Source organism: Larus michahellis, chromosome 3 (genome assembly GCF_964199755.1).
Source record: "Larus michahellis chromosome 3, bLarMic1.1, whole genome shotgun sequence".
In the NCBI taxonomy this organism is placed as follows: Eukaryota; Metazoa; Chordata; class Aves; order Charadriiformes; family Laridae; genus Larus; species Larus michahellis.
The window spans coordinates 37,739,033-38,010,277 of record NC_133898.1 but is presented as its reverse complement, the minus strand read 5'-3'; the positions used below and the strand labels follow the sequence as shown (position 1 = coordinate 38,010,277).

The following is a 271,245-nucleotide window of genomic DNA, read 5'->3' as shown; positions in this document are numbered from 1 at the left end:
GAAACAAAACCTTCTTAAGGTCCAGAGAATGAGCAGAGGTAGGGGTGCCCTCTGCTTTCAGCAACAGTGGGGTCTTAGATGAACTTCAGCTTCTGCCCGATTCTGGCAAATAGCTGTTGGACTATGTTATCCTAGGGGTTAAGGCATCCATGTACCATACTAACTCCTAGTGAGGACGTGTTATAGCAGTAGAATGGTCCTACATTCAGATATAGAGAACTACTTATTAACTAACTGCACAGACAAAAGCATTTAGTTTGGGGAATAATTGGGTCAGCCCTAGGATATCTACTGGCACAGCACATCCTGGTGAAGAATCATGCCTCCTTCCTCCCCCCAGCTGATAAAAGTAAATCTGTTGGGTACTTCAGGATGCGATTTATTTAGAGGAATAAGGAGGAAAAGAATAAGAAGGCAAATAATCAGAGCATGAAAACTTCATCGCTTAGGTTTGACACAAGGTTTCTATCTCCACTACCCCACTTCATTCCTTCCCCCTTGTCCTCCAAGGGTACAGGCCACCAGGGAGGTCACTCTGTGCCCAGGGATGGGAAGAAGTGATGCCAGTGCAGTCCCTCATGCTGTGTGTCCAGCTTTGGTGTAACAGGAGTATTGCCTTTTATTCCCAGGCTGAAATGGGTTTTACAGGTACCTGGATACAACTTTTCAAACTGGTTTCACTGAAATCTTTCAGCTATTTGAGATATTTGGGTGTTTTCAGTCCCTGTGTGCAGTCATTCCAGGAACTGAGAGCTGCATTTTCAAGTTCTATATTAAATTTTTATTTATCTGATATTTGCTGCAAATTGACTTTGTTTCTATTAAACTACTTGAATTTTCTGGTGAGAATTTTCATGGGAAGCAAAAGAGAAGGGATGCAAGCCCAGGAGAAAGAATGAAAGGTAAAATCACGCATCTACTGGTATAGGTGCAGTTAAAACAGAATTAAAAAAAAAAAAAAAAAAACAGGAGAAAAAAAAAGAAAAGTAATCCTTTGGGTCATCTAGTTTATTTAATTCAGCTAATTAATTTACACCCATAAGGTATGCCTCCATTAGGAAGACTGTCAGTATAGCTATCTCCGTATAATTATATTCTTGGACAAAATCAATTTAAATGTTGAAATGAAAAGCCAAAGAACATTTTTTGTCTACTACTCCAGGTCTGCTTTTGCATTATGAGCATAAGCAGCCAAAGTAACCTAACTTAGTTCAATTTACATCATGTGATAGAAAAGTGTTTCTGTCACCTTTTAAATCATAGAAGTTTTTTAATAGCCTCAGTACTTGCCTTAGGTAAAATGCATCAAATACTTTCCTTATGTTAGTCCTCGAAGACAGCATAGGAATGTTATATGACTGCAAATAGAAGAAAGCAGTTCTTCTGAAAGGAAGGAAAAAGCGAGCCATTCACTGGAAAGTTTGAGAACAGCTGAATATGATAGATAACATTTCAGGAGGAGATGTGAATTCTCCCCATCTCTTCTTTTTGGCTCAACATCCGTCTTAGCCCAGTTGATCCCATGGAACTAAAGCCTACAAAATAGGGTGATTATCTTTCCCTTGCTATCTGGAGTGCTAGGAGTTAAGTTATTGATGTTTGTATAGTATAATTGTATAGTTTGTATAATATAGTTGGCTTCTGGAGACACAGGCCCCATAGACGCATTACCACTTCAAAGAGGTCAGCAGCTCAAAAAAAGGATGAGCTGAAATGACTCGAGGCAGTGAGGTGAATCTGCACCCACCTGAGTGAGCAAAGGCAGACATTATTCGGATTCACTTCAGATTATTACATTTATAAGGCACAAAGCCCTGAGTAGCTGTACTCATTCATGTCATTCAGTATTTGATTCCAATGGCTGTTTCCATAAATCTGCAATTTATGGAAGGTAAAGACTAAATAATCTATATTACATGGCTTGAGGTTTAATAGTCCTGGAGCTCAGTCTCCTAAGGGTTTAGTTCCACAAATGTCTTGCGAATTCACTATGTCCTTAAGGCAATTTACACATTGTAATTACAGAGGCACTGCACAAGCGTAAAGAGGAGCTACGCCAGTGCCTATCATGCTTGCAATTTTCCAGATTCAAATTTAAAAATTTTGGTTGACCCTAGATAGGTTATAAATATGTTGATCAGAGGTGCAATATCTTGTTTTTTACCAGACAAATGCTTATGCCGTTAGAAGCCCTAGATAAAGTTGCCTGACGCTAATATGAACGATATTGCTTCTCAAGCCAAAATTAACTATGCAGCACTTTCAATTGATATCTTTATATTTATGATAAAGTGTGGGGAAAGGTTACTTGTTTTGACTATACAAATACAGTAAAAGCTGCAAAACTTCCTAGCACTAAGAAGCCTTTGCTCACTGAACTTCCTTTTCCCCAAAGCAACGCTTGTTATTCTGGTGAGGTTTTTTTTTCCTTCATTGTAGATAAGGTTTTATCATCCTTCTCTTGAGTGCCAAATGGAGGGGCAATTGCAATTAACCCTTTGCTGGCTGAAGGCAGCTGCAGGGTGTGTCCATACAACTTCGAATTTTTCATAAGCACCAAAGCTGGAGAAGGAAATGGGTCTTTTTGCCGGCTCTGTAAGCAATAACAAACATGGAAGAGGAATGCTGTTTATTTGGTGCAGCTGGAAAGAATGAAGATGATCTTCTTCCTTTATCCCTTTCAGGAATTCAGGCCACTGTTAGGTAACAAGAAAACTATGCTAATAATTTTCCACCTAAGTAAGCAAGCAGTTCACCACTGATGCTGCATCTGGCTTCTCTGCTGCTGCCAAGTTGCACAGGTAATGGATGAAGCTCCTATGGTGATCCCAGATCCACAGGGAAACTTTTCTGCCTAACTGCACTATAGAGATTAAAGTATTTGAAGAGGCTGAGCAGAGGAACAGTCAATTATCTTTTTTTTTTTTTTAGACAGGGCTAACATAATCTAAGTGTTTAGCTTTAGGACAAGATTGCTAGACTGTATTCCTTCTCTTGCTTAGACTACATTCCTTTTTACACCATTAGATGTAAAACTTGAGTTTCTCCTCTTGAGGATGTGATTCTCAGAAGTAATGTTTTTACGTTCTTTACTCATTTCTCCAGTTGCACTGGACTTGGGGAGTTGGGGCTGGGTGTTGCTCTCAGGGTCAGGACAGTCACCTCTAGGTGACCCTGCTCTGGCAGGGGGGCTGGGCTAGATGATCTCCAGAGGTCCCTTCCAACTCTACGATTCTGTGATTCTGTGACAGCTTGACATTAGAGTCTGCAGTATGAAGTAGCATTCTGCATTGTAGATTTAGCCCTTGCCTGCTAGCGAAGATGAGGGATGTCTCTAGACAGATGGGCGCAATGATCCCAGGGCTGGTCTGCTTGCTCCCCAAGCTGCCTGGATGTAAGAGCCAGTTCTGATACAGAAGTAAAGGTCTTAGTGTGGCTCTTCCATCTGAGCTCACATCCTCTGCCTCTCAGCAAGGCTTATGTGCTCAGGAGCAGGACCACGGTAACAACTGCATGGTATCTGGTTTGGATCTGGCAGCCAGGAGAGACCATGGGGATAGCAGATGTATGGATGAAGCTGGATTCATCGGACTGGACTTCACTGGACTGAAGCTGTGCTTCAGTTTCATCACTAATACTAAAGGATTCAGTTTCAGAGACACCTGGGAAGACTGACAGAGATATTTTGGTTCTGGGCAGATAGAGAGTGTTTTACTCCAAACCATAATGTGAAGACCATGACCATGGAAAAGTGGTGGCATGGGGTAATGCACTCAGCAGACCAACCCACGAGCTACTCACGTGGGCGCCACTATCAGAAGACTAAGGCGTGGAAGGGAAAGTCTAATAGCGAGTTATGTGAGTACCAGTGGAATTTAATGAAGAATCATTGTAGGCAGGAAACAGTGCTAATCATGAAAGGTTCTTTGTCACTGCAGAAGATAAAACAGAATAAAGTTTCAGGAACCTGAGATATTCCTTATAGCTGTGTTGTGAAGGGATAAAAACAGAAGAGAGAAGCTGCAAGGGAAAATGTTGAAGGGCTCTGTCATTCCCTTTAACATGCAAAAAAAAAGCCTGGTTTGTGGCTAACGACCTTGGTTCAGTACTTTTGCAGTTGCAGACAACCCTGTAAGATACCTGTCCTCCAAAAGACTCCACACACCATCTGCTCCACGCCCTACCACAGACCACAAATCTCTCTACCATACCCTACAGCAACATTCAGTAGGGAAGGCTACAACACAAACCGTGCCATAAGGAGACATCAGGGTGTCAAAGGGCGTTACTACCGCCCTGCATTATTGGCCTATAAAAGATATATTAGATGAACAAGATGCAGAAGATTTAGGAGTGTGGCCCTACATTACAGGAGAAGACAAAATTAGATAGATAGATAGACAGACAGACAGACAGACAGATAAAACAGTTCTTGGCAGGTTGAACTGCGGTGAAGTTCCTTTCAGACCCCATGTTTTGTAATTGTTAGACCTCACTCACACACTGGTGGCATATGGATTTTCCAGTGCCAGCGTCACTGGGAGTAACAGTGCATGCCAGCAGCCATCTGGCCAAACTGGGGTCACCAGTAGACACAGAGACCTCCCCCAGCCAAGTGATAGAAAAGGGGAAAATTCTGAAGTGCGAAAACTGAACTATTATATTTTATCATTCAGGAGATGGCTTACTTCTCTGACATATGGGGAGAATTAATGGCAAACGGTATTTTCCATCGTCTCCCTGCATTTGAAACAGGGCCCATCTTACTCTCCATGTATAGCTGTTTGGAAAAATGGCATTCTGATGTTAGTGCTACTGTTATCAGCTCTGTATCACAGTACAGCCCTTAAAACACAAGTCATATTTTCCCCTCAGGACCTTTGCCTGATAGACGGTCTCACTATCACAGGAATAGCCCACATCTTTTCCTTATCTCTCCTGAGTCAGCATGGCCAGCCAGTAATTCAGCACTGACCCGCCAAACCTCGCCTTTGGCTGGGACTGGGTGTTGGTTCCCTGGCACTATCTGCCCAGGCTGCACGGCCGCGAGGTGGGGGTTTCAGCAATAGAACCCATCTGGGGAGCTCCCGCCCCCATCCCATCCATCTCCAGCTGCTCATTCATACCAGCTCCTCCAATGTGCCAACGCAACCATTCGTGGGGCCATGCTGGGAACCACAGCACTGAAATGAACCTCAGTAAAAATAGCTCTTGGAGGGAAGGGAGAGATGCACCTATTTGCAGCTCACCTCCGTTCAGTGGTCTAGCTCATGGCATGGCCCCACAAACGGTCATGTCAGCATGAGTGAGGGACCAGCCTGCGGAGCTGTGGGGATGGTGCTCCCCAAACCACGGCAGGGCCACCTTCACCTGGTGCTGTTGTCAGAGTGAGAAACTCTCGTTTCTTCCAAATACAAGAGGAAGAGGAGGAAGGAAACTGCTAATGGTCACCTCGTCGGCATGTGCAAATTTTTAAGAGAGGCAAAGACTCTCAAGGAACTCTTACGTACTGTTAATTACTTCTTTTTTGACTGACTATAAATAGCCTAAACTCCCATTACCAGTTTGGGAATAATCTTGCATTTTGTTATGAGAGGAATGGCTTTGCTCATACTTCTATGTGGAGGGTTTCGTTAAACACGGGCTGAAGCAGAACACAAGAAAAATGGATTAAGCATATCTGGGTTTGAGAGTGGGAAGGGAATAGCAAGCTCTAAACAGGAAGGTGTATCAGTTTAATAAATAGTACGACTCTGCACAGATTTAGTTATAGAGTGTGATTCTGCATAACGACATTCTGACACTGGCTTATGTCTTGTTTTCGCTGGATGTATGCCACAGAAGACAGATATAAACTAAAACTACATGTGCCAACACTGGGAGTTGGAATGATCTAAGACACAACAACATCATAACTTCAATTTAAATACAGCAAAGCCTTTGAAAGATACGTGCTTTAATTCTCATGTATATCATGAAACTGTATCTTCTTGTAGGATCCGGTTAGTTCTTGATATGGCTAGGACATAGCTTGATCTTGTATCAAATACTTTTAAGTAGTGCATTTTAAACAGATACTTGTATCTTAGTGCAGCCGTTGTATAATCTACATCTATTGAAGTTCAGGAACTTAACTAAAATAAATCTGCAATCTGATTTGTGCTATAACCATGTTTGGTGCAGTGTGTGTGAAGTGAACTGCACGCCTGTCAGCTGAAAAATGCCAAAAAATAAACCTACAGTATGGTAGATTTCTGGGTCTGTAATTCACAGGAGAATGGGCAAAGCAAACTAAGACAGAAAGTCACAGCATGCTATTCAGTGGTCAATTAACAAGGAAAATCATTTTCCTTGGCTGGTGGCTGCTGACAACTGTGTGGTCACAGTAGCTGGGTGGTCCTTTTTCAGCTTATATAAATAAACACTGCAAATTCTGATATGGCTGGGCCAGAGTGTCTGTAAGTATAAAATCCCATCCCATTTTCTCACAAGAGAAAATACAGGATGCTTGCTTTGCTGGCAGACGTTTCTCAGGCTGGGCTTCCCTGAGATGGTAGATAGTCATGGATAAAAATCACGGCAGTCTCAGGATGCAAGGTGCTGAACTAATACTTACGCTCTTTGCTGGCTCAAAGATGTTCACGGTTTTTTGAAGGAGTAGCTCAGCAGGTAGGATCTGCTCTCCTGCAACTAATCTGGCCAAAATAGCATCTTGACCTCATGACTCGTCCATATCAAATGTGCACTGCCACGTGATCCCGCGGAGCACAGAAGCTGGTATTGAGGGACAGGGAACTGCAGCCTCCTTGTTCCAGCTCAGCTGGAAGATGGTACAGTGCAGAGTTCCCCCTCCTTTTTAGCCCAGACTCCATTTAAATTGATGAAGGAGCATTTTGCAGCACAACTCAGGGCAGAGTGGGAGCTGAGCAAGCAACCTGTTGCTTGTTGGAAATAAATGCGGCTCACAGACTAGGAAAAGCTTACGGAAAGGAAGAAAAAAAAAGGTCAAGGCAGATTTTAAAAGATTGTCTGCAGCAGGTAGGTATGGGGATAGTCCCCTATCTTAAACATTGTATGATTTCTGTAAATAAAAAACACCTGGAGATGAGGACTGTCAGGGCTGGTAGTTGTAGTCAGGATTCAGATTCCAGTTCGTTGGCTGATCAGAATTACAAAATAGTTTTACACTCAGGAGCGTGGTTCTGCTATTTTGGCAGGCTCTTGGCACAAGAATGAAAGTTATTTCCTTAATATGAAGACAGCATGAGGACAAATGCCTGAGATGGTGGAGGTTTGGCTTCACTGCTTGCTTTGGGGGTATTTGTATCATGTAACGTTAAACCCTTCACTGTCTGGGGTCCCTCTATAATCAATGAAGAGAGATAAGGACTCCTGCGCTCCATCAATCTGAAAGAGCTTATCTCTCCCTAGTGACCACAGAGAAAGCCCAAGAAGATGAGCTAACTGGCTTCGGCTGTAGTTTTACATTACAAAGAGTTTCACAGCTATTCTGGTTTAAAGTATCATCTCCTTCCTCTCCTTACAGACCCCTCCCCAGAGATGCCTTCTCTCGTTTACACCCCAGCCCGCGGCACGCTATCCCGCAGTAAACAGCCTTGCGCAACCACTCCAGTGAGAAAATAACAAAAAGCAAATTATTTTTCGGATGGAGTCTTCCGATCCGGTTCATGCAGTGGCCACACAAGCAGCTCTATCAGCACAGCCGGTGCACCCTTGTCAGGGGCAGGATAAAGCAGCGGTGGGAAGAAGCAACAGCACTGGTTTAGGGTGGTCATAATGTGCCAGAGAGCCTTAATCTGCCTCTGCGCTTCTGGAGAACACATTCATATTCCTGGGGCTGGGACATGTCCCAGCTATGTCCAAGGCCCTTAACAGGGTAAAGCTTGAGCATGCACTAGTCCGTCTCCTCTGTCTTTTTCTTCCCGTTGTCCCTGTGTTCATGGGAAAAAATCCCAGAAGCACGGGTAAGACCGGAGCAGGGGTCTGGCAAGATCCTCTGGCACCTGTTGTTGAGTCTACAGATATCTACTGTGAGCCAAGTCAAGTGCCGAAAAATTAAGTTGAGCAATTTCAATGCCTACGCTGGTGTGTCACTGGGGGTAGGCAATTGCCTGAGAACCTCCTTTTCCCATGTCAAATTGGAACAATAGCACTTTTCCAACTTTCCGACTCGTAGCAAGAGCTGCTATGAAGATAGAGGCCACCAGATCAGCGAGGTTCAGGCAAGCTCAGAAAATCTAGAAGAGGACTGTAGTTCCTTTGATGCCAAATTTGTTGATAAGAGAATTCAGTGTAAGTGGGAGCCAAATTCTTCTGGCTGCCTATTAAAGGCAGCCTCATGACAGAGCTTTCTTGTGATGTGGCTTTACTCTGTTAACTGCTGGTTGTCAGCCTCCATTGTAACACCATTCTGCAGTAAGGCGTCAGTTCCTTAGGGGCAAAAGAAAACGGACGCTTTGTACCACTAGTGAAAGTGCCATTGATTTTGCTGAGAGATGTTTATTGTGATTATAAAAAGGCCCCTTCAGCCTTGCACACTGACACATGAGGCAGTGAAAATCAAAATCACCCTCTTAACTGCAAACAAGCAGCGCGCTGGAAAAGGGAGCAGAGTGGTGTGAGTCAACTAAAACAACTATGCAGTCATATTCTGAGATACTGCCAGAGGCAAAGTTTGCAGGGGCTTTCAGAAAAAGAGGGGGAGTGGTGGACCGAGTTTGATGGTAGGCCCAAACCCTAACAGAACAAAAGCACCAATTTATACCAGAATTTTTAAATCCCTCAATGGAAAGAAGCGCAAACAGCATTCAGAGGGAAGGTTTTAAACAACAACAAAGCCCCTTGCCTACAGTCTGCAATTCAACAGCCAGCAAATATGGGTTCTGTGATGGGAAGGAAACTGTGGCAACAGGTCGTCAAAAAGGATGCTGTGATGTGCGCCTTCTCTGCTGCTTAAAACAGTCACAGGATAAATGGTCAGGTAGCAGCTGCCAATTCTCACCTCACAACGGCTTTATGGAGATGTAGCAAAACACCCGTGGAGAGTAGGGGAAAAGGGCAAGTGAGCTGCAGGTGGGTCTGTGTCACTTGACAAGGAACATGAGCACCAGACAGGACTACGCTTATGGAGAGGGTATGCACCTGCACCCTGCTACAGCTGAACAACTCCTCTCCACCAGCAGACATAAAAGACGAGCAAACCACTTAAAGTGGCCTCTCATCAATAGCTGGATTTCTATTTTTTCAGTCTGAAGGGTGAGCTAGCACAGATCGTAGAATCATAGAATGGTTCAGGTTAGAAGGGACCTTAAAGATCCTCTAGTTCCAACCCCCTTGCCATGGGCAGGGACACCTCCCACTAGACCAGGCTGCTCAAAGCCCCATCCAGCCTGGTTCTGAACATTTCCCTGGAAGGGGCATCCACAGCTTCTCTGGGCATTCTCAAATGCATCAAGCACCGCTGGTATTGCAACCAAACTGGCAAGGAGGATCTCCTCTGCGAACATTGGTTTAGACTGAGAAGGCGGCATTCACAATTTGTAAGAGTCCTCGATGTAGCAATGCAGAATTGTCCCCCAGCATTGTTTGGGCTTTTTTTTTTTTTTTTTTTTTTGAAATGTATGAGTGGGAAGCAAAAGGCAGATCTAGTTAAACAACCCCCACTGATCGCTTCTTTTTATTTAGTTCTGAAACACACTCAGATCTACCCCGAGTAGAAAGTCATGTGCAGAGAAAGCTGTGCAGAGCTGCTGCAGACATGCGTTGCCTGCCTGGAAGTGACCACCTGAGTGTAGAGGACTGGAAAAGCTATTGCATCCCTGCTAATTTATCTTTTTTTCCAAATGCACTTCTGCTTGTGAAGCCTAGCTGCCACTTTAACCTTAGTTAATCTTAATTAATATATTGTATCTTTTGCCTTAATTTCTTACAATACCATTTTCTCATATAGACTTGTAATGTGGACATTGTATTCAATGTGATTGTTCATCTCCTTTGGCCGGTTGAGTCTACATCTTGCAGCTTCTCACAAATATCTCCACTTATACAGCTGAAGTTCATTGTCATCTCACACGTTGACGACTACCGTTTCCTCTTTTCCTTGCTCCTTTACTCTAGAAGAAATTTTTATTGAGCACTGCTTAATTCTACACACCTGGCTTCATCCCTATTTAACGCTATAGGGGTTTTGTGGCTTCCTACAGCGTGGTGCCTCATAAGGAATATATCTTAGGGTGGAAGTGCTCGAAGGAGCCGTCTCTTACTAGCACTGTAATCCTGAGAGCTGAGTTTTGCATATTATGTTTGCACCCATCCGAGCCTGCGGACTCTGCCTGATAATAAGGGGCTTGCTGCCAGGGTCAGAGTGCAGGATCAGAGCTCGAGAAGAGACTGTTACAAAGAGCATCCACAGCAGTATCAAGGACTGAAAATAATGATAAGAAAACAGGGGAGAGTTTGGAAGGCGGATGCATTGAGATCTGATGCTTTTGCTTCTTTCAAGATACAAACGCTCACTGTGAGTTCGAGTGCTCACAGGTTTATGCAAGGAACACAGGCAGATAGTGTTCAGCACAGCTCCTTTTCCTCATGGCCTTGTTACAGCACAAGAACATCCACACAGAGCACTAGCAGTGTTACTGCAGTTGTGTAAGTACGCTGATAAGCAAATAGCAGTATATTTTTGCATAGACAACTCCTACAGTAATCAAATAACAAATGTTCAATCTGGAAAGAACCCCAGAGTGTGAATGCCATTGAACACAAGAAATTGCTGCACATACTGTTGCTTCAGCTTCTTGAAACATATAATGTTTGGCTTTAATATTGCTTTCTACATCTGTGTCCTCGACTATACGTAGGCTGATGTCTTACCTTTTTTTATTAAACTCTGTACAGTAGTGTAGAAGAGAGAACCAGTCAGTCCTTTGGTTGAGAAAGAAGCGCAAGGCTGGAGAGGCTGCCCACGTGCAATGCACAGCAGGCTGTCAGCTGGAACACTAACAGGGGCGGGACTTGCACTCACACTCATAATTAAGCTGTTACCAAGTTATACACGGTCTGATGAGGGTTTGATATTGATAAATGCCAAGAAGTAACGTGAAGCATTAAAGGTATGTGGGGGCGGAGGAAGAAGAAGAGGACAGACATGATATTTTCTATAAATCAGAGGCCAAAAAAAGCCAACCAAAAATCCCTTGCAAAGAATGGGAACTTCTAAACTACAGAGTATGTAGTATCAAGGCGACCATCAGAGATGCTGAGGACATTGCAAGTGAACTGATAGCTCTTGTTTGTAGCATAAAGTTAATGACAGAAGGGAGCCTCTGCCCTAAAACTAATGAAACTGTCCTGTTGGCAAACCTACCCATATGCAAGTATCCCCCTTGAACGGCTTTCTTTTCAGGGCTGCAGGTCATCCCCAGATTAGGTGCACGGCAAGGATGTCACTAAAACTTTGATGACCCAATCAGAGCCAAAGCAGAGATCTCGCTGCCGTGTGGGAACTTGCAGGTTCAAGGATCTGTGTAATCAAAGCTGTGCTGCAGCCAGGAGGGGAGGGAACTGGGCTCTGCTCTAGCATTGCGCTGCCAGCCAGCTAAGGACAAAGTCCTAAGCAGATGCTCTTGTGTAAGACGTCTGGGTTTTGGCAGCTTTATATGCAAAAAATGTTTGTAGCTTGTTTCTGGGCCAAGAGATAAGATGAACAAGAAAAAGCGGAATTAACCTTTTGCTAGAGAGGTGAATCATTACTAGCCCACGAGGCTGCTAAAGGGGCTTTTCTGGCCTCAAAAGTCTGGGTATTAATATAAGGTGGAGTACACAGCATCGTATCGTCAGGCGTGCTAGCTAAGCAGGATAAATGGAAGCACAAGTTAGGGTGTGTGTAAGGCTCTCAAGGGAGGTGCACGGGAGTGGCTCTTTACATGGCAGAAAAGAATGACAACGTTTTGGGAGCAGATTTTTTCAAGGGAAGGCGTGGAAGCTGAGGCTGCTCAGTGAGGACTGAATTCAGATTTGGCCAACAGGAGGGAATGTGGAGCTGGGAAAAATCAGCCTTGCAAGCAGGACGGTGTTCAGACACCACCAAGGAACTGAGGTGAGCTGGCTGCTGCAAGGACGCTGTGTACGGCACTGCTCCGCAGAAGGTGCAGAAGACAGACCTGGCCTGAGACATCACACAGATCTACCCCACCGTAAGAGGATGTCCTAAGATGTGCTTTGCGGAGTGCTAACTGAGGGACACGGAGCATTCAAAACCCTTGGCAATATGCCTGTTGCGCCTTCAGTTGACCACTTCCTCCAAGTCTGGAAGATGACCCAAAACACAGGCAAAACTCACCGAGACACGCGAAGGAGTTTGGTCCCATTTCACATTCAGAAGAAGATAGTTAGCTTTAATTTCAGACACTCGGGATGTTTCTAGAGAGGTAACTTCTCTCTTTTGCACTAGCACTGGTGCAAATGTCAGCGTGGCTGAGGGAATACCTGTGTGGCAACACTTGTGCTGCCACTGTTAACTGGGCTGGTCATCTCAGCTGGAAAACCTGCGGCTGTAAATATGAGACCAAACAGCATATGAATAACAACCATTAATGGACTATTTTACACTGTGCATGTGTATGCATGTGTTTGTGTGGGTGGTGAATGCATACAAGATGTTCCTACAGATTCCTGTAAAACGGAAATTTGAAAGTGGAATTGAAAGTGGTGAAATTACTGTGTGCTGCATGAAAGTTAATAGAAATGTCGTGCAACCAGATGGTTTCTCCACAAGTTATTGCTATAGACTGGTATTGGCCTCACTATACTAGTGAGATTATGCTTGCTGGTAAATGTCCATACCAAACTGATGATGCATTAAGGAGGAGTGTTTTTAATCAATAAGTGTTTGTCTATCATGTTGATTTTACTCTCCTCAGCATATTCACTTTCATAGTGGTAAGATCTTAAGATGAATGAGCTCCAGCATCAAAAGAAGATGTCAGAAGAATCTTTAGAGGTTAGGATCTTTTATGTGGATTTGGAGGTTTTAGACACTTGTTAAATTTAGGAGTTAAAAGGGAACAGCTTTGACTGATGATGCAATGCAATGTTGGGATTGCAGGAAAAGAAGATCCCAGCAGAAGGCCAGCACACAGATGTGTCGGATCATGCTGCATTCCACACACTAGAAGTCACGATCTCCTCACTGAGCCATCAGATCTCCTCACTGAGCCATCAAGCAGCGTGACTTCGGCCTTCCTTACATTTGAAAGCACTCAGACATACTAGAAGAAATTCCAGTCATTGCAAATAAATTTAGCCTACTGCTAAAAAGCCAGAAGGTGCCTTGCAAAACACTCTCACTTTTATAGTAAGTGATAGCACCAATGTTCTTTACCTGGAGTCATAATCCTCCAAACAACAGTAAACTAAGAACAGAATAGAGTCTGGAAAGTTTAAGTAAGTATTTTTCTTTGCTTGTTTGTTCTAATGGGGTAAGGGAATTATTTTATGACTTAACAGTTACATATATTTTCCTGACTGTCTTGCTCTCTTTTACCCACAGGTAAGAGAGCCCATGAAAGACTCTCCAGCCCCAAGAGTCACAGAATGACAGACTAATTCAGGCTGGAAGGCATCCCTGAGGCCATCTGACCGGACAACCTGCTTATAGCAGGGCTAACTTCAAAACTAGGTCAGGTTGCTCAAGGCCTCGACCAGCTGAGTTTTGAAAACTTCCCAGGACCAGGACTCCACAGCCTCTCTGGGCACCTGTTCCAGGTGCATAATCACCTTCAGGATGAAATTTTCTTTCCTCATATCCAGTCAGAGTTTGCCTTACTGCAAAATGTGTCCATTGCCTCTTGTACCTTTCCTGGTGCATCTCTGAGAAGCATCTGTCTCTGTCTTCTCTATAGCCCCCTCTCTAAGCAGTGGAAGATGGCAATTAGCTTTCCCCTTCCCCTTCTCTTTTTGAGGCTAAACAAACCTTATTGTCTCAGTGTCTCCTCCCATGTCACGTGCCCCAGATCATCCTTGTGATCCTCTGCTGAATTCCCTCATGTAAGGTGGACACAATTCTCCAAATGCCGCCTCAAGAATACCAAATTGAGGGAATTGTCCTGTTGGCAAGCTTCTTGTTAAGAAAGATCCTCCTTCTTGCCTTTCTTGGAGGTGGGTGTGACATTTTCCTCTCTTCTTGGCATTGAGGACCTCATGCAATTAGCATAATCTTTCAAATATGATAGGCGTGGCCTTGCAATGACACCAGCCAGCTGCCTCATAACTCTTGGATCCACGCCATCCCATCCCAAGGACTTGTACATGTCCCCGTGCTTATGCTGATGCATTTCTTTACGCAGTCTCTGACTTCATCTTCCCCTACCATTGGCAATATTTGTTTCCTACAAACCGTGCCACAAGGCGTGCAGCTCTGGGAGGCTGAAGGCAGACTTTGACAGCAAAGAGTAACGAAAAGAAGAAAACGAGATCTTCAGTCTTATCTGGGTCTCCTATTACCAGGTCTCCTGCCCTATTAGACATTGTTCCTAGCTGGCAATACTTTATCCAGGGGAGGTTTGGGTGTCCAAATTCTGCAATAAATTTTCACTTATGAAAATCAGGACTGCTCCTGGCATAATTTAAATAAAAAAGTTTTGCGAGAGAAAAGAAAGCAAGAGGCTGTGAACATGAATGTTTGCAGAAAAAGAAAGAGGGTTATGGACCCAAACAGACAGTCTCTTGCTGGGCTGTTACCAGTCAGATTATTCCTCACATAATGGCAAATATTTCCCATTTTTTAAATTCAGTTCATAAAAAAAATCATTACACAGGGGAAAAAACCCACAAACCCAACAACTCTTAATTCATTTCCCAGACTGTAGCTCAACACAAAAAGAAAACACAGATGTTTCATAACACAGCTGTAGAGTGAGCTTTTCCAGGTTTGTGAATTTGGCACCCTCCTGCCTCTTTGGGACCCAAATTAATGGCTCAGGGCAGATGGCCCCACTCTGGTTGCAGCCCTGACTGTGCTGCTGCAAATAGGGATCAGAAGCACAAGCTCCACCAGCACAAGCTCTTAGGATTTGATGGAGACTGAACCTGAGATAATTTGTCCCATGGGTTTCAGTGTTCAGGTTATCCCACAAAATTGTAAGTCATTTGCAAGTACATAAGCGAGAGACACTAACTTCACAGCCCTACGCAGGCTACCCAGATTCAAAATATGACACAGGGGAATTTGTAGGTTTTGTCACCAGTTTAAGCCATTTGTAGAATATGTATGGTAGGGAATGGGTGTAGCTGTTGCTCAATCCTTTGTGCATTACCTGGAGTTGTAATCCGATTGCCTGAGGCATGCAGTGACTGTTGTTGGTACAGCTGTAAATTATGACTTGCTTCAGGATGTTCCTGAGGCAAACTGCCTTGATCATTGCTGTTAACAGCGATTATAACATATATTCCTTGTTGGAGGCAGGTATACCTAGTCACAGTGTGGCTGCCCAGCATAGGGTTGCTTCCTACACACATTCAGTGACTAGCCTGAGAATCCCACTGCTTTACAAAGCATTGTTTTCCAAATCTCTGCCATTCCACAACTCCATCATGCAACCTCCTTCATTTCCCTGTTCCTGCAGCCAATTCCTTCTGGTTGCAAAGCTTGCAGTCCCCCTTCCTACTTCTCCCAAACCACAGACAGAATCAAATCACCTCACTTAAAATTCATCTGCATTTAAACACATTTTTTCATAGCTAAAAAGACTAGAATTATGTCTAATAATTAAAAAAAACAAAAAGACTTGTGGAGGGGACAAATTATAATTGTTGGAATTCATTCTCTGCAATCTGATCCTGCAAAGTAATCAGGACTATCAGTTCCCATTGCCCCCAGTGAGAATGAAGGATCATCAGTGTTTCATGGGTTGAGCTCTACTTGATTACAGAACCAAAGTACTAACAGCATTACTTGTTGGACTACCAAAAAAAGATTTCCTCTGTGAAGAGTTAAGATGGATAGAGAAATTCTAGGTACCAGGCAGATCCCCTGTTCCGTAGTCACTGCAGTTTATGCGAGGAAGCACCACAATGCACTAAGCTTTCTCCCTTTGGGACCGCGGAATGGGTCAGTCTTATCTTTTTGATGTGCTTTATCCAGATTTGTTTGGCACACCAGCAAGCAGACACTTACTGATTTCTGAGCCCACAGTTTTGTCATAATAGGGTCAGATTTTTCACAAGGGATTACTTAGCCTCAGGGGACAGAAGGGGACAGGAAAACAACATGACATTTTAAAGAATTAGATATTGCTTTTCTGCTAATAGAGTGCGCAATGAAAGCATGTTTGATTTGCTTCTAGAAATAGATGAAGAAGAAAAAAAGATTTGGATCAAGCAGAAAAGAATGGGATTTGCTGGTAGCAAATAGCATTTTTCACCTCCTGAAATACCTAGCATGCTATTTGAAGTAGATATGATAATAATGAGCACTATGTCAATGCCCATAGAGACAGAAGAAAGGAGTCATACTGTCTCTCACTGGATAATTAACCTTCCATTACCATCCAAGAGGGTGGGATGAGATAAGCTGTGTATGTGGCAGGTGGGAGCAGCAGAGCAGAGCAAAGATGATCAGAGATGTGTGAAGGCAAGAAGCTAACCAGTATGCAAAAATAAGAAATAAGGGACCAGTAAAAAGAAATCCTTCAACTCACGGCTTCTTCTTTGCCCTATGTCAAGAGACACAATATCAGAAACTAGGATGTTCTCACCTCCCTCAGCTCTACTTAACCTCCTTTAGCACTGCTGATTCTCCAGACCTCTTTATTTCCTAGCAAAATCTTGCCATCGTCCCCAAGGAAATGGGCAGTTATAATAGCTGTCATTTCACTTATGGAGTAGCAGAGGGCAAAGATGTCAATGTATTCAGCTATGGAAATCTTCCTCTAGAATTTTTCAAGGCATTAAGTCATCTGACAGTTGTTTGATTCAGTAGAAGTTAGATATGAAAGGACTTCTGAAACATCCATTAACCACTTATCTGACTAATTTCTAAAAGTGATGTAGAAACTTAAGGCTATGCCTTAAACTAGGTCTCCAAGGAGAAAGGTCATAGGAGTTAGGCTTTAAGCATCCTTAGGTATTCCGGTCTTTGCAAACCCTTCGTGGGTCCTGACTTTCAACTTGCCTGGTAGGCCAAGCTAGAAACCTGAACTCGACTGTTCAGAGATGGAAAGGAAAAATGTCTGTCTGGTACAAAGATAAATGCATAACATCCTCAACTCAGGGCCCCTGCTTTGTCTAGAGAACAGCTATGCCACCTCTGACATGAAGTGCGCTACCTTCTCAAACTGCTGAAAGGTTTAAGTGGAGGACCAAATGTCGTTACAAGGCCCAGTTTATAAACAGGAGATGCTACACACAGGAGGGCTTGATTCATTTTGTCTGGCTAACTCTGTGGACCAAGAAGGGAGGACTTTCACAAAGACTCACTTGGCTTGGCCTCCTGTCTTCAGTTTCCTGGGTCTGCTTCATAACACTAAATTCAGGGTCAATAAAATAACTCTTGCGCGTTCAATATATTAATCTTGTTGAAAGCACAGATGTCCATTTCTTCAATGGAATAACAATAATAGCTTGTCTTCCTCAGAGACTGGAGTGGTGCGAATAAAAGAGCTCTGCTAGACAGCAAAGTATGCCAAATGGGCATATTTTACTAGATGAGAAAAACAGCTTGTCACTTCTAATTGTTCAAATTATGTGTGATTCAGTTCTTCCTGCAGTTATTTTTAAAATGTTGTTAAGAGGGTATAATGTGCAGCTAAGAATAAAAAGGGTGTGAAATTGTTAGCTCCCCTGGTAGGTAGGTGGTGATAATGAACATTTCATAAAGTTCTTGTTAACAGACAAATCTCTGTAGTGCTCAGGAAGTCTCTCATAGCATTAACAGTCTCTTGCTAAAGTAATGGTACTTAAGGAATACACATGGGTTTTGATCTGCTGCTTTTCATTTTCTTTTTTTCTTAATTATGACTTACAGAAGTGAGGGGTCAGAACTCCAGGATAGCAAGCGTTATGTTGGTGTTCCAAAATGGCATCCAGATTTGCTGATTGGGACCTCAGTGCGTGGTCCGCAGCTGGCTCACAAGTCGCGTTGTGTGCTCGGCACCGTGCCCATCTCTCTCCACAAGAACAGCCGCAGCAGACACTTCTCTGCTTGCATGGCAAACCTTGTAACAGGTCTCATTTTCACAGCATGGCCCAGAAGTCCGGCATTTGGGAACTATTGGCTTAGACCTTTTCTGGCCTGTTAACTACTCTTGTCCTTATGTGGGTATATAAAAGGCCTGCTAAAGTAGCTAGATTTCTCTGGAATATTAGAGGAACTCAGCTCACACTGGTAATGAAGACACTGGGCAAGATTATTTAGGTTACTGAACGACTACAGTTGACAGCCAGACCTCAGCCCTAGACTTCTGCCTAGTGTGGCAGGGCTTGGAGACCAGTGCTCCCTGAAACAGATGGCCATGCCAGCAGAAGACTCTTGTGCTGATGCAGTTTTAGCAGCAGAGCTGTGCTTCACCAGGAGAGCTTGGCTTGTCCCTGCGACTTCGCCTGCTGCTGTTTCTCCAGGCTGTACAATATCTGCAAACCCACAGGCAGCAACCTCCGCACGAGCCTGAGCTGTAGTCACCGAAACTCCTGTAGCGGTGCTTGAACTAACTTCAGGCTTGTTAACATGGGTGCAGGCAGATATTAGCTTGGATGCCGGCAGCGCAGTTGTGGCATGAAAGAGCTCAGCACGAGCCCGCTGCACTAGCACCGATCCAGCCCCACAAGTGTTAGAGCCATTGCCGGCTGCAGGGCTACGGTGACTACAAATGGGGGCTTTCTGTTCTCCAGGTAGAAAGTCATAGAATCATAGAATCATAGAATCGTTGAGGTTGGAAGGGACCTTTAAGATCATCAAGTCCAACCTTTAGCCTACCCTGACAAGAGCCACTTCTAAACCATGTCCCTCAGTGCCCCATCTACCCTTTTTTTAAACACCTCCAGGGATGGTGAATCCACCACCTCCCTGGGCAGCCTATTCCAATGTTTAATAACCCTTTCAGTGAAAAAATGTCTCCTAATATCTAATCTAAACCTCCCCTGACGTAACTTGAACCCGTTTCCCCTCGTCCTATCACTTGTCACCAGGGAGAAGAGGTCAGCCCCCATCTCTCTACAACCTCCTTTCAGGTAGTTGTAGAGGGTGATAAGGTCTCCCCTCAGCCTCCTCTTCTCCAGGCTAAACAACCCCAGCTCCCTCAGTCGTTCTTCATAAGGTTTGTCCTCCAGGCCCCTCACCAGCTTTGTAGCCCTTCTCTGGACACGCTCCAACACCTCAATGTCCCTCTTGTAGCGAGGGGCCCAAAACTGAACGCAGTACTCGAGGTGGGGCCTCACCAGTGCCGAGTACAGGGGGATGATCACTTCCCTAGTCCGGCTCACCACACTATTCCTGATACAGGCTAGGATGCTGTTGGCCTTCTTGGCCACCTGGGCACACTGCTGGCTCATATTCAGCCGGCTGTCAACCAACACTCCCAAGTCCTTTTCTGTCGAGCTGCTTTCAAGCCATTCTGCCCCAATCCTGTAGCACTGCGTGGGGTTGTTGTGACCCAAAGTCCAGGAGCTTCCTTTTAGATGAAATATTTGCTGCTCATCTGTTCCTTCTGGGTCACAGAAATCACTGCATGGAGTAGAGATTGAAACCTGGGATACAGAGGGAATGGAGAGATGGAAATGGCAGTCTGGAGCCCAAGAATAAATGGGAACCTCAAATCCCATTCAGGTTGTCCCAGTGTCCTTGGAATAAGACTAAATCATAGTGTGGACAGGGAGCAAAAACTGTCACCGCCACAGGGAACATCACATCCTCACACATGCAAGTGCTCACAGGGCTTTCCTGCCTGCATGTCTGCCATGGAGGCATTTACAGGCTGGGTGTATCAGTCTCATAAACATGCCCTCGTCTGCCCAAAGGGCTTTTTTTTTTTTTTGCTAGGCTCCCGCATGGCCTTATCCTGCTGACCTTTGTTCTTGTTCAATTAACCAGCGTGGCGGATAACCGGAGTCCCTTCAGCCTCTGCCCTACATTGCTTTTCCGGCAAGTATCTTACAAATCTTATTGGCATTTTAAGTACAAGCATCCTGCAGGCACTAGAGCTTCCGACTGTGGGTGTTCCAAGTGGTGACTTCTCCAGCATCCTGCAAACATAATTTCTTTTCTGACTGAGGGCTCTGGCACTACAGAGTTCACTTCACAGGGTGACCTCCACATTTGTACTCACCTTTTGTGTGGGACCTCATCCTCTGGGGGAGCTTATCTCATCAACTTTAGATGTTCATGATGTGAATCTCTTATCTGAGGTAGTCATGCTAAGCTCACTTTGTAGCTAATGGAAATAGATACTTTTATAATAAGATTTATCTGCTGTCTTTTCACCAGCAACTTAGGAATTAGATGAATCATGCCCTGGCCATCTTTTTTCTCTCCATTAATTATCAGGGGCACTTAGTACCTCGTTTAGATGTGAGTATCTACATCCAGTGAATCTCACCCCATGTGACTCCCTCTGCCAGGTGTTTGTAACATCACCCGATTCTAATTTAGTTTTCGTTGACATAATCGTAACTAAAAATCTCATCAGTTAAGCCTAGTTTGAGGTTAATGAGTGATTTTCTTCCCATGGTCAACCTGTCTGGGTATTGGAATTGATCTGACCTACAAAGCAGAATGAAAAAGGTTCTCAAGGCATGGGAATAGGCTAATGCTTTTTAAAAAAATGTCATGACACGTCTCTTTAAAGAAGTCCGGATCACATGTGTTTGAAAAACATTGCTGAGTAAGCAATATTTTAAGATTGGAAGAACTGTAACAGAGACAGGACTTCTGAGTCTTACTCCTACCCGTAGCATTGACTTTGTGGCCTTCGGGTCACTTAGAGCCAGTCACTGTCCCAGGAAATAATGTGGACTTGCAGCAGAGACAATAAAGAAATAAAATTAAATCTCAGTATCTCAAAAATTAAGTTGACAAAAGTCTCAGACTCAGTGCATAACTGTGATGAAAAACAATACAGAGAATTGATCTGAGGCTTAATTATCACCGCCATAGAAGGCTCCGTGAGCTAGAAAAAGATAAGAAATAGCAACCTCAGTCCTAATCCCATGCTGTCAACAGAATTACAGCTAGCATGATCTGAGTTTCCAGACTTTGTTTTTAACCATTAGTTATTCCAAGCACCCACAAAATACAAGGCACCTGACAGACAGTTCAATAGAAATGTTTCTTTCTTGGAAGAACTTAGCAGCCCAATCCACGTGCAATTTGCCGTGCTCTGCTAATGCACCATTCAGGAGCCTGTTACCTCCAAGGTAAAGGATTTTCGGCTCTCCACCCTTTTCTGTAGAAGCAGTCCTCCTTGGATACTGTAATTTTTAATGGTATTAGTGGTACCATACAAACTATGGTTGGGAGCAGGAAAGGGAGAGGGGTTCACAAGTACACAAGCTGAACGAAAGCCACAATATCATTTTTCTGCACAACTACTTGGGAGGAATGAGGAAGCAACACAATTTCTTTAACCATCTGGTCATTGTCCAGGTTCCTAGTTCACGTTCCAGATAAGGGTTAAATTATAATCCAATGGGCAAATTACTTTGAAGAGAGTGATTCATTTACTATGGTGAGTAACAGATGTTCGTTTCATGGACAGAACACTTCACTGGTCAGATTTGTATCTTGAATTATTGAGGCCCCTACTTAATGGTGTCAGGAAACAGCAATGTTTGTAGGCAGATAAAGGGATTCAGGTGGGTCTTCCTATCTCAACTCATCAGCAAAATTGTCATCAACAGTCACAGCTTTGTAGGAAGCAAAGTGAGTAACCTCATACACAAGCTGATAAACTAGGGGCAGTAAAAATGTTAATTTTCAGACATGAAATACTTGATATTTGCCAGCAATAATTATTGACAAAAATACATAGTAGTGAGAGTGATGAATCTTAATATCTTAAGTATTATTGGAGTGTTAAGAAATTTATGGAAGAACTGCAACTCCTGTCCTGCCTTGCCTAGAAATAAGACTCAAACCAGCACCAGTCATAGATTAGACAGGGTGGGAAAGAATTAACTTTTGCAACACTCAGCTATTCCAAAGTTTGGGAGATGAAAGGCCTTTATATTGAATCAGTAGGTTTCTCTGCTAATGGTTGAAGCCATTCAGATAACACACACGCACTACAAATTAGGAAAAGACTCCCTGTGGGTTGGGTTCCAGTCTGATGGGAGGGTTTTGGAAGGACTCTGCAGGCTTCCCGCCCCAGCACAGCAGCCTCACCATTCCGGGGAGTGGGAGGGCAGAAGAAAGGGAGACAGCTTGGAAATCCCCGGAGCCAGCCACACCCCGACGCTTCACTTTGGAGTGAGGTAGCGTGGCCAATGACTGGATCCTGATGGTTGCATGGCTTGCAAGGAAATCGGAGACTGCCATGTATCTTACAAATAATTTTGGTGCCTGCTGTGCTTACCTGGCTCCTGCTTGGATGCGGCAGGGGTGGTGGTGGCGTGGGGGAGCTCTGGGACACAAATTATTTCAGTCCACAGTTCTCATCAACCCAAGAATACATAACAAAAGGCATCCTCAGGAATCCACTGATTAGCAGCTGGCAATAGCTTGGGCTTTATCACTTAATCCAAGCCAAGCAAACAAGATTTTTGTGCAGACACAGTAGGGGGTTTAGGCAAATGCACAGGGAGGAGCACAGTTTAAGACTGCAATGCAGGCATACCCTGAAACCCTGATTCCCTTGACTTGAGTACTTACATCCAGTACGGACTGTCAGTGAAACCCATCAATGTGAATAGACAAGATGAACAAAGAGAGGTCCCAGGGTCAAGCAGCAGGTCAAAATTAAAACAGAGAACAGAATCCAGATCTCTAAACTACCAGCTAACCATCCAGTTCACTGGTTTGCCCTCTTCCTATAACTCACCTCTAAGGTTGACAGGAGACACGTTCTGCCTCAAGTAATGCAGGCAAAGAAAAAGCTGAGATTTAGTGTATGAACGCAGATCTTTTTGGTGTAGGTTTGCACACTTTTATAACAGAAAGTATGATCCAAATTGCTACCTGGCTTGTCTGTCTGAGCGTGCATGAGTGACCCAGGAATAATAAACTAACCCTTGCATAATTCAGTGTTCACAAACAACAGTACAAGACAAAACGTCATACAAGGGCAGTCTTGTGGGCAGCTCTGCCATAATGAAAGGGCAGGCAGAGCCCAGCATTCACAAATCACGTTATGGTAATAAACCTGAATACCTAGTACATACAATTTCCCTAACAACAGCAAGACAGCTTGTACAGCTCCTGACTCTCGTAAGCACCCCTCTCATCCCAGAGTATCAAGAAATTCCCACCGGAGATGGGGAAAAGCCTGGATCAGGTAACCTGTCTGCTGCAAGGCTGTGAAAGATTATATATAAAGAGAGGGGAAAGAGGTAATGAAAATCCTTTCCCAGATGCCTGCTCCAACGAACAGGGTGTTTTGTCCTTGTTTTGGAGCCGCTGAGGCCAGTAACAATAAGCAGCGGGATAACAGCAGTCCTGAGCCTGGCAGCAATAAACGGAGCAGTGGGGAAAGAGAACCATGTTTATGGCTGTTGAATGGAAGCCATTCAAAGGAAAATGAAGGATTTTACAGCCTGGATAACCTACATCATTTAAAGCTGGACAATGCTGCCACACACCCTCACTTCATGCCTCTTGTAAACTCTGCAAGAAGACAGGGTCAATTAGATTTCACCACTGCCTCAACAACTTCAATGCACTTTGCCACAATTACTTTGCCTCGCCTCTGACGAGCTGCTCTGCCATCACCAGACTCTCATTACATACAGCATCCTCAGCAAGGCCTTCAGGATGTCAACTGCCACAGGGCTCTGTAATGCCTGGGCTGCCCCAAGGGAGAGGTCTTCCCCCACAAAGCAGAGCACGTGTCAAGTGAGGGAGCTCTCAGCACTTCCCATAGCTGACATCTCAGGAGTGAGACAGGGACCTACCTCAGGCCCCCTCTTACCTTTTGGTGGGCTCATCAAGAGAAGAGGGATGGATCTAAAACCACCGCTGCCCATTGTGGTTTAACTGGCATCCTTGCATCCAGCGGCTCGCTTCTTTTGTGCTCTCTTGGTCATTGTAACCATGACTTCTGCTCTATGCTGACGTCTCACCTGCTCATTCATCTGTCTGTCTGCTTTCCAATCTAACCACCTTAAAAATCACTTAGGAACTGACACAAGAGCATCCACTCAGACACTGATGTTAATTTAAATGAATCCATCTGGATCATCCCCTAGGGTCTGACTCTCATTTATATTTAAAATCACATTTCATAGATCCAGGAAATGGAAAATTGGATCTTTCCAATTAAATTGGCACTTTCCATTAATGCCTGAGGTCTGCTGTTTAGTGCAGCAGCAATCAAACCAGCCCAACATTTTGATTTCTACATTCTCCAATACTGTGAAGAAAATGATCTTTAAAGAAAAAGATTGAAAACATTTTAGCTGAAAAAATAGAAGAGGCTAAACCATTTAATGCATCTATTACAAAGAAAAAATTAGTCCCCACAGATGACGTTATTTGCTTTTGGTGTCTGATGGTGTTATCTTTGAGCTGATTCTTTTTCACCTGCTGTCTTCATCTCTGGTGCCCCTGGAATTTCTGTGTCTTTCTTATCCGTAGAGAGACATCCAGCAGGCCTTATTCTCCTCAGTCTTGATTATCCTATGCAGGAGAAGTCCACGCTCAAAAAATATTGGTAGTAAAACCTTTCAACAGTGTTTATATGGAACACAGAAAACTAAGAAAGAATCAGAACAGATATATTCCTGTAACTCGTACTGCTGCCCTCAGAGGGACTGGAGAAACCAACATTACAAGTCAGGTTTGTCCAGCTTCTTAACAGCTTGGGTACTGCATTATATGGTCAGACAGATACATAATTTAAAACTATTTGATTAAAAAAGGGAAAATGCTTAGAGTACAGATGGACTCATCAATGGGTAGGAACCGGCTCTTGGGCTACCTAGGAGCACCCCTATACTTAGGTTATACTGTGCAAATGAGAATGTGCACATCCCACATGAAACATTCCTCGAACAACAGCAGCATAGACCGACCAAACTATTTCAAACAGGTAAGTGATCTTGTCCAGATCCAGCGCCTGCTTTGGGTCACACGGAGCCTCTTTCGCTTCAAGGGATGTAGCAGCTGCTGCGTCCACAAAGGAGAAGGAAAAGTGGGAGTGGGAATCAGAGGTGTCCCTCCTGCACCAGGAATGTATAAGACACCACCATTCCTGACTTGGGGCTTAAGTGGAAGGAGCCCAGAGCTCCCACCTTGCCTCCAGTAAGAGAAAGACTGGACAACCCTGACTGACCTGCTATCTAAATCTCTCACAATTATGAGCTAACTTTCAATTCAGCTGAAAATGTGACTGTAGGCCCACATTCTTGGCTGAGATAAGTTTGTACAAATTTACGTTGTTTGAAGATACAATCCACTGCTTTTAATCACAATATGCTCATTTATCCCATCAAGAATCTGGCGTATATTTAGGGTTCTTCCATTATCTTGATCTCTAGACTTTTATGAGGGGGAGGAAGCACGTAGATCGGATCTGCAGTTTAACTGAGAACGTCTCAATGGGAAAATGGCCGAAGTGAGACTCGGCTTTTATAAACAACCTACAATCAGTGCTGGCTTTAAACACTCCCTACAATTCCTCTTTGGAGGCTCCCAAGAACATATTAAGGCTCCTAAGAACAGCACTCTCCATTGCACTGTAATGAAGCGGGGGTGCCAGCAGTGTCAAGTGATGGCTGCTGGCATGTATACGTCACACAGCCGAGCACGGGCGCAGAGACACCTCATCCAGCAGCACTGCAGCTGGCAGCACAAGTACGGTAGCCGCAGTGTAGCACAGCACCTGGGAGGAAGGGTCTTTCCAAGGAAGCCTGATGCTTTTAAACCACAGCTAGTTTCTCCAAAGACAGCTGCCATGCACCATTGAGATGCAGCAGCTTAGGTAGGAGTAGGTCAGCGTTTGTCCATGTGCCTGTGTTGCACGGAGTAGGCACTGCCCATGCTTTTTCCAGCTCTCAAAATGACAGGGCTGTTAAAGAAGAGTTTTTAAAAATCCTTCCACCTCCATCAAAACCAAGCACCGAACCACACAAAAATCCTGGGTGAAGTGTGGAAAGAGGAGATCTTTAAACATATGAAGGGTATAGGAATAAGTAGCTTGAGCCTGGAGCTTACATTTTGGGGTAGAATACCAGAAAACTGTTTTACAAAATGCAAGAGTAAAGAAAAAATGGTTCCGCTTTTATCTCTTTGTAAAGAAAATAATTGGCTTGGATTGAGCCCTTCCCTGGGAGCGTCTGCAAACCAAACATTACACAGCTGCCAAGTGCCTGAAAACCAAAATGTGAAACTGACCTAAAATAAAAGCAAAAGTGATTGCTTTATTTCCATCAACACAGAAGACGACTAATCAGAGGCCTAGACGAAGGGTGAGTAAAGAGTTATAGGATGTGATTCATCCAACATCTTAATAAGCACAATGCCAAGGCCTCCTATACAAGCAACTGGAAGACATACACGCTGTTTGGGTGATATTCATCTTGTCTTAGAAATGGGTCAGAGAAATAATACCCTCGAAGCGCCTTTGATTACATTATGTGTAGATGCCTAATATCAGGTGAGATGAGTTCTTTGCCTAATCTTTAACATAAATCAATCTGCAACATTACGGTGCCCTTTTCAGTCAAAATAAGCATTTTAGAGAATGGCAGACGCAGAAACAAGCATAAGATTTTTAGAGATGGAGGAGATAAGGGAAGGCTGGAGCTGCCCTGTGGTATCTGTGCAGTGACAGCGATTCCCTGGGTTTGTTGTACACCAAAAGACTTTACCAAAGCTACCTTTCACTTGCCATTCAGGGCTGCACGCCCGCAGCCACACACACTAGCTAGAGCTCAGCGTGACGTGCCTGATGAAGCTTTGGGTGCGCTCAGACATTTTTTACCCACAGAAATGGGAACTAGGTTACCGCTGAGGAACCGGCAGCCAGGTAAACCACATCTCACTTTCCTCGACAGCTGCGTGGATGCTGCCACCGGCTAGAGACAACACCTAGTTTAAGGGATTGTGTGGGTGCTCAGCATGCTGACAGTACTCTGGAGTGCACTAGAGACCTTATTTCTGAAAAAAACTGTACAAATCTCAAGTAGTGACTTCTCTCAGTATTTCTGGGAGCTACAGAATAAGGAACATTAATTCTATTTTATGATTGGCAAAGTTGAATTACAGAAAAGTGAAAGGCTAAAGAGAGGTCTTACTTCTTGCAAGATTTGCCAGCCTAACTGTTTTGGTCCAGAGAGTGAATACAGCAGTTATTCCAATAAGATAAGCCTTTATTTCTTTGGGGAAAGTGATATGAGCTTTATACTTGTTAGGAGGGTTTCCTGGTATAGCAATACCAATTGAAGTTAACTGACAAATACTTCCTTGTGCAGATAAGGTTTGAATTACTCCAGAAACACATGTTCCTACAACATGATCCTATATTTCCCCCTACTGCACTTCACTGATTCTCATATACATAACTTATTGCACTCAAAATCCTGCCCCTATACCTTAGTGCGTACCGCTGTGCGTGTCTGTGCACATGTTTCAGCATCCCTCGTGTCTCGGGTTAGAAGTGCCCTGACCCACAGCAACTTGCCGTACTGTAGAGCGAGTTAACAGACATCTAAATCAAGACCTAAAGCAACTCTCCTGTGCCCATCTGAGTGAAGGCATCTAGGGCTGCAACCGCGAAAGTCAGTACCTGTGTTTGTTAGCAAGAGCGAATCAATAGATTGCTGTGCAGGTCTCAAACCAGATGTAGAGGTCAGTCACACCAGACCCTGCTTAATCAGCTGGCTTTGCTCAGAAATATGATAAGGGAGGGCAAGGCTGGGAGATGCAGCTCCTATTGGCAGTCTCTGACAGCTCCCTTTTATGGCAAATCAAACGGTGTGGAAGATTATAGGTGAGAAACTTGCTCACCCACCCACAGTTGGACTTTCTTTCTGCACGTCATTTATTTGTGTAATGGCATTGCACAGTTGTTCCAGCTGTACGTACAGCTACATCCTTTAAAACAGATCATTCAGGTCTGATGTAACTTAACCGAGCTCAGCAGAGGTAAACCGTGCTCTGCGGTTCTGCATCGTAGCTGGCATCCTCAGAACTCTCCAGTGGCAATTGCTCTGCAGGTGCCTCAGCCCCCCTATTTAGGGGCTAGTGATCTTCTCAAAATTGCTACTAGCTACTCAGCAGGTGCTCACTTGGGATTTGGGGCCAGGATTTGAAGCGTCTGCCCCTCCTGAACTGGGGCTGCTAGGTACCTTGAGTTGAGTCTTTTTCAATCTCTGGAGGTACTTTCTGCCCACTTGGTGTAACTGTTTAACATTAATGGGAACAGATCCTAAATGTCACGTTTTCATATCCCCCATACCTTCACACATGAGCAATAGAGTCAACAACTGGTGCTCTCCTTTTTATTCCTGCAACAAATACTTAGCTCAGGAGGCTGCGAAAGACTTAACTTCTGTTGAGCCTGGGGCCTTTGCTGTGATACAGATTTAAATCCCTTGATTTTAATCACACAGAAATATGAGCCTGCATTGCTTTGACCTAAGTGACTTCCCTAAGCATTTGGCTGCTAGCTGTTTTGAGATGTCTCTGTTGGGTCACGTGTAGGTGTCTGTCTGACAAAGGAATCGTGGCCGAGTGCTGTGGGAAAACAGACGCCTGTCTGGGTCAGTCAGGCATTTCTGCGCCTATCCTTGCTAAAGAACAAGGGAGGTCTCCCAATTACGTATCTAAGCATTCCGATACATTAGAAGGGGAACATGCTTACCTTTCTTAGGGCTAAGGGCTCCACTGTGGGACAAGTCCATCTAATACTAAGATGTTACAGTGCCTGAGAACCAACAAGTATCTAGATGCATGAAAGCTAACTCGACAACATCTGTGACAGCAATTCTTCACCACTGGTTACTGCTATCCAAGCACTGGACTATTCTTTCTCTTCCTATTGCAGTCATTCCTTAAGGGCTAAATCCACATAAAGATTTACACATGCAGTGATTCATCAAGAGGGTAGGTAATAGTTCCACCCTCATGGCCAAGTTAATAATTTATGAGCAGTGAAACAGCTTCAAGGATACCTGAGATGGCCTACCCATGAACCCTAGGTAGATGCCATTCATGTCATACTGCTGGCCTGCCCTCCCTGAGACAGAGTGGAGACTTGAAAACGGGTCCCTCCTTCCCAGATATGAGCCCCAAGCACTTTAAGAGCACTGGCTTTACATCTAACATCTAGACATATGCCAGACAAAGGCACTTCACTATGCTTGAGTAAGACTGGGGTCCTGTCCACCTGTTTGGCTTATTTTTTTCACTGGCTTGGTTAGCTCCTTTCGTTATTTTCTGGATTCAGTGAATCCCACCGTTAGCTACTGCATGCACAGCAGGGAATATTGCACTGTTACCCTGAGGTTATGTAAGGGGTGATGCAGATACAGCGGTAAATATCCTTATTTGTGAAACCATGCAGAAATTCTGTGACAGGTCCCAAACTTTCCAAAGTTTTAGTCCAGTGTCATAATAAGAACGCTATACAGTACACTCTTTTGTGGCTACTAGTTGTCATCGATATAGTTTATGTCACATGAAAAGATATCCTCATATTCAATCCTTACGCCTTCAACTCATTGCTCAGCTGAAACGTTCTGTTCTGAGCTCAAAAGGTGACAGTATCATGGAACAAATAGCAATAACATACAGGGTTGCTGGGCTGCTCAAGAGAGATCCCCAGGGAAGACTATTCCCTGCTCAGTTCCCTAGATTACTCGTTGCTGCATGGTACTTCCTGGGTTAGTGCAGCTAATGCTGTCTCAAAAGGAAGACAAACTTGTGTGACACCATCTCTACCTTCCTTCAGGCTTTTCCTGAAGATCTTAAGTGTTGTTGCTAATTCCTTCAAATTCTCCACAAGCCAAATGAGTTTGGAGCGTGGCTACAGCTGACACCAAAAGCTTCAGCTTTCCAGTAAATTAGAAACAACCTGAAAGGAAGCCATCTGAGCCTGTCTGGACCCCTCTGCTCCACTCATGGAGAAGACCAGCAGATCAGAAAACTGGTGCAGATACTTGGGAGATCTCAACCCTCTCCAGAGTCAGGAGCCTAAAGTTATCATCATTAAAAAAGAAGAGTGTGAGCAGGAAAAGTAGTTCCTGCAAATCCTCTGCTCATCCCCCTTCTCTTTGCTTTTTATACAATGCTGGCCTCAGCATAGAAGACCCTGCTGTATATACTTCTTGGCACAGAAGAAGGGTTTGAGCACACAGAGGAAAAGCAAGAGGAAGAGAGTTGATTTTGGCCTGGGAGTGGTGAGGGAACTCACGCAGGAGCAAGACTGATTAGGAAGAAACAAGAAGGCAAGAAAGGATGAGAAAGAAATGCTGTATGAAGAAGAAATCATTAAAGATTGTTTTATTTGCTGGGAAAGGGGTTGGAGCCATACAGGGAACGTTCTGTAGGAATGAATGTGACCTTAATATACTTGGGAACACTAGCAGTACCATTTCTTTTTCTCTTTCTTTGACGCAGACAGACAGAGACATAATGCCGTGCATTGCAATAACAGTTCCAAATTAAAAGGGTAGACATTGAAAAGTATGACTCAGGATTTTTGAATTTCTGGGCTTCAAAGTGCTGTGAAACTTCAGAAGTCCTCTCATCCAGATGGTGATGATGCTTGACTCTCCTTATTAAGAAAGATCTGAGATAGGGCATTATTTTGGGTGCACCCAAACTAGTTATGGTCCATTAAAGTCTTGACTTATATTAATTGCTTATTAAGGAACAATTCTCCCTTATTTCAAAGCCCATAACTAATTAAACTCCCCACTGTGCTTCGTTGACAGCAAAACCATGTAACACTAAGATGCTGGGCACTGCCTGTGATAGTTCTAGTACATCAAGCAGTCATCCACCCCATTTGCCTTCTAGGATTATATTTTTCTGTGCTATACCTCATAAAATTAGCATTTTTACATTTTAACCCAAAGCTTACTGATTTATTCTCGTATTTGGAAGGCACCTTTTTATCTATTTGAGGTGCAGGGCATCTTCAATACCAGGATAATGTTCTAACTGGGAGGATCCAAAAGAGTACTGGGAAAAGGGATTAACCACAGCATTAATCTGGAAGAGAACTGAAATGCTTTAAAACACTGTCTTGCAACTCCAACCTGTAACAGAATTACGTACAGAGTAATAGCAGTTATGGTACGATCATGCTGTATTGATCAGTAGTTATTCAAATTAGGTTAATCCTAATTCTTTATAATATTGAGAACTCCCTCAGTTACCGACTCTTCATTTATCATAGCCAGCTGGGCAAATGCTGTTTCACTGGATTTCTGCTTCCTTCAACTCGTCCTTTCTTTTTGACCCTATCCTTAACTGTGTGCCTCCTTGTTCCGTTTCCCTGTGTCTTCTTCAGTTTTGCCTCTGGTGGCAGATCTGTACAACCCTGACTTTATGCATTAGTCCTTTATATTCACTGAGATACATGGCTGTCTGAAGCCTTCCCATAATCACTGACTAAACGCAGACTGGTTCATTTATTTAAGTGATAGTTTTTAAACGCATTACCAAAAAAAAATGTATGAACCTAATCACGTTTGATAAGCAGGTTCCTAAGGAATGAGTAAGAAACTCCACAGGCTTCTCTCTCTCTCCACATTTTCCTTCTTATTATTTTCCCTCTCTTTCTGTTTTCACGTGTTATAGCTTGCTTTGGTAAGCATGCTCTTGTTTTAATTTAGAGATTTTTGGAAACTTGTGTTACTCAAGAACTAAATCTTATGCTCCAGTCAGTAGCAGGGAACACGGAAGCAGCAGGTTACATATTACAATAAACAATAGAATCATAGAATCGCCTAGGTTGGAAGGGGCCTTTCAGATCATCGAGCCCAACCATCAGCCTAACTCTGACAAAAACCATCACTAAACCATATCTCTAAGCACTACGTCTACCCGTCTTTTAAATACCTCCAGGGATGGTGCCTCAGCCACTTCCCTGGGCAGCCTGTTCCAATGCTTAATACCACTTTCTGTGTAAAAATTTTTCCTAATATCCAGTCTAAACCTCCCCTGGAACAACTTAAGGCCATTTCCTCTTGTCCTATCAGCTGTTACTTGGGAGAAGAGACCAACACCCACCTCTCTACACCCTCCTTTCAGGTAGTTGTAAAGAGTGATAAGGTCTCCCCTCAGCCTCCTTTTCTCTAGGATAAACAACCCCAGCTCCCTCAGCTGCTCCTCATAAGACTTTTTCTCCAGACCCCTCACCAGCTTCGTTGCCCTTCTCTGTCCCCACTCCAGCACCTCAATGACTTTTTTGTGTGAGGGGCCCAAAACTGAACACAGTACTCGAGGTGGGGCCTCCCCAGCGCTGAGTACAGGGGGATGATCAGTTTCAATACAACAGTTTCAAAGCCTCTCTCACTTACACTGCATTGCTTCTGCTCTAGCACCTAGACTCAAGCACTATGGCTCTATCCGTTTTTTACTGGGAGTATCATCTTGTACAACTTCCCTTAAAAATAAAGGTACGTTAGCTCAAAACTCGAAAAGGAATAAAAAGTTTTGGAGACCACATCTGCGCATACGTTAACATCAACAGCTTTAGAATACAATAATCCTGTGAAACCTTGTTCAGCATTGAAGATCTTAACATAGTTTTCATGTGTTTTCTTGAAGTTGATTTTGTCCTACCCCAGTAGGCAGTTGCCGAATGCCGTGTTGCTGCTGTCTCCTCCAACAACAGTGACAGCTTTTCAATGGCTCTTATTGCAACAGGCACTGAACTTGAAGGTACGAGATCCTCTCTATCTGCTTAGTGCTATCTGAAAACATGTATATCACTTCATCTCTGAGATAACCACACCCCAAACTAGCTGTTTGAACCTCAGTCCTGAGAGATGAGAATTTTTAAGGGCTCAAATAATGTTCCATTGTAATCACTCATCTTTCTTAGAAACCTTTGAATCTTTGCCCAGAACTGCGCAGCATGACAGGTGGCTGCCTAGATGTTCATATTCAACTCCATTTCAGCTCTAAGTTTCCACATACTTATATAAGAAAAAAAAAAAAAAGGTAAAAGAAAAAAGAAACCACCTAAAACCAAAAAGGTGCTGCTCAATCGCAAAAATGATCTGCCCTGATGCTACCTCACACACAGCCAGGACTACTGTGAGACAGTACCAAACACACGGTTCCCTAATTCATAGCACAACAATACTTTTTTTAATTGCATCCCCCCTCTTCCATTAGCCAGAATATTTAATTTAGAGAAATGGCAGGTACCAAGCTCATTCTGTAAGACCTAATTACGTTAAAATTTTGCCCTGATCAACTGGTAAGTATCCAATTAGTACCTTAGTAAGCCTCTAATTTAGAAAGTGTAAACTAAACTAAAAGTGAGGTACAATTTGCCTTACCTGAAGCATGTCAGAGATGAAGTGTTGAATCCTTTTGCTGAAACATGTAGGCATATCTATAACTTACGTATATATATAAAAAACAAATATATATATAACAACGACAGGAGGCTACACCAGGCTGAACATTATTGCAGAGTTTTGGAACAATGTACTCTAAACATCTGGAGAAGACACCTCCCCCCCCAACTGTTATCTCTCCGTACCATCCTAGGTATAAAACTGTTGGCAAGATCTCTGAAAAAGAATTAGTGTCTACAAATTGCCAGTGCAATGGAGCCTAAGTCTTGGTTGATATCTGCATAGATAAAGGAAAAATGTGTAACTTTTTTATTAAAAATGTACATAAACGGACCACTCCATTGAGCTCACTCAGATTGGAAAGATGCATTTCTTCTCGGAACAATCAGGTCTACCAGACCCGCTGTGAGTACAACCTGAGCGTTTACGGAGATAGTCTGATGACAGTGTCAGACCATAGGCTATAAGGAAGAAGATAGCTTGACCTTGAAATGCAGAATCGCAGAACTGTTGAGGTTGGAGGGACACCTGGACATCATCTGGTCAAACTCCCCTGGCTCAAAGCAGGGTTACCTACCTCAGCAGGACCTAGAGAGGTCCTGGTTGCCCAGGACCATGTCCAAATGGCTTTTGATTATCACCAAGGATGGAGACTCCACAGCATCTCTGGACAACCTGTGCCAGTGCTCAGTCATCCTCATAGTGAAAAAGTTTCATGGCGTTTAGGAGGAACCTCTTGTCTTTCAGTTTGTGCCCATTACCTCTGGTCCTGTCACAGGGCACCGCTGAAAAGAGCCTAGCTCTGTCCTCTTCACACTGCATATATTTATACCTGTAGGCGTTTATACACATTGATGAGATCCTCCTGAGCCTTCTCTTCTCCAGGCTGAACAGTCCCAGCTCTCAGCTGAGCTGGGCTATCAGTTGTAAGACAAGATCTCATCAGCCCACCACTGTGAGAAAAATTATATCCTGGATGTTTTTTGACTTGGAGACATTATAGAAAAAGGGCTTTTTTTTGTTTTAGTCTAGTGATTTTAAAATACTGTAGTCAACTAGACTACTAAAAACTGTGCAGTCTGTACTATGTTGCTGTAACATTTTATTACGTATTTCTGGACGTTTCTCTCCCCAGGGGGTAAACATCTCTCTTGGACTAGCTGAAAGAGCCAGCATGAGAAATACTGAGGCTGAAGCCAGGCCTTGTCCTTGGAGTAGTGGAGCTAGAGCGAGGCCTGTTTTCTTGCTTTAAGGGATTGATTTCCTGGGAAACTATAAAGGTCAGAAACACATTATGCTCTATGCGATTGTGAAAAAGCCTCTGGACACTGATGTTACATAAATATTTACAACTACCATTACTAACCAAACCTGTTTCCAGCCCTGCTCCTTCCCAAGGAAGAAAACAGGATAATAGGGAAGAATCGACTAGTGAAGAATATTAGTGAAAGTCTAACCCAAAATCACTACTGGAAACTGCACACTTATCTGAACAGGAAGAGACATTATAAAAAAAAAAACAAAAACAACAAAACCACCATCAAGGAGCATCTGTAATTTTCCAATGCAGATTACAGAAGACTGCGAGTCAGCAGTGACAAGACTGATAACAGTATGATGCTTTTGTTTTCTTTGTTTTACCCTTGAGCAGATAACCTTTCATATTTTGGTAGAGTAGACACGTTGGTGATGATATCTGTGTGATGTTGCAAAACTCCACTTTCTTCTCATCCCTCTGGGAGCAAATTTCCAGCTTTATAAAGAACAGAAAAACTAGAGGCACAGCAGTTTGTGGGCACTCAGAGACAATAATATCTATTGTCTCTATCAAAAGCTAGCTGAGGAACTGTCAATAAAAAGATAGTAACAAGTGACAACATGCTAATTTGGGGTCAGAGAAGCCAGACAGAGATGACATTTGACTCACTTATTTCATATTTTTTTTTTAGGTGATCCAGGACGCAAGCAGGCACCTTGCAGCTCTGAAGTTACATGTGGCTTGCAATCCGTTCAGATGTGCCTCCTGTAAGTTTGCTGTATCGGACGTTTAGTGGCAGGACTATGCTGGTGCTGAGCTGCTGGAGGAAGTGAATCAGCAAGGACTGATGGGGCAGATATTGAGTCACCTTGAGACACATCCATGTGCTTAGCTTTGTGGCTGAACCCCGACACACAGCAGAAGCACTGAGATCTATGAAAAATTACTGTTTTTTCCTTTTTTCAGGACTACTCCTAGAGTTCCTCTTCCTTTTAGCTCTCAGAAGTGTATATTAGCCGTCCTAAGGCATGCGACTCTGTCTGCACTTAAGTGACACCAGGGTGCCCAAACCTCTTAGGCACTTTTGAAAGCTTCATCCACAAACTATAAATACATGGGGATATGAATTAGATGTGATTAATAAAATAGACATTGAAATTAAGAAGAGGAAACTCTTCTCAACCAAGCCTTCTCATCCAAGAGCAGAGCTGGTAGAAAACCCCAGAGCCTGTGACATTTCAAGTTGAAGTTGAAATAGATTTAGCATAGTCATTCCCATGCTCTGACAGTAGAAATTCCCTACTACCTTCTAGGCATCAAGATTTTATGATACAATTAGATTTACTAAGTTTTGTACCTGAAAGAAGGTGAAAAGGTTATGCATAAAGGGGTATCACATTTTATACTGTAGCATCATGATTTACGAAGGTTTAAAGAAATACACTTTGGTCTTATTGTAGGACAGCCCATTATGAACATTAGTAAAGCCTACATTGTGTATAAACTAGACAAAACATAGAAGAAACAGACAAGTTTATGCTAAAGGCTGTTAAAGAAATTACCCAATGTTCAAAAAAATTGAAATGTATTTATTTGGCATCAGTTTCCCAACTATGAACTGAGATTTCCACTACCTCAATTTCTTATCTCTGCTGCCCATTGAAACAGTATTTGAGAGAACATTTATTACCACAGAGTCAGCAAAAGTTCCAGAACTTGTGTTCATGAAGACTGTAAACTTTTCACTCACTGCATTTCTGTGAATCCAGCTATGGATATTTCTAACTCCTGAATCCCGTACTCCAACAGATTGCGTTTTCAGTCTTTTCTCCACTGTCCATGTGGAATCTTGGTCCAATGCAGAAGCTGAAGGCTCACCCAAATGCTTCGTTCTGGTTTACTGCTACGGTCAAGTTTCTAAAATTAATGCTCTAGGATGCAAGTAGTACATCAGGAATAAGAAAATAAGATGATCAGACACGGGTATATAAATGGCAGCAGGAGTCAGACTCTGTTGGGCCTTTATAAATGGCATAACTTATCAAAAGATTTCTGAGAATTTAATGGAATTAACAAAAAAACCCAAACAGCTCTCTTTCGTGACTGACACAAAGGCCAAATAAGGAAGTCAGGCATTCCACAGATCAAAAGATAGTAGTGCTTATATAAAAGATGTTAGCTAGAACAGATACACCATTTATGACATGAGAAACTCATCAGAATAGCACCCCTCGATCATAGTTGAAGATACTTCAGTCTGTTTCTAGGTTAAAGTAGCCCTTGTTAACATTGGCCACGGGATAACGTTGGAACTACAAGCACTTAAAACTGCCTCTAGTTCTCCTTTCCTTGCTTCCAAGACATGGCAAAATAAAAACCTATCTAAATGAACCATCACATTCAGCTGATGACATTTGGTCTACATAATACTTTACAAAGGATGATCCGTACATAAATTCTGGAGTAAGGAATAGCCTAGCTACCTAGTTTCTTTTTAATATTAGTGGACGTCTGACATAGAAATTTCTATTTAAAAAAAAAAAGAATGAACTGTTTCTATTAGGCACCTCTGCAGGCTCTGCCTCGTCGCCATCCATGTACTAACGATCAAGAGAGAAAAACCATGTTACACTTTTGGCGACCACAAGCATATAGGTGGTGGAGCACATTTGCAGTGACTGCCAGGTGGCTTTAAATAGTGCGTTTCATTAAGTCTTTTAGCAACATGCAATGTATTTCCTGCAGTAAATGGCACTTGTTTTTCTAATTGTGGTATTTGCAAAATGCCACACGTACAATTAGAGGCTACAAGAACTTTACATGCAAAGAAAAGGACAACAGCTAGTGTTGTGTACGGATGCCAAAGTTTACCTCATATATTGAGGTGAGATGGTAGGTAATACCTCTGTAAATCTAATTTTGTCTAAAAATCCCATTGGGAATTCTTGGTGCTGCTGCAAATGAAACATTTTGTTGTCATTGCTCAATTCAGAATAGAAACATTTCAAGCTCAAGAAGCAAGCTTTCACCCCATATGAATGTCAGGGCAGCTCCGTTGCCGTGTTTCTGAGTGGTGTGTCTCTGGTGCACTTAAACCTAAGGGGCACCAAGGGTATGTTTCTTCCCTAGAGTGCTTCTGCAGGAGCTGTGTAGGTGTGAGATTCATTTGGTTCTTTTGTTTTTGTGTCTTTGTCTTTGCAGATCTCCACATCATGAAGTCCCGTTGTACTATTTTTGTTGCCATCCATTAAGTCTTCTGCCACCTCTGTGCTCTTCTTGTTGCACTGACAGATGTCGCTGGAGCTCTCTAGAAAGTTGATGCAAAACTTGATAACGAGTGCTAGCCAGGCCATCCCAAAGAGGATCCACAGAGAGATTACATTCTTGTACCACCCTGGATAGGTGCGGTCTGGGTTCATCCCTACAAGAGAATCACCCGAAACATTTCTACATTGGATCAAGAGTGCCTCAAAGGAGACATTACATGTAAAGCAAAGACAGCAGAAATATAGAACATGACTATGCCATCTACGTAGCATGAATCGATGTTGTAAGCAAGTATGTTGCATGACATGTCAGCAACAGCCTAGAAGTCCTTAGGAATTGTAAAGATTACCCGTAAGAAAGAAATATAAATCCCAAATTACATCTATGTCAAAGCAAAATTATTCACATTTAAGTGCACAGTTCCACTTCTCTACTTATCACTCAGCATCACAGTATTGTATTAGTACATAACAGGGGCCCCCAGCAGGCAGAAAGGTAAGCAGGTTTTATGTACTGGTGCATGTATCTTGTTAAGCCAGATATAAGCGAGCAAGCCTCTATGAGGAGGAGGGAAGGGGCCAGAGCAGTCCTAAAAGCTCTAAGAAAAAACAAGCCTTGGAAGACAGCTTGAAATTATGCTGCCTCTGTCTGGTTACTCAGCTAGGTACTTTGTGATCCCTTTGGGGCAAAGCCATATTTTTGGTTCGAAATAAATGAAAACAAGACGTAAGGGCTATTTGAGCCTTCCAAAGAGAATGCTTTCTCCACAGAGACCATCTGACAGGTGCAGTCTTGGGGATGAGAAGATCAGCAGCAGTTTAGGACCTACATAGCACTCTGTGTCCAATAGAAGGGCTTACTGAGTGCGTAAATTAACAGGTTGCAGGGCCAGTAAGAGAAGCTACATTGATATTACTAAATAAAACAGGCTAGAGACCACTCTATGACTTCAAATCCAAGTCCCATAGTCTAGCTTCTATTTTCCCCCAAAACAAAGCATCTGTGTCCAAAGTGAACATCGGGCATCACTCTTAGCATATGATATCCCCTGGATTTACCTGATCCAGAACAGTGCCACAGATCACCCTAGCAGGGCAACAGTGTGACAGTCATGAAATAGTGACTGTCACTTGAACCCATGCCCTGGTCCTGCTGATTTTTAAGTTGAGACATAAACCACAAACATGGGACTGTAAGGCCAAAATGGTTTGGCCACTACACACCACAGGTCACTGATGTATTCAGTTATTCCCATACTGAACCTAGCATACCTATGGTGGTATGCCAGTCACAAAGGTACCATACAGGTGAAGGTATGCCTGGAAGTGGGAGGTATACTAGAGAAGAGCTTCAAAATTAGTTATCAGGAACTGAGAGAAGCAAAGCTGCTGCAGCGCAGAGTTCAGTGTCATCTACAAAATCATCATTGGAAAATGCTGAACTGGCTAGCTTTTGTTAAGCTCCATGCAGCTACCCTTGCCCAAGATAACTTGATTCCAGCTCATTTAAGTGTGCCTACACAAGCTTTAGTCATAACTTTGACACATTATAGACAAGTCCTAAGGTAACCGCCACAAAGTCGTCCAAGCATCACACAAGCACTATGAAGAAAAAAAAAAAAAAAAGAATCCATAATAAGGTGTTTTAGTCTTTCTGTCTCCCAGGGATTCAAGGGTGCATGTGTTTCTATAATCAATTTGTTTTTAATGAGAAAGTCTTTATCAAAAAGGTGTGTCCTGTGTTTCAGCAAATGCATCGGGCGTGGGTCCAAACCCATTTCCTCTGGCAAAGGGTTTTGGCAACCAAAACTAGGCTGTGCCTGGTGCCTGACAGTCTACACCTAAGTGACTTAAGATGCCTTTTAGAAAGCAGTTCTCTGGGTTTTGACAGAGGAAATGGTTACTGTCTGTTAATGGTGATGCAGAGTAGCATCTTCTTAAGACTAATTGCTCCCAATGCACTGGAGCACACCAAGTGTGCCACCAGCGACTGCTGTGATTAGAAACATAGCACTCCAGTCTGGTGTTGCAGTCATTCATGGGACAGATCACTTGAATGCTGGAAGATTACTCATTGACCAGGAAATGATTTCTGTGTTCTTCCACATGTGGCATTGCTATCTCAGAAATCATGTCTTCTCAAACCTGTTAAATGTCTGCCACGACATATTTATCATCAAGTCCGTGGATTGCTAGTGGTGTAAAACTGCTAAGTTGGGAGCTTCATGTGCCACACGTTTGGCTTTGATGTTTAGAAGGTGAAAGCAGTGAAATGTGAAGTACTCACCAATCACATAATCTCCAAACCCTATTGTGCTGAGGGTGATGAAGGAATAGTAGAAGCCTTCTTCATAAGACCAGCCTTCTTTGTCAGAGAACAACAAGGGAGGTAGCAGGAGGAACAACAACAAACCAGTTACCAGTGCACAGGTCTTAATCAGGAGGGAAGCTTTTTTCTAGTAAAATGGAAAAAAAGAAAAAAAAAGAGACTGTCTCAAGAAGGGTGTCAAAAAATCCAGCTCGGTTTCTGGCTGAAGATGATGCTGGACTCCCACAAAAACACGCAAATATTCATGACATCACGACATTCCACCAGAATAAAGTGTGGCTCCCCCAGTCAACACAAACTGGGCATCCCCTTCATAGGTCCTAAATTCATGACAGTTTAAAGCCCATTCCACTAATGTTCCCATGTAACTTCCACATGCAATTCTAACTATGACTGATGATAAACAGACCAGATATTCTAGGACTGTGCATGTCTCTAAGGTTCTGGCACTTGTGTTGCTGTACGGGAAGCCATTCATCACAGAAGTTCCCTCAATTAATAAACAACCTTATCTGACACCTCATAGGGCTGTCATAAACTAAATTTATTTGCTTCCAGTTATTCCTGAGTATTATTGCCTTTTTGGCCAAATAGGCAGGCAGGCTCTCCTTGTGAGTCAGAGGATCCCCTTTCTGTCTTTTCTTTCCTGAACTTGAGGGTGAGGCATACCTGTCCACGTTGCTTACCTGCCAGTGAAACACCTCCTCTAGGTGACGGGCACAACGCTGAACCCCCAGCAGCATCAGCTGCCCGATTTCATTCAGGAGTACAAGGTTCAAGGGGATCCCAAAGAGCGCAAACAAGATGCAGAAGATTCGGCCAGCCACAGTGCTGGGGCTCAGGTTCCCATAGCCTAGGCAGAGAGGAACGAGGTGTTAAATCTAAAATATTCCCTGCTTGCCCTCCCTCCCCGGAGGGGTGAAGCTCCATCTTCTACAAAAGTTAGATGAGAAGGTCACTGCCCCAAAAGGACCTTTTTTATAAATAACTGTAAGTTACATCCATTGTTTGTCATATCCTATTGTAGGCTGGAAAATAACATTTCTTTCCCTGCCAATTTTGTTCAGTTCCTTTTCCATTTGCCAGTGAATTTCCTCTCCCCTACCCACTGTCCTGGCTGGGATTTGACGTGAATGCAAAACTTCCGTTTAGTTCAGTTTTTGTAAGCATTGTTGGCATAGGGTTTGCTGGTAAATGATCCTGCATAGCTATCAGATGGTCTCTGAATCATAACAATAGTGTTTTAATTATACCAACCTTTTTCTACCTCTGTCCCACAGGACTAGCGAACTTAATGCTGCCTCCTTGCTTATACTCCTCTTTTGTGCCACAAGGACTGAATGCACCTTAAACTGAAATTGTCAAAATGTTTGCCTAGAGTCAACAAACTAGGAGAAATCATATTTAACATGAGTAAAATAGTTCCATTTCAGACCTAAAGAGGAAAAAAAAGAAAGTGTTTGAAATTTTGCCTTTTTCTTCTAATCGTATGAATTGGTGTAATAAAAGGTACTGCCCTGCAAGCATAGCCTTGCTTGTACCATTAGACCATCACGGCTTCAACATCACTGCTGTGATATTTGTCTTTATTTCCTACATTTTCTTTTAAAAATGTCCTGCAAATTTGAAGACATGCATTTCAGTAATTTCAAGTGGTTTACGTCACAGGAAAGTCAGATTTAACTTTGGTTTGGTTTTTTGTTTGGGTTTTTTTTGTTTTGTTTTTTCCACAGGATGCTTTTTAAGACAGGGAAGGACTAGCACATGATGAGCATTTCTACAGGGACTTAGCCAGTCAGAGACCTACGGCCTCGACTACATTTCAAAATCACCTCCACTCATTAGAGATTTGTGTATGTCCACATACAAGATGGACATAACCTGGCAAAGCTTATCTTTTCAACACAAGTAACGCCATCCCCTCCCAGCAACACCCAACTGTTGGCTCAATGCAAGCACAGAGGTGCTTCCACCACCAATGCCTTGCTACCATGCTTGTAGGTGGTGTAGCCCCAGGGCAAGTGAGCTGCCCCCAGGAGGGAGAGGTCCAAGGGCTGGGCTCTGTACGCGAGACAAGTGAGAGCACAAAAATACGCAGCTGAGTGGATGGAGTCCCATTCCTTCACTAACCCCTGCTCCACACCAGCTGCAGTAAGCCACTGACCAACAACGTAGAAAGCTGCACGACTCTGAGCTTGGGGTATCTACACATTCTGTGCCAAGATTTGTGCTGACGAAATGTCTTGCCGCGGACAACTCCACAAACAGTTGATTATGCACGTGCACTGGCAAGCTAACCCCAGAAAAAAGTCTGACAGCAAATTATTTCACAGTATACGTTGTCTTTTCATTTCATTCCTACCCCACAAATTCAAAAGTCTTACTATCTGGACGACTTACCATTAAATAATTTTAGGCTTGAATGATTTGTGAGCCCCTGGGTTTAATACACGAGGTAAAACTTAATGTACTTCCAAAGTGATGGTCCCAGCAGCCCATTCCTGGGAGGGGGCAAGAGCATCCCCCGGGAAGAATAGGGTGCCCTTACATAACTAGAGTTCGTTCTGAAATACAGTCAAAGGGGCTAAATTAAGACTACACAACAGCTTTGATTCCAGTGCCATGTTCTTCATGATGTTCATGCACCTTCCCCACCCCCTCCATGTAATTGCTGACTTCTGCCAGCATCCACCATTTCTGGACTAACAGGTGTGATAACTGAGAGACACACAGGCAAGTACCTCTGGTAGATGATCCCATCTAAGTGAATTTAAGGGATATGTGCCTGGTGTGATCTGTTTCACACCAGCTGTGTCACATTTCATTGGATCAGTTCCAGTTTTTCCCTTTTATGGAATTCGGGTGTTTTGCAGGCTAGTCTGGACCCAGGAGGGGAGCATTTACTGTAAGGCTGGAGTCTGAACATGAGTCACATGCATTTATGGCTAGCCACTCCCAAGGTTTTTTGGTTTTGCATTTTGTGTGTGTGTGTGTGTGTGTGTGTGTGTGTGTGTGTTGTTATTTTTTGTTTCCTTCTTTCCCTTCTGTATCAAGTTTAAGAAGACTATATAATGGCTTGGACAGTTCTTTTTCCCATAGCTTTCCAGGTTATCCTGTCTCTGGAGAAAAACATCAGATAAGAGAGGAAGAAAGGTGCACGATCTCAAGTCACTGGGTGAAGCACAGCAGCCTTCAGCATTTCGGGGACCCCACATAGTGCTAATTGGAGAGTATCCAAGGTTAAGCCGTACGTTACATTTAATTTAGAGCAGCAAATTCGATGATGTAAGAAGGCCCAATGTGTACAGTAAGCCCAGCACACCAAACACCAGATCTGCTTTGCATATGATTTATCTGGCTCCCTTTTCCCCTGAGGTCAGCAACTCAAGATAATTTCCTGAAGACTTGGTGAGCAGTTGCTGTAAATATGCCAAAAAGCCATGTCCCATTAGCTTTTTATACAGGATACAAAGTTTGATCAAACAGCACAGGATACTTTAGATAATGCAAAATGGCTAGCAATTTAATTCTGGCTGATGACACGCACTTGCCTTTGGCCTAGACAAATAGATGCCAACATAGTCATATATAAACCCCAACTGTTATAAAACTCAAGCAGAGTTTATGAGTAAATGGGACTTACTGTCTTCTGTAAATAGAATGAGAGTAACTGGTGTCTTATACCATGGTGGGCTATACATTAGAAGATCTGAACCAAATTCAAAGACTGCAACAAACTACACTGGCACATCCCTCATGAGCCTGCTACTGGGATGGCACCTGGAACAGGCTCTCACCAATAGACACCAAGGGATGCTCACCAAAAACTAGAGGTAAAAGCATAAGCTTTTTCACTGAAGCAGCTGGATTAAATGCCTGCATAGCTTCTCTCATTTTGAAATAAAGTGCGGCGTAACTTAAACTTCCTTAGAAGAGGCAAAACGAGTGGCTTTTTTTCTAAACATTCATATCCACATGCTTTAACCCACGTGCTTCTGTTACACATATTAAGTAAATTCAGTTTTGTTTTCCTGCTTGCCTATTACATTCCTATACATAAGAGATTCAGTGGCTCTGCAGACTTGCTAATAGGAGGAGACCGATATGCGATTAAACAGATTATTAGTAAAAGATCCCTTCATTCGCATGACAGCATCGTACTTGCCGTGTCCCCGGTTCAGCTGAGGCAACTGCAACTTCCTGCTACCCACAATGGGAGATTTGTTTTGCTCCTGTTCTCACTGCCCAGACATAAGAGTATTTTAAGCAAAACGTGTTTAGAATGAAAAAAGAAAATATGCGTCTTTCACAGGTTGAAAAACATCTGCAAGTCCACCAAATTTCTGCTGTGAAGAAGAAACAGATTAAAAAAAAAAAAGCTGGAGGAAGAGTGACTTCTCTAACCAGTAACTTTATCAGTGGTTTCAGCATTCAAACTTGTTATTCTGGAAGTTTGGTTTAATTCTTTCCTCCTACCTGAGTGGACACAAGCCATCACTTCCCACAGGAATGACCTAATCCCAAATTTACAGAATGTTCTTGTTGACAGTATTTTGCTCTGAACACCCAGGCACTCAGGGAAGCCTCAGAGCCAGATGTCGTGACTAACACAAGTGTCTGATCCCCAGGGCCACTGGGCAGCTCAATACGGGGTGCCGGTGCTAGAACTAGTTTATTTTGCGTTACACATTGGAATACTCAGAGAAAGATGCTCCAACTTGGCAGCTGGGGTGATCTCCAGTGAGCCACAATTGTGTTCTCCCAGGCACAGGATGAAATCGCACGCTGCTCTCTCACACCTTCATGGAGCAATAGAGCCATTGTGCTGCTCCCACCCCCTGCTCCTTCTCTAACACTTTCCAGACACTCCAAACTTTTCTTTCCCTTGTGCTCCTTACAAATAACCTGAACATTTTAATCTGGGCTAAATGAAAGGTTTTGTTCATGATGAATTCGAATGTTGCATTCAGGAAAAAATAAAAATATTCCAATTCAGTTTAAATGGACGAGATGCCATCTTATAATGCAGTAGACAAAATGGAAAAAAACCCCAATCCCAAACAAACCTCTTGATTATGCACACAACCTTAAGATATGTTTGTCTAGTTCCTGAAAACATGAGCATGGGCCCAGCTTAGCCAGAAGGTGTCCCTGATAAAGCCCTTGGTAACCCAGTCTGATCTCATAGCCGACTGCTTTAAGCAGAAGGTTGCACTAGAGACCTCCTGAGGTCCCAGGAAACCTGAATTAGCCTATGATCCTTATAAGTGTTGGGATTTCAAAGGTCATTTGGTATCACCTACATTCAACTGAACACTAGCAAGTCTGAAGTTCCTATCCTCCCTCATACTTTTGAACGCCTCTGCGAGCACTAGCTACACAAAACAAGTGAAGGTGCTTGGCTTCTTGAGCTTCTTGTGAGATTTCACATTATACCCACCAAGTCTGCTCTAAGTGCAGGAACACTCGTCAGCTGGACACAGTCACTGAGCTCAGAAGTCAGTTATTTCCAATTCATCCATCCACAGACAATAACTCTGCTAAGGCCTCCCAGTTGTGACTCAGCAGGCCCAGTACTCACACTGGCATCTCAGCTTTATAAAAAAGGCAAGCCAAAAAGTTAAATAATTTTATTTTAAAAGCTAGTGGTGGCAGAATCTCAGGAACTGTGCTTTATATGCTCATTGGGACTCTGGTAGGTTGAACCAGGGCATGTGTGGGAGGTGTCCATCACTACTCATTTTAGCTGGTGCTGTGATGAAGTAGAGACCAATATCTAAGCCTGGCAGGCTGCAAAACACATTTGAACAGAGTTCAATTTTAGCCCTATGTTCCAGGCAACAGCAAAATTTGGTTGCACGCTTCTTCAGTGAAAGGCCAGAAAAACGCTTGGGATGAGTACTCCAGCTTTCTTCTATTCATTGTATTTGTACTGTGTATACACTGGAAGCTGTGTAGTGGGCTTAGTCTCAACAGGGCGAGATGGCAGGCAGTCAGGAAAGCTGACGAAATTTGCCAGCGCTCAGGAGACAGCTCAGAGGATGTTACTGTGAGTGCTATCCCCACATCTACCTACCAGTGACCTCCCACAGACTATTGTGCCTTGTCCACTTGGCCAAGCCTCTAGATCAGCTCTGACAGCTGCCACAGGGCATCAAAAAGATCAACACAAAAGGTGTGGGGTTCTTAGGCAGAGAAATCCCCTACATAAACCTGAGGTTCACAGAGGATTCAAATGTGAATGTGGCCCCAGGCTCTTATTCCATGTTTTAACCACTTTGAAACGTCAAGTTGCTTTAACTGGATTTCCCAATAGATTGTCAGCCGGCAATGGGGAGAAGCCTGGCCATTTCTCAGGAGCTCCACCACATGCTGGGCAGCACTACAGAGGGTTAAAGTCTTAGAGAAACTCTTGCTGGCCCAAAGCCGTACACTGCCAGGACTTCACAGCCTTGAACTGGCTGTTGTTTTTTCCCCCCATGGGAACCATCTGTAGCAACATACTAAACGTCTGTGACAATGTACTAAATACCACCCCTCACTCAGTAGCCTGCTCTTTGGCCCTCAGTCCTTTGGGAGACTGCTGTTAAGAGCTATTAAACTGTGTTAACTAGAGAAGGAAAGGACAGCAGGAAGGTCTTCACCTTCCTTTCTTCACTGTGAGATACTTTACTTGCTTTTACTACTCTATCTTACACTTAAACAAGGACCCTTGAAATTCATACAAATGAGTACTTAAGCTTTGCCACCAGAAAATGGGAAGGCAGCATGCACCCAAGACAGAGGAGGCTGTTTGGGCTAGAGAGGACAATACTCTTCCTTCTACTCTTGGGTTAGTATAGACAACCTCAGTCTCATCACAAATCCTTTCCCTAGCAGCTCCTCTGAAATTACACCACCCTGTGGTGCTTTGACTTCAGGAACTTTCATCTTGTGCCCAGCTCTGAACTTGCTTTGACCTCTGCCCTGTTAGTCTAAATTAACTAGGAGGAGAGTAAACACAGAAAGGAGAGACTGTGTCAACAAGGGATAAAGATGTCTGAGGAATAAAACCATCAGCAAATTAGTTTCTCTTTATTTAATCATGTTAAGTACTACAGCTCTAAAGGAACTCTGAGATGATTCTCCAAGGCATTGAAGAGAGGGTGTTCTATGGAAACACCTTCAGAAAGTGAGATAACACACAAGATCTGGGATGACATGACATGTAAAAGACAGCAATGAAGAAAGCACAGAAGCACAACATCAGGGAGAAGCAATGGGCAGAAGGCCAGGGCTGCCCATCCCACATAATCAAAAGTTATAAGTGTAGTTCTATTTAATATTATGAGATTGGACAAAAACTGCATAGTCTTTGGGGCACTCCTTTAAACAACAGATTTTGGTTGATACACATCTGTTCTTTAAACCTTTGGGATTAGGGTACCAAGTGTGTCCAGCCCGCAAGTTAGAACTTAGCTTTGCTTTTTAAGTAAAATTTGCATACTGCTTTTTATCAATACTGGAAACAGATGAAGCTGTCATTCAAATGGAAGAAGGGTACAGCACAGAAGATACTGCAACAGGAGACACTGGGATTCAAATTGTGTCAGTGGGGAAAGAAGCAAGTGTCCCTTAATTGGTGTTAATCAGGAAAGAAGCTAACACCCCTTGCTGTATCCTAGTGAGACTGCACTCTGGTGAGGATTTGAGTAACACACAAGCCTACTGAAGGGGGTTAAAGCCCCTAAAGCAGAAAACAGAAGCTGGAGTGGAGACAGCATCTCGTAAAGGAGTGATGAAGGTAAAAGTGATAATGGCTTTAGCAGTGCTGTTTGAGAAGATTAAGGAAGAAACAGCTGATGCAAAAACCACAAAGACATTACATCTAGCATTAGTTGCAGAGAAAGAATATGGAAGAGACAAACAGAACAAAGAAGGACTTGCATCAGCCCGAGCACATGGAGTAGAGTCCACCTAGACTCTTCATCAAAATCTTTATGTAGTACCCCTGAATTGCTGAGAATCTTTCTTCCCCATTACCATTTAAACTCTATTCTTTCTGAACTCATTTGCCAGAATACCTTGGCTTAACTCCTGTACATTAATCTTGTGAAGCTGGACCTGCTTTCAACGGTCCTATATTCACAGCCTGGGATAAGCTCTTCCTTGCCATCTAAGACATGAAAACCTCAACGAACCCTTCTCAGAAAACGTTCTTAACTGTGTCATTTACTCCATAGCCATGGCTTGCACACAAAGCTTCCTTCTGTGAGTCACTCCTCTGAACTTCATTGAGTTCTTTGGAAAGGACCGTGTCTCTTTACTTGACATCACCAACTCCCCTTCTCAACCACACAGTGATGTCTGGGTCAATGAGGCTGCACCAGCCACTATCTGAAGAATTTGCATGAAGAAAGAGGACAGGAAACAGCCTCAAGGTGAGGCTCTGTGAGGCCATCTGTATTTTCCTCTCCTACAACATACTGTTATCAACAGTGTTAAGACACTAACCTGTACACAATTTACAATTTAACTTGGAGGAAAAAAAACAAACAAAACCACAAAAATCAGGGGCCCGGTTGCCTGAAGTTCTCTGCTAGAGGCAACTTGTACAGCATTCTCAGCTCCACAATTGAAAAATCATTAACGACCCCCTAGAATCACAGCATCAGCTTTAAAATGATGAGATATAGACAGCTGTAATATTTGGTTCTTTTTATTTGCTCCCTACCATAAAGTCATTCTGCCTGCCCCCCGCCCCCCTGCTCCCCAAGCCATCAGGGCAAGGAGTTTACTTAAAGAAAAAAAGAGTAGCTTAGGCTTTCATGGAGTAGCAGCAAGAAATGTTTAGTCTAAATCTCTGCCGGCATCACAAAACCCCTCATATTTTAACATGACAAATTTGATTCTTCCTGAGTGTGGTTAACTTAAATTGGTTGTGGTAAAACAGAGTCACTCTGACAGTTTAGAAACTAATCAGGATTAACTACAGAGGCAAGCAAGCAAAGCGGCTCTGAGCGGATGCTGCTTTGTACCAGAGGCTGGAAGGAACTGCCCAGGCTCTACGCTGGAAGCCCACAGCCTGTGCAGCCCCGTCTAACGAGCCTCCACTGCCATCATCTGGTACAACCCGGACCTGGTCGTACAACACACCCAACATAGCTCCCAACCAAGACAAAATATGGGAAAAAGAGCAGGGCAGGAAAATGTACTGAGTCACAGAAAGGCTTGGGGATTTCCCCCTCCTCCCCCACCCCATGCAAAAAAAACCCCAAACCCTTCTCACAGAGGTCTTGCTTTGGGGCTTAATGTTCTGAAGTCAACATATCTTCAGTAATGATCAGAGAAATCAAAAGAATGCCCCACCTGCGTGCACAAAGAAAATCCTCAGTCTAAAAGCTATTTGAAATTGAAGAGAGCTGACAGATTCAACACAAATCAGGAAACGTGTAAGGGTTTTTTGATATTCAACAACCCTCTCTCCACGTACTCTTACCCCATGGTTTTTGTAATACTGGGTCACACAGTAAGAAAGAGACAGGGCAGGTTACTAGTAGTTTTGGGGACATGCACTGACATTAATTAATAGAATCTGTAAGTAACACTGCAACTAAATACATTTAATTGTTTCCATTCTTCCCCCCCGACCCCTTCCCTCCCCGACCTTATTTCAATCATTCCTTTATGGCTTTGCATTACTCTGTTGCTGAAACTTGACTCATCTGAATTGTTTCGTTTATCCAGCTACTTTGCTTTCACCTAAGCAAGCAGGTCCTTATCCACTACAGGTAGCAATAACAAAGAATAATTATAAATACAGCCTCCAAAGAGTCAACAGCCAATATGAAAATTTTTTCAAAGTTCTTCCCTCTCCTTGTGACCATGAAAGCTTATTTCAATGCACAATTCAACTCAGACCTCTCAGAGGGCACTAAAGCTTGGGAAAGTATAGGCAGTGCAGCAGCATGAAGTAACACTAGTTCCACGTCTGATCGTGTAGGTCCTCATTCCCACTCTTTTCCCACCTATGAGGCAGTCCTGAGAGCAGGGAACTCTTACCAATAGTTGTTATTGCAGAGATGGAGAAGAAGAAAGACCCACTGAAGTCCCACCTGCCCAGGCTTGTGGTGTTTCCCTGGAGGGTTATGCCACTCTTGTAGGCTTGGACGATACCCTGCAAAGAGACAATAATGTGAGATCCCACAAACCCCCTTATGGCAAGTTCATGTCACTGGCATTTTCAGTGCTAGCTGGTAAAGTCACAAACTAGAAGTACTTCCGAGACTGTTGTTTCCCTTTTAATAGAGGATATCCTGTGCCTTAGAGACCAAAGAGCTGAGAGGTCAAAAAAGCCAGAAGCCAGCAAGTCGGTTCTAAGGAAAGAGCAACTACCGAATAAAAGAGAGTTGCACATGCACATGGTAGATCATACAGGTAGATGTGGAAGAGATTGGAGAAAAAGCCTAGCCAGTTAAGTTATTGACACTGCCTTATGACATATTCATCAGGAAAAGAAAGTGTTTCCAGATGGGATATTCTGATAGCGGTAGTCCCAAAGCAGCAAATACAAATGCATATGAAAATGATACAGATCCCTTGCCTGTACTGGGCAAGAACCATAGAATCATAGAATTGTTAGGGTTGGAAGGGACCTTAAAGATCATCTAGTTCCAACCCCCCTGCCATGGGCAGGGACATCTCCCACTAGATCAGGTTGCTCAGAGCCCCATCCAGCCTGGCCTTGAACACTTCCAGGGATGGGGCTTCCACCACCTCTCTGGGCAACCTGTTCCAGTGTCTCACCACCCTCATGGTGAAGAGCTTCTTCCTAACGTCCAGTCTGAATCGTCCCAGCTCTAGTATTAATTCATTCCCTCTAGTCCTACCATTACCCGACATCCTAAAAAGTCCCTCACCAGCTTTCTTGTAGGCCCCCTTAAGATACTGGTAGGCCACTATAAGGTCTCCTCAGAGCCTTCTTTTCTCCAGACTGAACAATCCCAACTCTCTCAGTCTGTCCTCATAGGAGGGGTGCTCCAGCCCTCTATCATCCTCATGGCCCTTCTCTGGACACATTCCAGCACATCCATCTCTCTCTCATAGTAGGGGCTCCAGAACTGGACACAGTACTCCAGGTGGGGTCTCATGAGAGTGGAGTAGAGCGGGAGAATCATCTCCCTTGACCTGCTGGCCACACTTCTCCTGATGCGGCCCAGGATATGATTGGCTTTCTGGGCTGCTAGTGCACACTGACGGCTCATGTTGAGCCTCTCATTTACCAGCACCCCCAGAACATATAATGGTGTGATGTAGGAGAGAGAGACTACACAGGATGGCCAGTATACTAGTATTGGGGCAGTATGTCCCCACATCAGGACTACAAATATGAATAAACACATTAATTAGCGTGATGCCTGATTCTGTTCAAACCACCTGGGAAAGACTCAGATGTCACCACACTGAAGTGTGCAAAGTTATGCCAAAATAAAATATCAGATGTCTTAACAGTGCCCACATCTGACTATACCTTCTCATGCCAATAAAGTTAGTGACACTGAACTGAGTTGTGTCCAAACCAACATTAATCACAGCACATACACTAAACATTTCACACCCACTGTCCAAGAATCCCCGAACGAAAAGCGTAGCCAAGAATAAAATTTCCCCCCGCCTCTTCTCCCAGGGCTGGTATCTGCATTGGAGTTTCTCAGGTTGTATGGGATGCAGGCTCTGACTTTTCTCCGTTCTCCTTGATCTCTGACAATACTTGACCCGAGGTTTAAGCGTAAGAAGTTTTGCAGACAATGCCCTAAGTCAGGAATCACAGTCCCCATGAACATAAAATAACCCCCAAACTAAACCATATGGCAAGGGAGATCCTGTAAATTTATACAGGCAACCTGTATTTTTTCCCCTCCAGAAACTAGTGGCTACATTTGAAAAATAAAAAGCTTGTTATTCTCTCAAGCTTTCCTTCTGGAGCCCATCATCTCCACAGTTTTAAGTAGTCTTGAACACATATACACCTGCTGAAACAGCAATAGTTCAGCTCGCAGATAAATTTATTATCAGTTTGATCAGATAGACTCAAAAAAACCTACACATGCAGCACGTTTGTTGTCTGTTCTCCTGCCTGATGATGCAAGCTCAGCAACTGACAACATTACACACAACATTGAGTTTTTAAAGCCAGAAGCACTTAAGGACCAGAGAGGATTGTAAGAAACTGGCTGAATCAGCCCAAAGAAAAGGAAATTTCTTCATGCAGAAAGGGGAACTAAGCAGCCTGCACAAGACATCACGTGATTAGCAAGCAGCAGTAACCAAGTCATTAAACATTTAATTTCACATCAACACACCACTTCCACTCTGCGTGGTTTAGGACAAAGAGACTGAGCAGTTGTGAGCACCCATGCCAGCTTTGCAGTGACTTACAGCAGTGCAGCCTCTCGAGTCCTTGCCTTAACTTTCCCAGAGGTGATGCCTGCCAGGAAATACGGCTTTTGTCTTACGAGTCTGCAGATAGGCTGAAGTATTTCCACTAAAAGGCATGATGATCCTGCACTCAATGGGAAGGAAGGTGCCATGTAACTATTACTCATTGGCAAAGAGCAAGGGCTGAGCTTGCAGGTGTTCTCTGGGATTGAGGCACTAAATATATTTCCTGTAGGTCTTCAAGAGTCTTCAGCAGTTAGCCTCTGGCCAAGCATTTCCTTGTTAAATCTTGTTATCAAACATCAGATATCATTAACCATTAGGCCCATTGTACCTCTCACAGCCCCATATGGGACTGCTGAACACTCATGCAAATCAAAGCCACTTGAATAAACAGACACTCCCAGCAGAAATGGCAAGTTCATTACTGTTAGGAAGAAAGAGCTACTGATGCCATCCTTAAAGGGGAGGATTTGTAGAAGGTAGAGATAAGGATACCGACTTATGGTGTTTTGGGGGTTTTTTTGTGTGTGTTTAAGTAAACAAGTGTTTTACTACAATATCTAGATTCAACCTTTGACACACAGCAGCAGTGATAATAGAAAATTAAAGACTGATTCTTCTGAGAACAGTACACCAATGGAGCTTGCCTTCCTACAGATGCAACCAGAGAGGCAGATTCACGAAAGAAATCCATAGATAGCTAATAACACAGAGAAATTACTTCTGGAAGTCATTGGACTGCAAACTCCTGGAGGCTGAGAAGGTATCAGTGTATACTTGCCCTAATTTAATATGTTCCTCTAGATTTCTCTTTTTGGTTAGTGCTCTTTTTTCCACAGAAAGATTTTAAATGGTTTATCATTTTTCTCACAACACAGGAAAACCCCAGCTAACACTCTAATAGACCAGCTGAATTCTCCCCACTTTTCCCATTGAAGAGGCACCAATACGTCTCTACTGACAATTTTCAAAAAAAACCCTGAAGCATGTTTTGGCACGTGGGTTCAAGATTTATTAAAGAGGAACAGAATCATACATATTGGGTCACGTCTGCTCTGTTCCCTTAGACTGCCTTTCTGAGAACTAGAGACATTTTTTGGTTTTACTTTACACCGATATTGAGGTGAAATCCTAGGGATTTTCCTTTTTCTCTTAATTAGGCTAGCAATTTACATGGTATCTGACACAACACCTGATGCATTAAAAAGCAGAAGCGGCATCACAAATCAGTGTTCGAAAGCAGGTATCTGCCTGATCTAAGACCCCAGTCAATACCACCAACTGCTCAAACACAGCAAATCTTGAGATTGCGGAGCTTGGTCTAGATATTTTGTGAACTTGAAAGGTCACGTGTGCCACTCAAAGAAGAACAGGAAGGAAACAAGTGGGTGGTTAAAATAATGAGCAAGAAGCAGAACTCAGTTCCACTTTGGTTTCTACTGACAGACAAGCTACCCAACATGAAAAAGTAATTTCACTTCTCTGCACTTATTTTCCCCCGTTCTAAAATGATAATAATTTACAGCTCACAGCAATTACATTTTTAGCTGACAATGTGTATATCATTTGAAACTGAAAAGTTTCTATGGAAACTATTGTAACTGATATAAGATTTATAAATTAGGATATTTCATATTCTTACGCCTTCATAAGTCAGTGAAACTTCATTTGCAGGCTGCCACATTTTCTCATCAAGTAGCCTGGTTTGTGTCCTGATAGCACCATGCAAAGCCTACTTGCATGGTCAAATATTGTCATAGCTGGTGATTAAAAAAAAACAGTAGGACTTCCATTCAAAGTAGGCTGTGTAAATATAGATGTCTGTCCTGTTATCTTTGTGATAAAACATGCCTCAGAATACCCAAATTGGACCTCCAGCTCCATTTTGGTCAACTGTAAAATCTGAAGTTTCACTTCAGAACATCATAAACTAATGCTTGCAAAATGCACACTATGTTAGATCATTATATCCCCGTACAAATCAAAGCCTAGCTTTGCGCATCTTTCTGCGGGGAATTCCCTCCTTTAATTCAAGCTCACTGGTAATTCCACAAGGAAGCTGCGGATTTCTGCTGATTCCCTTATCTAACATGTCTCTGACTTATCAAACTTATTTCAGGACAGCAATACCCCTTCTTTCCTTCTCTTCTACTATCAGTTAGAATAATTGCTGGTTCTTCCTGCAGAAGCATCCGAACACAACATCGTTCCCATTTCCTTATTATAGCCCTTCATAGCTCCGGGGCTGTACTGACACAAATGATTGACAATGAATGCCTCATCTATCCTGGAAAAGTCTCACCAATCTGTACAGCTTTGCACCAACAAACCCAATGTAGTTACAGTCATACTAGCAAAAATTAAACCACCCAATTGAATTACACTCTCAAGAGAGCTCTTTTGTTCGTGTTGTCTAGTTTAAAAAAAAAAAAAGAAGAACAAACAAAAACACACACAGAAAAAAGTGAGGTTGCTGGTTCTACCAGGACACCCACTTCAGTATCCAGAAGCTTAATGCAGACAGCCTATGGAGTTCAGTTCCCTCTTGTCACTTGAGAATTAGACCTTTTTCTTCCCTGCAAAATGTACGTTTATTCTCCTCTATTTGCTTGGAAGCGCTCTATCCTTCAGTCATACCCCGAAGTCTCTCATTTACCGTGTGTGCTGTGTTATCAGCCCTAGGCAACTCCCAGCTTTCTCAGCTTACACACTTCCTCTCTTCTAAAACCCTCTTATCACCTGTGGGCCCCTCCGCCACCAGCTCGTGGCTGCAGCGCAGCTTCCGATCACCGAGTCCTGCAAAAGGTGACTATTTACTCTGACCTCCTTAACCCCAACTAAAAATTGCATCTGTCACCTCTGCACTGAGTCACAGCTGCACATGACTAGGGTACAGCTTTCGAAAAGAAGCATTCACAATCAGCAATAAGGACTGGATGCATGTGTATATGTAAACTGAGACACTGCTTTCCTTGCAATCTCTATCTTCAGAACACAACGCTTCTCTTGCCTTCTATAATCTTTATGTCAAAAAATAAAGCTTTATATAGATGATTAGTCAGACCAATTCTAATCTATCCGCCCCGCCATAACAACAAGAGAGATATAAAGCGAAAAGGGGAAAAGTGAAGCCTTGGAAGATTATGACCCTACCAAGGATCTCTGTAAGAATTCCTGACTCAAGCTAAAAATCTCTTGTTTTGGGGGAGAGGGGAGACAAGAGGAAAGTATTATGGAAGGAGTCATACAAATGACCCTTTTATAAAGCACAGCTCCAGCCACTGCCCTTGTCCTGTGCTTCTGAACTATGGCATTTTAGCCAGAGTTCACAGTAACCTTGAAATACCTTTGCAGGCAAAAGCAGTATTTATTAATGGTATTTGAAAGCAGCTCTCAAGGAAGGCAGAAAGCATGAAAATGGACTGGGATAAGAAACTTCACTGCCAAGTTTAGTTGAAGCTTACATATTCATATATTAAAAAAGACATAAAAATCAACAAACCTTTCCAGGGAGTAGATGCCCTCCTGAAAACTGTTTGCCTCATTTCAGACACTTCCTCTCACCTTCACAATCTATCAATGAGGGAAAGGAGGTGTTCCCAAGGCACTAAACTACCATTTAGTTTAATGAGAAAATATAAACTCACATAAGCTTTCTTTGCGCCCTGGAAATTCTGTGCAATGTTGGTATATAAACATTAGTTTACGTGTCACAGAGTATCAGCTGTAAATTAGGAAACAGTTAACATTAACCTTGGTATCAGATTGCAAGGACAAAAGTCAATTAACTGCAAGGTAATTAAAAACTGGAATCACACCTTTCCTAGCCATAAGCACTGACGCCCTGTCCTTGCTTGGAGTGGAAGGTTAGCTGAATCCTGACCAAAAGAAGAGCAGACAAAAAGTGCATTATGAATTCAATGGAATCCAGCTGTTTTTTTTTTTTTTTTAACTTCATGTCACTTGAATAACCTGAGACCTGATCAAATAACTGCACTGCTCCCCCCCATTTGCTAATATAATTGGTAATAGTTCCACTAAACTAAGTGAACCCTACCAACAAAAGCACTTGTAGTCTGCAGCTGGGTCTGCACTACAGTCTAGAATTCATCTAGACTTACTCTTCAGCAGAAAAGGACGAAGAGATGCAGTAAAGTACAGTAATGCTGCAACCAATGCTACCCTAAGCCACTAGTAGTTTTTCCTGAAAATTAAGCTGTTATATTAAGGAAGAATCTGTGGCATGATTCATGGGACAAAGCAGTGCTGGATTCCAATCGCTTCTCAAACTCCCCGTGATACAAGCAATTTAAGAGCTGGGCTGCAACAGAGCTAAGTAGGGTCTATTGAAAGGAGCTGCCTGGATAATCTACAGAACAGAGCACAGCAAGTTGCATCGCATCATCCTTGTGAAATTGAGTTCTTTCTCTAGTGGTTAATTTTTCTTTTAGTTGCATTTAAGAAGGATAGAGTATGATGAACAAGTACCTTTAAGAGCAACCCACATCTTCAAACAACTGACAAGAATTACTATTTCTTTTTTCAGAAGGCCCCCTCCCTAGAGTCTTCAGACATCCAGTCCTAATAGCGTGTCTCAAACCTTCCTGGCTGGACAGGTCATCGAGACGGTTATCGGTTAATTCCAGCTTGCTACACTTCCTTGTTACTTCCCACACTTCCTTGTTACTTCCCACCAAGCCTGATCAGCTGTAACCAAGAATTTGATAATATCAAAGAACATATCTCTTTAGGCAGAAGCATATAAATGTAATAGGTTCCTGTGCTCCACACTTCCCTCCCCCGCTCCCCAAGAATGCACACACTTGGTAAGGTAACCACAGTTCTTCTCAATTAAAGAGTCTGGAGAAGAATGAACTGGCTATAACTTCAAAGTAGCAGTACATTTTCCTAAGAAGGAAATCGGCAAGAACAGTTACAGGGGATCAGTCCTCTTACATCTGTGACAAGTCAACAGATATTTGACTAAAACAGGTTCTATACAGATGTCACTGCTCCACAATACCAAGAGCCAATACTGTGCCTTAAAGTTCCTTATCACCAACAGGTGATCTCTGATGCTCACCCCTAAATAGTTACTCACTGCTGCATCATCTGGAGACAGGATGATTTTAGTAAACTGCATTTGCAGGGCTGTATTTCCTGACAGCTGGTGCAAATCTCTGCTCCTTCAATGTCAGTGCAAGACAAGGTATTGATGAGGATCTTTCAGTCACATGGAATCTCGTTGCTCTTGTAAACATGAGCTAAGGCTCTCTGTGCAGCTCTAGCTGTTGACTCTGGAGATAACAGTATCTAGATCCACCTGCAGGGTTTAGTTTATGGCCTGCCCTTTAGAATTAGGTCGTTTTCACTACACCTTAAATGTTGCTAGACAAAAAAAGTTATTTCATTTAGCTCATCTTTCATTTTCTCCTTCTCAATTTATGTAAACAACTGGGTTTAATTAGCATTACATATCTACAACAATAGAAAGTGGATATAACAATATAATAAATACAGAAAGCAGCTGTATTAAGGAAAAATGTATATGATAACCAAAGAGTTTATAGCAAAAAAAAGAAGGGTAGTATGAAAAGGATGCCAGCTACTGTTTTTCACTGTACTAAGGGCACATCACCTGAAACCTGCCTTATCATTGCATCTGTTTCCATCTTCTGCATATCTTAGCATCAAAGGCTTCCTTTGATGTGACCTCACAGCAAGTAATTCTAGCATGTGAAGACCACCACCATATTTATAATAAAAAGCCAGGTATTGCCCTCTGTTTGTTGTCTAATGGTTCTTGAGGAACTGTTTGCTCTTGATCTTGTTCCTCATTAACATGTGTTCATGTCACAGACGGCATGCAATGTCAGAAAAGTAGCGTGGGGTTAGATGGGTCAACAAAACCAAACTTAGGTCTTTCTTGAGCAGGTGTTACTGGATACACAGTAGAAGGACGTATGGCCAGAGTTCCTCTGTTGTCCCCTACACTGTCCTTGTTCTAAGCATAAGTAACAAAAGCCAATAAAATGCAAATCAGTCTTCCCCATATATACACACATGTATGTATAAACAAACAAGAATGCATTTTTTGTTTGCTTATGCATAAAGCATTTGCACATGCTACCCTCAACTATGTAGGAAATGTAGAACTGTTCAGCATCCCATAGGGGAAGAGCCAGCCACTCTCTTCAGGCAAAAAAACCAACCCAAAACACAGCTGTGGAAGCAGGGACCCACCCCTACAGATGTCACACACTTTGTTCAGTTTTTGTTGGTGGTCTGCTATTTCCACCTCCTTCTGTCTTTTCTTTTGTTGACTAGAAGAGTACTTCTTCCCTGGAAAGGACCTGAGCCATAGAAATTACTGAATGAGAATTCACTGGTCTAGCTACACAGCATGGTCTGCTTGCCTTTGCCTTTCCTCCTGCCCATCTTCACACTGTGCTCTCCTGCTAGCTCCTCAAAGCAGGAGCTCTCTATTGCTCTCCATCTGTGCAGGGGCTAGAACAGTGGATTTCCACTCCCAGTTGGTAACTAGGAACTAAGCGATAAACAGATTGTAAAATTATGTTTGTACATTGCTTAGCAAACTGAGATTTTATTCCACATTGGCCCATATACACTTAAAATAAACAGAGTTTAGAATTATCTAGGATGAAAGAGCCGTAAGAAAACAGTGAATTGCCAGTAACATCAAAGCAATTGAAATTCACACATTGTTTTATGTTTTCACAAACACTCTTTATAGGTCTTTCTTAATTAGCAAATAATCAGCTGTGTATCTAGAATACAAGTTTGTTATCTGAAGAGAGCCCGTGATGACACTGCCTGATAAACTGCATGTAATTTACTGCAATAACAATTTACTGCACAGAAAAACATCCCATTTTTTAAGCACACTTAGAGTATCCAAGCAATTGCCCCACAGGAAATTAGAAAAGAGGGTAGGAAAGCAGCAGTCCTGCGAGTTACCTGTTTAAGATTAATTTCTCACTGTGAAAGTTATTAAAAATAACACACACAGCCATTCAAACTCAGACTATGGTTTCTCAAAGCATGAAGGCATGCACAAACACTCTATAAAATGAAACTTCTTTGTAACTTCCTCACTTAGGGCTCACTCAGGTCACAATTAATTACCCACACGGCATATTCCAATTCTAACAGTGTCTGGTCTGAAGGGATTTAGGCGGCTATCCTCTTCTCTTGACCACCAGACAGCATGAAGAATTAGTAGAGGACACCCTACAGTAAAACAAACCATCAGAAGGATATTAGAAAGACCTTTCTACCTACTCAGTTGCCATCATCATCTCTCTGCTACTATCACCTCGTTACTCTCATTCAAGTGAGCCATGAGCCATGCCTAGTGCTCAACTCTTCAATGGACCAGTGCTGGATGAAACTTGGCTTAGAGCTGCCTTTATAAAGTGCCAGACTCATCTCCTCTGATGGATTTCTCACTTCTGACTATTTGTATTCCACAGCTAGCACAGTACACAATATAAATAATGAGTAGATACCATGGTACCTTTCAAGGGCCCAGATTTATGTATCTTCAATGTACTACCAACTGAGAATTTACCACCTAGAAAATCAAGGGATGAGAGCCTGACATAGGTTATCAGCATAACTTTGTCTGCCAGAGCCTTGCTGAACCTCCTGACAAGATTATCTATTTCATGGTTTGTGTTTTTCTCTCCACTGGAAAAAAAAAACTGAAAACACTTATCCAGCTCCCTTTTAGGTCCTTTGAACTCAGGTGGCCAGCTACTATGGTTTCAGACACCACCAAACACTGTTTTTACAAAAGAAACAGTTTTGTTTGTTCGGCAACATCTTTTTGAGGCAGACAGACCAAAGCAAGCAGTATGTATTCAACCACCAGCACCTACTGAACTAGAATGGTTCGGTTAAATATTCAAGTCACTTCAATATTGTAGGTTTTTCTTTTTCAGACAAAAATTGAGCACAGAAAGAACCCATTTACCCCACTTTGCTCTTATCTAGAATAAGATGCACGTGCTTGTAATTTAATAAGATTTGGTCCTGCTTTACATCTTGCAGCCATCCTGCAAATATTCTTGGAAACATTTTTAAAGATTTAAATTGTGTTACCAGGATTTTTCCATATCCCTTTAAATAACAAGTAGAAAACTGAAAGAGTTAGACACTCATACAAAACCCAATTAAACTTACCATGACAAAGCCTTTCCATTAGAACTTACCACTCGTAAGACACCACAGGCTATAATTCATTCTTAAACTCAACAGCAAGGGAGAACCACCTGCAACTAACCCCTGGTAATTATCACATAATGGGCAACTCTGCCACTACCTTCCTTCTGTCAGGACACATTACTTAAAAACTCATGACCACCACCACCACTTGTGGGCAGACAGTGAAGAACAAGAAAGACTCTTTTATCAGCAGAAACAAACCATGGCCCAAAATACCCGACAATAAGCTCAGCATCACGAGGCAGCGCTACCCACTTCTGCCATGAGGATGCTGCCCATGGAGCAGAGAAACTTTTTCTATGCCATGGGGCAACTTCTGCAGGGCAGGACAAGGCAAGCACATAGACAGGAAGAGAGTTGAGTTTGGGGTTTGTTATTTTTTCTTTAGAAAAGAAGTATTACTGGCAAACAGGAGGCCAGGTTTCTGCTGTTACTGTCCCCCCCACCCCTCCCGGTATGAGTCATAGAATGGTTTGGGTTGGAAGGGACCTTAAAGATCACCTAGCTCCAACCCCCTGCCATGGGCAGGGACACCTCCCACTAGACCAGGCTGCTCAAAGCCCCATCCAGCCTGGCCTTGAACACCTCCAGGGATGGGGCACTGACAACTTCCCTGGGCAACCTGTTCCAGTGTCTCACCACCCTCGGTGCCTGCCCCGCAGCTGCTCGGCTCCGCCGCTGCCGTGCCGGCGGAGGGGCCGGCGGAGCCCGGTCTCACCTGGACGAGGCGCTGCAGGGCGGGCCCCCGCAGGCAGGTGTGGTTGGCGAGCAGCTCCCAGTGCTCTTGGAGGAGGTGCTGGGCCGCCCGCACCTCGGCCGGCCGCTCCAGCGCCTGCAGTACGCCAGCCCCCAGCCCCACGTAGCCCACATAGGCCACCAGCAGCGCCGGCAGCCCCCAGCGCCGCTGGCGCCGCGCCGCCGCCACCATCGGCCCCGCCGCTGCCGCCGCCCCCGGGGCCCGAGAAGCTGCCGCGACAGGGGCGGGAGCGGGGCCGCCCGCCCGCGGGCGGAGAGGAGCGATGAGCCGGGCAGGGCAGGGCACCCGGCCGGCCCCCAGCGCCTCCCCCGGGCCGGCCCCTTCCCACCCTCCGCGGCGCGGAGGGAAGCCCAGAGACGGGCTGTGCAGGCAGTTCTGCCGCTTACCCCTGCGGCAGCCCGGGCGTCCCGCCGCCCCCTTCTTCCTCTTGCGCCGCCCCGCTCGCTGCCTGGCTCCTCCGGAGCCCTAAACTGCCCCAGGGCTCCCTTCTCCGCACCGAGTGGTGTTCGTCCCTGGAAGGGATGCTACCCGACTTCTTTCCCGGCAAGCCGAACTGCTTATCTAACCAGCTGGTACTAGTTACACATCACCGTACCAGCAACCTGCACAAATCCAACTTCCTTCTTTACTCGGCTGCTAAGCTAATGTCGAAGCCAGTAAACAGGTGTTTCTGATAACGACTCTTCGATATAAACAATTGTAAAGGGAGCGAGCCTGTGAGAGGGTCTTCATCGTTTGTGGTTTTTCCTATGAAAGATGGGAGCACTTTTTTTGTGTAGGCAGTTCCTGACACCTGTTTGATTCATTTTTTTCTTGTATAAGACCACATCACATGTTCCCCTCTGTTCTCTCACCAGTAGAAAAAACAACCAAATCACCTTGGGTATATAAAAAGTTTGTAATTTACCTATTTTCTTGCAGACCACGAGAAAAGAAGGAATAAACCTGTTAATTTTGGAGCAGGATGCCTTTATATGCTGTCAGATAGTAATGCCTTCTCATACTGCCCTGTGATTTTTATTTTTTTTTTGTCAGGGAAGTGTTTGTGCTGTTACAAATAAGGAAATACCTTCAAACAGGTATTGTAGCACTGGAACAGTCCTGGTAATGTGTTAAATTATGTTTTTCTGAGAGGTATTTCAAACTGGTTAGCATAAATTCGTGGTTTTACTGGCAAGATGTAAAACTTAATATGTAAAGGACAGACCACTTCCAGTTTAAAGATATCATCCTGAACACAATCTTAAAAAATAAAAGATTTATGCTGCTTATTGCTCAGTCTTAACTCTGCCTTTTCAATGTGTTCTTACTGAATGATGTTTAGAATGGAAAAGAAAAAAGACTTTTATAAAAATATATATGAGAAAGAAAAGTTGCAAAGATACTAATAAGTATATAAAGTTTCCTCTTTCATTTCAGATCAGAAAACAGACACATCTGAGCTACATTTCAACATTTTAACTGCATTAAAATCAGATGTTTAATACGAAGCACACTACTAAGTGTAACTGTGCTGAAACATTATGGACTAAACATATAGCATTTAATGTTTATACTAAAGATCTACTATATAAAACAAATTACAGATGAGACTTAGGGTTTGTAACTACAAGCAAGACTGTGGAAACCCAGGACATCAACCATGTGCTTGCTAGAAGGAATTTGGGGAGGAAGAGGAGAGATCAAGATTCACAACAAATCTTCACAGAATGATAGAATATTTTAATGGCTGATTTTCTTGAGTATTCTCAGAAACGTCACATGTGTGTCAGCCTTCTATTTACATCTCCAGAGAGAACGGCTCAAATATTTGCAGGTGATATTTTGGTGTTTGTCTGGAAGGTGCCAATATATCTGAGGATGAGGAAGGGCTTGCTGAGTAGGCTTAAAGGGTAAGTATAAGCCTGGAAAGACGTCTGCTTCTTGTCCCATGCTGGACTGCAAGTGGCTGCCTCTCAGGACAACGTGCTACTTTTCCACATCGCAGACGAACCCTCCTGGGCTATCGCTCCTGCCACAGGCTGCAGAGCAACATTCAGAGGCTTCAGCAGTGCTGTTTTCCATGTGTCTGAGCTGAGCATGTTGTAGCAGGTTGTGTGATCGCCATCCTGTGCAGGATTGCACCACTGGTAAAATGGGTTATTAAAAGAGCAGAAGAGTCCCTTTTGTGCCACTCCTCTGACTCCTAGTAAGCACTTGTGATTGCACAGTTCTTTCACGTTATTTTTCTTAGCTGGTCAGTTGACACTTGTTGACTACTTCTTTGTTAGAGGAAGGGTATTAGAAAGCACTTGATCCATCCATGCTCAAGAACTGGACCAGTGTTCCCAGCGTGTTTCTCAAAGTAACTTTGATTACAGATGTGTATGACCTTTAGGATCTTTTCAGGATCTTGAAAAATTGACAAACTGAGCACGAAATTTCTACCACTTGTGTAACAGAGAAGAGGTCATCAGCATCTTTCTCTTTTCTGTTCCAACATGGCCGTATGCTTGATTTAAGGTATCTTTTTGAGTCTTCTGGCAGGCAGCTTGAGAACTGCTGCAGCTACTCTCAACCTTACTAAAAGCAGCAGTAGCAAAAAAATCAGAAGATAGTCTGACCATGCTGCCACTTTGCAAAATCAGTATCAGGTACAGGAGCAATTTTCTGGACTGCAGTAAAAGCAATCCAAACTCCCTGCTGTCAGATGCCAGGTAAGAGTGATTTTAACAAACATGTTGCCAGTAAGTGGTGCGTGCATACTTTCCATCCCTGATAAACCTCGTTATCATTTTTTATGGCCTGCAGCACGGTGTAAAACACTGTATAGGATCACCTTTAGACTGCTGCATGTTTTGTGGCTGGCTGCGGCTAGATAAAGTAAGGAAGGCATGGAAAAAGGCAAGGTGAGGGGAAGAGGTCACATATAAAAGTTAGTAGAACTTCAGTTTTGTCTTTCACACAAACAGGCCTAAAATGTCTTGTAGTGTTGATACAAGGCAGGTACAGAGTACAGTGATGGTAATGATGTTAACAAGTGCAGATGCAAACATTATGTCCGAAGAATAGAGAATGCAGAGAAAGAAAGCTTCCCGTGAGATTTGCAAAGATACAAAAAAGCCAGACAGGAGAGAGCTGGCTGCTGCCAGTGCAAGAGGCTACAGAGAAAGCCGTTGCACAAATTTATGGGAATAGCTGAGGGCAGAGAGGAAGATCAGTGCAAAAACTGAGGAGATAAAATCTGTGAGGTAGGTAGTGGTAAGACATAAGGGAAGTCTTAGCAGGGATAAGCATTTGGAAACTCAGTGTTGAAATGAGCTGAATAAACCATAGCCAGCGTTCTTACATGCCAGCGTTTCAGATCGGAGCAGCCACGCTACGCTATGCATCAGTCAGCAGCTAGCGAAGAAAACAAGCAGCAAGTCAGATGTAAGAACAAGAGTCTGTTGTGACCCTCCCCAGAAGTAAGAATCTAGCGCAGAAAGCATGCAGGAAGAAATTTGCGACCTACACACGTCTCTACATGTTTTATGGACACTTCCCCAAAGCGAAATATCAAAGCAGCTGCCGAAAGGCTGACATTCGATGTTACTGCAGCCTGCCGGCCATAAGCTAGCTTGGGGCTGGGATACATGCCCAGTCATATTTCACTCACACTTTACACTACCATTCCACTTATAAATGAGTCTAAAAGCATTAATTGATGGTTAGTATGAGTTATAAACATACTGCATAAATAGCAGTGTGTACATAATTACAAGCATACCCATGGAACATGTTAGTGATGGTTATAAACAAACTAGTATGGTACTTAATGAATGGATAATTGTTTTATCAAGTTTCTATAGTTTTCTTTAATACAGAACGGGACTACAGTTTTATATCTCAGTGGTAGCCTCTTATCAGGGGCTAATATGTCCTCCTTTGGCTTTTCTGCTTCTCTGGAGACGACTGCTGACTTGCAATAACTGTGATAAAATCAAACCACCTGTTTCCCACAGGTGACACTATGCGCATGACTGAGGATCAGATTGAACACAAGAGCCTGTCATCAGCCTTGTTTACAGGTAAACGGACAGCATCAGCTCTGTATGGTGCATGATGGTTCTTCAACGAACTGGCCCAAAGCAAATGCCACATTCTAGTAATATTAGTGATCTGGCTGGAAATAAGGAAGTCTGCTTGCATTCAGATTTAGTTTAAAGTGCTGTTTTCAAGTGGCTGCGAAATGAACTGTGATAAGGATAAGGACCTGCTTTGAGCTGTCGGTTTGCTCTGAAATGAATTGTAACAGTCCAAGCAGCGCTGGATAGACACATAATTTGCGCACAATTTGAGAGAGAAGCATTTTAGTGCAGGAACTAAAGAAATGTTATCATTTTATATGAAAGTTGCTAATTTCATACAATATCAAGCTAATCTTAGTTGGATGGATGTCATTAAGCACGTGGTCATTAATGTCGATATTCCTCTGTGGTTTTGTTTGTCTTCTGATTGGAAATGAAGAAAGATTTCTGTACCTGACTTTTTCTACTTGAGATTCTTGGTGACCTGACTTCTCATTGGAGCTGGGAGGCAGTCACTCTGGATTTTTTGAAAATGAGTGACCGTAAGAACTGAATTCCACTGGAGAAAGAGAAAGGATAATAATAGATTACTTCACGGGAAGTTGCCTTTGTTGAATGAGAAGTGGAAAATGAATCCTGGGACAGTAGTTTTGCCACGTGTGCTATTTCTTTGGAGGTTCTCATTGGCTGATGCCTACACAGTGAGTGGAAGCTGCAGTGCATCTGAAACATTTCCCCCTTAGGAAACAGTCCACAACCTGGGGTTTAGTCCTTTATCCACAGGGCTTGCTTAGTGTGAGATATAGATGAATGATATGCTTTCAAGACTGCTTTCTGTGTACCTTGCTCAGCTGGGGATGTGGATTCTAGGCTGCTCCGGTTCATCTTCCAGTTTGATTGTGGCTCCTTCTGCCAAGCTTAAGTCAGGCTTGTGCCACTTTAGCTGAAGGAATTTTTCCATCAAGTCAGCTCCCACATTGAAGACCAGAGCCAGCCAGGCCAAGCCAAAAACAATCCAAATCGCAGTTAGGCTCCTGTACACTGGGATATAGTGCTTGTTGGGGTTTGTGCCTGAAAAATCCAGGAAACTTTGCCTATTAATCTTGACAGCTTCAGTCTGCCAGACGATATACATACTCATACACCGTCCCCACCCCCTGAAAAAGTGTATGATGTTTAACAAGTTTGTCTGATCTGATCTATGAGCATTCTTTTTTTTTTTTTTTCCTGTGTTCCAACTCTCGGGTTAAGCTTAGGACAGTTGGCATCAAATCTCTGAAGCTGAGGCTATATAATAAAAATATCCATGTCTAATGTTAAACAGGGATGCACAAAATCAAGTATTCCACTGACAAAGAAAAAGTTCATCTTGGAAACTCAATGTTAAATCATATTAGCCATATTTTACTCAAGAGACACACAGGGGATTGTAGATGATTTTGAAAGATATGGTTTACTACCTCAGTGATATGGTGATTGATTTTTGTAGGGTGATATACCTCAGTAACCAGGATTCAGAATCACCTGGAGAATATTATATGGGAAATGAAGCCATTTTAAGTAAGTGGTTATGGGAATCTTAATCCCTGGTTTGATATTTCCACAGCATGGACAATCGGCGCAGCTGACGCACAGGACTGCACTGCAGCCATCCATTTAGTTTCTGTCATCCAGGTCATGATGAAACTCCACGGTGCCCAGATTCAGCATGGTATGGGTTTTTATCTCCTTTTGGGACATACTTATGACCTCTAGGAGAGGAGAGAGACTACTTGTGAAGTACCAGCCCCTAGTGTTTTTAACAAATAAACACACTATGCATAATCTGTTAAGAGCATTTTTTCAAATAAGTGGGTGGAAAAATAGCCCCTCACGTGCCTCTACTACTATGTCTCAGCCTGTATCTCTGAAGACTATGTAATCTCATAGGGTTTGTTTTCTTTCACAGGTGTCCTGGGGTTGTCAGTAACATTCTCCCTGTTGTAAGTACTGATCATTTCATATTTGACATGATTTCTTATTAGTAATGGTAGGCACTTGCTGAAACAGATCACTGTTAGGAGAGGGTGGTTCAAAGGCTTAATAGTGACAAAGAGATTTCATTTATATTCCACCTGTCACTCATGGAACATATTTGTACCAGCTTGGACATAGTTGCTGTTGAATGGGTGTTCAGTGGCGTATGTGAAATGAGTTTGGTGACTCTCAGCTTAGCTGCCAAGAGAAGAATGCCCGTGTCGTATAATGCAGTAGCTCATTATTACCAATCTGGCTCAGCTCACTCATGTACCAGATTTATAGTGGAATGGATATCTATGCTCTCTGTATTTAGCTTTATACTAGAGTAACTAATTTCAATCAAGCTCAATCCAGTTCACCTTCTTTATTACCTACTACATAGTCCCCAAATCCAATGGTGCTCAGGGTGATGAAGGTGAAGTAAAAGCCTTCTCCATAGCTCCAGCCTTCTACGTAACTGAAGACCAATGGTGGGAACACTAGAAAAAGCAAGGTCCCAGCGGTCAGGAAGATGGTCACTGCCAGTGTTTGAACCACCTGAAAGATAAAAGGAAGATGGCAGCTAAACAGCACTGAGCAGTTGCCTAGTGGAAATAGCTGGACCTGTTTTGCTCTTGAATCACAAGCCCACTCCAGCTGGGAGAAAATGTCCAAAAAAGGAAGGATAAACCAATGCTTCCATGCAATGCAGGCTGATCTCGCTGTTTACCCCGCACATAGATACTGTACCTAATCATGAATACAAAACCACTCAAAATTAGGAAAAAAGGAGGATTTTTTAAAAGCATTTTGTAATGAGTTTCTAAGTATGCTCAAGTCATATTTTCAAACTTATTATGGCAACCACAGTTCAATTCAAGTGGAGATGCTCTCGTAATCAATTGGCTCCTGTCTTTGAGGAAAACCACCAACTATTGCATAACTCATGATACAAAGATTGGCAAGAACAAATTAAAGTTTTCTTCACTATGACTGCTTCCAAAGATTTATAAAGTGGCTTGCAAGAGCTCAGCCAAAAATATGTTTGGATGAAATCTAAATTAAGTCAGTTTGCCTGCTTTTATTTTTAACTTTGAAGCATTCAGAGCAGAACTGTTTTCTGTCAGCACAGGGCAGATCTGTGTCTCTCAGTACAACCGTCTGCCTTCTGGAACATAAGTTACCGCATATGTGGCTGCAACAGATAGGTACACAGAATGGGTCAGTGGATGGGTCATGACAGGGGATTTTAGCACTGAGGATCAGGAACTCATGGATTTCCAGGGAACACAATCTGGTGAACTTTTGACTAGTGATGCAAACTCATTGCAATTGTTTAAAAATGCCCTCAAGGGCATTCAAACCAGAGTATGCTTTTCTATGCATGTACCTATTGTGATTGGATGAAAAGCCAAACCACTGTTTATAAAGTGGAAGGTTCAGGTATCGGGGTTTTTATTCTCTCTCTGTATTATCTCACATATAAAATAGTCCGCTGAGCTTGAGAAACTTGGCATGAGCCTCCCGGGTGACTTTGACAAATCACTTCTATATTATGTACCATGTTTCTCCAGCTGTATAATACTTACCTCATTTGCAAAGCACTTTGAGAACTACTGATCGACATGGTTATAGTTGGTATCTGTTCTCATTTAGTTCATTCCAGAAGTGTGATAGCTTTTAATTAGATAATACAGTTTGCATAAATTTTTATACTGAGATGCACAATACTACTTTTTGCCCTGTTTTTTAAGAACTTTCTGGTACAAACTTATAACATCGGGGACAGTAAGTCAGTAATGAAGAAGAACTGATTGTAAATAATTTCCCAAAGCATGATTAAATTGTATATAAAAGGAGATGAACAAACTTTCTGGAAGAGGCTTCTCAGAGTGAACAAGCAGATACATGTCCAAAGCTTTGTCTGATCACAGGAGTTCTGCCAGAAATGAGGTGTTAATTCAGGGGTGAAAAGAAAAAAAAAAAAAAAAGATGCAGCTATACTAGCATGAAAATCCTTCAGGTGGTAGAGCTGCACATATTTGGGGAACAGACAGGTAATGCAGCTAAAAAACTTTTTGCTCATATAAACCAAGTCTGCATTTGACAGTACCTTTATAGCTTTGCCAGCAAATATTTCCCAGTGTAGGCAAAGAATGCAGTGACTCAGAGATCTTACAAATGAAAAAGAGAAAAAAAACTTGTGCCAGAACTCTGAAATATTTTAACATATCTAACATATCTTATCTCCTTTTTCCCTAACTTAAGGGATCAACTCATTGAATCTTTACTCAGAAACATGCACTATTTTTGTTGTAAATGACCTTCATGTATTTTCTGTTATCAGTGCTTCCCTTATTCCAATACATCTGGACTAGTTCAATGACTCACCAATAAACTATAACTAAGGAGAAGGAGTATTTATTTACATTTCAAGAAAAGAAAAGGAAGGAAGTGCTAAATTGCTGGCACAATCAGGGAAGGCAATTCAAGACAGATTAGACGGCCAATAAAAATAAATTGTCTTTGCACAGTGTAGAGCTAGATTTTGGATAGGTACTAGCATAGGCTAGATAATAAGAGTTTGATCCAGCAATGTGTGTATGTGCATGTGTTCTGCTAAGGTCACCAGAGTTTAGGGACCCTGCTCAAAATTGGGGCCATGCTTGCTTAACAGTTTTGCTGAATCAGGTTTTAAAAAGGCAGATCTAAAGTCCCTCAAGCAAAAGCAAATTGCTTTAAAGCTATTGTAGATAGAGTATATCAATTTTCCGATATAAAAGGCCGTGTAATTGCTGTGGTTCAGAAAAATGTAGGCACACACAAGGAAACCCAATCTAGCAGTGGCAGTACCTATCTGAGAAGAGAACTTTAATTAGTTTTAAAATAGTGGAAATAAATTATAGAGGGACACTGTACCTGGGCACGGCCTGGCTTTTGCACCCATCTTTCCAAGGTAATCAGATGAGCATTAAGACCTTTCCCCAACTGATTAAGGAAGGCCAGGTTGAGCGGCACTCCGAATAAGGCATAGAACACACAGAAGATCTGCCCTGCCACCGTGCTTGGGGACAGGTTACCATAACCTGGAAAAAAAGAAGAAAACAGTTACATGAAAAGGCTTTACAGTCAGGCTGCAGGCCATGATGAAAAGTTCTAGGCTTGGAAGCTCAATGACATTAAGCTTCAGGAACGTGAGGACCTACGATTTTCTGTTCAGCTAAATCTGCCTACAAATTGCCAGAGCTTATGATAGAGCCCTGTGCATTTGCTACTACTAACAGAAAATTTAACATGAAAGATATTGCTTTTAAAGACTATTGTAATTTTCTATAGGTCTCTGATTTTGTGGTGAGTAGAACCGAGTGCTTCAAAGCAACCTCAAGATGTGCTATGCATGTACAAAATCATATTGCATGTACCAAGTAGGCATTCAGCTTTTTTTTTTTACAGGTGAAATATGCTCGACACACAATAATAACAGGTATAATTGGAAACCAATAGAAAACTGTAAGTCACAGTAGTAAAGATTGTCTTGCAGGTGTATTCTGTCCACCAGATGTACATTTCTGGGGGCCTTACAGACAGCTGGAGGAATCCCCAATTTATAAGGAAAGAGAGTACCTCACCTATAGTGGTGACAACAGTTCCTGCAAAAAAGAAGGAGTTGCTGAAGTCCCAGTTACTTGGATTCGTGGAGTTTCCTTCTGGGTTGACCCCCTTTTCCCATGCTTCCATGAGGACCTGAGGCAGAAGAGGTCAAAGGAGCAAAGATGAGCAACCCATTGGACTAAATCAGGAAGAATGTCAGAAAAAAAGAGAGAAGTAAATATTGCTTTCCATCTTGAGCAAGCAGAGCAATAAACAGTGTAGATAACAGGGTAGAGTTTGACTAAAATGGCTTTGTGCTGACATGGCAAATCTTGGAAATAGAGCTGGCCAGGAACTTGAACTCTTGTCACTGGAGAACTGGCCATTGAAGTAGGATAGATTCCATAACGAGTTGAAGGCTAAGGGAAAGGGAGTGGAGGGAGTCCCCAGAGCAATCAAACAGGGAAAAGAAAGTGAAGTTATGCCATAAAAAATAAAGGCAGTTCCTCTTCTCTCCTTCCCTAGTCTAGTCATCTCATTCCAGTTTTTAATTTGTGCATGTATAAGTGGTTGTGTCTGTGGGGAAGGGCATGGGGAACATGCTTATTTCTGTTTCTGTCATGTAAGTACTGGTGAGGATGAATTACTATTTTTGGCTATGACTTCCCAATAATTTTCAATGAATATCAGGCTTCTCCTAGTCTGAAATATTAGCTAATGAAATATTCTCTGCTATTCCACATAGCTCTTACCAGATGACCAAAAGTATTATGTACAAAAGAAATGCTACTCCTATTTATGCATCAAATATCTTATTAGCTGCCTTAGTTAAGATTGTGTTCCTTTGCTCTCTCTGAAGACTTCTCTGAAGGAGACTGGTTACCTTCTCCTCAGTGGCTGGGGTTTCAACAATCTCCTTCTTTGTTACATACCAATTTTGACGTCCAGATCACAGCCTTAATCATTTTTCCAAATGACTGAAGGAATTACTTGTTCATCTTTTCTAGAGACTTTTGTGTGAGGCAAAATACAAACAGGATTCAACAGCAACCTCAGCTTTATTTGGTTCCAGGAGTATGAGACCAAAGAAGACATTCTTTCTTGATTCAAATGCCAGAGGGATTGCTTATTTGATTAAAATACCCACTACAAGGTATCTGATTTTGCATAGGTTCTGCAATATTAGCTGATCCGTGCTGATGGATTGAGTGTCCTAAGTTTAATAGCTAATGTTATTCCTTCAGTACAAAATCCTACAGCATTGGTCAAGTCCATCAGGTAGGGCTGCTAGGCATGTGATCTCATGTGATCTCATCATTCAAGTGCCAGCAGAGTTTCTTTTCAGTATGACAAAGAACTTTATATTATCTATTAAAAGCCTGTTCTTAGAATGTGAAGAATTTGACATGCCTAATTATCTAGAGTTTACAATTTTATTTGCTGGTTAGAAGGAACACACAGAAGCTACTGAAGCGCGAGTCTTTTGAAATGTCTAAAACAATCACAGGTTTAATTCATCCCTGTAAGGAACACTTGTCAGTTCTATCCATTTCAATGCGCAGGAGTTCAGAGGAGCTACATTCACATCATGAAAGCCAACAAGGTAAGGTAAATGTTGAACACTTCGGACAGTCTGACAAGGCCAGATTTCTCTGTATGATGGTTGCTTTTAAGCACAGCACCATGAAAGAAATGGCATCCTGGTGTCCAGGAGAATCATCCCTAAACAAACAGGTTCATATGGGTCAGTTATAATGGCTCCTAGCTCCTTTCCGCCTATACCTCAGGTAACGGTTATGGCTGGAGTGAGGACAGAGCAGCTGTTGAATGGTTGGTGAACATTAGCTGTTGTCTTTGAGAGCGGAAGTAGCCTGTAAGTAAAAGCAACGTGCTATAATTTACAGTAAGAGTATGGAGCCTACATCACACTATAGTAGGATGTGGACAGAATAAAAGCTGCCTGCCATTTGTGCTCTTGTCCCCCTCCCAATGCACACTGCAGCTACTTGTGGTCACAGACAAGGATTTGATCCTCCCCGTCAATATTTATATCAGTTCCTTTGGGGCTGAAAAAGTACGGACGTAATGAAAATAGGGACTTAAAAAAGATACCTCCTTATTCAATGAATCTGCTTCTCAGTTATCCTGTCAGAATGGCATAATTTGCTGACCAAAGTATGTTTACCAGAGACACGTTAGATTGCAGAGTTTAGATTTGCACTTTCCCAAAGCTCCAGGCTGTTCCACTTAGGAGCTGCAGCTCAGGGCCACCTCTCAGCTAGGCATTCTTAGTTTCATGCAGTTTATGGCCATGGAATGGCAAGAATTTGCTTCATGCACAATCAAGTCAACAACTCTATTATTAATGATAATGGATACACAAAAGGAAACCCTACGTTGACTCTCACATTCCAGGATTTAGGTTTAAAGAACTGGCAATAAGACAAGACACTTTATACTTGTCAGCTGAGCAGACCAAGTCTAGTGGCTGTGCCTCACCACAGCATGAATACTGTCAGTTTTCAGACTGGAACTTCTGACGTGATGAATAGGCCTCCTTAACCATATCGTTAAAAAGTACAGATAGATGATTGCTTCCTTGCATTATTTTTGGAGATTTAATATGGAAAGATTTCAATTCCCCACTATTAGTAAGTGCTGGACAAATTTCTTAAGAGGTCTTATAAATGACAGGTGAGTCAGAGGATACCTGTGCTTACATTTACCTTGAGGACCATTAAGTCTAAGTACTTTGAAGCTTGGTTCATTGTAGATGATAATCTAGTGCCCTCAGACGGTTTTGTACGGAACAGCCTACAAGTGAAATGTAATTCAGCAGAGAGGCAGCAAAATGTGATTCTGTGAGTAGCCCAGCAGTGCTAAGGAAGCTCTGCTGAAGCCAGAGAGAGGAGAATCTGGACATCTGTGAGCCCTCGCTAAATTTTCTAGGGTACTGGAGATTTAACTAAACTTTTCAATCTGATGATGTATCCTTATTTGGTTTAGAATGAGAATCAGGGTTTTCTTCTCTACCATCATTGCCACAAAGCTAAGGGAAAGACAGGTAACATCACCAACGGGTAAAGCTGAAAAAAACAGACATGTTTTTAGGCATGTAAGTTCTTGAAAACACTAGTCATTTTCTGGCCCATGCCAAATGCTCCACAAGAAACATATCACGGTATTAGTAACTGGAACATTGTCTTTCTGATCTGAATTTCACTGTTTGCTTAAATCCATTTACAGAATCTGGGCTTTTTGTTGATCAAAAGCGTATACCTTCATGGTAGTCCTCTGACTTGGACAGTGCAAACTTGCAGCATGTTTAGAGTTTTTATCAGGTTTAATGACCTGGTAGAAAGAGTTCAAACCATTTAGGCACTCAGCTCTGCAACTCGATAAGTTTGGAGCATGACGAAAGTGATAGTTCAATGATTTCGTTGAGTTCTTGCAATACGAGAATGAGAGGATTTCTCTATAATAATACCAAGAACGGTCTTGTAATTTATCCCTACCTTGTTTTCAGGAATAGCTTAAAATGTAATTGAAGATGTCACTAATTGACAACCCATATTGAACAAGAAACATTTATCTCTTATTATAAGTGACAGACAACACAGCTCGTTAGGGTTGACTATATCTTTTCTTTAGAAGCCTGAAGTGCAAGACCACCTTCAAAGGCAGTAGACAATTTCGGGTAGAAAACAAGGGCAGAATTTGCACGGATTTGGGTGAAGCACCATGGTAGGGCAACTTCCTTCTTGTAGGTTTGGTTCTTGGTTTTTGCCCCCACGTATAATTGCCATGTAATAATTAATGAAGGAGCTGAAAACCATGAAGTTTAAATTATTGCAAGGTAGCATGAAGGTGCATCAGTAGATTTGCATATTTTGGCAGTTCATGACTGGGAAAAGAAAGAAGTGCAATAGACCAAGATAAAGAGGTATGTGAATGGGCTTGAGAAATCTGCCTTTCTCTTGTTCAGTTAGTCCTTTAATGTCATGGACAGCAGATCGATTTATGACACGCTTGGCCAAAACAGTATAATTTCTTCTAACTGAAATAATGCTTGAGCCAAAATAATATGACCTCGTTCCTCTTACCTGTACAAACTGCTCCAGGGCTTGCCTGTCCAAGCATGTGTAGTTCTGCAGGAACTTGAGCTTCTCCATCTGGAACTGGTCCCGAAAATGGGTCTCTGCCTGCTTCTCCAGCAGCTGGAACACCATAGCACCCAGAAGGAGGTAAAAGAGATACCCCAGTACCAGCAGCGGAGTCCAGCTGATCTGCTGGTTGTGTACGCTGAGGAGGGGCATGCTGCTGCTCTGGTGCTGCCAGTCCCTGCCCAATACTTAATAGGGTACTGTCCCAAGACGTGTGCTACCGGGAACACCTGGGAATCACGCACCCATGTTGCCAGCCACTGCCCTGGAGAATTTTTTAACAGAACGTATGTGTATCAGGGTGGGTATCAGGGCTATACAAAATGAGACTAACAGGCAAATTTTATCCCTTCACATCTTTTCTCTATCCAAAATAAAGGGAGAGCATTTACGGCTCAATAAGAATGTGAATCACAGTGTTTTTCTCCTATTAAAACAACTTTTATCCAGAAACCTCAATCAAATGAATGAAGCTTGACACAAGCCCTCTGAGATTCGTATCGTTTTCCAGGCTGGAAGGCTGAAGTAAAACTGTGGCTGAATGACTTACCCAGGGTCATACGAATATAGAGTCACGAACAGACTCTTAAAGTCTTGACAAGTAAAGCCTTACTCTAAACACTAGACTTCTGTACAAGAAAAGATTATAAACTCTCTAATTACAGCAGACTCCCCAGAACAAAGAAGAGTATGGAGCTGAATAAATGGAAAAGTCAATAGCTGCCGTCTGTACCATACAAACATTGCTGGCACCAGTGAAAGCAGCATGATGAAGCTCATAAACATCCTGAATTCAGCCTGGTCACAAGACTGAGCTTCTCTTTCTTTTCTAACCCTAATAAGATCAGTCCCCTCACTGTCTGGCCTGCCGCTTCCAAATTCTTTGTCAGTTGACTCCACTCTTTAGTCCATAGAGTTAGAGAATGAACCACTCATGGCTACTGCTTTCAAACTCCGTATTGCCCTTTTAATCCAAATGCATAAGGAGGAAGGAGGGCTTAAGGTTAATCGTTAGCTAAAAAAGTATCAGAGGTTCACTCATGGGAGCCTTAATGATTATCATGCACTGGAAATGAGCTGGGCTTGCATATTTTTCTGTAGGAAGAGCTTTATAGCTAGTGTCATCTATGCCACACTGCTTCTGAAAGAAAACACACACACACAGAGAGCAAGAGGGCCATGTGGCTAGGGCTGCAATTTTGTTATTAAACTCCCTTCCCATTAAAGTGTTCTGGATACAAATATCCGTCCTTTGCTTAGTATTCAGATTTTTTTTTCACCTACCTTCAAACAAGAGGTAGTGCTCAGAGAAAAAGACTGAAAAAAATGGTTTCATTCGTATCTGTACCTGGGAAATCCCAGTACTTGCCACTTGAACTGTGGTCCTAGCCTAGGGCCAGCCATGTCCACCTGGAAGAGGATGACTGACTGGCAGCAGAAGGCCACTCATCATTCTGAAAAGTGAAAAGTATTGTGGAGAACTCCCAGAAGAACATCTTGGACTTTGGACCACTCTGTTGCTGTGACTGGGGGACAGAAAGAATTGAGTAGAGAAGTGCAACACGCAAGGACTCACAGCCTTGGTGCTTTGACATTTCTTTTCAGTTGAAGTGAAACATTTGGGAGATAGAAGCTATAGTGTCATTGATACTACCAAGCACTGCAACAACATTATGAAGCAAACTCATCTCAAGCAATTGAGATGTCCAATTTACTTATCACTGATGGAAGGCCTTCTCTTGGTCTGTTCTAAGGATAACACTTTCAGTGTATCTAACAAGAACTTCTCTCTTGCGTCTGATTTCCATAATTAAAAGGTATAGCTTGTTGTTCCATACCTTGTGAAATGTTACGGGTAGACAAGCCTGGGATATTGCACTACTGCCTGTTACACTAGCAGGGCTGTCTCTGGTGAGAGATCCAGATGTTTGTCGTGTTGTAGTTTATAGGACCTATGTCTACTAGTCCAAGAGAATGCTACCCTACTGGTTTTCTGGGTACATAGCGGGGCTGAGACAAATTCCCACAGTAGGGAAGTAGGTTTCACAATTAAGAGGATGAAACTATTAATTAAGTTATAAATGAACAAATACAGCACTGATTCTCTCTTATGTCCCCTTCTGTCCTGTTCAGTTCAGTTCAACAAAGAGTTCCAGTTGCCGAACTTGTCAGTATAATTACACATTAAGAAAAAATGTCTGCTTAGGCTTACTTTTAGGATCTTAATTTTCTGGGGGTTTTGTGAATTGAGTCACTAAAACTGTCAAGGTATGTTTACTTTTATACTTTTGATAGTCCTGTTAAAAGTACTTGAACATTAAAGGTTTATCTTATTTAGTTGGCCAAGTGAAATTATTTCTAATCAACTTTAAGAGGAGGTGTGATCATCTTTACTACGAGTATTATTTGAAAAGCATTTTACAAAAAAGCACAAAAAATTAATCAATTAATGGATAATAAAAAAAACAGCTGGAGAGAGCTTCAAGAGACACATGGAATAAGTGATGTGTCCTGGGGCTGACGTAGAAAGCAGGGTTTCTGCAGAAAGAGGCAAAAAATAAAAAAATCAATTGTATGTGCACCACAAACTGCAGAGTAAATATGCAGTTAGAGATGAACCACTTCATGGCTGAGTGACCTTACAGATAAATGCAAGGACAAAATCATGAAGTACACACTTAAGAAAGTATTTTCACAAACATGCACAGTTCCATACAGGTGTGGTGAGCAGAGTAGTGTGCTCTGAGAATGTGAAAGAAAACAGTCTGTAAGTTGTAAGATGCTGCTGTATTTACTCCCATGGAAAAGCTACAGAAATATGTGCCTATTTCAAGTTACAGAAATCATAAATATTCTGTTTGCAAAGTTTTTTTTTTTTCCCTAGTGTCAGGTTGCAACATAGGAATAAAAGAAAACAAGATTCCGTGCAGTAGCACAGAAGTTATGCCTTGCCACAGGAAAAAAGAAACTTAAATATATACATTTGGAAGTGAACTGAAGACTTATGATTTCTGCTTGAGTTCTGAATCTGGAGAAGGGAACTCAGCATGGCTTACCACATCAGAAATAAAATTTGGCTTCCAGGTAAAACGGCATAATATACACTATGCCAAAAAAACAATACTAGCAGATCCCTTTTGATGATGGGATGACAAAGCACACTGTCTAATTTAACTTCTCTTGTTGCTCTTTTAATGTTTTTCTGATTAAGAAATAAACAAAACCTGAGTTCACAAACATTAGAAATAAGAAATGCTGAAGGCAAAAACTTTTTGAGAGTAGCCGAACTTGGAAGTTGACTGTTACTCCGAGGTCCTGCTGTTCCAGTGCTCCTTGCCAATATTAAACACAAGACTGAATTTGGTCTCAAAGCTAAGGAATGAATTCCCACAAAACATATTTCAAATCCAGAGCTGAACATGACCTCCTTGATTATTCCTTCACTTATCATATCTTCCTCAGTGCTGTTGTAATATGTCACTGACCCAATAGGATCCAGCTTTTCACAGAGAAAATCTGAGACGTTCTGGAAAGAAGAGATACGAAAATGACATCCTGGTCTACAATCAAGATAATGAATCACTTTACATGTATTACCTGGAGCAAATCAAAGGATTCAGGGTTCTCCAATTGCTGTTGTTACAGTCCCTAACAATTCTTAAACATGGACAGATGCTAAGTAAAAGACAGGCCAAAAATAACTGACATGGTTTCCTCATTCTGTATTTCAAAAGCCAGAAAAAATACCATAGTGATCAGTAAGAGTATAATTTACACAGACACAAATAAGCTGTTTCTAAAATAAGTAATTAAATGGTTGGAAGATACCTTGGCTGATCCTGTCATCCTCAAACTTCTGATGAAGAGTGAATTTTTGGACTAGATTTTCTGGAAGAAATGTTTCTGTACAGAACTAGATGACAAACTGGATGCAAAGATCCAGGGACCCATTCTTCCATGCATTATTTCAGCCTGAACACTTTGTACATGGAAATAGTGAATTGGTTTGAATTTGTTTTGCTCCTTGAGTGACTTTTAAATCCTGTGCTTCAAAGAAGAGTTAAGGAATTTATTTTAGAACCTTGTTAAATATAAATAACAGTAACATTGCATTTCTTCAGGCATGACACTGCCATCTGGCAATTTTCTAGGTCTAATTTTGTTCTCACTCCAAATTTAAACCAATCATTTTGACTTCCTGATTTACACTCACATAGGTGAAAACATGAAGCATTTTCAGATAAAAGTTACAGAGTTCCAAGATTTCAGTAGTATTTTTCTCACACAGATTCCATGAAAAGAAAAAAGTTTCCTTGAATTCTGTAGTTATTGTATTGGAGGTAGACCTTGTTGTTTCTGGTTTTTACCTGTATAAATGCATTTGGGTAAACCCACTGTTGGCCCACAAATACAAGTATTTGTTTAGTTCACTCTTTGTGTCAAATGAACATCTCAGCTGCCCACAAAAATTAGCAGACGACAATCGTTAGAAAATCTCAGGTGTGACCCCTGAGACTTCCCTTAAGGAAAGGGAAAACAAAGTTTTAGTCAAAAGTCTTCAATTTTATTCTGGTGGTGTCAAATCAAGGCATGGACAGTAACTATTATAAATATCTAGTTTACATTGCTTGCTTTATTGGTGAGGTTTCAAAGCAAACATCGCAGGAAGCGAAACAGAAAAAATATTAGAAAAAGATCATTTAACATTGATTTAAACAATAATAAAAGTGATTCATATGAAATCATTGAAAAACAGAAGTTCGATTGTTGTTGTTATAAAAAATGGACTTTGAAAAGACAAACAAATTCTATATAGAGCTACCAAAAATCTTATATGTAACTAGGCATTCCCAGATTTTCATCTTGTTGGCATCCGTATTCACTAGCTGGATATTTGGTACAGACAACATTTACAAGGTCTTAACATTTTATTATGTTGAAGGGCTCTCAGTTTATACTATTGATATCAAACACTTGCATTCTATGATTGATTAAACCAGGAAAGAACAATAAAATCTTTTCTTGGGAAGCTATTACAATATATATTTAACTGTTACATGTGTGAACCTCATTATTCCACTTCAAAGCTTCTTGCATAAAAAACGCAGGAGTGAAAAAGGGAGATTGAATTAGGCATGTCCATCTTCCAAGAAAGAGAAACTCAACATAAGGTTACGTCATTTTCTCCTTGGAGCTCTCTGGAAATCTGCAGTATCCAGGAAGTGATGAAAATGGAGACATGCCCAAGCCAAAAGCCGGTGAGCTCAAGGGTTTCACTAGTGTGGTTCCAGACTGTGTACAGATCCTTGGCAGATTCAGCATAAATGAGAACAGACCCTTTGGCCTTATAAGTCTGGATCATATCCTGACCCTCCCAGAAGCTATGTTGCTCTAGGAGACCAGCAGATGTCTATCTTCTACTGAAATAAACTATACAGAAGGATTGGAAATGCCTTGAAAGAAGAGATGAGATGATCCATAATGTCTGGCATAAATTAATCCTGGAAATATATGTATGATATCTAGCACTGTAGAGCTACTTTCCCCAGAAAACTCCATAAAAAAGATATTTGGATTTATTCTGGTTGGACATAATAAATAAATTGTATTTACTATACAAACATTTAACCAACCAGCAGCTAGATATCATTGTGAATGGACAGGATTGAGATATCCATGAGAATATCTATGCTTAGAAATACTGTTTTACAGGTGGTTTAGGCAGTAGTCAAGACTATTATAAATGTGGGCCTCTTGATTGTTTCTTCAATGTGGTAAATGCTTGGGTTGTTTCAAATTAATCTAGAAATTGTACGAAGATAGTTCATTGAAACAAGTAACTTTGTTCACCTGCAGACAACTAAACTTTCTTGAAGTAATGAATGTTTTTAAGAAGACAAGAAGACTTGGAGCAGAAACCCAGTAGCCTTCCAACACCTGTGAGAAGGCCATCAAGAATATGGAGCCAGGCTTTTGACAGTGTGGCTTGTGAGAGGAAGAGAGACAATGGACAAAAAAGGTAAGTTCAGGCTGGACATAAGGAAAAGCTTTTTGTGATGGGGACAGGCAAGCATTGGAACAGATTGCTTAGAAAGATTACGCAGTCTCCATCCCTGGGGGTTTTCAAGACCAGACTGAACAAGGCCCTCAGCAGCTTGGTTTGATCTCAAAGCTGACGCTGTTCTGAGTAAGAGGTGAGACCTAGTGAGGTCCTTTACAACCTGAATTTTCCTATGAACCCAAGAGCCAACCTTTGAAAAGTGGAGGCAATTTTTTTAAAAAATGTACATTTTACTTCTTAAGACTACTATGTACTGAATGAGCAATTTTTTATGTCCACATGATATTACGAAAATTTCCAAAAGAAGCAAGAAAGACTATATATTTAATTATATGGTTTTATATATTTATATAGTTTTCTATTATTGGATGTATTTTTGTCTGAGCTCTTCTTAAGTGTTTGATATACTCTTAATCTCAGAACATTCTGCCAATCAGATATTACTTTGCTGATAGTGACTGAATTTCACACCAATTTGACAACATTGCAAAAAAAGGCTAGAAAATTTTGAAAAAGGAGAGCAAGTAACCTTTTCTCTCTGTGAATTAGATAGGTGACAAACTGAGAACAAAACACTGAATATGTAAATCATCAAGTAGTAGCAGAAGCTATTGGAAATGCTTCAATGTCAAAAGAGATGAGCTTTTGTACCAGTATTTCTCTTTTGGCCACCTTCAAATATATTCATCATAATGGGGATTTTACTGAAAACCAGAAAAGACAGGGGCTTCACCCAGAAATGGTTTGGAACCTTTGCTTCTTCTCCAGCTAGCTGGGTTGGATGGAAGCAAGATGGTGGCCCTGCTCTCCTCAATGAAGTTGTATAAACATTAATTCAGTGTATATTTAATACAGTGTTTATATATAACGAAGTAAGAAGAAGAAAAATAAAGACAGGCAGATAGATTCTAGTAGAAGAAGGACATTTAAAAAAGAAGAAGGACATTTAAAAAGGACATTTAAAAAAGCAGACATACAAAAGGGGGAAGACCTGTGGATTTTTCCACCTCTGACCAAATCCTTGAACTCTCATTTCCCAAAGCAACAGTAGAACTGACTTTTATCTCACCTTGTAAATCCTAAATTCTGCATAAAGCTTACCAATTTATGTGGTAGCTGTGCTGACTTTTACAGAAAATTCAAATGCAGGAAAAGGTATTAACTAATATTTCTTAATTGATTGCATCTTACTTGTTAATTTGTTAAACATATATCTTCTGTAGATTTGAACATACCAGTTCTCCAGGTACTTCTGAATAATTATGAATTTGCCACAGAATTAAGTATCAGCAACTTAAGGAAATACACATCCTTGAGAATGATATGTGACTTCTGCCAATATATTGCTTTATTTTTATGTGAACAACCCAAACCCTTCCAAATGCATGACTATAAACTTATCACTAGCATGAAAAATGATGGCTTTAATGTGGAAGTACATATATCTCGGAGAAATAGGCTGTATTTTGCATTGCATTTTTTGATACGTTTTATTCTGATATGTAAAACAGTTGTTGCATAACAGGATATTATGCAATAAAGTAGTACCGAATCAATAGTGAACTAACATTGTATATAATATATAACTGCATTTAAATTTTCACATCTGATTTGTGTTTTACAACTATTTGTCCTGTTTTACTTTAAGCCTATCAAGCGTCATTGTTTCTTCTGAAACTTGCATATTCAGGGAGGATGTATATTTTGCACAACATTTAATGTATTCAAATGAAAAAACAAATGGGAAATTTTGAACTCTAGAATTACTTTTTAATAAAAATTTATTTTCACATTACAATGCAATCTCAGTATTCTCATAATCTGATGTGAAAGCTAATATTTATTGGGAGGAAAAAAAATCAGCAAAAGGTCTAAAATGAAATTTTATAGATTTTTGTAACCCAGATAACTACTGGTTTTGCACAGACATCTCTGGATCCTGATTGGTTGTTTTAGTTTTGCTTAATCTTAATGCAAGCTGAAGATACTTACTGCAAATATTCAAATATCATTCCCTGGAAAAATGGATTTTGCTGTCAAAGACAAATCACTTCTATATCTTTAATAATTAAATCTGTACATCTAAAGTACCCATACCTGATTCTAAACAGAAGAGGAAGGCAAAGAAAAAAGGTCTTTATTTCTAAAAGGAAATAGTGGACTTCCAGAGGAATGTCATTTGTTCCCCAAGCCTGAAAGGACATAAAGAATATATTAGACTATATTTCAGGTTGTGTTGTTAGTTTTAAAATTAATTTCAGAAACATAAAACAAACGAAAGGAGAAAAAAAAAATCTTTTAATTTAAAACTTTTAAGACCAAAAAATCATTCATCTGCTCTTCTGTATTTTCATTTCTCCACCTCACGACTGAACAAGGCAACAAAAGCCTATGTTTGCAGAGTAGCCTTTTGTAAAAAGCTTTCCAATGTAGTTATTACAATGCTTTAACAACCCTAGCAAGCCCCTGTGAATGTACCTGCTCTAATTCCTCTCTGTTTAGAAAGCAAATGGTAACGACCTACAAACCCTGAGGTAATCTTCTCTGAGACCTCTCATTCCCTCCCCTGCATTACCATCACTAAGGATATTGAGCATTCCCATGCTTTCTGTTTATGAAACGTATTTTCCACTCTGTTGGCTTCTGCATACATTTATACTTTTTTTTTTTTTAATTTCCCAGCTAATGTAACGTGGGGCCCTCAGTTTGCTTCTAAGATACTGATATAACAGTTTGAAAGGGTCAGGATCAATAAAGGAAAGAGCAGTAAGTACGCTAACATTTTTTAGGCCTGGCAGACTTTGGCTATGCTTTCTCATGGTGTTTCCTGCAGGGTGCTCTGAGTGTAATAATCATGGCAGGGAGTGAATACAGTTGCGTGCAAATGCAGAAATGTTCATTGAACATCTCAGTTGAAGAGAGTTTGGGAAGAAGACAACAGAGCACTGGACCGGGACTCAGCATACTTAGCTTCTATATGGAGCTGTCTAACTCGGATTAGTAGCTCCGGGCAAATAATTTCTCTCTAGTTTATTTTGTACGTGTTTCAAAAAGTTCTGTGTGAGACTGGTAACACATAGCTTTTTTCCTCAGAGGATTCAGTCCCCTTCTACAGAGGATTCAGTCCCCTTCTACTCTTCCTCTCTGCTCAATTCTACTCTGATAGTTTTTTCTTTATAAAAAAAAACAAGTCCCCATCTCCACCCTCAAAAGGAGAACCCTCCAGCTGTCCTTTGCTTTGGATGAAAACTCTGATTGGAAACTATATAGCCAATAATGAACAGCTGTTCACATAGTAACTACAGCAGTTGATGTGCCTCTCATCTCCTTTTAGTCTAGAAACAAGTCAGGTAAGAGTGAAGTGATGCACTCACAGGAAAAGGGAACACATGATGCCGTCGCAGATATGGGAATAGTGGAGTCTCTCAGCCTATTTTCTTCTCCCTGTTAGAAGGGCTACCACTGCACCTCATAAATGTTCTCAAGTTTCACTATGGTGCTGAAGCACAAAGTTATTCCTTAGTAGTACTAATCCATAGATTTTACTCTCCTTCATCTTGCTAAACTAGGATTTACAAACTTCTTTGGTCAACAGTTCCTGCTATTAGTGGCTCCATCCTTCAAATCTGGGAGTTTTTCCCTTTCCTCACAAGCAGTCAAGAAGAAAAGCCTTCTTTTACCTGTCAGGTTGACTCCAAATCCTTCTGACAACTTGCTGCTGAGCTGTCTCTTATCTATGAGATGTCAGGTCCCTACAGGTTTGTAATATGCTGGTCATACTTATGAAGCCTCTTTACTTTTTATTCCCCTGCCTATGCTTAGTTATTGGTTGCATTCTCCAGCCCTGCACTGCCAGGATGACCAAATATTACTTCATTCCTTTTCAGCTACTTGGGGCAGCTGGTAGCTCATCTTGTCTAACTGAATTTCAGAACAATTGTAAAAGTGTTGACTGTCCTTTGTTCTGTAAGAATAACTTTTATAACTTGGGGTCTAATAGTTGTCAATGTTGATAATGCCTAGTCCCTTCTGAAACTGACGGATGACGCTAGGTAACAGCCTGTGGCTGAAAAACAGTCAGGATGGAAAAGGCATTTGAGAGAGACATTCCTGATATGGTACGATTTAGGAGATGATCACAGGCTCTTGTTAGTTAGGTTACTGTACTTCACAGAATGGGTCAGATTTGGACCTTCTAAAGGCCCGAAATGTTTGTTGTAAGACACATCTCTAACCTTCTTCTGGTAGGCTGCCTATAAATTCAACTTGATTTCATTTGCAGAAGAAACCTGCCAACAGCTTTTCTAAATAAAGACAAAAGGGATCCCAAAGCCTAAGTGTATTAAGTGTTTGCTTTGGATGAGTGTAGGGAGGCTGTTTTTTTAGCCACTGTGTGTTTACCTGACGGTTTTCTGATAAGCACTGTGATACCGAAACCCCACTTTGTGACAGTGCTAACACCATCTGCCAGGTGCTGATAGCTTGCTGAATAATGCTGTCATCAGCACTCAAGTGCTGATGGAAAGTTATTGCTTCAGTAACCGCTACTGCTTTCATCTTCTGTCTAATTGGTTGCTGCCACTAAAAACTATTATTCAAAAAAAAGAAAAAAGAAAATCGCAGGTCATTTGTCTTTATCATGATGAATTACTTTTAGGCTACCTTGCAGTGCCACCATTGTGTATTTATTGCTTTCTGCTTCCTGCCAATTTTACTTATCTACACTGTAGAGTGAACTTTATTGCCTACCTATGATTGCTCTCAGTACCTGATTTGGTGACAAATACCCATAGAAAGTTTCACTAGTCCTTGATAGAGTGAAATACCTGTTAAGGGCATACTCTGCTAGACACAGCGGGCCAGTCTGCCTCATGAGGTAGGGTACGGTGCAGTCATTTGTGTAATATTTATTTGATGCCAATTGTTACAGCTAAATTTGTATCAGCTGAAAACTAGGCCAGTTTAAAGAAAATGCATGCAGAAAACTTTGGAGGTATTTTCATCATCAAGAAATCACATTCAAAATGCATTTACTTAAGTGTAAAGAAATACACTTTGCGGGCTGCATGCCTGCCCCGGAAAGTTCACTAAGAAAAACAGACAGCCTTCGGAGTTTCACACTGCAGCATTGAGCTACTAAAATAAATACATGTGAAGAACCTCAAGTGTTTAGGACGGCTGAGAACATAATGTAATATAACTTAAGCCAGAAGCAGTTCTCACTTGCGTCAGTATAAATGTGGAATAAAGCTATTTTGGCTTTAAAATGCCGTGCTGAAGATTTTGGTTTGGCTTCCTATTTTTTGGCAGGATTTACCTTTCTTTTGCAGGATGTTCTGTCTTGCTTTAATGAAAGCTAGGATGTCAGCATCAGCCTGGCTGTCTCCAGTCAGAGGAATAGATGTACTTGAACTTGGTGGGGTCCTGAAATAAGAAAGTATACTTGTGGACCCAACTGAGTAAGAAGGTTATTTTTCTATTCCATTATCTTCTCTCTTTTTTCAGCACGGTGGACTTTGTTCTCCAGATACGTTGTTAGAGATGGCACAGTTCAGAGGAGAATCAAGCTCAGGTCTTCTTAATGCTCTTATGTAGATTATTAAGATTAGCTAATATGTTTTTAGTTTGGTAGGGCTACATGCTTATCAGCTGTAAAACCTCTCATAAGGGGTTTAAAATATTTTACTGCTGAGTCAAAGACTTAGTGCAGAGCGGAAAAGCTTAATATGGTGAGTTTGCCAAAGAAATGATGGATGTGGCTATGCCACATGTTTGTTTGCTCCAGGAAAAAATGCTGCTATTTATGTGAACAGATCAAAAGTATTTTTGCCTACTGTAAGGGAATTCAGGTTTCATACATACCCAGAAGTAAACAATCACGTGACATTTGGTGACAGGGGCAGCTCCTTTGTGCTGCTGAGTCTCCAGTCCCAGCTGAGATCTCGTATCTGTGCAGTTAAATCATTGATTTACCTCTGCTTTTGACAGCCCCTCCAGTGGTATAAGATGATGTAGTACAATGAAGCTATTCTAATCAGCTAAGAATTTGGCCCTGTGTCTTTAGCCTTGTTTAAAAGATCAAGCACTAATGATGAAATGAGAAATATAGTGATAAAAATTACAGTATGGAAGGACAAGTAGAACTAAAGGGAGAAACTGTTTTTTTACATATCCTGCCTTTGTAATTATAGTTATTTCCATTATTGCAGAATATAATTGTGCCTGGCATAAAACGGAAGTCTGATATCCTTGGTTTGTGCTACTAAATAAGTCCTCAGTTGCTGAACTAGTGAACCAAAATTCTGGAAAAAATATCAGAAACTTAATAAAACTTAAGAAAAAAAAACACAAAAAACTTAATAAAATTTCTCTTTTCATGTAATTTACAAGATCATCTCAGAATACTAGTAAAGGACTATTCTCTTCGTTGATGTTCATTTGATTAGCAACAATATAAAAACCAAAAAAATACACAATATATTTAAGAAGGTACTGTCTAAATTCCATTTCAGCTTCTTTTTCTTTTTCTTTCTCTTTTTCTTAAACACAAATACAATTTAAAACATTAGGTTTTGGGGGATGAAATTTTCCATTATTTTTTTCTGTTCTAGAAATGGGGCATTTTGGAAAATGCAAGAAAAAACCCCTTGTGATTTGTTCTTCTGAATGCAGTAGGAAAAATAGTAACTTAACCATATTTTCCTAAAGGCCTTAATAGCCAGAACTGTTGAGCACAATAAGAATGTAACTTCTGGAAGTATACTGACTTGGCATGAAGTTTTGGTGGGAGAAAAGAACATGGAAATGAGCACATTAGAAAAAACAGAGAAGCTGTCAGAAAAAAAAAAAAAAAGAAGCAATTTCTATTAACCTGCTAAGCTAATTTTCACAAAGCAGTACCTCTTCTGAGAAAACATGATGTGTAACCTTTGCCAAGGCTGACACACCCGAGCTGCTGGTATCATTTTATTTTACTAAAGTAGTTTGTAGGAGGGAGACTCAAAATATTTTAAGGACACAATCACGAGACTGAAAAAAAACTCTGAGTAGTTCCTGCATTCTGCAATACTTACATACCCTGATCTCTCTTCCTTTTAAAAGCTTTTATTTACTCTTTCAGAGTCCCTTTCTCTTGCTGAGAAGACACAGTCATGAGGATTCATAAGCTTATGGGGGAAAAAAGCCTCAGGCCAAACAAGAAACCACCTCTTTAATCCTGATAATGCAGCTACTTGGTGTAAAGCTATGGGACAGCCTTCATGTTGTTTTGGAAGCTGGAGGAAAATCTGCATTTTCAGTTTTATTTTTGTTTTTCAAGGAAACTTTTGTTGAAGAAACGGATAGAGCATTATCTAGGCATTACATTACTTACCGGTTTGCTTTTTCTTCTGAATAGCCCCGGTACGCTCCTTCCCTCGTTTTTAAAGTAGGGTTGCTAGAAGTGATTGAATTGTTTTTCCCAGCTGGATCTTCATTAGGGCTGACTCTTGTGGTGCCTGAAAAACTGGAACAGGAGCAGAAATGAAGGAAAGAATATAGCCCTTGTGGAGGGAATATTAATACATGCTAAGTAACTACAAAGAAGCTGTTTTTCAAGATGTTTTTTATCTATATAAAGCACTTGTTTACTGGAAGAGGATTTTCAGTTGAAGCCAAGTGATGATTAGGTTTATGTAGAGAATGTGGCTACGAAACAATGACAAATAAGGTCATAAAGATTATACTTTTAGTATTTGTCTTCTAAGCAGGGCTTGTAAAGCACTTTGATGTATCTGATGTACAGTTTGTCATGGTATACTTACTTCCCAAACTGACTATTAGCCAAGTGAGGCCTTAGCTCATTTTCCATTCTTTCTTCAGTCAGGCAAAATTATTACCGAAATCAGTGGGAGACTAGATAAAAACTCAGTGAGGATTTTGGGATGTGGCTTGTTGATGATGGCCAAATATATTGCAAGCAGCTGTTGTGCATTCCTGTCTCTGCAGATACCGTTATCAAGGAACCTCTCCGCTAGGAAGGCAGATTTCTGCCATGGGATGTCTAGGGACCCTCTCCTTTCCCCAGGCGGTGTGGATGCTGCCGGATTGGGTGCCAATCTTAGAGAGAGTGGAAACACTGAATTAGTCAGTTTTAGGATTTTTCCAGTAGATGGCAGGATTGGCAAGTTCTTGCTTTTCTAACTCTGCAGTAGTTTGTTCATTGTTGGCTGATGAATTGATATTTCTGGCAGAGAACTCGAAAAAGGAAAGAAATTTATTACTAAAATTTTACTGTATTACACTGTGCCAGGTTCAGTTTTGCAGAAGGTATTGTGCCCAAGAGTATAAGTCATTTTCAAATGAACAGCTCCAGGTTTACTGAATGTTTCTCTTTAACTCCTCAAGTCCCATACCATTTGCACCTGCCTAAATGGATTAAAATGACCTCAAAACTCAGCCTAATTCAACTAAAGCAATATCATATTTAATTTTAATAATATTCCATACTTTATTACACCTACACATTACAAGAGCTAGAAAGGACGTGTGATGTTATTACCTACTATGTGGTTTAACAATATCTGGGAACTTCACATCGTAGTTCTGCTTTAGGATTTCCTGAACATTTTTCCATTGATTTGGCAGTTCTTAAAAACTAAGTGATTTGGGGTCTTAAATTCAATTTTCTAAAAGGACTCTGTGTCTGTGCCCTGAGATACATAGGCATCCAAGTCATATAAATCACTACACATCAACTGAACCATAGCAACTGTCCATGACTCTTCTTAGTCTGCAGCAAATGTAAGGTAAAGTGACTTCATGTGATCCTTCTCCATTGCTTTCTTTTCACTGAAATAAGCTGCTTTGCTTTTTATTTGCCATGAACAGAATGTGTAATTTTATAAATACTGTGAGTCAGCTGAAGTAATTTATTTTTAAGCTGCAGTAGTGTATATGTTTGAACTCATTTTTTCCACTGAATTTAAACAAAAGTTATTCTCCAAAATTGTTAAACCCCCATTTAAAGGGGACTTAGATTCAGATCTGTTAAAAACCCTCGACACTACAGGTGAGGCAGGATTTGACCTCTAGGGATCTCGCTTTCAAGTGGATTCCTGGACCCAGGACAGTATACCAAAATTAACATTACTGTGCTCAGAGTTGGGCCTTAAACTCCTACCCTCTGCCTGTGGGGTTATACAGCTGGACATTTTTGTCTGTGGGATGCAAACTCTTCTCCTGCAAGTTAAGGAAATTTCTAAGGAAGCTTATAACTATTTTCTGTAATGACTCAAAATGCTGCTTCCATATAAGAGGTTAATAATTAGAGTACTAGTCTAACAAATGAGTCCCTCAGCTCGGCAGAACTCAAATCCATGTTTTACATATGCCAGAGATTTCTCTAATCCCTAGGCCAGAGGGATGGCCTGTATGGGGATAATTTGCATCCTTCATACTGTAGCTCTGATAATGTTTCTATGGCATTGCAAGATATGTTGAATCATAATGGGACGAAAGAGTGTAATTTTGGTGTGCGGTGGTTTGTACGCTCAGACGCAACTTGCTCCTAGCCTGTTCTCAGAAGCCAGGACTCTCTTCCTTCATCTGAGTGTTAGATGCTGTTCCAGTGATGAGAAAAGATGAAAAATTTTGCTAGTACTACTCTAAATTTAATGGAAAGTCATTATAATGATCCCCCTCTCTGCGTATTAAGCCTGAAGGACTGGACATCTCAGGATGCTCAACAAAGCCAGACAAAACCATAGCTGACCTGATTTAGTGATGACAGTCCTTCAAGAAAGAGGCTGCCTTAGAGATCTCTAGAGGTGCCTTCCAATCATCATTTCTGTAATGTGTAAATAGGCACTCCTAGATCACAGCTTTGGATTTGGATGGACATACAAGGTGCAAAAGTCCTGTCTCTTTGCCTGTCTCCTAAGCTCTAACATTATTCAGGTTCCTTTGACAATGTATAATTCCCATTTTTTATTCTGAATCTATCTGATTTTTCCTGGAGTTGAATTTAAGAAGTCTCTAAGCACTGTTTCCTGACAGCTTCAGCAAAATTCCTGAGTTTTCTGGAGATTAAAGATAGTCTGTCAACGTCACACGTGTCAGTTCTTTTTAAACCTAGTACCTAAAGTTCCACCCAGTGGGAAACTTGATTTTTTTGAGGGATCATCTGTTGGGGCTATATGCCTCAGTCAGACATGGGGCAGCAGCTACAGAGGTGTACACAGTGTTGCGGCAGTGTCTCCCTTGCTGCAGGAACCCAAGGGCCAGCAACAACTGTCCCATGGACTGACCAGCCCCATCAAGCACATAGGGTAGAGGAGCTGGACGGATGAGGGTGTCATGGTATGAATGCTTGATTCATCAGCTGAAAAAAAGTGGAAAATCAGGTATATTAAAACAGAAAGTGTAAAATTTGAAGGTGTGCAACCTCTGCAATGTTAGAGAACCCTCAGCTGTAGTTCTCCAGTCATCTGAGCCTTGGACATGTGGGGAACAGATGTTCTGTGTAAAGGCGGGCAAGATTCAAGCTGCTTAAAATCTGAGCATTTTAGTGTTTTTGTTACAAAATCAAATTTGGCCTAACTTGCAAATTCATAGATAAATTGTTCAAGTTAAATTCTTACCAACAGAATGTGAAAACCTTTGAAATGTCATTAATCAATGATGTTATTCCCAGATTATATTTTATCATCACGTAACGCTGAGTAAAAATTGGCAGGAATGAAAAATTATTATGACAGAAAATGCTGCAAAACATGTAAACATTTCCCTTGTTTCATAAAGCATTAATATAGGGAGTAAATTTTGCAATCTAAGACAACAAATGTTAAAAAATCTGATGCTTAAAGTCATTGGAGAACATGAAGAGTTATCTGAAAATATCTCCAAGGGAATCTAAAGTGACAGGAAGATTTTGAAGAAGAAGCTGGAGAGCCAAGGAGTCTGAGATTGCAGATATTGTGGGGCTTGGTGGAACAGGACAAATGAGGTTCAGTAAAAGGGAATGAATGAGGTTAAGAAAGATCTGATGGCATTAAAATGGAATGCATTACTTCTGAGAGAAGAAAAAAAATACAATTTGTTTCAGAAGATTTGAGTAACTATCCAACATTTTCTTCATTCAAGGAGAATACAAGAACCGTTCAACACTATTGAAATTAAATATTCAGTGAGAAAAGTAACTTGAACAGATAAGGATCTGATAAATTTCTTAAATTAAAGCCAATGTGGGAGAAGACTATATGAGGATGAACAAAACTGTGCTTGAATTCTGAAGTGGAGCAGACATGGAGTGCTGAGCCCGACATGCATTTTAACAATTTTTGCAGACTTGACAGGAACCCATTAAGAGTCATAAATGTACGAGTTGCAGTTAGCACCGCAGCTTTATGGTAGAGACAGTATGGACAAGTAGGGTATTCTCTTTCAAGTTTGAGGGATTTTATTAAGTATTCCTTTTGAATAAAATAACTTCTTGATGATTATTTTAAATTCCTCTTCCTTTCTCTTTGTAATGTGACTCTGGGATTGCTGATTAGACCCTTTTCTGTCTGAAATATACAGATGGGTCATTCTTTCTCCACTTTGCACAGTTGCTCTTCATTTTAGGTAATATGTTCAGATCAGATGAGATTTAATATTTCTGCAAATTCATATGAAAGACATAAGCAAAGATAAATACAGTCTGGAAACCTGCAGAATCTACTCAACGGGTTAATGAGCACGAGTCTGTAAGCCTCTACAATATACAAACTATTGGTTTCATCTGTTTTAAGTATATCAGATTTGGTAATGTTTTTAACCTGTTCAACAAATAACCTTTCTTATGCAGACATGTTTTTTTCTCATGCCAAACCCACTGATAACCATGATGTCACCCTTTTCCCCAATTCAGCTCTGTGGTCACTGAAATCAATGTTTTACTTCTTACTCTAGTGGGAGTAGGATCAAGCCAATGGCTTTCAAACCATACTGACTAAGGCAGAAGTGTTCACTGTTCAACTCTTTTATTAACACAGACTCATTTCAACACTTAACAATTCAGCCATTTTTTTTTCAATTGAAAGAGGGACATGTTTGGCCATGAATCAAGTGCCTTTTATATGTGTGTAACCTTCTTAAGCCTCAAAAGGATTACCAGCTTCCCTTCTCTGTTATTTTAGTTATAAATTGATTTAATATAAAATAAAATTTGAGGCTATCACATTCCCTTCCCAAGGTTTAATTTTCTCTGGTAACATGACTAAGGTGTGTCAAACAATAACAATCCACGTGAATCATGCACTACAAGGAGATTGAAAGATTTTGTTCAAACTCACAAATAAAACTCAAGAAAGATTATGGAACATACCTGTATCCTTTATATGCAGAGATAGATAATTTATTACTTCTAATCCTGAAAATTGTATTTATATCCATTCACAGTCAGGAGTTTGTCTGAATGGTTTTACTGCATACTTACTCTGTCAACAGCAGTCTTAGATTTCTGACATGCAGCCACTAAGTTTTAGATCTTATATCTATTGAACACACCTGTGAAACTGAATTGCATCTTGGAAATAGGTTTTATTTACACCACATTATATCAAATATAATTTATGTCAGTTTCTGGTTTTGTGACTGGTTATTCTGCTGAGTGAAGATAGCCATATCATTTCAGAGAGAGAGACTGCTGATTTCTAGGTGAGTTAGACACAAAGAAGGACTTATGTCTCAGGACGATGTAACTGAGAGGAGCAATTGTATCTTGGACTTATCCTACACAATCATGGGAACTGGTAAGTAAAGTTCCTGTGTCAACTGGGGTCAAAGAAATCCCTGGGAAATAAATATTCTACTGTTTTATACTCTTAAAGCCTGTGAAATTGGAAACTTTTACTCTAAAATGTTATTGCCTCAAGTAGGGGGAAAAGTAAATTTTCATGCACAGTAAGATGTTAAGCCTGCAGCTCCCGCCTCACAAAAAGCAGAAATAGTGTTTCTACTTCCATATATATCACACTGGAAATGTACCTGTGTAAAATATGCTTAAACAGCCTAACACAAAATAAGGTCAACTTTCTGGAACTATGAGGAGGAAAGAGTAGTTAACTTCAAAAGATCATTGCAAGAAAATTGACAGAGATGGGAAAACAAAACTATAGTCATCTTGACTCCCTCTACAATTTAGGTTTAAGAAGATGAATGTTCTGTGTCTGTGATATGTATGCAAGGATCATCCAGTCAATCTCAGTCAACATGTCCACAGAGAAACTGTTCATTAGACTCTTAGAACTGTTCATCATTCTCTTAGACACAGAGAAACTGTTCATTATAAAGAACGTGATATTTTGCAAGAGACCGTGTGGAGCAGCACGGGACTCTGAAAGCAACGAGGCACCTTCCCCTGTTCTATTCAAAATCCTAGAACACTTTTCTGAGACCTGTCCTCCAGCAATAAACACAAACGGTAAAGGCATTTGAAAGAAAAGTTTAAAAGAAAATTATAAAGAAAACAGTTATGCAATTTTGCTTCTGAGCTAGGGTCGGGAAAGGAGAAATTACCACTCCTGGAGGCCAGTCTCCCATTGCACTGGAAAGTGCCTGGGCATTATCATATGTTCTTTTTAATTCTAGCTCAGACTGCAAAAGATATCACACTCCTGAGCAATGCATGAGCACACCAACTGAAAGTTGTTTTTCCCAAGACCAATAGGGCAGAGAGGTTGTGCAAGAAGTCCTTAGTTCAAAGTTTAAGAGTGACAGTCATGGATTGCTTGAGCTAATTTGGCTGACTTTGTGCTAGGCTAGCCCAAAAATGCTCTCACATTCTGTTCCATCGGCTTTTCTGTGGGACAAGTAACCTTCAGCCTAAAACCAGAAATGAAACAACTCAAATTAGGCCTTAAACCTGCCAGCCATTTGCAAAGCAAATAGTGCCTAAGTCTTGAGAGAACACAGAATAAGAATTGAAGCAGAGAAGACTAGAGTCAGTTTTCATCAGTTTGGGACATCTGAAAATGCCTTCTTAGACAACTTTAGAGGACTATGAAATTCATTCTCTGTACTGACTATTGAGCATTTACTATAGATACACCAAAGTTTACAATAAAAATCAGAATCTATTTGATGGTTTTAAGAAAATCCAGTATTCCTTATTTAATGGTATGTAGGATATATATGTTTGCTGCAAAGCAGGAAACATCATTTATGCAGAGTATTGTTATAAAATTGTAGGTAAAGCCACTCATCAGAGAAATAGTAACTGTATAATGAGAAGGAGGGGGAGAGAGAGAGAGAAAAAGAGAGCAAGAGAGAGGTGGAGAGGAAGAGGGAAGGAGAGAGAACACCTCCATTTATTGTCAACGAATATGGAAATCTGCACATTCAGGTATGTTTTCCTGCATTCTACTTTGCTTGAAGGCTATGAAAGATCTATTACTACAAATCTAAATTAGGGGTTTTGAAATCAGAAGTGACTGATGATGAAACAACCAAGATGACTACATTTTTCTGCTGTAAAGGATGCACCAGTGTTTTACAATATCAAATGCAATATCATTGTGGAATAATATGCTGCATAAACGTAGCACCAGGATATTCTTCAACAGCAAGTCTATCTAGGCTGTATATTAAATCATCTTTTAATCTTTTTTTTTGGTTTGCAGCCCCCTGAATACACTCCAAAGGAGATATAGTCTCCTCATATAGGAAAACTGACTGATAATAGGCTTGCTTTTCTTAGATATCTTTCATGGGATCCCTAGTGAGAGGTTTCCAGGGTCCCAAGACCACCAAGTCAAAAGAAATGAGTTACAATAAGCTACCTTCAATATGATTGCAAAATAATCGAATGATAAAAATTCCTTTTCTACACAGTCATTTCTCTTGCAACTACAAATGCAATGTTTGAGTGGGATATTTGCAAAAGCATTCTCGTGAACTGCACTTCTACTAGAACTGCATTTTCTTAGAAGGAACGAAGGAAGAAAAAAAATACCAATTTACCTGTTAGTTGATAGATGTTGCGAGGATTTGATAAACTGGGGATAAACAGTTGCGGTATTTGGTGAGCTAATCATCTCTGGCTTTTCCTGCTGGGTTTAGATTGAAAAACAAAATTATGTAGGATTATGTTGGCCTACAGGTTTCAGCAATACCAAGGTAGGCAATGACTCATTCAGAAAACACCGAGTCTGAATCACACAGTATTTTTTTCACTTGGACAAACACTTCTGAACAAAGGGAAAAGTGTTTAGGATTGGTTCAAGTATTTTTAAGCTCAAGTTACAGGTTTTTAATACGTAACAGCATGTGCTTGCCGATTTGAGTTTCTTAGGGAGCTCAGATGTATAGATAGGTCAAGATCCAAGAAATCAATCCCGATTTCCAGTTTTCTAATCTACTGATGAATCATGAGAGACTGAATCCTGGACCTCTCCTGTTAAGTGATAGAGGAAAATGTGCTCCAGTGGATTCAAGAATATTACTTGCAGTGCTTTGAAAAGCCTAAATATTTATACAGGAGAGTGACTAAAACATTATCCTCTTTGCCACTAATATGGTTAGGGATTTTAACCTGAAAAGTATTTTGCAATGATAACTTGAAGTTAAGCTAGTTAGTTAGGTGGCACATTATGGATAACTAAGTTCCTCGTGTTAAGTTCCGTATTTACTTTAGGCTGTTTTCTTAAAAATGTAGTTTAAATTTTTACTCATGAGAATTAAACAAAATACTGGCTAAACACTTCTTTGTTTATAACAACATTTCCCCAAGGAGTAAATCTTCTGTTCCAGTTAATAATAAATGATATGGGATGGACTGCACTCAGCACTCTTTTTCATTCGGCTGATGTGCATTTCATGGCAGTGCTTTGCTGTGCGATGCCATGTCACTACTTGGAAGACATTTAAAAAATGGCAGCAGGGGAGCATAAGAAAGCTATGTTGCTGTTTCAGTTGATTCCCCTCCGCGTTCTCTTGTACTGCCTCCTGTGTTAGTGAAACTGTACAGCTTTCAGACTGACTGTGTTACAAACTTCTAATACACTATTTAAAATGACATTTCTTTAGTTTGTTTTTACACAAGTCGTTAAATTACAGCACTCTGTTTCTGCTGGGTTCTTAAACAGGCAATGATGGCAGTGGTGGGCCTCAGCTGGAGAGTGAGGGGACACAGGTTCTGTGCTGAGAGCTGCTGACCCGCTGGGAGCTCAGGAAAGCTGAGAGGTTACTGGAGTCTTCGCAAACAAAGGAAGCTAAAAAACAATTATGTTTCCTGGGATTTGTCCATATTACAGCTATGACTGCCATCCTGTAATACTCACGTCATAAACCTGATGAAATCATAGTTTTGCTAGCAGTAAAAAAGATTATTTTTTCCAGTCTCCTCTATTTGTTTTATTTTTCATCAGAGTTTTCAGCATTTTGGGACCATTATTGGCTTTCAGTCAAGTTGTTTAGGGGAATGTCAAAACAGAAAATAGAGCAAAAAGCAAGGGTTTTGCTTCATTTGTGCTTCATATCAGCATAATTCACATTAGCTTTGTCTGATCTACATTGGCATAAACACAGGTGAATCAGGCTCAAAATCCCACCCTTCACAGTCCTTTCTATCTAGTCAGTTAACTACTTCTTTAAGAAATGACTGAAGATGTTACTTTTACACAAAGATGGAAGAAACACAAAGTTATTTCATACCTGTAGATTTTTTGCCTCTTCAGACCACCAGACTTCGAAGTCTTTTTGGAGCTTCATCTTGACTTTTTCCATAAGAAGCTGCAGGTGCTCAATCTCTACCTTCAGCCCTTTCAGGTGATTGAACATTGTTTTATAACTAATATGAGAAGAAGAAGGTGTATTACAGATCTTCCGACACGTATCTGAACAAAGCTTTATCCTACCTAGAACAGTTAACAGATTTAAACTAGAAAAGACTATGTAATAATCAGAGATGCAGGGGACACAGACAGCGTGGTGGTAGGAAGAGACATCTCATATTTTATAAGAGCTTCACTCAAGCAGGATCACTATTGATTAACAATTAAAATACAGGTTCAATCAAATATTCAATAATCAATTATTTCTTTTGATTTCTCAGGATGTTACCATTAATAAACAATTGGTTGACAGAGCCTGGATTCAGATAAGAGCTGAGACTGATTCCCCTTTCAGATGGAAGCTTCATTAATGAGGCCTCCTGGCTAACATATAGTTGGAGATTTACCATCACAGATTGCACATAACATAAAGGCTAGCAAATTACTTAGAAGTGATATCCTTGCATCTATTTTCTTCTATCCTCCTGGCTACAGCAACATTAGAGCAAGGATTGGTTAACCAACGCGTATTCTGCGTATTATTTACACTTAGTCAATGCTGCATAGCCCAAAGGTTTTCCTTATGTCAAGGAAGCCAGGATATTTCTGAATCAACCAAAAAGGTTCACAATACATTTGGATTCAAACAACAAGTTTCTAACACTAATCCTTAGGGAGGACATTAAGATATTTTTATTTACTTATAGCCATCGGCCCAAGCATAAATTTTCCCCGCTTGTGTACTGTGGCGTCTTACAGACAAACCAAGAGCATACACACAAATTTAAAAACTATTAGGGAACGACAAAGCTGACATTTTGAAAATGTCAGAGAAAACCCTGAGGGTAGCTGTGTGTGCAGAATTGTAACTAACTGGAATATACTGTCAGTATAATTTATCTTCTGAGGGATGGCAGAAGTTTGAGGTACGATTAATACCTTTTTTTTTCTTCTTCCATTTGCTTTCGAAGTTTCTCTTCTACTGGATCAAGCGTATTTAGCTCTTCAGAAGGACTGGAAACAGCTATAGAAGAAATGATCAGATGTAAGCAATTACCATATGATATCAAAAGAAGCAACTTCTAATTAGAATAAAACCTATTTTTTAAGAGGTAGGTAACGAAATGGGGATCATTAACCATTTCTCTCTTCTGGAAATGTTTCTTTAAATTCCTTATTTAGGCCTTACTTAGTGTAAGAGACACTCGATAACTAGTGATTTGAATTAAGTTGCTTTTCATTTTTTTTTTCCCAGTAAAGACTGGAATATTCATTTTAGATATGAATAAAAGGGAGTTTACCAGTCCATTTTAAAAGTTTGTCTTTGTCATAAAACCCTACCAAATGCATTCAGCCTGACAGTTTTGGCTACAAAGACAAGACTAGAACAGCAATGTTGTGCCTGGAAATAGAGCACCAGAAAGGACAGTAAAAGACACATCCTGAAGGAGAAATTAACTTTGATAAGCAATAAATTCAGACAATTAGTATAAATAAGGAAAATGTCCTGAAACTATGTGAGAAATTTTTCAAGGTAAAGGAGAACTGAGGAAATACCTTAGAAGTAGCCTAAGTTAACCTAAGAAAGCAGCTTAGGAATTCCCTACCCTATAACAGAGCTAGTTAGCATGCAATACACAATATGCTTATTCTGACAAATGGCAAAACAGTCTTCCTATCATGGGTTATATGTTCAGCAGTGAAAGGAAATGTAAAGTTACCTGCTAGTGTTACAACAGTTTCTGTTTCTAGGATGAATGAGAACAGCTTAAGGTTCCCAAGAAAACATGTTTAACCTTTTTAACTGAAGAAAAATGAAAGAAACAAAAGATTTGCTGTACAATACATGCAAGTTTCCATTCCAACTATTATTTCTGCCAAGAAAATAAATTCTATGTCAACCTGTCATGAGGCCTGAGGAGTGCACCCTCTCTTCAAGGAGAGGAATTCTGTCTGGAACAAGAGGGCAGTAATGACCCCTCTCCGCTTGTCAACGGGCCAGCTGAAACCATTAATCTTTTGTTGTAGCAGCCTGTAGCTTAATACAGATGCAACTGAAAAGCTTTTGGCGTACTTAATACAGTTAATGTTAATACAGACAGCCAAGGTGGATAAAGCCAATGCACAATTCTCATATCATACATCGAAAGGCTTTGCTGGATGAGCAGATCACAAAAGAAGGATAGGGTGAAGACATTTGTTGTGGAGAGGGTACCCTCAATAGATTAAAAAATAAACTGCTAGGAATATTAAAGTGAATGCGCAAGCCAGGAGGTGCAAACATCATGGCAGAGGAGACGCTACAACAGTGGCATTATACAAGAAGTTATACACAATGGATAATAAGAGGGCCATCATAATCATGACAGAACCATTAAGGAAAGCAGTAAACCTTGCAATGATTACAGGGGATCAGGATTTTCTGATTTGTCAGATTTCATCCTCAGGAGAAGGCATAATGTGGGAAAGCGCAGGGAGCTTGTGGGGAGACACTTACTGCAGAGCTCCTGAGGCTTCACACTTGTGGCCTTCATGAATACACAGAGAAATGTGCTCTTGTGGAACAAACTGAAGCAATTTAGGGAGTTACTGCCTCCCAAGTGAGCCGTGCTCACAGATCACGTGAGCATCCTTAGTATGTTTCCATGGAAAGCCAGCCAGACTTAGCTTGAGCTGTCTTCAGCAGTGGTTAAAGGGGATTCTCCTGAGCACACTGAAGTACATTTGGCCTATTTACACAACCTGTTACGGTGTCTGCGTTCAGGAGGTAGTGGCTCTAGCCCCTTACAATGAAGGGAAATAATACAGAGTGGAAGACAGTAACATCTTAAAATGCTAATGCTGTTTCTGAAGTGAAGAACATGAAAACATCACCGAATCCTGCTAGTCATTACAGAGCAATGCAAGGCCATAATATTGCAGCTTTCCTTCCCTGATTTATTTGGACATCTAGTACTTGGAAAAATATTTTTGCACTAGCTCTGAAAGGGCAGCCAAACTTAGGCAGAATTTTGTCACATATACAAAACCACCAAGAAAAATGCTTTTCTGCTGCTTATTACATGCTGTAGAAGGGATCATTTGGTTGCAAGTTATCTTCAGAAATAATAATAAAGCCTTTTATATGAGATGAGAACCTCTTATCTCACAAAGGCCCCAGCATCCTCGACACTGAATAGAGCTATGCCCTTTATCTCTTGCAATATGCTAGTGATGAAAGCAAGAAACACAGCTGTGGGCAAGGTGAGCAGCACAAAGTTTTGTGTATGTACAGAATGGAAAGAGATGAGTACACTGCAAGATGATGGGGCCCCAGCAGCAAAAATAGCATTGGATATTTCATCAAGTAAATGGCTAAAACTTAAGACATCCATCACTGTGTTCCAGTCGCAAAAGCAGAAGAGATCTGATCACAGTGTCAGGTGAAGTCCAGTGGTTAGTCAAGTCCAGGATGTGCGTACTTGGGCACTGCTTTGTGATTCTCTGATGTCTTTTCCCATGCTGTTGCAGTCTCCATTTCAGCTTTTTGTCATGCCTGCTCTTTGCAACAACGTGCTTGTGAACTGAATAGCATTCTGCTCTGAAGACTAGACCTTTATGAATCTGCCTACTGTAATATATACAGACAAACACATGGCTCTCTCCTGATGTTCCAAGCAAAAGAGATCTATGGTCTGGTGGGGTGTATTTCAACCCTTTTGTTTGCTGCTGCTTCTGCCTTCTCCTCACTCCCTGCTACTTCTTTTCTCCCCTTCCCCCTTTACCTTTCCTAAATTCCTGCAGTGGCTTCTTTCTGCCCCTGGGCCCCTGCTGCTGCTGCCTCACAGCCCTCTCCTCCCACCAGCTCAGGCAATTTCAGCTACAGCTGAAGCTAGGAAGCTAAGGCAGAGCCTACTGGCTCATTGGATCTCGTGTGTAATGTTAGCATTCTTCAGTACGCAGGTTCAGTTATTTTAAAATAACATGAGAGGGCCAACTGAGTGGACAGACAGTAAAACAAAGAAAGCATAATATTTAATCACAAATTTAAGATAGACACCCAAGAAGAAATACTATCTTTATGCTACAGGTTTTTATTCCCCTAAAGAGTTTCTTTTTATTATGGTATGTCAGGTATATCTGCCTGCCCATGCAGAAACAGAAAATGTTTATTAAAACATCAAATCATTTTATCTATGTATTAACAGCATATATACGAAGTATATGTAAATGGTGAAAAACTGAAAATTCACAAGACCCAACTTTTGCCCATATACATTAAAAAATTTGCAATATGTTAAAAACTGCAGATGTGCTACTGCTGAAATGTTAACTATCAGATATAATTTCTGCAACTGCCCAGAAGAACACAAACTGGTATCTGCTTTGTTCACTCAGGGTTGACTTTTAATTCATTGATTGACAGTTTGTCATATGAAACTTGATTGTACAGTTCAGCTCTATGCTTTTAGTGCATCAACTGAGATGAGCCATTCAGCCGACTGCAATATCACGTGCACTTTTAGTGCCCCAGTGACGTCTCCTGGGAAACAAATGCAGTTGCTGCAATTTGATCCTGGACAATGCAGATCCAGGTTTCAGGGATGCAGGGGAGGTACGACGTGCATGTTTAGGAAAACATTGCCTCTGTGTATGTTAGGGGTTTCTGTTGGCATAACTCCATCCAATTCTATACAGCAGAGCTATTTTAGCAGAAGTCAGCAATGTGCTCATAAAGAGTATTATTTCCTTTACATTAGCGTAACTGCACATACAGCTGAGTGGCAAAACTTATGAATTCCATGTTGTGAAGTCTTTTGTTAAGAGTACTGAGTCACACGAAGTAAAGAAGAAATTTTGACAGTGCTACATTGAGTAGTGGAATAGCTAACAACTTTTATATTTATCTTCAGGCTAACTGTTTTCGTTTCATCTTCAGATACAACTCAATTGGTGGAGGGAGGCACAGGATACAATTGATACCAGCTGCCTGCTTAGAGAGGAAGGTGAGCTCTGCATAAGTTAACACTCGGTTCATATCATGAAGGTTTGTGGGTTATGGTTTGGTTTTTTTTTCGTAAAGAAGACCGTAAGAGGCTTTTTAAGATATAATGATTTTATTCTAATGAAAGGGCAAATTTTGGAGCACAGGACATAGTAAATTTTACAAGACATTCCACATCACCAAATCACACAGTACCAGCAAGAAAAGATAGCACCTGCTAAGCGGATCACTATTTCAAAGCAATATGGCAAGCATGGATGAAAAACAGTATTTCTAGCATGAGATACCAAGTGTTATCATGATAGTTTACTGCAAGCTGGCAACAACTTGAAATACCATGGCAGATTCTTGTCTACAGTCAGAAAATTTTGCAAGAAACTCTCAGTGACCCTGAACTTTATACTCTCTGGGGTGCTCATATATTTCTCGACCTGAGTGTATCCTAGAAGTCAAACTCCTAGGGATTTATTGTCTTGTGCCTCAAATAACATTGTGCCCTGCCCTCCAGCTGTACTTTTGCAGTCAAAGATTTTCATTTTTTCACTGGATAGTCTTGTGTTTATCTGCTTAAATTTATAGTTACTTGAAGTAACCATATTTAGAATTGACTTCAGTATCCAGTTCATATTTTTACTGCTTTATTTATCAGCTTTGCAGCTTTTGGCAAACTCGGGCTTCAGTGCTTTCAAACTGGAGCGTATGCTGTCATTTGGGTTTTTTAAAAAGAACTACCCATCCATTGTTATTCAGGATCAGCTTACAAGTAATATTCCCCTTCTTTCTTATTCCTCCCCTGGGCCACGTCACCCTGTTTGTCACCAGGCACCATGTGTGTACCTTATACAATAGCAAAGATGGGTATGCACAATGAAACTCAGGAGAAGATGAAAATACCCTAATGTCTGGAAGAGTATATTATGGGTTTTAGCGCAATTTACTCCTTACCCTAATGCAATAGGTTTTTGAAAATTTTGCCCATTGAAACAAACTGTCCTATTTTCATCACTTTACAAATTTGTGCATGTGTGGGGTATTAAGGGCATGTGTAGTTTGTTGATTTTTAGTAAAAGGGTCCATTGGTATGCTGCTTTTCTTTGTGTCATTGTATTGTTTATTGTTTTACTGGCTTAATATTGGCTCAAACTAACGGACTTCCAATGCACACCTGGAAAGTGGAGCTATTTTTTCCAGTCTCTGTGAGATGTTTTGGCTAACTACAGACTCACACTTCAATTCCTTCAAGTTTCTTCTTTGAAACTAGTCATCTGTATATTTGCTCCTGAAAATACATGGCATATGAAACAGAAGGCGTTGCCTTCATGTCAGCTGCACAAAAGCCATAAAAGTTTCTGAAACCATTGTGGCTAGAAGTTCTCTGTTGGTTTCCAAATATACAAGTACAATAGACTGGAAAAAAAAAAAGGCAGCTTCAAGTTTAATATATTCCGTACACGCTGGTTGATCTAGTGGACTAGTAATATAGCTGGGTCAGGAAACCCCTACCAACTCAGATTCTTGCCTATGTTTAATAAATGCATTTTACCATTTGATTACATGAGATTATTGTTGCATTGTTTATCTTGTTCATAATATTAGATAAAACCACACCTGATATTTGAATGATCTTTCTCTGCCTCCCAAGAAGGGGCGTGGTTTGTCATCCATACATTTTGAGGCTTTGTTAGCATTCATTTCTACAACATCCAAGAGCTTTCATGGAAAAAAAAAGTCTCTCTGATAAGTTTTTTCATGCTTTTCTTGAACGAAAACATGAAAAACACTTCTGAAGTTGGTTGCTTATCATGAAACTCAGACATTAGGAATACGCTGCCACCAGTGTGCAGACTGCAGTTGCAATAAGACCATAACATTTGTAAAGCAATGCCTGGTCAAGATTAAGAACTTGCCTGAGAACAATATAGCGTAACTTTACTGACAATAAGAAATATCTAAGGGTGCTAAAGGTGCAGTCACACTGAGTGTCACACAGCATAGGAGAGATGCTGAAGCTTAGTGCAACGACATTTCTTACTGGGGATTGTCAGATAAGCAGATGTACAGTTTGCAGTTCTAAGTACCAGCCTTACTGTGCCTGAGCAATATACACAGGCATGCACAGTAAATCCTGTGCTTGCAGGTCACATTTAGGAATGCAGTGCACACAGCAACTGTGGGATGAATTCAATAAGTCTAATGTTTTCTAAAACTAAGGGGTGTTTTACCTGCATTCTGTGTGGAGCTCTGGCTGTGGTTGTCAGTACAAACACTCTCAACAATGCACAAAAACATTTATTTTGGACTGTACACTGAATTTATATCAATGCCATTTGAAAGAATACTAAGGAAAAATAAGTATACATGTTTTATACTTAACTGCTGCTGTTTCAGCTGTGTATAGGTCATGCAACTGGTGTGTCACTTCAAGTTAGACAATAAATCAGGTTTTGACCTTGATTCAAGAAGTGAATACTAACCAAAAAAATGTATATGGGCATATCAGCCTGAACAATTTTGATCTTTCTGCTGCAAGGTATTAGTAAAAGACCTTTCATCTGCAAAAGAGAAGTAGAGGAGATGGAAAACAGAAAGGAAAATTACACCGTTGTTGGTGAAATCAATATATTATGAGCATAGGGTTGCACCATACAGTGTTTAGTTTAATCCTTGCCCCAGATAAGACAAAAAGGTGTTGGGCCTGAAGCACCTCTATCACAGATCTGATTTTTTTTTCTGTGCAAATAGCAGGGAATATGTGCTAAGACCTCACATCAGTAAAGTGTACAATAAAGACCAAAGCACCACAGAAGTTTTGTTTCCACTCTCCTACCTGGCTACTCCATTAACCCTCTAAAATTGTTTCCTGAAAGCTATTCTAAATGTTGGTATGATGTACGAGTTTTCCAGGAAATTTCTGAAGCCACAACCATGGGATTTCATGTCAGCAGGGAAGTTATTCTTTAAGAAGATTCATTTTGATGTTGTTCAGTGTTCTGGCACACGTGCTAGTTCAGGGCCATCCATATACAACCTGGGCAGCTATGGGGACCAGATTATGGTTTTGGGACCCTCTGTCCCTGCTGGCCACACTCATAGCCTACATTGAGTGCCACACTTTTGCTGGTCCTCCCATGTACGTACCCGTTGGCTGCAGCTGCAGAACAGCTAGGCTGCCCGTGGTGGGCTACCAGCTCAAGAAGGTGCAAGAAGAATACAGGTATTTAGGCATTTCTCATAACTCAGCTCTTTCTTATGACCTATGAAGGAAAGGACGTCGAGCTCGATGTTCTGGTAGCTGCTGGCTGAATTACACTCTACTGTATACTGATAAGAGACAATCACGACATACCCAGAAACAATTACAACTTATCCACAAGATTCTTATCTGGAGAAGTATATCCATCCTCTGTACATTTGTGGGATATTATTACTAACTACTTGTTCCAAGTCATTATTTTCTTTGATCTTAAACATGCCAACATTTCTGAGCAAAGTTGTGAATTAATTCTTTTAGCCATTTCAGCAAAATGTAAAATGGAAGAAGTTTTTCACCAGATTTGCAGTTTGTTCTGAAACACTGTATGTCACATTAGCCATGCTATTTCTCATTCACTCCTTGTCCTGTGCTTTACATGATCAGATGGAAATTGCTATTCTAGGTCTGACCTTTACCTTGCAAAAATCAAAGCAAATTCAGATGTGAAAGAGCTCCATTTTTTGTTTACAGTTCCTTAGATTACAGAACTTTTGTTTGTTACAAAGAGCCCTCACACAGGAAACCTTGATTGATAGAGAACTAGTCAAGCTGCCCAACATGCTCACTGGACATAGCCAAGAAGAAAGAAGTTTTGAGCATCTTAAACTGTAAGTTACTTCTGGTTATCCTACCAGCTTTTTAGAGCCAATAAAGAGAGGCTAGTCTGAGATACACTGAAGCTAAAGCAAACAAGCTTAGGCCTAGAATCAGTGGACTGTGTGCATAAAACCAAATTTATGTTCTGCTCACTCCACCTCAACTCCTGTCTTACAATTACAGGATCATTCTGGTTGGAAGGGACCTTGGAAGGCTGCATGGTCCAACCTACACCTCAAAAGTTGAGTGAAAACTGAATCAGATTAGGTTCTCCAGACATGTCGCAAAAAACTCCAAGGACAGAGATCCTTCAGACTTCTCTGAGGACCTCTTTTAATGTGTTACTATTCTCATAGCAACTTTTTCCTAATATCTTAATCTTAGTAGACCGAATCAGAGAATTGAAAGCTTCATCTCCAGATTCTGTCTTGCTTACTTAATAGTCGGCAGGAGTCTCTACATAATAATGCAATTCCCACTGAAATTTTCAGTATTTCAGAACAAATACTTATTGCAAGGGAGCTTACAGAGACTGCAAGCTGTTCCTACAACAGTGAAATGCTGAAGTCAATGTCAATAAAACTGAGAACTGGATAGCTGTGCTACAAGTTCATGACTTCTAATAAAAATATCACTTGATCCAAAGATGTGTCTGCTCTTTTTTGAGATCTGATAAGCTGAAGTTGAGTGGATCACAGGGGAAATTGAATAGGAACCTATCAGTAATCTCAGAATTTTCTCTGACAGTTCGGGAGAGCATTTTTGCAAAGATCTCCAATGAAGATGCAATATTCTCTTTCTTCAAGACACAATGTAAGGGAAAACTCATGGCTGCCTCTAGAATTGCACCTATTAAAACCTGCCAAAAAGAGTAACGGAAAGAACACAGCAACAAATAAAACTACAAAACACCCTGGAATGACTGAAGAGAAGCTTATAGAAAGAAAGGTCTGTGTGGGCTTGAGGCCTGAATGGCCAGGTTTAAGAAGTGTCTTCTTATTAGAATATACTCCTACAGTTTTAAGCTTCATTCCTACTTAATACTGGGAAAACCCCAAAATATATTACCTAAGAAACATCAAGTACTGCCACCAGGGAATCACTGCTGCTTGTCTAGCTGCTGCTTCAAATCCGTGGTTCTTTTCCCTGATAGTAATCATCTTTACAGAAGAACTTGGTACACACAGAAATACAAAAGCTCTTCAAGAGCTCAGAGTTTTAGCCTTATATTCTGCTGACTTAAAGCACAAAATAGCATGTGAAACCAAGTCTGTTAGGGTGTGTAACTTCACAGTTACCACAGGCTAAAGCCTACGCTTTTTTCCTCCAAGACAAATTTGGAGTAACTACAATGACTTAAATACAGTGCAGTAACAAGAAGCTATACAGATCCTCTAATCTACATACAATATCCTATATAACTACTTATATATGTCTTCAAAATTAATTGTCCATCACTATTTCAAGCATTTGCTTAAAAACTGATTTGGTAAATATTTCTAAAAGCACTTCATAGGTTACAGTAAATGCACAAAGCAAATTAAAAAGTAACTTTATCTTTGTCAGAGTATAACTCTTGTCTTAAAAAAAGGCAGAGGTACTTGTTTCTGAATTTTCAGCCAGTTTTGCTATTGATATCTTTGTCTTAGCAATAGTGAAAATCGTCATCCTTTTTAACAAGAACAATCTTACCAGATCTCTGTCAAGCTCAGAATTCCAAAAATAAACCTTAAACCTTAACCATTTCTGATTTTTTTCCTTTGAAATAGAAAGACTGAAGAAATGAAACCCATCACTAAAAAGAGTGGCCTTGATGCCACTAGAGGTCACCCTAGGAATAAAATCAGTGCCCTGCATGCACAAGAATAGCGAGCGAACTTTTACAAAAACACCGCTGTTGCTTGAGATTTCAAGCATAAATATATAGAACGTAACACACAGAAACATTGTGCATATAAAAATTGTGAATTTCTAAGAGAAATCTTTCCCTTACTCTGAGGGCATTGCAAACTGACTACACTGCTCTTTTCATTTTTTTTTTTTTTTTTTTAAGCTAAAAGTACACATTTGACAGACTGGAAATACATGAACCCACACACATGGTATTAGAGGAAGCATCTTTGGATGGCTAGCATCACTGGGGACATGTTGCTTTATCTCTTGTAAAAAAAATAAATCTTAAAATTCTGGACTTCAAACAGATTATTTCTCTGAAGTGCTTTATTTAGCCCATACATAAGATATCTATCATATTTCAGCACCCGGAATGATGGTCTTAAAACAGGCCATCTATTATTCTCCATGGACTGCGTTGGATTTGTGTGGGAAAACACAGGCTGCCACTTTCCTCAGCTTCTGTCATTTTGTGATTGAAAACACTTGTGTCTCTTCATTTCATGGCATTAGTACAGATCAAGACTCTCCTGCTTCATATGAACAAAGTTAAAAGGCATCTCAGTTACAAGATGTAAGGCAGTGAAAGAAACTGAGCTCATTTTATTTAAATATGGATTTATTTAAATAAGAGATCAACTCTGATGCAAACCAGCAGTTTGGAAGTGCTATGTGCTTTCCATTCACACAGTTCACAGCAGATGAGTTCAAGACAGTTATTAATTACTAGGCTAATCAATGTTATATATGTTATATATACGTAGGATGCTGCGATGGTTGCAGAGAAAACTATCATATGCTTCCTAAACATACCTTGTATCCTCAACAGATAAAAAACATAGTGGCCCAGCCTTTCTAGTGGCATGGGCTATACTGGAAGTGTTCAAGGTCAGGTTGGACGGGGCTTTCAGCAACATGATCTAGTGAAAGATGTCCCTGCCCATGGCAGGGGGGTTAGACTAAATGATCTGTAAATGTCCCTTCCAACCCAAACCATTCTCTGATTGTATGATAGCTCACTCTGGACAAGTGAGAGCAGCAGTGCCCAATTCTATCTCTCCAGATACGCAGAAATGTATCAGACAACATATTTGCATTCCATCAGGTATAGGATATACAGTAGGGGCAGCTTCTCAGAGCACCACAAGATAGTGCATTGGAGGAATAGTTTCTTTGAAATTCTTTCCTAACACTGGCTGGATTATTCCTGCAGTAGTACCCCGATGCATTATACAGCGCTGTCTGTCCTTGCTTTATTCTGGTACTGATCATGCTGTTCTTTCACTTCTAATCAAGGAAAGGTGAGGAAGCAGAATGAAACACACTATAGAGGTACACATAGCATGGTAGGAAAAAGGGCATAAACTGATACTAATATCTTTAGACCAGGTATGTAACTTTAAAAATGTAGGAAAAGATGTAGGCAAAGCTATAGAGAGAACACAGATAAAGAGAAAGCTCCCTATTTTTGCTTAAAACAAATGTGTATTACAAATCCAAATATAAAAATAACAGATGCTAAAATCCTTGCTCTCAGACATTTGCCACTCCAAATCAAATGCTGGTATGCATTTTCGGGGATTCAAATATATCCGTTATTTTTGACTCACCTAGTCATTTCATTTTTCATGAGGAATGGGCTTTTTCAAAGGAAGTTTGCTCAAAAAATAACTTGGGAACAGTTCTTTGAATAACAGCAGAAATACAAAATCTTATTTCTAAAAGCCAAGTTACAAAACCTGAGAAAACAAGTTATTTTTTTAATAAAATGTTGATAAAACTAGGCCTTAATGGTGAAATCCTTACAAAGGATGCAGATTCATTAAAAAGACCCATATTTTCCGTCTTTACCCATGTTAGATTGTACAATTTTTTTTTGTTTTCAAATAGCTCTACAGATACAATGGAGTTGGACAGAAAGAAAGAGATTAATTTGGTCCCAACAAATCTCCCCAGAAGCAGAAATGTTTTGCCATCTCTTTATGTTTTCAGGAGAATCCCAAAAGAACTGATAGGTTGCTACTAGCCCAGATTTCGAAAATTACATAAAAAGAGAAGGGAGGCTCATGGAGAACAAGAATAAGAAAAATATTTGAAATGGAAAGCTTCAAAACTGCATTTCAACTGAACTGATAAAGTAACTGCAATTATCGATAATGATGGGCATGCTGTACTGAAGATGCTGCATCACTGTCCGCAGACTCTACCATTCATGTGAATTTAGAAAACACATTTCATACTGCACATAATGAATGACCCTTCTGTGTATGAAGCTTTGTGAGGATCTGCTTGAAGCTGACTGAACAGCCTGGGGGACATGAAGATTTACTAAACTTTTCTGCTGATAGGGGCAGTTCAGCCCGGAGTATGTTCAAGAGCTAACCCAACAGAGGCCTCTACTTGAGATGCAGTTGAATAGACAAACTGTGCTAGTCTCAGTTCGGTTTCTTCTGTTATGGAAAGTTATTGTACAAAATATGCTTTTGCTAGCATGGCTGCCTGTCCGTAGAAGTATCTTCCCATTACAATATGTCATAGGATTTCCTGTGTCATCAGGCAAGTCCAACTTAGGATTCAGTCTTCAGCCAGTGCTGGTGAATATTATTACATTAGCCTAATTGTCTCTTTGTAATCATGTTCTATCAATGCAAAACTGGAATAAGATAATGAAGAATCAGGTCCTGCATTTTACTGAATGCTAGATTAAAGCATCTTAAGATAATGCTTCATTGGAATCACATAAAATATGTTTTTCTTCTACAACATTGTAAGCCCCAGGGAGGGCTTTTGTTACCACTCTTCCATCTTTTCCACCCAGAAGCATGCTGGTGACCCAATGTTTTTGCTCTGTCAGTACTTCAATAGTGTGCACACTATTTCATTTTAAATACTGCCTAAAAATGCAGTTAAGCATGTCTTTCTGAAAGCTCTTAGTGAATAAATGAAGTTATTTGCATAATAATGTAATCTTACAATTAATAAAGATGGAAGTCACACTGAGAGTGAATCCTTGCAATTTTACACAAAGTATTCAGTGTTTCTGGTTGCGTACTGAAACACTGAAAAACATGGAGCACTCCCCTGCCTCCAATGAAACCTCCCATCTATTTGTGTCCTTTGTTAACTTCCAGCATATGGCGTTTTAAAAGAGATAGCTAAGAACAATGGGCTAAGTAGTGGAGTTTTCCTTCAATAAGAAATCCACATCTTAAGCATAGCCAGGAGGGAAACAGATCTACACTGTTTAAAATCCAACTAGAATAGTTTCTTAAAGAGTTTTAACCATAAAATGCTTTAAGTTAGGGAAAAAAAAAAAAAGGCAGCTGGAAGATGTTAACTTGGTTTCTAATTGAAACAATGGTGTGTTTTATTTCATGTTGGGATTTCAAGAGACTCTTAATTAGACTTTTTACCATGTAGTTTTCATTTAAAAATATCTTGATGACATTCTGGTCATCAAGAAGATCCTGAGAGACTTGACACCTGTTACTCCTTGGAAGAACATTCATCCAAAAAGGCAGGCAGGCAAATAATACTCCCCAACTCATAGAATAAATATTAAGTCAAAATATCCAGAGTATTTAAAAGAATAATGAAGAGGGGGAAAAAAAGTCTGGAAAATACTTTGTGCGGTCCAGACTTAGTGATGATAAGCAGATAGCAATGATCAAAACAAAAGCCAAAAACACATGGCTTGCCTGCTATGTTGTGGAATACTAATAGGATATTTACAATGTGAATGTATAGCTGGTAAAGTCACTACTATGTCATTTCCTAAGGACATGAAAAAATCATGCTTACCTGTTTTATGAAAAGCAGCTTAGATAGTTATTGAAAACAGCATTTGCAACACAATTTGCTATATAGTAAAAAATCAGTATACAAGACCAGATGTTATCATGCAGATTGAAACACATAGTCAGAATACATCAATTCATTTTTTGAAACACTGAATAAGGAATTCTCATAAACAACATTGATGTGAGTCATCTTGATGTAACTTCTTAAAGTGGCATAAAATCAGTAAATAGACAGTATTAAAACATGGAGTGAATTAAAGAAAGAATTCATGTTATACTGAAGATATCACCTTTAGGTTTAACTTCAGATATACTAGAATGGAATGAATAGAATAGAATAGGACAGAACAGAACAGAACAATTCAGTTGGATGGGAGCTACAAAGATCATCCAGTCCAACTGCCTGACCACTTCTGGGCTGACCAAGTTAAAGCATGTTATTAAGGGCATTGCCCAAATGCTTCTTAAATGGCATCGACCACCTCTCGGAAGCCTGTTCCAATGTTTGACAACCTTCTTGGTAAAGAAATGTTTCCTAATATTAAGTCTCAGCCTCCCCTGATTTTGGCAGCTTTGAATCATTCCTGTGCATTCTGTCCCTGGACACCAGGGAGAAGAGATCAGCATCTCCTTCACTTCCCCGTCTCATACTGATCAAAATAAACTGAGTTTAACTCCTGGGCTTTACTGACGTGGACAGCATTAATTTTCAGTACTGATTTTTAGACAAAAATAAAAAAGGATAAAGGTATCAAATGATAACATCTTCAACAGAGCTTGAGATGCATAGCTAAATTAGAAAGAGAAAGTAGAATCTCTTTTGCTAGTCTGCAGTAACTTATTTTCCCAACTTTTGGGAGAAAAAGAAAGCCCCCAAATTTTTCTGTCTCTTATTAAGAGACAAATATTGTTCACTGTGTTATGTATACATAGAAATAAAACCATCAACTGCAATCTGGTCTGAGTTAGCTCCATCTTTTATATGAAGAAGGTCCATCCCAAAAACATTTTGGGATTCTTTTGTGGATCTGAGGGGGGATTAAAGTGTTACTGCCCCAGCAGTTTTCTGTCACATTTTAGCTGAAGTTTAATGTCCCCAAAGTGGAATTCTCATATGAATACTCCTGGGCTGTTTCAGTACAAAGTCAGTGGAGTCAGCTTAAAGCATCTTAAAGCAAATTTGGATGACTTTACACTTATTTGAAAAACTTACATAGACACTTTTAGCTTCACAGCTGTGTCAACAGAAACTGCAAGAAATAACTTCTCAACTTCTATAACTAGATGCGAAAGAAATGACCTGTCTATGCCTTCAGTCCCTCTTGGAACGAGGAAAACTAAAAAGGTTGTTAGACAGATGGTGGCAACATGACTAGAAGCTCAGTCTCAGGACAAATCAATGTTTGTTAATGGGAATTCAAATTAGAGTCATCAGAGAGAAAAAAAAAAACAACCTAAAAATGAGGAGAGCTCAGATGTCTCTGTTCTTGTTTTGGTCACCCTGAAAAGAAAGCAAGCCAATACCAAACCCCCTAACCTATAAGACCTTTGCATTATTCTTCTCACCACCCATTAAATCCGATGCCTTTGGAGCTAAATCGCTGGCAAAGTTCACAGAGACCATGTTCTTTATGGTATGCATCAATATTGTGGCAAAAGCTGTCATAGAAAATACAACCTGCCCCACAAGCAGATCCAGCCCTGGGAGAGAGCTTGTTGCCCCTGTTGTATCCTATTATATCTGAAATGTTTTACTCTTACCTAAAGCTGCCCTCTGAATGTGCCTCTGGGTTATTTCTCCTTTCAGATGGTCTGTAAAAGACACAAAATGCAAATAGTTAGAATTCAAAATGTCAAAAATCAATGAAGTCATTGCTTATTTCCCACCATTTGAAAACCCCTGTGCTGGTGGCCAATTTAAGGGGATTTTTTGTGATGCACAGGACAAGTAGCTTTCTGAGCGCTCTCCTTCTTGCTACTGCAAGTAAACAAGTAGGCACAATTTGGGTCTACATGCCCTCAGGTTTAACTGAAAATGAACTTATTTACTGTCAAGAACTTTCACAGGATAATGATCTCCTGCTGCTAGATACAAAAGAAGTCCACGTGAGGCTAGAAGACATACAGAATTCCAAGTATTTGTTCAAACAGACTAAAAGGCACTAGCAGTGGAAATGAGATACTAGGTCATCCAGTCCACCCCTCTACCAGTGAAGAATTGGTTCCCTATAGTCCATTTTTTCCTGTTCGTCCAGCTTAGTTTTAAATATTCCATGTGCTAGAGCTTCTGCAAGTTCTGCTACTCAATAGAACTTGCTGTGTAGATGTCACTGGTCTTCAATCAAAATTTTTCTTTAATTTCATTATCTCATTATTCCTAGTTAGGCTCTCATGCTCCATATAATTCACCTTTACCCTTCTTCTATTAATTTTCTCCTTGATCTATGACACTGTTCCAGTTCACCCGTTATTTCAAACAATAATTAGATTACCACATGGGAAGCCATTATTCATAGATATTAATGGAACCAATAAGGGAAAAACATAACCCTAAATGTGCAATTTCAGCAGTATATGTGTTCTGAGGGAGGATGGGGTTATGTCATTCAAGTCTTCAAATTAAAACAATTTCTAAGCATAAACTTGTCCATAATCTTTACTAAGCTATACATCTGGATGCCAGGGAAAGAAAAAAAAAAATCTATGCTGGGATTCACTTTTTTTTCCCAGACCTATGATTATGTTAGCTTGCATTCTGAATTAAAAATATCCTTTTGCTTACAAGCAAAAACTTCTACAGTAAGCTAATCAGAGCAAATTAAGTCATTAAAAGCTGACAAATGCTTAACTGGAAAATGTGAAAAACCATTTAAATTCACAGATCATGAGAATTACGCTATTCTATAAGCACGAAAGAACCATGAAAAATTAAACTTCTTTGGGAATTATGTGAATAATTTTAAACTATTTAGTAGCCTAAACCAGCCAAAACCCAGCCCAAACCATGGTACATTGTAGAATAGTTATTGTATGCAATACGTTGCAGTATAGCAGCCAAGTTATGTTGTTTTCAATGTTTTTAGAAAACAAACTGAAACAAAAACCCCTACCCACTCCTTGTCCATAAAAGAAACATTGCAGATTCCTATTTTTCTGCAGAGGAAGGTTTATTCTTTTCAATTATTTCTACTTAAACTAATGAATTCTTCTGTTCTTAAAGTTATCTCTAAAATTAAGAAAAGCCTTCAGCTACTAAGGAGCAGCCTAACTGAAAGAACTAACATCACTTACCTCAGTTATACCAAATAAATCCTCCACATCAGCTATCCTAACACTTAACCAAAAAACCCATTCAAATAAGTAAAGCTCCTGATTTCTGTAACTGCAAACAAAAATCCCTTGATTAATAATTTTTACCAATAAAGGCCCAGTTAAATAATAAACACTCATGCTATTTGTGCTTTGAAAGCTTTATATAGCAACTCAAGTTGATGTCAATACTCAGTGAAATGTGATTAAATGTACCAGTTTTTTCCTTAAATTGCTTTTTGCTATTCTGGATATTTATATCCTTTATTCTATTGTACTGTATGGCACAGGGTGGTGTTACTCATTCAATATTGAGCCATGAAACAGTTATGAAACAATTTGTTGTCATCTTGAGATTCAGCTCAGTGGATTACCATTAATTTAGGTGCCTCAGAAGGCCATCTATTCATGTATCTTCATGTGGGGGCTCAGAAACTCACTTAAGCACTGTGTTTTGCAGAAGGCAATGCCACTGTCATTTGAAAAAATGGTTCTAGTAGTGAGAATATGCTGTTCATCAAAAACCAACTGAAAATAAAGGTGACATACGAGTTCTCTATCCTGTCAATACATGTTTCTAGTAGCATGCATTTGGTTTGCGAGGCAAGGTTTTGGTAGCAGGGGGGCTACAGGAGTGGCTTCTGTGAGAAGCTGCTAGAAGCTTCCCCTACGTCAGACAGAGCCAATGCCAGCTGGTTCCAAGATGGGCCTGCCACTGGCCAAGGCCGAGCCCATCGTTAACGGTGGTAGCACCTCCATTAAATAACATATTTAAGAAGGTGAACAACAGCAGTGTGGGGAGAGCAGTGAGAATATGTGAGAGAAACAACTCTGCAGACACCAAGGTCAGTGAGGAAGGAGGGGGAAGAGGTGCTCCAGGCACCGGAGCAGAGATTCCCTGGCAGCCCCTGGTGAAGACTATGGTGAGGCAGGCTGTCCCCCTGCAGCCCATGGAGGTTAACGGTGGAGCAGATACCCATCTGCAGTCCATGGAGGACCCCACGCCAGAGCAGGTGGATGCCCAAAGGAGTCTGTGACCCTGTGGGAAGCCCATGCTGAAGCAGGCTCCTGGCAGGACCTGTGGACCCATGGAGAGAGGAGCCCATGCTGGAGCAGGTTTGCTGGCAGGACTTGTGACCCTGTGGGGACCCATGTTGAACAGCATTTTCTTCCTGAAGGACTGCACCCCGTGGAAGGGACCCACACTGGAGCAGCTTGTGAAGAACTGCAGTCCATGGGAAGGATTCAAGTTGGAGAAGTTCATGGAGAACTGTCTCCTGTTGATGGGACTCCATGCTGGAGCTGCAGAAGAGTGTGAAGAGACCTCCCCCTGAGGACGGAGGAGCGGCAGAGACAACGTGTGATGAACTGATTGCAACCCCCATTCCCTGTCCCCCTGAGCAGCTTCTGGGGAGGAGGTAGAGAAAGTTGAGCCCAGGAAGAAGGGAGAGTTAGGAGGAAGGTGTTTTAAGATTTGGATTATATTTCTCATTACCCTACTCTGACTTCCAATTGGCAATAAATTAAATCAATTTCCCCGAGTTGAGTCTGTTTTGCCCATGATGGTAATTGCTGAGTGTTCTGTCTGTCCTTGTCTCGACCCATAAGCCTTTTGTATATATTTTCTCGTCACTGTCCAGCTGAGGAGGGAATGATAGAGTGGCTTTGGTGGGCACCTGGCATCCAGCCAGGGTCAACCCACCACATAGCGTTATTTCTCTTTCTTTAACCTTGCTAGAAACAGATCAGCAGCAATCAAAATGTTTTGCATAAATTTCTATCAAGTAGCAACGAGGTCAACAGAAAAACAGAAGCCAAACAAGTCAATGAAAGTAAGATCGAATAGATAGATAACAGCTTGCAGTCAATACAAATATGTGGAAACGGAAGAATATGGGAACTAGTTTTTACATGATTATAGCCAAGAGGCTTGACTTCCAATTACCTAGAATTTACTCTCAGTACAGCTGGGACAGGGAGCACAGTGGCTGCAGAAGCCCTACTTTTATTGCAAGCTTTGTTAGGCCAGCCAGCAGTGTGGAACTGTCCCAAATGCTCCTCCTTCCCTTCACTCTAGCCTTTGTACACTTCTGCTCCATCCATGACATGGACCATGATAGTGTAAGAAATCTCATCTTTCTTCTACTTGGCAGATTTATGAAAGAATTAAAAGTTTGAACCATACCACTTGTAATCAGAGGGGAAGCAAAGAAAACTCCTTCTGCTAGAAAAAAAATAATCCAGTCTTACCATTCTTATAGCAAAAGACTTTTTCTTTTATGCATAGAAATAGAAAGGTGAAATTTACCCAATTCATATAGTCCAACCTGCCTTTTCAGGGCACCAAAAACTGAACTTAATTTCGCAGAACACTTTCTGAGGATAAATTGTAATCATATTACGGGAAAAGTAGCCCAAACAGGAATTCTGGTTCAGAGGACATGATGGTATCATGAGGCACCTGACTACAATTCCATACCAAGACTTAGCCAGATGTGATTTAATCTTTCAATTTGTTTTAATCCAATTTAAAATTTGACCGTTTATTTAGATTTCCTCTGGAAAAAAGCCTGTTTTTCATGTAGAAACTCTTAATTTTGACAAAACCTTAACATTTTCTGTACATGTTTTTGATTAAACTAATCTTGCTCTGTTTTCACTACAAATACTTGTGGGGGAGAATGAATGTTTCTGACCTGATCTACTTTTTTTGCCTCTGAGAGCACCATCACCCCAATGCAAGGCTTGAAGTTGATAAGTGACAGAAGTAGGGGATGATTCCCGTACTGTTGCCTGCACAAACCTTCCCATATAAACAAATGGAAGATTTCAGTCTTTAGTACTGCCAGTTCTACAACCTTCATAAACACAAATATTTACTCGAAGAAATATGAAGAATCACATTGCTGTAAAAAACCCCCATGCCTTCTGATTCCAACAGTGTAAAGTCGTAGACAAGGTAGTGCTTAAATGTGGTTTGCAAAAATCGAATTTAAGACTTGGCAAATATCTCTCAACATATGGCTAATTATGTTTTCTGAAGTTTCACCAAACAAGAAGCTAAAAATAGGTCTGCAGCTGATACCAAATATTTTTTTTCCAGTGGAGTCATTCTTCATTTGGAGATAACAGTCCCAATAAAATGTTGAATGCTGCAACTCCACATGTTTTGGCAAAAAACGTATTTTTGGGGAATTTAGGAATTCACTCAGCATGCAGCCAGCTGTCATTAAGGCTGTGATAAATCTGTTGGTTTTGGCCTGAGTTTCTGGACACATGTACCATCCTGAGGTATGGAAAAGAGATGAACTGGTAACACAGAACTTAAGCTCTGTGACAGGAGACAAAAGCAAGGAGGGAAATGGAGAAGACAAAGTGGAACAGAGAAGTCTAATTAAGATTGATGTAAAGCAGAGGAAAGTATCGTATATGCTGACTAAATATGACAGAACCCATAACTTGAATAGTATGGCTGTCCTTTAACTTCTGGTCTTTGTGTTCTTCCAGACTGTTTCAAGGAGCTGAAATTATTTTCCAATTTATTACAGACAATGAATGCTTTGACAATACTGCACATGCTTCAGGGCAATACAAAAATGAGTATGTTACAGTTAAAGAAATATTGATTTAAAAAAGTTTTTTGGTTTTGTTTGAGTCCACATTACAGGTTTTAAAGCTTCTCTTATGTTTTATCAGACCTTCCATATAATACTATTATAAGGTTTCAAAGACTGCTAACTTAAAGGATAAAAATACCAGAGAAGCTAAGAGTACACATACAAACTTAACTCCCTCCCTTTGAGAATATTTGTTGTTATTGATGTGGATTAGACCTTTAACTTGATGCAGGGTCTCTTCTGACTTAATAATTGATGGGCTGGAGCCTTTGTTAATAACCTCTCATCTGTTACTGTTTTTTACACATTGCTATTATTTTACATTTTCCAAGCCTGTGTTTAGCTTAAGAAGTCACTTCATCCAGAAGATTCTGAAACCTTCACACCTCAACTAGGATGCAGTATCTCTCTCTTTCTCCATCTTTAAATAATTTTTGGTGCTACATAAAATACGGAATCATAGAATCATAGAATGGTTCAGGTTAGAAGGGACCTTAAAGATCACCTAGTTCCAACCCCCCTGCCATGGGCAGGGACACCTCCCACTAGACCAGGCTGCTCAAAGCCCCATCCAGCCTGGCCTTGAACACTTCCAGGGATGGGGCATTGACAGCTTCCCTGGGCAACCTGTTCCAGTGCCACACCACCCTCACAGTAAAGAATTTCTTCCTAATATCTTACCTAAATCTACCCTCTTTCAGTTTAAAACCATTACCCCTCATCCTATCGCTACACTTCCTGATAAAGAGTCCCTCCCCATCTTTCCTGTAGGCCTCCTTTAGGTACTGGAAGGCTGCTGTAAGGTCTCCCTGGAGCCTTCTCTTCTCCAGGCTGAACAACCCCAACTCTCTCAGCCTGTCCTCACAGCATAGGTGCTCCAGCCCTCTCATCATCTTTGTGGCCCTTCTACATCCTCTTATGCATCCCGGGAACCTCCAGTTCCTGGAACTCACTCTCCAGGGCACTTTGGGTCCCTGGTAATGCCATATGGTTTAAGTGTTAGGTCTTTTTTTTCTGCTTCTCACACCACCCCACCAGCGAGTAGGCTGGGGGTGCACAAGAAGTTAGGAGGAGACACAGCCGCAATAGCTGACCCCAACTGACCAAAGGGATATTCCATACTACATAACATCATGCTTAGCAAAAAAAAAAAAAGCTGGGGAGAAGAAGAAGGAAAAAGGGACATTTGGCATGATGGTATTTGTCTTCCCAAGTCACCGATGGAGCCCTGCTTTCCTGGGGATGGCTGAACACCTGGCTGCCAATGGGAAGGAATGAAAGAATTACTTATTTTGCTTTGCTTGTGCATGCAGCTTTTGCTTTACCTATTAAACTGTCTTTATTCCAACCCACAAGTTTTCTCACTCCCTTCCAATTCTTTCCTCCATCCCACTGCGGAGGGAGGTAAGCGAGTGGTGGTGTGGTGCTTAGTTGCCAGCCAGCCAGGGTTAAATGATGACAGGAAACATATGAGGTTGTTTGTAATGCAGTGCCCCTACATATGCAGTTGGACCCAGCTATCACCCAACTATGAGGACCTACTCAAGACTCTGGATCTATTAAATTTGATTCATAAAGTTGTGTGCATCTACTTGAGTCAGATAAGGAGTCCTGAATGAGCACAAATTAAAGTTGTATGCTCAGCAAATAATCACTGAGATAGATAGGCTTTTAGAGACAGAGAGGAGGGTAATCACACAACTTCCGTGAGCCTTCTAGAGATATATTTTTAACTGAGCTTGAGGTCAGAGTTGTAACAGCTTACAAAGAATTTCTGAAAGTAGGAGACATTGAACCCAAATGGAGATATCTGAATGGAGCAATTTTTCAAATGGAGAATATTCAGAGATAGTTATTGGAAATCTTACCAGATATGTTAGAATCATAGAATCATAGGGTTGGAAGGGACCTCTGGAGATCATCTAGTCCAACCCCCCTGCCAGAGCAGGGTCACCTAGAGCAGGTTGCACAGGAACGCATCCAGGCGGGTTTTGAATGTCTCCAGAGACGGAGACTCCCCCACCTCTCTGGGCAGCCTGTTCCAGTGCTCTGCCACCCACAAAGTAAAGAAGTTCCTCCTCATGTTTAGGTGGAACTTCCTATGCTCAAGTTTGTGCCCATTACCTCTTGTCCTGTTGCTGGGCACCACTGAAAAGAGCCTGGCCCCATCCTTGTGACACCCACCCTTTAAGTATTTATAAGTGTTGATAAGATCCCCCCTCAGTTGTCTTTTTCCAGACTGAAGAGACCCAAATCCCTCAGTCTTTCTTCATAAGAGAGGTGTTCCAATCCCCTAATCATCTTGGTAGCCCTTTGCTGCACCCTCTCCAGCAGTTCCCTGTCCCTGTTGAACTGGGGAGCCCAGAACTGGACACAGTACTCCAGGTGCGGCCTCACCAGGGCAGAGTAGAGGGGGAGGATGACCTCCCTCGACCTGCTGGCCACACTCTTCTTGATGCACCCCAGGAAGCCATTGGTCTTCTTCGCCACGAGGGCACGTTGCTGGCTCATGGTCATCCTGTTGTCCACCAGGACTTCCAGGTCTCTTTCCACTGAGCTGCTCTCCAGCCAGTTAGCCCCCAACCTGTACTGGTGCATGGGGTTATTCCTCCCCAGGTGCAGCACCCTAAACTTGCCCTTATTGAATTTCATAAGGTTCCTCTTTGCCCAGATCTCCAACCTGTCCAGTATCTCTGTATGGCGGCACAGCCTTCTGGTGTGTCAGCCACCCCCGCCATCAGTGAACTTGCTGAGGGTGCACTCTATCCCCTCATCCAGGTCATTGATGAATATACTGAAGAGGACTGGGCCCAGTACTGACCCCTGGGGAACACCACTCGTCACTGACCTCCACTCACTGTCCTTCTCTTATGGCAAAAAAATGTCAATCGGTTCTATTAAGACAACACACAGGGACAAAGTAGTCTTCACTAGTAACCTGGCTCAACACTATTTCTGACGCCAATGCTCTATTTTGGGATATATGGTCGGCCAAATCCCCATCTAAGTCCTAACTTTCAGGAAGCCCTCGGAGGCATCAGGAAAGAAAACCCACTACTATTGCAGCACTCAGAGCCTCCTGACTATAGTATACACATTTTTCAAGGTATGAAACACAGCCCTCATCAGCATTAAAAATATATTAATGAAAATACTTGAGGTAACATACTGTAAAGTAGAACCTGCTGCAGCAGATTTCTGCCTTTTGTTCACTGAAGAAACATCTGCGGCAGTTTAAGATTTTACTGGCTCTCCTTTCTCCTTTTCCTTCTCCCTCCCCTCCTTCCCAAGGCTTGCTGTCAGAAGGATACTGCCCCCACAGCAGAGCGGGTAGAAGCAAATGTCTGCCTGCATTCTGTCTAATCCAGCACAGTTTGGCATCTCAGCAAAAATATACTGGCAATTTAAGCTGTGACACTACCATCGAGTCAACTGGAATATCTAAATACTAGTAAACACTTTCTGCCAGCTGCTGGGAAGAAAGGGTCGGAGACAGTAACTACCACCGAAGAGATGTGGCAGACCACTGGGAGTGAGGTAGCTGATAGTATTTAATAGAAGTCATCAGAGACCCCAGCAAAAACGACAGGTTCAGAATTGGAAGCACAATCTAACTTCCACACATAATCCATAGCTGCAAACCACAGCCTAAACTCAGCACATGAACAAACACACTTGGAAATACACAATTTTCCCAACATACTCTCATTCTTTGAAGTTTAAATATCACAGATTCAAATGCATACATTTTAGTATGATGTAGGATATTGCACATTTTAAGATTACTATTTAAAATAGATGACTGGGGCATGTTCCCTTCCTTGCCATACTCACCTGAGACAATCACAGTTTTTATCGACACATTTACAGGCAGAAAGCTTATGAGACAGCAGTCTCTCTTACTCATTGCTAAAGGATGTCACTGTATTTGACTTCACTGATTATTCCTTGAGCCACTCAATATATAGTCCTCTGAACTCCGTCCCCATTTCTATGCATTTATTTCTAACCTCTATATTAAGTCTCCTCCACATTTCCTACACATTCTCATTAGAATTCCATTCATCTAAGTGGGGGAAATGCTAGCATGTACCACACCTCCCATTCACCCAAACGCACAGGACTCCTTTCCGTAGAAAGCGGAGTACGGGAAGTGGCTAGTGCATACAAATTCCTAACAGTCCACATACACAATACTGGGATATCTAGGATAACCAACAGAAAGCACTAAGGGCTCTGGACTGCAGTTCAACATCTCCTTGAAACCGGAACTCAGAACCTGGATGGTTTCTGACTTTAGAAACAAATGCTCAGACATTTTTTCTGTCATCCCAAGGTTGGCTGTCACTACCCAGCTGGGTATTTTTTAAGTTGAACTCAGTGCTGCCCAGGCAGTTTTAGCCAAGCACGATGTTTAGCAGCAAACATAGTCCAAGAGTGTTCAGCAGAAGGACACCTCATTTCTGGATCCTCAATGGGTAGGAGATAGGCAGCTCAGTCAATAAAGCAGTGCTTCTCTATGCTCTAGCAAAGGCAGTTTGCTGTATTTCAAGAATTAAAGTGTACAGTTTTATTTTTTTTTTCTTTAGATAGCTCTCCTGACTTTAGGTGCCTAAATTTCATTTAAGATATACCTTAGATGCCAGAGTGTTGTTCTTGGTGCTGTCCAAAGTTAACAAATATTCTGTGTATCTATCATCTTTTTATATGCCATAAAAGAGACAGAAATGATGCACATCTGGAAACTGTTAATCTTTTGTTTATCATCACATCTATTTTTTCATAAATTAAATATTAAGTGGTCCCAAAAAGCATGGCTAAAAAGCAATGCCATATGGATAAGGAATGATAATCTGTGAATTTAGTACTCTGGATGCTCACATGACTAAATGCAGCTTATCTCTTGATTATTTCTGAGAAATTAATGTAAAGAGAAAGAATAAGGAAAATAAAGTCAGAGAAACAGCTTTGTATATAGCTCCTCTTTTTTTTTTCTTAATGTCCAAATTTAAGAAGCTTAAAAAATAAATAAAGGGTCTTAAAGCACAAATAGGCAAAGTCAAAGACAAAGAATTTTACCCCCAACAAGTTTTCTGCTAATAATATATCGGTCTCAGTTAATATTTTGAACAGAGAGTGAACATATCCAAGTATAAGATGGACACGGTTATTTTCTGTTACAATACTGCCTTCATGGCTTTGTAATTTATATGCAACAATTTGATGTCTAGTTTCATTTTGTGATATTTTTTCTGGCCAGGGCTGCCCAACAGAAAATTAAGTATACAGTTCCAGGCCTTACTATATACTTCAGTTTCACAACCTTTTAAAATTTTGCTATTTTACCCAAGAAACTGACCTGGAATTGAGCTGATATTGCCATGTGACTTCTGGTCAGATGAGACAGACTGATGTTAGGAATCTGACAGATATGACACAAAATTAAAAATCTAATAAATTTTAAAAAATCCACAGTGCTGGAGATGATTAAATATGCTACCATGTTTTGAGGGCATGTCAAGGTGATGGAAACAAGGTCAGAGTGAGAATGGGTGTATGACTTATTTTTTCGCTGCTCATTTACTTGTAACATATATACCAAGCCTTTGAGAAATGGCTTTTTGAGTGTTAGTAAAATCTGAAGTAGCTTCCTCTGAAAAGAAAGTATATATTTACTGTTGTGGATAAGCCTAAGTCTGCTTCTTGAATTGCTCATCAGTTTAAAACGCAACCTGATTCAATATAACTGGCATAATGACATCATCAGCTCTGAACAGACATCCTCCCTCAGCCTTAACTAAAGTGCATGAGAACATCTTCATAATACAGCTATTCTCTGCTGATTGCACTCCTTCTGCAACGTTCACAATCAGCTGTAGTGACATCACTAGTGCTACATGATTTAGGAACCAGATTTGATTAGAAAAAAACAGCTGTTGTATTTTAGTACACGTAAGTATGTATGCCTATACTGCAAGTCTGCATGAATGCTGTCCAGATATGTAAATGAACCACATGATCCTACAAAAAACAATTTTCTATATCTGTGCTCATGAAGGGGTATCATTCTTGGCCAGTGCTACTCTGAATAAGCTAAGGTCTACTTTTCTAGGGTCTGAAGGTTTGATTCTTCAGTCATAAAATCTCAGGCCATCCAGTACTAGGCAGACATGATAAAGGAAAACTTTTTGTACAAAAGACTGTAAGATTTAAAAAAAACCCCTATAATATAGCATTAACTATCATCTAGCCTCTTCTCTTTAAAAGAGCAAATTTAATAGACTGACTTAAGAGCTTACTAGGCTAATAAAAGAGCAAAAGGCAGTGTTGCAATTGAGCAATGAATACATGTTTTCAGCCTGTAGACAACGTACAATCAGAAAATCTGTTACTGAGAGGTACTTTTCCAAGTTTATAGTCATGCCAGTTCATAGCTTGGTTAAATCCAATGAGCTTGGCCCATTTGCTTTTAGTTATTCTAGTGAAAACCTTAAGTACAAAGTGTTTACTTGGTTTCTTCCTGAGCATAGCTTTTTCCCCTGAAAATACTTCTGTTTCTAAAGAACAGAACATCACTTGTAATAATTAGAAAATGAAAATGTTGCCTGCATATGTAGATTCCAACACAGATCCAAAGAAAACATTAACATCTTAGGCCTGGAGTGACTGTTACACTAATAAGGTTCCTCTGTGTAAAGAATAGCACATCAGGGGAGCATAATAGAGCTGTTCAAATGAATTCATTCAGTTTGGTATTTTCTGAATAAGTCATTTGACAAATCGTGTTTTCTCATTCTAAGACCCATTCAGCCTATGCACTGTCACCCAGGGACATTGCCTATTGTTTGAAAGTAAAACCAAACATATGTAAGCTACTCCAAGACAATGGACAATATTTAGCATTGGCATAAACATATGCATTGCCCCTTGAAGCCAAAAGACTTGTACCTTCCAAAATAAGTTTCCTGAGTCTGCTGCAAAGACGATTTTGTATTACCGAAGATGGTATCCTCTTCTTACAGGGAGGAGCAGAAAAAGGAGAAAGGCTGCCAGAAAGCTCCAAGGGCTCCAGCTCCCTGGTTCTTTTGACAATCTCGGCTCAACAGAGCAGGGAAGACAAATTCTATGCCAACTAAGGACTGACAAAGACATAGCAGTGACATCTTTCCTTCTGTCTTTTCTGACAATTGCCCAAGCATGAGCATGCGCTGGAGCAGTAGCAGAACAGACAGCTCTGTCACAGCTGCCATCAATCTAGATGTACCTCTGAAGTGAGACAAGAGTTAGGCCTATAATGTTTACATTGCTTACCCTAAATATAGCAAAGATGGAATGCCTCTCCCGGTTTCAGGAAGGCACAGTAATGCTTTACAGGCTACTATAACAGAGTTTATGTTCTTGCCTGTTTTTACTCCTTGTTGCACGTGTTACTATAAGTTTTCTGGGGACTCTCATTCAGCTGAAAATACTTTATTATTCATTGCTTAATCATAGGGTGTTAAGGATCACACAAAGCACTACTCCAACACAATGGGAGCCCTGCTTGCAGTGACTTCTGAGATTCTAGGCAAAAATTCTCATGTAAATCAAAAATATGATTTGTTGATTACAAACAAGGCAGTTAATAGATTACTCTGACTCACCATGAACACTGTGAAGAAACAAAAATATCATTAACGTGAACCTTTCACTGAACTGCTAGCAAGAAAGAAAAATATATTCCTGACACTTTGTGCTTTATATTACAAGCCAACTGGCTGCTCCTAGAACAAGAAAATAGGTTGTGAAAACTTTCATCCCAGTGCTGAGTCTGCCCCAAGATGGTAGCAACCAGTTACCATTTTATAGCTATGTATCTGCCAGGCCTGTGCGAAATGCATGACATCTATTCTGCATTACAGCACCTTGACATAGATCTTATGAAAGACACTGTGGGAGATCACAGCATTTTTATATTGTGCTCTACAGATACCTGGCTAAACTGAGCAGTGAAATCATGCTTGAAGTGACTTGGGCACCGGTAGAAAAAGAACCTTAACAGAATCAGGGTGAAAGTAAGTTATATTTCATCATGGAAAGAAGGAAATAAGTTAAAATGGAAGGAGTTGTAACCAAAGAGAAAAATAAGATGAAGCATCCTGCAAAGCAAAGTAAATCACATTTCTAACAAAGGACAAACTGCAGATGGTGAAAAGGTGGTTAAGAAAATAAAATATGCAGAAACTTAGCTGTTTTTCTGTGTTTTCAATTCCATGCTTCCAAAAATCAAAATGTAACATTTAAAAAATATATTCCAAAACTGCAGTCATAATGGCACGATGATTAGATACTTATCCAAAACAAACACACATAGGAACTACGTTTTTTCAGCATTAGGTTGCAAAACAATTGGGCCAAGAAATTAAGGAGAAAGAATCTGAAGACTGTGTCAGCCATGCTGAATGGCTTCAGCTTTAACAGCTACTGCTATTTTTGGTGGACACATAAACATGCCTCGTTTATTACAAAACTGCTTTTGAAACTGACCTGGTGATCAGAAACAGACTGGGGCTTCTAGGCACTGGGCCACATTGAATAACATCCCAGCTGGGAAATTACATCTGGGGGACTGTTTGTCCCCATGGCCTATTTTCTCTTCTGTTTTTCTCACAGATGGCAGCAGGTTTTGCAGAGCTAATGTGCTTTGCCATGTTAGTCATAAGTGACATCCTTCAAGAGTAAACAGCATAGTTACACACCCGAGATTAAATACGGCAGAAATACTACCTGTGTTCTTTTTTCTGACACAACTGTTGTGTCCTGAGACCAAGATTGACTCTGTTAAGTGGCAGAGGACATCTGCAACATGCAGGCAGCTTCCCAGGAGAGAAGAAATCAGTGGAGACTAAGTGTATCGAGGCTTTATTTTTATATATATCCCAGTGGTAGAGCAGAAGTGGTGATGCAGCAGGCAAGCAATCTCTTATTTTTCAGAACGCTTCCAGTCTACACTGAAGTGTACTTGCCAAATCTTCTACTTCTCATGGTAAAGTACTGTTTCAGTTTGTTCTAGATCGCTGATTTGGCTGTTCATCTGGAATTTCTCAGGTACTGAGGAGTCCAGCTGGGGTAGCAGCTGCCAGGCAGCCAAAAATCCTGGACACATAAATCATTGTACATGCAGAATGCATGCAGAGTGACACTAAGCAGGCTTTGTAGAAGTCATCTGGGCACACACAGTACGTTTGACACCTACAGAGTGTTGGACGGGTTGCACAGGCGAGTGCCCGCTTGCACATACTCAGCATATCCTGAGCATGTTAGATTCACCGCACTGCTCAGATTTCTGTCAGTGACGAAAATCTGTGACTCTTGTTTTTTTAATGTCAAGCACTGATGGATACGTTAATGCTTGGTTCTCAGGGAGCTCTCCACATCAAGAACGGGCTCTGATCAAGGAACAAGGTAAATAGCAAATAGCAAATTCTCTTGCTGTTCTTGCAAGTTACATCTCTTGTGATGCAGAACTCAGTGTCATGTTTAAGGGCAGTATACAACACTTCCACAGGGTGAAACACTTGCTTGTAAAATAACAAAAGGCATTGAAAGACCACATGTCATACCTGTTGTATCATTCCTGAAGACTAGGAATAAGAAAGCATTTAAAGGTAACCAGCTTTTAAATAGAGGACAGTCCTAAATTGACTGGCTGAGCGCACAACAATGGATTGCTCTCAACATCAGAAGACTGAGCAGCCTCAGTGGTATCAAGTTTGATGAAATTGTGACTGTAGTTCAAGGAGGCAACTTTAGAGACTGATGGACTATATTGCAATATATTTCACAGTGTAAGTGATATTATTTGTCTATTTAAAACAATTACTACTATATCTAATGCTTGTTGCCCTTTATCAACTAAAACAATAAAGCCAAATGTGAAAATCTTTTCAGAATTTTCTTTTCAATCCTTACACAAGTAGAACTCAAACTGACCTCAGCTAGAGTTTTTCTTGAGTGAGGATTTCAAGAATTCAAGTTCCGTGGACTTTAAAGGTCTCTGCTGAGAACAGCAATTCATACTAAGCTACCTGAAGAATGAAACACTGTGGAATGATATTATTGAGTTATCTGTTCATTAAATCTGCATACTGAATTCATTTATTTATGAGTTGCTTGCATCTCATTTGAACCAGATTTGCCTGTGGAATGTAACCTTTCTTGAAGTTTCTCAATCCCCTTTTCAACACAATCTTGCCATTTTTCTTCTGGACTAGTCATTTCCAGTAAAATTCACTGAGGACATATATCAGATATAAGTCTGCGTAAGTACTTGATATTTTCTGGAATTAAACTAGAACAGTGAATTATACTAATCAGCAGCTATGAAGTCTCAATGTTTATTTCCATAAAAGAACAAGTATCTCAGAATATTACACTGAAGAATGGAATGCATTTCAAAGCACAGTAATTTCTCCCTTATTATAGCCTCACTTCATTCATGGCTGAAACTATGTCCGGTTAGCTAATGTCTCTAACTCAGAACATTTATATTAATATAAAATCAATAGATAATACCACCAATAGTACTGAGCTTTAAGAAAGCAACACATTGATTTTGATGAATTTTCTTTCATATAGCAAATCATCACAGCATTTTGATTTCATTTAGGTGCCATGTAAAGCATGGCATTGTTCTTTAACAGAAGAATTCTGTCCTTCCTGAGTACATATACTTCTTCAGCAAATGTTTGAAAAATGCTTTTTGCTTGTGCGTGACTTCCCTCAATTCTTTCAGTCCATATAATCATGACCTAATATATGGATAACATTCCTAATATCATCCTTGGGATTCTAGTTCTTAACTAACTGATTCTCCTTTTTCAAAGTAATTTATTGCCTGCATGTGAAGCTAAAACAACGTAGCCAACAGAATGCTCTCAGACTGCCTCTGCCTGAAAACCATCGCTTCATCTTATTTCATTTCTTATCTATGCAAAAAGTTTGCTATCAGTTCCCTTCTTACTTTGGGGTTTAAAAGTAGGTCTGCTTGGCTTATCTCCAGGGGAGGTAGAGTGACCATAACAAAATAATTTTTTCTGTATACGTACATAGAATCTTGGACATTGAGAATAAGGTGTTTATAGATTCAGGTTTTACATTATTTAGGTTCTGGTTAGTTTTTACATTTAACTTTGCATTCACAGAAATAACAGTGTGAGGTACAAGACAGTGAATCGGAATCAATATTATCCTTGAGCACTGCTATGTCTTGTCCTCACTCTCCTCCAGTCCTCACCATTTCAGTGTAACACTCCATTAACTGTGATACATAAGGTTAATTATTTGAATAATTTGCAAGCAAATTAAATGAAGACTCTTCAGTAATCTTGCTTTACAATACTAGGACATGCTCTCCCTAAAGATTATGATTGGCTTTGGTATCCTATGATCTTGTGCACTAAAATCAAAGCTTGAAATGAGGCAGAGCAGTGCAACATCTCAGCATTCCTGTGGGTATAGCTGCATCATCAACATCATGTGCACATAATCCACCCACCTACCCTTTTTCATTCTGAGAGTGCTTGTTTCCTCACATAGTTATTACTCCCACATGAGTCTGCCCTTCCTCTCCCAGCTTCAATCATAATGTTAGCTGATTTCTGGACGGACTAAAAACAACAGCTGCTTCCCTCTGGGCATTAAATACCATTTAGTATGCTTTTTTTCCTTTAGGAAAACCTAAACCTAATAGTAGTATAAATACCCCAGAATAGACAGACATTTATATGGATGAACTGGAAATCTTTACTAATCTTAAACGCATCTAACACATAGCACATTCTTGTATATAGGCAACTTTTTTAGTCACTAAATTCGAATTAATATAGCAGTTTAATTTACACTGAAAACAGTATTTTTAATCCCCCAACTCTAATTTGCTGTGTGATCAATGTGGTAGCTGTTGGGCCTTTTTTTTTGTTCTTTAATGCTTTGCATTAAACTTTTGCATTAAAGTCTACATCTGTAGATGTAGACTTTTTACTGTCAGAATCCTTTAATGCAGAATGTTCTTGGTAATGGTGTAAAACTACTTTGTTGATAACAGTGTCCTAGAAATAAAACTCCCACTAACCCTGATAAGGAGAGAAGTCTTGACTTCAGAGGTTTTATCTTTGTTTCTCACCATCCAGCTGTATTTTAACATGCAATAAATTAAATTAATTTTCTCCAACCTGAATTTGTTTTGCCTGTGATGGTAATTGGTAAGTGATCTCCCGATTTTTTATCTTTACTCATGAGCTTTTTCTTCTTACTTTCTCAACCTGTTCTGCTGAGGAAGAGGAGTGAGAGAGCAGCTGGATAGGCACCTTGCAGCCAGCCAGGGTTGACCCATCACAATGTGCTAGGCACAATCACTCAATTTTTTGCATGAAGAAATTCTATACCTTCACTTTTCTGAAACAAAATACTTGGCTTCAGCATCAAATTTTCTTCACCAAGTCTTTTTCAGTAACGCCAAAAGGATCTATAGTTCTTGTTAGAGACCCTACGCCTTTGGAAATGATGCAACAGGAAAACACTTGCAGTGGCACAGCATGTTTTTTCCACAAGAAAGTAAGTGGTTTTTTTTTTAAGCCAGTGAAATACACAGTTTTAAAGTTCTTAATGTTGGACTAGAAAGGCGAAAATTTACTTGTATGTCAGTGCTGGCCCACTTTCAACTTCTCCTACGCTGGTTACAGCGTTCTCATTAGTTCCCTGACCTTTCAGTTATTTCTTTCCAGTTTTACTCATGTTGGTTTTCTGTATTTGTCTTTCAAAGTCTAGTCCTTGGGTACATTCTCCAGTCATAGGTAAACAATTCTGAATAGTTCACTCAAACCAATCCAGACAAATCTATATGTTCAAAATTCTCTACTTTTTGTGGTGTATTTATGCAGTATATTGACTTTCAAAAAGAAGTGCCCTTCAATGCTTGCACCAAAGCCCTCTGCTCCTTTATTTTTGCCTCTACAGAGTTTGTGTGATGATGCAGTAAACAGGATCACTAAAATGACCTGGCTTAGAAACATTTCCCTCTTCTTCTTCTTTTTTTTTTTTTGTAAGTATCAGAAAAAGACAATTTTCATCCTACAATAAAAGTCACCTTCTTATTTCTAGGAGGTCAGTGTGAAAAGTAAGCATTATGGAAAATCTAAGACATACATATTATTTTCCATAAAAATAATTTAAAAATCTCTGCATTCTCTGCAGTGCTGTTAAACATAAAAGAGGACAGAATCCAAGAATATGTGATATAGTAGCAAAGAGGCATACTAGCCACAATGCCTCATTTCTGATATTATAGTCACTCCATACAAGCTCCAGCTCCCATCTAGACACTGTTTTCCTTAATCTTTTTATGCAAGCAATAACACCAGCAAAAGCCTACCAAGAAAATCTTACTGCTAATTTCTTTTTCCAGTCCTAACTTCCTGATGTTTTTGAAATGCTAGTGTAATTGAAGAAGTGGTTGGAGTATTCTGTGTACTTTTTACAGCAAAACACTAATATTTCCAAAGTCAGAACGAAAGGGTATTTATGACTTAAAAGTTATAGCCAACTGCTGTCACTATCTCAAAATATAATCAGAGTGCATGAAGTGGGCTCTACGGCCTCTGTGGTGCATAGTTTTATACTATTAAGTGTAGCTTGGAAATAACAGAAACTGATATTGATGGGATCTGTTCTTCATTGTGCACAACAAGGCAGCCAGGAATGCTTAAGGAAACCGAAACAACAATAAAAGTAAATTAAAGATCTAGTTGCAGGCCGCAGATGACTTTTATTTCTCCTACCACATTTTCAGTAAAAATTTGGCAGGTTAGTAACTTTACTGAGCATCTTTAATGGTCTTCTGGGTATGTATGCTATGATGAGACAGACTTAACTGAAAAATTGCTTCAGGCTGCTAAACTATATAAACTCGTGTAATTGCATTGGCTAAGCTGAATAAGCTAGAAAGTGTCATACTGGATCCAAAGATTTAATAATTGTTAGAGAGGTGCTAATAGGCAGATTTATTAACAACTATGATCAAAAGAAGGCTGGATAGGAGAAAAGGATAGATGAATATAATATAGCATAAGCGCTAATTTTCACATGCTGCATAAAGTTACACCGAAAGCGTTAACGGAAGGACTGTAAAATATGATCACTCTCAAGCCTCAGACATCAGTGTTTAGAAACCATCCACAAAGTAGCGTACATCTGCATAATCTGCATAGATCAGCATATGGAAACCTATAAAAGGATACAACATGGATGGAATCTCTTGCTTATACAGTAGCATTCCAGTATGAACTAAATGAAAAGACCATTTTTTCATTTTACTACCAAAATAAAAAAAATGGAGAGTAACAAAATTAATTTTCAATTTGAAAATACTTTACTTGTAACTGCACTTTATATACCAAAACAAAACTAAAATGAGTAATTTTGTGCATTTTTGCTTAGAACTATGGAGACATTTCTAGTTTGATTCTTAAAGGAGCTTTTCAATATTCATGTGGACTACAAGCTATTACAATTTCCTAAAAGAGGCATGTAAGCGTTGTCAAGTTCAGCACAAGACTACTGACTTGTTACACAGCTGCTTGTTTTGTTCAAGGGATCAGTTTGGTTTTTTAGGTTACATATACATATGAATATGCACTCAGATTTTTTGCATCATTCCTGTTCCCCGAATATACTTCACTGTTTCACTTCTAATACTGAAGAACTTAATGAAAAACGAATTTTAAACCAGATGCTTTTAATTGCAGCAAAATCCATACTCTGCTGCATTATAGCTATTAGAAGTTTTGCCTAACTTACTGGGGAAAAACCCACAGCGATTCAGTCCAAACCAAGGATTTCTTTTAGATTTTGCTGGGATCCATGGAAACAGTCTTGAGAGGCTACATCACATTGTTTTGTTACATTATTTCTGAGAGCTGCCACAGCAGACTCCTGCAAGTCTCAAAGGACTTACAGACCACACAAGTCTTGTCCCAGCATGACACTACAACTGGTACCTTCAGGACTGGCATGTGTCCCACCACCTCTTGTACTGTGTCCCACACCCTCCAAACACAGTTGTTCTTCCCCTATGATATTGGCAACATATATACGGTGTATATAAGGCTTCTGTCTTCAAGCATCAGTTGCAGCCCCAGGCACTGAGAAAGATCTGCTTGTGGGTGGCTGCTTGTTGCTGGTGTTCACTATGCCTGCTCCAAAATGGATTTCAACTTCAGCAAGGAAAGAAGTTTGACACTCAGTGCTGACTTTCGCTCATTGAGGCCGAGAAATCTCTTGGGCTTATCACAGAGGAGTACATCTAGGAGATCAAAGTAAATCAGGACAATGTGGACTTCAGCAGAGAAAAAAAGGTTGTATCCTCATGTGATAGCTCATGTTCACACCTGTGCACACCACTGCCCAAAAGCTGCAGGCATTATTTACCTTGGAGATGCTTCCTGTTACTTGGAAAATAACACGCATCATCCTCCACAGTATGTTTAACCTGCTTTTCCAAGTTTACCAGGGGGAAAAGCTGACTTGGCAGGATTTAAGTGAGCTTGTATGGATGCTGGAGAGACCCATAGTTGCAAGGTAGATATTGAAATTCTACTTGCCCGGGCCAATCTGTAGATATCCATGCACAAGTTCTGTACTGACATTTATATTCTGGCCAGCCTGAAGGAGACAAATGAGCCTACTGAGAGAAGGCAAGTTGATTCAAGTGTCGTGTCATCTAGAAATAGCCCAGTGTTCAGAACACTGCTACAGCAGGGCTCAGCACCTGATGTCTCTTGTTCTGGATACCTTCCAAACATCCTTTGTGCTGTGGTTTGAAAACACAGTGCCAACCAACATGACTGAGGCTTTCCTCATAGCTGACATAACTTTAAATATACTGCATAATATCTCTGAGGGACTTGTGGTGTACCCAAAGGTGATTGGGAGGGGAATATGGCAGTAGCTACCATTTATGACCACAGAGAATATAATCATGGCTAGGGTGAAAGTACAGAGCACTTGTCAGGAGTGCCATGAGATTTTTGTCCTTTCCCAGAAGTCAGCTGCTGTTATAAGACAAGAAGTGATGACATTGACTTCATTGTCCACAGCTGTGCTCGTGCCATCCAAAGAGGAAGGAGACAGAAACTAGACCTGGATGCCATGTTGTCTTTAAATATAGTCCCTCACAGACCGTATCTGGAAGATGGAAGAGACTTGGTCCACCTGAATGTGTGCATATAGGAAGACGCGGACCTGACCTCCAAGGACTCTAGGGATGGAGGACAAAACTGTGTTTCACATCTGACAGAAAGCCTGGATAGCCAATTTTTAGGAAAGAAGCCACAGGCTTGGAATCAATAAAACTCAGAAATCAAAGGCTGCTAGGAGGATTGAATAAGACCTAGCTTGGGGCTCACTGTATCTATAGGTGATTTTTGGCTTTGAACAATCTGAAACTGGAGCCATGCATATTCTGTTGTGGCCCTAAGGCAAAAAATGACAAAACCCCCCACCAAGCTGAGGCACTCCTCAAAATTGCTCTAATTAATCTGTACAAAAGAAGTGCAGAGGGGCAATTCAACAATGAAAACTTCTTTTATCAGAAGCTACATAAATTTATAGATAAATACACTCCTTAATCCATAGATATCACAATTTCAAATTATGGGTTTGGATCCTTTTATCCCAAAATAAAAATCAGAAAATCCAATGTTAATACCTTATATTCTCCTTTTGATAAATTTCAGATATCCTGTCAAGTAAAGAAGGGAGTTGTTTATCACATTATGGTATTTGAAATAATCAAAGCTGGTACACAAAATGATTACTGCTGTCATCAGGTAACAATTTACCTTATTGTAAATCTTACTAATGCATTGACTCTTTTCTTTTAGAAACTAGAACACCTTCCTACATCCTCTGAGTACTGTGATTTCATCAGCTAAAAATGAAGCTAAAATGTACTCACTTATTTTATTTCTCACTTCATTTAATTGTTCTCCAAGGCATTTTGCTTCAGCAAACCTGTCAATGCAAGCATAATGATACAGAGTTATTCTAAAGAACAGCTAGTTAAACCAGTTGTTCACAATAGAATACAGAATTACTGAAGATTAATTTTTGATTTCTAAGTAGATCTAGTTGGAAACAATTTACCATCAGAAAAGATCATCTGGTCTAAAAGAAACCATTTCTGAAAGAAACCCATGCAACAAATAGGTTTGCTAGACATACAAAACAAATTTATTTGACTAAGTTTTAAAAATGACGTTATTTCAATTCTAACAATTGTATTCTATTAAATATTCATATTACACTACAATATTAATTTTAATATGCTACCTTACTTGCAATGTTTTAACATGCAGTTATAAAAAAGTAAAAGAAAAAAATCCAAGCAAAGTCAAAACAAAATGTTTGAAAGCCTTAGAACTTCTGCTCACCAGGAATTTTCAATTTGCAGTCAGTAATTTGCATATTGCTGAGAATTAGTGTTTATGTTGTGTGAAAACATACATCCCAGTCACTAAGAAACCTCTCAAACAGAAATATAAGTAAGTGTGACAAAACGATACTATTCTCTTCTTCTACAGATAGTCCTTATATGAAAACTTTCAGATGTTATTCAGCTACTGCTCAAATACTGATACAAGCCAAAGCTAGCCACATGAAGATATGCAAATAGCAAGCAAGAGGCAGGCTGAGACGGATGGAAACAAATCAATGAATCAGACTTTGGAAACTCTCTTTTTGTAGTATGCAAATAGCCTGACTTCATATCAAAAATGGAAATGAGGTTTTTTTAAAATGTGAAATTCCCACCATGTATGTTTCTAAATTAATTCACTGACCACTTCCTCATTATATTCAAATAATCAAATCTTCACATGATATGTAAAATAGTCTAATGATCAGAAAATTCTTTTTTAGCTTGCAACATGGTGTTGCAGTGATGCCCGCTTCAGTGCTATTAAACACCCTGCTCACTGTATGTCTTGCTCCTTAGGAAATGTGTCATATCTAAGTACATCCTTAAAAACCAGCTGCCTACAGAACCTTAAAAATTCAGTTATATTTTCTACATTCCCTACAGTCTGCTAGAACTTGGTGCCTTCTCCTTTTGCGCTTTTTTTCTGTCAGTTTTCTGATCTTTACAGCAGTTGCTGTCATAATTATTCTCTTACACTTATTTAACTCAGTACTATATAAAACTGTTTAGGAAAAAATGGCATATATATCAGGCTTTCAAAAGCCATCTGTATTCTGCTGTAAAAATATTAACAGTCAATTCAATGTATAATGGCAAAGTCTGAAGAGTCACTGAGACAACTGAGGCTTTTTCAAGGAAATATCCATTGCAATAGTCCAAATAGTAATAGTTTAAAACGTAGAAGGATGATTTGTTGCATTGTGACATTTGTTGTAGGACATTAGGCTTGACATGAAATTCTGAATTGTTACTTGGATGTGTACAAGTTGAATGTTGCTGAATGTGGAGGCAGAACTATAATACTTAATTGTTAAGCAAGCATTCAGCTGGTCTGGAAGAGTCTTGGTCTAGCCAAAGTAACAGAGAAAATCCAAATTGTATTTCTGTCTAACTCAAAAAATGGAGTCAAGAAACACAACTTTCCCCTGCGAAGGTGGGGTTTGGAAAACTGCCCCTTCTCAATTAGTCCATTTCCCTGTACAACTGGAACAAATTAGAATTTCAGGTGCCCGCATTCTTATCTGCTTACAAACATTTACTTTCAAGGTTGAATTCAACATGGCTAAATGGCTGAAGCTGGTGGGTTCCTCAGCACCTACTGTTTCTTACATAAAGAAGGCAGAAGCCTTTGAAGCATCCGTGAGGCATTTATATAAGCTTTTTTCCACGCGTGCTGACCCAAGCAGGCCTTGAAGATTATGTAAAGATCCAAGGGAAACACCCCAAAGTACCTCTCTCTTTCTTCCCCTCACCTACCATGAGCCAAGTATTAAGTTCATCAATTACTTAGTAATTCCTGGGGCAAATCTCCAGTTGACTATTGACCGATTCATGTTCACAGAGACATTTAGCTGGACAAGTTGAAGCCAGCCATCTATTCAGCCCTTATTCAAAGGTTACTGCCAACAGTTGAACGGGCCATGCATCTGTTTCTCAAAGACCACAGTTTATAAACTGGCACAATAACATAAACTGAAATTTGGCATTAGTTTATGATAGCCCAACAAATTCCATCTGTGACTATGAATCATAGTCAAACAAAATAAAGCAGATAAAGACATAAGATTTGACTCTAATATTGCAAGGGAAAAGGCTATTTCTGAGAGTCCTCTAATAAAAATGTGGTATTATCTAGCATAAAGCTGATATTGCTACAAAGAGTGATGATGATTGAACAATTACATTGTTAGCTGAAAAGAGTTCATGTGTATCTTACATGGAGACCACTCCATAGAAAGCCTGAATACTCCAAATCATGGCTTCTATTAACTACAAGATAAATATTCCATGATGAAACCCCAAAGTGAATTTAGCCACTAATTTTAGTGGAACAAGCATTTTTCACTCTTTGAAAGCAAATGCCAGTAATTAAAAAGTAAACATTTTGAAAAACAAATCTCTAACTCATAATGTAAATAAAGACAAACCCGAAGGCTGTCTAATGAGAGAATGGAGACATTTAGTGAATTACATGAACATTCACTCATTTTTAATCATTAGAAATTACAACAAGTGACCTAAGTAAAATTCATCCTTTCCATGAAACTCATCCATAGGTACTGAAAAAACAAATTAGCTGCTAGCCAGCTGAAACACAGAAAGCAAGGAAAGAAGAAAGTGGAAAAAATAGTGGAGAACAACAAAATGGAAAAAATTAACGGAGAACAACAAAATGGAAACTAGATTTACATCACATCTGTAAGCTCAGTAGAATTTTACTACTGGAAATATTGACTGGAATGGGATTTAAAAGCTTTGTGCAGTATGCAATATTACATTGGAGTGTCTCAGCTAGGAAGATTTCTTGGTAGTATATTTCATGAAAAAACGAGATACATTTTTCTCCTTCTCAGAGAAACAATGCTAAGAGAACATGGCTGCATTGAGAAACAGGATATTATTAAGTTCTCTGGAAGTCAAGTAAAGGAAGTTCAAATTGCAGAAATCTGATTCCGTCTGGGCATAAACACAGATTTTTTTAAGGAGGGTAGCAGTTACTAACGTAAGATGAAAAATGAAAAAGAATTGCTTTGTATTAACTGCAAACTAAGCTGTAGAAAATCACCTTTTCTATCTTACAAAGCCACTTCCCATAGGCAACTCTCCTTATCTGATAGCTTGAATTTATTGTCTTTCACTTGAACAGTAAGCCAGTAAATGAACTTCAGAAAGAAATTATCCTTAACTATATTTTTTCCCACCTTTTAAATCCAGAGAGGGTACTGAGTTATAGTACTGGGCTACTGCCCCTGTAAAGAGCTCTGTAGTAGTAGGTGAAAAGTTTTATGTTAAAAAGAGTATTTCTTTTATATATGTATAAAAATTTATATTATTATATATATTTATATTTATATATTTAAACAAGAGAAGTGTTTTTCAGTTTTTGAATTAATCAACTGATTATATTTGAGTATTTATACACAGGCAGTTACAGGGGAAAAAAGTGTATTGTATATTTATGACTATGTATATTAATTTCTATATAAGTAAGTTCACAACCCAAGCAACAGTTGCAACCTTCACAGTCAAACTTCCAACTAGGCTCACTGACAGTTCACCATTCAATTAATATCAAAATGATATAATTAGCAAACCAAGAAAATCTATCCAAAATACCCAAAGGAAAAAATAAGACAGCTAAAAATAAGTAATTTGTGAACCAAACACTGTTTGTGGTATGACAGAAGTGGTTATGCAACTATAAACAAAATTATTAACATGAGAGGCCTACATACAAAGGGAAGTTATGGTGACCTTTAAACATGTGGTGTCCACACACTTCTTCCTGTGCAATTTGAACACTGGCTGGGTAACAGAGCTTTTTTGTAACTGGTAGTTCAGAGGCTGCATTCCAAATTACAGACTGGACTTGATGTCAGTCCATTTTAATGAACTCAGTAAACTTGAAGCTCTGGACATTTTTGCTAAAAATGACTGCAAATGGCAGAGGAAAACTGTTTTGCTTCAGGGTATCAACATTCACATTAGCCCTGACTTCAGCAATCAGCTGATGCATATTAGAGAGGGGTTATCCACGGCATTAGTCCGATTCTCTTTGTTCTTTAGGGAAAGCAAATCTGGTGTCAAACTTTGTGGGTTCTGCCCATCTCTATTACATGTTCTGAAACCAGAAGGAAATATGGTTTGCTTCACAGTAACAACAAACAGAAAAAACATGGAAGCACTGTGATGAACTAGAGGAAATTCAGGGCATGTCTTGGAATTGTATTGCTCCCATTATCATGCTGTGACTATAAAGTGTTCTGCTCAATAGACAGCAATGCCAGAAATGATTGCACTGTAATCATTTATGCAGTGACGTGGCATGATCTGATATATTGAACAAAAGAAAGGCATTACTAAACATAAAATTTACATGGATAAATTCTTACATACATCTAATACCTTGGCAATTTGTGTCCCTGTGCCTAAATTATAGACCCAAGTAGAGAGTTAACCAGTTCAGAAAAGTGATAAATAGGAAGATCTTGCATAATTCATAGATGTGTGAAGATCATTTCTTGCCTCAATTTCACTGAAGTAAATAAGACAGTGACCTGGAAAACAATGTCTTTCTTGCCTATTAAGTGGGAAAATTGTGTTATTAAGAAAAAAGAAGAAAGTAGGAGAAACCTGGAGAAGGAGGTTTCTCCTGGACAAAAGCCTAGGACAAAAAAAAAGGAAAAAGAAAACAGTCAAACAACGCAACCTGTTAGGGTAAATGTTAGTTACAAGGGTAGATTGAGAGACCTGCTTTTGGCATCTTCAGTCTCAAAACCTTGTATTTCTCTTGCAGTACAAAGGAGGGTTAACGCTTGAAAAACTGACACTGAAACAGTACTATTATCCAATCAACATGGACAAGTGTCGATGGTGTAATTTCTGAGATGTTTAAAATCGACTTTATGAAAATTCATGTTTTCAATGTTTTGCCATTCTCACCATCTTCACCGGAAGATTTTAAAGTGCTTTGCCAGCATTAACAATAAATGTGGAGGAGGAAAATATTATTTCTGGTTTTGAGGGCAAAACTGGCAGAGAAGCTAAAATCCCTTGGCAAACAAGTTAGGAACAACAGACAAAAGCATATGTTAAACATCTCCTAGCTTAGTGTCCAACTCAGTGCCGAAGCCAGTAAAGTATTTTTGACAATGGAAATTGCAGTAACTGATACAGTCACATGAATCTTACTTCCTCCAGATAATTCATGATCGTGAATGCCATTTACCACATTGCTTCAACATGGCTATGAAGATACGGTGAATAAAACCAGAGGGAAGATGCACTAAGATTCCTCATGCTACTTTCATATTCTATGCAGACTTTTATTCTGTCACCCACTCAGTGCCTTCTGAATACAAAATGTCCACAGTAAGAAATGGCAAAGTTTCTGTACCAAGTTGTCGACAGAAGCCTGGGTTGTCTGGTGTAAAATTACACATTCCTACCCAGACTCAAAATCAACTCTTAGATGTCTGCCTCCAGCTGTATCTTGCTGTGACACTCACCTCTGTTTTAGCAGCTGTTTGTTGTCCTCAATAGTTATACTGTCAGCATGCTCCTGCTTGAAAACTTCAAAAGCTTCCTGACATCCAAGTGACATCTTTCCTCCTGCCCCAAGAAAAAAAAAAAAAGGTAACTACTTCAGAGTCATCAAAAGACAGATGTTTTGCATCTATTTAACTCCTATTTAGACAAATACAGCAAATCAGTCTAGGGGTCTTAAAGCACTCAGAAGACCAAGATCAGTGTTCCACCAATGGGAGAGCATTTTTGCGAAAGATTTCTCTTATCTACAACTTAATTTCGTTTCAATTCATTTTTCTGAAGTCTGAATGTTTGGGCTGTATAATTCCCCAAGACAACTTAAAATGTTCGAAAGTTAAATGCTGAAAATTTAAAATATGTGAAATATTCTTAAGTGTGAGACAGAGGTATTTTCACAACAGCAAACTGACATTTGCTTCTGTATTTCTTTCATCCCTGTTTCATATTGGCCCCTAAACATACCTTGAATATTTTCAGTATTCTTGGAAGAAAAAAATTCAGGTGTCTTTTAATTATGCATGTTTCATCCCCCTTAGTGAATGTTTTTCATCCCCTTTTAAGTGAAACAGGTATTATACCCACAAAAATGGTCTGCTCCTGCCTTTTACATTTTCAACATGGTATTTGTTTCCTTTCGTTTGCCAGAAGGTCAAGGCTTATTTGGCCTTCCAATCTGTTAAAAAGGTCACTACAGAAAAGTATTACAGTTTGTATTATTTATCAGTTCTCATTGTTAGATGATCTACAGATCCAAGTAAGAAATCATGCATCTGTATTATCATTAACAAAAAATTCAAAGGCTTAAGGAGAATGAAAGATTTCACCAGTATCTGTGTTATCACAAGCACATATATCACAGAATCACAGAATCGTAGGGTTGGAAGGGACCTCTGGAGATCATCTAGTCCAACCCCCCTGCCAGAGCAGGGTCACCTAGACCAGGTTGCACAGAATGCGTCCAGGTGGGTTTTGAATGTCTCCAGAGACGGAGACTCCACCACCTCTCTGGGCAGCCTGTTCCAGTGCTCTGCCACCCACAAAGTAAAGAAGTTCCTTCTCATGTTTAGGTGGAACTTCCTATGCTCAAGTTTGTGCCCATTACCTCTTGTCCTGTTGCCGGGCACCACTGAAAAGAGCCTGGCCCCATCCTCCTGACACCCACCCTTTAAGTATTTTTAAGTGTTGATAAGATCCCCCCTCAGTTGTCTTTTTTCCAGACTGAAGAGACCCAAATCCCTCAGTCTTTCTACATAAGAGAGGTGTTCCAGTCCCCTAATCATCTTCGTAGACCTTGTCAATAAAATAGCAAGGAGAAAGGATAAGACTGTCTTTCTTCTGTCCTACTTACAGGCCTTCCTTCCTGCTTCAGAGACACCCAGACCCCCAAATATATTGTGCACAAGAGCTATAAAGTTTCCTGGGAGTTCTACTGCGCAATAGTTTTCTATACGCTTTGTGCCAATGGACCAGCATTACCAATAACATATGTATGCAGGTATGCCAATTGTTTTCCAGGCTACCTGCTTTGCAATTTTGGTATAACTGGGGATGATACATTAACAAAACATACCTAAACAGGCTGGGATAGGCAATACTGGGATGCTACACCTTACTGGGGTCTAGGTCCATAAGCTGTATTTTATAGTTACTCCAAACATGTTCTGCTGCCCCTCATCATACTTGTAATAACAGGAATAATTCCCACTGACTTGAGTGAGATTTCTGTGGTGTACGCTACTGTTTACAGTGAAGGCTGGTAAGAAAAACTAGCACTCAGGGTTCAATAATCAGTAAAAGTTTAAAAAACTTTCTTCAAAATATAGTAGAAAAATCTGTTTCAGTCAAAAGAATCAGCACATCTGTTACTAGTTTAAAAATTTTGAGTTGAAAATAGAACCACCAGGAATGTTTGAATGGCAAAGCATGCAGAAATGCTCCACCCTTTTTGAATAAGAAAATCAAAGAAAGATACAGTGAAGTCTTTACTGCTGGGTGATCCAAAGGAGCAAGAGGATTTAGCAAAAAATATTTTTCTGTGATGATGACCTGAGAATATAACGTTCATGTTTCATGCTTGCCTTGAAGAAAAACAGGCAGCTTTGCAAGCAGAATTTTATAGCACATTCATCCCATCACTAGCACTAATTTTAATATGCAGCCTGAATTGACCCTCTAGAATTGCTTTTGTTGCAGAAAAAGTTTCTGTTAAGTGCAGACAGCCTGAACAAAATTAATGCTGAGCCTAAAATAAACAATGAAACACCCTTACTCATATGTAACACTGCAATGTAAATTATTTAACCCTTCTGGCAATGTGCTGCCTTTAAGAATAGTAAGTAAAAACAGTAGAAGTAAGTTTGGAAAACAAAACTATTATAGTGATTATTGCTTCTGTCTGGCAGAAATGCATCAACCAAAACTAAATGTAATCTGATAATCATTTTCCAGCACTACATTAGGAGGCAGCAGATTTGTACAGCCAAACAAAGCACAGAAAAATAGATCCCCAGAACTCTTAGGAAGAGGAAATTTTTTGCTTTATACAGTCCATTTTAAGAAAATACAGAAATATATGAAGGGCTAAGCAATAACATTCTGAAAATGGTATCTAAGGAAAGGTGCTTAAAACGGACCATTAAGATTGTACCTCAGCAGAGTATGAGTGTAAAATAGCTACAGAAGGATGTTGCAGCCTGTGGGTAGTGACAGAGACATTTAGGATGATAATAAGGGAATACAGTAACGTTAATACTAGTAAAAGACTGCAAGAAACATTGCAAGCTCGAGGGAGTGGTTGTGTCTTGGTTCTGCTCAGTAATGAAGATTCTTCTCAATGGTTGATGTTGTATCTTCAGTCATGCTATCTACGTTTCCTTAAATAATCTCTAATTTCATAAAGTAGCTTCACCTCCTTTCAAATGGCCTCCAAGTGCAAAGGTGCACTAACATTATTGGCATGCGGTTTCTCCTGGGAATAATTCAAACAAATAAACTATATTCTTTTAAAACAAGATGCTATTGAATTTCTGTTTTTCTCTAGCTATAAACTGAAACTTATGCATGGCAATACTACATGATATGAATCAAAGGAGAATTGAGAGAAGAACCGATTGATGATAACACTTTTTTGGCAAGGTAGCTGAACAGTTCAGCTAAAACTGTTAGACTTGTAGAAAACAATTTTTTTTACCCTTACAGGCCAAAAAACTTCTCCTCTCCTTTAATACTGTGGCATAGTATCACAAAATAAATATTTGAAAATTCTTATCTAAGGAAGAATCATCATATCCTACAGGATGAGAACCAGGAAACACATGTCATCAAGTCATTACAATGTGAACTGGAATAATCATTACCATAAAAATAATTCAGATCATCGGAAAAAGCATAAAATTTTCTTGCAATCACATTCATGAAACCCCAGTTGACAGAGTTGCATTAAAAAGTGATAGATTTTGTATCAACTTAATTTTAATTATACCTTTCCTGTTAGTTTTTGTAAGTTGGTTTTAATACTGAAACACTCACAAATATGCCGATTTCACAATGTGAAATTTACAGCAACCCCATCATTATTTACAGCCAATTCAAACAGCCAAAACTTTGGAAAAATTCAAGTTTGATCCACATCCTGAATTTTAATGTTTAAGAATGTTCTCATTGAAAGTTTGATTTCAGCCTGTACTCTTACCCAGTACACTCCACCAACTTTCACATTAAACAAAAAGTTTTGGTTCAATAGGCTCCTCTCATAAAATGTGCATATTACAGCTGTCCCACTGAACTTGGGCATGTCAGAAAGCAGAAAGACAATGATGGCTCACAAGCTCTGAACTAGAGCAACAAGATCTGAAATGACCACGAAACAGAAGACTTCCTGTAGTACTGATACGGGGCTAAACTCTTGAAAACAGTAATAATTCAAAATACACTAAGCAAAAATGTAATAAGACTTTTGGATGTGGCTGATTACTTTTTGAGGTGATGTGAAAACATCAAAACGATTTCAAGACTGAGTTGTACGCCTACAGCAGGTAGAAGCCTGCATATCAGCAAAGTCCCTGGCACATATTATGCACCCTATTCTATCACTAACTAATTTAGAGATCATTTATTCTATGCTGTTACAGGTACAAATGCTATTTACAGCCATCCTGTACAACAACTGTTTAGTGCCTCACAAACTTTAATTAGGAAAATAAGTTTAAGAAACATGTAGGGTATAGTGTGGCACTGGATGCTCAATGGCCAGCAGAGAAATTATAGGGTTGAATGCTATTTTTAAGTTAAATAGTATCCACTGGGATTACTCAAGGACTATATCTGAGTAGGTAAGAGCATGCAAGTGTATAAACTTAGACCTTATTTTGTTACCACAAGTGATCAACTGTGGTTGTATATATTTAAATGAGGATGCTGATTTTTAAATGTATCCAACAACCACAAATCCTATTGCAGTTTGCTTTAGCGATCCCAGTTTATAAATACTGGACAATTTTTAAGGACTTAACTTTAGTGTTTTTTCATAAAGATTTCAAGCATGCTCAAACTGGAAATGGCACTTCTGGAGTGCTGAGTCTGTCCACTTTCTTCTTTTTTTAGTTTGTCTGTTGAAAAAGGGGTTATTGCTTGGAGGGAGAAGACCTTCATTAAGTTTAATGCGTGAAACCCACAGAAAACATTTACTTTGCTCTTCAGTTAAGTCTGGAAAAATCTGTCAAATAATAGCATGAAATGGGTATCTTCTCTGTCAGAAAGCAGAATCTCAGTGTCTCCTCAAAACCCCACCTTCTAACCAGACTTTGGTCCTGGTATGAGAGCTCCGAGGGGGTTCCCAGCAGCCCTCATGCTTGAGGCTTCCAGTTTAACCTGCAAAAAGAACTGGAAACAACTCTCCAGGAGAGAAGAATTAAGGTTGCAAGTTGAGCTGGTCTGAGGGAGGAACATGAAGACTGTTAAAAACAAACTTGGGAACTGCTGTTCAGATCATGTATTCTGATGAGAAAGGCATCTGTCCACATATCTGCCCACACATCTGTTTTGCAGAACCCACATTTTCACAGTAGAAGACTTTGTCTTTGCATTCCTACTAAGTACGTGCTCTATCAGACAAGAACTGACAACTTTTCCATTGAAATCAATAGGAGCAAAAAGTCCCCTTGGCTCAAGAAAAGCTCTCATTCAAGTGAGGGCTGTCTGTAGAATTTCAGGGTGGCAGCTAGTATGAACTGTGAGTCTTCATGCTTATGAAGACTATCAACCTGTTCATGCTATTATGTATTTCCACTTATTATCAAATAAAAAGGGAACTGTGGACACTTCCAAATGAAACTAAAGACAAATTGTTTGGTAAGTCTTTGTAATAGAACTAAGGTGTTAGAAGTGCTTGCATGTAGGCATAATGTAGACTATTATGTAGGCATAATGTAGGCATCTTTACCACGATCCCTCAAGATATCATAGCCATTTGTTCAGAATGGGAAAAAAGTAGATGTAACAGAGCTGGGGAATAATGAATCAACAAAGAATAAATACTTAAAAATAGGAAAACAAATCCCAAACCAATATACAACAAATATTTCTCCACTGCTCAGCTAAATTTTTCAAGAAAAGCATGTGCATTACATATGGTTACTTCCATCAGACTGCAATTCAAAAATGGGAAAGACAAAAAACAAGGTTGCTCACGGTACCCTTGCGTTGTTGAACTGCAAAACATAGGCTTTGGGAAAGTTAAAAGCCTCAAAGGAAAAAAAGAATATTCAGACTAAATGAACTAACTGAAACATTGGCATAATTGAATTTCTCTGGCTCTGGCGTTTCTTTGTTTATTTACAGGGGAGGAAGAGAGTAAAATGAACAGTTTCTTGAGATTATGAGCATGTTTATTGTGGTACTGAACATTGGTCTAGGCAGGTCAGATTGCACTCCACAAGTGAAAATTTTTACTGTGCCTTTAACCTTTAGCTAATTGGTGCACGAGTCATTTACCTAGGCATCATTTTATCCACATAAAATTAATTGATTGACAAGAAAAAATACTCCATATATGTTGAAATAATTTCTAAACAGAAGAGAAATCACCACTAAATGAAACACTGCAAATGCCTAAGAGTAAAGAACAAACTTGTACATGGGTATGTCGGACAGAAATCAAAGACAAGTACCATTTCTACTGCAATGAATACTGTTAGAGGATACGTGATCACTAGAACTGGGATTGCTTTAAGATTACTAAAATAAAAGAACAAAAATGAAATGTTACATACAATACCAACTTTGTAAAAGTCAATTTTTATAAAGTTCAACTGGAATGCTTCAAAAAAACCAACCGTGAACCCAACCGTTTATCAGAATCCCATTAGGAGTAGGTTTTTATGTTAATTAATATTCCTCTGCAGGAGTAGTAAGGCAAATATTGAACTGTATTTCAAAAACAAAAGTTAAGTGAACTATAAACTTAATTTAAAACAAGACGAAGATGTTTTAATATTTTAATATTGTCCAAGACCACAGAACAACAAAAAAACTCCAAATTGGATGTGATAGCTGAATTTAATCATGTTGACTTTCTTCAGTTTCATTATTTTAAGAAATCTCAGGTAACAGTACAGGTAAGAGAAATATTTTTCATATTAACGCAGCTGTATGTTTTTAGTAGCTCTACTTTTGCAACAAAAGCCCCTTGAACTTTAATGCCTAGTGACAGTCAAAAATGCAATTTCCAGCTCCTTATTGGCATGTGGTAAATCTGATACCAGATTGAACCTTAGAGTGGTCTCAATGTGAGAAGATTGAAACTATTGAACTCTCTTTCCCTCATTTTCCTCTTCTGGAAATTAGTTTGTCTACCTGTCAAATGTTGCAAAGCACAATGCTAGTAAGAATTACAGGATAAAAGAAAACTGCTAATAGCAACTTAATATACTGTTATCACCTTCACCTGATAGTGCACATATTTTCTCAGGATGTGTTAGACTCAGTTAACAGGACCATTTTGGTCTGATTCTGTCTCTTTTAGTTACGGATTTTAGTAATTCCTCAAATTACCTGTCATAGCTTCAAGATGCTGTAGAATATCTGCACTAGCATTAATGGTTTACAGTGGGCCTACTTTTATGTTACCTAGTTATGCTTTTATATTTTCTTTGAAAAGCCAATGGGCAGCAGAGTGACCAAATTCAAAGTGGGAGCAGAGGGTGCAGTTAGAGGTTACTCAACACGAACAAAATGTTTGTAGATATTAGCAGTGAGGAATGAAGTAGTGTATCTATTGATACAAGCAAGTTTTTCCTCATATTCTGATACCAATATTGTTGCAGAAATACACATTTTATGTATGACAGCTTGTATGTCTCAAAAGAGAAAAAAAAATAATTTTCAGCTACTATTTGCAACCATTTACTTCTTTAAAGCTGCCTGTGAGGTCATATTTAATTGTATAATACACACACACATTGAAAGTCCTTAATTAGTAGGTACAAAGAGGGAGCCTGAAATGAAGCATGGTAGGCTTGGCAGAAGCTCAGGGGCTGGATACAAAGGAAAATATGAAGTCAAACCCACAAGAACTTTAGGAGACCCACCCAACGGTGCTGCCACTCCTAAATAAATAACATTCACTTTTGCCTATGTTGGAATCACACATTTCAGACAACTTCTCATAAAAGAGGACATATGTTATACTGCATTGTGCAGTTTACATTAAACACTGGATATTAAAAACAGACTCTGCATTTCCCTCTCTCTGTAGGAGTCTAACTCTGTTTACTTCAACAGTTGATGCAGTTGTAAAAATTTTACTAAATACAAGAAAGTGCCAATACATTAGGTGCTTGAGTCACTTATCAACTTTAGACTACTGTGCTTAAGATGAAGATTTCAGTTAAGATTGAGTAATAGCAAATTAAAAGTGTATGTTTTGACATCCTTCATGTATTTGCCATGTTGCAGTAGCAGCATTTGCCACCTCTGTTTTAGACCCAAAAAATGGCTTATATGTTCAAAAACTTGTTAGCCTTTTTCAACTAGACCAAAACATTTGAAAAAAGGTAGAATAATCTCCATGAAATTTGCCTCATTTATATGCTCTATGCCTTTTTGAGTGAGTGATATGGTATTTAGATTCCCCTTTTCCATATATCTTTCTCAATTTTAGGAAAATGACTCCGAATGGTGGGATAAGAATATTTTAAGAGCTCTACCAAATGACAGCCTATGTCAATGGAGCCATGACAGCTTGGATCAAATGCAAGTGAAGTTTTTTGTTAGGGACATCTGTAGAGATCTGCATGTATTTTTGGTGCCTGGAGAATCGCCTCTACCACCAATCTTGCCAGTAACACCATAAACCACAAAAGAGGCATATTTCATTTTCAGAGCAGTTTAGCAGAAGAAAAATTACTTGTTATGAACATCAATCTGATTTTGGAAACTTACTGTACTTTTAATTTCATATTACATTTTAGCTTTATTCTTTATTAAGATACTGAGGTTTTCTGAAGTAGAAGTCTGTACGCACTACATTTTAGGTAGACAAGAAAAAAATGTCTGTAGCCGGCACACCATCAATTCGTACCAGCCTAGGGCTATCTTAATATTTCAGACTGTAAACTACAGGAGTGCAGGAGCTGCTTTGCGAGAAATTGATCTTTTTTTTTTATTATTTTTTCAGGAGGAATTCCAGCACCAGAAGAATGGGCTATGTTGAGGTAGAGAACTGAGAGAAGAAATCATGAGATATACTCCATTGTAAGGTATCTCTTCTCACCAGTCAACAACCTAGACTAACTAATTTTAAAATTTGCTATCTATTTACATTCAAAATGAATGAGCTTTACCAATCCCATTGCTTATTCCTTTTGGCAGCTGAAAATTAGCAATTAAGAAATGAATGAAACTTCTTTGTAAAAGAATGAACTTTGATTCTTGCTCTATTGAAGCTTTATTGGATTTTCCCTCTGAGAATGAACATGGTAGCCGGTTGTGTACTGATGTTTAGACTTTAAAATGTAATTAGGCATGTTATTCCTCAGCAATGACCACACTAAATTGCAAGCACTCAGCTACTGAAGAAGCATCTTCTCCCTCCCTGAACAAGTCCTGTAACTGCTACGTTACAGACAGCATCCCCTCTTTCTCATGTCATTGCTGATGTTTTAAATAACAGTGGTCAAAGCAGTCAATGTATATTAAATGTACTCTAAACATAAACACAAAATTGAGCCTTCAGGAGTTTTAACTAATCTTCTCAGAACTGAGGACTTCTAGGCATGTGATAATCTCTAGAAGTTTAGCATAATCGAAATGGAAATCCTGTGCACATACAACAGCAGAAGTTTAGAGAACACTTGTGTAACTTTGTTCGAGTGCCTGCATGCTCTTAAACACTTACCCTGACCGTAAGTTGTTGAATTCTCTAAGGAATTAAGCACATTGTGCCTCTTGCAATACACAAAGGGTGCACTTTGGTAAGCATAAGTAGTTGGTAGTGCATGCAGAAAGAGCGTGGTTATTACCGGTACCTGTAATATATTTTTTTTCATTTTTATCTGTAATGATTTTGAAATAGGAGACAAAGTAGAAAAGAAGGAGATAATAATGGGACCTGGACTTATACATAAAAACAAATTGTCCAACTTCTTTCCTAAATTTTCACTTCAGCATTTCAAAACTTTATCAAATTGTTCTTCCAAAACTTTTAGCTACCTTTAGCTAAAACTTCAGCTCATTATTTCGGACATTATTTTGGACTCAGCTGTTAAAGGCTTTCTCCCTCTTTTTCAACCTCTTTTGACTGTATCTATTTTATTTAGAATAAAAAAAAAAATCTATCTTGAAGGATTCAATTGTAAAGGAAACACTAAATCTTTGTACACCGTTAAAAAAAAAAAAAAGATTCTGAATGCTATATAAATCCTTTTTTTATACTGCTTTTCCCAAACAAACGTATAAGTGTACTTGCCTTCTGAATCAGCATTAACATAGTCTAGAAGGCTAAGGAGGTTTAAATAAAGTTATAATTTGCATTTTTAATAGAGGCATCCATCAAAATGTTTTATTAAAAATGCATTTATAGCTTTAGGTTAGTTTTACCAAAATACTACTACTCACTAAAAATAAGATAAAGAACAAATAGCTTAGGATTCAAATCCATTGTGGTGATGATAACGACAAATAGCACGCACATTACATTTTTAAGAACAAAATTATGCAACACATTAATACTATTTACTTTTAATATTCTAAGAATAAAACCTTGAGAAATAGATTTCTTCAGCAGAAAGAGAAATTTTAACTTGAACATTCTTAATATACCATAGAAAGTTTACTTAAGTTCACATGGCTTTGTGTTACAGCCATTAGCAATTGTTGCTTGCAACAGGAGAAATCCTGGCTCTATGGAAACACTGATAAATTAATCAAAATGTAAAAGATTTTAACTCGTAACAGTCTACAGATTTTAAGTAGTAACAGTTTTGTGACAAAAAAATATATAAACAGCTGATCAAATTTTTAGGATACCAAAATGCACCTATATCAAGACCTTTTGCAATGCTGATGAAAACTGTTAAAAGAAAGTAATAGATCATTTCCACACACAGTAATTTCAATTTGGTAGGGAGATCTTAGGTATCTTCCCTTTGTTTTTATTAAAATTCTTTTGCCTGCCAAGACTGAAGCCATTCGTTGTTTCCAGTGGCACTGGAGATTCATGTTGATTTTATGTGAGCTGTATATGAAAAATATACGTACTGATCTTATGTTTAACTGTTGCATTCTTGTAGCGGGTTACGTGAAGTGCAACATGGAAAAAATGGCTTAAAGACAACAAGAAGGGCTTCTATAAGTACAGAGGTGACAAAACAAAGGCTAGGGAAAATGCAGGTCCCCTGCTGAATGAGGTGGGGGACCTGGTTACAGAGGACATGGAAAGGCTGCGGTACTGAATCCCTTCTTTGCCTCAGACTTCACTAGGAAGACCAGCCTTCAGTTATCCCAGGTCCCAGAAACCAGGGGGGAAGTCTGTATTAAGGAAGACTTACCCTTCATGGAAGAGGATGAGGTCAGGGAATACTTAAGTAAATGGTATTTACGTGAGTCTACGGGCCCTGATGGGAAGCACCCACGAGTGCTGAGGGAACTGGATGATGTTATTATGAAGCCATTCTTGATAATCTTTGATCGATCAAGGTGACTTGGAGAAGCATCCAAAGACTAAAGTAAACAGCACTGCTATCTTTAAGAAGGGCAAGGAGGACCCAGGGAACTACAGGCCAGTGTCACCTTGATCTCTGGGAAGGTGATGGAGCAACTAAGCCTGGAAGCCATTTCCAGGCATGTGAAGGACAAGAAAATCATCAGAAGTAGTCAGCCCGTCTTCACCAAGGGAAAGTGTCACTCTGCCAAGCATTCCAACAAATCAAACAGGATAAGATCAACGTAACAACGATGATCAAGAAACAGTAATCAAGTCTTCAACATCCTTTCAGAGACAACAGCAAGTTGAGCTCTAAAATTTTCATACCTACAGGCTACTTTCTAACTTCAAGATCATTTCTTTCCTACCTTACAATTCTTTTTAGAACTTTATAACACAACAAATTTTAATTTCTCACTTCCATTATCCCGCTTAGAAAGCTGCTTCTGAATTTCCCACCTGTGATAGATACAAGCCTTCTAATTTATTGTCTCATAGTATTCATTACCACTTCACATTAATTTGATATTTTGTAATCAATACTATCATTTACCACATGTAATTTCTCTCTGCTTGATAGTTCCTCCAAATGGTTTCATAATTCATATTTACATTTCCCTGCAACTTTCATTAATAAAGGTAAAGGTTTAACTTCTGGTTCTAAAACAATACTTTCATTTTCTTAAAAAGGCTCTTTTCAGCAATTGACTCAGTTTGACTTGTTTATTTAATCCAAGGTGCTTAGATGTAAACACAACATTCTAAATGAGATCTTACCCATGACTTATTAATTGACCTAATAAGCAACAGCTCTTTGGATCCTAAATTCACGACTCTGCAGTTAGTGCTATTTGATTTCATCTCATTTTGCCTACTGTAATCCACAAAATCATGTATTCCTTCCTGCAGAATGATCCTTTTGGAGGTCTGTACCACCAAAAAACCTCCAAAAACAAAAAACCCCAAACCCCTGTATTAGTCATCATAAATTTTTTAATGCATAAAAATATCCTTGCTGCATGGGAACTCCAAGCATGGACAAATAACACACTTTCATTTTGTTCTTGCTGAAGAATTTTGCTTTTGTGGTTTCACAGAAGAAAAGGTTCTGATAAAACTTTCCAGCCATTCATCTCCACTCCTCTGCCACACTGGCTAGCAGAATTATTCATGTCAGTACTCCCTATCTGCTTGCAGTCAAAATTTACCAATTTTTTTTAAGTAGCAAGTCTTTGCTAATCTAGTAAAGTCCAGATAGTTGGATAGGACAGAAGCAGGAAGTCTGGCAATTATGAACAATCAGGGACAATAACCTCAGGTGGAAGAGGAGATGCGTCTATAATAACTTCACGAAAGGCTGGTGAGAAGGAGCCATGTGTTAGATGTAAGGAGGACTGCATGGTAGAGACAAAACTCCAGCTGTAGGCTGCTTTTGCAATTCTTCCAGTACAGCTCAGGCTCAAGAAATTCTAAGATAGACCTATGGCTTTCTTTACATAATAGTTTACAGACAACTTTGAAAAGTTGCATTTTAATAAAAATGCAATCAGACTCTACTATACATCAACCTATGCAGAGAAACAATCATGTATATTGAATAGAAATACTGCTTTTATCACCAAAAATATAACTGACAACAAACTCTATGACAGCTAAGCCCTTGTGAGGTGATTTTTCTTTCTGGTTATAAATTAATAAGACATTAATTATTGTTACTGAATACCTACTTACCTGCTTGTAAGTTCCTAATGTGACAACAGAGTTCCTATCATCTCATTGTATTCACTGATACCCCCCTTTAGTTACTTTAGGTATGACAGTACTTTTGCCCTGGCAATTTTACAACAGAGATTAAAAATGGTCATTGTAAAGCCACAGGACAACTGAAAAAGGTTAAGTATGTGGATCTACTCTTTTTTTGGTGTTGGTATATAATAAATTGAATACTCAAAATGCTTCAGTGCAGTTCAAAAACTGAGTCAATGAAAAGAACACCCAACACCTAAATGTTTGCACACTTTTGAGTGAAGGAGGATGGAAGGAACTTGGGCTAAAGGATTATCAGCATCAATGAAAGTCAGTATTGCACCACCCAGTCCTATGTATCAGCCAAAGGCCTCTAAAAACTTCTGTGTGATAAATTTGGGATTTCCTATGTATGTGTAAATGCAAAATGATACAAGCAAAAACCTCATTGCTTATCTCAAGACTAAAAGAAATATGTGGTAGCAATTATGTTTTTGCAGTGTCTCTAGTTTAGATTGCTTGAAGGAAATAAAAACTGCTTGAGAAATTTCATTAATATTACAGAAATATTTCTGGAATTCAAGCAAATATCCTTATTTATTGCACTTGGCACAGGCAGTCCTCACAGAAGACTAAGAAACATTTGGAAAAAAACAACCAAGGGTATTCTAACAACCCATCTGATTTAGAAGCAATACTTAAACCTCTAAATTTTAAATTGAAGATGTAATTTAAACCAGGAATGTTGAGTTCCCCAACTAGTACTATTACTTCATGAGCCTCAAAACTTAGTTTCAATTCAGCATTGGTGTAATTTCTGTCTGTCATTTTCCCAAACTTCACTGCTCTGCATTTTGAAGTGCATCATTACAAAAAAAGAGTTAAAAGAATTTGCATTACACAAAACAAACAAACAAAAAACTTCACCTGAAATACAATCTTTAATTTCCAATATTATTGTGAAAATATCCACTCAAATATATAGATAGCTCTAGGTTTCAAATTAATAAGACTGAATGTGAGAGCTTCCCACTGCTTCACATAGCCAAAAATGGATTATTCTTTACTACATGCCTAGCCCTTTGCAGCAAGATCTCAAAGTCTCTTCCCTTCAACTCAGGGATTCACCTGGACCTTTTCCTCCTTGCACATCAATTTTTGGGGCATAGCACATCCACTCCAGGATGATGAATGAGGAACACCTTTTATGTCTAACTACAGTATTGCTCCCAGAACGAAGAAGGAACATAAAGGGGAACAAAAGAGGAACACATTAATTAAAAACTAATTCTTCACCTCACAACCTCAGGTGTCATGACACTGGCCATGAACAGTGCTTACGCTAGTGCTGCTTCAAAAAGTTGGAGTGAGGGTTTTTGTTAAATATATCTTGATACATTTTAACAAAGAACTACTACTTAATGATAAGAAACTATATTTTGAGCTTAGAGTAAAAAATCTATGAGTACTGTAAAATTACCGGACAATTAATTCCCACTCTTCCATACCGTGCAGGTGAAATCCCACCATGGATATCGGGCCACTGAAATGATTGAGATACCTTCTTTGAGGGCAGGTCTGCTGCAGAAAATGAATTTCTCTGTCTTACCAAAGGGAGAATGAATAAGCAGAGACAGCTAAGACCTCATAATTGCTGCTTGAAGTTGACCAAAAGATCTGTGCTATTCACATTATTTTCTGTACTCAGAGAAAACATTAGAAATAATCACATCAGGGTTTACAAATATAATTTTGAAACAGAAATGTACTAACAGACTATTAACTCCAAATTTAATCCCTGAAACCTCACCATGGTAAAATTAATTCAACTTTTTGATGAAGTTTCTATCTTAAATTGTCCCTAGAGGCAGGAAGTGCCTTCTACCCTGTAGTTATGGGCTGGTGTAGTCTATCCCATTAACAGTAAGTCCTGCTGCCATAACAATAAATATCCACATTCAGCAAAATAATAATTCCTTGTCTTTATGTGCAGCAAAAATTCCCCATGAAATAGAAGTCAGAGAGCAATTTGATACTGCAGTGTGGTAAAATAAAGCCTAGGATTTGGCAACATCTATTTGCTTGTAATAATTCACAGAATGTTTGTCTTCCAGAAACCTATCAGTGCATCTTTAGCAATTTCTTGACCATTTCTCTTTTTGGAGGATGACTATTTATAGAAATATATATTATCTTTTAAATTCCATGAGCCTACGAAAGATTATAGCGGTTACGGATCACGTACTATTAGATGGATATCTATGCTACATGATTATACATTTTTTTACCATCCTCAACACTAAAGATATAAAGTAAATTAATTTAGAAGCTAGATTCCTGATCCTGTAAATAAGCATGCGCTGGCATTTTTTCCCTCCAAGCATATTCATAGAAATCAGAGAGACAGATAACATATGTACATGCACACACAGATAAGCATGGAGATGCAAAATCTTTCTCCCTCCTGACAATGAATGAGTAAAGAAAACCCACCAACACTCTAACCTTCATTATTCAAAATACAAATTATTTTTCTTTTACAAAACATGATCTACAACTGCACAATAAGATGCAACACATTTCACACCACTTAAAAATGTTCTCTACAGAGTTCACTCCTACTAATTTAGTCAGCGTTAGTTATTGTGACCCACAGTACATAAAAAGAGAAAACGAATTATTCTTACGACGCCCAATACATGTCTATTGTATTAAAATTGAGAAGGAAAAAAAAAGTCAAGTAATCTGGGTTCTTCTGCATCTTAATTATTGTCTTCTGTTTCTTTGATTTGAAAAACTCCCAGTTTAATCAAAACTGATGACATTCTTGACCCAGTGATATTAATGGCAAAACTGATTACTCACTCCCCTGTTGATTCTCTCTGACTCATAATACGACAGAGGTTTTCTGGTGAAAATTCAATGGTCTCAGTAGCTATGTTAGGGAACGTCACTTAAAAAAAAAATCACGTCATGTAAAGTATTTGAGTAAAATTCCATTTCATATTGGCAGAATTCCCACTGTGAAAAGCTACTTCTTTCAATTCCTTTTCAATCAAAATTTATAACCAACTGAACTATATAATTAATGTGCAGCAAAGGATGAAAAGATAATTTTTGCACCAATAACCTTTGTAGCTCTAAATCTGCTTATGTCAAGACATAGAATTAAGAGTGTTTTTGCCCTTTGGAAATCTGTTGAAATAAGTGACTATCACTAGAAAAATAGCATAATTCTTCCTGAATGCCAAGTACATTATTTGATAGCTTTAAACTGCTTGTTTTCCTTAAGATCAAAATGGGACAATATATTATGGAAATTCCTTGTCATACAAGCTTACTTCAATATTAAATGTGCTCTATCTTAGAGCCATAAGCTCTAAGGCTTTAGTTAATTAAATAAACCTGCTGAAAATCAAAAGGATGTCTGCCTGGAACTCTGACTTTTTTTTCTAGTATTCCCTTACGTAAAGTTGTTTTAACGCTCCTGATACAAAACTGAGACATTCTCCTTCTGTGTTCAAATACTGGCCATTATTCAAATTGATGTCACTATCTCTCTGTACAATTAAAGATAAAAGTAAATTTCTGAAATGCTTAGAATTATTTCTCCCCAGAGCTAAAGCTGGGTATAAATGGCATAAATAGAGGTGATCAAAGTGGGGAGGTACTGCAGAAGAAAGGATTCATAATAAAAAATACAATAATTTTAATGGTCTGAACTTTCCCAGCTCACTCCGAGTACTGAGTGCTTTATTCTGCTTTCTTTTACTAAGCAAGTAGAGATGGCTTTGCATGAAATATATTTGTACGCAGCTTACTCTTAGAGTTTGCAATAAATATAAAACATAATATAAAGAGAAATGTTCACCCATGCTTGCACGGAATTTTAAGTAGCCAACATAAACTAGATTTTCAACAATGCTTCACAAAAAAATTAGCTATCAATAAAGAGAAGTAATCTCAAGAACCGTGTTACAACAGTTATGCTGACTGAAAATGAAGAGTCAAGACTTCCAAGGTTTATATTGGTTTCTGCTTCTAATTCACTGTCTTACTTGCACAAATCATTTCATCTGCTCCTCAATGTTAGAAAAACAAGATTTTGCACTTACAGAGGGCCTTTGAACATGAAATCTCAAAGTGATCATGAAAGATAAGCCACTCTAATTTATTTTACAGTTGAGGAAACTGGTTCAGAGAGATGAGGTCACTTGCATAAGTTCACAAACTTAGTAAATAATAAAGACTGAAATAAAAAACAGATGCCCTGCATTTCAGTCTGGGATCTTATTAAATGCAATGTATTGCCTCTATAATGCAATGGAAAGCTGAATTGTTTTATTTATAATTTAAATCCACACAACAGTAGAATCATGCAAACAATAGTGAACATGAAGTAAAAACATGACAAACAACAAAAATAAGCCAGCTATCAACCTCAGTCAGGCAATATACTTTATCAAAAGTATTCAGTGAAAATCAGAAACATAAAGGCAAACGTTAACAGAAGCTCACACATTATTCAGGAAATATTCTTACTAAGAAGTTTCATTTCTTTAGGACTAACAAGACTGGGCACAAATAGTCAGTGGTCACAACTGTAAACAAGACAACTGCCTGAACTTTCTCTGCATAATGAAAAAGTGAACGTTACAAAACAAACAAAAAACAGATGATTATTTGAAGAATAAAATATTGAAAGAAGTACCAAAAATAAAAAGGGAAAGGCAAAGATCCCACCCCCAAGCAAATTTACAGCAGCTGCCACTTATGACATAGCAAGCACGGCCTTTGCCTTTTGGGAAAGGTATACAAAGTGTTTCCTCATCTTTACTCGTGCATTAATTACTGCACTGAACTGCTTCCAAAGCATTTTTCTTGTCTCTTGATCCACTAAAAGAACCTTTAATGACTTGACAAAAATTCTACCAAAATCAACAGTTATATTAAGTTGTTTCATGTATTGTCATTCTATTAGTACCCAACTAAATTTGTTATTAAAAGGTGTATTCTGATTTCTCCATTATCTGTGAACTTTGTAGCATTTTTTGTGACACTAAGATATCTTCTGTCCTAAGTATTTACTTTTCTCTTTAAACTTCAGGATTTTGCAAAATTATTTATAAGAAAATGGTAATTTTTTCAAGATTCCCATCTGATGTATAGGAAAGACTCACATTATGATTCATTGCTACTGCATTTTGCAATGTATGTTTTCCGTACTGGCAATTCTGAAATAGCCCCTCATTGGCAATAACCTTTTAAAAAATATATATATTGATACAAACCAGCTTTGGAAACTGCTTTTCAAGCATCTGAAAAAGATCTATGATTTGACCCTAAGATTAGAGCATAGGAAGATGAAGGCTGTGCTTGTATTATAGGCAGCTATCCAGCACTCTGAGGAAGGCTGCAGGCACCGTTATTGAAACATTCAGGACAGTAACCTTAAGAGAGCAGACAAAAAAGAGAAGGACAAAAATAAAGTGTGAATCAAGCCCAGCAAGTTAGACTAGAAAAAGATGACTTTGCAATAGCATATAAAATAGCACCTGACCATCCAGATTAATTTTTAGCAGAATATGTTTAATGTTACATCAAGTCACATCTCCTTTTTAACTGAAAATCATGCCTGACAACTTCTATTCTTTCTCAATTTTTTAATTTTTTTTTTTTTAATGGCAGTAAATAGAAGCTTTACTAAACCTCAGGTTGCCGATAGGCCTCTATAACCTGTGTGGTCATACAACACATTCTCTTGTATCTCAACTACTTTATGGCTGTCTTGACAATAAACACTAAACGCTGTCTCTTTTTTTCCAGACAAAATGGACCACTGCGAAATGGACCCTAGGAAAGATAATACTTTCAGTAATTATGTATAGTTATGCTCAACAGATTTTTAATATTATTTTTATTATATAAAGAAACTATCAAATTGCAAAAATAAATTATATGACGCTGTCGTGACTATATCTAGAAAAAACTGAGCTTGATAATTTGGGCAAACTTATTTTCAGAGGCTTTTAGGGGTGATCTTTCCTCTACCCCTTAACATCCCTCTTTGCACTTTCTTTCCTAAAGTCCACATTTTGCAAAAAAGCAGATTCCAGGAAATGAAGTTACTTGTTTGGACACAACTGCCAAAGCCACTTCCTGTACGCACTTGGCAGAAACACTTGGGTAAAAAAAGCCTTATGACATTTTTCAATCTAACCAAGATGGGCATTCCATTCAGCCACACAAAAACTCAATTTAGCCCAGAACTGTATGCCAGTGTTATATATTTGACTGCTCAAAGTATTACAGTCCAGTAATAATAAATTCAATTTTACATTTGTCAGGAAAAATAGCATCAAACAGGTTCCAACCAACAAATACACTGACTACTTCATCCATGACTTGATACTATTCCATTTTTGGTATTTTACTGTTTTTCCTATCTTCTCTCCGTACTGCCTAGCACGTGAGTGTATTGTAAAGAGTAAATTATCAGAAGTCTGCAAAGAGACCATTGATTGGAACACGGTGTATTATAGTCATTGTTATATTTGACATCGACACTATTTATGCCTCACTCAGTAGCAGATAAAAAAGGAAAATTTTATGAGAAAGCGTCTATAACAAACACTTAGGCTCCTGTAACAGAAAAGCATCAAATACATGATACTCATCAGATGAACTGAACAGGCTGTCAATGACTGAACCTTATTTTGTTGGACCTTTTGAACCGGTGTTTCACCAGGCCTTGGCCTGCATAATCGCCATTATGACAAAGTTTGTCATTAAGTCTTTGACTGTAACAGCATAATTTTTGTAAACAAAGGGATTAGAACTATCTATAAAGTAAAAAGTAACCTGCTATTAATCCGGTTGCTTTGACTCCAGGCCAACCTGTTTATCTTAAAGACTAAAAAATTTGCCTAAGGGAGCACAATTAAATATGCATCAGTGTAAAATTGTAACTCTTCTTTCTATATCCCCCCTAATTTAATGAAGCTCCAGTGCAGGCCCCTGCCTTTTAGCCTTCAGTTCTTTTTTTGGGTAATAGCTAAATAAAGGGAGACATGCAGTCACTTCCCAACTACTGTTTTTTTTTTTTTTTGTACATGTCATTTCAAAACACATATTGCTGTCTTTTCTGCCTAGCCATTCTCCAGTCAATAATTCTCTTGGGTTTCCATTTTGTTCCCTAGTAATTCAGATCTTGCTTCCCTCCAACCTGTGGTCTCTCTCATTCCTCATCTCATTACCAACTTCATCAGGAATATATCCTAAACTACACATATCTCTTCCCCTTTCCACCCTATTTATCAAAAATAACTCCAATCCATCCCTGCCCTTCCCTTTTTACACCTTCCACACCAATTTTCTCCTCCCACTGTTTAGATAGTCAAGTGTGAGGCACCAAAACTATTGTAATATCAATTACTGACACTGTCTATTCCTACTACAGTTTCCTGTCAGCCACACTATTTTTACAAGACAGACAAAAAAAAGTATTCAGAAACACATTTGCTATTTGTAACCAGCACATGGTCTCTTAATGTATTCCACCAAACGGATCAAACAGATTCCTGACATTTGAATAAAAGAAAGACCAGAAACAGAGTGTGAGAGAGAAAATAAAAGGCCTATCATCTTTTTCCCTTTTTCCTTTTTTTGAGTCCCCCTCCACTGCTTTAGATATTATCACATAAATTTAAAACCCAGCATTAATTTACTCAAAAGACCAAGACAAGACCCAATTTACCCAAGCTTTTTTCACCTACACATAAATTCAACCTACAGCTATCAAGTTCACTTATAGGAATATAGAAACATAGACCTCTTCTCATAGTTGGCACTCTTCAATCTATTCCTTCTATTCCTTCCTTCTAAAATCTGGACAAAGCAGACTTGGAACAGTGTGGAAAGATAGTACTAGAAAGTTCTGGGGCACCTCACGAGGAGGCCAACAGAGAAGACACTTCTGAAACAATGGGCTGACTGCAGATCTTCCCTTTTGTAATAGATGCAACTTATAGCCGTTGTTACTTAAGGAGGCAAGTCCCAAATGATGGACGTTTCTAGGCCAAGAGCTTAATTTCAGAAATACCTGCAAAGAAGGAATACTGTATGTCATGGTTTCAGCTGGGATAGAGTTGACTTTCTTACTAGCAGCCGATATTCTGCTATGATTTGGATTTGGTATGAAAATAGTGTTGGTAAAACACTGATAGTTTTGGTTGTTGCTAAGCAGTCAAGGCCTTTTCTGCTCCTCATACTGTCCCACCAGCAAGCAGACTGGAAGGGCACAATAAGTTGGGAGGAGACACAGCCAGGACAGCTGACCCCAACTGACCAAAGGGATATTCCACACCATGTGACGCCATGCTCAACACATAAAGCTGGGAAGAAGAAGGAAGGGGGAGACGTTCGTAGTTACAGCATTTTGTCTTCTCAAATAACTGTTACGCATGATGGAGCTCTGCTTTCCTGGAGATGCCTGAACACCTGCCTGCCAATCGGAAGCAGTGAATGAATTCTTTGGTTTGCTTTTCTTTTGTGCGCAGCTTTTGCTTTACTTATTAAACTGTCTTTATCTCAACCCATGAGTTTTTCCTCGCTTTTACTCTGCTGATTCTCTCCCCCACCCCGCTGGGGGAGATTGAGCAAGCAGCTGCATGGTCATAGCTACCAGCTGGGGTTAAACCACAACACTGTAGAACTGTGCCCATCACATATATGTAGAGACCACTTCTATTTAACAGACAAGCAGTGCCTTTTTGCACCCAATTCAATTTCTAAACAGTTTAAAGCTGTAGCTCTACACAGCACTGTAGGAATCTAACCTAGGGCAACAAACGCATGGAACAGTGTAGCAAAATTCTTTATTTGAAAAAAGCCCTAGTCATTCATTGCTTGTCAGTCATAGATTAAAACATGCTTATTTATAGTACATACTCAAATGATCTTGGAGTCTTAAAACCTACAAAGTTGTATTACAAACTACAGGAAAACTTTCTCTTCAAGAGTGGTACTCTAAGCTCTGAGGAGTTCTTCCCATTGTTTCCATAATGCTGCATAATAATTATCTGGATTGAAGTGGTTACGTTAAGTCTCATTTAAATCCCTATCTCAAAGAAGAATATGCCAAAATTTTTAATCAAAACCAAACAGGACATATTCCAATATACAGTCCTAACTGAACTCCATTCTGTATGTATTCATAAAGTTGAGAAACTGATACTAGGGCTATTTCACTCTGAAAAAGACCTTAAGTTTTTTATATCCAGCTTTATTTAACCTTAAATTCACTGAAAGACATACCTAGGAACAACACATGAGAGCAACCTTCAATGATTCATGAGGGAAATTAGGCACGGGAAAGAGATCCTTTTGACTCAACCTTGCCTCTTCAAACAGTAAGGACAGATGCATGAAAGTTCTAATCCACAAAGTATCAAAACTTTAAATGAATGTTCAATATGTGATATCATCCAACTGACATCATAGGCAAATAACAACATCCTTATACACACTTCCTCAGAGACTAAAACAGCATTGGTGGTTTACAGAAGCCCTGACAATAAATTCTGCTTGGTCATGCAATGACACAATGAGTCTTGTGACTGCCTTGGACCTATTCACTTTCTAAGCACTTACCCTCTTCCTTAGCTTTATAGGCTATGCCCCCAAACTCAAGACTCCCCACAAGAGTGGGAGATAAGATACCTTATGCTGTCCTCCTTAAGCCACGTGGATGTTTTGGTCATCAGGCCTTGATGGGGCCGCAGTTGTTGTGCCCAGAAAACGAGCATGTAAAAATTTAGCTATAAATGTCAAAGTACTTATCATTTTAAATATGTACATGGCCCTTCAGAAACCAGAAGGGGATTGGCCACATACATAATATAGAATTATCATAACGATTAAAAACTGGAAGAAATATTAAATCTTGTGCTTTAGCACTTCAGCTAAACACTAAGTAATAGATATCAACAAGAGAGCAAACTGAATCACAAGTTATCATACACCAGTCTATGCTGGGGTTTTATACCTTCCTGTGAAGTATCTGGCCTTGGAACTGATGCAGCTCTTTCCAAGACTTCTCTGCTCAGGAGGGGGTGCTGTCTCTTTTGGCAGTGGCACAGGAACGTGTCCTTACAACATCCATGACTATTTCAATGTACCGCTATGATTTCTTTTTAAAATTTATTTCAGAAATATAAGCCTCAGAAAAAATGAACTATTTCAGCAGTTTAGCAGTCAGAAGTGACAAGGACTTCATATGAAAAAACCCCAGTACAATTCCCTAGCACAGCACAGCTTTCTCTGTGCTGTGTTTACTATGAAAGAAGGTTTAGAAATTCCTAAGAAAAGGAAAAGAAAGTATAAAAAAGTTACACAAGCTGTTAGAGCAATTTAAATATAAAGGGCTCCAATGAGATCTCCTGAAAATAGACATAAAATTTGGAGAATACATGAGAAAACTTATCAATCAGTATTAACACAAAGCCACAAATAACATCTTAGGGTATGTTCTCTTACTGCCTGTCCTCTGGAAGGAAATACATTGTAAACAAGGACTGGAAAATACATTTACTTTATCCTTGGCAAAAACAGATACACAGACACTTTCAAAGTGTCTTTTCTTTTCAAGAAAAGATTTTTATCACTTTATCACTTGGAAACATCCTGGATAATCTCCTCTGTATTATAAAAAGTTAGTTGCACATCGACTTCATTGTTTTAAAGGCAGTGATTTTGAGAGAGAATTAAAGTTACCACTTCGAACTTTATTTTTATATCTCCTTCATTGAAATTTTAGATGCGTCTAGTTTTATATGCATTTCATATGATATAGCTTGCAAGTATTTTCTGTTTTAAATGATCACTGGATTATCATAATTGCAAAAGGAAAAAAAAAAAAGCCTGAAAATGTGAGGTAAACATACTGTTAGAAAGTATAAACCAACGCAAGAGAAGATAACATTAGAGTTGAAATGCTACAGCTCTTCATTAAAAATCCTGCATGAGTCTGCCTTTACTTTAAGCAGAGCATAAATCAGATACATACATACGCTAAAGGATGCCAAGATATCAGTCTCACTTCTACAGTGAAAATTTTTAAAGCCAAAGATTTAATAATCTTGAACTACTGATGTGATAAACCAGACTCTCTCTCTTTGCATTCTCCATATTGAGACAAAAATAGGGAGAAACTGGTTTGATTTCTGTTGAGGAAAAGGCATAAGAGAGACAGTGTTTTCCTAAAATAGTGTGCAAATAAAAATTATTAGTATTAAAGAAGTTAATCTCTCTGTTCAGATTTTTGGGGAGGTTTATTATTAGTTCCAGCATGAAAAACCGATGTTTAAAAAAGGCTTTTACCTTTACATAATAGAAAGTGTAAAATGGCATCAGAAAGCAGTAGTTACATTGTGATAGGCATTACAAAATAAACTAAATAAGGTTTCAAACATGGTATCCAATATTAACAGCATCAGATTTTCAGATTACTTTTCTATATTAGTTTTGCCTAGAGCTGAACTTCAGAATATATTTTGAGATGATCATTATTTGAAGGAATTACATAATTACAATAAACAGTAAAAAACCCCTAAGATAGTAACAGTAAACAAGTTCAGCAACAGGAAGAGGCAGCAGCAGTTCAAGGGCCAGGAGACAACCAGATGGAAAAGGCTTGAGATTATTACACTCAAGACACAATAAAGTAAAAGAGTGAGAATACTGATAACAGAAAATGATGGAAAATTAGACTGATGATTAGGAAACTAGAAAAGACAGTAAAAGGTGAAATTTAGTTTTATTTGAATGCGGGTCTAGTAAAAGTATGCTGAAAATCAGGGAGGGGGCTCACACTATGAGTAGGACTTTTTGTACAAGTATTTGGCATAGCACCATTAACAACAGCAAAATCTTTCAGCAAATGTTTTGCCCAACAGTCACCAAATGACTCACTTACAGAAATCATATTAGCAGGAAAAACTGAAAAACAGGAAAACAGAAGAACTACTAAATGGGAGAAGATTAATCGTAAGCACTGTAATACAACACAAAAGTAGACAGTTTAGAACTTGGTTATGACTAGCTTCCACCATTCACTGTATCGGAGTCAGATATCAGTGGCTGGAAGAAGAACTGGAATTCCTGCTAAATGCTTATCAATGTTAAATAATTTCTTTAGCCACACCATTTCTGTGACAGGAAAAGTGGCAATAATTACCATTCAAGGATCTTTGGTTGCACACAAGTTTACAAAGAACCACTTCAGCTCTTTGTATAATTCTGTGTACTCAGTCCAACTTTCAAATTTGCCTCACCTAAGAAGTCTTAGATCGGCTTCTACCTGCCTCTAGGAATAAACAGATTAAAGATGGTTTTCAAGGTAGGTCAGTAGATGGTTACAGCAGAGCATCTCAGCCACAGATTTGTAAGACCAGCCCGACAATGAAAAGCCGTAAGAGCTTTTATCTGATCTAGAAGTAAAATCTACCAAACTTACTGCATAACATCATGGAAAAGCGAGTATCACCTCAGCTCTAATTGAGGTGACCTCTAAGAGCTCATCTCCAATAATTTGTTTATTCTTTTCTTTCACACAAAAGTCAATCATGGTCCAAGTTTTCTCAAATTAACCTGGATACTACAGAATCCCCTGCTAACATTATGTTATTCTTTTAAAACTATTTTCTGAACTTACAACAGTGGCTGAAAATGAACAAAACAAAGGGAGAGTTACTAAATAGATGTTCCAGAGTTAAAACTGTAAAAGAAAAAAAGATGATGTATCAGAGATAAGTGAACTGTACAATGTTTGATTTTTTTTCAGCAAAAGCATCCAAACCTTGAGAGCTCATTCGTACTGAGGCAAAAAGTCATAGCTCCACCAGCTATGGAAAAATTGTACAATAATTGAAGCACGAAATTGGCCTGAAACATTTGTAAAAAACTTATCCTGTTAAACGTATTGCAAATATCAGGAAAAAGTAGGGGTTTGTGGTATATTTCCAATAATTTCTAGTTTAGTTTTATATTCAAATATGCTGAGACTAGTCTCTCAAGACAATATCTGTTTCTGTTAGGAACAGGATGTTAAAAGGCATTTTTTAGATTAAATACACAAACAAAAGCGAAATAGAACTCTAGACTATTCTATTATTTAGCAGAATTTGTAGTATCTGCACTGAAATATCTAAAGATTAAACTAATAGGAAGAGCTTCTAGTCTTTTGTAATACCCATAAGCATATGTAACGTGCATGTAGCGGCTCTATTAAAAGGCACTGTAGTCTCTTGGGACCACTGTTCATAACAATAACAATATGGAAGAAGTTTCACAGATGCATTTGCCAAACCTGACAGTCAAGATACAAAGGAATTCAACCACCCTACAAGTATGTAGAAACTTTCAGAAGCATATTTTACCTCTCAAATACCAGGAATTGAAGAGTTTCAGTCACAAAAACCAAAAACATCTTTAAGGAGTTAGTCTGAAGGATCCAATAGCATTTTTTAAATGGCCAAAATACGGCTAATGAATCGGCAAGCCAAAAAGATTTGAAACAGTAGAGAACTTCCAGGGAACACTAGGTTACATTTCAGCAGACTAATCTGGATAAGAGAACAGTAAACTAGGATAAAAATACTGGAAAGTTTCCCCATCTAAACAGACTCAAGAAGAAGGCAGTAAAAACTGCCAAAAGGATTTTTAACAAGCTTCCAAACATACGTTCCACATCACAAGAGATTCCCAGCTGAGAAGTGGAAAGAAAGACATGATGAGCATCTTAGAAAAACCAGAAATCTTTTGTAAAACTAAATAAATGTGGAGAAAGAAAAAGCTGTTGATGGTCCTATAAGCAGTAAGTGGTTTTACATAACAGCATTTGCAATATGTTAGATAATTAAGTTTCAACATCTCTGCAAAATTAATGAAAGTACTGTAATGATCCACTCCCCCCTCTCATTAAATCCTTACAACTTACAAAATCTGCCTTTGATGCTGCAAATGGAGACCTAGCTCCAAAAAGCAAAATCTGGGCTTCATCTCCTAAAAATAACTATGATCGTATTTATAAACACTTAGTTAAGATGACAAAAATCCTAACACACAGGGCTTTATCATAGAATACCAATTGCAAGAGCTCACTTAACTTTAAATCTCACAACATGCATTTATATTTCTTTGTAACAAAGAATAGTCATCTGTTGCTGCTTACATAGATGTTTCTACAGAGCCTCAAGTTTCTTAACGCATTCGGTTTTTACTGTTCACTAATGTCAGTGAGTTCAGTTCAATGTCATGGAGTTCACTGATGCAAGACTCACAGTGGACTCACTGTGAATTCCAAAAAAATAAGGATCTTGGAAGCAGTATAGATAGAAGAATAGATTTTGAAAAAAAAATAACCCAGACAAACTGAAAAACAAACCCCAGAAGTTAGTTGAGTCTCCTACAAAATTCATAGGGTTAGTCGTCTTCGTATTTTTTGCAATCAGTGTACTTTTAAAGAGAGTAATTTTGTTCCAGAAACTACTTTGAATTTTAATTTTTACTTTTTGTTCATTTCACAGGATTAAAAAGGGAAGTAAAACTGTGAGACAGTCAGAGATAGCAAAATGTATAAAAGCACATGACAAATTCAAAAATTCCCACAATTACATGCTACAAAACATGTGCCTGAAGACAGACATGCATTCATATTTATGATATAAGTTGGAGCCTTAGCAATACATGTTTTATCTGTTGACTTGAAATACCAGAAAATGACTTTGTTAAACTTATCAGAAGTAAAGCCCCATAAATTGTTCAAAAGCATATACTTGACTGTTAACTTCTGCTGAATTTATTTTGAAGGCTTTTTAAAATACCTAAATCCTAAGCAGTGAAGTCTGATACTTCCTGCTTGGTCCTTAAACTTGGCAATAATAAAAATTTATCGTAGAAAATAATCACTCTATGTTATAGAACGCTTAGGAAATTAGCAAAACAACACGTCTGACTTTAAATATTAGTTACAAAAGTTTAACAGTAGCAATGAAACATTCACTACATCTTACTAAGAGCTGGTAGAAGTTCAGCTGGAGAGCAAATGGAATATATACTTTTTCCTGGACCTGTAACAGAAAATGTAGCGCATACTTTCTTTTCTGACTAATGAGAAAGATCAACAGTAAGTCTGAACAACTCCCTAAATGCATCAGTGAGCTCTTTTGCTCACCAAATAGCAATAAAATGGGTACATCTGTTTGTTGACAAAAGATCTGTCATGAGCGCAGTGCCAAGAGTCTGTCCCCAGATACCCCAAAAGCACTACTGGACACAGAAAAGACTTCAAGAAACATACAGGTTTGCTAAGCACTTAATTTTTCTGGAGGGTTGAGACCTGCCTTTTTCTGAACTGAAGGACAGAGAAGAGATTCTGATGGAAAACCTCAGTCAATCCTTTCCATTAGGGAGCTTTCTGTGGGTTTTCCAACAATAGAAGGAACCTTTTCCCCCAAATTATTACATAAATATATAAAATAGCCAAGATAAATATTTTGAGAAGTCTTAACACAAGATGAAAATATTTAGTTTTCAGAATTGAGTTGGTGTGTTATCATCACTAGTTTCCCGCTATTCATAATCACCATCTGTTTATAGAAACCATCTCTCACCTTTTGTTTTAAAGTCAGCTTGTCGGCCCTTCAGCAGGAATGCTCTTTTTGGTAAACGCTAGCACAGTGCTTGGCAAAATGTGATCTTAAACCCTAAATGGGATACATAGCAGGTAAAATGGGATACATAGCAGGTAAGTTCTTCACCAAACTCTCATAAAACCTCACAACTACTCAATGAGAGATAAAGGAAATGGCTAAAAATGGTCAAAACACGATCCTAATAAAATCTTCTGTGACAGCAAAATAATCACTCTCAAGCCCATCAGCATATACAACTATTTGAAGCTCTTACTAAGATCTATTGTGTTCTTTGAATGTCACAATATTCACACTGTTTTCTGGTAACCAAACTGTTTATATTTCAGGAGAAAAACAAATCCAGCAGGAAGAAAAATGGTATCCTACATCTCTTACACTGACAGAATTATGCTAGAAGCAAGCAGCAGTCTGAGACCTATTTCAAAATAAGACTTATCTGTACAAAAGAAGTAATAGAATATGATAAAAGTAAAAGAAAACAAAATGTTTATCACTCCAGTAACATATATGATGAAGTCGGACGACTTCTTGTTTTGCCAGGTTTGTTCATACTTTGATTTATCCTGAAACTACTAATTTGTAATAATTGACACCATCTCCCAAGAAAGATTATATGTAGCTCTACATTTGAATTTGGACTTCACATTCAATATCTCTACCAGATATGAATTAAGAATAAAAATAAAGCTGCAGTAGAGACTTTATGATGACCTAAATTATTGTATTTAAATTAAAAATGTTGAAGCATTTCTAAAGTTCAGGTTATTATGCCAATAACTTATCTTTGCATTTTCTGGAGTGCTCATCTGAAACATAAAGTAAATTCATAGCCAGAGAGTTATGCCTGTTTCACATTTATGAAAGATCTTATGATGCAATAAATAACAGCAGCTACTGAGTATGTTAGCGTGTTTTGCTCACTTTTACTCATGTAGCTATGGATTTATAATTTAGAGTGTTCTGTGATTAAGATGGCTATTGAAAAGTAAGTTCTCCCTTTTCATGGTATAACACTTGGAATAAGATAAGAAGTTCTGGTCTGTTCGCTCTAAGCTAACTGTTTTACGCAATTCGCAAAACCTCCTCAGTGATGGGAACTGGCTTGCCAAAATGTCAGCAGCAGGCAGTCTTCCACTGCTTCCAGGCAGCCTACCTACCACTGCCTCCTAACAGAAGTCTTTTGGGATCCAAGAAAAACAAATCTATCAGCGTGTTAACTGGTATAATTTTTAGCTGAAGAATTCCATGCTATGTAACCCAATGTCATCAGTGAAACCTAGGGCATTGCTAGGACACTACACTTACGTATTCCTCTGCTCTAATCATCAAGGAGAACGAACATCCTAATACAGGCTGTAATATACACTGAAAAAAGCACAATACAAAACATAGCAACAATCCACATGTCCAATTTCAGTTGTTCTTTGAAGATGTATTATATTCACTCAGTTTCTTCTGAGAGAGCATACAAATTCAATGCAGGATGGACTTAAAAAAAAAAATAAAATCACAAGCATGCCTTTATAGACACGTACAGTTGTAGAAGTCACTCATTCACCTTCCAAGTCAGCCTGCCATGGGACAAATTTGGTCCAGGAGTTGTTTTACTGCTGTGATGAGATCAGGATCAAAATTTTCCTCTAAACACAGATTATTACCTCATGCTCAGCAGTGAAACAGTAATGGCAGCTAGTGTCTGGATAGGATAGACTAGAAACATCATTACCTGTATCTTTCAATGCAGAAATGGCCCTAGATGATATGGGAGAAAATGGTAAAAATAAGTTTCACCATACAGAGATACCAGTTCTATGAGATAATACATTTTTTCCCATACAGAGAAACAAACTTTGCCTGCACAAGGCTGCCTGTATTCTTATCATTCATCTACTTATCGTAAGTTTAGCAGCATAAATTACTTTTTCTGATGAACTGGGTAACAGGTGAGTAAGTCTGAAGGTTTTATGATGTAAAAGCAGCAGCAAATGTAGCATGAAGACAACAGAATGAAATTATTCCACTTTCTATGACAAAATGGCAAAGATCTGTTTCTGGGCAAACAAATGTTAAAGCTACATAACGTATCAACTGCAAAATAAATGAAAGGTTCTAAATTAAATAATTTGTCTTTTAAGAAACTAATTATTAGCTAGACTGCCCGACAACTATTTCACTAAACTAAATATTTTTTCTGATACTTTCTGCTGATTTCCTAGTTTAATTGTTTTCAGGATAAGGAAATGAGACAGGAAAATGGAAAACACATTAGAGACATGATTAGAGACACTAGAAATACCATTAAAACAGGCTGATTTTAGAGGTGAGAGAACAGAATTAAAAAAAGAAAGCTTCCAAACTAACTAAACTGTTAAAATATTTCATATAGCATATAGCCTACATCCTGTAAATTGAAATCTTCATAAATGAAGTAAGGTATGCAAAGTGTTTAATGATGAAGAATAGCTTTAATATTACAGTAAAGGTTCTACTTGGGAGTTCAACCCTGGCTCAGGCCCAAGCCCCTTCACACATCTTTAGCAAATTCTTAATGTCTATAGACAAGAAGACATATGTATACCATTCAGATGGATTTTGAAAGGAATGGATAACTTTATAGTTATGAATATTATTTGCAGGTCTGCAGTATGTGAAAAATGAGGCTCTGTGTTCGAGTGAGAAAGACACCTCACTTCCATTTTTCTTCTGCTTGATGAAATATTGGGACAGAATCAAAGTCAGGTCACCATCCAAACTTTTTCTGCATTATCAGCCTTTGCCAATGCAGAGTGCAGGGCATAAGGTTCAACAATCCAGGCAATTTGAGCTGACACTCTGCTTCCTACCTTATATTCAAAGAAAACTCACATGTACATACACAAAAAATTGTTTGCAAAAAGAGAGTGCATAGTATCAAAGCTGAGAACTTGCTAATGCTTCTGAGATTCGTATTTAAAGACTACAGAACAAGTTGCATTACATAAAAGATGTAATTATACTAGTCATTTGTTGATAAAACACAGCTACTTTTTGTTAACATATTTCTGAGGTTATCAAAAGCTTTGCATTGTCTATCTGGACTTTGGTAAGGCCTTTGACACCGTCCCCCACAGCACTCCCCTGGAGAAGCTGGCGAATCATGGCATAGACAAGTGTACTCTTCACTGGGTTAAAAACTGGCTGGATGGCCGTGCCCAGAGAGTTGTGATTAATGGGGTGAAATCCTCTTGGCGGCCGGTCACCAGTGGTGTCCCTCAGGGCTCAGTTTTGGGGCCAGTTTTGTTTAATACCTTTATCAATGATCTGGATGAGGGGATTGAGTGCACCCTCAGTAAGTTTGCAGACGACACCAAACTAGGTGGGAGTGTTGATCTGCTTGAGGGTAGGAAGGCTCTACAGAGGGACCTGGACAGGCTGGATCGATGGGCCAAGGCCAACTGTATGAGGTTTAATAAGGCCAAGTGCCGGGTCCTGCATTTCGGTCACAACAACCCCAAGCAACACTACAGCCCTGGGGACAAGCGGCTAGAAAGCTGCGCAGCAGAAAAGGACCTGGGGGTGCTGGTGGACGGCCAGCTTAACATGAGCCAGCAGTGTGCCCACGTGGCCAAGAAGGCCAACAGCATTCTGGCTTGTATCAGGAATAGCGTGGCCAGCAGGAGCAGGGAAGTGATCGTGCCTCTGTACTCGGCACTGGTGAGGCCTCACCTCGAGTGCTGTGTTCAGTTCTGGGCCCCTCTGTACAAGAGGCACACTGAAGTGCTGGAGTGTGTCCAGAGGAGAGCTACCAGGCTGGTGAGGGGTCTGGAGACCAGGTCATATGGTGAAAGGCTGAAGGAGCTGGGCATGTTTAGCTTGGAGAAGAGGAGGCTGAGGGGAGACCTCATTGCCCTCTACAACTACCTGAAAGGAGGTTGGAGAGAGGTGGGTGTTGGCCTCTTCTCCCAGGTGAGTAATGACAGGACGAGAGGAAATGGTCTGAAGTTGCGGCAGGGGAGGTTTAGGTTAGATATTAGGAAGAATTACTTTACTGAATGGTCAGGCACTGGAACAGCCTGCCCAGGGAGGTGGTTGAGTCACCATCCCTAGAGGTATTTAAGAAAAGTCTGGATTTGGAACTTCAGGGCATGCTCTAGTGACAGAGATTGTAAGGGTTTTTTTGTGTGTGTATAGTTGGACTCGATGAAGGTCCTTTCCAACCATGAAGATTCTATGATTCTATGATTATGAGGACATAATTATATTTAGTTAATACTAATACGACATCAAATCAAGTAAATTCTTCCTATAAAATGAGAAGGAGCATGACAAATAGGAAATGTAGGAGGCAAAGGGATTTCCTCAGCAGCTGAGTAACTTAGAATGGAAAGAAGAAATATGGAAGAATATTCTACACAGAAAAATGAAGAGGTATAAGAAAGAAATCATCAAACAAATTCTCAACTTCTTTTTTTTTCAAAGAAAAATTAAGAACAAACACACATAGACACTGCCATAACAGAACAGATGCAATATCAGTCCAGCCTAGAATCCTCTATGGTAAGTGGCAGCATGGCAGTGTCAGATAATTCTAAAGAATATGTGAAGCATCCACTGTAAAAATCCATGATATAAATTCTGTAGGATTCATCCTGATTTTTTATCACTGGACTAGTATAAAACATGAAGAAGGAGTTTTAATATACTCTCTTTCAAATAGTCTTTAGTATTTTTTTTAAAAGAAGTATTTTAGGCCTAGTTCCTGACTGCTCAGTTTCATCAATAGCTTCTTGTACTGGATCTCATTGTGCCTTTTGACAGTCTGATTATGTTAATGACTTCTTAATTCTTTTTCTAAATCACACATTTGAAAAACTGCAGAGTTTAAGAAGGATTTTTTTCTTTTGCAGAAACGAGGATAATTAGAATTCTGAACATTTCAGTTTCTAATTTTTCAGCATTCTGTTCTTAGACATCTTTACATGTATGCAACTCATGATATACAACTCTTGTATATTCATTTGTTCCTTCTAACTTCTCTCCTGCTTATTGTTTATAATTGCTTTTGGATTCCTGCATGCAATTTCACTACAATTATTGATAGAGTCACAATCCTACTAAAGTTTTAGAGTACTCAAAGAAAATAACTGTGACAATCGACTGCTAGTTCAGTTACTAAGCAATTTTAGAGGATAATTGGCAACCTTAAATAGTTTAAGAAATCTGTTCACATTAGGACGCTAGGAAAATCCAAGTTTCTACTTCCCAGCTGTCCTGTCTGAATTTCAAGCTGAAGATTCTCTCTGCTTTCAGTTAAAAAAATCCTCACAAAATTCATATAAAACAGTATACATAAACATATGTATTGAATATGTAAAATTTATACATGATAATCTAGGATGAAGCATGTTCTTATTTACTAATGAAAACATAAGCACTTCCAGAACCTACTGACACTAAAAAACTTTTTATTTGAACCATTCAATTAGAAAAAAAAGAAAACATGCAACAAAATCTGTATACCGTTACTGGAAGTTTTTTTATGTGGATTTTGAAACTAATAATTTGCAAGAACATCCTTATTTATTGTCATAAATAACCAGCTCAGATGATGTGAGGAAAGAAAACCACAATGTTAAGTTAACCTTTTTCCATTAAGCACTATAAAACCTCCCTTACTTACACAATGTATGCTAACTGCTCAGCATAATTTGCATTGTTTGAGTTGCTGTTTCTATAAAGATTTAAGCACATCATTAAGTTCTGTGGTATTACTTATATAGATAAAGTGAAATATGGCCTTAAAATCTTGTAAAATCAGGTTCTAGGGATGGTTTCAGGTAGTTTTGAAAATTTAGTATACAGAAGAATACATTTTCCAAAATATTAACAGTAAATATTGCCTATACCTCCGTATCTTTTAAAACTCACTCTTCTGGAATCTAATGATTTGAATATTTAATCTCATCTTTTAAGGTGCATGATTCAGTATTTATGACTTTTGGAGTTGACAAATCTTTTTCATAGCCATATCCGTTGAAGAGTGCAAGACAACACTAAAATAATTAGTTATGAGTCCTGACGAGGTCCACGGTAATTCCTAACTCCTGAGAAAGGCATTTCATGCTTTTGCAATGGTCCCTATCAAACATCTTTCCCATTCTTTCACAAGCCATCCCACCAGTTGACAATTTCACCACTGCAGTAGGCTGTCAAAAACTTACCAGGATGAGAAAGCTCTTCAAATCCATACAGAAATTTGAAGGTTAAAAGGAAAACCTTAAGTCACAATATGTATTTGGTGGATATCAGAGTATTAAAATTACATATTTGCAAATAACTTATTTTGCTATGTAAGCTGACCACTATGCTTTTCACCAGATGGTGTTTTTTCAAGACATTATCCTTCATTCTTAGAACAAATGGGATTAATCAAGTCTGAAGCCTACAAACGTGTTCAGGCCTGAGTCCAATAGAAAAGAGAGCTCTATCCTAGCCATCAGTAGACAGAGCTAAGAGTTTTTGACTGCCAAAGAATGTACCAATGTATCTTTGCACTGTCGTAGCTTTATAGCGAAATAGAAAAATAGTAATAACCACAGCGAGACCTTTTTCAACATTTTCTGGTGAACTGTCTGCGTATGTTTACAAGTGTTTTTCTCAAACATGTCTCTTAGTACCATGAAGAATCAAACTGTGAAAACCCTACTAGCTGATCTGAAAAATATATAATGTCCAGTCTATAAGAAATTTTTAATTTAAATGTTAGTTAAAATATGAAGATAAATATTGAAGCTTGTTACTTTCACAACTTTAAAAGATAGAACAAAAGAAAGAGAAATAGAAAGTTATGTATATATTAGGTACAAAATGCTGTCAATTTGCTTGGACGCTCAGTTACATTCTTGCAGAGACAATTGATCTCCTGAGGTTGGGTTTAAGGGATACTGGCAAGGCTGTATGTGTTTTATTATTAACAGTGTTTCTACTACTTTTTTACATCTGCCATTCTAAGTATTACCTGAGAACAATAACGCAAGTGTTTTAAGAAATAATATTTTAGGGCATTATCATTATAACAGCTATACAGCATATAAGAGTCCAAATGCTGCCAACATTACTGGAGTAGACTTGTAGCAGAATGTCAGGCTACTCTAAAGGAATGCAGAGATATACAGCCACCTAAAGTAGTCCAAAATCAATTTTTTATTTATGTCTAGCTCTCAAGCAATATGACTGAAAATTTTAAAAATAAATTAACTCTAAGTGAACCTAAGGGAGGACTTTCATGTTCACACTTAGCATCTTGGTTATTGAGGACTTGATCATTTTCATGTCCACATGGAATAACACAGAATATCAGAACCTGACCCAAAACTGATTGAAGAGGACTCTAAAGAAGGGAGTAGGTTTCCAGCTACTTTCAGAATGAGAAAACTATATATTGTGCAATCCAATCATATAAAAAAAGTCTTATCTCAAAACATACTACCTTTTCATCCCAGACAGCTGTCCATCTAAAACTCATTATCTGAACAGAGTGGGAATCAATTACATTTACTTTTACTTATTGATTAACCGAAGACAATACTTCATCATTGTGGCAGATTCCCTGTCCCAACCATCTGTCCCAAATAATTCTTTTTTCAATGAACAGTATTTTATATGCTTGTCTATTAAAATTTACAAAGCAGCAATTAGAATAAATTGTGAATAACAATAAGCTGGCTTTACTAGAAGAGATAAAAGCTTTTCTCGGTTACCTACAGACAAACAGTACTCATCTGCTGCCGAAGGCGCGGCACATGGTAAAAAGGTGTTGAGTGTGTTAGCTATCCTAAATGAATACATTATTTATGAATTCACCTGTAACTTGTTTGCAAACAATGTGAATTATTTAACAACTTAAAAAAACAACTAAAATATATATATTTTTTAAATATATCAGCATAAGAATTTTTATTTTGTTCACACTTACTAAAGAATTGGTCCAGAAAGGTACGATTTCACTAAAGCTACTCGCATGCACAGGACGGAGTTATTTGTCTCAGTTCACTTAATCACATTCATTTTGTTTTAACCACAGAAATAATCACCATGGTTTATTAAAAATGCTAAATAAAGCCCAAATATATAAAGTGCATAATGTAAAAAAAAAATCTTAAATAGAATCACAAAAAGTTTTGTGTTTACAATCTGACATCAGAGCTAGAAGCATAATCAATGAAATTTCATTTTAGTTGAATGTAAGATTTCTCTCCCAGGTTGGAAGATTAAAAAAAAAGAAAAAAAAAATTGTGTTTATTGGTGTTTAAGGATGCTGTGCAATTAATAATTCCTGCACAAAAATTCCCTCAGTATCTGAAGTTCTGGTTTAGATTTCTTTTTTGTTAAAAATCAGTATTTTCAAATCTTCCAGGGGAAAAATATTATTTTCTAGTATTTTTTAATGAATTATGCTCAAAAAACCCTATTTTGAGAATTTCCTCAAAGATTCAATGGCTTGCAACTGAATTTATACTCTGGTTTTGTAGGACTGTTCAACAGAGTATCCACATCGGTTTGTAAAAGCCATCAGCACTTTGAGAGAGCTATAAATTTAAATCCCTGCATTTGTGGATAAAGAATTAGCACAATACGGCTGATATTGAAAAGCTTCCTGTTCTGCTACACATTTGAATGATATGCTGTAAATCTTACTGTAATAATCCAATAACTGCTCATTTAATTAATTACACTAACCTGTTTGTCTGGAAATAAAAGGTAGTCTGTGAACTGAAGAGCTGAAATCTTTTGCCTCTTTCAGACTAAAACAGCTAGATGGGCTCTGACTTTCTTCCAAGTTTATAGAAAGAGACTGCTCCAAGACTTTAGAACCAGCAGAGGCAGCATTAAGCTGTAAAAGCGCATCTTGTGCTTTCTTTTTTTCTTTTTTTAGCATATTTACCAGAATATCTGCAAGATACATTAAGGAAATCATTAATGACCTCTTTTTTATAAAGTAACAATCATCTTTGTTTATCCCTAAGTCTCTGTCTTCCAAGTGGAACAATTCACATTATGGAAGCCTATATGTGAATGTGAACACGGAGTTGGGCATATTCTTTGTAATTATATTCATCCACCTTAGTTTTTCCAGACAGCAGATTCATCTTTACTAAACAGTAACAAATTCACAGATTGACCACAATTCTTGATCCCAATTCAATCAATGCCTGATAAAAGCATTTACAGACAAACAGGAATGAAAACTCTAGTATCTTATTGCCATTGTGTGACACTCCATTTTTTAATTTTAAATTATGTAATAAAAAAAATTTCCAAACAAAAGGAAAAAAAACCCTTAACTTACAGCTAGCCTGGCAAGTGCATCACATCTGTAAGCTTTTCACAATAAGAAGGTTTACTAAAATGCAGAATAGGTCTTTAAGAAATTTCTTTCAATAACACTGTGTATTTACTGGAAGCATATTTGGTATAAATAAATTTTGCCTAACAGCTTGTAGAAGGCTTACAATGAAAATCCTATGTGCATTCAGCCAAAACCACAGGAGTCCCTGAGATATGTTTTTTGATATGTTATTCATTTTAATCCTCATCAGTCTTCTAAATGAACAGCAGAAAATCTAAGTAGTCTTTGGGAAATATTAGTCTTTTAGTATAACAGCAGTAATAATAAAACACTTTACAATTCGGTTGTTATGATAGCTCCTAGCTACCATAGGCAAGAAGGATCTCATAGTTTATTTACTAAACAGCTCCCATACTTCCCACCACTTCATCACATTAGACATGTTATTAATTTTCTAATGATGATGTACGGTCGGCCAGTGGCTGCAGACTCTGTAAATCAGTGTTGTGTTCAAAGTCATAATTCTTATATTCTTCCTATATAACTCTAATATGGATTTACACAAGTTTCTTCCTTGTACTTCTGCAAACAAAGCCATATATATATCTATCAAGCACTAGTGCATTTGATAGAGATGTTTTGCTCTTTATCAATCTCATACTAATGAAATAATTTACTTCAGGAAGAAATGTTTCTGGGAATCCAGACCTTAAAATTGACAGGAAAATCAAAGAATTTTTTAAAAGGAATGGTAAATCAGTGTTAGAGCTAAATTTATTTGAAAGTGCACCTTGGAAAATGAACACCTTCTCTTCTTTGAGAGCGCAGAAATAGAGAAGCTTTCCTGCCACCTCACATCAAACTGGTAGCATGCTATACTGCACCATAAAATGCCATTCTCATTTGATATAAAAAATTGATCTGGAGTTGTTGGCCACAAGGGATGCACCCAAGTTTGCTTTTTACTAAGAACTGTGAAAGAATCTTGGTTACCTATAAACACAAAACCAAAACAAAACCATTTTTTTTCAGTTCTCCGCCATATTCAAATTTTACCCACCAAGTATCCACAAAGTTAGTGATGCTGTGGTCTGCCCACAGTTCTGCCAACCTGCTAAAAGTAACTCCTACCCATCGTGTGACAATTCAGCTCCTCACGTGTTTCCTATGAGGCACTGAAATGGACAAAGCGTGTCTTAGCAGTTTAGTATTTTTATATGCAGAAAGCTTTAGCTTTAATTTAAATTTTAAAGTTGTATGTAAAGCGTACAGGTTTTACATTTATTCTGATGGCAAACAGCCCAATAGTCCCCAAAGTAGCACTTCAGTTGGCTAAAAATATCACTTACAGGAAATTCTATTCTTTGTAAGGTAATAAATTGGTCTTTATATAGCATCAGAGTTTCCCATTCTAAAAAATGGTTTAATTTTCTTGAGGAGAGTATTTTAGGCGTGGCCTGATGCACGCTATTTGGATCTTGGCTGGACCATTGTAAAGCTAATGGTGCTTGGATCCAGGATTTTGGTTTGGGTCACAACTGAAATAGAAGCAGGTGTAAAGCGGGAGTCCTGTCAAATAAAAGTTGGGAATTGAGTAATTGCTTTAACACAGTGGGATCAGTAGAGAGAATTTCCTTCCATATAGCTAATGCCTATCTCACACACACAAAACCCATTGTAGCCAGATCGGCTCAAACCCAAATATTATTTTTTTCCCTCACAAAGGATACTGATTTCATTGTCTCTTTGTTGCAGAAGTTCTTTCAGTTTTTTCAATTCTTCTTCTCCTGCTTCTTGGTTAGGGTCTTTTTCTTCAGAGATGTGTTGTGATAGTTTTTTATCAGAAATATTTGAACGATTCATTAGTTGCTATTAGGAGAAACAAAAAAGCATACTCTTTTTATGCATTTATTCTACCCTGAGATTGTCTAGCTATGGTAGAAAAGGTAAGGCCTTTACAGACTCTTGATAGAACAAAATCATGCCACCAGTTGACTGTCAAGTTATATGCATTGTGTCAAGTATGGGACAAGTTTTATTTGCTGATCTTCACTACCAAGCGCACAATTTACTTTACTCTTTCTACACATGAATTCCAGTGTTCTCTAGTATTACAGAGCTTTCAGTATTAACAATATAACTAAAACCTAATTATTTAAAGACAATAAATTAAGATCAGGAATGTATACATTATTATACTGGAAAACTATATCCCAAAATACAGAAAAGTATATATTATCTTCTGTTGCTCTCCCTATTATTTTCACTTGTTCTTCCTAGTTTAAGTGTATCTTGTTTGCTCAATGATTTAGAAGGGTTTACAACACCATCAGGAGAGTTAGTGTAACAGATTCAGGGATATGGTGTTTTTACTCATTATTTTTCTCTCTTTCAACATAGTTTGTCCAAAATAAAGCCTCCATAGTGCTGGGAATACAGATGGATACATCTATCCATATATAAATAATATATAAATAACTCGTCTGTGCTGATTCCAATAACTTCCAGTGCTTTCCTACAACGTACTGCATGCTGAAATCCTTGCTGGGGTTTCCACAAAATGCTGCTGAATTTTTCCAACTAAATTTCAAATTTCTATCAGTCCTCCACGCACTTCACAGTTCAATTGTTTTACCCTTTTCCAATGCCTCTCAAGTATATTGAGTTTCTTTTGACACTTTTCAACCATGAATGTTTTCAAGTTACTTTCAGTGTCAGCTGCACTTCCATCTATTTTTAAAAGAAATACCTTCACATGAATGAAGCAATACTTGATCTTGCGCATGTCAGCACCAACATCCAGAGTGCTATCAGGATCATTATCTTCGAGAAACGTTTCAATTAACTCATCCAACCTGAAAATACATAGCATTTTTAAGGAAAAAATAATCACAAACAAGCAGACAACTCTGCAATGTGTCAAATACAAGATTTATCAAGCTGACCAATATTAGTAGGCTATTTTCCTTCAAGGACCATGCAATTGCAATGTACTTTTGTTCCTGATACTAAAACCTGGATTTGATACTGGAGATTCTACAATTCCATATCAGAACATACTTGCACATGCTAAGTAATAGTTCTAGAACTCAAAGCATCTAAGAAGTAATCTTCTCATCTATTTTATAACCTTCTGTTCTTCTACCATCTCATAATTTAAAAGATCTAAAGCCTGCCCTCTCAGAAGACTAGATTTTTAGAAGCTTTGGGCATAGGATTTTTTAATATATATTGTTATTTGTGCAAGTCAGCAGATAGCATAGCTTTTATACAGAAAGTTACCTGCTCCAATCACCAAGCAAGCAATCTATCTTTTGATGAAGGTATTTACAGATTGCTCAAAGATATACTGCTCTTCTTCTGATTAATGAAATGTAGTTATTATTTTATTCTCTTGGAAATTTTTCTTATTTAACAAACATCTGACAACATCTTTTCTAGGGAAGAGCAATTCTTATTTCGGTAATTCAGTCTTCATAAGAAAATCTGGTACACATAAGCATTCTCTTGCTTTTTCAAAACCGAACTAAAATATTCAGACTGGAAATCTACAAAATACACCATGCCTCTGTGTTGGATGTCACAGCTACATGGATAGAGTCAGATTTCCTCTTGCATGCTTTCATTAGCTCTCCAGGTCTTGTAGTCCAGGACGGATGGCAGATCATCCTCAAGGAAAAGAAGAAAAGGCCCAGAGACTTCCTGATTCCTGACAAATGCTATTATCATTACCTTAGTAGGCAAATGGTGGGCAACAATGATAGCCATATGCTCCGTAAAGTGTAATTCTATGATTTTAAATGTTTATTTAGATTATCCTCAGAAGATGAACTTAGGTTCTAGAATGAATGAGCCAAGATATCCAAGGTACTTGCATCAAGTGCCTAAGTGCCAGAGAAGGGCAGGAGTTCAGAACCATCTCTGTGCCTAGTGTTTCTTTTGGACTAGTTTTGTTCAGCTCCTCACATAATATGCAAGTCTTCTGAATGTCACTTAATAGACATTTATCCTCTTCAGTTACAGGACTGGGAATCTTAGGATCATAGGATCATAGGATGGTTAGAGTTGGAAGGGACCCTAAAGATCATCTAGTTCCAATCCCCCTGCCACAGGCAGAGACATCTCCCACTAGACCAGGCTGCTCAACTTGATTATCTGAATCACTTTGCTGTAACTACGTACCAAAATTTTAAGCATTACAATATCAGAGTATCTAAAGTTTACCCTAAAGCAGGTGGTTGGGGTATTGCCCTGCTTTTGAAGACTTCTCTTACTGAGATTCCTCATTACTACATTGCAGTAACAACTCCCTGCTGGAGGGTGAAACAATGAGATGCACGAAAAACAGAAAAAAAATTATCATTATTTTCAGGAGATAACTATCTGAAAATTGGGAGCTGTAAGACTGGAATGAGAATTGTAAAAAACGTTAACAGATAGGTTTGGTTATTTATCTCCTCCAGAGGTCACTGTGGCAAAGTGTCAATTCTCAAAACAGAAGAAAAAGGATAGAAAAGAAAAGAGCAACCTTCAGTTAATTTCAGACGAACTGTGCTTTCCAATTTTCATTATTTCAGTTAAAGAACAAGAGACAAATGTGTTGTCTATACCATTTATCATACATGCAAAATTCACAATTTCTGAATTTACAGAAAACTCCCTGAAGCGAATGTGAGCTGTACATGTGGAGGGCTTAAAGGAGAGGACATTTAAAGAGAAATATTAGTTACAGAAGTATTACTGGAATTGACTTGCTTCCCAAGTTAAGAGACTACAACAATTAACAGGTAAAAGAGACCAAAATTTTACTTATTGCTACGTGATTTTTTTCTGCATGAAGAGTCCAACAGAACAGAGGCCAGCAGTACAAGAAGTTATTCATACTCCCTGCAGACACACTAAGCACAATGAGCAGGAGAATTAATCCTTCGTATGTGGAGGTAGACATTTTTGTAAGCACTGGGAAAAGAGACACATTTATGCTGTTAATGAGAATGTGACAGTGATTATACAGACACAGAGAAAGTCAATATTTGTCACTATCTTAAGCACCTTATTGATTTCAGGGAGTAAAAGGAAACAAGTAAAAACTATTTTTCATAACTAGACTGTCTAGACTGACTATATGAAGTCACCTATGAAAATGGGCCTCTAATCTTGAACCAGAAATTAGAAAGGAGATATTTTAACCTCACTAAGACTACCTGTTTGCCATGGATTTACCCATACTCAGATTACCACAGGTTTAGGCTATGGGAATCAATCAAAAAAAATTACACTAACTTGCACCATTACCAGAATAGCACTGCAGAAAGTTAAAATATTTAGAGAAAGAAAAAGAATATATAATTATTCTAAAATAATGCTCTGTTTTTGAAAATCATTATTTGCCATTTGAGAGTCAAGGTTAATCTGTCAAGAGTAACAAATTAGACAAGCTGTAGTTATAGATATGAGCTGCTATTTCCTCTCTCTTGCATTACCTTTAATGTGTTTGGCATTCTTGAAAAAACACAGCAGCCCAATCAATTTGTATCAATTGCAGCCCAAGAACTACACAGAAGCCAAAACAAATTCGAGCGCTAGAAGACTGACTCAAGTCTGAAATAACAGAATGTGTAAATCAGAAGTTATAAACCAACTCAGCCTTTTTGCCAATTCTAGGAAACAGCAGAATCTTCAGTGTATTTTAAGATACATTTTTAAAATTTCCTCTTTAGGAATTAGAACAAGAACCGACCAACCTAGTCTAAACACTATGAACAAAAACAAAAGAAAACGAAAAAAAAAAGAATAGCAACAATGAAAATCCCCATGAATACCAGCAAACAAAAATCATTGCATCCTTCACATTTTTTTAGGTTTCCATGTAAAAATTACCAGAACTCTTTCTAAAATAAACACACAGTCTAACAGCACTCTGGATATTCCGTGAGTTCATCCAGTATACTGAAGGATTAAACAAAGGTAAAAAAGAAACTGACAATGCGATACAGATGCAACTTGAAGTTTCTCTTCTTAATGAACAGATCTTAGTTAACTGAACCTTCCCCCCACCTGCAAGTGATTTATCAGCTCAAGGATTGAGATAGATAACAGTAGAAACATTCTCCTATGAATTTTTACAATGGCAAGATTTGCAGTTTTACAAATGAAAAAAAACCAATGCTACTTCCAATTAATTTCCAGAGGTGTTCACAGAATAAATCAAGGAGACAACAAAAAAATCACAAGATGAGGGCAAAAAAAGACAGAGAGTAATCTACAAGATGAATATGCTTTTCCTTCTTATATTCTTGACTAAAACAGCTTATTATATTTGTCTCTATAAATATCCACAAAAATAAAATTAAATACATGGAATATATGAAAACTAGAGCACAGAATTATATAAAATAGGGCTATAAAAGATTTAATAAATTTATATAGGGCATCTACAGTTACAACTCCAACACATTCTTCCTAGTCAAAACATCACACACAGGCTGTAGTCATCCTCTTATTAAGAGGCAGAGTGAGAAAACACTTTTTGTAAGTAAAGGAAAGCCAAAATGGCTTTCAGTTTTCATTCAGTTACCTTTAAGAGATGGATAATATCTTTCTCCTTAGCAACAATATCTTCTGAGATAGTCACCTAATCTTTGATCCTTAGTTCTCTACCAGAGGAGTGCATATTAAACAGTTTTCCTCCAACCAAAGACTGTTGCAAGAATATACGTCAGCAAGAATCAAACCAGAAAAACACATGAAATGGCCCAGCTTTGAACAAAGTTGGGCCTAGATGTTCAAGAGGAACAAGAAACACATAGAGAACAAGAAATCCAGAGAATACCTTAGCAAATTTTGCTTTAGTTGTCTACCAAGTTAAGTGGGAATGTTGATCTGCATGAGGATAGGGAGGCTCTACAGAGAGACTTGGATAGATTGGACTGATGGGCCAACGCTAATGGAATGAGCTTCAACAAGGCCAAGTGCCAGGTCCTGCACTTGGGCCACAACAACCCCATGCATCGCTACAGGCTTGGGGAAGTGTGGCTGGAGAGCTGCCTGGCAGAAAAGGACCTGGAGGTTCTAATTGACAAGCAGCTGAACGTGAGCCAGCAGTGTGCCCAGGTGGCCAAGAAAGCCAATGGCATCCTGGCTTGTATTAGAAACAGTGTGACCAGCAGAAGTAGCGAGGTGATTGTCCCCCTGTACTCAACACTGGTGAGGCCACACCTTGAGTATTGTGTCCAGTTCTGGGCACCTCAACAGGAGAGAGATATCGAGGTGCTGGAGCGAGTGCAGAGGAGGGCAACGAAGCTGGTGAAGGGCCTGCAGAATAAATCTTACAAGGAGCGATTGAGGGAGCTGGGACTATTTAGTTTGAGGAAGAGGAGGCTGAGGGGAGACCTCATCACTCTCTACAACTACCTGAAAGGACACTGTAGAGAGGTTGGTGCTGGTCTCTTCTCACAGGTAATTAGTGATAGAACAAGAGGGAATGGCTTCAAGCTGCAGCAGGGTAGGTTTAGGCTGGACATTAGGAAAAAATTCTTCACAGAACGAGTGGTCAGACACTGGAATAGGCTGCCCAGGGAGGTGGTGGAGTCACCATCCCTGGATGTGTTTAAGACTCGTTTAGATGTGGTGTTAGGGGATATGGTGTAGGGGGGAACTTTGTAGAGCGGGGTTGATGGTTGGACTCGATGATCCCAAGGGTCTTTTCCAACCTAAATGATTCTATGATTCTATGATTCTGAGAGGCATGCATATGTGACACAGCAAAGGTAATGTGAGATCATGAGGTAAAATAACATTATCCTTTTTCTTAAGGACTTTTTTTCACCTCAGTCGTAGAAGAATAACTAAAAAAGCATAGGAAACAAAGCATTTTTGATCAGTTGTGGCTCAGCCCTAAGACCATATACCTAGACCTCTCCTCGTCAGTACGTTCTATTTCCTGGAAAAGTTGCTAACTATAGTTTTTTTTTCTCAAAAAGACATGAGCAATCGGTCCTTACATTTACTGATGACTAGCTTCTGCTATTATGCTAAGGAGAACGATTAATATTTGCACACCCTCTCAAAACAGAAATTAGGAAATTTAGCTGCTCAAAGAAGAGAGTTTTGAAAACGAACTTGCAAAAGGAATGAGCATGCTTGGCACAGAATACATAACATGTTTAAAAATTTCTAAGTTTCCAAGCTTTTCTCCTCCCAGAACATCCCAGGCTGAATGTTAATTTCCCCACTATACCTATTGCCAAAAGTAAATAGGAAAATAATCTAGAAAAAACAAGGGTATTCATGTACATAGGCTCTACGACATGGCTGATGGTATTTACGATGAAAAACAGATAGAATCAAGCAGAAAAAAATAAATCAACCCAGAAATATACAAAACCACCTTCGATAGTATTTATGAACACTGTTGCTTTCAGTATGAGATTTCTTTTTTGTTTCTTGATGTTATTTATGAAGACTAGCAAAACAGCAGTGCTGGACTTTACTTATATGAGAGAAGGACTGCAGAAGAAATAAGTTCCTTTTTTGGCATTCTATTTATCATCAACTTACAAAATGGGCTTATTACAAGCCCTTTGTAAGACATCCATCAGTAGCAAAAAGAATAATCCCCCAATTAAAATTAAATATAATCTACACAAAGACCTAGTGATGAAATGACAACAAAAAGCCTAGTAACAGATACCTCTCACTCGCTGGAGCAGAAAGCACAATAAAGAGATGGTCTTTATACTATTGTCTGAAGATCAACACCAGGAATTCGATTTCACACTGGAGAGACCTTTACAAAAAATACTTAGCCCCCAGGTCTTCTCACTTCTCAGTTTAGAAGCTGAAGTGCACTGGGCTTGATGGGAAAAAGCAATGATGGAAACTGTTTAATTAACTGAAATTCAATGGAAACCTAATTATGGGGTTAGTGACAAACACAGAACTGAAAATTACTGAATTGCTTACAAGTCACACTTAATTGCTTCAGTGGAAATATGCAGCACATATCTTTATTTCAGAATTTGGTACGCTTTTAATGTAAGATGGTCAATTTAAGTTCTTTAGGTTTGAGGGAGTTTTGTTATACTGGTGAGTTACATCAGAAAGAGTGGTCAGGCACTGGAACAGCCTGCCCAGGGAGGTGGTTGAGTCACCATCCCTAGAGGTGTTTAAGAAATGTCTAGATGTGTCACTTCAGGGCATGCTCTAGTGGCAGAGATTGTAGGTTGTTCGGTTGGACTCGATGATCTTAAGGGTCCTTTCCAACCATGAAGATTCTGTGATTCTGTGAAAAGGCTGCATTAATCTGAAATAAAAGTACCTAGACACAAGATACTTGCACTGAAAGTACAAAACTAACATAAAAAAACCCCAACCCTAAAAGTATATTTTAGAAATGCTAAAATCTCTGTTTCTGTGTAGAAACAAATATCATCTAACAGCCTTTTGTTTGTTGTAGTTAATAACATTAGCAAGCCAGCTGCTGCATTCTTCATTAGTTTCGTTTACTAAGGCCCTCAATAATGTTTCCATGCAGAAATTCGTGCTAATCAAATCTGCAGCATGGATAATCATAGCTAATTTCACATGACAGGAAAAAAGATTTAAAATCAGTGTCAGATGAAGATGTCTATTCTGACTTCTGGAGATCCAAAATGGTTCTCTTTTTTTCCTTTTCCCTTGTATGTTGTTAGGTAAAGGAAACTATAGACCATTAAATATTTATTATTTAATGTTATTACAGCAGATGAAGCCTAAAAAGGGGATTTTTCATAAGTCTCCATTCTTTCTTTATAGGACTGGGAGGTTCTGCCCTAAGAACAGCAGGCCTAACTTATACTAATAAGAGCAAGGACGTACTGAAGCCTATTGCCAGAATCCTGCTGTAGCAGGAAGAATAGTTTTCCCAACAGAAATTCCCCGAAGGAGGAAGAATATGAAAGTACCAAACAAAGACCCATTTTCTGTGAAAAAACAGCAGTAAACAAAGAATGGGGTTTTGTTCATCAGAAAAAAAAAGAAAAACAGAAAACATGAGTAAAAAATTCCACACACACAAAAAATAATTTTCTAAGTCAATGCCAAGGGAACAGTATCACGTCATATATGAGATTAATTTAAAACTCATTTTGATAGCAGTCTTATACATATTAACACAGGACAAACAGAAAGGTATTACAGTGCTGATCCAGGTGAGTTTGAATTATGATAGCAGACTTTGAAAACACAAGCTGTGTCAAGCACAAGTCTGTTCTTACACTGATGCTGCAAAGAAAACTCACAGTAACACAGTCATAAACAGTTGGGATGGAAACGTGTTAAACTAACACTGCTTTCTGGTTAGTGACTGTGAATCAGTCCCAAAATCTTGGTCAAGCATTTCCCTCTTTATAGTTTTTTTGCAAATAATGTAAACACACACTGTACTGCAGCTCACAGACAGCTCTTACATTATCAACTTTATTTCTCTCCTGTTACTTTCCACCCTTCAGGAATTCTTTTTTAATGAATGAAGCCTGCTTACCATTTAGACCACACATAAATCACAAAAGCTTTCTATCCACATTACTTTAGATTCCACACATTTTTTCTGATAGCCCAACTCCAGAATGATTAGATGAGCACTGTGCTACTTCAGTTTTACCCGTTCATTAAATAAGACTTCCATGTTTTTAAAAAAATCCACTTCTGAATCAGTCATATGTTTGCATGAATCAGGATGCAAATTACACAGCTGAAATGCATCAGAAAAGCACTCCTAGCCAACTGAGAGTATGTTTTTAAAGTTTAGAGCTCTCAATAGCATGCATGGTCTCAAAACACAGATTTGGAAGGACTCATTTTGACCTTGCTTTATGTGCCATGATTCATTTCTGGGAGAGCTTGCCTTTTAACCCCTGATCGCTAACAGTGTATATGATGTATCAAAATTAAGTTCGCTTAAAGAGCAATTAATTTTGTGTGTCAGCTGTGAACTCTGTGACAAGCAAAATGGAAATCCAACTTTATGAAAAATAGGAAGCAAACAAGCTACTGAAACACTTGAGGTAATCGGAGAGGTTGCTTCAATTAAAGAAGTTCGCATACCCAAACTTTTGCAACAGCTTTCCTATTGGTAACATACTCCACATCAATATTTTCTTTACATATTAATTTTGAAAATTACCCTTAAGTTTAATAATGATGTCTATGTTATTAAAAAAACCCCACAACTCCACATCTCCACATCTTTTATATATATCTAAAAATGCATGATAGTTGAAGCAAAATTGCCAGTATATTTAAAAAGAGCTAACCACATAAAATATCTCAAGCGTGCATCAGTATGAGAGACCATGGAGATTCTAAGCAACAAATTTTATCAATAATGCTATGGAGGACAGGAGAAAAAAGGGAAGGTATTTCCAGGTATGGTTGCTAATGGCACGACAAAGAAGATAAAGTACACAGAACACATTTGAGCTTGCCCTGAGAAGAGCTGTAATATATTACTGATCGGTAGTGGACATGACAGCAATCGCCTAACATGTAATTGACATATATAGAGGATAATGCTGTATTCTGTACCCAGAAATAACTGCTTAACCTCTAATTTAACAAAAGGGGGTTAACTCCTGGGTGAAATAATAACAATTAAGGTAACTAAATAGTGGAACCAGTTACCTAAGCCTTTATACAATTCCCTCAGTAGATATTTTTAAGAACAGTTTTATTAACATAGCTGTGGAATAGGCTGCACTGATCTGGCGCAGTCTTAGAGCAGGGAAGGAAGAACAACAAGTCCTTGAGTGTCTTCTGTTTCTACAGTCTGGAACATTTTTACACTTTTTTTTCCACTTTAAATATCTTTACAGTGCTGTAACAACTGAAAATATCTATTACGTGACGATAAAGACAAAGATCCCCTTTCTGCTACTGATTGCAATTAAATGAAAAAGTCTAAACATAATACACTTCGTACTGAAGTGTTTACATGTGTATGAACGAGGAAGTCAAGCAACAGTAAAGCTGCACACTACAAATTCGCTGTGAGGTTCAGTTTCATCCTGCAAACTGAAAATGCATTCTAAGCCAGTCTGTAAATAATGATATTGAATTATACTAGCAACTGTGCTTTAAGAAACAAAATTATGGGTGAAATTAAAGTAATTGCTGCAACAAGAGGCAGAACTTCTACTTGTTTTTTCTGTTTTTGTTTTGTTTTGTTTTGTTTTTTGGGTTTTTTTTTGGGGTTTTTTTTAGGGAACAGTTCTGAAACCAAAGGCTGGGCTCTGAGGCACCAATTGCTTCTCAGGAGTTATTTTCAATGGCGTAGTCAGTCAGACAGATGGAAACTGAACTGACACTTCTGTCAGATATTCCTCCAGCTAGCCACTATGAAATAATCATACAAAAAAACCCAAAAAAAAAATCTTGATGAGGTAAAGTGAAACAGAAGTAGGTCTGCATTAACTTTGATAAAATATGCAAAACTTATTTTATTGCAGCCTTCCTCCCAAATTATGTATTTAAAAAAACCCAACAAACAACTTTGTGGGTAATTTTCTAGTATTTTCAATTTCTTGGTTTCATAGTAGATTATTCAAAGACAAAGAATAGTCCAGAAATGACCAGAGTGCTTCATATAGCCAGGCAATAGAAAACTGAATGAGAATATGGAAATGTAAACCCTAATATTGATTTATTTAAGTTCACGGACATTTAACTACCTTTCTTTCTATCTCAATTTGTGCACCCATGAAACAGGCAATTATACAAAGTTATCTAAGAGATTCACAGAATATTAGATTACATGAACTATGTAGATACTCCAGAAATCATGCACGAGTCCAGAATTTTTAATCCAATGACATTACATATAGGGACTGATCCTGCAAGATGTTAACTTAAACTCCTTAAAACCCTCAGATAATGAGTTGGAAAGCCTCAGAAATACCATTGGTAATCAGCTGAAAACAAAGTACTACAAACCTAAATTATTCTTGAAAACAAATACTTCAGATTTTCAAAATCTTACCACTGCTGTAATCTGAAGCTCTTAAATATTATTTTGGAGCTTTCTATTAAATATTAAAGTTTGGAAAACTTCTGGCCTTTGAGTCAGTATAGTGAAGTGAATCCTATGATACTTCCACAAGTAAATATTATGACCTTTCAACCTCCAAGTCTTTCTTAAGCCTGCATAGATAACAATACTCTTAAATGGTAAAAATAAAGCTTGTGAGTAAGACTTGAATAATGTTATCAATACAGCAATGTTCCTGAAGAGGAAGTCACGATATCTCACAAAACAAAACAGAAGCAACCCAAAACCAAAGAGCCACAGACATAGTAAAAATTAAGTTTGCATATTTAGAAGTGTAAAAAGAACAGATGAAAACAGAGAACGTGCAATATGGCCAATGATTTACATGTACAGAGATAAACCCATTTTCATAAATATTTAATGTTGGCTGGTATCTATTGGTCCAATATGAACATGTTTGTTAGACCAAATGGTCTTTCCTAACTTTCTATTCCTAATTATCTAATATTTTCAGCAGGGGCCAAGTGCTTATAAAATAACTGATAGTAGAGCTAAAGCACAATCTTCCCTATCGATAATGAGTAGAAACAAATAGATCTTTGAATATCATGTGCATTTTGTTAATACTATAGGCAACAATTAGTATTTATATCCTGCTCTTCCCATAGCCAACAGGCTAGCATCCAAAGAGACTACCTAAATTCAAGCGGGCATGGAACATTTGGATTTTTTTCCCAGTTGTATCTAATTCAGTTATCTAAGGGTAAAAATTTTGAAAACAGGGGTCCTAATTTTGTAAAGCAATCAAACAAACAGCATCATACACACAGATGAATGATTACCGTTAAACACTTGCATTGCACAGTAGAGAAGCATACACCTCCCATTACAGATATAATCATCCTTTTTTTTCATTAGACATATGAGCAAAGTCATTTTTGCTACCTCCTTAAGAGAGAAGATTCTTCTGAACTAGGTGGCTACAGTGTGGCAAACAGATGTAAAGAGCTTCTACACAGTTGAAAAACATTCATTCCAATGATGAAATGTACACAGATCTAAATCTTTGTAACGGTAAGTCAAGGAAAGATTTGTCATGGAATATAAAATGGCTAAGGCTAGCTTATACAGGGAAAAAAAAATGCCTACACTAATACTACACATGCAAATTTTTTTCAGAAAAGAAACATATCAAGTAGCTTGCCAAGTAGATGATTTCCTTCTTTAACAGCACTGTATAATACCAAACAAAAAGCATATACATAAAGAAATGTTACTCACTGCCAGCTAATATTTGTGGCCATAACAGTAGTCCTATTCTAATCACTAGAGTATATCTAAAAGTAGCAAGAGAAAGCTAAGTGTCAGTTTATCAAAATTTGAAAAAATACAAATATCTCCAAGGAGAAGGTAGCAAGAACTTGAAATAAAAAGAAAGAACATAGGACAAGCATAAAAACTACTCAAGGAAGTCAAAAGGACTCATACGGATGAACACCGAGACTTTCCTACAGTATAGAAGAGAGAGGTAGTTTTGAAAAAAATTGTGTGGAATGTCATGTACAGGTTATTAATTTTAAAGATGTAAAAGCTCAGAAGAAATTTTCAAAAAGTATTTACAGTGCCAAAAGATGCAAACAGGTATTTAGTGGTATGTTCAGAAGCAACTCAGCTGACCAAGCATTCAATGAATTTCAGTGGGATTCAAAAAAGCTGCTATGATCAGACACATTTGAACATACATATTTGGAAATTGGCTCCAAGATTTTTTTCAAACACCTAAATAATCAAATTCAGCTATGCTATCTTTTCTCCATATACCTCACTAATATAAGTTATGCTATATTGCATTACCTTTCTTGAAACCATGTGACTTTTGAATATTAGAAAACAGGACATACTAAGTAGTCTCCTTTTTTTTTCATGGTAAAACAAACTTGCGAATCTTTGAGGAGCACTCTAAATTATCTCTTAATAGTTTCAATGTAAAATGTGACCAGGTTAAAGAATATAAGAGTTATTTTCTACTTTCAGTGATCTTGGAACAAAATAGCAAGATCAAATAAAAGTATTTACACTTAATATAACCATCCAGCTTAGGTACCTGCATTAGGAATCTGAACTTCCTGCGCTGTCACTAAAGATTTTATAACATGTAAGTGAAAAAATGCCCTCTAGAGAAATACATTGATTTAACAGCATTCTAAATCAGGCATCTGAGCCAGAAGTTGTTGTGACACATCTGAAGACTACTTTATAGTTAAGGTAGCTTCTTTTCTCTTGAATATCGCCTACACAGCTTATGTCAGTCAGCCTGCTCACTTCTACACAAATCCACTGCCTGCAAAGCTGTGTTGACATAAGGCAAGGTAATATGCTTCTATTTCTTCCACCTTGCACCTGAAATTGAACACTGACATCAGCAAATAAGAACATTTGCTCTGCTTTGTAAATGAAACCATTTGTTCAACAGCTTAAGTATGAGTAACTGTTAAAGCTCTATATTGTACAACAGTGCAATATTGTTAATACCGTGATAGCATACAGATGTCACAATGTTGAAACAGAAAAACGAAAGGCAGAAAGAAGTAATGAGAAATCCAGGACTTGAATAAGATGAACAATATATGACTGTTGAAGTAAAAAATAGAAGCGTCTGTAATAACATATGTATCTGGAAGAAATAAGGTAAAGTTATTAATAAATTAAAGTGCTAAGCCAGTACTTCCGGTCCTAGAGAATTCCAACTGGCAAAGGCTCTGGAAGCGTGGGTGCTCTGGAACACAGGACCTTGATTTGAAACCCTGACTTTCTGGGCACACATTGTAAATTGCTAGTGAGCTCATTTATAACAAAAAAAATAAAATCCCAAATGATTCAAACAAAAAGGACTCTCCCTTTTACTTTTGGCATGCTTCTCACAGAAAGACAAAAAAAAAAAAAGAAATGCCTTTTAATTCTGTTCTAAAGCATAACAGAAAAGCCTGTGAGACTACAGTTTCAGTTTCCTTCTATTGGGGATGTATGTTGTTATTTTCTATACTTTTTAAAAATAGTCCAAAGTGTTCCTTTTTTTCCCTGCCCCCTAAACAAGGAACTAATTCTCCAGCTCAAAGACATACTTAGAGATCAGCCCTTTACAGTTGAGGAAGTAGATGGCAAGATCCAAAGCAAGCAATTCAGATTTTGGAAGCATTTTATGAACTACATTCTGAACCACTTGTGTAGTCTAGCTGAATTTTTTATGTGGCTCTTTTCAAATAAACAAAATGATAGTGGCAGAATTCATGTGTGTTTAACATTTATAAGAATAAAAGAATAAAATCAAAATTATGACACAGTAATGTAAAAGTTTTCCATTTACCACAGAATTCTGAAGTAAGAATTCCAGACAACTGTGGCTTTATTCACAGGACTGATAGGTTGTGTTGTATTATAATTTAGCCTTCACAAGAAAAGTCAAGAACATTTGTTTTCCATTTTGTTTTAAGTTTAGTGAATGGCAATGTGAGATTGTAGCGGCTATGAAGAAAGCCTATTTGACAGATGTTTTTTTCCTTCCATTAAATGGATAAGAAAAAAAAAATAATCCCTGAAGACACTTCTTTGATTTAAGTGTGAAAAAAACAATGAAGAATGATCTACAGATTGAGTAGCCCACTGGTTTCTTTTGAAATGCCCTGAAAGTAAAAAAGTGGATTGAAGCTCATTACTGTAAGAAATGTTTTGGCATTTTTTGACTGAGTCAAGAAACATACAAAATATCATTTTAACATATTATTAATACTTATTTCCAGGGCAATCACTAACACTTATTTCCTGCAACAGATGTAGAGAGCAAACCACTGTATTAGAATTAAAAAAATATTATTGGATCTACACATATACCACTGGACTCCGTTTCATTTTGGCATCCATCTTCTACTGAAAAGTGCGTGAGATAAAGACTTGTGCAGAGACAACAAAATGAACGTGTGCTTAGTGCATGGAGTTCGTCATTCACATGTTTTGTATCTTTGATCATCTGTGTTCAGAATCAAAGAACAAATACAAGAATGTTTTCAGAAGACGAAATGCATAGAATGTTTTCAGAAGACGAACTTTGCTCTCACCTCCCTTGAAATGTGTGTGATGAATCAGAATAAGAATTAAAATGCATTGATTTTTGATAAGATTATCTTTAGTAACACTTCTCCTTACTAGTTAATGACCTTATTTGTAATAAAATGAAAGACTTTTGTTAAAGTTTAAGAATTTTGAAAAGAACTACATAAACTTGGATTATTTTAGAGATATACATATCATATATATGTATACACACATATAAATATACAGTTTAAGTTTAAACAGAAGATATCCTAACCAAGCAGAAATGACTAAATACTATTTTAAATCCATAGTGACCCTAATTAAAAAAAGCATCAGTCAAAAACAAAGAGATTATTCTGTCTGGAATCCCCTACTTATCACTAAGAACCATCATCCTAAGAACAATTCTTGGGGAGTGACTCCAAAAAAAGTGGAACACAGTATATTGCATTATCACCTATACTATGTTTCTTTTCCTCTTCTGTCTTTCATAACAATCTGATCCATATGTCTCCTGATAATTAAAACTATTTAGGTTTCATTACACATGCAAAACTATATGCAAACCACAACATAGACATTTTCCAGTAATAGTAAATACTATTTTATCAGCCCTCATCCAGGTCAATACTTCTGTTTGGACTACTTGCATATTTATTCTTCAATGTTAACAAACTCTCCAGATAACGAGTAGTTTCCAACTCAGATGGCCAGTCTCAATAAACAGAATTGTCACAAAGATTTGCTGTGTTATGCATTGGTAGACTCTTAACTGGAGACGGAACACTTAGATGCTATCTGTTGATTTTCATAAATGCTCAGGACGTTTACAGACAGGAGTCTCAGAGAGATGTAAACCAGCATGGTCACAAATATTATCACCATACAAAAGTAAACTCAAAATGTGTACGTGTGCAAAAGCACAGAAAGACATTTTCATTGAAATAGTGGCTTTTTATACTATTTCATTATACTTCCATTTGGGTGCTCAGTCCACATCAGTTGTTTACCTGGGAAAACTCTGCTTGCAAGAACACATACAAATGCAAAACTCATAAAACCTGATATTTGATATTTTCCCCCACCTGAACTGTTCAAAAAACAGATTGACTTATCTTTCAACATTCCATTCAACTACAGCATATAGTATTAATAAGGCAGTCTGACTCATCTATATGACAGTTACTCTCTAGCAGTATCTTCTGCTCTTTGCTTGAAACTATGCTACCCATAAAAACCCCGCTGTATATCCAATTATTTTTTCTATTTTAAGTCTACATTAAAAATAATGATATTTGAACACGGCCATTATATGGCATTTATGACTGATGAGGTTCATTGTTTGACATTCTTGTTTATTATTGATCCTCAGGAACAGTATTATATCTCAGTCAGCAGTACTTAAGCTTTGTTCTATATTTTAACTGCAGAACATTTGTTTCAAGAAAGAACTTATTTCTGAAACAATGAACACTGGTGTTACATGAGCCTGAGTAAACATAAATAAATGATAAATTTGAAAATCTTACAATTTTGTGTTGTCCTAATAGGGCTGAGGTCCTTGAAAGTTATTTCTCCTTCTGTGTCTAATTACAGATAGAAACTCATTAAGTCTCTTCCCTGCATCTTTCTGGAATGCAAAATTCCTTGCTGTGATCTCTGAAGCAACCTTTTCTGACAACACAATACACTATATATTGTGCTATATAGATAAAAAAGAAAAACATATGATTGATATTCTTTTTAATCACACGTTTCCGAAACAAGGCCTCCCAGATGTACACTACAGTGCAACCGTATGCAGATGCAGTACGCTCCTAGTTTTCCTTTGCATATTCATATTCAAAACTTCCATCAACTGTGAGATCATTCCCATTTGTAAGACTGCCATTTTCATGGCAAAAAGTCAGATAGGAAATCTTAGAAAGTAAGATTCATGAACGTGGCCTAAAAAACCCAAATTATTTCCGAAAATCCAGTTTCTCTATACAAACTGAACAACAAACAAGACCACAGTCGAAAATTAATATGACACATTTTTACAATAACATTCGAAAAGTATGTCTTTAAATGAATACATAGATTATTTAAGTATATATGAATAAAGTCACTGAGAGTCACTTATCTTCTGAATGACTAGTTCTTTCAGGGTAAAAAAGAAACTAGCTAATAAGGACATTTAATTTTGCACGTAAAGAAAAAGAGAGATAATTCTCTGTTCTTGTTTCTTTAATTTTCTTTCTATGGCTTGATTTTGTCACATCCAGTGCTATCCTGTAATGTTCTTGGTGAATTTCACTCCCATACTTTCGGGCAGAATGATAAATATATATTAATCCAGTAAGAACTGAGGGGCCATTTATGGTTAGAAGATTACACTGGTAACTGCCTATGTTGAAAATTACTCAGATAACTATGCAAAAGAAGTATATACATAATGCTATCTAGGTGCTCATACTTGATATGGATGCCGTTTAGTTTCTGAACTAAAACAGAACAAAACAATTGAAACCAGGATTTAAGAATGAGAGCAATCTACATGATAAACTCGAGGTTCGAGATAGCAGCTTGTCCTCACGCCTCCAGAAACTCCTGGATGCCAGGGGAAAATGTTAGCACTGGTAGTTTTCTTCTGGACCAGTTCCAAGAGAAATTAAAATAAGACTAAAAATTCTCACAGCTTCAACTTAGTTGCCATTAATATACTAACCAAACAAAGTCCCTAGGTAGTTACTGCTTCCTTCATACAGATGAAGCATACAGATTAAATAGGTCCATCCTACAGAATCAATTAATTTTTCAAAACTGGGAGTTGAATTTGGTTATTTAGACCTAAGTAAATTCGACATTATACACAGAAAGTTCTTACATGCTGTACTGATGTGTTACAAAAAGCTGTGAGACGTTACAACACTTATGTGAATTAATCATGCATTTTCAATAGCATGCTCGATAAAAAAATTGAATATTTGGATTTTAAGACATTGATTAATTGCGTATCAGAAATGCAAGATTTCTCTTGGCCTATGTCAAACTAACACTGCAGCAGGATACTTCTCAGCACAAAGAGTATTTCTTGAATTCTACTCAAATTGTATATCCAGTTTTGAGAGGGACTGTTTTTTTATTCTGTGCTATTACACAACACTTCTTTTTGCCTGGCATCTGACAGGCATTCCCATCCTTTGCGTTTACTTTACTTCACTTCCTCAAAGCTGAGGCTGCAAAAGCACAGCCAGCAGTCTCATACAGCTTTTCACGGAAAACTGACATTCTAACCTGGCACCTAACTTCACTTTATTATTCACCCAGAAAAGTTTAAAACTCTGAGATGGATTTAAATATTTATGCCAACAAAGAAACTGATGAAAAGTTTAACCACAAAAGAAGAAAATGAAAACAATGTAAGCCATTACTGAAGCAGCTCCTCTTGTGAAAGCGCTGACGTTCTTTGCTTGCCAGTCACCAGCTCCAGCTCATCCTTCAACTCCTGGATCTCCTTTTGCAGCTGGACAATCATCTACAAACAGCAAGGCATAAACCAAGCATCACCTACAAATTAATAGCTAGTTTACGATTTTTGCATTAGAAGGCTGAGTTTAGGGAAATACTGTACTTTGGTTTTCTCTTTTTTAAAAACAGTCCAAACGCCTTAAATATACCAAGCACTTTTTTTCCTTTCCCATTTATAAAAACAAGAAAAGTCTTCCAAACACAGTAAATTCTATGTGTTAGAAGACATGGCTGTACAGAAAGAGTTCAAAAGATTGTTTGCAAAAGAGAAAAATAATTTGCCATTGGAATAAAAAGAGCTTTCTGACTCTTTAGTTTTGCCTGTTAGTAATGAAAACCCATTTAAAATAGAACTGATGTCTTTGTTAGAGAAAAGACAACTACACACCAGAAATGACTTTATTTTACCTTCCCTTTAGAAAAAGAAATTAAAAGAAATCTTAGTATTTTAATCTTAAGGGTTTTTTTTTCATGTAACATTCCACTCATTAGAATTATAGCATACTATAATTGTAGGATGTATCTGCTGCTAACAACAAACAAATAGTACAAATCAACATAATGAAATTAAATTGCATTAATGAATAGCAATGAGTGAGAAAGTGACTTGAGAACTGTACTAGATTTTTAAATTCTAAGAGCTCATTATTGGAGCCTGTGCTTTTGGAAAAAAATGTCTGTATAAAACCATATTATACAAATCATTAGCCTCTCAAAGCCAAATTCTACAAAGCAGAGAAAGTATGCAAATCCCTAAGTCTAAAACATGAACAAGCAAGTTCTTAGATACTTTATGATTGATCATTTCAATGATGCATCACCTTATAATGGCTCAAATATATCAGGAATCCAATAATATTTTTAGATGGATATAAGTACACTGATTCCATGTGCAAAATAAGTTTCCAAGAGAAGAATGTTTTCAAGGAAAAAATGAATCATTCTCAATTGCATGCACTTTCTAGAAATAAGACTGTTGAAATTGACGACACATTTTCACTGGATGTTAAATTTCCTCCAAACATTTGCATTTCTTTTGACATTTAAATTTAAACATGACTTCCTAAACTTTGAATGGGTATTTTTTCTTTAAAAATCAAAATATTCTAAACGTATATGTGATTATTTCTTTTAACTCTAGGCTTACTGGTAATACATTTTTTACTATAAAGTATGAAAGACTAACATACAGTATTTAATTTAGGAATCTATTAAGGTGGTGAACTGTTAGTCACAGATGTTGCAAGAGTGCTTCAAGAATACTGCAGACCAAACATTATAACCTGATTTTAGGTTGTCTCACTGGTGCCACACTAATGTAGTCTGCGCCAATTACTGAGTCAATAAAAGAAAATTTGGGGCTGGAACATAAAAAGGCAGAAAGCTGACCTGATAGTACCATCCCTGTTCAATGTTCAAATTTGTTAGCATGATTAACCTCAACCCAACAACAGAAATACCATTTTCAGGATATGGATAAAAGACTGATTTTCAAATATTATTAAGACAAAAAAAATAATCTACAGAAGCATACGATTTTCATTTCTATTTTTAAAAGAATGCCAGAGGAGTTCAGATTTAATTCAGGCTCAACAGTTTGGTTTTCAGTTTAAGCCAAATCCTTTGTTAATGAGTAGGAGAGGTTTAAAGCTGAGTTGCTTAAAAAGTACAATGGGTACAAGTTCTTCTTAGTAAGATACATGGTCAGAAAGTCTCCATTATGAAGAATAAAGTTTATACAACAGTCAGACATAACTCAGAACTATCAAGGGGTGTTATGCACTCCCTTTATAAAGCATGCATTCAACTTACAGATGATAAATACTGCAAATAAATGGCATTTGATTTTATGAAAAAAATTGTAAGTCCTGCACTTTACTGAATAATCAGGTTGCACCCTTGGAATATACTTTAGGTAGTTAAGATGGGCAACAAATTCCACAATGAGCACAGAGGCATATAAAGTCTAGGTACCTGTGCTCCCCTGCCTTTTCCACAAGAGGGGATGGTTTTCTAACTCTCCTGAGTCCACTTTTGTTTTACTTGCTAAATGATCCTGCAGAGCGAGACATACCAAACTCGTGGAGTATAGCTCCACAGGATGTAGTAAATGTTCAGGAGCCTGCATGTGTTCCACCTCAATCAAAGGCTTCTGTGGCCATGGAAGAAATGTTTTGCATGATTTGGTACTACAAAGCCTACACAGGAAAGAAAAAAAAAAAAAAAAAAGGACAGACAGAAATGAAGAAGTTATTCAGTTCCTACTCCCCTACTCCTACTGGGTTTTTTGTATTTGTTTATTTTTTGGCTGCTCTTTTTTTTGGTATGTGTGATGCTGGTACTGTTAGAAATTGTTTGGAAAGAAAAATAAATAGAACAATGACCAAAAAAGAAAAACAGCAGAAACCCTGACAAGAATCTCCTATTCCCTTTGAACTTTCAGGAAAAGAGAAAATAAAAGCACAATTATTAACAGTAACTGAAACATGTTAATTACCATCAAGTAACAATGAATGAAATAATCAACCATCTAATCCCCCAATTTTTAGAGAACAAATGTTTCTTATGTTATATAATGCGGTCTAGCATTCAAGGGGAAAGCATTTCCTAGCCAGATCAGAAGGTCGTATGAGAACAAAATACATAAAACTTGTAATTAGAAATTAGTCACAAGAAATTCAGAAATACAGTAATAATTTTTCCCATTAAAAAGAAGGACAATACAATTAGCATATAATAAAAAATACAGGACCACTGAAATTAGGATAGTTCATTCAGATTTTACATACTTCAGAGGCAAAAAGCTACAGTTCAAACTTACAATTATGCTGTTAAAAACTATTTTTTAAATATTATCTGTTTATATATAAACAGAATAATATAATAGCTTAACTTGAACTTATTTTCCATCTGATGTCTCTGTAAGAGAGACAGAGGGTATGCTGAAATGCTTCAATAGTTCTTTCTTCATTATATCCATATATGCAGCTTTGGCATAAGCAGTGTAAACTCAGTCAAACACTTCCCATATCAGAAAACGTCTTTGATATACTGCATAAAACCCAGCTGATCCACTAGCTATCATTATCTGCAATACTATGTTGAACTAATCAATCCTCAATCACAGAATCATTGAATGGCTCAGGTTGGAAGGGACCTTAAAGATCATCTAGTTCCAAATCCCACTCCCTGGCCAGGGACACCTCACAGGTGTGCTCAATATTTATAAAGGAAATTTTCCAGGTAATGCAGAAAGTTATATTAAATATACTAAGAAAGGCCTCAATATAGTAGAACTTAGATTAAAGAACGCATCTTCAAACAAATCTGGTACGTAACAAGCGAGAGGTATATAAAATCTTTCAAAGGAAAGAATAACCAAATACTAAAAAGAAAACATAAAGTACTACAATTTTGTTATGGACATTAAAAGAAGAAACTTGTTTTCTATATGTGGCTTTGTGCTATCTATCCTTCTCTGTACTTCCTAAATCCCCAATCCATTCTGCAGAGCTCCTCTTCTGCTCTTTGGGATGTGAACATCAGCCTAATGCTTTAGCGTGGAAATCCTATTACTTGTCTTCCTTTTTTCCTAATGGTAACTTTACAGAGTTCTTTCTTCCTAGCTAAAGTGTTCATTGGGCCAGTCTCAAGGAAGGACTGTATCTGTACATTTCTTAGCTTTTTAATACATGAACTGTTTCAGTGCAGCAGTGTTCCTTCGTCAAGTGACAGTAACCTTAGGAGACTTTTTAAGAGCTCTAGGGACATCCAATTATCTGTGTTAGAAACTAACACCCTAAGAGAAGCAACACAGAGACAATAATGAAAGGGACCACTACTCCAGATGCCTTAAGAGCTGAGAAAGCCTTCAGAGGTTTTATAAAGGTCCATCTAATTATAACTATTTCCAAAAGAAAAAAAAATCGTAGTTATGTTATAGAAAAAAATGGAACTTGTATCTAAAAAAATTTAATGGGATGATTCAGTATAAAATCCTCAAAATGCATTTGAGTGCTACTGATTATGGAAATTTAAAACAAGCAATCTCTGCCCCCAGACTATTCTCACCAATCTGGGCTCAATTTCTTCATTAAGAACTGCTTCATTCTTTATAAGAGCAACTCGCTGTGCAAATCTGCAGGTTGATATAGATTCCTGGAAGGAATGAAGAAAAAAAAAGAGAGAGAAAAAGAAAAATTTCAGTAGCCTTGTATCAGGTAAGTAAAACAGACTGCTGATGAAGTCATTGAACTATGTTTGTATTTTTTGTGTATTTTACAACTAATCTATCATTTCATATTCCAAAACAACACTATTCAAGGGAAATTAGGTTAGCATATTAATGACAGTGACATATAAAACTGTCAAATCATAGTACATATTTTATTGACCCAGTCAATCCACTGATAAACTCTGTTTCAAATGAGTCCCTGCTAGCATTAAAGCATAAGAAAGCCATACTGTTCAGAAGGTAGAAACTATTGAATGATGAGAAAAAGAGAAAATTAACTAAACCAAACTCCTAGGTGAAACTGGAACTAGAGAAGCACATGTAAAAGAAGCTGGGAAAAGAGATGAAGTCCTGGACAAACGAGAAACACGCTGGGAAACTTGAAACTAGGAGGCACACAGGAAAACTATGATACCAGATAAAAGACCGTCAGAGAGATGAGCTAAGATGGGGTGTGGGAGGACGGAAAGACAGGGAAGGAAAAAAAAAAAAAAAGAAAAAAAGAAAAGATACAAAACTGAGTTTGTGGAGAAAACTGCAACAATCAGTGTGTGGTCCCATCTAGGACACAGAATGAAATTGGGGATCCCCGAGTATCGTGTCTTCGTCTGAGATCAGCCAATACTAACATGCCAGACTCCCCTAGAGAACTTATTACCTAATGAATAAAAAGCAAGGAGTTAGCTCAAAGAATAAAACATCATGCAGTAGTCTTAGAATTTCCAATAATATGTGATAAACTCTATGATAAAATTTTCTGAGACATGCCAGTTTGCATTTAAAATGTAAGAATTTACACATAACTCCTATTTTAAGAGAATTTTACTACTGTTACAGACCCATACTTCAGAATTGAAGTAATTCTGCAGTTTTCAGTCCTCCATCATATGAAAATACCAACTTAACTATATGATCACATACTTCTATTTCCACAGGACTCCTGTCTCTTTCAGTACTTGGAGGGGTGGTATTTGAGTTAGGGTTACATGATGAAAGACACTAGTGCTTATTGGAAAAGACATAATACATACACACACTTAAAAGGAGGCAAAAGGAGGCCTTACAATTAAGACAGCTGCACATAGTCTTAGGTGGACTCTATTTTTGCCTCTGCTGTACAGTTCCTGTGCTACTATGATCAGCTAATGTGATTTTAATTAAGTCCTATATGTATACAATTATATGTATGGTACACATATATACATTTCCACCAGACCTCTTTACCTTGTTCAGTATGAAGCATGTGTTAAATTAATGAGTAGCTAAATCAATTCAGTCTTCAATGTTCAATATGTAAGCTAACCAGAATGGTAATCAAATCTGACAGCTACTAATTTCCTAATCACTTTTTTCTACCATGCTTATAGTTACAGTACCTGCGGGCTTCACAAAAATTAATCAATTAACCCTCTAGGTATTGCTTTGCTGCAAGTTGGTGGAATGACCACGCTTAACAAAAGGGAAACTGAGGTCAAAAGTAGCAAAAAAAAATATTTTTCTGATTATTATCATTATATGATCTTCTATCCAAAACAGCTTCCACCCATCTTCAGTTACTTAGCTGTTTGTTATAGCTTTTCAGCTATAACAACTAACTTATCTACAATTCATAATCAAGATCATCTTTCAAGCACCCCACAAAACTAGCATAAAAAATGTGATGCAGGTGATGTGAGAAGTTGTATACAAACTCTTTGGTAGAAGTAGGAATCTCATCTAGCTCTCCACAATAATATTATGTTTGCCCTCTTCATAAGAGTTTCCTTTCTTACTTTGAATTCTCTGTTTCATTGCAAGAGACAAAGCTAGGTCCTTAAGAAAGCTGCTTTTATTATACAACTTCAATTCGTACTAGGGGGCAATTCTGCCTTGTGCATCCTTTGTGAATGAAAGGTATAGCCAATAGAAAAACCCAAACAAACAAGCAAACCAAACCTAACTATGCCTAATGACTCACAGAACTCCAAATTTAAATTGTGCAGCTATCCTAATTCTGACATTTTCTCATGTTTAGTAATTGACTTAATATCTGTCCTAATATTACTTGCACATATCAGATTTGGGGAGCAGGGTAGGGATTTTATTTATTTTTGGGAGGACTGAAGAAGAAGGTCTGTTGTGTAGATAGTATATGTTAAAGCAAGAGCATGAAAACTTTCAGTAGCCTACTCTGAACAATTACTTGGGCTAATATTTACAAAATAGAAACCTAGATCGCAATGTGAGATAGATACACCTGATGAACTGATATACGAAAGGGTGCCTATCCCACATAGCCTAAAAAAAAAGCTTTAACAAACTTATGCAGTTGCATTTGTAACCAGATATCATGCTTGCGTAATTACATGTTTACAAGTCTGAACAATTTGTTTGTTTTTTTTTTAACAGTAAAGTCCATTTTCAAAAGAAAAAAGAAAAGTTTTCAACTAGATGAAGTATGGTTTTAGCATAATGCTTTCCATTGTATTTCAGAAACCAGTTTTAGGCTTAATAGTTTTTTTTCTTGTTTATTCACATTGGAACCCTTTGACATTATGGAAAAATCTGGAAATAAATAGATTATAAATGTCTTTGGGTGGGGTTCTACGTATTCACATTGCAACATATTTTGGTAAACAAAGAGAAGAAAACATCAATACATAAAATTCCAGTGCAGAAAATTGGGGAATGGAGATAAAAGGATTTGAAAAATTTCCAAAAATCCCAAATCACCCCACCCAATTCCCTCTCCCCAACAATGAACTCTCCAGTTGTCTACCACACTCAGTGAAATCCCAACTTCACAGAAGTCTACAGATGTTCTTCCAAGGCTTTCAGTGTAATCCATAATCTACTTATAGATCTTACCAATATGTCCTTTGGAAGATTCCTTGGAAATGCCTTTTCATAACTCAAAGATTTAGTCATTAGATAAACAGTAAATGTTTTAATAAAATATTGGTTCATTACTAGGTACAAGTCATTTCCCTAATGCTCCTTGACTTAAGATTTCTTAGAGAAAAGCACATTTCCTAAAGGATTTGTCTACATCTTACTACAATTTCCACTGATAAACTTTGTTCTCCTGGAAACAAAGTTAAATTTTTTTTGTAACGATGACAATGAAACCATACACACTTGAATTGCAAACTGTAATAAAAGTCAAAAGAGCAGGAACTTTTAAGAAGTGAAAACGTTTTTGTTGAAAATAGATGGAAATAACATACATCTATGTTTCTTTTGTCTATAGAGAGCGTTGCTATCATGGTAGTCATGCAGTTTCCTCCCAGGCTGTCTCTTAACACTGAGGTCATCATAGAGTTTCGGTAAGGAATGTGGGACCGGTTTTTCTCTGCAAGGGCAATTATCACCTGAAACAATAGTAAAAATGGAAAAGGCTTTCAAATTTACATGTCTATTAATGATTAACACAGAAAGAGAATGAAAACAATCTGCTCAGGAACCTAAACTTCTGCTATAACTAAACTATACTTATGCACACAGTTAGCTGTAAATCCACTGATTTTATTGTAACAATTTCAACTTAAATTTCAGCGCGTTGTCTTTGTAGGAGCTGGACCTGAAAGACCAAAAAAATTTAATTTTATTGTATCCTAGCTTTACAACCTGTCAGCAACATGGAAACAGAATGCGATAAACTAAAAACCACATACTTTCCTAAGACACAGTAACTTACTGAAAGTCTTCCTCATGTTTTTTCTAGTAACATAATAAATTAAAGTATGGAGAGTAGTCAAGTAAAAGCTTCCTTATATTTGCTAAAGCATGCTTTAAAAATTACACATTCTTAAAGCACATGGTTCTTAGAGGGGTCAATGCATTTATTTCCAAGAAAATGTCTTGAAAAGTACATACACAAATAAAAGGGCACATGATTACAAAGTACTGCTGGAAAGAAATGATTCAGTTCAGAATACGTATGCCTTGGCCAAAAAGGAAATGATACACCTACTATTCTCAGTATCCCTTCTCAGCTGTTTACATTATGGGAACTAATTATTATTAACAAAAAGCTAGAGTACACCACGATATCTGGCCAACCACTGTACTGAAAAACTGTAACTATACGAGTTGTGCAAGCTATCCGAAATGATTAGGAATGGTTTTTCCTTTAATAAGTGTTACTCACCAGCATATATTATGTTTATGCTGCACTTAAGAAAATTGTCATTTTAGAAAATTTAGTAGCAACACTTTTGTTGGCATTACTTTCTCTTGAAGTTAAAATTTCTCATTACTATAAATCTTACACTGGCAGCCTTGAGAGGGACAAATGCATAATACAAAAATTACTGTCTCATAAAGAAATCTGGAAATCCATTCCTGGATCAAGGTTTTCAAATCTCCTATATTACAACTTGTTAGATGGAAATATGTTACAGAATCGTAGAATCGTCCAGATTGGAAGAGACCTTTAAGATCACGGAGTCCAACCATCAACCTAACACTGCCAAAACCTCCACTAAACCATGTCCCTCAGCACCACGTCTACCTGTCTTTTAAATAGCATCAGGGACAGCAATACCTCTGCTAGTTTAAAATATTGCATGGAAACCTCATAGTAGTGTAGAGTATACATATAAGCACATTCTCAGTCTCTGCCACACAGAGACTACAAACTGAATAGAAAAGACGGGGAAAAAAGCCAGAGGGAAGATACATTATTTCCATTAAAAATGGGAACTGTGTTACAGAAAAGTTCATTTTTTCTGAAGTTCACGCAGGAAGTCTGTAACCCAGGTAAAATTTGGACCCTCCCACATTGGCACTGAAAAGCTACGTGACCGGCTCCCATGATGCAGAAGCCCTGTACTGTCATGTGACAGAGTCACATAACGCAGAAGATGATGGCTTTAAGTCCCTTTGGTAAAACCTCACCTAAACCACTAAATCAATCTTTTCAATTCAATCAAGAAACCTGGATAGAAAGATGGCAAATCTGAAGGACAGGGAAATTATGTTCTCTTACAAAGTGACAGCGAGCACCTGTACAGGACCTGAACCTGGATCTTCTAACAGCCAACCAAATGTGATAATCATAAAATTGATCCATTTTCACACATTCAAAAAGAGGGTCTTATTATCCTTTTGATATAAAAAAGGGTGTTTGTTTTGTTTGCTTTTTTAAACACTGGCAGGTCTAAATCTAACAGGCCTTAATAATATTACTGAAGCAGGACTGTAACATGCTGATTTCATCAGCATAATTTAAGACAGAAGGTTTTTGAGTGGGTCAAACAACTCACTTGAAGACCTCATTAGTTTTTTAAACATGGAATCTGTCAGAAATATTGTCACTTTTTGTAAAATTGCACCCTATATGAAATGTAATGGCATAAAGAAGGTACGATCACTCACAAATAACTTCACTGAAACATACAGAAATATTGTTTTGCATAAAGGAAGACCTGAAACTCACAAGTGGTTATGATATGCTCTGAAGTGCGCCCAAGAGTCCCTATTCCAGTCCGCATCCTTTGTGCAAGCAGTAACTTCATACAGGGAATAATTTGCACCAGTACCTCAAGGCAACAGGCATGTTCTCAGAGTGTCCTCGGAAGATGAGGATTTTGGGGTGCTTCATTTGTGGATACAGGGCTATCAACTATATCTGTATGTTCGAGTTTAGTGTATCACATGCTCTGAAGCCATATGCCTGCTCCAGATGTTGTCTTTTTTTCTCCTGTCTGTCCACAGTCACAAGACCTCTGACATTGCCTTTGATCCACATCCAGGGTCCTTTCAGATTCCTGCCCACATCTACCCACTCTTCAGATTTCTGTCACTTAAGTCTCCCATTCCACTTCCCATTTGTAGTAGAGCTTCAAATTTTTTTTCAAATTTTATTAGCAAAACCTCCAGTAGGCTGGCTAGCAATCATCCACAAACCAATAAAATCTTTCAGCATTCCCTAAATGGAGCATGCGTTAAATGACAGTTAACAAGCTTATTCATCAAAGCTGTAGGAACATTATAGTCTATTATTTTGGGGAAATATATATAGTTCTAATTCCACTATAACGTCAAATCATGTGGCTGTATCACTATTAATTTGTCACATTAATTTGTAATTTGTTCCAGGATATCATATGTTGTTCATCAGAAGGGAACATCTACACACACACACACACAAAATGCAGTTGTAATTCCAGAACATGCTACTACGTCGTATGGACAACAAAAGCTACCCAGATGTGGCAGTAGGGACTTTTAAGAGCATCTATGTATCAAATTTCTGGGGACACTAAAATTGAACTGTCCCTACTGCCATTGTAGATCAGCTGCATGACATTATCTCACCATCATTTTGTTCCGGACATAGAGACCGCTTGATCCTGCAAATACAAGTCCTATTGGTATAAAGCCAATTATTGTAGTTACTCCATAAATACATTAACAAAGGTAACACCTGTCTGAAAGATATCAAAGATTCACATTGGCAGAGGAATAAAACAAATGAGAGAAGACCCTAATACTTTACAATATGACAATGCTCGAACCAAATGAAAATCAATCACTTCAGTTCAATGATTCTGGAGTGATACATCCTGATCCCAAATCAGTATTCCAAATAAAACGATAACATTATTTTTGAAACACTATCCTCTATACCTACTATAACCTTACCATTTAATTGTTAAGCTCTTCCTAAATTATTTTACTTAAAATTACCAACTCAAACATTTTAAAAAACTGCAATAAACACACAGTCCAAAGACTAAGCGAATACTGGAATCAAGATTTCCAAAACATTGCACGTTGCTAAACAGGAAGGTAGTAAAGGGAGAAATATTTCATGCTATTCTAATTTTACCTGTTCCAAATAATGTAATGACAGGTTGATATATTTGGCTTCTGTCAATAAGTGACCTCCAACTCCAGTCTTTGCAACGCGCTCTGATCCAGCAAGGTCTACTAAGTGTAACTTGGAGCGTCGGATAGTTGCAGATCCAGGTTCCTTGCTGGAGATGTGAATAGTGAAAATGCAGTGAGATCGGGTTGAGGCTTGATTCATTGGTGTCTACAATGAGAAGAAAGGTAGAGTCCTCAATGTTAATTTAATAAATAAATTTAGCTTTTTATAGCTCAAAAATCTGGAAATCGAAATCACCTATCCAACTTTTTAACTATTACACCTGTAATAAATATGCAAGAATAATCCAAAAGATTTTACCTGACACTCACATTCTGGCCAAATACTCAGATAACTTTAATCTGGCCAAATCGTACTGCGGGCAAGCAACTATCCGTGTTCCAAGATACTCTAACAGTGAGTACATCAACAAAGAAGCTGGCCTTGCTATGCTGAAAAATACTGCTAGAAAAGGGCACCTTGACCAGAGGGAAACTTACTAATTCCTGATCTTCAAGAGTTTACCAATTTCCCCATCGGAAAGCCCATTTTTAATTTTTTTTTTTTCTTGCTAGATAGTTACCAGCATAACTAAGACTAGAACTTCCTATAAGGCTTTAGACTTTCACAGTTTCATTACTTTTATGAAAAAATTTGACTTGGCAAAATCAGTATCAAAATTTTACATGTCACAACAGAGATTTCATAAAAGGTTTGGCTTTAATTATATTTATTAGAAATAGCTATGGCCATACTTCCTTAGCTAGAAACACGGAAATTCTTGGTCAGTTTTTAGAGATGCTCAGCTGTAGTATGACTTTACTGGAGTTCCCAATATACTTGAAATGCAGAACAGAAAATTTTAAACAGCTCTCAGATATTTAATTTAGACTTCAAATGACCATATGCAACCACACATGCAGCTTTCTTTTCTTAAACAGCACAGAAACAAAATATCTTTAAGCATCTAAAGCCTCTTTTGTTTAGTTATATCAAGTTATCATTAGAAATTTAAAACGAAAAGAATTCCTTATTATCCTCATTTTATAAAGCTTTAGAATATAGATGGAGACGAAAGGTTTATCATGCAAATAATATTTTTATTTATGAACTATTACAAGTATGTTATTAAGGCATAAATCTTTGACTTGCAGAAAAATAAGATAGTGAAATAAATTAATAAATATTACTGAGTTAGCAACTAAATCTACACTTATTTATAGCTGTTTAAAAAGATGATAAAGCCTCTGAAATTGTATACATTAATCTTTTGTCTATACTTTATTCCTCTGTTATTCTAGAGTAATTATTTATCTAGGCATACCCTGTAATTCAGACTAAATACACCAACATATTGCTTTTTTTTCCCATAGTCTACTTTGGAATGAAACATTCTAGATGTTAAAATAGTCTGCCTGTTGCAAGTGTTGAAGGTGTTATGTTGTTAATCCAGAAAGGATGGCCTTGAACAGAAAGACTGCACGCTGAATATTCCTTTACCAGAAATAATATGAACAGCTATACCTCTTGGTTGAATTGCATCCCCTTCAATTTCCCAATATTTTTTTCCAGCCTTAATAATGCCAGCACAACCGAACTGCTTTTTGGAACTGATCCAGCTCAAAGAAAAAAAAAAAGAGGAAAAGTCTGCAAACCACAGATATTTAACCTGGATCAGTTTCCCGATTCAGTTCTCCTAGAATAATTGAAAATGGCAGCATACAGTGTGTGAACAAGTAGGTGGTGTGCAGCAATAACGTATGCTTGTAGCTGTTGGTGAAAATTCTGTAATGAAATTACAGCCTTAACGCTGTTTTATTTGGGGCTGCTTCACCTAATAAAGCCAAGCTCAGAGGAAGAAGGAGGAGAGTTCTGATCATGAGTTTATACAGATGAGAAATTTTGGAATAATATAGGCGAGCCACTGGCTCTGCTTAACTGCCTGGTCTCTCAGGATCATTTCACGGTCCTGGGAAATGAGCACCAGAGCATCAGAGTGCAGACACACAGTACGCTGTCTTCAGAGGCAAAGCTGAACAAACGAAGGGGCGGAGAGTTGTAGCATGGGAATGAAAGTGAACAGGCTCAGGAAAAGATATAGGCCTGTCAAGCTTTGAAAAGCAAAAAAATACTCCCAAACATTTTTAAAATGCAGTTATACTAGGAAAAAGTTATGTGCTGTTAAAATATACTTTATTCAGCAATTCTGATTCCATGAATAATCAGAGCCAGCTTCACTTATTTTAGTAGGAGACCTTTGATTTTACTACTTGCTCTCTGTGAAGGAGGACTGGATATTTTATTTTTCCAGTTCAAAATCCACAAACGAATTAATATTTAAGGACACTCTTAGAATTGACGTCTGAGGACATTTTGCACTACAGTCGTGGCATCAGTCACACTATGCTGCAGACAAGGCTAAGCTAGATCAGATATCAATACAGGTCTATCTGTGAAAGGAGAAGGTAAAGGTGGCTATGAAAGAAGCAGAAGAAATCAGCATACTTCAGCATGAGCATTCCTAAGCAAACTTAAGTTTCACTATGCAGCAAAACCTGATGTATTTCAAAATGTGCTTTTAGTCACACCTGTTCAACCCCAACAGAGACAAAAAAAATTTGAGGCAAAAAATAAAATAATTTCAGGACTCCAAGTTCCAAAAGCTCAGGGCAGTATTTGACGTATTAGGTCTTTATTTTCAATAGCAATACACTAGCCACAACTTATTTTTCCATGTTCCAAGCAGATTCTGCTGGACTGGTCATTAGAAATTCCATTGCTTTTCTCTCCACAACTTCTTTTTTCATGTAAAATGAGTGAAGCTGATTTGGAAGTCATTGTCTAGAATCCTAAACTGCTATTTTTATTAAGTCCTTCTTCAGAGTAGAATCATGCTTTAATCAGTATGCCAGTGCTCCCTTTTACAATGTGATTCTGTTTCCACTTTGCAGCTCTCATAGATAGAAAGCTCTATTAGAACTATTGCAGGAACCACAAAGCAATAAAAATTTAAACTGTTAAATGGGATGTGATCATGAAATATTAATTGCAGTCATAATCCCCCACACTTTGCTACTTTTACCGCACAAGTAGATGCAAAGCACATAGCAAAAGAAATGACAACTTGTCAGCATCTTCAGTCCAAAAATAAGCCTTTTTTGTGGGGGTGGGTTTTTTGTGGGTTTTTTTTTTTTTGGTGTTTTTTTTTTTCTATCTTAGATATGCAACTTCTAAGTATCACCATTCAGCTGTTCAGAAAGTCAGAAAATTTGAAAACTGAAAACAAACAAACAAAATTTTCTGGGCAGTGTCTCAGAGCCTACTAAACGGTTCTTTTAGTGGCTTTCAGAGTTCATTTTGGCTTTGGTAGCAGTATTCAAACCATATGTACATGAAATCATCCTCACACTAATTTGATGTGATGAAGGAAAAAAAAGAAAGAGGGGAGTGGCCTGGCTCTCAGCAGATGGTTGCTATTGTGAAGGTTATATATAGAACAACTGATGAGCTGCAGTTACTTACAAAGAAATAATTTTTTCCAGGAGTTCTGTGACATCATAAACCACATGAGCAGACTTTAGATGCTTTGTGATATCACACGAACACTACAAAGGAATTAATGCCAGGTCATCTGTTGCTGCCCATGCTTCTTCCATGCTGTGGCATGGTAGAAGAGGAATTCAGGAACGTATCTTTCAAGATTATGTTTTGGTAAAGCATTAGCGTTTTGTTTGATGCTGGAAAATATATACAGGAGGTATTTCAAGCCATACAGCCCAGTCTCCTTTTTCTCCAGGACCAGGATATACCTGTGTTTCCTGAAATTAAATGAACTGTATAGACGCTTCATGACTTAAACCATTACATCTATTCATACAACAGTGACAAGAAGGTGGTTTCTACTTAAATGAGAACCTGCAGCACAGCCATATTGCAAGAAACATCTGATTTGGATGCTTCTGTCAAGGAATACAAGCTCATAAAAAGTCAAAAAACTTGCTGGAGCCTAAATTATCCATCTTAATCTAATTGTTATCTATCTTAAATCAGCAAAACACTGCAGGAGTTCTTCCCTATACAAGAATTTTTGTATTTCCCAAACCCTTTATTTGTTGCAGCTGCTATTATAAATGTTGTTGTCACTAAAAAGACTAAAACTAAACTAAAAAACTAAAAAAAACCTAAAACACTAAAAAGAATAGCCAGAAACAGGATGCTACTGGTCTAAAGAGAGTACTTAATAACTGAGGACCTAACATGGAGAAAGTTTCTTAAATAGGAGAAAAACATGTGAAGAGCTGTTTGGAAGTCACCATTAAACCAACAGAAGCTGCTACTATCTGGAAGAATAATGTGTTGATTATGGCTGCCAAATACGCTCAGACAGAGAAAATACAGAAAAGAGTTCAAGACAGTTAGGAGAAAATGATTTCACAGGTGATAAATGCAGTCGTTCAGCCCATACTGCAAACCATCTCCACTTGGCAGTTTATACACCTCCAGTGGAATCTTTTCTTCTTTGAATAAAAATATTTAGACATCAGAAGAACATGGTTTTTCTGTGTGAGTGAATTAGTGACTAACCAAAGCATAAAGGAAGAAAGGCTGATTCTGAATGCTCCCATTTTTTTGAAAGAATGTCTCAGTGAAAAGGTACAAAATTTTGTTTTAAGGAGGGCTTCTTTTTCCTCTTAATTTTTTTTCACTTTTGAACTTTTTGAAGAAGGGCAAGGGAAAAGAGAAAAGCACTGATAGCATCCAAGGCAGAGAGCAGACTGATTTTCTCCAATCTCAAGCTACAATCAGATGGATACCTGCAGGAAGAAGTTCTGACAGCTTTAGTCATTTCAGAGCTCAGAGTGTACAAAAAGAGCCATTGTGTTCAAGAATGCCAGGAGAGCAATTTAACACAGTCTCACTGGTTGAAATTAATCCTTAGAATATTCTGGTGTTTTCACATTTTCATTTATAGCACAGAACATAAGTCTCTGCAGAGCTGAAGGAGCAGAGATTCTTTGTTGAAAACCAGTGGGTATATTTGTCTAGTTAATATAAACGCCACCAGTTCCAACAGAACCATGTTATATGGAAGGGTATGTAAGCTGAAGAATAGGAGGTTCCTGCCTTTACATCTGGTAGATCAGTCAGACCTCAATATATCTTCAGTTTACTTTCTGATCAATATGGTACAACTGAAGGGGCTCTTCAGGTGTACTTAGGTACACCTGACACATTGGAAATTGCAAATTTATTGCTATGAAAATATAAAGATCAGAATAAGTGCAATCTGACACTTCCCTGATTTCTAAAAGCAACACTTTACCTTTCCATATTTACTGCAAGTACAGTTTTCACAGTTAAACCATGGTAACAGAGGCAACTTTTAAAGTAATTAATATTCCCTGGTGAGGATATTATTAAATTTTACATTATACAGTGCCTTTTATCCCTATAAACCCCAAAGCACTTTAAGGACTATTCAAAGTAGTACACATGACCAGTGATTGTTTTACCACACACGGAAATGAAAGCACCTGTGCCGAAATGATGATGCCATTTGGTACTAATAACAGTATAGAACAAGTTTGTCAGAGTGGAAATAAGTTAACAATTGACACCAATAAGGAACCTAGGAAAGCAAAAAGTTGCAATCCATTCTGGAATGCAGCTCTAACATGGCTAACATGCCTTCTTGGCAAAAGTGTGATTTAATGTCATAGGTTCACACATTCAAGTCTTATTTTTCATATTTCATCCAAGAAAAAAAAATGCATTCAATCACTACCAGTGGCTTTCTAAATATATTCAAGAGAATACTAATGGACAATAAAAATAAATACAAAGGAAATGAGTCCATTTCAGAGGTCACAAGTCAGTCCCCACAACTATTTTTAAATGTTTAAAAGTTTCACTCTTCCTTGAAATAAACATATTTAAACATTGCCAAAAGCTTACTGCTTGCCCCATGTGTACTTCAAACATTTTAAATGATGGAACATTCACGTATGCGTAGTATGCACTGTCTTCCAAATTTAAACAATGGAGTATTATAGGTATAAAACCATGCACTAAAACATTTCCTTCCTCATTAAAATGAAGTAATTTTTCAATAGAGGAAAAACAAATGCTAAATATACATGCAACTGCAGTGTTCAGACATATCAATTTCACATAAAGATTTTACAGTTTTTAAATTGATGCATGCCCTTGGGAGGCTACTGGGTCTACCTTACTCTGCTATTTTAAGACAAATACTAAAACAGTACTAAGAATTCTCTACTTCACAGAAGTTTAGGCATAGTATTTCAAAAGACAGGATCACATGAGATTCCCATCATAAGAATCTAGAAAAGACCACTTCAGCTGAAGACATATTAATAGTGTATCTCCAAAATAAAATGGTTTGTGAACACAACTTAAAAAGCCCAACGCTTATTCCTGTACATGAGTTTTTTTTAGATGCAGCTGCTAGCACCTGTGCCATATGTGCAGATTGTATTTTGGAATCCTTTGTTTGCATGTATTTGAGATACATAAATCATAAAGTTGCCTTAAAGTCAAAATACAAAAAATAAATTCAGATTTTAATTTTTTTTTTTTGTTAATAACCTGTTGCTGAGATTCTTATGCCTTCAAATATAACAAGATATTGTGTTTTAAGGGAAAAACAAACAAATAGTCCTTACAGTTGGAAGAGCCGCCAACAAAATAAACAGTTTTTTGGGTTTGCCCATTTCTCCCTGGCAAAATATGAGACAAAAATCTTTCTATTTGGAATTTTACATTATGAAGTATTTGTGCACAGATGTCTCCCACCTTACAATTTCCACAACTTGTAGTACATGTCAAAACTAGAGCAAAGGATTGGTCCTATACTGACCTATAAACCAATCCTGCACAAATTAGATTAGCTTCCTCTTTTTTCCTTCTTGTGAGCTATATAGTTATGTGCGGGAAAGAAGTATTCAGTTATAAATGTTCCCTTAGATTCTGACATTTAATGAATGAATGAATGTGTCCTATAGAATACCTTTAACATTATGATAACTTTCCTTTTAGCGCAGTCAGTGTTGAGGGCAAAATGCAGCCCTCAAATCGCAAGTTAGACTGCACTAGCACAGACATTGCAGAAATTAAATTGCCATCCTTATTTTCAAAATGGCCCTGCAACTCTTCAAAGAGGGGTTATGCTGGGAGTAAAGCATTAGATTGCAATTTTAGAGGCTGCAGTGCTGCCTCAGATTTTCTGTGTGATCCACACCAGACATCTTAGCTTTTCCATCATCCTTATCCTTATAAAAAAAAATTCCTCATCCTTAAAAAAGATGAATCAAGCATAGTTTTTCATTTACTTTCTTTTCTATTTTGGTTTAGTCATTTTCTGTCTTTTAACATTTACTTAAGTAGGGTCCAAGTCTTTTTTTTTGAGGTAAGGAAATGTTATCATAATTCAATCAAGGTTTAAAAATATGGATCTCCAGAGAAGAAGTTATGGTTGCTGTCATAAGTCCTCTTCCCTAGACCTCTACAATAATCCCTCCTCTCTGAAAACACCATTTTCTCATTCTGTTAAGTCATCTTATAAAGTACCACAGTTACCTAAAGCCAAAAATGCCAAATGATAATGTCTGACAGATTCTGTAATGCCTGAGAGGAAGCAGCACTCAGTAAGCTCACTGAACTGTACTGCAACGTACGTGCTGCAATTGCAAATGAACCATGTGTGAGAAGATAACTACACTAATAAAACTTTTACAATGAAATCCACCTCATTTGAACGTTTTTGAACCATATTAGCATTCAGACTAAGCAAAGTAAATATTGCTGCAATGGGTGGTAGTTATCCCAAGCAAGTATTCTCTGCATTTTTTTCTTTTAAGTACTATTCACTAAAGATCAACAGAACAATAACTTTATAGTATTTATAAAACAAAAAAAAACATTTGCTAACCCAAGCGACTCAGATTAGTGAGTTTTCTACTATTGGGGTCCCACACATTCTCATGTCTATTCTTACGTCTTCTAGCAAGTACTAGCATGCCCCAAATAAAACTACCAAGTTGTAGATTAAAAAATTAGCTAAAGAAGATTTTTTTTCATACAACACAGTTAAGTCATGGTACTTTGTATCATGCCAGATTTCATGACAAAAATGTACTGAGGTTAAAAATAGTATCTGGGAAAATTCATGTAAAGAAAAAATACAACAAAAGTTATTAGCTGTAAATAGTCTGAAACACAAACTAATGAAGATTAGGAGATTTTTTTTTAAAACTTATCATTATTTACTTGGTTTATCTTTCAATCTTCTCTATATATTTGCTATTGGCCATTGCTCAAAACAGGAAACTGGAGCAGATGTATCTTTGATCTGACTCATTAAGAATATTCTTTTAGTTTTACTAAGCATTACTTCATCTTGACCTTTAATGACTTACCATGTTCATTAGTCCTGCTATTTGTTCATGACTTTCAATGTTTGTGATATGTTTTCTCTTAAGGCAACATTTTCCAAATACATAACACAATTGCCCTTTACAATTGCTGATTTACGACGTTGTCAGCCAGCAGCATACCATTCTTTAAATTCTGCCTCATTTTCATACACAGCTCCTCTAAACTGATCAGAGACCTCCTGAAGAACTTTCTCCATGCGATGAACTTTCTGTTTTCATTACCAACTATCATGACAGCTTTTCAGGGTTCTGAACTCAGTATCATCTTTTTCTCTCCTCTATTATACTTTTTCAAGTTCCTCTGCTCTAAATTGTATGAATTTTTCCATTTCAATATTATCAAATGGTTCCTTGCCTCAATATCGCTATTTACTAACAACGCTTAAGTAGAGCTTTGTTATCTCCTGCCTTAACGTCTTCCGGCTTCTCAAAATGTCACTGCTGCAATAGTTGAGAGAGAACAAATCAGTTTTTTGCCTATTTACATTTTGTAATCAAACGCTTCTTCCCCTGTGCCCAGGTGTATGTGGTCAGCCAGCAGGAACAGAGGGCTACTTGAATATTTCATATACTTTAAATGTCTTTCTCCTCATTGATTTATTATTTATTTTTTTGGTCAGACAGATGAAAACACACAAATTTCTAAAACAGAATTAGCTGTGTTGTGGTAAAGACACACTGACACTGCTTACATTATACAATATACTTTTCATATTTACACTCCATTTCCAACCATGAAGATAAGTTAAGAAAAACAACCCTACAGATTTTACTAACTGGATATGGAAACATTTCATTTGAATATACCAGAATCAGTAAAAACACTCTTGTCTTTGCATATTGGCAAATATTTATTTTTAATGTGTTTCGCACTACCATTTGGGATTTTTTCCTTACTGTAACTACTTCAAAGGCAATTTAGTACTTCTGTGGGAATGTTTGACAATCCTTTGTAAGGCCATGTTTTCTAATCTTTAAATGTGTATGTATGTTGATAGACGCCACATTCAAAAGTCAGCCTATGGTTTCTGAGAAAAATTTTTTTTCTTACTTATTTTAATTGCAGTAAGTTATGACATCAACAACCACCAATCAGATTCACTAAGGAAAAACAGAAAGCACTTTGCAAAGTGAAAGCTATTATCAGAGAAATGCTTATTTAATTTCACTGTGGAAACACACTCAGAAAGAAGACTTCCAAAACATACATCTTATGTGGAGAAATTTATGATAATTTTAACACTGATCGTGTTAAGTAAGATTTGTAGCAGGAATTCTCACCTCAGCAATCATTCTGTTGGTGTCTCCCAAGAAGAGTAGGTTTAAGGCTTCTTCTTCATTAGTTGCTTGCTGAAGAGACAAGTTTTTCAGATGAATGTTCTGATCGGGGTCTTCCATTATTGTCACTTTTCTACATGGAAAAAAACCAACAAAACAGCAAAATGAAAACTAGAATTGTTGTAAGGTGATCTTTGTTCCGTACTTTCATTTTGATTGTGCCTAAAAGGTGACCTCTAAATCCCCAAACCCAATCATAAAAAAAGAACTAAAACCATGAAGACTAAGCCATGCACATTAAAGTGATGAATTTTTTTTTTTTATCTCTGTCACCTGCTTTTTATTTTTTTATCACAAACTTCCACATAGAAAAGGAATTTTTAAAATCTATAACTATTAGAGAAAACTTTAGGATTTTTTTTTTGACATACAGTAAATTTCAAGAACAAGAGGTTAGATGAATCATCACAAACAAATAATAAGTAGGGGTTTGTTTGCCATTTCCACAGACATTTAAGTACAAATGATACATAAAGCATACCATAATCTTGATGAACAAATAGGCATGGAACATCTTAGAATCAACGCATCTGTAGCCAACATGTTTCTAATAACTTTGCATTTGTCAAGATTATTTCTCTTTTCATTCTTCTCAAATGGTAACAACTACAAATGTAAATGATCCCTTTATTTAATTAAAAGCAAGCAAACAGGATGATTTTATTTATTTCCACTGAGGTTAGAAATTATCTTAATTGTACTTCTTTAAGCCTTAAAGTTCAGAAAAAGGAAGTGACACGGAAGTAGCAAGGTATAGCAAAAGCAGAGCTACTAAATATTACTGAAACTCGTTTTCACTTCTCTAGATAGCCCTTTTACATCAGATTTTTTTCTTTTCATCAGGTTACTGAAAATTAAACTTTATTGGCTTTACTGAGTAGCCATTAGGGTCTCCTCAATTAGGATATTCTATAGTATCCACCATGGAAGCCAAATAGTTGCATCACTGGATTTGGAAAACTCCCAGAGTGAAGACTCTGTTAAAACTGAAGTACACTAATTCCGAGGACGAATGAGATGTCCTTCAGGGTGAATTACATGTTCTGTGACAACTTACAACAAGCAAATTAAAACTTTTTAAAAAGTTACAAGTTTGCGTTCTTTTTTTTTGTGTGTGTGTGTACTTGTTTTTTTAAACCAAGGGCAGTTCCCTGTATGTACAGATAATACTTTATATATATACATATATGTATAGGTATATGTATGTGTATTACACATACCTATACATAACTGTGTATATATTTTTTTTTCCATACTCTTCGAGGTTAACCACAAGAGGGAGCATGGGGCTTGAGTTTTTATCTCTAGATAGTTCTTGCATGTTAATTACTCCAAGCTGCTTCAAAACCACACAGGTTGCGTTTTGTTCTGCTTTGCTTGTCTTTTTTTCCTCAAAACTGACAGAATCAAATCAAGAAGCTAAGCAGCATTCCATAGTATTATTCTTAAGTATTAGGGAAAGAGTTCACCCTCTGATGGTCAAAACATTGGAATGGATATACAGAAGTAATTTGAACACATTGCAATACACTGACTATTTTCAAGAAAAAAATACATGTAAAAGTACACACAATGCTCTTTTAGTAGTCATAACAATGTTTTTTCCAAGTATGATTGCCTCCGACTAGTATCCTTATTTTTGTGCGGTAGGGTAAGACAGCACTAGTGCATTTACGAAACTCTGCTTCCCTCACTCAGAGCATAAACCCAAAAGCATAATTCTGCTTTTGCATAACAATGTTTTGATAATGTCAAGTTGTATTCTGTCAGTAATTCTATCTGTGCATTCATCACATGCTAAATTCCAGAGTGGTTCTGATTACAGTATGATGCTTTGACTAATTTTAATATTTTGAAATTGCACAGTAAGCATCATCTACCTCTTTTTAGGAAAAAAATGTTGTTTTACTACGCACACTTGGCAAAGGACTTTTTCAGACTACATTTTGGCCAATGCTTATAAATAATTTCCAGAAAACAAAGATATTAGTTTGGACAAAAAGCTCTGGAGGATTATTATATCAGAAAGAAGATATTGGGGACATCATAAACCAGTGACAGCCTCCTATACAGAGGCCTTGCAGCTATTAAAAGGATTTCCAGATGGAAGTCTAAATTTGCACATCTTGAGAATCATCTGTCAAAACTTCCTCAGAAAGACATGTTCCAAAATGACTACAAAATGATTTATTTTACAGTGCTATAAAGTTACTGTATAATATGATAATAGATTTCTATAGAACATTCTCTATATTAGTGAAATCTTTAAATTTCATAGCCCTAACTTGGATCTTGGAGTGGAAAAGCTCTGTTAAGTTATCCAGAATGCCTGAAAGAAGGCAGAGACAAAGTTTTGTTTTCTTTATAAACAGAGAATCTTTTCCATTTGGCTTAATGGATGGAATTTGTAGCTGACTAGTAAACCTGTAGGATGGGATCAGCCTTTTTTATACTGTTATTCACTTAGGCCCTTTCCTGCATCAACTGAGCTTCTATTAATGCAAGAGAGCCTTAAACATTGAATGCTTTAATTTATGAGATTCCTGTTACTGGCAAACAATGACGTTAAAGCTTCCTTTGATTAATTAATACTACCCCATTAATTTGTGTAATATAAATAAAAAAACTTAAAAGATTTTGGAAAACAAATGACAATTTAAAAAAATCAAGTTTCCTATGATTATATCTGTGCGTAGAGCTTAGGATTGCAGAAATCTTAAAAAAAAAACCCTCAAAAACTTTACAAAAATTTAAAAATTAATCATAATGCTATAAGCAAATCCTGTATAAACATAAATACCTTCTATGGCAGTACATTAGCAGAATATAGTGATACTACTTCATCATGAGAAGGAGACTATACAGCCAATAATAAATTTAGGAAAGGGATAAAAGAGAAAAGCAGCAAGCATGCATCTTGGAGTCTGTCCAGAAGAACACAATAAACTAATGGATAACTATAGCTAATCTTTGTGTAAAGTTGCAAGGAGCTTTAGGTTTTAAGAAAGGATGGCCAAGACCACCATTTTATATATCATCCAAAAAAAAAAATCTTTCAGAAGTATAGCTTCATGAGAACACCCTTTAGAAATGGAGCTGTTTTCTTGTAAGGAAATTATATAATAGCTTGAATGACCAAAAGGACAGGACCCGTGCTGCTCTGCGCAGTGCGCCTTGGGGAAATCCATTCAGGCTCCGTCCAAAGCTGCACAAACATGGGGTGCCCAGCATCCGATGGGATGCAAGATTTACTTTCCTCTTCTTATTCTGTCTTATAAAAGAAGATACCTTATTAAGCCATTTATTATTGGGCCTTTCTTACTGTGATCTGGAAAGGGCCCTGTACTGGCTCTCTCTCCTCCCTCACCCTGCCAGGCAGAACAAGGAGTTACAACTGGAACAATGAGATTGATGGTTTGTGTACAAACAAACATATAAGATCTGTTATGTCTTGTTATGTCATTCACAAGTTTGTAAAGTAATACTTTGATATTCAAAAGTAAATTTGCCCTGAACAGCACAGCAGTAATCTGAACTGAATTAATTTACTGATCCAATGCTTTTGGAAAAGTTACAGTAGAAAAGTTTCACTGTTTTCTTCCTATGGGTTTTCAGAAAACAGATCAACATAAATGCTGGATGTGAATAACAATATATAATGTATGCTGAAGTTATTTTACACATTTAAAGTGTAATTCGTTTGAATTGTAATGAATAAAACATAATCTTTGAAGAAGTGATTGAGAACAGTTGTTAGCTGTCTCCCCGTTAACAAACAGAAAATCTTAAGTTTACAAAACTTAATATTCTCCTAATCTTTAGTATTCAGTAGTATCACTTACCCTGAACACTCTTCATTTTGAAAGACTGTATTTTACATGAAAAGAGTGAGTTAATATTAGTATTAGCCTTAGAAACTTGAAAACACTGGTAAATCTCAGAACACCGAAAATATAGTTCTTGAAGATCTATGGATGGTGGCCAGTTTCTAGATTACACAGCTGGTACAGCCACTGAAAAGGGGAAGGGCTGACATTAACACCGTTGAGCCTGAAGACAGGCAACAGGTTTAGTTGCATCAAAAAAGTCAGACTGAATAAACATGTATTTCCTATATGTTGAAAATTATTCCTTTAGCCTTTTTTTTTCTTCTTCTTTGTTAAGCAGCACAGTTATCATTATACTAGTTAGTTTAGAGTATGAACTCATCTGAGGTAGTTAACGAATATTCAGTCACAGATTTTTTTTAAAAATTAAAATATTTTACACTGACCCCATGGAAGGTAACAGTTCTGCGTGTTACTAATGTATACTGATACAGGTATCATGTTTGAAGTTAATTGGCTCTTAGATTAAAGTGTCTTCCTTTTTATAGAATTGAGTTCACTTAATCTATAGTTCAAATAAACTTCATCTTTCTGGAGCATAACTTTTTTTTTTTTTTTTTTTTTAAAGTTGGCCAACATCATACTGAATCTTATTCATTTCCCTATCAAAGAGGACTTTAAAGAACCTTCACACAAAATTGGGGAATCAGTTACCCTGGCTGGCAGTTAAGATTACATTTTCCCCTGGCCACATTACTTCTGATTAATGGTTGTCTGTCTGAGCTCCCTGTGAAGTAGCTCCTCAACTACTGCAGTTTAAAGACTGACATTTTAAGGCAAAATAGCATTAATTTTAGTTCGCTTTCACACGCAAGTGTCACCTGCCATAATTTGGACAGGTAAAGCGGTAACTTATTGGTTGTCCTGACTTATTCTATGACTAATGGTTCTATAACCTCAGTCTTTATTTTTGTGTCATTTTTCAGTGCCAAGAAAATTCTTCGGTCTCAATAGAAACGAGTTAGGAAGAGTTTGTACTGGTAGGTTACAACTAAAGTGAAATTGGTTTGATTCAGTATCATGGAATTGTATAAAAAACGAACACACTGTACAACAGAGAAACCGTTAGAGAAGAAAGCCTCTTGCACAACCTCAGAGAAAATTAAGAACTTCAGAAAATTTTCCTAATTTGAACAGTCCTGCAAATCTTTTATGAAAACAAGAGATGGCAGTAAGAATTCAAAGTCTTCTACCAGCTATGTTTTATAGCAATAGTTTTATATTTTTTACATGTTTGAAAACAATCATAAGTTCCTTGTATAAACATGGAACTCTCTACAGCTACATCAGAATTAGATTGTCAATATTAAATTAAATTTTTGCATTCTAATAAATAAGATTCTTCAAATGCATTTGCATCTGCATATGCTATGTTTCAGCTACAGTGTCAGAAAACTAAAACACTGTCAGCTTTGCATATGGAAAACAAGTTACAATTGTAAAGGCATATTGTATAAGAAGCATAAAGGTATATCAAATGATACAGTCTATGGGCTACATGTAATATCATTACAATTAAACATGATGAAAACTTTATTTTTCTGTGAAAATCAAAGTTCAATGGGATTTCAAAACCAAATTTAGTTGATGTATAAATATCTGTACTTATCAGAAACATGATACATATTTATGTATACATACATAAATAAATATGTTTATGTATACACATATCTACAAATGCAGACATAAATAATGATGTAATTCTCTATATTAATCTATATATGTATACATACAGATAGACATATAGATATATGAACTAGATTCACATATTTGTCAGGAATTTATTTCCAGAAAAGTAGTGATTTTTTGTGAAAGCCTCTTCCCTTCTCATCTGACAGACTCTAATGAAATCATTAAGCGGTATTAAGATGAAAATTCAATAGTCTACAGAAGATACAAAGGATGGCTACACACAAAACCTTGATTTCAGGAGCTGAGGTTCCAAATCAAGTCATGCAATGATTAGATGCAACGGGCAATTTTTAATGTCTCATTTTTCAAGTACTATCAACAAGACTGTTGTATGCTTTTCATAACTTCTATTACTTGAATGCCCTCACTTTGTATTTATTCATTCGATTGAACTGATAACGTAAAGTCATTAACATAGAGTTTGCTAGGTAGAAGTACATACCTTTTGATTCAAACTGCATCCCGTTCTTTTGCAGGAATATAGATAACAATACTGTTCCAAAACATTCTGCATACTTTATGAGGCTAACTAATCTTTGGTTTACTCTTCTAAAATGATACATTTCTTCAACACTTTTCTTGTCCATGTCATATACTTGGGAGAATATCAGCACAGACTGCCAATATTTACCCAAGCATAGAAAACCTGCATTTGGCTCTGCATGGTGCTTAAAACCTTGATGATCCACCGTGAAGTTCGACAGGAAATTATGCATATTATGACCCTTTTAAAGTACAAAAAACATAAGTTTTGTAATATTCTCATTAAATACATGCTTTATAACAAACTTGAGAAGATTAGATTATTCTGTACTTTGCTTAAGACCACTAAAATCTTAAAAGGTCTTAAGCACATAAAATTCTGAGAAAAATAAAATATATGTTAGGTAATAAACACCGGATATATTTTAAAATATGCGACTACTATTTACTTTATGTGTAACTACTACTTTGTCATTTACAAAAATTAAACAAGTAACTAAAATACAGTTAATCGTGCAACTACCCTTTCATGCAACTTGTGCTCCCTTTTTAGCTCAGAATGTCACTATATATTTTTAGATTTTGAATCCCTAAATTATTATCTTAAAAATTAAACAAAAATATTTTATTAATTAAATACTTTTATACAATGCTAAATATGAGTGGTGAAGGTATAGTTTTAGTGTACAGTACACATTTTTTTGACAAGTTTACAGGTAATTATGATTATCCCAGTGTGCTTTATCCCTAATTCACAATGAAATTATGTGTCAACTTTTGCTTTTTTTTTTTAAGTAGACTAATACATAACAAGGAGTTATTCTTTAGCTTAATTGAATCATCATACATAAACCTATTTCAAGATTCTAAAATTCACGATTACTGGTAAACATTCAGAACATAGTTTTAAAAAGTGACATGTTTTCCAGGGCATATGACCCCCAAATAACTGTTTCAACTAAATTTGCAATTAAATTAATCAAATTCAATTTATTCAATTGAACTTATGTATTCATGACCTACAAACCTTTTTTACTACCCTTCTCCAAGTATTAGTAGGTGCTAGTGTCTTATCAATGAAAACTATTATAACAATGATCCTTTCTGAAGTAAATAGTGTCCTTTGTAGTTCCTTGGGGCCTTTTCTATCTATTACTTACCTTGTTTCATAATTGCTTATTCTAGAAAAATAATTATCATTGAAAGAAAAGGTCCAAGCAGAAGCAGTAAGTTTTTCTCCCTACTGTTTCAAGGAAATACTGCCTGTTACATGGGTCTCTGCCACACGCACACATGTGCATACTATGTAGAGTCAGGCTGTCAAGAGAAAAAACCAGTATACTTTCTCCCAGTGGCTGCAATAGATCTCCTCTGCATAATATCAACATACATTTTTAATACTTTCACCTTCAGTTACTCCCATCCAGTTTCCCTAGCCTCTAGAGATACAAAATAAGAAAAAATTTAAACAGTGTTGATAAAATTGAGAAAAGAAATATTTTGAGTTAATTGACACTGTGAGTTAATTGATTCTGTGACACTGAGATCAGTAGCACTGTTCCAAAAAATTCCCAAACAACACAACAGGGCATCTGAAAATTATTTCTGTTGTTGTTCTTGACGATTCTTTGTAGTTTTGTTACTCACGGCAAATCTTCCAATCTGGAGGCCTCATGTCTTGGGTCCAGCAGATCATAACCACATTCATTGTAGATTTCTAAGTAGGAAACATGAGTTGTATACACTTTGCTGTTATCCTGGATAAGAAAAGAAAAAAAAAATAGAAAAAAGGAAGAGCTATAAAGAGAAGTCAGAGCTAGACCAGAGGACAAATTTATCACTACAGCTTTTACCTTGCTTCCTCACTCCGTCTCTTTTTCTGGGTGTGGTTTACATTTTCAATTTGTGATAGTTCTCTGGGGTTTTTTACCATATGCATAAAGGCTCAACAAGAAAAAGGAAAAAACAAAAAGAAACCAAACCAAAACACAGACACAAAAAAACCCCTAAACCAAAAATCCCCACCATGCTGATAAGTTTAGTCTGGGTTTTCTTATCGGTTCCTTTTATCTAGAATAGTCTGTATACACATAGAACAATACAGCCTGCTTACAGAACCATGCAACATGCCATTTTTCACGTCTACGACAAAAAAAGAATATTGTTATATGAGGTAAATCCTCATAGAAAGACTATGCTTAAAAAAAACCCAAGGAACAACATCAACAAAAAATGAATCAAAGATTTACATAATTTAGAAACATCAGTGACATCCTGCTTTCCACTCTCTTTATCATAACATTTAAGCACTGTATGTGATGTCAGCTGTTCTCTGTAATCCCCATTTTTTCTGTACAATACATTGCCAAAATGTAACTTAACACAACTGGTTTTTTTCAGACAGAATTTTCTCCTGCCCTAAAGCCAACAACATAAACCTCAAAATAATGGGCTATGATTTCAAAAATAAAAGAAAATTAGTCACTTCTTTTCAGCAGATGAAGCCACTGTGAAAGCACTCACATCACACTAACAGTAGCAGTTTAATAATCCAATCCACTACAGTTGTTTTGCAAAATACTGTGAGATATGAACTTTACATTTTCCTTTAATAGTTATTTCCCATGCTTTTTTTTTATTGATAATGACAGTTCACTATTTCAAGGGACACCATTTAAAAAGATACACTACGGATGGATGGAAAAAATGTAGTAAGGAACTGTTCAAACAGGAAGCTGTGGAAATAGAATTTCTGAACAATAAATTAAAAGGAGATGTTATTAAAAACAAAGGGCTTGATTTGTTTCTCATTTTGGGTAAAAAATTTTGTTTCCTTGGTTTCAAATTGCACCGTCTCACTGCAAGTAAGAGCTTCAAAAGTCTTTTATTTTGTGTCCCTGAATTCACTTTCTCCTGTTTTACCCTACGTAGGGTTAGGAAGCAGATGACTCTTCTCCATGAAGTCAGCACTTTCCAAAGCGTAGTTGTAGATAAAAAGAAATGAAACAAGGGAAAGGTATGAAAAGAAGGCAGGTGGAAAGATAAAACATCGAGAAGAGATGCTTTAAGGTGCACCAAGAAAGAAAATGTACGAAACAAAAACAAAGATTTGGAAGCAGGCACACAGAAATATCCCTATAAGCATAACTAAGTAGAACTTTTGATCCAAAACACCATCTGAAAATGGAAACAGAAATATTTTTATTTTTGTAGGAAGCATGTGCTGGGAAGGTGGAAAATAAATGTTTTTATTACATTATTAACACTAGAATGTTGGTGTGTTGACACTGCATGTTGCTGGCAATTGCAAGATCAACTCATTCGCTTTCCACAACAAATGCCCTCCATGGGGGCAGCAGAAGGTCTAAGGCAACATGTTCATGTTGTTTTTTTCATTTCCATTCCCACAAGAGCAAGCTTTTGTGCACCTGCAGTATGCTGTGTATGTTTACCTGCCAAAGTCATACTTTGAAAGGGCCAACGTAATTACTTAATGCCGCTAACCCTTACTCAGGCACGTACATGTACATGTTCATGTGACTGAGACATACACCCTTATGAATAAGAATTGGTACCCTCTATTAGATGAATGACACAGTATAAAAGTACAACGTATCAACTGATGCTAACATCAAATAATATTTAAATTTGTTTAATTAAACAGCTTTGCTAAAATGTGAAGATTAATCTTAAATGAGTCATATGCCTGGTGGAGTAATTGAAGACACAAAACATGTTACACCAGACTCGTCTTTTCCTCCCTTGACTTTTGCCTCCTATAGTTATGAAAGCATTAAAATGACTGACTGTTCACTTGTATCTCTATTACAGACACTAAAAGAAAATGGAATTTCTTGTAAACATAATGAACAATCATCAGTGTACTTACTGTGGCACATCCTTTCACTTATTCACTCATTTCATTGCATACAAATATAACATTTTGGTTATAACCTAACAGACATATACACATCCCCCCACATCCTCCTTTAGAAAAACGTTCTTACACCTGGAATGCCCATCACAATATCATCAGCTAGTTGTTGCTGTTCCTTACAGTCCTCTTATATGTGGCAGTGTTACTTAAGCTTTCTTTCCAACCTGTAGGCTGCAGGTCGGTCAGAAGACTTATGATTCTGAATGGCTAACTTAAAATTAACTTCTCCATTCAATGAGAAATTTTATTGCGGACATTTTATTTGATTTCCCGAAGCATTTCAGATGACAATTATCATTTACTTATTAGAGAAATTAATGTAAGTAGATAATAAGAAATATTTCAGGTAAGGTAAGGCTTTTAAAGTTGGGTTTTTTTAATAGTTTGTATTTATTCTATCATTGTTCTTACATGTTGAGACATTACAGTGTACCTGGAGTATTTTAAATGTCCCTGTTACCTTTTCTAAAACTGCCATGTTTTCCATACATAAAATAAGTAAGTTGCCAAATTAAGTTTCAGGTGCCTTTTGGGGAGGCACAGAAGATACAGAATAACCATTCAATTAATTTGCAGCCAGTTTTCTCCTTCCCCCAAATTATGGCAATTCTCTTTCTGCCAGGCATGATGGCTTTTTTTAATTTTTTTTTTGCACATGAGGCAACATTGCAGGATTTTTGATTCAAAGTAAAAGAGTAAGAGACTTCCAATTCAGCGGGTTACAATGATCTGTAAATCAGCTTGATTAATTTGTAAGTGCAACAATTACACTTATTATTTCTGTGATGTATTTTTCTTTTTGTCATCACAAAAAGAATGAGACTTTGTATTGTTTCCCTCCCTACTTCTTCAGAGCACAGCTAGAGTTTTTGAAATATACCATTCATTTTCACATCACTGGATTCGCCTAAAAAGTAAGTTTATAGCTCTTTGGTTTAGGTTAGGTTACTGGTGTGATGTGTTTTGCCCGATGAGTTATGTCAAATTCAGTATTCATTGAGTTGTCAGTGGCAGGAAAATCTGTGCAGTACTGAAAAAATAAACAGAAAAGCATTAAGAAGTAACTGGGACAGAACTGTGAGACTCAGAAATACTATAAGATGAGGAAAAAGGGAAGAGACAGAGAAATAGTATTGGGCAGTATTCACTACTGCCCAAGATTTTGGTGAAGCGAAATTGATATTTATGAGTGTAGCAACTATTTCTCCTCTAGAAGTTTCAGATGTAAAGCTCAGGCACAACTGGTTTTCAGAATACAGTTTACTAACTTTGAAAATGTTTTTCTAGTCACTGTTAACTAGCATTTAAGTACTGATATTGTTTTAAAAACAGACCAAAGGATTTTTTTTCTTAATTTTGAAAAGAATGCATTAGAAATTATTAATAACAGCAATAATAATAATAATAAAATAAAAATTAATATTTTTTGCATTTTACTATTTACATCTTTACGTGTCCATATGTTATACATGTGTAATTATGTTCAGAAATGTGCCTAACAATGTTTCTATCCAACTATATTCAGTGAATCAGACTTTTATTACTAATACCATATATACATAAAAACATTCCATACAAGTGCATAAGTCAAGTTAAAAGGACAGTAGAGAAGGGAAATGAATATGGATATCTATTTTCTTTCAAATACTTAAAGGATTTGCAGTACTGACTTTAAAAATTGCTTTTCATCATAATTAGATATATTTAGCATTATCATTCTATAATATATTCTAGATAATAAGTAACATTAGGTAAAAAAAGGCATTAGGTAAAATAAATAGCTGAATATTTAAAAATACTTAATATTCATTTTACTTTTTTTTGTTTTCCGGATCGTCAGTCAAGCACAAGGAAATTAGGTAACTTATGAAGAGTGAAAGTAATGCTCCATCTTTTACACAACATTGTTTGTTTAGATGGGAATCAGAGAAATTTTTGTACAAGATGAGTGCGATGCAATGCATATAATACAAAAACAGAGTGGAGGTAATATAAGTGTTAGGACAAGGAAAACCAATTACGCTACCTGAATGTATGTTGCACCAACTAAAAAAGCATGGTTTTTAGAACTAGAAAAACCCTCTCCAACGATGTACGTTATTTTCAGTCTATCACAACAAACCAGGTAACCAAAACTATTAGCAACTAATTCTTGCATGAGGTATCATGTCAAGTTAGATATTTTCTTCAGCATTAATTCTAGGGCTTTCTCTAACAGTATTATAAAGACAGAATTTTGCAATGTAGTTACGTATTTGTAAACCAGACATTAAAAATAAAGAGAAAACAATGTCTCATACCTTCTGCAATTGTTCAAAAATATAAGATAGAGTCCTGGGAATGATGCCTCGATCACTATAACGTTCTGCTCCTCCTGTGATGGTAAAAGTTTTGCCACTGCCTGTCTGACCATATGCAAAGATAGTGCCATTATATCCTGCCAAAACACTGTAGAATAATAAAAAATGGGGAGAGAATTAATATATAAGGCATAAGACATTTTCCATGATCAATTTTGTATAGAACAAAAATATAATCAACAGTAATTATTAATTATATAGCAGCTGTCTTCAGTAATACAAGAACACACTTCAAGATATGTATTCTAGATTCAATGGAATTTAAACTATCTAGAATTGAAGGACCTTTTGATGCCTTGACTTACCCCATTATTCAATATCATCATTAGTTGATTATATTTACATTACCTTTGTATACTTTTTTCTTTGGCTGATGATTTTTTGCAAGGATGATATAAAGACTGTAGATATCATGAACTGTGACCATTGATATGTTAAAGCTAAAGAATCTAGAAATATTTCACATATGGCTTCGTTACTTGCAACCAGAGAAGACTATATCACGTTTAGAAACTCCTAGAGAATACTACTATGCTAAACTACCAAACTACTAGCTTGGATAAGGGTATGCAGGAGAACCTATGCTTCTATCAGTGTAGTAAAATCTTCATTTACTATGTAAACACTCAAAACCACATTGCTAAAAGCAAACTTTTCTGTTAGAACTGTATCTGTACAAGAAGCTTCTGTGGAACAGCAACAGTAGGTATGCAATGGCACAGCTTGAAATGACCCTCAGACTCAATCATCTTTTTTCACACCTCTTACTTCTACTTACAGAAGTGACTAACAAAAATCTAGTTCAAATATCTTTCTCTAATTCACCACACTTTCACTGTTAACTTCCACCTGACTTCCATCAAACAGTAGATAAGCTTAATGACAGTGGTATAGCTACACACTGTGGAGGAAACGTGGGCCTCGGCTGCAGCTGACATAGAGCTCAGCAGCCATGGCTGACTAAATGGAATTTTCAAGTTGTGACTCAATGTATTTTGAGATTTTTTGGTCCTGATTTTGTTCTAAAAGAGAGGGCTTTCTATGCAATGCACAAAAAGCAGTCCTCTAAATTATGGTGATCTAGATTCCACTACTGATAAGTCAATACAATTTGAAGGAATGGTTTTTACATGCAAATATAGCATTTTATTTCTTATTAGTATTTGGCAAAGTTTCTTCCACTATTTATGAAGACAGAGTCATATTTTTCTCAAGTGAGACCCCTTTGATGGGCTGATGTCTGAAATATAAATACAACTGGTCATTTTTCCCTTGATATTGAAAGTAAACTTTCACGTATACAAAGTTTAAAATTTCTATTGATACTCACAGATGACTATCATGTGTTTCCCTTGTACAGCTCTGTCTCAGAAGACAAAAATACTAAAAATCTATTACTGCATTTCTAAGTTCATTTCTTGTTAATTATTGTGAACTGCCCTGAACTTGAAAAATATTTTAACTGCTCTAAGATTTTGTGCTTCACACTGACCACCTATAAAAAATGAGGTAAAAATGATGGAGGACACAATTATTTTGAATTTTCACTTGTCTGTAAAGTAAAAAAAACTAAATAAAATTATCAAAAATTACTAGAATCACAAATTAAATAGCGATGAAATCTGTTACTGACTAATATTTAGACGGCTAATCAAAGCAAAACTCATGAGTCTATATTTGACAGGATATATGATAAAGAAATTAGATTATACTGTCAAGCTTTTTTCTTTCAGCAGCTGTCAATTACAAAATGTTTCCTACATTCATCCTTCTCAAAACTGTTCTAGCAAAATTCCAGCATCTCCTAAGAAAATACATGAAGGGAGTATTTGAAAACAAATACAGTAATCAAGAAATAATTATTTTCTTGATAAAACTTATCAGAAGCAAAATCTAGTTTGGCTTTATTTACTATGCTTAAGGACCTACTAATCTTGCTAAGGAAAAAGAAAGGCTAAAATTATTCTGCATTTTGTTTATTGAAAGAGTGATAAATCATCTAAGATCTAAAAAATAAAAAGGGGGCAAACAACCCTTGCGTAAGATGAAAAGAACCACATATAGATAGCTGCTGGTCTGGCGCCACAAGAGATGCAATGGTTCTCCAACTTATTAAAGTTTATTTAAAGACCTGAGTAGTTGCCAAATTACTTATTTTAATCCATTACAGCAGGATGTCAGAGACAAAAACAGAAACATTTTGAAAGGAACTACAGTGAACATCTGCTCCCAAAGACCGAAATGCCCAAAGACAGCATATATAGAGATTTTAGATTCCAGATGTTAAAAATCAAAATAATTATTATTATAAAACACCTCATTCATCTATCTTAGGAATTTCTAATGCCCACTGGCACAGTATCTGAATGCTGGATACAGTAATGAGTTGTCAGAAGGTAGGGGGTATCAAAAGAATCTCAGAGATGGCAGGTTCAAAACATGCAAGGGGAAATGATTCTTTATGCAAAATGTAGTTAAGCTGTGAAACTCCTCACAACGGGATGTTTTGGATGCTAAAAGTTCACCCCGGCTTCAGTCTGGTCTAATTAATGGAGAAAAAAATAATTATCTGAGGGCTACCAAACTCAGAGAAATCAGAAAGTCCCTACACTACAAATGACTAGAGGCTACCAGAACACTTGGGGAAAGTAGCTCTACATGCTTACGCTGTTGGGTGGTTTTGGGTTTTGTTTTTTTTTTTTTTTTCTTCATTTTCCGTGAGTATTGACTGTCCCTGTTAGAGATAACATACTGGGCAAGATGGAACTTTGGTCTGACCCAATACAGTTGCTCTTCTGGTTTTACATCTTTGCTGTCTGGCTCTTCTAGATCTAGCATTTTGGGTTGTTTTCTTACTCCTTCTACTCTTTGAAGTTGTTAAAGTTGTTTCAATTACTGTGACATGGCTCCTGCAGAAAGGTGTGTTTTGCAATATATTCTAAAACGAGCAGTAAAGGTGTGGCTGCAAACTGTTAACTTGATGTCCCTGTTCTTCACAAAAAGCTGTTGATTAGGATCACCATGCATGTAAACATAGGATAAAATGTTACATACTGTACACTGTCAATACAACTACAAAAGTCAGTGACTTTTCTTTGTGTTATTTGATTCACATATTTCTTTTATTTATTGTAGTGCATCAGCACAGCTCTGACCTGTTTTCCAGAACACACTGAAAATTCAGAAAATGTGAACATATCAATAATGTATTCTCACAGTCCATTGTAATTATTGGTAATATTAATATTGCACTCCACAGATGCAGTATGAAAGTGCCGGTTATGATTCCACAGTTGGGTGGAAATTCAAGACGAAAATCAATCTTTTCAGATATGTGTATATAATTATACATATAATTGCATCCTGTCCATATTTACAGCACTCATTTATTTCATTCAGAGTATATTAAAACTAACAACGAAGCCAATTTAAGAAAAGCTGGCTTGAGGTGCTAAGGAAGCCTATAAAGAAAGAGGACTACCAATGATATCAGCGAAACTGCTGGCAAAGCCTTCTAAGAGTGAAGCGCAACCCCATGAAGACAGGATGGAGAACAAATTCCCTTTCTAAGTCTAAGAAGAAAACCACCTTTATGACGGAGCTCCTTTGGCTTAGAAGCAAGCTGAAGACTATGACCTCAGCTCCTGAAAAGAGTAGGTGGGAAGACACATTGAAAAGGAAAAGTCTCTACTGGATCAGCTTGTTCACAAAGAATTAAACTTCTCAACTAAACAAAACTAAAGCTTACATGTACACATATACCTTTACGAAAGAACAAATTTCAAAACTGAAGATGTGTAACCATCAATCTGGGTATAATATTCTGAATATTAGTCAATGTCAGTTTTGAAGGTCTGTATGTGAGAAAGTGAACATGGATTAAGTCGTATAAAATCCATGCCTGATGTTACTAATTCACATTTTTTTTAAGGAACTTCTCTTGGAATCAGTGGGAATACAGGATGTTTTAGCAATGAGGCTTGTGGAGAAACTATCATAGCAAATACTTGTTAAAAGATATACTTTGCTCTTTTTCCACTTCTAAGAACTTCACGTCAAAAATAAATACCAAACTTTACCAATCTCATTTTAGTTCATTGTCCCAAGGAGTTTTACACTGAAATGGTAACAATATATGTAGGTGGACCAATACTTAATCAATCAATAAATCAATTAAACCAATATCTATTTACTAAATACTCAGGAAGTTTAAGACATGTACAAACTGTTTTTAACCTAAGATGCACCATTCCTTTAGGAAAATAAAAACATAGAAAGCTTCATAACCCTTTAGCCACCCACAAAATGTTATTTAAAAAACATCAAATAACTACATTGCACAATTACCCTTGACAAAGTGAAGATGTCTCAGATACTAAGAGCTAGTATAGTGAGCAGAAAATACCCATATTCGCTGTTTCATCATGAAACGTAATCGCGACAGGTACCCTAAAGAGTTTGCAACACCAATTATGAGATGACAAGAAGAGAGTATATTTTCTAAACAGGGTCCACCAAAAGGATTCTTGAAGATTCTCATCTGCAAATGGAAGCTGTCCTTAAGAGAATCAGTGGAACTGATTCTCTACTGGGAAAGGTGGTAGAGAATCAGCAGCTCTTTTCTGCCTATTCTGCAAAATCTACTGTACAAGATGTCAGTTCACCCAGGCAAAGTCTGCATCTTTGCTTTTCAAATTCTCTGCACAAAAATCCCAAACCTTTGTTAAGCTCAGTATTTGAAAGTACACAGGTTGACATGGGTATTGATGGTAGTCTTGTGAAGACTTCAAAATTTGCATACATAAAAATCATACACTAAAAGGATATTTTCAGTAATGCCCCCTCGGTGTTATCAAAATATCCAGAGCTTTGAATATTTTTTTTTTCTGCCAGCAAGATGAGTTTTGGCATGGTTAAGGAGACACTTTGTTGACTGAATTGTCTCCTTACTACTTCAAACAAAACACATCAAAGACACATAATTCAAGGAGAGGCTGCTGAAAAGATTTTTCATGAATTTACGCAATGTTGTATAGCTCCCTGTTCAGAAGTTCATGGACTACTTCCAGATAGATTAGCTAAAATGTTACTGGAGAAATCCGTCTCTGGTATATTTTAGCAAAGTTAACTCCTGTTATGATTGTCAGAGTTCCTAGAGGGCTTTCTTTTTTTTTAATAATACCGGGCTCAGAACTACAAAGCTTACTACAGAGGAAAATAAGGTTTTAAAATATGATGACTAAAACTTGTCCAAATTTGTTTCACTTTGTTAGGAAATTCAGAGTTCATTTTCCTTACACGCTAAAACATGAAGGCATATATTTCTAACACTTTCTGATAGACTTAGCTTTTATAAAAAGAAAGTGCTATTCATCACAAGCCACATAAAGCAATCTTTTCATACTAAAATGTATATGATTTTTACTTACAAAAATATTCAGCTTTAACCCAAACAACTACAGAAAAATGGATATAAAAAAGTAAATATCTAAAAAATAGTTTGTTTCAGATTTGCTTCTACTGCCTAACAACCAGGTATGCTACGCTCCTATCTAGAAAATATGGACCAAGTTAAATTTGTAAAGGAAAAACCTAAGTCGTGTTATGCATGAGCAGTAAGTCCCACGTGTTGGACTTTGTACTTGTGAACAACAAAATCCATTGCATATGGACAAATGTCATTGGCCTGAGTTTCTACATGTAAAGAAGTGTCAAAGACCTCAAATTCTGTGAAGACAAGATTTCCAGAAAAAGATGACATTTATGGGAAAACATAGACATATAACAGTTCTGCAAACAATGTTTTAATTTCATTTAATAACCTGAGCTGTCTTCATATCTTGTTATTAATGAGTAAGAGACCTAGGTTTCATGACTGTCAAGAAAGACGCAAAAAGGTCACACTGTGCAAATTAGAACAGAGTATTTCAGTTGGAAGGGACCTATAATGATCACTCAGTCCAACTGCCTGACCAATTCAGGGCTGACAAAAAGTTAAAGCAAATGGATCGGAAGAATTAAACAAATGGAATCTTTATGTTTTAGATTTAATTTGTGATGCCAGAATATTAGCATTTCCCAGATTTTGTAGCATAATTAATAATTGTGTCAGTACTTGGTAAATATATATTTTCAAATTGTATAGCTATTTTTGTGTTTCATTCAAAATACATCTGGTCAAACCATATGAAGACTCACATATCACAAAGCTGTATACAATGAAAAAATTGTAATATTTGCTGGATATAGTAATTTGAAATTGAAACATATATGTCTATATGTCTATGTGACACTTTTTTTTACTTTTGTTTGCTGTATGAAAAGGTGTGTTCGATGATAAATTTCAGTCTTATTTTTAATCACTGTAAGAAAATAAATTTAAAGCAAAATATTGGTGAGAAAACATCATGATTACTTGCTAAGTATTCTGAATCATCAAGTATTTATGTAATAAGCAGCTCTGTTTAGTAAAGTTGGTATCATTAAACAACTTAAAATTATATAACATAGGTTTCCCTTGGTGGAAATCATAATAAGACAGAGACAAAAAACAACCCCAAAAGGAAAAAAACCACACATAAAAAACCGCCAAGCCAACCAAAAAAAGGAAATAGTCTTAAATCAACAAGAAAACAGTAACAACAGCTAATAACATTAATTGCAGGCATACAATTAATTTGTGAATAAGTATTGTTTTATTGCCATCCTAAATCTTCTTTATCCTTTTATTCTGCTGTATAATTTCTAATCTACTTCAAGATGATTTTAACATAGAAAAAGGTTAGATCTGTTCCTACATTTTACTCAAAGAACTGAATGCTTCTTTTCTGGTTAAGCACCAATAAATTACTGTTGGTTTTGAGAAACACAACAGCTTGTGCTTGACCTTACCAAGCTAATCAGCAACATACTTAAACACAAGGAAAGTACTGAATGTGTCCTCTAAATTGAAAGCACATCTTTTCCAAGTGAGAGGTAGCTTGTGCACACAACTGACTAAGGAGATTAATTTGATCACACTGCTATATAAACCTATCCATATATTATGACAGCAAAATAATTCAGGATGATATGATGGGACAAACCAAAAATTTTCAAGTTTTACCTCCAAGATATGACACAGACTACCAAGCAAGTCTCCCACAATGACAATCTTTGAGACAGAAATTACCATACTTTCAGAATTTTTCTAACCAGAATATTAAAATAACCAGTAGAGGTTTAGAAAACACACGGAGAAAGAGTTCTCCACCTGCAAAGTATCATTAAGTAAGACAATGACCCAACACTTATTCAAGGCAACAAATGCCTTCCCAATATTTCCACTGAATTTTAGGTAGGATCCAAAGCATGGGACAAGTTGATGCAGATTTTTTGCTGGTGTAAATCCTTAAACACAATACAGTATTTAAACATATCTGCAGGTTTCAAAAGTACTTCTAATACTTCACAAGCATCCAACATACGTTCTAGAAATTATTTTTTCCTATTAATTTGGAATTTTCTTAATTTTAATACTTCTCTTGTTTTGGACAACAGACATACTAAAAAAAAGCAGCAAGCCGAAGTAAATGTTCCTTACTTATTCCACTTTTAGGATGATGTTAATACTGCTTCATAACCCAAGTACTGTTACACAAAAGCTTATGTAATGATGCTTGCTCAAGAAAATAAGTTTGGGCTTTATGAAAAATGAATTATAATATACTTCCTCTTCTGCCCCCTTGGACTTTGAGAAACTGATAAAAAATATAAATCAATCATTGACTAAAATAGCAAGGGTTCAGTATTTTAAAAGTCTCCTTAGCAGTGCTACGACAGTCATAAAAAGAAATAATCTTCTGAGAAAGGAGGAGAAAAAGAGAAAAAAATAAATTGTTAATTAGAAATGGTCATTACACGTAAGGATTTAGCCAGTAACACTAAGGAAGAATAAAAACTGCTGTAACGCTGTAGCTGCAACTATGATGGTCTAAAAGTATAATAAACCCCAGGTATTTAGACAGAGGTAGCATCTTTTATTAGACTCGCTAATATAGTTGGGGGAAAACAAGACTAGGCTCAGGGCTTCAGTGGATTATTGGGTTTTTTGCTTATGTTAGAAAGACCCTGCCTTTTCCCTTACAATCTTGCTGAGCAAAAGCTGCCAGTACAACTTCATATCAATTCTCAGACACAGGACAAATCTTCCTAGCATGGACTCACGTATGAATGTAGTTAAAGGAAAGCAAGGCCATGTGGGTTTTTCTCCTCAAATTTTCTTACTCAGTTATCAGTTAACTTGCACTTTCTAACTTACTTAAAATTAGTGGAAATTTAAAAACATGCAGAGTGAGATATTAAATTTACATTAAAAAGTTAATTTTAGATCCCTATTTAAATAAATGGCTGTTACAGAGTTCCGTACTGGCATTTTCAGTCACCCAGCTGACTTGCCTCATGCCCAAAAGATGTCTAATCCCTAAATAAAAAGGGTGTGATACAAGAAGCAAGCAATTCCACTTAAACTAATAGATCCGTTATGTTTACTACTGCTTAACATTCCTCAAGTGAGAAATTCCTCAAGTGAGAGCTAGACAATTTATGGGTAGTAACTACAGTTTAAAATATCATTCAGTACTTGGTCCTTGAATATCTGAGACAATATAAATAGTAGTATAAAGCTCAGTGACAGTAGACAGAGGTTGAAAGCGGACTGAGGTTGTTTTATTGTGGTTGGTTTTTCTGACTACATTTTGTTTTAATTTCCAGTGAAGATCATTTGTTCTATTTAAAGTTTATGGACACAGAACTTTTCATTTGTTTCTGTCTCATTGTTAACGAGATTCAGGCAGGCTTGTGCCTAAGTATAACAAAAAACTCCGCTTCCTCTGCTGCTACACAGGTTTTGCTGAATCAAACAGAACAGTTAGCATAAAAATTTATAAAAAATAAAACAAATTCTGCCCCTCGGGTTCTGTGTTCAGTTTTGGACCCCCTAGTAGAAGGACCATGCTATAAAGAAACTGAAGTGAGCCTGACAGTACCAAGTTCATTTGGGCCGGAGCACATCACATACAAGGGGAAGCCAAGGGAGCTTTTTTCTGTCAACCTGGAGAAGGCTATACATAAACCTAATTACCATCTTCCATTATAAAATGTATCGTTATAGAAATAGACTCACTCTTCTCAGAGGCTTATAGCAGTAGCACAAGAGGCAGTGGTCACAAGTTCCAAGATGGGAAATTCCAAGCGAGTATAAGGAAAATGTCCTTCACAGTGACAGTAGTTAAGGCCTGGAACAGGTGCCCAGATGGGTTGTGGGGTCCGCATCTTTGGACATTTTCAAAGCTCTACTGGACAAGGGCCTGAGCAACCTCATCTAACCTTGAAGCTAGACCTGCTTTCCTCAGGAGGTTGGATCAGATGATCTATAGAGATCCCTTCTGACTTAATTACGCTCATTCGTTAGCAGTGGACATGGTTTATATAGAATCATCAGCAGAAGAAGGAAAAAGTAAGCAGTCCTTATCGGTCCCTGAAAACATGCTACAAATTCTGCTCTATTTCAGACTAGTCTCAATGCATCAGTTTTATGACGAACAATATGACAGTCTTCTTCAGGGAAGTCAGAATGTTCTGATTCCTTTTGTGTTACTCCAAACTTCATTATGAAAAAGATGAAGAAACAGTAACAACCTTATTCTCAAGCTTTTGACACCAGCAGGTATGACAGACAAATTAAGAAATCTCGTTTCAGCAATTGGTAAATGAAGCCTATCCGAACACCAAGAGCCATCACAGCAATGATGAATGTGACATCTAAGCAAAAAGATTTGCTTGCTCTGAAACTTAAATCCTATATCAAGACATACTTCTCAGTCTTCAAAAGGATTAAAAAGATCATTTAAGTAGATACATTTAAGCCATCTGTAATCTTTATTATTGTCTTGTTTTAAAATGAAAGTGTTCAAAGTAAAGGTTTTTACTAAGTTTATAATATGAATAAAATTAACATGTCCAAATGCTTAAATGAAAAAAAAAAGGAGCCTCTTAAGTAAGGACTAAATTCTGTGAGTGTTTATATGTAGATAACAGAAAATCCTGGGAACGAGAAATAAATTTAGACTTTAAAAATTAATTACTTTGATTTTCTTAGTTTATTTCAGCTTATTATTTTAACGAGTTCTGACATCTTCATTTTAAATGACTGGTAACATAAAGGCATGTGGTTGGAACAAATATTCAATAATTATTAAAATACTAGGCTAATGAAAAAAGCAGAAAACACCAATCTCTTTGATCTTGGGATAAAGTCATCCTTCTCATCTCAGTTCTTGCTGACCCGAAATATTTTACCAATGTCTCTCTCCTTCTTTCTTTCTGTCTCAGAAAACCTCAATTCAGTTATGTTATTTAAAAAAAAAAAAAAAAAAAAATCAACACTGTCCTGGCAAAACCAGCCCCCAGACGTGAAATTCAAGATAAAAAGAAGGAAGAACTTCATTTGCAGGATCTGGAAAACAAGTTTTCAGGGAGGATTCATCTTTACAGAGACTCAGTATTTGGGTATCTTCTATCACTTGGAGCTCAGATTAAAGTTTCTTTTAACTAAAATAAACAAAGTATCTCAGTATGACATTTTTTTCTTTATGCCTTTGCCAGATTTATGGAAGAAGTCTAATTTGGTAATGCCTCATCTTTCAAAAACAACACCAATTTCCAAATGTACACATAACTGTTTTTGCGAGCTTAGTGCAAGCAAGTTTCCTTAGAAATTTCAAAACGGCTTTCCTAAAAAAAAAAAAAAAAAAAAGTGTAATACAATTTATTTCTTAATTTAACTAAAACGCCTAAATATATTTAGAATTCCACCATAAGCACTGCACAAGATAATTGACAAAGATATTCTGAATCAAAGCTATCAAACCGTAACCTAGAATAAGCAGGCTTCTTGAACAATTCTAAACTGTGCAATTTACGTCAAAATAAACATGAGCAACTAAGTCATTTGAGATGAAACATTAATGAAGTTTTTCACTTTTTATTGCCTCTGTACACACTTTCAGGGAGAACTGCTAGCATTACTGCTCCAACTTCTCAATTTAGGGGAAATTTTAAGCTATATTTGTTTCAAGCTGACATCCAAAAAAATAGGTGTCCTTTTCTATATATAGATTCTACAGGTCTTTTGTCCTTAAATCACCCACATTAGCAGTAATACATCTGTGATGCAAGGTTACCTGCAGGTGAGCCAAGCCACTACTTCCCACACTGTCACAAATACATCCAGGTCAGAATGAATAATTGTTCATACAAGACTATCATTTATTTAGGAAACAAGGACTATCTTCTAGAAAATCCACGTGCTTACAGGCCTGATGCTTACACCTTAACAAAATTCCAGGAAGAAAACCTTCCACTATTAAAACACAGTTGTTTTACTAGGCAGTCTTCATTTTAATCATATTAGCATGAAGATTTAACAAGTCTTTATGGAAAGGCCAGTTTTGATCATGGTAGCAAATATTCTATCATGCTGATGATACCATGAGATTTTAACCTCGCTAGGGAGTCACTGTGTTAGGACTATAAAAAGCAAGTAATTTACTTGTATTACAAGGGTCTTATAACATTTTAATCATTCAATCCTTTTGTATTACAACATGAGTGAGTTGACATTTATTTTAATTTTGCAGTACCAAAACTGTACAAGTCTTCGTTGAACTCACTGTGTTGGAAATAATCTGTCCTATCAGGGCACGCAGCAACCTATTGTACCAGCCAACAACGTCTACAAATACAGAAGTGACATGCTGCAGTTGCACTAAACAAGCCTAAATAGAAAGGAGGGTCAGAGGGGAAGGGAATGTGGCGGAAAAGGGTGGAGAAACAGCTTCCTATACATGACACATGTATAGGAAGGTACATAGATATAAGCAAGATTTTTGCCCAGGTATGATGAGTCTAAATAAGAGATGTAATTTCTTCAGAGTGGAAAATAGCTCTTAATAAGTTTTTTTGAGATGCAAAACAACAAATAACAAATTCAATGGGGTGTTCTGGCTATTATCTAATGAATAAATAATGATGACTGACTTTTACTTTTCTGTTCTCCTGTCCCATATACTTCCTGCTGTTGCATTTTGAAATTTTCCTGAAGACAGTTTGTACTCTTACAACTAGTGTTATTAAAAGTATTTTAAACATCCAACACATTTCATATGTATAATTATACTGTTAAATATTAAAAAAAAAGACTTTGTATTTCAAATTATACACAAGTAAAAATAAAGTGCATTGAAAAATAATCTGGAATTCTAGTTGCACAATAATGATCTTTTCGCCAAAAGCCAAACATTTGCATGAAGCCAAAGTTTGCGTAATAATTTCATACAAGAATTCAAATTAAGGAGCTTCTGAAAGACCCATGACAGAGCAAAAAGAGCCGTATATTTCCCTATGTAAAAACAAATCATTATAGCATTTCAAATATGTGGATTTTATTTTTCTTTTTACACAATTTAAGGTCTACATCACAAAGAAAATACAGATTGCATGACATTTCGAAACATGACAAAGTCTGCAGATTAAGTACTACCAAAGGAATATCACCACTAATTCCACATTCTTCTCGTTAGGAAAAATTTATACTAAAGTATTGCATATGAAAAGGGCTTTTAACAAAATAAAAATGTTCCTTTTGCTGTAAAAAGACGTAATGGTGTGACTTCTATCCGCCCCTAATAATTTGCTTTAAAAGTAATGAAGATGCATAAAAAATTCAGAAGTAAGAACTCACAGTTATTAAGAATCTCTCGATTTCTTTTACTCTATGATGTTCAAAAACAAAGGTCATAATTTATTTGGAACCTTTTATTTGTAATAAATAAAATAGTTTATTTTCTACGAAACCTTGAAAACTAAGTCAGATTTCATGTTTCAAGCAATTTCTTATCTAATGGTTCAACTTTCAAAGCAATTATCAATCCACAATCCTATCTAAGTCAGTGACAGCAAAGCACATTCAGCATTACTGTAGCTTAAATGGTCAAAAGGTGCACACAATTTGAGAGGAAATTGGGATCCCTTTACAAACTACTGAAATTTCATTGGTTTGAAGAAACTTGTAGATATTTTATTTTCCTTGAATGCATAGTAAAACACAAATTCCCGAGTAGTTAGTGAGAGAGAAAAAAAAACAAAACAAAAAACCAAACCCAAAACCCAAACAAACCACAAAACAGCAAATACTTTTATTACATCATCTTATCCACAGACTTAAACAGGAAGAAAAAAAAATAGCAGAAAAGCCAAGGATGGTCACTGGATTTATATGAGCATATTTAGTAAAGCTAGAAATGTCCTATTAGGATGTTTAGTCTACATGCTGTGGCTTCGTATCACAAGGCAATCTAATAATGTAAATATGTTTTCCAAACATTTTCAATTACTGGTGAAATGTTTTCTAAAATTGGAAAGAGGGACATTACAAAATATAGTCAACATTACAAAGATGCTGTTCTGCAAAATATTTTGATCACATTTTCTGTAAGAATAAGCAGCAGGAAAAAAAAAGAAAAGAGTAAAGGGAAGTAGTTTGTATATTACAGATGCTAATTCTTAGGATAAACACAGCATACAAGAAGAAACTAAAATCTGCAGGAAAGGGAGTATTATCCTGGAAACTATCAGATCTTTCAAAAAAACATAGGTGATTGCCATCACATCACAGCTGAGCTGTTTCTTATTTGCATGATACATCTGAAGAGAAAATATTTTCAATGTTATTCTTTAATAAATCAAGACAAAACATTGGCCATATTAGAACTGGAAACAAAACTAATTCCAATGCAGTAAGATTTTTCTATTTAATTTCTGATTGCATTAATCATCATAACACTAATATTTGAAGCATTATAAGAGTATCCTTGTTCTGTTATTAAGACTAAAGTAATGCTTAATTGTTAGAAAACTGTAAAAGAAGAACGTTATTTATTTTGTCTATTTTTTGATAGAGTAATAGAGTTGGTGCTGCTTCTTAAAGATCAAGTTGGCTCTGCACAAAAAAAATATCAAGAATTTATATTTAAAATGAAAAGGAAAAGAGCAAAGTACAAAGAAATAATAAAAAGAAACCAAGTAAAAGATGACTCAAGCACTAATAAAATTAAAAAAAAAAAATCAAGCAAATCACATGCTTATAATGGTTTACAGAGGATGGCACTTCTGACTGAAGAAGCAAATTAAATGAACTAATGTCTGGTGCCTTTGAAACCACAGGCAAGATGACAATGTAACTGGACTTAAAGACAGAAAATTAGTGGCCCAACATCAAAGAAAGCACACTTAGAAAGGAAAAAAGAAAGTTGCATCCAATTTCCATCTATACAAGAACAAACTAGGAAGATTTTAGAATCTTGAACACTGTATTGCTGTTTCTAGTTTAAACAATGCCCAAGATTTTCTTCTCTGAGCATTCAAGTCTAACTGAATTTTCTTGTGACAGTAAGTGTGCATGACAAAGAGCCTCAAAATGTTACTGAACTATTTCAGTGATACTTTCCTGCTAATTTCTTTTCCCTGTCAATACATAGACAAAAACCTGTTCCCTTAGTAAAGTGACTTGAACAACAGAAATTAGTGCATTTTCAACAGTTTTTTCCTTGCAAGAGAACATTGACTTAGAAAGAAACAAATAGCGAAGAACACTTTGCTAGGAAAGACTGTAATCTTTCAGAGTAACAGTTCTTATTGTCCCACCATGGAAGGGAAAACTGAGTCGTGAACTACAGGATGAAATAAATTTCAGGCACAGTTAAGGACTCCATTAGCCAAGGAACCTCATGACTATGAAGACATTTTGAAATACATATTTTTGCCTAAGGAAGGGTAAAAATGAAGGAAGAGGATGAGAAAAAAGGAACATACTTCAGGTATTGCTACTATACTATAAAAACACAAGCATGATTATCCTTCAATATTATAAGTAACAACAAAAACATCAGTTAGAATACAATACTAAGGACGCTATAACACTCAAAGTGAAAGTAGTCTTGATTCAGTTAATAATGAATTTCTAAATCAATTTTAGCATTAAAGACTCAGCTATTTGAAGAGAATTGTATGCATAAACACCACTGATTTTAATAGTATTTCACTACTTAAAAATATCTAAAAAGCAAAACTAAACTCTACATAATGGAACAAATCAATGTATAAAAATGTTGTATAAGACAACACTGAAAGAAAAGAAAACAATACCACTTCCTGTTTATTAAAGCACTGCATAGGTGAATTATCCAACTGGAAAATCTTTCCATATTCTAGCAAAACACTCCAAAGGAAAAAAAAAATAAAAAACAGTCAGTCTGTTACTAGTTAGCTTTGATACTCTGAGTTTTTGTTGAGGATAATTCAATCCATAGCATGTAACAACGAGAGTTTTAACTCTTATTTTTCCAAGCACAGGCAAAGAAGATAGAGAAGTTTTTGTCTGCAGTCAACATTAAACTGAGAAATATTTCAAGTAAAGTAGTTAACCTGAAGCTATGTATTATACAGTCAAATAAGTAAGGAAATCCCTTTGGGGTGAAAGAAGAATATAACTTAGTTTTCAAAAAGCATATTTAACTTATTGTAGGGAAGTTTCAAATTCACTGGCTCTTCATTGTCACTGCTTTCCGTGGGACTTTGAAGAAGTAAATAGAGGGGAAAAACCAAGAAAACGAAATTTTCTTGAGCTAGGTAAATGTTTAATTCTGAATAACTATTTCAGAAAGACTAAGTGTCCAACTGAGGATGTCCATTTTCCTACGGTGCAAAACATGTGGCAGTGCAATAGGCTGAAGAATAACTTGCAGAATCATAGCTTAAACCAATGGATAGGTCAGAAAATGAATGAGAAAAATAGGTACCTAAAGTAATACTTCCAAACTCACTACAAGTTTTGATTCTGAGCAGGAAGTCTGATAAACAAACAAACATTATGCAGAAATTCTGCTTCATCCACTGTGGGATTTTCTCCCCCACCAAAACCAGTACTAACTTCAGCAATGTGGGTATAAATGGTGCAAAGCAAACAGCATACTGGAAAATCTGCGTGGTTCAGAGTGGCATTTAATCCACGCAATGAATGAAGAGAGCTTCTACATCACTCTTAAATGCTTGTCTTTGCAAACTCTAAAATATGAGCATTGTTTGATTATTATATGGAGGAGAAAAACAAAACCAGTGCCAAAATCACCGCCCTGGCCATTAAGACAAAAATAATGAGGGCAAAATTTGAGAATATCTCCACAGGTATTAATTCATGAGTGTCCCTAACTTAATGAAAACTAAACAGGGGTATAAGATTTTCATTAGGTTTACTCCTTCATGGAACTATATAGGGAATATTTTTCTAATGCATGGAAGTGAGCTTATATTACAGACAAAATACTAATTAGACATGGATTTCTATGCCTATGCAACAAAAGGGGCAAAGTAGCAGTGCTGTTTTAGGAGTTAATAATGGAACTTTACCATACATAAAATTCTTGGGGGATTGTTGCATATTGCATAGATTCAGACATGTCAGTACTTAGAAAATTAAAACATCAATCCACTTTTACAACATTGAGACAAACACTTGCCAGCACTCCTTCAAGTAATACAATGAAAGCTATTTTTGACCCTGTGTTACCCCGATTACTCACAAGATCAACAACGTACCATTCTGCTACTGGTTTGGCAATGCTGTCAAAAACCACATCTTGTTTTGCCTCTTGATCAAAAATTTTCTGAAATCTGAAAATATTAAGCAAATAATAATTGCTCAGACTCTCAAAACACTACTTGATTCATATATTTTTGTTTGTGTTTGTAATAGTCAATGTTTACATCATTAGGCTTACATAACTTAGCACAATGTTTTCCCTGTAGTCTTAACCACAGCGTGCTGTTGTGCTATTGTACATAAATAGGCTGTACACAGGGCTGCTTTGACAAGATCTGTACAATAAGATCCTCTGATAAAATGATGTGGCTTAGAAAAAAATAAACCGTATTCTAAATCTGTCAAGAGAATCAGTGTTTGTAACTGGCATCACACTGAAACCTGGATAAATAGATTACACTATAACAAAATACAGCAGCCCACCAGTATAGCCAGGCTCACATTTTTTCTTAAGTGCTTCCTTCATTCTGCTGCACAGTTACTGTAAGTCACAAGGAGATATTTAATTCAATCCCAGTCTTGTCACCTCCTATATAAAATATCTGCAGTTGACTTACAGAATCAAAGAACACTTCAGGTTGGAAGGGACCATCTGTTCCAATCCCCCTGCTCAAAGGATAGTCAGCTAGAGCAGGGGTCTGTAGGGTCAGGTTTTGACTATCTCTACGCATGGGGGCTCCACAACCTCTCTGGGCAACCTGTTACAGTATTTGATCACACCCCAGTAGAAGTTTTTTTGATAGTTCCTGTATTTCAATTTGTGCCCCGTAACTCTTGTCCTGTCACTGGGCACTACTAATAAGCATCTGGCTCCATCTTCTTTCATTCCCCACTCTCCATCAATTGTTTACACACATTGATAAGATCCCCTTGAGCCTTCTCTTCTCCAGGAAAAACAGTCCCAGGTCACTCAGCTTCTCCTCACGTGTCAGATGCTCCAGTCCCTTAATCATCCTTGTGTCCCTTTACTGGACCCCAGAACCGGACACAGAACTCCAGATGTGATCTCACTGGTGGAGACTAGAAGGGAAGGATCAACTCCCTTGACCTGCTGGCAACACTCTGCCTAATGCAGCCCAGAGGCTGTTGGCCACCTTTGCTGCAAATAGTGTAGAGCTGACTCAAGTTCAACTTTCTGTCTACCAGGACTCCAGGTTCTTTTCTGCAAACCGGCTTTCACTCAATCCTGAGCCTGTCCCCGTTATTCCTCACCAGGAGTAGGACTTGGCATTTCACTTTGTTGAACTTCATAAGATTCCTATTGGCCTATTTCTCCAGCATCTTGAGGTCCCTCTGAACAGCACCACAACTATCTGGTGCATCTGCCATCCCTCCCAGTTTCATATTGTCTGTGAACTCGCTGAAGCTTCACTACATCCCATCACCCAGGTCATTAATGCTAAACAGCACTGGATCGCCGTATTGATTGCACCAGTAGTGACTGTTCTCCAGCTGGACTTTGTACCCCTAATGACAACCCTCTGAGCCCAGCAGCTCAGCTCATTTTCAACTCCCCTCACTGTGCACTTACCTAGGTCTTCCCGATACCGTTTCTCAGACAGCCTTCCTGGGTCACCCAACCCTGCTCCCACCTCTTGTACACTTCCTTTTCATGTTTGTATTTAGTCTGGAACTGCTTGCTCATCCACGCAGGCCTCCTGCTGTCTTTTTGTCCTTTTGTGCTCATCAGGATGGACTGTTCTTGAGCTCGGAGGAGGTGATCCTTGAAAATCAATTGGCTCTCCTGGACTTCTCTCCAGGGCTGTGACTCATGGGATTCTTTCAAACAGGTCCCTGAACAGGCCAAAGTCTGCTCTCCTAAATCCAGGGTTGTGATCCTGCTTTTTGCCTTGCTCCTTTCCCTCAAGATCCTGAATTTCACTATCTCATGGCCAATGCAGTTCAGACTGCCCCCAGGTTTCACATCCCTGATCGGTTCTTCCATGTTTGCAATTATGAGGTGCAGCAGACTTCTCTCAATGGCTCTTTAACCATGTATTAGGAAGTTGTCATTAATACAGTCCAGAAACCTTCTGGACTGCTTGTGCCCCGCTGTGTTATCCCTCCTATCTGGAACTGTATACTTACACAGAACTTCACAAGGTATATCGAAAGGCACTATGGATACCAGGTATATATGAAGGCACCATGGACTGCAAGGTATTACGCAGCGTGTACATCACAGACAAGCGCGATACACAAAGAGAGGCACATATTCTATCCTGCTAATCCTTAATCAGCAGAGTCATTCAAACAATTGTGTTTGAATTTCCATATAAGAAAGTAAGAACAAAGGAGAATAATGTCTGAGGAAAGGATGGGACAGAAAGACTGCATGAAAGTATGAGTTTTATGGAGGAAAAAGAAATGCTTGCTCCATAGCATTATTTTTGCATTGTCTGAAGGATAGTAAGGCATAGTGTTTCTCAGATTCCATCTCTACAGACTTTTTAACAAATGATAAAGTCAGGAAAAAAAAACACCCCAGCAGTCATTACGGCTGGCTTGGGCATCTGCAACCTAAGCTAGTTTTGCATACTAATCTAGTTGGAGAGCACAGCTCCTCTCTTCCCAAGCAGAACAGATTTCCTTAGCTCATGTAAAATGACATCAGACTGAGCTCCAGATGTTTATCTGGGGCTCTCTTTTTTTAATAGCGTAGAACAACAAATGTATTTGATTTGTCATTATAAAAAATAAAGAATATTCATCTTGGAAAAAACCCAAAACCTAGTCAGGTGGCTACATCTAGCTTTCTTTGTCATCAAAATTTTAAAATGTTGCCTCCAAGTTCTCTGTTGAAAAGATAAAAATATTTGATTGACATTGTTTATTTTTAGTTTCTAAAAAATATTTACATTCTACACCTATGGTTTTGTTTCTTTCAACAATCTCTGGGTTTCTTTCTTTCTGGGTTTTGGTTACGTCTGAAACACAGTTTCTAAACAGAGTGTTTTACATCAAGACATCTTTAGCCAGCCTATGTCAACTCATTAGATCACAACAGAGCACACAATCCTACATTCAGTTTTCATACACAAATTCAAAACATGCTGTAAAAGAGGAAAAACTGATAAATGAAGATGTGATCTTTGAGATGAGGCTTAGAAATGTAGAATGACTTGCAATGGATAGACAAAACCCCCCACAACTATTTCAAATGCTTTTAAACTCATTGAGGTGCAGAACATAATATGCTGGAGTATTCCTCTTGTTAATGGAATTGTATAAAAATAAACCTATCTGTCACAAAGCTTGATTTAAGAACAGGGTTTTCCAGGTTCTATAGATCTGTATCACTACACAGTGATATCAAGCATAAAAGGCTGAAGACATAAAGATAAGGCTTTTACTTACTTGAACTTGTAGCTCTCTCGTTTATTATTGATGAACCCATCTGCTAAATCACGTGGCACAATAATCTCCAGACTGGAGAGAGGTTTCTCATCGTCATCAACTGAATAAATCTAAAAAGCACGGTTAAGAATTAACAAAATATTTGTACCAATAGAACAGAATAGCCCTTAAGTATAACACTTATGTAAGCTTAACACCTGTAACTGCCTGAAGGAAAACTTCACACGAATTTCAAAATTGCATGGTGTACCATGGCTAATCAGTATGGAAAAACAACATAGCAAAGCAGAATAGTTCTGCCTGCTTCAAAAGCCCTTAATACATGAGCAGATCCTCCTTCAGCTATTGTACAATAAAACAAGTGCATACTAACACTATTCTGTTACCATGTAAAAATTACAATAAGTTTTGAAACAGAAATGTAGCCTCTTTGACATAATTTGCTTACTAGACCACTTTAATATCCGAGCTGTTATAAAAAAAAAAACAAAGCACAGCTGCCATTGCAACCATCTCCAAAAAAACTGGAGAAATATATTAGGAAAGACTACGACAGAATGCATAGAGATGGTTTAAAACAAGAAGACAATGAAGGAGACCTAAACGCACTATTTCTGAGGAATGTTTTCATTACGTTTAACATCCTTTGCAAGGACAGCTAAAGCCTAGGAGCTACATGTTCCCCTCCAATGTCCAGAACACCGTGGAACTGCAGAAACCCAGTGACCCGCGCCGAATGTTTTTTCCTGCAGAGCCTGCCTCTAACAACCAGGCAGGAATGAAGTCCCTCACTGCCTCCCCAACAATTACAGTCAAAGCTCCCGTACTTCGTGGTTTTATTAACTTCTTAAAGCTCCGGAGAACAGTACAGGGCTGCAGCTTTCTGCTCCGCACCCGACCGCGTACAAACCCCTCAGCCCTCACACGGCGGCCGGGCCTCTTGCAGGGGGAGGCCGCGGCCGCTGCCCCTTCCCTGCCGCCTTCGGGCGGCCCCACTGCACGCCGCCCGATGGGACGCCCTTTGGGACGCCCTTTGGCTCGCCCCAGCCGCCCCCCCCGCCCCCGGCAGCACAACAGCCGGCTGCCCGTCCTACCCCCGCCTGCTGCCGCCTGCCCAGCGGCTTCACCCGGGCGTACACCCGGATGGTTTCCTTCACCATCGCCGCCCGCCGCCGCCCGCCTAGCAACGGTAACGCTACCCAGCCTGCACCGCGGCGGGCGGGAAGCGGCGGCAGCCGCCGGCCCCTGTGAGGCGCGGCCGGCTCTTGCCCCGTCACCTCACGCCCTCGGAGCTTCCTCATGGCCCTCGGGTGGCTTTGGCGGGGCACCTGTTCGCTCCCTAGCGGGGCTTGGAGGAGATGGGAGCAACCGGGCTCCCTCTGCGAGGGATGGCTGCCTGCCCGCGTGGCCATTAATGGTAATTCCCCGCCAGCTGTTTGCCCCGAAGCTGAGGTGTCGTGGCTGCGAGAAAATGGAGCTTGGAAGCACTGTCCAAGCGGGAGGTGCGGTGTTTGTATTGCGTGTGGATGGCTCCACTGGCACACCGGGAATTCCCTGTCGGACCTGCGGGGCTGAGGGTTCCCTGTGTGCCCACGCAGCCTCCTCTGGCTGAAAGCACCCCTGTCAGGTCCCTCAGTTCAAGAGAAGCGTGTGTTGTTAACCAGTTAAAACGTCAGGATTTAAAAAAAAATCTAATATAAAAAAGGTTCTGAAAAAAACTGCTAGTGGGACATAGAGGGTGTTGTCTTGTTACCAGAGCTAAACTTATACAGAAGTAGTAGTAGAACCCTGTTATTCTGTGAAGTGGTTACCAAAGGGTCACACGATGGTATTTTGGCCTTAGTTTTGGTGAGACATAGTGGTAAAGATCAGATTACAGTGATTACAAGTCCACTAATTTAAATTAAGTGGAAAATCAGGGACTTGATTACAGAGGATAGAAATTTCTTTAAGTCAGATATGATAAAAGTATGTTGGACTTGTATTCTAAATAAGAAAAACAGTAGGGGAAAGGTTTCCTGTCCCAACTGAACAAATGACTGCCTCAGAAAGCATGTGAGGCATAAGTAGTGAGCCTTCGGGGAATGAAATGGAAAAGGACTAATCACCACCAAAAATCGAGTGCAAAAGTCAAAAGGGTAGAAATGAAAACAAATGGAAAATATTACTTGATGATTAAATAGAGAGTGAAGGAAAAACAGGACACTGGAATGGGATAATGGAATAAATACTGAGTATCTTCTCAGCATTGCTCCAAAACTGCCAAAAAAAATTGTCCCTTGTCAGTAGGGATGGGGATGCTGAAGGTGATGTTAGAGGTAGAAGTGAGGAAGGACGTGTGAGAATGAAATCATTGCAGCCAAGAGGGAAACAGAACCCACAGGATTCAATGAATTTAGAATGGGAGAAGGTAATTTGGGAGGGGAGAGTTGATAATTTCATGCCCAGAATTCTGAAATAATTGAGAAGATTCAGGAACTGTGTTTTTTTGTTGTTTTGTTTGTTTTTGTATTGAAGCAGATGCAGGAGAGTACAGTATGCTTGCAAACCAGCAAATGTAACAGTGAACTGTGTTATTTAGCAGCAGTTATTTAGCTGAATTGTGAATTAACTGGGTAGAGGACACTGAAAGACTGCAGTTAGCTGTGTGGAAAGCCATGTCGTGTCTGGTGGTGTTCAGTAGTTGAAATATAGAATTGAGTGAATGAGACTATATTGCTTTTGGGACACAGTCTGATCCGCAGATGGTTCAGGTGCCCTTCTTTAACACTAAGTCAGAGCTGTAAATTCTGAACCAGTGGCACAGTGGAGAGACGCCCAGCTGGGGTTTGCATAGGACTAGTCTGAATATGATATGGCCTGCACAGAGAAGCCAATGAGCCATCTCAGACTCAAGCTGGTTCCAGTTTGAATTTCTGTCTGGGGAGAAGGAATCCTGGGCCACATGTAGAATGGTCACTTGTGCAGCAAAAGAGGAACAAAGATAACACAAAGGACTCCCAATTATATTCTAAAAAACCCCTTTTATTACACAGCTGTCCTTGCAGAAATGCTAGAGTTCTTCTGTGTTGTGCTCCACAATATATATTGCCTTCAAGAACAGCTTGTTAGCCCAGTGGCACCCAGCTCAGAATTAGTACTCCCTAGGCTTATTGGTCCTTCTGCACAACAAGAGCTGCATCATTAATTTGAGCATCAAAATTATCCAGTAAAAAATGGATAAAAATAATAAACATTCCTGAGAGGAGTATGTGGTGTGTTGACTGCAGAAGTTTGGAGATCAGTGGAAGCATGGGTGAGAACCTAGTTAAAGGTGATCTATTATAGTTTGTTAAGGAAAAGGGATTCTTGGGCTATAAGGAAATGATTAGACTTTTGTGAGGAGACTGATCTTATGTAATATTTAAATTAATAACTTTGTGCCAAAAATGGGAGTGTATATTAATTAAACTCTGATGACATGGCTGAGAGTTTTATGTCCTGAAGAGGATCGAGATATCTAGGAGAAGATGAATGACCATGAGGATTAGTTAGGAATAGGTATAGATAACCATTAAATGTAGTGCAAGTTGCAAAATCAGGCAGGCATGCAGGATTGTGGACTAGTGACAACGCATTCTGCTACCATTTGGAATCCATTCAGCTAGAAGTGTTAGAAGATTTTCTGGTTGTGGATGTCCAGATGACAGCTGCCAGTGAAAAAAGGCAGCTGTCGTTCTTCAACAAATTGTGAATGTGTCCTACAAAGGAAACAAAGCATTCACAGTATTGTACAGGGTCCTGGTGAGACCTCCAGCATACTTATTGTGTGTGTTTATGGTCAGTTCTTTTTATTTCTTCAAGTTTTTGAATACAAGGGCTACTAGAATGATTAGGCTGATGGAGATTTGGCTGTAAGAGAACAGACCAGTAGGATTAGATTTATCTAGTAAAGGCTAAATATGAGAGGCTGTATGTGTGTGCATAAATACACTATGGGGAATCGATCTGGAAGTAAAAGAATCTGATAAGACAGACATAAGAAAAGATGGAAATACTTTAATGTGAATAAATGCACACTGGAAATCAGAAGAAAATTAAAAGCATTAGGTGCTTGATTGGTCCCTTTGGATACTGGAGAAAACATGATAAAGTTCTGAAACAGTGCTACGTGATCACTTACATTAGCGGAGTTTTGACCCAGAAGGTGAAATCAAGAACATCTATTCCAAAAAGTAATTTTTAAGAACACTGAAATGTCTTTCTAGAACCGTACTGAGAATGAGAAGGCAAAGACAGCGCGAGTACTTTCTCTTCCTCTAAGCCATGTGCTGGAACTGAGGTTCACCTTATTTTGTTACCTTAACTGTGCTAGTATCTCCCTGCCTGGGTGTAATGTATATCTTTCTTCTGTATAAGGTCACTGTCAGTGGTTAATGTGAAATTTGTTAAAAAACCCATGCTCTCAGTTATAATTTTTAGGCTGTAGGGAACCTTTAGTCAACTTTATAATTTGAAAAGCTACGAGGCATACAGTGCTTCTAATTAGATCAGTGAACAGTTGTACCTTTCCCAGAAAATATAATATAAATATCTCCAAGTCGAAAAACTTCCACAGCTTGGTTATTTGTCTTATTATGCATCTATAAGTCTTCATTTCACCTGTAGGAAATCAACCTTTCTTGTTTTACTGACTGTCATTTTCCTAGTCTCTAAGGTATTTGTCTAGTTCTGGCTGTCCAGTACAGAAGACAGTAAGAAACTGAATATGGTTCTTATAAATCTCAACACGGTAGTTTCCATTTTCATGTAGAACTCCTGAGATATTTAAATCCAAAGTTCAAAATAATGTAGCAGTGGCAGCAAAGAAAGTTGTTTGCTGCTTCTAAGAGAACAGTATCTCTACTGCTCACTAGAAGGCTGAGGTGCTTGGAGGTTAAGAATTGGTAAAGCATTTTATCTCACCTTTTAAGGCAAACCCATAGACTCAATTATGGTCAAGAAAGAAAAGAAATGACAAAACTTTTCCTTACTTGGTTGAATCATTCCAGCAACTTAAGAATGACGTTAGGTGTTATCTGCGCTTATTTCAGTATGTTGAATGCAGCTTCTCTTGTGCTTAGGAACAAGAAGTGCTGATAAGCACTGTATAAGATTCAAAGCAGTTTCAAAAGGGTTCATTTTGTCCTTGAGAGAGATTCAAGTTCAATAAGAAAGTATTGATTTCCTTTAGGAATTAATGGACAAAGTTTTATGTTGTGTGTTATACAAAAGGTCAGATTTCATAGCTTTAAAGATACTTCCAGTTTCAAGCTAGATAACCTCTAGTTTTTTGTGTCCTTGATTTAGAACTAGTTTATATGTGTGTATTTTTGTATTAAGGTTTGAAAAGTGTCAAGTAAGGCAAAATTTGTGCCATTGTGGAAGATAAAAGAGTATCAGGCTCCCACTTTTGCAACTCTTGAGAGATAGGCATTTGAGAATGGATATATAGAGACCTATCAAAACACCTAATATCCTAATATCTTGTAATAATACTTACTATCTCCTAGTATTTGCTGAAGTAATGTAGGTATTAATATGACTGCTACATCATCATAGGCATTAGTCATGGCGAAATAGTCTCTAAATCAGTGTTCTTTTTACAGAAAAAATATATAAATTATCAAAGTAGTATGTACAGGTATATATGGGGACAGAAGCTATTCTGTACATTTAAAAGCTAATGGATTAAATAAACTTATTTTTTTGTTTGAAGCTGTAAAAATAGCCCAAGTAACAATAACAAAAAACACACAAAATAACACAAAACTTTCATTTTCAAAGAGATATTAATCTTTCTCAGTCTCTTCACTAGTCCATGATGTAACTTAATTTGCATACGAGCAAGGATTTGATTAGAGGCCCCACTGTGGTGAGTATACAAACCATGTCCAGTGCTTGCTAGAAGCAAAAATCCTCACACTTCAAAAAAAAAAAAACAGGAACAGCAGATTTCCAACCTCTGAGAGAAAGTAAGGTAGAAAGATGCAAGTGGAATATGATGAACATAAGAAATTTTTTTTAATCCACAATTACAGAGTTGCTGATTAATAGAGATCTTCTCTTGAAGCCTAGCTAAAGCCAACTAATTTGGCTTTTAAAATTTTCCGAAGATTTGGAAAAGAGACATGTTATTAGAGGTAAAGGGCTGATTACAAAGGTGCAGGAATTGAAGGACATTTTTCTGTTAATACCAAGCAAAAAGAACTGTTTTCACCATTTGTATTTCCTAGAGTTTTGATGAAAGTCTTGGAAAAAGGAGCCTGAAGGTGACAGCTAACTGTTACAGATAACGTACTGCTCTAGAGATTGCATCTTATGCTGGAGGCCTGAAAAGTTTTGGTTTGCTTTGAATTTACTGTGTTTAAGATCTTTTTTCTGTCTTTCCTAGGAAATTACCTTGTACTTGTAGAATTTTCAGCATTTTCATGTGTGCTAAAGCTCAGATGTAAGTGTCAAACTTTCTTCAGCTCCAGTACTTGAGGAAGTGCAATACAGAACACAAGCAACCTATAGGCTTGAAACAATTATGTGACTGTATGAGTTACAAGATCTGGCAATTACATGTTTTAAAAAGGTCAGACATTGCATTTTGAATTCATAATTACAACATCACAACTAATTGTCTGCCTTTACTGTTGTAGTTTTCTTCTGATTAAAAAAATATTACGGGTCATATTATATACTGGAGCTGGCAGTTCAAGGACTTGTGCTCCATTATGTCACCTAGCAACTTAATATGCTTCCAAATAAACAGCCTTGTAAGTTTTATAATAGCCCAAACTTTCAAGTCCTTTCTTTTTTTTTTTTCCCAAAGTTTTACTTTTCATAGACTTTCCTTGTTCTTGGCAACTGTCATGCCGTTTGGCTGAGATAATGATTAGAAGCTAAAACATTAAAATCTTTCCATAGATCAACTGGACAGGATGAAGGGCCAAAACTCTTGCCAAAGTCTGAGTTTGTTTCCTCATACAACTCCTGGAGACGTTAGTGCCAAATGTGTATCTTCTACATGACCAGAAACCCTTCTTAAATGACCAGAAATTAAGATCTGAAACTTGGCCTAAATTTATTTATAATATCTGTTAAGTATGTTATAGGAGCTCTGCCAGAAAGAGTACAACCTATATTTGTAAAAGGTGTGGTAATATAGAAGCTTGTGTTTCTATATGTGAATGGAATGTGAAAAAGTTGTAGCAATATTTTTAAATATTTCAGGTATCATCACAAAGCCCTATAACCTTTGGTTTTGCTGCTTATGTGTTCAGTATTAAAATGTAAATTTATGTAAACTGCCTTTTTCAGCATTTAATAGTCCAGCCCTGTGAGAAGAGCAGGGATGTTTCTGTCTTTTAGGCTTCTGTTGCAATCTTTCTTAGAGAACAGTGCTACATCTTCACATATGTTAGAGTCACATTTGGAAAGTACCTTAAAATTTCACTGCTGTTCTGACATTCTTACCAAGCACATTTCTATGTTTCCTAAAAATGTATGTCTTGGTAGACTCAGCCAAGACAGAAAATCTTAAAATATCCTCCTGAGGGCATGTATATGCATACGTGTGTACATATGTGTATTTATTTGTTTGTCTGTTTTAGAGTAAACCAAAATTCCATGGGGGAATTTAGGGATCCTTAGGACTGCAACAGGCAACAAATCTTTTTTCCAAGTTGTTTTTTTTCTTTTTTTTTTTTTTCCACCTTCTAAATGGTAAACTGCATCCTTTGTTGGAAACTACAATGTAAGAAGTGTTAGCAGGAGACATTAACATGCTTCTAATGCAATGCTGATGTTATTTTCATAATTTTCTCTACCTCCCTCCCACATTTATCTTTAGCATTATAGTTTTTCTTATTTATTATTTTGTCATGAAACCTTCCGAAGTCCATTATTGATTTGTCTCTGATCAAGGGACAGATAAAATGCTAGGTGACCATGAGTAGAAAAGGCTGTGGGGTTTTGAGGTTTTTTGATCTGAAAACTGGTGAGAAATTTAGATTCTTGTGTTCAGTTCTGCTCAACAAATAATTCCTTTCATAGTCATCATATAACTAGTTTCTGTCTGCTCTTGTTTGAAAAGGATTACAATCCCATCTGTTTCAACAGAACATTATGAAACATAATTATTAGTCATCATTGATTTGTAATAAATCTTGGAAATTGAAGTCGTGGATTAGAAGCTTTGTTGGGCACTGTGTAAGTTTAGAGTTAAAAAAAAAAAAAAAAAGGAGAAATGTCCCTGTATCAAACAGCTTGTGCTATCCAAGTTTAGGACAGGAGGCAATGCAGGAAAAGAGGAAAATAAAAAGAAACAACGTGGACAGTATTAGCACAATAGTCAGAGCCTAGGATTCTCCTATCAAGCTGTTGTACAGACATTACTGTAAAGAGGATTTAAAGAAAGAGAGTTCTGTAATTTTACAGATTTTAGTGAAGAGTATTTTTTTTTAGGAGTGAAAACTGGCATAGCAGAAAGCAGGGCAAGATTTGTTTGAAAGTGTAACATGAAGCTGATACTATTGATTGATCATAGACAGAAACCTACCTGCAACTTGGTCATGAATAAGGTGTTACAGAACGGACAAGGACCTTAAAGACAAATCAAGTAATGTAATAAAGAAGGGAGAGTTACTGGAGGAGGCACAATTACCTGCAGCATAATCTGAGTGATAACTGAAAGGATGATTTTAGCAACAGCATTCTAAGAGTCTGTGTGTGGGGTGAGAGGGGACAGAGGATTTCATTCATTGGGGCGAGATAGAAGGAAAATACGACAATGTGATGGAAGGTGATTACAGCCATGGAGTAAAATTAAGTTTTGTAATTCAAAAGGGTAAGGATAAAGGCCTGGATTTCAGTTTCAAAATTACCATTAAGTGAAAACAGAGGGCATGATGCAGGGAGGTATACTGAAGGAAGCTCTATAATATATATATATATAAAAAATATATATATATAAAATATATTATATTTTATATATATATATAGTTACTGGCTGGAGAAGTCCAGCCAGTAAAAATAAGCTGCATGTTTTAGGTAACGTGAAAAAGAAAAGCACAGAGGAAAATGAAGTATTATTTTGGAGGCAAAGGGAAACAAAGGTAGCAGACCACTCGAGGGCTTTTTGTTCTGCCTGTTTATTTGAACAGAAAAGACTGAAGCGTGGTCTTAGTGTGAGGAGAGTGAAGAGACACAGGAGTGAGTAATGAAGAAAAATACAGAAGGATGATAGTTGATCTCATCAGAAGAGGGATTAGGATGGGGTGACTAGTGCTTGAGTAGGTAAGCAGATGAGAAACTTTTGTATCAAGAATGAGATGGAGTTGTAAAAGAAGAGAACACCATCTATAAGAAGGCGAAAGTTTGCATCATAATCTAAGTAGCATAGCATAGCTAAAACTAAGGTAAACTGTAATTCCTGGGTACGCTGATCTCAAGAAGCTGCCATAATGAACATATATAAGTACTTATACAGGCTCACTGTTGCTTCAACATGAATATAATACACTCCAGGCAGGCATGCCATACATTAACACGTTTAGCTGCAGAGTTGGTACATGCATTTTTGTTGGAGGAGAAAATTAAGACATGGAGAAATTGAGCAATGTGTCCAATTGTGCAAGCACAGCCTGCAGTGAAGCCAGAGAAACTGGTGTCTTCAGTATCAAGCCATTGAATATCTTAAAAGACCAAGACCAACCTTCTCGCTAAACTTTCCATGTATTTGCATACTGTTGTAAACAAGGGGCAAACTGGACAACACAGAAATCAGTGCAGCTGTATTCATGTGCTGTCATTTGCAAAGTAGCTGGTTTTCCCAGACTTTGGTTTTGAATACTGTTTCCCCCCCTGTATTCTGTGAATAGGTGGGATATATGCATGCTGTTACTGAAGCTTACAGCATCCCAATAGTTATGGAAAGTAGTCTTTCCAAACTAACAACAACCAAAAAAAAGACTTGCAGAACGCTAACATCAAAGCAATGTAAAATTAAGAAGTGCTCTTGAACTGTTTGAAACCAAAGAATAGCTGTTATTTAAGCACATTGCAACAGTATTTATAGTCTTTTTTTTTCTTTTTATAAGACTACATATTTTCAAGTAGTGAAGGAAAAAAGTTTTAGTTTGATTGTTTTTTCCTAACATCCAGTTTTTACTTCAAAATAAGCCAACTACTATTGCTCATTCAAGTCTCAAGTGCCAGATGCATTTAAGACTGGGTGATTTTGTCACATGCTGATGTGTGTCTGCAGTTGAGAAATATTATAAATGGGTAATGGTTGGTAACCAGGGACTACAGACATCAGTTATTTGCCAACGAAGAGGCAGACTTCCTGACTAAGTAAAATACAAAATGTTCATTTACCTAATGCAGATCTTACATCTCTATCTTGGCCATGGATTATGTATTTAGTCATTTAGACTTTCATAGCTTCTTTCATTTAAGAATCCCCAAGCATGTACAAATTAGTGAGTTTCAGTTCTCTTGCATTTGGAAGAAATCCTCTTCAAATTAAGGCTGAATCTAGGACTCTAAGATTAGAAGCAGAAACGATATGTGTTTTACCTGTTTTTCACGTATGACTGAAGAACACAGAGGTAAATTGGCCAAAGTTGAAAACAGAATAAACCGTCTTTTGTAAGTTAATAATTGTACTGCACTTTATCTCCATTATTTTTTCTCTGAATCAAAGTCTTATTGTAAACACTGTCAACAGTTTTGATCTTTCTTAAGTTGTTTATAACCAAGATGGTGAGTTATAAATTTGACAACAGTCTATATACTGTGAATCCTTGTTTCAGAAAGTAAGGTTTCTAAAGACCTTGAAGATTATTTGACAAATATATACCAGAGCATTTGCTCTTGTTAAGTTATTATTAATCTAATAGTGTATCTTTTACTTGAGATACTGTGACAAAATCGAGCTCTGTAGTTTTTGCTCAAGTTTGCATTGTTCTGTCACCCCCAGGAGAGGGCAGTGGTTTGTACACACTCCAGTCAGATTTTTACGAAGCTAATAAACATCAAGTACTAGATAGATATTTGAAAACATAAGTCAATATATATATCAGATTGCCTCCATGAATAACGAGTTTCGTCAGTACATGTATTCATTTCTGAGATTTTCTTCAGAACATAATTTTTCTTGCAAATGACTAGCACGTAGATACTCGCTTTTAACATAACAGATAAGATTTTTAACAGTTACTGTCATTGAAGAAGCTATAATTTAGTGAAAAACAAAAGAGAAACACTTTTCCAATTGTATAAATCGAGTGAGATGTGTAAGGGATACCAACAAGAGTTCTTGTGTTTACAGAGATCAAGTCTGATCCACTGAGACGCATGAACAAGAAATGAACAAGAAAAAGAAAAAGGAAAAAAACCAAAACCAAATCCCTGTGTACTGCCTACTTTCAGGTAAATAATACCTTTTTCACTAATGAACAGAAACCCAGATATATGGAGTAGGATTGATCATTGTCAAATGGGAGACTCCAATAATCCTACTTGAGAGAATGATTTGAATGATTTAAAGAGAAAGAAACTCTCCTTCTAGGTGAGTTACATGGCTAGTTTAACAAACTAAATTGTTACTAGCAATATAGCATTTATCTTTCAATGGAGCTCATATTATTTGCAGTATCCATTGAATGGTTTATCAGAAAAGTTGTATAAGTAAAACATACAGTTTGGTGCAAATCATGAACCACAAAAGGAATTAACCATTTTATCTTGGAAGTGGGTAGTGTTATTTTGGCTCAGTTTAAATAGCATAAAAACATATGCATTTAATCCAGAAGGGCAGTTTAAGAACACTGGTTTTTAACTGCTTTTATTAGTAGTTACTGAACATGTTAAATTCTTATTTTACAGTTGTGATGTTTTTGCGTGCCCTCATAGGCCTTATCTAGGCCCTAATGTACGCTCAAGCACCTCTAGAAGCTTAATCCCACGTTGCTGACGTGAATGTGATTTGAATGTATTCCAAATGATGGCTGCAAGAGAAAAAAAATGATAGGAAGGATTGTATAATATCTCAGAAAACAGCTAGACTGTCTGATAAGGAATCCTTTAGATTATTTATTGGAGTTTCAGAATAACGCTGTGTAAAAATGAATCACGTCGGTATGAGGCACCTCAGAAATAATTGCTTTGTATTAACAATTGTTAACCAATTTGTACAGTTATTGCAATATTTTTCTTAGCATTTTAAAGTCTCCAGGTGCCAAGTGTGTACCATCATTTTCTTCCACTGCACATAAAATTACTTAATGAATATTGGCTTGCAGGATTATTGTACTTCCAGCTAATTCCCAATCCAACTCAACTTGCCTTTTCCTGGGCTTCTTGCCACATTCCATTTTTCCCTATGCTGTTGATGTTATGTAGGACTGAAATGTGGAATTATCTGCAGTTCATAAAAGAATCAAGTACCTTAGGATGTTGTGTTCGTCTATTATTAATGGACAGTAAATGCAAACATGAGCTAACAAAAGGCAAAGGATAAACACATTTAAGCCAGACCAGTTCGCAGAGAAATAATTTAAAAACTTGTCAAACAATTCTTGAAACATGGAAGAATGATGATTTCCCATAGATTCATTGTATATATTCTGGCACTGTAACTTTTGTCTTATATAAGATTTTTTGAAAACTTGCATAGTAAATTCCATTGGAAGATCTCAAAGAGATTTACAGATATTAACAAAATCAGACTGGTAACAGCAGTGTGAAGAAAAGAAGCCGGTCAAGCTATTTGTTGCCAAAAACATATCCTTGCCCTAGTTAGCTGCTTTGGCTCTTCTGCCAGCACAAAGTTTCACAAAATACTTCATTCACCAATTCCTAATTATTCTCCTGCATTTGGATTGCTTTAACATTCCTAGTTTCTGAGGATGCTTATGACAAGTCTCTCAGATAAATTAATTATCCTCAGAGGGCTTGATTCTACATGAAGGAATCCACTCAATTGTGATCCCCTCTACTGCTTCCAAACATTACAGCACTCCAGTGGTCCTGCACTTCTGGAATGGCTTCTGAGGGCTACTGTGACTCGGTGTAATATAGAGCAGTTTTCATCAGGTTTCAGAGATGGTGAGGAAGCAAAAGTGTTTTCATCCATCTTTTTCAAGTAAGCGACATATCCATGCCAGTACTTAGTTGATAATTTGTTAGTCAATAGTTGTGATTTACTGTTCATCAGTCCCCGCACAATGAATCTATTCTCTTCCTGCAGGTTCACTGTCCGTGCCTACCTTTCAGCTCTCAATGTGTTTTTTCAAATCATTTAAGATGGCATTATTTTTATTTTATCATATGTTTAAGACTTTAGAAAATGCCTTTTGCCTGCAACCATATAATATTATTATTATGATTTTATAATATTATAATTCTTATAATTAACATTATATTTCATGACTATATATATGTCAACTATAGACCATTGAGTATTCAGAAGCTTCGAGCATTTCTCTTCTGAGCAACTTGTGTTTTCATAAAAAAATGAACAAAAGACGGAGCAAATAGACCCCAAAAGAAGTCCTCTAGAGAATGTATCAGTTTGCCATTTGATTACTACTAAGCCCCGCTTATGCCTAAGTAAGGTATAACCAGTTCCATAATCATTTTCCTTGACAGTGAAGGCTTTATAATCCACGCTTGCTGAAGACTCCCACATGAACTTGATCTGCGGAGTATCCTACCAATTATATGTATAAGGGAACCCAGACAGTCCCTTTTTGCTTCATAAATGTGTCCCAGAACCTTCATCCTGAATTGTTTTTCTGCCTACTCAGCCAGGGTCCTTTTTACCCACTACCTGAACTTTTTCTGGCCCTGCCTTTTTCTTTCTCCCAACTCCACCTTATACTTTGGAGTCCCAGACATTAGCCAGTGAAGTCTCTAACCTTAATCCTCTTAACCCTTATGTGGTACCCTCATAGCTCTATCTATATCCGTCCTTTACTCAAGCCTGGCCCAGATCACTGCTGGTACTGCTTATGTCTCAGTCTCTGTCATCCTGCCATTTTAGCATCTTAATTCTTCAATAAAACATTAAGCAAAACAGATACATCTATCTATCTATACCGTTTGCCAATTCGAAGCTATTAATGTTTGATGAGGAAACATTTGCTTTTTTGTTGTTAATAATATCTTGTAGCATCAGGTACGATGCTTGCTGTTAAAAAGAGTCATGAGCCAGACAGTGCCTCTTCAACTATGAAAGCATAGTTCTTATCCATAAAATTCTCTGCGTTGACATAAAAATACTTCTGAGAATGGAAATGAGTGTTTTTTTTTCAGAAGGAAATCTATATTAAATGTTCTCTATCATCTTTTTTGAGAAGAATAGTACGAGGTATCTGTGCTGCAGAGTTTCAGCTTGTCTATCTGCATTGTGAATTTGTACCAGTAGATCCAGAAATTTTCCGTATTCAATTCTCACCTGCACCAGCATTTCATTCTCACTGTATAGAAGTCCTGCAGGAAGAACTTTGTAATGGTTGGTGAGGAATGTGCAGAGAACTGTAGCAGGCTTGGCTAAGCTGTTTGCAAGCTGGCAGCCCTTTCCTCCTCACAGCAAGAATGAGGGCTTATTTCTGAATTTTGGAAATTGTATCAAGAGAGATGGGTGGGATTCACTGTTACTGCCTTCTCCACTTGTGTATTTGAGAACTGTTTAAATAAGTCTAGTCTCTGAAAAGCAAGATCTTATATTTTGTGCATCCATTTGACTGTTTTTGTTTTCTGACACTTGCCTTGAGTATGCATCTTTTCTGTGCTAAGAAACAATACGTTTAGCATACCAAATCTAAAAAGTGTATGAAGACTTATGTAATTACATCCATCCAGTGATTTTCTCTAAGCTAATTCCATGTAACTTATGTAAGTTTAACATGACATGACATGCATACAGAAAAGTATTTGTCATTTCCTTGTATTACTCAAAAGAATTTTCCTGCTACCCAGGTATTCAGGAAGACAAACACAATCATCAGAAATAATTGCTTTGTTGTTGTCTTTTGCCCATGTGAAACAAATTATCTGAAACCCTGTCAAATCAGGTAATCCAAGAACAGAGAATGGTGAAGCAAGGAGCATCTTCCTGTAAGATTATTGTTCAACATCTCATCCACACTTGTGTATCAGAGGCACAAGCACTGGATAAATTTGTTGTTCTTCAGTTTTTCCGGTCTGAGGAGCTCACAGATGTTTACAACAGGAATGAGATTAATCTCACAGCATCCACGTGAAGGACTCAGTTCTGTAATTCCCATTTTCCAGGTGAAGAAACAGGCCCAGAGAAATGAAGAACTCTGTCAAAGAGACTGAAACATATGTGTGTGTTTTACACACACTGCCGCTTTCATGTCTTGACTGAGTTGATCCAAATGTAGTTAATTAAATTGTTACACCTTCCTGGATTCTGGCAAATTAATTTGAAAAAAAAAAAAAAGTAAAAAAAAAAGTGCAGGAACAAAACTTTTAGTTTTTAGGTAATTCCTGTACCTAATCAGGACAAGAATCTTCTAGTAACAACTTTTATGACATAAATTTTATGAAATAACACAAAAAGTTATTATTTGTTAAAGCCTGTTGCCTTTCTGTCTATACTTAAAATAATCAAAGGAAATGACAAATGAAAGAAAGATTGTCTTCTCGTGTGACAATGGTTACAAAGTTTTATCCAAACTGGTTCACCAGTGCTAATTTTCATCAATGGTATGTCTTCTTCTATAAAGAAGAATAAATTAGACTAATTTAGAGCACATTTGACAATATGTCGTATCTTCCTTCGAATGTGCTGAGCATCCCAGCTTTGTTTATTTCAAACTACTTTGGGATCCTAAGGAACACATTTTGGGATTCATGAGATCAGTGGGTTTAGACATATGAGAATTCTTATTCTGGTTTATTTTTTTAGAGTTTCCAGTTCATCGGGTTTTAGTAAAGTTTTGGATGGGTTTTTATTGTGTGAAACACAAGAGCCATCCCATTACGTAGTATAACCCTGCACTTACCCTAGTGAGATACCTCTTTTCCTTCTTGTGCTCCAGGGACAATTTTAAGCCCCCTTTTTTCTTTTCCTGTACGGTTCAAATTTATTTAAGCTTCCTCTGGTCTTTTAAGCTCAGTTCTGGTCTCTGTGTCTGCTGCTGTTTAAAAATGATGAGACAAAAGAGTCCAGACTCAGATCGATCCACTCATCTGCTCTGGCCCATTCCTTTGACACACTCCCTCTCAGCATCTTCACCAAAGTCAGAATTGGTAGCTGCCTGCAAGATACTTCTTCATAGCTATCTCCTGTCTTAAAGAGGCTGTAAAACTCATTTGCCAGTCTTGGTATTCATGGGATTTAAGTCCCAATTCTGTGTAGTGTTTGTGAAAATAATACGGAAGTAGTACTTGTCTCTTTTCTAAAGAGTCATAGCTGTTCAGTG

At 38.2% G+C, this 271,245-nt stretch overlaps 3 protein-coding genes and 1 pseudogene across 9 annotated transcripts; 1 reads left to right on the top strand and 3 right to left on the bottom strand.

The window, feature by feature from the left end:
* Positions 1-36,531: 36,531 nt before the first annotated feature.
* LOC141740672 (potassium channel subfamily K member 17-like) lies at positions 36,532-62,224 on the bottom strand. The gene is made up of 5 exons (XM_074579711.1): positions 61,944-62,224; positions 50,600-50,714; positions 41,245-41,411; positions 40,517-40,685; positions 36,532-38,384 (listed from the first exon to the last, which is right to left on the bottom strand). The coding sequence occupies exons 1-5, from the start codon at positions 62,151-62,153 to the stop codon at positions 38,089-38,091; spliced, it is 957 nt and encodes a 318-aa protein (XP_074435812.1). The 5' UTR covers positions 62,154-62,224; the 3' UTR covers positions 36,532-38,088.
* Positions 62,225-66,809: 4,585 nt separating this feature from the next.
* On the bottom strand, positions 66,810-76,196 carry LOC141740671 (potassium channel, subfamily K, member 16-like). Its single transcript, XM_074579710.1, has 5 exons — positions 75,724-76,196; positions 71,659-71,773; positions 70,949-71,115; positions 68,422-68,587; positions 66,810-67,102 (listed from the first exon to the last, which is right to left on the bottom strand). The coding sequence occupies exons 1-5, from the start codon at positions 75,934-75,936 to the stop codon at positions 66,879-66,881; spliced, it is 885 nt and encodes a 294-aa protein (XP_074435811.1). The 5' UTR covers positions 75,937-76,196; the 3' UTR covers positions 66,810-66,878.
* KIF6 (kinesin family member 6) lies at positions 76,014-255,972 on the bottom strand. 7 transcript variants are annotated; one of them, XR_012586107.1, is made up of 23 exons: positions 255,874-255,972; positions 254,780-254,889; positions 251,419-251,493; positions 234,667-234,814; positions 230,077-230,186; positions 222,311-222,440; positions 212,535-212,741; positions 208,927-209,070; positions 205,558-205,644; positions 201,390-201,493; positions 183,610-183,715; positions 182,591-182,729; positions 180,251-180,463; positions 142,834-142,936; positions 137,084-137,139; positions 114,926-114,976; positions 99,577-99,661; positions 98,519-98,654; positions 96,827-96,915; positions 89,217-89,348; positions 87,162-87,268; positions 83,942-84,036; positions 76,014-76,048 (listed from the first exon to the last, which is right to left on the bottom strand). XR_012586107.1 is itself a non-coding variant. In XM_074579707.1 (22 exons), the coding sequence occupies exons 1-22, from the start codon at positions 255,937-255,939 to the stop codon at positions 84,020-84,022; spliced, it is 2,415 nt and encodes an 804-aa protein (XP_074435808.1). In that variant the 5' UTR covers positions 255,940-255,972; the 3' UTR covers positions 83,327-84,019. The 7 variants fall into 7 exon arrangements, 2 of the variants coding, with proteins under 2 accessions (XP_074435808.1, XP_074435809.1); XR_012586108.1 differs by lacking the exon at positions 76,014-76,048 and adding an exon at positions 79,275-79,309; XR_012586109.1 differs by lacking the exon at positions 76,014-76,048 and adding an exon at positions 87,707-87,792 and having other exon boundaries at positions 83,327-84,036.
* LOC141741514 (adenylosuccinate lyase pseudogene) lies at positions 127,288-136,264 on the top strand (annotated as a pseudogene).
* Positions 255,973-271,245: the final 15,273 nt, after the last annotated feature.

Coding starts and splice junctions, on each gene's coding strand:
- LOC141740672 (XM_074579711.1), bottom strand. CDS start 62,153: ATGGTGGCGGCGGCGCGGCGCCAGCGGCGCTGGGGGCTGCCGGCGCTG. Junction 50,715..61,943: donor CCCTGCAGCGCCTCGTCCAG/GTGAGACCGGGC, acceptor GTCTCTTTGCAG/GGTATCGTCCAAGCCTACAA. Junction 38,385..40,516: donor GTTTGGAGATTATGTGATTG/GTGAGTACTTCA, acceptor ATTCTCTTGTAG/GGATGAACCCAGACCGCACC.
- LOC141740671 (XM_074579710.1), bottom strand. CDS start 75,936: ATGCCCCTCCTCAGCGTACACAACCAGCAGATCAGCTGGACTCCGCTG. Junction 68,588..70,948: donor AAAAGCCAGGCCGTGCCCAG/GTACAGTGTCCC, acceptor TTTATCTTTCAG/GTGGTTCAAACACTGGCAGT. Junction 67,103..68,421: donor ATTTGGGGACTATGTAGTAG/GTAATAAAGAAG, acceptor TGGATTTTTCAG/GCACAAACCCCAACAAGCAC.
- KIF6 (XM_074579707.1), bottom strand. CDS start 255,939: ATGGTGAAGGAAACCATCCGGGTGTACGCCCGGGTGAAGCCGCTGGGC. Junction 182,730..183,609: donor ATTGCTTCATTCATGTGAAG/GTATTTCTTTTA, acceptor TTCTCCTAATAG/CAACTAATGAATCGTTCAAA. Junction 180,464..182,590: donor ACAAAGAGACAATGAAATCA/GTATCCTTTGTG, acceptor TGTATCTTGCAG/ATATTCTGGTAAATATGCTA.